Source organism: Pongo pygmaeus, chromosome 5, assembly GCF_028885625.2.
Source record: "Pongo pygmaeus isolate AG05252 chromosome 5, NHGRI_mPonPyg2-v2.0_pri, whole genome shotgun sequence".
Taxonomy (NCBI): domain Eukaryota; kingdom Metazoa; phylum Chordata; class Mammalia; order Primates; family Hominidae; genus Pongo; species Pongo pygmaeus.
The window spans coordinates 54,201,249-54,445,041 of NC_072378.2; the positions used below are offsets into that span (position 1 = coordinate 54,201,249).

The 243,793-nt window shown below is 39.7% G+C and overlaps 2 protein-coding genes across 2 annotated transcripts; both read left to right on the forward strand.

Moving 5' to 3' along the window:
• The first annotated feature begins 111,726 nt into the window (after positions 1-111,726).
• LRRC1 (leucine rich repeat containing 1) lies at positions 111,727-242,227 on the forward strand. The gene is made up of 14 exons (XM_054491307.2): positions 111,727-112,164; positions 160,165-160,282; positions 197,189-197,267; positions 201,088-201,177; positions 214,613-214,669; positions 214,944-215,007; positions 215,399-215,473; positions 217,860-218,004; positions 220,730-220,848; positions 222,464-222,547; positions 231,945-232,060; positions 237,580-237,752; positions 238,705-238,841; positions 240,722-242,227. Exons 1-14 carry the CDS (start codon positions 112,006-112,008, stop codon positions 240,878-240,880), a joined length of 1,575 nt encoding a protein of 524 aa, XP_054347282.1. The 5' UTR covers positions 111,727-112,005; the 3' UTR covers positions 240,881-242,227.
• Positions 158,120-159,744, forward strand: LOC134739727 (proliferation-associated protein 2G4). Its single transcript, XM_063666270.1, has 2 exons — positions 158,120-159,504; positions 159,598-159,744. Exon 1 carries the CDS (start codon positions 158,319-158,321, stop codon positions 159,501-159,503), a length of 1,185 nt encoding a protein of 394 aa, XP_063522340.1. The 5' UTR covers positions 158,120-158,318; the 3' UTR covers position 159,504; positions 159,598-159,744.
• Positions 242,228-243,793: the final 1,566 nt, after the last annotated feature.

The following is a 243,793-nucleotide window of genomic DNA, read 5'->3' on the forward strand; positions in this document are numbered from 1 at the left end:
AAAATGTTCAGTTAAGATGACGCTTTTTCCATTTGGAAGTGGGCCAACCTCAATGAATGGCTTTGCACCTGTTTATCAGAAGAATCTTAAAATGATAATCCCAAGAGAGCAGAAATATTTACTCAGTTGAATAAGTCAGGATGAGGTTTTTTTTTGTTTTGTTTTGTTTTGTTTTGTTTTCCTTCAAGCCAGTTAAATAGGCTTTTACTTTTTGTTTCAATGGTAAAGGGTCTCAATTCTTAGTGTAACTCCATAGGACTTGATGTGTACTAAGTGGTGAGCTGAGCTTTAGATTTGCATACCTAAAAACACTGCATAGAGCATGCTCAGACCTGTACTCTACAAAAGCAGCAACAAGGGTAATCATTTCTAAGGAGCTGACTGGACTGAATATATCCCCTACTAATAGACACCACAGCAGACTCCAGAAGAGTCCTTAGAATCTGTGCCACTCCTCTCCAGCAAGTAAAATTTTCAGTTGAGAGTGCTGAGCAGTACAGCTGGACACAGTTTAACAAGGACAAGACATTCCCAAGCCTTATCCTGGCTATTTCCTATGAATTTCTAGATTAGCACAAATCGAGAACCAAAACTATTTGCTCACAGCTGGTACTGAGTTAAGGCATCTTCATTTGTTGCAAATGCCTGCCAACACTAAAAAAAGAATTCATTTCACCAGTAGCTTAGATTACTGATTAAGTAGGTTCCAATTTAAGCTGTTTTAAACAACCACACTAAAATTAACCAAATAGCTATGTTACTTTAAAATAGTGCCTGAAACATATAGGCAATCAATAAACATGTGCTCGATGGGACAATAAAGCTTTGATATTCATGAGATAAGTAGGGAGATACAATGAGAAGATTGGAAGAGCTATTGGATTTAATACCTGTGACTTGAGGTTCTGCTAATACCAGCCCATGTGAAAACAGCATTCATTCAGTTCCTCAATCCTAATACCCAAGAGTGATTCTGAATGACTCACTTTCTTCCCCTGACCCAACAATCTTTCAGCAAGTCCTGCCAGGTCTACCTCCAAAATATAATCAAATTTGCCTATTTTCTCCAACTCCACTGCCCCAGACTCCCTGCTGCCATTCACACGCACTTAGCAGACACATAGAAAGTTCCATGTCATTTCTCTGTTACCTTCCTCCAGTGGTTTCCTGTTTTCAGGATCTGCATAGCCCTTCATGATCCGATCTCTGCCTCCTTTGCTCACCTCCTTTTGTACCTTCTCCTCTCTTGTGTAATGCACTGCAGACATACTGGCCTGGTTTTTTTCCTCAAACATGCCCTGTGGCCTTTGCATTTGGTGTTCCCTGTGCCTTGAATATTCCTTGTATGGCTTGCTGCTACTTCTCACTCAGGTCATGGCTCAAATGTCATCTCTTTCGAGATGCCCTCCCTGGCCTCCTTAGTCCATGCTCAATCACTCTTCATTGGACTAGCATGCTTTACTCTTTGCAGAGCACTTACCACAATCTGCCATTCTTGGTGTACTGTGTCCCTCTAATACAGTGACGTTATCTGTCTTATTCATCTCTGTATCCCCAGCACTTACTTTTTTCTCAATTAATAGTTGTTGAGTGAATAAAGTAGATGTTACCTTTTCTCTGTTGTTTTCTTTTATTTGGATTGCAACCAAAAAAAGTCCTAGAGGGTACCATGTGGTACTTGGTAGGAAATCGAGGTCATCTTTTCCCATCCCTTTACTTTGGGATGGGGAAGTAGATGCTGGAGTTCCACGTGACTTGCTTGATGTCACTCAACCCATCAGGGAAGAGTCCAGAATAAAGCCAGGTGTCATAATTGAATCTGGCTCCCTTTCTACAAAAACTATGGGCAGAGCCAGCTCTAAAACAATTGGATTTTGTGGCTAAGAAAACAGTAAAAAGGAATGTATGATAAAAGGTGGAAGGAGAGGCAGAGAAAAAAGCATTTATAAGACCTCTTAAAACAACAGGGATGGGTGAAAAGATCGTGTAATAAATAAAGGAAACTATGTGTGTGGTTCTACGTCATGTATCCCACAACAGACAATGTATGTAGAAAGGGTGTGGTGGTTGCTGCAGGACAGCAGAAATGGAAGGCACTGGACCAGCCTCGGGAGGGCACACCCTGTCTGCAACATTCACATTCACTTCCTAAATGCTCTGCTGGACACATGCTAACATTTTTAAGGGGTTGGATTCAGTCCATAGAGCCCGTGAAAGAATTCTGATTTAAATCCTCAAATTTGGGGTTGATGCTTGGGTAACATATACCACATCTATGATGAATTTAAATTGTGGTCCAGTGCTGAGCAGGAGAGGCTTCTAAGTCGTCTTCTCTTTCTCTCAAAGTCTTGCACAGGATATGGCAAATAAGGGACTTAAAGTGACTCAAGCAAAGGGCTAATTATCCTAAATATATGCACCCAATACAGGAGCACCCAGATTCATAAAGCAAGTCCTGAGTGACCTACAAAGAGACTTAGACTCCCACACAATAATAATGGGAGACTTTAACACCCCACTGTCAACATTAGACAGATCAATGAGACAGAAAGTTAACAAGGATACCCAGGAATTCAACTCAGCTCTGCACCAAGCAGACCTAATAGACATCTACAGAACTCTCCAACACAAATCAACAGAATATACATTCTTTTCAGCACCACACCACACCTATTCCAAAATTGACCACATACTTGGAAGTAAAGCACCCCTCAGCAAATGTAAAAGAACAGAAATTATAACAAACTGTCTCTCAGACCACAGTGCAATCAAACTAGAACTCAGAATTAAGAAACTCACTCAAAACTGCTCAACTACATGGAAACTGAACAACGTGCTCCTGAATGACTACTGGGTACATAACAAAATGAAGGCAGAAATAAAGATGTTCTTTGAAACCAACGAGAACAAAGACACAACATACCAGAATCTCTGGGATGCATTCAAAGCAGTGTGTAGAGGGAAATTTATAGCACTAAATGCCCACAAGAGAAAGCAGGAAAGATCCAAAATTGACACCCTAACATCACAATTAAAAGAACTAGAAAAGCAAGAGCAAACACATTCAAAAGCTAGCAGAAGGCAAGAAATAACTAAAATCAGAGCAGAACTGAAGGAAATAGAGACACAAAAAACCCTTCAAAAAATTAATGAATCCAGGAGCTGGTTTTTTGAAAGGATCAACAAAATTGATAGACCACCAGCAAGACTAATAAAGAAAAAAAGAGAGAAGAATCAAATAGACACAATAAAAAATGATAAAGGGGATATCACCACCAATCCCACAGAAATACAAACTACCATCAGAGATTACTACAAACACCTCTACACGAATAAACTAGAAAATCTAGAAGAAATGGATAAATTCCTCAAAACATACACTCTCCCAAGACTAAACCAGGAGGAAGTTGAATCTCTGAATAGACCAATAACAGGATCTGAAATTGTGGCAATAATCAATAGCTTACCAACCAAAAAAAGTCCAGGATCAGATGGATTCACAGCCGAATTCTACCAGAGGTACAAGGAAGAACTGCTACCATTCCTTCTGAAACTATTCCAATCAATAGAAAAAGAGGGAATCCTCCCTAACTCATTTTATGAGGCCAGCATCATCCTGATACCAAAGCCGGGCAGAGACACAACCAAAAAAGGGAATTTTAGACCAATATCCTTGATGAACATTGATGCAAAAATCCTCAGTAAAATACTGGCAAACAGAATCCAGCAGCACATCAAAAAGCTTATCCACCATGATCAAGTGGGCTTCATTCCTGGGATGCAAGGCTGGTTCAATATACGCAAATCAATAAATGTAATCCAGCATATAAACAGAACCAAAGACAAAAACCACATGATTATCTCAATAGATGCAGAAAAGGCCTTTGACAAAATTCAACAACGCTTCATGCTAAAAACTCTCAATAAATTAGGTATTGATGGGATGTATCTCAAAATAATAAGAGCTATCTATGACAAAACTACAGCCAATATCATACTGAATGGGCAAAAACTGGAAGCATTCCCTTTGAAAACTGGCACAAGACAGAGATGCCGTCTCTCACCACTCCTATTCAACATAGTGTTGGAAGTTCTGTCCAGGGCAATTAGGCAGGAGAAGGAAATAAAGGGTATTCAATTAGGAAAAAAGGAAGTCAAATTGTCCCTGTTTGCAGACGACATGATTGTATATCTAGAAAACCCCGTTGTCTCAGCCCCAAATCTCCTTAAGCTGAGAAGCAACTTCAGCAAAGTCTCAGGATACAAAATCAATGTACAAAAATCACAAGCATTCTTATACACCAGTAAGAGACAAACAGAGAGCCAAATCATGAGTGAACTCCCATTCACAATTGCTTCAAAGAGAATAAAGTACTTAGGAATCCAACTTACAAGGGACGTGAAGGACCTCTTCAAGGAGAACTATAAACCACTGCTCAATGAAATAAAAGAGGATACAAACAAATGGAAGAACATCTCATGCTCATGGGTAGGAAGAATCAATATTGTGAAAATGGCCATACTGCGCAAGGTAATTTACAGATTCAATGCCATCCCCATCAAGCTACCAATGACTTTCTTCACAGAATTGGAAAAAACTACTTTAAAGTTCATATGGAACCAAAAAAGAGCCCGCATCGCCAAGTCAATCCTAAGCCAAAAGAACAAAGCTGGAGGCATCACGCTACCTGACTTCAAACTATACTACAAGGCTACAGGAACCAAAACAGCATGGCACTGGTACCACAACAGAGATATAGATCAATGGAACAGAACAGAGCCGTCAGAAATAATGCTGCATATCTACAACTATCTGATCTTTAACAAACCTGACAAAAACAAGCAAAGGGGAAAGGATTCCCTGTTTAATAAATGGTGCTGGGAAAACTGGCTAGCCATATGTAGAAAGCTGAAACTGGATCCCTTCCTTACACCTTATACAAAAATTAATTCAAGATGGATTAAAGACTTAAACGTTAGACCTAAAACCATAAAAACCCTAGAAGAAAACCTAGGCATTACCATTCAGGACATAGGCATGGGCAAGGACTTCATGTCTAAAACACCAAAAGCAATGGCAACAAAAGCCAAAATTGACAAATGGGATCTAATTAAACTAAAGAACTTCTGCACAGCAAAAGAAACTACCATCAAAGTGAACAGGCAACCTACAAAATGGGAGAAAATTTTCGCAACCTACTCATCTGACAAAGGGCTAATATCCAGAATCTACAATGAACTCAAACAAATTTACAAGAAAAAAACAAACAACCCTATCAAAAAGTGGGCAAAGGATATGAACAGACACTTCTCAAAAGAAGACATTTATGCAGCCAAAAGACACATGAAAAAATGCTCATCATCACTGGACATCAGAGAAATGCAAATCAAAACCACAATGAGATACCATCTCACACCAGTTAGAATGGCCATCACTAAAAAGTCAGGAAACAACAGGTGCTGGAGAGGATGTGGAGAAATAGGAACACTTTTACACTGTTGGTGGGACTGTAAACTAGTTCAACCATTGTGGAAGTCAGTGTGGTGATTCCTCAGGGATCTAGAACTAGAAATACCATTTGACCCAGCCATCCCATTACTGGGTATATACCCAAAGGACTATAAATCATGCTGCTATAAAGACACATGCACATGTATGTTTATTGTGGCATTATTCACAATAGCAAAGACTTGGAACCAACCCAAATGTCCAACAATGATAGACTGGATTAAGAAAATGTGGCACATATACACCATGGAGTACTATGCAGCCATAAAAAGTGATGAGTTCATGTCCTTTGTAGGGACATGGATGAAATTGGAAATCATCATTCTCAGTAAACTATCGCAAGGACAAAAAACCAAACACCGCATGTTCTCACTCATAGATGGGAATTGAACAATGAGAACACATGGACACAGGAAGGGGAACATCACACTCTGAAGACTGTTGTGGGGTGGGGGGATGGGGGAGGGATAGCATTAGGAGATATACCTAATGCTAAATGGCGAGTTAATGGGTGCAGCACACCAGCATGGCACATGTATACATATGTAACTAACCTGCACATTGTGCACATGTACCCTAAAACTTAAAGTATTATAATAATTAAAAAAAAGAAAAAAAAAAGAAGAGAAGGCTGGCAGGCCAGGCACATGTAATCTCAGCACTTTGGGAGGCTGAGGTGGGAGGATCACTTGAGGTCAGGAATTTGAACCAGCCTGGCCAACGTAATGAAATGCTGTTTCTACTAAAAATACAAAAATTAGCTGGGTGAGGTGCCCACCGCTTGTAATCCCAACTACTTGAAAGGCTGAGGCATGAGAGTCAGTTGAACCCATTAGATAGAGGTTGCAGTGAGCTGAGATCGTGCCACTGCACTTCAGCCTTGGTGACAGAGCAAGATTCTATCTCAAAAAAAAAAAAAAGAAAGAGAGAGAGAGAGAAGCAATGTGGGCTCTCCACAAACACACCTGTGCACACATGCCCCATTCTTTTTCTCCATATGCGCTCCAGGCTGTGAGAGATGATGTCTGGGCCCTGAAGACTGTCAATTACACTAGGAAGAAGTCATCGTTGGTCTCAGGTGGAATCCCAGAATTTATAATTATATTAGGAAGGAATTCCAGGATTAGGTTGGAGAGCAAGGTCAAGGGAAAAAGTCAGGGGCAAGGGTTCTCAGGCATGCATATCAAGGATGGCTATAGTGAGAGGAATCAAAAGAGTAGAATGTCATTAAATAGAGGAATCAAAAGGGTAGAATGTCATTAAATAGAAAACCCTGCCTTACACTAAAGGATCTTTGGAAGGTGAGTACATTAGTTATGTCTCTGGGTTCCGTCAATCAGTCTACTTTTAGTACGTTTTAACTTATTCTCCTTATGTAACAAGCTCTGGGGAGTCTTCCAGATAAAAATAAAACAAAACCAGCCACACAAAAGACCTTTACAAGGGGCCCACTGAAGTAGAACTTGCTTTCTTTGTAGGTCAACCTGACCCCAGAGGAATTTTCTGAAAAATAGCAACACAGGATCCTTAGACCTGGCTTATTTTTGATGGAAAAATGTTTAGAGTACAATAGAACGTCCTTTAACTTATTGCCCTGGTTACCAATGATCACTGCTGCTAGTTAAATTTCAATTCGATTAACAGAAGATGAATGTCTTTAATAAACTGGGGCAGTACAAAGGAGAAAAGTTAAAGAGTGAAAGGTTGCTTTGTGGCAGGAGGAGCTGTTTGACATCCAAAGTTTCCTCTCCTGCCCTACTCCCTTAAATAATGCATATGCTAGCTTGCTGGTCTTTGTTCTTTACTTGTATCACCTATTTGACAAGGTAGATAAGATTGCAGGCTCAAAGACCAGTGAGGAGGCTGTCCACTTGGAAGAGTGGCCTGTTATGGGGTTCACATTGGAGCTCAAATGGAAGGAAGAGGTACCCATGGGAGAGCAGCCTGACTCAGGGTGTTGAGGCCAAAGCAGGGTGAGGAGGGTGCCCATGCAGCGGCTGGCTCAGTGCAGGCCATCAGGGCACAGGTAGAGTGAGGAGGGCTCCCACTCACTAGTGGGGTCTAGCATGGATGTGGCAGCGTGGGTGGTGTGAAGGGAGCATGTGTAGTAAGAGAGGGTGGTTGCAGCAATAAGAACTTGGTGATAGGGAAGGATTGATTAGGTAAGTAAGCAGATCAGGAATAATGGGTGCCACGTTTCTCATTGTCAGTGAAGGGGGATATAAATATGGAAAGGGAGAAAAACAGAATGAACCCTGTGGTGTTTGAATAGAGTTGGCATTATTGGTGTAAACTTATTTTGTGTGCATGTGCAGATAACAAGATAGAGCTCTGTGTTTACTGAGAGCCCCATAGCAGTGGCACTCCTTTAGCAAGAAGGCTCTAAATTCTACTAAAAGGAATCACGGTTCCTTGGAGAAATGGCTGATTCCAGAGCCGTTCTGGAATCCAGAGCTGTATTTCAGGAAAATATAGGTGTAAATAACCACTTTTATATATTCAGTTTTTTTTGAGATCTCCCACCATGAGAATGCTCTTGTACCAGAACAGCCTGTGCTCTATGTGTTTTGCTCTGTACCTCCAGCTTAGCACACAGTACGTTCTCAGTACAAATATTTGTTAAGTGAATGAATGAATGAATGAACGATGTTTACTTTCATGTTTTATACGCTTACTTTTAAAATACAGAAAGCTTCAGAAAACTTTTGCCTTAAGTCATTGTGAATTAATATCTCCATGCTTAATATTTGAGCAGAAATGTTATTTTCAGCCAATTTATTACTACGACCCAGACATTGAACCTGAATAAGTCTCTATTGAGTATGTTGAGGGAATAGGAGAGGTACACAAGGCAAGATGTTTTCCTTTCCTTATAAAAGCATTGGGAAATTCTCCAAAATTTAATGTTACTGGTAAGTTAAAGAATAGCTTAATTTAATTTTTCTATTACTCAGTTATCAGTCTGGGTCAAGAGATTTCCATGGAATTTTTTACATGCTCAACTCCTGCATATTATTCAGGAATCTTTTGCTTTTCTTTGAAAGTCAACTGTCCATTGAATATGGAAGTGTACTCAGACAACAGGCAAGTAGAGAACCTGAACTGAAGGAGCCAAGCACAGAAACTTCTTCCTTCCCGCATTCCCTGTCTGGGTAATGGCACCAGCATCCGTCTGTCACCCAAGACAGAAAACTACTGGTTGTCATAGGATCCTCTCTCTTCACAGACCTCCCTCTCATGCTTCCCACTAAATACATATACACAATGAAGCCTGACATCTTATCATTCTTACCTCCTAAGTACCTCTTATCTCTGTCCAGGGCCAGCTTCATGGGCATCCAACCTGTGCACTTGGACGGGGCCTCTCTCTCAGCAAGGTTACATACTTGGGGTTTAATGCTCTGCAGTTATCTTGAAATTCGTAATAATGTTTTCTTCACATTTCTGCTTTGTAAGTCAAGTTCAGTGGGGCAATGGAGCATGTGCCAGGGGCTAGGAGCCTAAATTCATGCATGATCCCACCTCCCGCCGTCTTCAGTGGATGAGTTTGGGGCTGTTCCCTCCTGTGCCTCCTAGTGCCCTGCCTGCCCAGCCTTCACATTCCTGCTCAGGGCCAGATGGGTCAGGCACAAGCTGTGGTTGCTGTCCCTGTCCCAGACTAGCAGGTCTGGGCTAGCAGGTCCATGGGGGGCTGCTGGAAGTTGTCTCTTGGTGGGAACAAGCTCCCCTCCTACCCCCATTCAGTACCCAGACCATACTGGCACAGAGGTTGAAGATCCTTGGGAGTTACCTGTCTGCCAGGGTTTGAGGCTCTAGGCTAGTGGGAAGGGGAGCCACTTGGTTTGACTTCTCCAGATCCCACCCCTGATAGGGGTAACACATGGACTCAGTGGCTGGTGGGAGGGGGAGCCCAGAAGCCAACTGACAGAGCAAACGCACTCACGCTACACATTGTGGGATGAGGCCCCTGGGCAGCTGCGGGAATCTGCACTGGCCCCACAAGTGTTGTGTGCCCAGGAGTTCTCTCTCAGCCAGCTCTGTGCCTTGGGACCCTCTTCTCTTTCTTCCAACCTTCCTGAATCTGACCTACAGTTGTCTCTCTGGCCAGCTCCAGGCACCCACCAGGATAAGACACAAATTACGAATTGTGTGATTTTGGTGATGCTACACACGAGTCGAATGCTCATAATTGTATTTAAAACTGGCATTTGCACAGTTTAAATTGCACGTTGCATGCTGCCCATCTGAGAAGACAATTCAGGTAAGATCACCTGAGCTAAGACGTGAAGGGTGAGCTCCTAATATGGAGCCAGTGCCATGAAGTGAGCACTTAAGGCAGAGAAAGGAGCATTGCTGGGACCCAGCGTCGGGAGAGCGTGGAACGCACAGGCAGTGAGAAAAATCTTCTGTGGGTGGGCACAGAAGTCACTGGAAAATAATAGGGCTGGAGCAGGGCAGAAGCTAGATCTTACAAGGACTTTCTAGGCTGGAGGGCAGGTCACTAAAATGGTATTATGTAGTTTACACGCGGCAGATAAGACATTAGGAGACTTTGCATTTTTAAAGATTCCTTTTGCAAACTGGAGACTGTGTTGTGGTGGAAGGGTGTTAAGATGGGAGGCAGAGAGATGGTAAGGAAGCTATTGAGCCTGTCCTGGAGGTAGATTTCGGCCTGAACTGTGGAAGTAGCAGTGAGGATGGAGAGGAAGAGGCAGAGACAGGACCAGCTTCATAATCTGTGGGGCCCAGAGCAAAATGAGAATGCAGGGCTCATTGTTCAAAGGAAAAAGTGCCATGAAAGGTTCAGATAAAGCTTATCCTTTCTTCCGTGATCTCTTTCTTCTTGTCATGGTGATTTTATGTTATTTTATATCTTTCTCAGTAAAGAAAAATGAAATTCTACATTATTAGCATGAATTTTACCCCTCAGCAAGAATTTTATCCTTCCACCATCAAGCAGAATTTAAGCACACTTACCACTGGTAAAATTAAAAGCATCTGGACAATACCAGCCAGGGTGACAGTATCAGAAACCAGTGCTCCTATAGAAAGCTGAGGCACACCTTTCTGGAGGACAATTTGGGAATGTGTATTATAAGCCTTCCAATAATAGTCTTTGGCGCAACAGTTCCACTGCTAGGAACTTATAGTAAAAAAAGTCAGAAGAAAGCACTAGGATAATGTCATTTAGACTTTACATGAAAGAGAATTTCACAAAAGGGAAGTTGTTACTTTTTCCCCCATTAGTGAAGGAGTTCCTCTTAATTTTTCTTTCTTAGCATGCAAATAAATTTATTTACCTGAATCGATTTTTTTTTTTTTTGGCCCATGTCTAAAACAAAGTACTGTAATCTCAGATGTGTGTGTATCTGTGTGTGTGTGTGGGGGGGGGTGCCCATTCCCTTTAAACTACCATAGACTGGATGGCTTATACACAACAGAAACGTAGTTCTCATGGTTCTTAAGGCTGGGAAGTCCAAGATCAAGGTGCTGGAAGATTCAATGTCTGGTGAGCCCACTGCCTGGTTCATTGTGTCCTCACATGGTGCAAGAGGTGAACGAGCTTCCTTGAGCCTATTTTATAATGGCCCTAAGGCTTCATGACCGAATTACCTCCCAAAAGGATCTACCTTCTAATACCATTGCCTTGGAGATTTGGGTTTCAAAATATGAATTTTTGGGAACACAAACATTCGGATCATAGTGCCTTCATTTCGTCAAAAGAATCACATAATTTAATGCACATAGAAAGGCAATGCTAAGTCATTTGGCTTCCTTGGGGAACTGTGGTTTGATGAACTTACACCTTACTACAAATAAATCATTGTTAGTTTGACCAATATCTGAGCTGATTCAAAATATGATAAGGCCATTTTTTGAGAATGTTGAAATATTTTAAAAATATTTAAAAATTAAATGAATCCAATTAAACCAAATGTCTCAGAGGACCTTGTTATTTAAAATGCTGTTTGGCAGTCACAAACCACTGCCTGGCTGAGTCAACTGTTTTAAGTAATATGATTTTGCAAAATCGTAGCTTGGACACTGTGCTGCTCACGCCTGCAAGTAATATGGGTCATGTAATATGTCACATGTGAGATGATGCTCCCAGCAGAGAGATTAGAAGCCTGCAGCTCTGCAAATCTGACTTTTGAAAGTGACTTAAGTGTGTTTCCATGAATTTTGGAATGTTATCAAACACTAGAGTAGATACAACCATGAAATTAATATTCTGTATTGTGGAACTCAACAGGGATCATAAACAAGCCCTAACTCAACCCTAAGATTTAAGAACACATGTTTTGGCTGCTTCTAACATTTACGTAACTAGGAAATAAGTGATAAATTAATTTCTCTGAACCTGTTTCCCAATCTCCACTGCAGGCAATACTACCATCCCATGAAGTTATTTAAGAGGATTAAATGAGCTTATACAGAGATAAGGAACTAAAAGCCATGCCTGGCTCACCATAAACCTCAAACAACATCAATGATCCCTATTCACAATAGAGAGGTGCTATGAGAGATGGAAATTTTCCAAATTAAAATAAGCATTTAAACCCACTGGGAGAAAAATGCAGTTATTGGGAGGGAAAAAGAGACATGTCTAAGTCTGCCCTTAAACTTCTGGCTTCAAGCAACCTAATCTTTTTGTTGCTAGCCAAAAAATATAATCAGAACTACTGGTTTCCAGGTACTAGAGGAAGAAGGTAGCTGTAGGGGTCTAAGATGGGGAAGGGGTGGGGCTAACACTATTGTCCTGGTGAGGAGGCCATGGGGGAGAGTTCGTGGAGGCCAGTTGAAAGGAAGCAAACTCTGACTCAACATAACGGATACATGTCACCTTGGAAGAAGTCATCTCTAGATAGTCATTATTACATATACTTCACTGAGCTGCTATAAAAATTGAGACAATCTGTATAAACCATTACCAAAATGCTATTATTAGTAGTACTGTTATTTCTTATTTATCCTCCAGTACCGAAACCCCTCACTATTTATTTATTTATTCATTCATTCATTTTTTAGAGCTCTGAATCTCACTCCATCACCCAGGCTGGAGTGCAGTAATTATAGCTTACTGCAACCCTGAACTCCTGGGCTCAACTGAGCCTCCCGCCTCAGCCTCCCAAATAGCTGAGATTGCATGTGTAAGCCACTATGCCTGGCCCTGGCCCTCACTATATTTGTTGATGGTCAGCACCTGTTTTTTTTCTCCTTACCTATCCTGGGACCCAATCTGTCATTTTATAGGAACAGCCTCCAACACTCTAGATCCTCTACCACCATGACCTAAACATTGGTTGCTGAAATGGAGTGGATGCCATGAGAATTAAACTGCATTTCTACATTGTCAAACAAGACATCAACATTTCTGCAATGATGCTGAAGCTAATATTGGTTGACAGTAACAGCTTTGGAGTCAGATGGCCCTGGGTTCAAATCCTAACTCTGGTATTTGACAGTAACATAGCTTTAGACAACTTAGTATCTCTCTGCCTCAGTTTGCTCATTTATCAAATTGGGCTTATCAAATTGGGCTCTACTATCTACTGTGCCAAACATCTTGCATGCGCTCTTCCAGATGTTGCTTTATACTTCACCCTGTTCAGTGCTCCTCAAGGCATCAAAAGTCTTCCTTGTCATCTGGCTTCCATATGGAGTCATACCCGGAGATCAGCTCACATACTGGTTCGGATTTTTTTTTTTTTTTTTGAGGCAGGAACTCAGTATGTTGCCCAGGCTGGCCTCAAAATCCTGGGCTCAGCAATCCTCCCACCACAGTCTCCCAAGTAGCTGGGATTTGACGCGTGCACAACCATGCCTGGCTTGCTTCAGACTTCTTCAAGCAAAGCTCTAATGTTACTACTGTGCACAAAGATGCCCATGGAATAATGTCTAAACATATAGCCTGTAACTGAACAGAATCTGACTCCTGATCTAACAGGAGTCTCACTCTTATCTCCTCTTGTTCCTCCCGATGTACCCTCATGCTGAGGAAACCAGATTACTCATTCACTATTTCCTGCCAATATTTATGCAATTTCTTACCTTCATGCTTCCGCTTCTGCTATTCCCTACCAGGTCCCGACTGTACATAATGAAATTCTACCCATTGCTCAAGGCCTAGCTCCAATGCCTCGAAAATATCCTCCCTGGCTCCCAAACTTAGGAATTGGTGTCTTGCAAGAATTCCTATACCACTGCATGTGTATCTTTCTTTCTGCACTTTATCACTTCCTGCTTATATTGTAATTATATGTTTCATCTTCCATGCCTTTTGTAAGGTCTGTGGAGGATGTCTGTTTTACTCACCTTGTGGCTGCCCACCATACCTGCCCATAGAAGCTGCTCAGTAAACACTTCCTGCGTGACGTATGTGGATTCTGTTGGTGGGTGAAGATCATCAGGTAGTTGAAAGAATGATGCAAGCTGGCATTATGAATTTACATATCGCACTTTTTCACAAGAACTTCTTTAGGGGGGGTGGTTCTTAACTTTATGACTAAATGTTGCATTTCTGTACTGTACTGCTCAGGTGGGGTAGGGAGGAGAATCAGTAAATTCATCTTTAATCTCTCTTCTGGATCATTGCTACTTATAGTTCATGACAAAACATTGTCTAAAAAGGCTCACTAGGGGTAACCCTGCATGAATGTTGATATTCCAGAACAGATGGCAGGCTCTGGGGGAGGGGAAAGTGTGAAGGGAAAGTGTAAAAGGAAATTTTCACTCTCCGCCTGCCAAGCAGAATAAATAGAACACATTCTCTACACGGATGTCTTCTAATTCTGTCTTAACATTAGAATGCACCACGATGAATTAACAATTAGGATTGACTCAGCCAAGCTGTATTGAACTTGCACTGTGTCCCAGCACTGCCATGTGTTTGGGGAGGCACCAAGGACTTAAGGCAGGGTCTCTGGTCCTAATTTATTTCTCAAGTTTATGTAGGAAGCAAGATCTAAACACTACCATCAAAACGAGGAGACATATAGATGGCTGCATCTCTGCTCCAAAGCCCTTCAAGAGTCTAATGTATTTTAATATAATTTGAGGTCACAATGTTGTGAGCTAGATCCTCCATGCCTGAGTTACTCTCTGGGAAGAAGAAATATGGTTCGTTTCATGGAGTTGGGGCTAAAAAATTGCTTATCATGGGCTTGGAAGTGGGGCCAAATGTTGGATCTCTTCTGAAGCAAGCCTTGGTGACTACCTGCTTTCCTAACTCCAGATCGGCCTTTACCTCTATCCCTCACCTTGTAACCTCAAACTGGCACTGCTGGTCGTGGCTATTTGGGGGAAGTGCCCAGAAGAGTCGTGGATCTTGTGGATAGACTTCAGAGGCATAGGCGGCCTGCCGTGGCTGCTGCTGGCAGGAGAGAGGTGCAGGTTGGGTTACCAAACACCCAGCAAGGGGAGTACACGTCCTCCTTTGCCCTGAGCTTCCTTTTAACTGGTGTTTAAAATTAGATCACATAGCCTAGAACTGGGAAATTATGAAATGATATTTCACATTTTTTAATGTCACTTAATCTACTGGTAACCAATTCTTGCTGTCCTTGTTTGTTTTCCCAGCAACCTACGTCATTGGGTGGTTGAGAGGATGTGATAAAGTAGATGAATGTGCTTAGTAGAGTGAGAGTACATAGCATGCAAAAATATTAAGTATTACACATAACATGTATCACTTGCTCTGTGCCTCAGCCTATCAACTTCCTGAGTGGGATCCATATTTGAATCCCCTTTAATTAAAACCTAACACAAGCATAAACAAATTCTTCACTTCTATTAAGTCTTTAGTATTCTCATATGTCATTAAAAAGTAATTTTTAATATTAACTGCTGTAAATTATTCTTCCTTTTTTATACCCACAAATTTATTGTAAATATATTTCTAAATCTGGCACCAGTTGGTGGAGAGGGGACCCTCCATCTCTCTACCAGCAGGCCTCACCAACTTAGGGATGCAATCAGAGTGGCTCAGGGAGGGCCTTGGTGTCCCTCACATGTGAGGACTTTTTGTCATGCATGAACGAACATCAGCTCTTGCAGCTGCTCTAATGGCCCTGTCCAAAGGAAAGCCATTTTAAAAATAGAATTGAAGGGAACAAATGGTTTGCCTGATAGACTATTTTGAGGTGCAGGAGATTGGCGGATTCAAAAATGAAAGTATGTTATCAAGTGGGATAGAAACATAAAATTTGGAGAGGTTTTGGGGTGTGATGTTTACCAGAAGGCCATGACAATTGTATGCATTTAATTTAATCTCTAAAGGTGACACCCAGCCATGAATTGTGTATATGTAAACCCGTCATAACAAGCCTTAGAAGCAAAGGTGAGAATACCAATAGCGTGTTCTCAACACTAGATTACACATATAGCAAAGTCCTCAGTACCTTAGAGACACAATTTTAAGTTTTCAGAATAAAACACAGGCCTTTAAAATAGTGTCAGGAGTCTTCAATTTTTCCAACTCTTCTGGGGACATTTACCTCCCGGGGACTCTTGGTATTACTATGGTAAAAACTGAGCATTAGCCCAATGCATAATGCCAGCCTGGACTTGATCCATGAGCTCACAGCCTAAGGCCTTACTTAGGAGTTCCTGTCTTTTCTGTGGGCTTTCAATCTTCCCTTCTCTCAGTAAATTGGAGATAACCTAAACGAGCAGTAAGTAAGTCAAACAGCAGAATCAAATACGTACCATTTGAGTGGACTGACATTATATGTGGAAGCCCCTAGCACCATATCAAGAATCAGTTAATTTTTTTTAGTGTATGTTCTTACATAGGATATTTAAAATTATGTATGTAATTATACTGCATATAGTTTTACCTTTTGCTTTTTCACTTATTTTACAAGTATTTCCTCCCATATTACATCCATTACATCTTTTAAAATGCTTTGTCACAAAATCTGCTTAATTTTAAAATGTAAATAACATAGAAGTATATAAAGTAGCTGAGTAGTGTCTTGCCTGTAATCCCAGCTACTCAAGAGGCTGAGGCAGGAGGATCCCTTAAGCCCAGGAGTTCAAGACCAGCCTGAAAAATATAGTGAGACCTTGGTATCTAATAAAATAGAAAAAAAATAGCAGGGCATGGTGATGCGTGCCTGTAATCCCAGCTACTCCAGAAGCTAAGGCAGGAGCATCTTGAACCCAGGAGTTTGAGGCTGTAGTGAGCTATGATCATGCCACTGCACTTCAGCCTGGATGACAGAGTGAGACCCAGTATCTTAAAATTAAAAAAGTGTGTAAAGTGAAAAGTGAAAGCTTCTCTCCTTTCTACATTCAACACTTAAGAAGCATGACTTTTATGTATACTCTTCCAGGGCTTTTTATCAATGGGAGTGCGCGTGCATGTGCATAAGCAAGTTTATGTATAGAATAGTTTTTTCTTTACATAAATAGAATCAATATAAGCATAAGATTTGGCGATTTGCTTTTTTTTATGTAATAATGTGGGTTGTCATATTTAGAAAATAAAAATACAGGATACCTGGTTAAATCTGGATTTCAAATAACTAATGTTTTTTAGTGTAAATATGTCCCAAATATTGCATGAGACATACTTATACAAAAAAAGATTTGTTGTTTATCTGAAGTTCAAATATAACCAGGTGTCCTGTCTTATGTACTTCAAACAAGTTTTTATATCTGCACATCTTGACCTACCTGTTTGCTCAAGCTGCAGAACACTCCACATGCCCAAATGTTGCCAGCTGATAGCTCTTGGTAGTAGAATTAAAAGCAACTTCATCTTCTTATTTTTTCTCATTTGACTCTGTCCAAAATTTATCATTGCAAGTGCCTCATAAAGAGATGAGATCCTTCTAAATGGCAGGCACCTTTGTCTGTGGAGTAACCTGATTTTCTCAGGAAGCCTGGGAGTGGGAACTAGAACATTAGCTTACTCTCCTTTCTAGAGGGAGAAGACTCCCTGGGGCAATCAAAAAGGAAGTGGGCGAGGAGACCAGCCCTGCACCTCATAGGAGCCCAAGCTTTGGTGATTTCCTCGAAAATCTTCTAAGTCATCCTTTGGTGTCTCTGATTGATGGGTTGGCAGAGCCTTCTGGGTGGGCTGCACTGAGGCCAGACCAGGAGGTGCATGAGGCCCCAGGCTCTTCCCTCTGGGCCCTGGTCTCTGTTTCTCTTCTTTGGGGGCACTCTCTGACTGTCTCTCCCACACTCTACACCTGTGGGGTTGACTAGATGCTCTGAGGAGCTCAGATGACTGTGCTTACAGAGTCTCCAGGGTCCCTGGGACCAGGCCCCAGTTCCAGGAGGGAGGCTTGGAAGGTGGATCATCCTTGCTGTCCAGCATAGTATTTCCTTTGTGGAATAGCATGAGATTAAGCAGACAATATGAGGCTGACACACTGATTTTGATTGACTCAAATTGTTTACAGAGATAGGACCATGGCAAAAAACATTTGCTGCTCTTCCCCGCATCCCAGGGGCCACTCAAAAGAAAACAAGTGAGAGGAGGGAGAAAGGAATGAGAAAGCTGGGAAACAAAAGTGGCGAGTTGATACAGGCCCTAAGAGAAACCAAGAAATCCAGCTGAGAAGGATTTTGGAGAATGTCTAATAATAATAATACAATAAATGATAGCTGATACTTTACACAGTGTCCTTAATATGACCAGGCACCTAAGAACTGTACGTCACTAACCTGTTCAATCCTCACAATCCTAGATAAGAGCTGTGACCACCTCAGTTTACAAAAGAGAGAGAAATAGGGGAGTGAGAAAAGATGGGAGAGAAGAAGGAAGAAAAAAAAGAAGGAAGGAATGAGGAAGGGAGGGAAGAAGGGAGAGGAGAACTGAGGCCCAAGGAAAGTATATAATTTGACACAAGATCACATAGTGGCAAGTGAGTGGTAAAACTTGGTCCATGGAGTTAAGTCCAGAATCTATGGTCCATACACTAGGCTAGATATATCTATGTGGATTTTTAAGTTGTTGACTCTGTGGTATGTAATGTGACCACTTCATATTGTCTCAGCTTTCCAGTGAATGCAAATATAACTCATGAATGATTTCTTAAAATTTTGCTTCACTTAGAAACTAATAGAGAAGCTGCTTATTCTTTAGATCTATAAGTGAGGGAGCAGGAATGCCTGGGTAGCAATGAACATATGACAATAAGACTTTTAGGAGTCCAAAGAAATCTATGGGAAGGTGTATATATTCATCAGGATACCAAGAAGGAAAGTTGACACTCTCAGAGGGTTTAACCAAGAAGTGTTTAATGAAGAAGATGGAGGTAGGGTGGGGCATTAAGGGAAACAGTGAGAGAAGGTGAAGCATCCAGCAAATAGCAATAGAGAGAAGCCTTTACAATCCTAGCCCTTGAGGGGTGAGGGGCAATAACTGTTACCCAAGTCCATAGAGAGCTTGGAATCTTGGAAGGGAGGCTGCCTGCCAAGAGCCGTGACTGCAGAATGTGCTGCTGCTGGAGCCACGGCAAGGCAGTGAGGAAGTACAGGAAATAAATATCTCTTCCTATTTCCCTGTCCAGCATCTGATACCCTGCAGGTGCTTCCATTGGCCAAACCCAACCCAGAAGCCAGAAGGCAAAGGAGCTCAACTGATGCAACCTGCAAAGTCATCCTCTGGGTGCGCAGAGCAAGGCAGGGAAGGATGGAGAAGGAAAAGCAAATGAAAAGCAACCAGCACCAGAATTGGGACTTCCATAAGCTCTGAAAGTGGAGGTTCTAGGAAATTTCCCCATGTTTGCAAGTGGGGAGATCTCAGTTGATACCTGAGTTATATTTCCCTTGTGATATTTCTACAATAAAAAAGTGTGTGTGTGTGTGTGTGTGTGTGTGTGTGTGTGTGTTTTATTTGGCATTGGAAAGACAGTAGTTTGGGTTCCAGCTTAAGTGTTATTTAGGTTGGGCTTCAGATGTTCCTAGATTTCACCAAAAGTCCAGATGTATCCTAGGGAGACAGGCAGAACACTTGAAGGGATTTACATGGTCTCTCCAGAAGCCTGTGCCATCCTCAGGCCGCCCCATGACTGAGAACACCTCCTGTGGCTGCCCTAGTCAGCGTGCTGACCCCAGGGAGTGGCTACGGCTATTCGGCTTCCCGAGGCCACAGCCAGGCACCGCTTGCCTCTCTGGTGTCTGTCTCACCGTCTCTGGACCAGGCCCACTGTCAAAGCAGCTCATCCCACCCCGATGCCAATGATATTGATGAGCGTGGGATCCACAGGCTTTTTCTAAGTACAGCCAAGGTGTTCTCCAGAATGCTGTGCAGCTCTTATCAGGAAGACAACTTTATAATTCATTCTTTTTTTAAAGTTATATAATGTAGTTTATCATCTTGACATGCCATGCGAGTAACGCATGATTCTCATCTGACTGGTTGTTTTAGGTGAAATCTTCACTGGAAATAGTGTTGTTATATTTCACTAATCTTAAAAAAAAGAGATATTTGGAGTTGCAGGGAATGTTCATTTTCACAATAAATTCCTCCTACACAGGCTCTCATTTATGATCCAGAAAGTCCAACAAGATTTAATTGTTTGGACTTTAAGTAATATGATACAAAACCACAATTTCCACCTCTTGGAGTAGGGTCAATTTTATACTGCTCACAATAAAATGTGAACTGCCATCTCGTGGTTTTCTATCTACTCTGTAAACCTGAAAACTGAAATCAGGGAAATAGTTAACCTTTTTTAGGAAGCAAACTATCATTAAAGCCACAGCAACTCATTGGCAAGAATTTACTTTACCAGAAAAGGTCAGGTGTGTGTTGACTGTCCTGTCACTGGAGGCAGAGATGATTATTTTTTCCTTGAGGACAGTAAAGTGAATGAGGGTGAAGTGCTGATGTGACCTGAGTGGGGCAGGCTCAATCCAGACTCCAGTGGCTGTCTTGGAGTCTCATGGCTTTGCTGAGGCCTCCTTGTATCTTCTGCTATTACTTTCATTAATTAATTAATGCAAGTGAGTGTCTCATTTGGTTCTGATCTTAGCTTCTGCTCGATATGGAGGCAATCCATAATGTAGCCAATACCATGTTCCATGATTTCCTGCTGCAATATGATGCTGTACTGCAATCTATGAAATTGTCTTTGAAACACTTGACATGTCATTTCAGTCTTAACTTTTCTCAGAGAAGGGGTGTTGGCCCTTTATGCTGGGGAGTTCTTGCCTTCAAAACAAATTCCTTTGTTTCCCAGTGTTCCTTATCATCGTTGCTTTGGTTCTGTGGTTATTTTAAGGCCACTGTTGTCTGAACGCTTTTCAGTGAACTAACCAAGCCTCACATCTCCCAGGCCCAGAGACCTCCCAGAAAACAGAGGGCTGAGTGTAGAGCAGGCTGGAGAAGCCAGAAAACAGGATGAAAGGACCAGATGTCCTGAAAATGCCATTCCGCTAAAAACACCCACATGAAGGATAAATTCCAGCAAACATATATTTCAATGCATTGCTGAACTTCCAAGGTATTAAGGCAATCCCTAAGGACAACAAATTTCAAATAAAAAACAAATCAGAAGCTAGCATGGAAGCCAGGGCTGTCCTGAGAGCCGATGCAAGACTGGTCTGTTGGGCTATAGTGCATGTTTCCTGCCTTTGAGTCATCTCAATGTCTATCAACAGAAAAGTGTCAGTAAAATATAGAAATCTTATTGGCTCATACACAGTTTCCCCTCCAGAAAGTGACTGCTTTGTGCTGCATGCATTAGCAGTTTCCACTGGCACAGCTATGGAGGAACACCATAGTGTACATGAAATGCATTCAACCCCAAATTTGCACTCTGAGCTCAGTCTGGTTGTTTGTTCTAACAATCCTAACTGCATGAGTCTCCTTAATCTTTGTGCAAAATAAAACCAGAGCATCCACCTCTGGTACCACTGCATTTCACACAGAGCCTGCACCTGCTCTCCACTGGCAACCTCTGAGAATGTCCCTGTCCTCTCTCCTTGCACTGTAGACTCAGCCTTTCTTATCCACAAGTCCTTCTTATCTTCTTCCATCAAGCTACTTACACCTTTGCTTCAGGGAAAGCCCTGTATTTACTGTAGTATTTATTTGCTGGGCATTTAATATGTGGTTCTAATTGCTAATATTTTTGTAAGAATTAGAATTTTACTAATTCCCAGCTTATGGAGTTGCGTTGATTGAATTGCCTGTCTCTTCCCCCAACTCCCCTCCCCCACCCCCATAAGCCATTTTTTTCATGTATGAGTAAAACAACAGAATATAAGGTGTTTATTTTTGGGAATATACGTGTATTTCAAGTTTGGGTGAAAACACTGGCCCAGAATTAGAACAATGGGGATTAAGGACCATGGGGAGGGGAACGGGAAGGGTAAGCCTTGGGTCTACACAAAATGGAGGAGGAGCTAAACCTGAAACTCCCTCCACCCCCTACCCCACAAACAGGTTGTTTGCAGAGGTCACAGTCTCAGTAAAAAGATAGGCTGGGGAAAATCTGCCTTCAGCTAAAGGCACCAAAAGAGAAAACTATTCGTAGAGAAAAAATGATGTTAACAATAATAATAATTTCCTCCCTAAGAATCTATAATTGTAGGCACGCTCTTTCAAGGACCTGGGATTCTACTTCACAGCACCAACTCAGTCAGGGATATGGCCACATCTGGAGTGGAAATGACCCCAGGAGAGTGGCACCCGTGGTACACATGTGTATCCTCCCTGGAGAGAAGTATCTTCAATCAAGGTCCCACAGGTTATCAAAATATGAGCTTATAATGAAAAGATTCCAAAATGCTTTAAGAAACATGTTGTCATGAGTGAGACTTATTAATAGTAGCAGAAACCACAAAAAGCAGTTCTAGATCCCCATAGAATTTCAGATATTGAAATTATCAGATACAGAACATAGAATGATTATCTACAAGCACATACTTACAGAGGTGTTACATATTTTTGCATGTCAACTTTTAAAATAGCAATTTTCCAACTAAAAATATGAAACCAAAATACTGGATAATAATAGTATGCCAACTGGGAGGAAGTGATTTGAGTTAAAGCATTTTAAGATCTGTGAAGCGTTTGGAAGCAGAATCATGTATATTTTATTTTACTAAGAGCTTCCCTAAATTACACACAACATTTTAAAGGTAAACATTAAAGGACTAAAAATACAGTGTGTAATGTACCAACAGTAGGTGAAAAAATATCCAGAACACATCAGGGAGAAAAAAAGAAGCAAAAGCATAGCAAATAGAGGTTATACAACATGGCAGAAAGAAATACAAATTTATCAGTAATCACAATAAATATATACAGTGTTTTTAAAAATCTCCCCAAAGTCTCACGCCTGTAATCCCAGCACTTTGGGAGGCCGAGCCAGGTGGATCACGAGGTCAGGAGTTCGAGACAACCCTGGCTAACATGATGAAACCCCGTTTCTACTAAAAATACAAAAAATTAGCCGGGCATGGTGGCGGGCGCCTGTAGTCCCATCTACTCAGGAGGCGGAGGCAGGAGAATGGCGTGAACCCAGGAGGCGGAGCTTGCAGTGAGCCGAGGTCGCACCACTGCACTCCAGCCTGGGCCACAGAGTGAGACTCCGTCTGAAAAAAAAAAAAAAAAAAAAAATCCCCCCCATAGTGTTTCTAATTGTGAAGGTACCTCCCATAGGTGTGTGTGGCCTTGAACAGGCCTGGAGGATGGTGGCAGGGTGGCTTCCTCCCAGGCCCTGGCCTGTCACCAGGCAGGCACTAGGGGCCAGCCGTCACCTTAGGGAGTCTGGCCAGCCAGTGGTGGCAGAACTCATCTTGCTGGCAGAGCACCATGGCATGTGTTTCTCTATGATAGTGCATCTTAGGATGTTTGTTTCTTAGGCCACATTGAATATGAGAAAGGAAACATTCTCCTGAGGGAGACAAGGAAAGCTGAAGCATGGAATTTTTGTTTCCAAGGAGGAAATGACCTAGAGGGGTGTGGAGCAGCTCCCAGAACACCCAAGGGATAAGAATCCTTCAAAACCTGGGAATGAATGTCACACTCAAGCAGAGCATAGCGAGAAACTGAGGGACGGTAAATCTTTACAAAGTGGAAGAAATGAAATGATGGCTACCCAGAAAGTCAGGAAAAAGGAGAAAAATTCCAAAATAATTTTTGCTAAAATTTAAATATACTAAAGAAAAAGAAGAAAAGAGATGCAATATTCTGAAGAAGCCACAAGTTTCTGAGCCTATAGAAAAATATTTCCAGGGCTCTTACATAGATTTTCAGAAAGCAATGTTTTCTGGTGCTTTTTCCTTTAACCTATACTTAAGACAATGCTTCTAATAAAATGGAAGAGGACAGCCTATGCAAATGTAAAGCAGAAATGAGAAGTACAGTTCATCTCATTTTAATGAATTCACTCTGGTTCCCAGCGATTTAAGCCATAACCGTGTATATCCCCAAAACAACCTGAAATACCTGATAGAGCACTGAGCTGTCACCATCTGGTAGAATATATTTGGTCTTGTTCTGTTCTCCAATAAATGTAACTAACTTTTGTATTTTCAGTGCTTCACACATTTGTAAATTTATTCTTTTTTGAGCTGAAAGCTCAAATCCAAAGCCATACTTTAAACATCACAAACTGGCTTTGCCTGTTGCCATTTCCACCAAATAAATAGCTGTTGGAGCCCACAGCAACCCAACCCTGTGGTTGGTTTCTTGAGAAAAGGGTTCAGTAACTATCCACCATCTGGTCAACCATTGGACTAATCAAGAGTCCTTCCATTTTAAGGCAAGAAGTTCAACTCAAGCTGGCTTATGTCCAAAATCTAAATTTATTAATATTTGCTTCTGTAACTGGGAAGTCCAGCTGTAGAGCTGAACTCGAAGACTCCGAGCACTCAAGCAATGTGTGGTGGGACAAAACTGAGTCATAAAGCAAGGTTTTGCTTTGCTGACCCCTTCCCCTCACACCATTGATTGAGAGGTACCCCTTCCCCAGGGAAGACTAGATTAGTATAGGAGGAATGCAAAGAGAAAAAAAATGCTATTTACCTTTTCAATTTCTAAACATATTTCAAAATCTTCTAACAGAGATTTCAAAAGGCAGAGCTTTAGATTTGCTGAAGCAGCGATTTTGGAAAGAAGAAAAGCTTTTGAGAATTGAAAGAGCTAAACCCTGATAGAATAAGGGGATAGAGCAAATGCCTTAAACAACATATTGGAAAGCAAATTAGGGTCTTCTAGATTTGGAGTTGGAAGGGGAATAGAAGGGGCATGATCGGGTAGGATGCTGGTGATCCCATGAAGGGAACAGTGTGCCTGGAGGGGCCTTCCCAAGAAGAGGAGTCAGCAGCGGGAGACAGCATTGCAAGATTTTAAACTAGCCGCCAAAAGCACTGATGACTTGAAAAAAAGAGAAGGGTATTCAGGAAAAAGTCAAAACAGAAATGTAGAGGGGTAATAAGAGCATGTAAGTTGTTCTTACCAAACTAGTAAATGGGAGCTTTGAGTTTTGGGGATGTGCCAATTACAGGGTCAGGAGAAAAAGTACCATCCAATAGGTAACCTCGCCTTAGACAGCTGGGATGCCCAAAGGGCCATACCCCTTGCAGGACCCGCTGGATAACATAGGGGGCCTAGGGCAAAATAAAAATGTGGGCTACTTGGTAAGACAATATTGAGATTTTCAAGATGGTGTCATCAGAATATTAAACCAAGTAAAAGGCTGTTCTGGACACATTGTCTTGACCAATCCCTTATGAAAGAGTGGACTAGATGTAAGCCTGAGTCCCATCAACTCTAGCAGACTCTTTCTAAGCATCCATAACCCAGCCTTCATGTGGATTTGCAGCCTAAATTCATACTATCTGGGTCATCCAAAAATACCTCCAGCCAAGTATTTAGTATAAAGCATACCTGGGTTGGGAGTGCTACAAGGAGCCAGACAGAAGCAAAGGCAGTTTTCTTTGTTGGAATTAGCTTCAGTGCAAAGTCTAAATCAGTCCCTCCATATAAAGTTTCAAGAAAAAAACCATTTCCTCATGAGAAATCGTAAGTTACCCAACGAAGAAAGACACTATGAATAAGAACTAACAGAAATAAGTATATAATTTTTAAAAAGACCCACAGAGCATTTTCTACTATTGGTATTATCAGACACACAATATTAAAAGGTAGTTTAATGTTTTAAAAAATTAAGGTCCTAGGCTGGGTGCGGTGGCTCACGCATGTGATCCCAGCACTTTGGGAGGCTGAGGCGGTGGATCACTTGAGGTCAGGAGCTTGAGACCAGCCTGGCCAACATGGTGAAACTCCATAAAAATACAAAAATTAGCCAGGCATGTTGGTCCATGCCAATAATCCCAGTTACTCAGGAGGCTGAGGCAGGAGAATCACTTGAATGGAGGAGGCGGAGGTTGCAGTGAGCTGAGATCGTACCTCTGTACTACAGCCTGGTTGACAGAGAGACTTGGTCTCAAAAAACAAACAAAACAAAAACGAAAACAAAACAAAACAACAAAAAATTAAGGTTCTAGTGTGACACTGTGCTATAGTTTTACAACACATTGTATAGTTTCATTACCAGCATGAGAAACTGGGTAAATGGCACATGGGAGCTCTCTGTATTATTCTTTACAACTGCATATGAGTCTATAACTATCTCGAAATTAAAAGCTTAATGAAAAAAAAGAAGGAAAAACTGAAAAACCTGAATAATGAATAGGATTATAAAGAAGCTGAACATCTAAGTTTGAAAAAGAAGCAAATACAACAACTAGAAATGAAAAAAACAAAAAAAAAGAAAAAAAATCCTGCAGGCTGAAGAATTGGTGAACCACAGTGTTCTGAAGAAGTTTTCCAGAATGCAGTAAAGAGAGAAAAAGAGATGGAAAACCTGACAGGGAGACTAAGACAAAGTAAGCAGACCTAACACACATCCAGTTAGCATTCTTGATGAAGAGGAGACAGTGAAGATGGGGAAGAAAAAATACCTGAAGAGATGATGGCTGGTTTTTCACAGTTGGCGAAGGACACTAATCCACACAAAACATGTCCTAATGAAAAAGTAGCCAGGGTGAAAGAGGATTACCCTCAAAGGGAAAAAACTAGGCTGCTGACTTTTTGACAGGGTCTTTAAAACCTTCCCACACGTATTGAAAACCTTTCAATGATTTTCTGTCAGTTTCTGGATAGAGGCAAGAACAGCATAGCCTACAGTTCTGTGCCTAGCCTTTTTCGGGGAGCGGTCTGAGCTCCATGGCTTTCTTTCAGTTTCTTGTATACTGCTGTCTTTCCTCATGGCTGGGGACTTCAGACAGGATGTTCTCTTTGCCTGAAATATTCTCTACTTTTCCCCTCCTTTAATCTAGTTAGCTACCACTCATCCTTCAGGACTCTGATAAAATGTCCCTTTCCTGGAAAGCATAGTGAAAATTTGTTAGTTTCTGTGTTTGTTTGCTTTCCCGCCTAACACCTGACCTCCATGTCCTACTTAAGAGGACTTTTATAAATTATATCCTTTGACTGATAAGGCTTGAAACGTAATATTCAGAATAGCTATTAAAAGGTATTCAACATATACAGTAGGACCACATACAAGTAAAACGTACTTTTCTTATGTATTTCGGTGAAATGTCTCATTACTTAATATAAGTAATAAGAAAACATAGTATTTTTCTTATGTGAAGTATTTTATCTTCAAGTCTTCTAAATTCCAATATAAATTCAGTTGAAGTACTTCCACAAGCACCTTTATAAAGCTGCACGGCCACTTTTAAGAAAATAGATCAAAAAGTCTGTCTTCCTTGATAGGTGCAAAGGGTGAAAGGCACCCCGTCCATAAGAGTGAGCTAGGGCTTTATTGTTTCTCAGTGGTGAATTACTGTAGTCAACTCTTTCTCTGAACTTCAAAGCAAGCTGACTTTGTCTTTAACTACATATGGGTTTGGCTCAAGGACAAAGAGGATCTTTGTTTATGGGACTCTGGGAGCATTCAGTAATTTTTCAGATGGAGGGTGACATGCAGAATTGTTCATTTAAATGACACGCCTTATCAGAAGCCAGAAAGAAGACTTCCTCATGAAATGCTCTTCAACTTCTGCACTTTCCTAAGAAGTTTATTGAAAAGGCTCTTTGTAGAAAAATAGTTTGAGAGTGACTTCTAAAAGGTAGTTTTTAAAGTAATATTGATTTTTTAATCCAAAGAGGTATAAAAACAAGCTAAAACATGGACCACGATCCCCCCATCCACTTAACCCACTTATAAATTTAATCTTTACAGAACTGTACAAAACCAATAGGATTAGCTGCAACCTCGTTCCCTTCTTATCCCCAACATTCCATTATAAAAAAGCAAATATCCTAAAATAGTATCTATTTATAAAGTACATATTTTTGTACAAAAGTAATTATGCTATCCCGCACTTTGCTATTTTTGCTTAATACATACAAAAAGGAATTTAACCCTGGGGAGTTCTAACTGTATGAATCACTGCTTTACAATAAAACAGAATAAAAACTATAGGGCAGTTAGAATGATGCTTTTAGCCCAGCCTAAAACCTCAGAGGGATATAGCATCGTCAGATAACTTTTTGGACTAGCTTTGTGACCAAAAAAAAGGCCTTGGCTACTGTCACGGATCAGGCTACAGGTTTTACAGGTAGACTTGAATTCAAGCTGTAGAATTGACAAGTTAGGTTGTCCTTGGGCAAATAACCTCCTAACCCCAAATGTCCTTATCTAAACAGTGGAGCAAACCACACTTAGATTACAGGGTTGTTGTAAGCAATTTTTCGTTTGTTTGTTTGTTTTTTTGTTTTGAGACTGAGTCTCACTCTGTTACCCAGGCTGGAGTGCAGTGGTGAGATCTCAGCTTACTGCAACCTCTGCCTCCTGGGTTTAAGCAATTCTCATGCATCAGTCATCTAAGTAGTGTGCGCCATCACATCTGGCTTTTTTTTTTTTTGTATTTTTAGCAGAGACAGGGTTTCACCATGTTGGCCAGGCTGGTCTCAAACTCCTGACCTCAAGTGAGCCACCCACCTTAGCCTCCCAAAGTGCTGGGATTACAGGAGTGAGCCACCACGCCTAGCCCTATTGTGAGCAATAATGAAATAATATATATAAAGCACTTAGCACTGTTGTCACATAGGAATCCTGCAGAAATTATAATTTTTTTAAAAAAGAGGTTGGTAAATAGGTAGCCTCCAAGTTTTCGTGCTTGTCTTAATTCCATCTTCTGGGAGAAGCATGTGGGTCTTCTGTAAAAGGGAGTCCTTTCAGGCTCTGCTTCATGGTTTAGTGTCCAAGGTAATGTCTTGGTCTACCAGACAGCCCTTTCCTAGCCTGTGCTCTTCAGTCATGACTAAATCTTCTTCATTTGCATTGAAATCTTCTTTTCTATTTTTACATTTTCTACAAGAAGCAATTCCTCTTGTTTGGCAGAACATTGGCTGCACTAATTAGGATGCCTCCAACGAAGGGAAAATCACAGAGAACAACTCCAATAGGGTGTCTGCTTGGGCATGGTTGTAGTTCATACTGACCAGAATACATGAGCCAAAGCAGGTTTGGAACTGAGAGCACAGAAGCAAAGTGAAAAGATGGAGAGTTTTGTTTTAGTGAGCTCAATGCATCTGTGAGGAAATGTCCAAAAACCAGGTGGAGTGTTGGTCATCAGCCTATGAGAAGGACTTGGGGGATTGGGGATACAAATTTAGAAGTCATCAATGCACAGGAGATTGGACCTGGGAAAAGATACCTGGAGAACTATTTTAGGCACAAAAAGATAAAGGAGAGTCTGCAAAGGAGCCTGGGAAGAGGTGGTCAGAGGTAGGAGGAAGGTCAAAAGTTGAGTTTTCAGGAACCAGTAGAGGAGGGTTTTAGGAGTGAAGACTGGTTGGCCATGTCCAATGCTGAAAAGAGATCAGGTAAGTAAAGAACTGAAAGATTTCAGATTTCCATCACTCCACAAAGCTTTCCCATATTGGATTGTGATAATGGTGTGTATGCTCTGACACTGATTCTATGACTTCAACTGGGTGCCCAACACTTCAATTCCTCTCTGATACTAAATACCTAGAGTTAGCACAGACCCCACATGCGAAGGGCTCAGTCCCCAAATTGCCTTCACATCTGACATCGGCCACCAATCTCAGGTATTCCAAGCTACCTGTACTTCTGCCTAGCTGACTACAAATTTGGGGGATCTCACGACCTCCCTCAGGTTCAGTAATTCACTAGAATGGCTCACAGAACTCACTGAGAGTGCTACAGTTTTATAATAAAGAAAACAACTTAGGAATAACCAAATGGAAGAGATGGATAGAACAAGATATGAGGATAGGGGAATACAGGGCTTCCATGTACCACCCTCCTAGCACATAATGTGTTCACCAGCTGGAAAGCTCTTCGAGTCTCATGGTCCAAGGGTTTTATACGGGTTCCATTATGCAGATATGACTGATTAAACCACTGGTCACAAGACTGAACTCCATGTCTAGTCTCTTTCCCCTTCCCACAGGTCAGAGGGTGGAGTTAAAAGTTCTAACCCTCTAATCACGTGGCTGGCTTCTCTGGTGACCAACCACCATCTGGAAGCTAAGGGCCTTATCATGAGTCGCCTCTTTAGCATAAACTCAGGTACAGTCAAAAAGGGCTTGGTATGAATAACCAAATATCCTCCTATCAGGAAATTCAAATTCCCAAGCTTTGTGCCAAGAACATGGGGACAAAGATCAAATGTATGTTTTAAATTAAACCATAATAAAATAAAATAAGAATTATTATTTATTTTATTTTTTATTATATTATTACCAAATTATTTTCAACCTAGCAATTCCACTTTGGAAATTTTTTCCTGGCACACACGTGAAATTATCTATGTGCAAGGTCAGTCACTGGAGCATTGTTCGATAGCAAAAGGGTGGGGAAAAACCTTATCTTTCAATAGGGAACTGGTTAGAATTTGTGATATGCTCATAGAAAGGAATGACATGCAGCTTTAGAAAAAATAGAATGAAGAGGCTTTCTACCTACTGATGTGAAAGGATCTAAAAGAGACACAGTAACAAAGTATAAATACTTTGTATATTACAGTATACTTTGCTTTGTATAGTTTGTTTCCTTTTGTATAAAAATGGGGAAGATGGTAATTTATGTTTGTATTCACTTGTATCAGCAGAGAAAAACCCGAAGAGGACAGGACACCACCTCGGACAAATGGCCTCTTAGTGGACATTTTTATGGGGGACTGGAGAGATGCAGAGAATTGCAGGAAAATGTTCTGCTGGATACGTAAATATTTGTGTTTTCTATTTTCTGATTTTGGGATCACATAAATATATTATCTGCTCAAAAAATAAAATTAAATATTAAAATTAAAATATTTTTAATTGAAGAAAAATGGTGTAGGCAGAGAATGGTAGGCTTTGACCTTTATAAGGGTATTAGACTCATATGTGGATTTCTGAAAATAATTATCAGATCCTGCCTAGAGATTCTGATTCGGTCTGCTTGGGGCAAAGCCAGCACCTGTTTTTTCATTAAGCCCCACAGTAATGAAAACACCTGGCAAGCCGCTGCATTGCTGAGTTAGATGTTGGTGCAGTCGGCACAGGTAGAGGGAAATGAGGGGCCCGTGATGGGGTGAGAGCTGGCAACATTTGAAGGTTTTCACTAATAAAAGTTCCTGATTGATACGAAGAAAAGAGATTGGAGAGGAAGTATGGAGAGAAAGGGTCACTTTTCACATTGCCTCAGTTATGATTCTCGGAAGAATCTGACAATAACTCCACATCAAAAGAAAAAGTAAGAGCTTTTACCATTCAGTGATTGACCTCCACTTTGAGCATTAGGCTTTCTGGCTATACAGTGTCCACTAGAGGTCACTGTGCTCATGTTTCTGTGGAGACAGAAAACGTTGGCACTTGCTGCTGCTTAGCTATTCAGTCATTTATCTTAACAACGGCTCGTTGAGCTTTGGTTTCAAAATGAGTCTTCCTCATAAAAAACCAAATCCAAAAAGCAGTACACCCAGAAGTCTCTCAACATCAGAAAGGAGAACTCAGAAAGCAGAGAGAGAAATACTTCCAGAAATATCAGTGAGTTGATAATAAATTAGAAGAGTCTACTTAGTCCTGAAAGATTTTTTTTCCTAAGGCAGTAATAGGAAGGTACCTGAGACTTATTCTCAATTTTGAATCCTTTTTCTTGACTTTTGAACACGATGGGGTCAATTCTCACTGATTAACCAGATATAGGTCTACAGGTTGTATAAATTTTGGGATATACATAGTGGCTAAGGTAGCTTCATTTAGGCAAATAGGAAATTTGACTCAAGTATTTAAGGTAATACTTATTATTTAACTTTTTGGAACTTGTTTCTATGAAGACCAAATTACTGAAAGCATTAAAAAACAAAGCAAAATAAGAACAGGGCATAAGGACACAGAATACCCACAATAAGACTATTTGCCTACCATGGTTTTAACTCGAGGTAACCTCTTTATGGATCTTGTCAGATGGAACTATAACTCATTTCAGGGTTCTCAGAATGGGAGTTATCTTGAGTCTGCAAATGACAGTATTTAAAAGTCTTTCAATGTGTAGCTCCTGAGTTTTTCTTAGACATCAGCAAGACTGTCTTGTGGCCTAATGGTAATTAGCTGACTGACAAATACCAGGCCTAAGTTCAAAAGTTGTATTAAGCTTTGTGTCATAATTCTGTTGGTGATAATAAAATCAAGTGGACTTCCAAATACTGTGTTCATTGATTTTTTTTTAAATCAATCAATTTTTAAAAATTTTTTTGAAAGGTAATACTGTATTTTAAACACGTATTTATTATATATAGATAGATTATATTATATATTATATGTAGGGAGATGCAGATGCATCTGTCTGTCTATCTGTCAACTATCTATCTCAATAGCTTTTGGAGTATAGGTGGTTTTTGGTTATATGGATGAATTGTACAGTGGTGAAACCTGAGATGTTAGTAGACCTGTCACCTGAGTAGTGTACATTATACTCAATATATAGTTTTTTTAATCCCTTACTCCCTTCTCACCCTTCCACCTTCTGTACTTCTGAGTCTACAAAGTATTATATCAGTCTGTATGCCTTTGTGCACTCATAACTTAGCTCCCGCTTATAATAGAGAACATAAAGTTTCTGGTTTTCCATTCCTGAGTCACTTCACTTAGAATAATGACCTCCAGCTCCATCCAAGTTGCTGCAAAAAACAAATTTAGTTCTTTTTTTATGGCTGAGTAGTATTCCATGATGTATATGTACCACATTTTCTTTATCTACTCATTGGTCAATGGGCACTTAGATTGGTCCCATATCTTTGCAATTATGAATAATGCTGTGATAAACATATGTGTGCAGGTGTCTTTTTCTTTTTATTTATTTATTTTTTTGAGACAGAGTCTTGCTCTGTCACCCAGGCTGGAATGCAGTGGTGTGATCTTGGCTCACTGCAACCTCCGCCTCCCAGGTTCAAGCGATTCTCCAGCCTTAGCCTCCCAGGTAGCTGGGACTACAGGCATGTGCCACCACGCCCGGCTAATTTTTGTATTTTTAGCAGAGATGGGGTTTCACTATGTTGGCCAGGCTTGTCTCAAACTCCTGACCACAGTTGATCAGCCCACCTCAGCCTCCCAAAGTACAGGGATTACAGGCGTGAGCCACCGGGTCCTGCCGCGGGTGTCTTTTTCCTTTTTTTACTTTTTAATAATGACCATTCTGGCTGGGGCTAGGTGGTATCTCATTGTGGTTTTAATTTGCATTTTCTGATGATTAGTGATGTTGATCATTTTTTCATATGTTTATTGGCCATTTGTATATCTTCTTTTGAGAAATGTCTACTCACATCATTTGTCCACTTTTTGATGGGACTCTTTTTTTTTTTTTCTTGCTGATTTGTTTGAGTTTCTTTTTTTTTTTTTGAGACGGAGTCTTGCTCTGTTGCCCAGGCTGGAGTGCAGTGGTGCAATCTTGGCTCACTGCAAGCTCTGCCTCCCAGGTTCACACCATTCTCCTGCCTCAGCCTCCTGAGTAGCTGAGACTACAGGTGCCCGCCACCACGCCCAGCTAATTTTTTTGTATTTTTAGTAGAGACAGGTTTTCACCATGTTAGCCAGGATGGTCTTGATCTCCTGACCTCATGATCCACCTGCCTCAGCCTCCCAAAGTGCTGGGATTATAGGCGTGAGCCACCATGCCCGGCCTTGTTTGAGTTTCTTATAGATTCTGGATATCAGTCCTTTGTCAGCATAGTTTACAAATATTTTGTCCCATTCTATGGGTTGTTTACTTTGATGATTATTTCTTTTGCTGTTCAGAAGCTTTTTTAGTTTAAATAGGTCCCATTTATTTATTGTTTTAAACGTGTATTTATATTATGTCCCAGACATTTGAAGGGCCACCTGATCTAGATATCACAGAGCTGTGTGCTGGATTATCTGCAGACAGGTCAGCACTGCCTCTCCTAAGGCGAGAGGCTGTTTACCACGATCCTCTTCTGTCTATGATTCTGGGTAAGAGTTGCCAGGAGAACTCGAAGGAAGGCAGATGTGAGCAAGAGGCCGTTACCCCTGGAAGGTTATGGTGCTGACACGGTGACCTATAGACACAGAGGGGCCAGCAGGCACCAGCTTGGCCTGGCTGTTCTCTGCTCATTGTCCAGCCTGTCTTCTCAGCTTGTAATCTGACCAACCAGCAGCAGCCCAAAGCCCACCAACCAGCACTTGGCTGAGGCCCACAGCACTGGGAGTTCCATGGAGGTGGAAGTTTCCACAGGCCTCTCTATGAGCTCTTCCTTGGTGGTCCCATGTTGGTGGCCCATGTACACAGCTTCTCCACATCTTTCCACAAGCTGTCACCCTCCCACCCAGCTTGCTGCAGCCCAAGGAGGTTAGCGACTTTCTCTGATCCTCCAACTCTCCATCCAGACCTCCTGTACTACCCAGCTCCTCTCACATTCTGTAAGCTTCAATTTCAGTATTAAACCACAAATCCCTATAAGACTTGGAATGGCTCTGTTTTCCTGTATGAATTCTAACTGATACAGGCTGTTTTAAGTTTGGCTGTGGTTTAAAAAAAAAAAAAAAAAAAGAGCTTGGTTGAGCACTTAGGGAAGAAGAGATGTGCTAACATTTACTAAATAGTCTCCAAAGCTTTAAGATAGCATCATAATAACTGTGTTTATTGTGGATAAAAACATGAACTTTGTCATCAGACAAATTGGTTTCATCAATTCATAACTATGGCATAACTCCAGGTAGCTTAATTTCTCAGAACCTTATTTTCCTCCTTTATAAAGTGTAGAATTGATTATTCCTTCATCATAGTATTGTCCTGAGGATTAAATGAGATAAGACATTCAGTGTTTAGCCAGTATCCAGCATAAAGTGATAATAATTTTTAAAAAGCTACTATCATAGATCTCTTATTTAAGATCTGAGAGTTTCTGAGAATATTGCAGAAAACATCCTAAAAATATCACTGCTAACCTAACTACAAATGCTAGATTAAGACTTAAAAGAAATCTTTTAAAATAGACAGTTCACAGTGACAAGGGAATAAGGTAAATCTTCAAAGGCAGTCCATGCATGGCTATGTACATGGCACAGATGCAGAGAGGAAATGGCACCAAGGCTGTGGATGGCTTAAAGGGCATCTTTCCATGCACTGGGACCTGGAACTCTGATTTCAAGAGCTACATGGGATGCAGGGCCACAAGGGAGGCAGGGACCTTGCAAGGTGAATATTCAGTTCAGAAAACCCCATTTAAGCTACGATTTCAAAGGGCTGCCCCACAAAGATTGAAAGTAAAAAACTTTGCTGGTCTTGACCTTTCCTCTAAGTAAAATGGAAAACAACAACAAACGAACAAACAAAACCCACCTCTCCTAAGAACGCATAGTAAGAACAAGCTCCTGGCGGCTGGGTGTGGTGGCTCATGCCTGTAATCCCAGCACTTTGGGAGGCTGAGGTGGGCCAATCACCTGAGGTCAGGAGTTTGAGACCAGCCTGGCCAACATGGTGAAATCCCGTCTTTATAAAAAAATTACAAAAATTAGCCAGGTGTGATGGTGCATGCCTGTAATCCCAGCTACTTGGGAAGCTGAGGCAGGAGAATTGCTTGAACCCGGGAGGTGGAGGTTGCAGTGATCCGAGATCGCGCTCGAGCCTGGGAGACAGAGTGAGACTCTGTCTCAAAAACAAACAAACAAACAAACAAACAAACAAACAAACAAACACCAAAAAACTTCCGTGCAGGTTTGGGGCTCCAACTCACACTGCTTGCGTGGTCTCTCCAAATCCCAAGCCAAGAAGGTAAAGTAGTAGCACCAGGCTGGTAGCATTCTTCTCCCTTATGCTCCTGGCCAAAGCAAACATAAATTCTTTTTGGGCAAACCAACAACAACCCAGACGTCACAGCATTCCTGCAGATAATGTTCCAATAACTATGAACTCACAGAATCAAATAAGTTTGGTAAAAAAAGGAAACAAAGTCCAATAATCAGGAGTTAGCTAAGAAAACCTGCAGAGGAATCACATTTACAAAGATTTCAGATGTTAACATTAGTGTTTGCAGAATATAAATGATTTAGATGTTTGAGGAAGAAATTAGGAAATCAGAATTACATACCAGGAAGAGACTGTTAACTGACTAGGTAGATTTCAAAGAAACATATTGTACGCTCACCCCTCCCACTGCCCTCACACAAAACAAATGAAAACAACATTCAATGGATGGATTGATCAACAGATTAGGTGCAGGCAGAGAGTACTGGTGTACTGAAATTATCTGAAGAAATTACACAGACTACAGTACGAAGATACAAAATAAATGGGAAATATCACAGACAAGCTAAAAAAAAAAGAGATTTAATATTAAAGTTCCAGAAGGACAGAAAAGAGAATGGGGGAGAAGATACTAGCTAAGAATTTTCCAAAAGTGATATGATATGTGATGTGGTATGCTGTTCCATAGATCCAGGACGCCTGAAGGGCCCCAAGCAAAAAAATAAAAACAACAACAACAAAAAAACTCTCACCAAAGTACATCATAATCGAATTTCATATTATCAAAGATAAAAAGAATCTCTTAAAAGCAGCCAGAGAAAAGGCATATTTACAAAGAACTGCATTTAGACTGAGGTCAACTTTATTTTATTACCATGATTGCTCTGAGGAACTGATTCCTACATGCCAGCCATTAGCCGTCGTTTCTTTGAACGCTGCCCAGATGGGCCTGCAGTATTGCCAGGTGGACCTCTGCACAAATAGTAGCAGTTACATTCATGTCTTATTTCAGGTAAGTGGGATTATGTCCATTTTGATGTCTCCCCTGGAAGTCTGACCTGAAAGGATTCTATCAACCAACCCCCTTATCCTCTGAGAAAAGGAGACAAAAAAGGAGACAAAGGACAAAGGACGGGAAGGGGAGGGGAGGGGAGAGGAAGGGAGGGGAGGGGAGGGGAGGGGAGGGGAGGGGAGGGGAGGGGAGGGGAGGGCATGGTCACCTGGGGCTGGCTGCAATCTAAGATCACTGTCCTTACAAGTTGGCCTTCTCTCCACAGACTCTCTCTTCAGCAACCCCATGAGTACTCCCTCCTCTCCCTCAGATTCAGGTGTAGTAACAGCTCTGCTGCTAAAGCTCTGAGCTACTTTCTGCACCATCTCATGAGGGTCCCTTACACCTTGCCCATGCATTGGTAAATAAACCATCCCAGAATGATCCTAACTTGGGCATGCCATCTGCTTCCTGTTAGGAACCTGACTGAATCACTTTCCAGCTTCTTCAGGACTCTGGAAACTCTTTGAGAGCTAGAATCCACTTTTTTTGCTTTTGATTCTCTCTGCATTTAGGGGAGAAATATTCCGGAAAGACTGATAGAAATACCAGCATTATGAAATAGAAATATAAAACATGTGCTCACCAAAAGCCTTCCTTAAACTCACTCTGTTTCCATCAAAATGAAACGATGGAGGCTGAGTACTGTCTATCACTCTTGGAGATGCTGTTTGTGTGGTCCACGTGTAGTTGGTTTCTTGGGCTAGTTCTCATGTGAAGCAAATCCCTGTCCCTAAGTGTCTCTTATCGTTTGCTGCACAAAATTAGGGAAAGCATGGAAAGTTTTTGGAAGTGTTTTATGAGACTTAGGAAGGCCACTGTAGCCCCTGATTACCTCATTTTATATCCCTGAAGTGGACATGTGCCATGTCTGTACTGAGATAAATCACTGTTTCAAATAATCTAAAAATTCCCTTCTCTCCTTACCTCTGAAGCAGCCTATTTCCATGTTCACTGCAGAGAAGTCTCATTACTCAGCCGGGCGCGGTGGCTCACGCCTGTAATCCCAACACTGTGGGAGGCCGAGCTGGGCGGATCACTTGAGGTCAAGAGTTCAAGACCAGCCTGGCCAACATGGTGAAATCCCGTTTCTACTAAAAATATAAAAATTAAATTAGCCAGCGAGGTGACGCGGGCCTATAGTCTCAGCTACACGGGAGGCTGAGGCAGGAGAATCGAGAATCGCTTGGACCCGGTTGCAGTGGAGGTGGAGGTTGCAGTGAGCCTAGATCGCGCCACTGCACTCCAGCCTGGGAGACAGAGCGAGACTCTGCCAAAAAAAAAAAAGTCTCATTACTCAAAGTTATTAAAGCAATTGTTACCTTTGGTGTCTACCCTTTTCCTGGTCGTATTTCAAAGCAACCTTCCCTGCTAGATAATTTATTCTATGCTTGTTTTATGAAGGGCTTCCCTGTGACTCCTCCAGCTGCTGAAATCCTGCGCTCCCCAAATGGTGTACTTGAGTTGCTGCTCTGCCCTACGCTGCCCTCTAGCGGCACAAGTGTGTCAGAGCAGCGGCTCCCCTGCCTTCCGGCAGCAAGGGGCTGCCAGTCTTGAATTCTCCAGCCCTCACCATTTCTTGGCCTCCAGTTTCCTGTTTCTTGCTAGAGTTCTCCCGCGCTGCAGCCTCTTGACCAGAAGAGGATCAACTTGAATGGTCAGCGGCTTTCCTGAACCCTGGTTTGAGTCAAAGTGCCCCCGAAATACAGAAAATCTTGCTGTATACCCTACACTACTTTGGAGCAACTCTTTCGGAATGCAGCCCCTTTGACGTTAGCCTCCCATTCAGCACCCTTGGCGAGCTGAAAAAAAGACGTGGCTGGGCCAGATTCACCACCTTTACCCCCACCTCCTCTTACATCTTTCTCCACCCTCCCATCACACTCTCTCCTGACGGAGAGGAGCTATTTGGAAAGACAAAGTAACATGACAAAATTAAGTAATATGTCAGCATAATAATTGGAGGTGAGTGGTACCAGCAGTAAGGGTTGTCAGTCTTGTGGATGCTTTTTTTTTTTTTTTTTTTTGACGGAGTCTCTCTCTGTCGCCCAGGCTGGAGTGCAGTGGCGCTCGATCTCGCCTCACTGCAACCTCTGCCTCCCGGGTTCAAGCAATTCTCCTGCCTTAGCCTCCCGAGTAGCTGAGACTACAGGCATGCACCACCATGCCCAGCTAATTTTTGTATTTACTTTAGTAGAGACGGGGTTTCACCATGTTAACCAGGCTGGTCTCGAACTCCTGGCCTCAGGTGATCTGCCTGCCTTGTCCTCCCAAAGTGCTGGGATTACAGGCATGAGCCACCGTGCCCGGCCCTTGTAGATGCTCTAAGATGAAGAATTCCAAACTGCTAACCGTCAGCACACGTCGTTCATAAGAAAGCACAGCAGAGGATGCCATCCCGAGTCCAGGATGAAGCCAAGAGGGAGCCTCTGGAGCCGGTAAATCTGTCTCTGTCATTCAGTGATGAGGCTGGGACTCTCAAGGAAGGGCAGAAAGGCACCCAGAGGATTCTGAAGGGAGAGACCAAAGGGAGGGGCTTTCCAATGCCTATCTGAGGGGGACCCTTTACAAATTACAAAGTGACTAATGAAAAAGGTAAAAATGAACATCTTGCAACATTATCTACCCTCTGCATACTCATTTCAATTTTCATATTGTTTTCTTTGTGATAACATATTTTACCTGCGAACTATCTCAGGTGTTGAAGTGCAAGTTAAAAAATTACATAAGTTGGGGCGCGGTGGCTCATGCCTGTAATCTCAGCACTTTGGGAGGCCAAAGTGGGTGGATCACTTGAGGTCAGGAGTTCAAGACCAGCCTGGACAACATGGTGAAACCCTGTCTCTACTAAAAATGCAAAAGTTAGCCTTGGTGGCGCAGGCCTGCAAGCCCAGCTACTCAGGAGGTTGAGGTGGGAGAATCGCTTGAACCCAGGAGGCAGAGGTTGCAGTGAGCCAAGATCACCCCACCACACTCCAGCCTGAGTGACAGAGCAAGACTCCATCTCAAAACAAACAAACAAACAAAACTGAGGTATAGACTGTAATCTCAAAAAAAGTTACATAATATTAAAGTAGAAGGTTCAATTATTTCTTGGTGCTAAAAGAAAATGATATTGCTCGCGTCCCTAGCTGGCATCTTATGTTTCCCCTGTGAAATATCACCAGTGTATAACTCAGTAGGCCTCAACCCTGACTGCACTGTAAAATAACCTAGAGAGTTTTCAAATATTGAATCAGAACAGGGAGGTAGAGAGAGAGAGCTGGACATCTGAAAGTTCCCTGATTGATGTGAACATGTAGCATGGCTTGAGAACCACATTAGCGTTCATCATTCCAGGTACATTTGGTGGTGTGTCAGAGGAATGGGGACATTCCAACATGATTGCTGTGAGGAGACCACCCTCACATAGCAGCCATCAGCCCTCATCATTCCTAGAGGACTACCCAGTCTGGTCCGTGTCATCCCCGGGTGTAACTCTACTTACACAATAGGAATGATATTCAGATGGGCTCATTTCAGGTCAATGTGGTTATGCTGTTTTCTTCCTAAGTTGTTTTTACCCCAAATCTTCTGAAAACTAGAAGTTTATGGTTAAAAGACAACAGGTTTTAGTACTAGCTATTGGTTTTTTTCTTCTATTTTGCATTTGGATATTAATTTTCTCGGTTATATATTATTATACAGAAAACACTTTCTCAAAAAAAAATTGCCTCTTTTTCTTGTCTCTCTCCTTCACCCAGTGACTTCTGATTTGGCCTTTGAGCCTCCAACACTCTCAGCCATCCCATCTGCTCACCCCACCTGAAATCCCAGTTTCCCTCCTTTGAGCTCATATTGCATTTGGGACATTATCGTCTCTTGATTAATTCACTTGTCTGTCTGCCCACCTACACCGTAAACCTATAGAGGAAAATAACAAAGAAATACTTGTGTTTATATCCCCAGTGCTCAGCACAGTCTCTGGCACATGCAAAGGGCTGAAATATTTTAGTAAATGAAAGTTATCAAAGTTATGAAACTTCAGATTTCATTGGAAGAGTGTTTTCTTCCAATGAAATCCTGTTTCAATGCAATTTACGTAGTGCTTGCCTGCCCACTCACTGCTCTGCTCCTAGAAGGGTGAAGTGCAGGGGTGGAAATGCTTTTAAGTGTGAAGTTCTGTTCAGCATTCAGCCCATCCTTCAAGGTAACTCAATTTCCCTTCGGGAGAAAGCGTCTGAAAACAGAAGTGGTCTGCTCTGCCCTCTAGCGGTGGCCCTGTGGCAGAACACTTTTAAAGATTGTCTTTGGAACTGCTCTGTGAACGCTCTCCAGAGTGGTATTGGAATGCCAGTCTGTATAATAACCTGTATATTACCCAGTTATTATTTCAGCTTTTCGCCACTGTTTTCTATAAGGGAGTCCTTTGCTCAAGGGTCTGTAGTTATATTCAGCATGAACACCTCCCCAGAAGGAGGTTTGTGTGTTTAAGAACAGAGTCCTCAGCACTAGAAATTTCGGAGGGGGTCCTGACAGCATCCCACAGGCCACTTGAAATGCGTTTTTTTCTTTCATACTCTAGATCAAGGGTGTCCAATCTTTTGGCTTCCCTGGGCCACATTGGAAGAAGAATTGTCTTGGGCTACACATAAAAGATACTACACTCACGCCTGTAATCCCAGCACTTTGGGAGGCCAAGGTGGGCGTATCACGAAGTCAGGAGATCGAGACCATCCTGGCTAACGTGGTGAAACCCCGTCTCTACTAAAAATGCAAAAAAAAAATTAGCCGGGCGTGGTGGCGGGCGCCTGTATTCCCAGCTACTGGGGAGGCCGAGGCAGGAGAATGGTGTGAACCTGGGAGGCGGAGCTTGCAGTGAGCCGAGATCGCGCCACTGCACTCTGGCCTGGGCAACAGAGCGAGATTCCGTCTCAAAAACAAAACAAAACAAAACAAAAAAAACACTACACTAATGATAGCTGATGAGCTAAAAATAAATAAATAAATAAATAAATAAATAAATAATTTCATAATGTTTTAAGAAAGTTTACGAATTTGTGTTGGGCTGCATTCAAAGCCGTCCTGGTCTGTATGTGGCCTGCAGGCCGGGGACTGGACAGGCTTGCTCTAGATATTTTTCCTTATGGTACTGGAGCATTTGGGGAGATCAGGGCTGAGTAAGGCTCTAGGCATTACAGTCCCTCAGGGTTCATATTAAAATAAAATTCTACAATAATGACCCAATGTGGCCCAATACAGCTGACCCACAGTACATTATGAGGTATTTAATCATCAACTCTCTTTGGCTTAAAGAAAATATTTTTGTTTCTGAGTTTTATCGTGGTTGATAGTGGTGGTGTAGCAATTTGCTTATTTGTTTGCTGGGCTTTTTAATCAATCATGACGATAGAAAGTTGTTGTTGGGGCTTAAGGGAAGAAATGACAATCTAATCTGAAATGTCACTGAAGCCAGCAACTGTAGGGAACCTACCAAATAAAATCTGTTGATAAGATAAAAGGCTATTCGGATTCTGATCTGACAACCTTTTTTTTTCTTTTCTTTTTTTTAGATAGGGGCTATGTGATGCACAAGGTAAGGGAAGGTAGAGAAAAGTGTATAATATCTGCAAAAAGATCATTCCCATTGCCTGTATACACCACTGTTTCGTATGGACTGCATTTTTGCTGGCAAACTGCAAACACTTTCTCCAAACTGCAGACACATTTTGAGTCCCAACAATGTGCATGGTTCACAAAGCAATTTGTAGTCATGGTTTCTTTTACAAAATGATGATGTTTAAGAACATCTTGTAATTAGGTCAAAGGAAAACAGTGTTTATTCTATGAGCTGAGGATAGGCTGCAAGTCTGAGTTCTAATTAACACAGTGGTTGATTCACTAATGCTAAGTGTCTGTTGTTAATGAAGACATGAAAGCAGTCCCACAGGTAACATTTTGTAAGGGGCTTCTTTACAACAGCAGTTCACTTGGGCAAACAATGATAGCAATCCACACCCTCATCCAGTCTAATGAAATGCGTAGCTATTTACTGGATTCTTTCTACCTCAAACCCACTTGGGAGAAAATAGAGATTTTTCCCAATAAATGTGTACAGTAAGGCCTTTGGAAATATGCAAATATTCATAGCTACAAGTATTAAACCATGCACTTTGAGCCAGTACGAATAGCAGCAAGGCTTAAGAGAGAACGCGTTTTTTTTTTTTTTTTTTTTTTTTTTTTTTAATGCTAGATCACAATGGACTTCATCAGAGCCCTGGAGAGCTAGAGTCAGAATAGGCCAAAGCAGGAACTCTTGCTCCACATTATGCTTTCTTTTTGCAGCATTAAGGCTTTGGCTGAAATGCTAATGATGAAAACAATCTCCTTGGGAACCTGTAGGTTTCCACCTTGTCCCAGGCCTGGAGAGATTAAAATGTTATGACAGTTGTGAAGTCCCTTTCTGGTAAAGCTCCATGATCCTGTGAAAAGTGTCAGACCAGATGAATGAAAACAAAGAACTTCACCTGATCTCCAAGTTGAAGGCTGAAGTAAAAAGTTAACCCTAGTCACTCCACTGTGGCAGAAATATTACATATTCCTGCTGCCAAAATTCCTCAGTCCATTCTTGAAAACACAATAAACACATTCTCTCTCTCTCTCTAACTTCCTTTAGTCTTTCTGCAGAGCATGTTTTCTTTCTGGTGTTTCTTTATATGGGAGACAGGTAAAGGAGAGAAAGGATTGTTTAAGTGGATGAACCAGGCTGTATTTAAGAATTTTAGGCCAGGAAGGGTGGCTCACGCCTGTAATCCCAGCACTTTGGGAGGCTGAGGTGGGCGATCGCCTGAGGTCAGGAGTTTGAGACCAGCCTGGCTAACATGGTGAAACCCCGTCTCTACTAAAAATACAAAAAAATTAGCTGGGCGTGGTGGTGGGCGCCTGTAATCCCAGCTACTTGGGAGGCTGAGGTAGGAGAATCACTTGAACCCGGGAGGCAGAGGTTGCAATGAGCTGAGATCGCACCATTGCACTCTAGCCTGGGTGACAAGAGCAAAACTCCATCTCAAAAAAAGATTTTTAATCCTCTTGCCAAAGGCATATGTCTAGATATCACATGGCTCTGACATCAGTAAGTTTATTATTGAAAAATTTTTAAATATATATATATTTTTAGAAATAGAGATGGGGCCTCCCTATGTTGCCCAGGCTGGTCTTGGACTCCTGGATGATTCTCCTGCCTTGGCTTCCCAAAGTGCTGGGATTACAGATGTGAACCACCGTGACTGGATGATTAGTAAATTTAGACATGAACCCAAACTAAACCCACCCTCAGCTCCTACATTTCCCTGTTGTCCAGAGCTGCCTCCACTCATTCCTTCCTCCCTTTACTGGCATCTGTTACCTTTCTACTCTTGAAGGAAAGCTTACTTTGGGATAATTTTCCTTCTCCATCTGTTTCTCTTGGCTCTGCAACTCATAAGAAAGGATTGGAGAAAATATCACATGAATCACATAGTTTTGCATTTCAGAGACTCTAATGCAGTCATCTGGTGCTAGTCGAAGAATCTCAAAAGATCCACTTCTCCTGAGTCTTCAATCTTGCTGTGAGATAAGGGAAGGTCAAATGTGGTTTCCACTTTTAAAATATGGGTTACTGAGGCTGAAAATCTGAAAAAAGCCAGCTCCAAGCATTTGCTATCTTCACCATTTTGCTTCTCTACTCTCCCTTCAATTTTCCTTCCTTGCTATTTCAATGCAGAATTTTCCATGAGGAAGTTCCCAGCCCTTCCACCTTCCACCCCTTTAACAGATCACCAGTAGGTTCCTGTATTGCAACAAGGGATATTTGAAGGTTTTACTTCCTAGCAGTGATAAGCTGGTGGGTGAGGGCCTTCTCAGTTCCCTAGGATCATGCCCCAGTAGAGACTACCTCGAGGTGAATGTGGTCAAGTTTTCCCTGAAAAAGGCAGTCATTCCAAAAGCCTGTTCTGGGACTTGGCTCCATCACTAGCACAACCTGCAAAGTCTGGATTTTTTTTTTTTTTTTTTTTTTTTTTTTTTACAATAGACTGACAACGGTTACTGGTATGAAATTTCTTTCCCTTCATTTGCTTTTCATCTCAGAGCAATTTCTTTTTGCTTTAATCAAGCAGCTACTGTGTTCATGAAATACAACTTTTTTTTTAATATGCAATTTTTTTTTCAGATTGTTTCAAAGGATGGAACAAACCTGGAAGAGAAAAAATCTGGGTCCCTGTTTTTTATCTGCCACTTGAGAGCTGTGTGAACTTGAGCAAGTCATATCCATTCTTTCTTCAAACATGAGAGTGCCTGGTATATGCCAGGCACTGGGACAAAATGATGAGGAGGCACACGAAATTGACCCAAGAAATTGGCCATTACACTTGCTCTAAAGATTTGGCCAAGATACCCAAGAGCAGAAAGGAGAAAACCTCTAAGTCTGCTTGGAGGATGGGGAGGATCTTTCATAAAACAGGTAGAAGAACGTTGGCTCTGGTGCTGTGAAATACTTTGTCAACTGCACTAGAACACAGCGCTTTTTAAGAGCACTTTATTGGTTTGAAAATTATACAGTTCATTTCTATTAGTGATGATACTTACAATTTGATCATGCACATGTGAATTTCAAAGTCTAAAGTTAACAAATATCTCTATCTACCTCCCAAAGAATAGAAAGACTTTAGAACACTCTAAGCCAATAATCTCCTCCATTTTGTTTTAATTCCATCCGATTGTATAACCACAAAATCAATCACTATCATGATGTTGCTTCTTATAATCAAGATCTATTTAGATTTATTTACATTTTACTAATATCCCTTCCTATTATAACTTTCTGCATCTCACTCCTTCCTTTTTTTTTTTTGAGAAGGAGTCTCACTCTGTCGCCCAAGCTGGAGTGCAGTGGCACGATCTCGGTTCACTGCAACCTCAACCTCCCGGGTTCAAGCAATTCTTCTGCCTCAGCCTCCCGAGTAGCTGGGACTACAGATGCGCACCACCACACCCTGCTAATTTTTATATTTACTTTAGTAGAGATGGGGTTTCACTATATTGGTCAGTCTGGTCTCAAACTCCTGACCTTGTGATCTGCCTGCCTTGGCCTCCCAAAGTGCTGGGATTACAGGCGTGAGCCACCATGCCCAGCTTCACTCCTTCCTTCTGAGTTCAATTTTGTTTTTCCTGAATTGCATCCACTAGTAGGGTCCTTTAGGGGTGTACTCTCAATTATTATTATTTTAATGATGGTTTAGTTGGACATAGAACTTTAGTCAAGATCTATTTAGATTTATTTACATTTTACTAATTTCCTTGCCTACTCTACCTTTCTGCATCTCACTCCTTCCTTCTGAGTTCAGCCTTGTTCTTCCTGAATTGCATCTACTAGTAGGGTCCTTTAGGGGTGCACTCTCAATTATTATTATTATTTAATGATGGTTTAGTTGGGCATAGAACTTTAGTTTGATAACTATGCATCTCAAAGATATTAGTACACTTACAGTGTTGCTTATATCAATGTAATTATTGTTCATTTTGGTTAACTGACTTTTTGCTTATGAAGACCTTTGTCTTTGACATTTTGTTGTTTCATTACATTTTGTTTTGTTGTTGACACTAGGAATGAACTTATTTTTATTTTTCTTGATCAGGACTTTTCAAACTTTGTGAATCAGACCATTTACGTTTCAAAAATTTTAGACAATTCTAGTCATTGCATCTTCAAATTTTGCCTCTTCCCCATTTTTTCCATGTTTTCTTTCTGGAACTTCTACTGGATATCTTTTCATTTTATCCTCTACATCTCTCCCTTTTTATTCATGTTTTTTGTCTCGATCTCTTTGGAATTCATGCTCAGAGCTATCTTCCAGTTTGCTAATGCTTACTCCAGTTGCATATTCCAACTAATGCTATTCCAGCTAATGTTATCTTCCAGCTTCCTTTGCTCTTTCTAATGCGTCAATTAAGTTTTCAGCTTCAATGAATATACTTTTCATTTCTAAGCACTGTGTTTGTTTATTCCATCAACTTTGCAGTTGTATTTTTCTCCTTTTTTTTTTTTATTGTTTTACGTCTTTAATCATTCTAAAGATACCTGTTTTATTGCCTATGTCTGACTCACCGGAAATTCCTAGGTATCCAGTCATGCTGTTTGTGGTATCTGCTGCCGCTTGCTCCTGGTAGCTTGAGTGTTTCATAAATATAGATTGCAAATTTATCAACACTGAGCCTTTATCTGTGAGGATCCTGTGAGGCCTGGATCGAAGGTGTGATTCTGCAGCAAAGTTTTACAACTGCCTCTGTCGAATGCCCCATGGGTAGAAAACCAGGTTTCATTTTTACATGAATTGCTTGATTGAGAGTTCTTGAGCTATAAAAGATAAGCCCTGAATCCATGTGGGGGCAGGTCTTGATCAAGAACACTCAGGGCAGACTTTCTTTTTCCTCACTCAGAACCCAGACTGAAATAAACAAAATACCTTGTCATCTCCCTGTCAGTGGGTGGATTTATTTAAGGACCTCTCAATTACTGAAAATAGAGTCCTTCAAGAGTCCCCTACTGGTGTCTCAGTTCCAACTCCCAGTCTTATATATGCGTGCAGCCAGGACCTCATCTGCCATCTCCATGCATGCATTGGCTCTGAGCTAGTGCGATGGCGCCCCCTTCCTGTCTCCCACTTCCCTTCCAGGACAACCACAGGCTTCCTGTCTCCCACTTCCCTTCCAGGACAACCACAGGCTTCCTGTCTCCCACTTCCCTTCCAGGACAACCACAGGCTTCCTGTCTCTGTGCTGCTCTGGTTTTGGGACCTGTTTCAATTTTAGCTCCTGAACATTTCTTGTACTATCTTATAAAGTCAGCTATGCTTTTAAAAGTACGTTTTGTATATTTTTTCCAGCATTTCTAGATGTTTTATAATGGGAGGCTCTACATTTTTCTATATTGTTAGAAATGTAAACTCTTATATATACTTTGACGAACAGATCCCAAAGAAGTTTTTAACTTGGTGAAATCATCTTGTTATGTGAAAAGGTGGCCGTCATAGCTGGCTAACATGCTAAAGAGGATTAGCCTTGGTGAACACACTACTAACTCAAAAAGTTATAATAGGGTGCTTGAGATAATACAGGGGAAAGTAATGCCTTTTGAGGGACTAGATAGTCAAGCAGAATATCGTAAACTGAAGGAATCTTGGAGATTAATGTATTCGTTCATTCATTCATTCATTCATTCATTCATCAGTTACCTGATGCATGCCTATGACCCAGAAACTGTTGGGTATGCAGTTTCTTCTCATCAAGATCATCTTCTGCAGCACACGGTGAATAATAAATAGATGATTAAGTAACACAGTTATAGATGGTGATAAAAGTTGCACACTTTTAAGATGAAGACTGGGAGGCATCAGCCTCCATGAAGAAGTAACAGTTGAGCTGAACCCTAAATCATGAGACAGAGTTAGCCATGAGAAGAGGAGGAAGCAGCACCTAGACGGAAAGGCAATGTGATTCACTTGGCGGGCGGAAAGCACAGGAAACCCCAGTGAGAAACCAGAGCAGACAGAGGGTTCTGAGAACACAGAAACCAACTTAGCCAGAGTTGGCCCTGGTGGGACTCTGATTATACCTTCTCTATTCTCCAGTCCTCAACCTATCACATACCACTAATGCCCTTGACAGCTGTCCTATTCAGCCTTGTCTTTAAGCAAGCTGTTATCTACCGCATCAAATACTCCAAGTGCCCACATGAGCCATAAGAAGACCTGGAACACCTGCTTCTGGGGTATTTTGGACCTCTTGCTCCAAATCCATAGAGCCTCTGCAATTAATGAGATTATCTAGGAGTTCTTGCACCTGTTGTTTTTATGTAATTCTGTCTGTGCTCACTCGAATAACTACTAATTATGTTCTGGCATAATAAATAAAAATTTGCCGTTATGGTTTTAGAAAACAAAGAAAGTGCTTGATATTTAAAAAGTGCTTTTTATTAGAAAAATCTCTATACGAAATTGTCAAATTTTCATATCTTTTTGTTATATAGAGAGCTATCTATACAGCCCTGCTCAAGTTGACAAGTATATATACACGTATGTATACATATATGTATATGAACCTTAAAAGAAGAAAACAAATTTTATTGTCTTCCTTCTAATATTACTGATGAGTAACTGCATCCTCTCAATAGTTTGAAAACTATTGTTTACTTGATTTCACTTTATTTTCATAATAATCATGGGAGGTTAATAGTATTATTTCCCTTCTTTACCAGAAAAGGAAATCAGTTTCCTTTTATGGCAATGGTGAAGCAACATAAAATATTACTGAGAATAGATTAAGGATAAAATGTGCATGTTAAGAGTTAAATGTTCGTCCCTGTTCTAAGCGAATAACACCAACATTTGCATCTCAATTTGTGTGAATTGGGTATTTTAAATAGCTATGTAATTTCCTACCATTATTAGTAGAAAAGCTGTTGTGCATGCTTTCTTTTAAAATAAACATGCATTGTCCAAAATCTGTTATCGAATACAATATCAAAATCAACATTTCAATTTTTATACTTAGATATGATTTTATTTTCTTTACCTTATTGTTTTGAAGGCCTTTCTATAGGAAGCCAGAGTCTTGTGAATTCTAGGATGAGATAGATTTCTGAGACATTAATCACTTTAGATGGAGTTATTTTCATTAATCCTTTGTAGAGCAACTGAAAATAGACCTGGAAATGAGTGTTGAAAACGTAAAGCTTAAACATGAGAAGCATTCAGTAGGAGGAGAGTCCTGGCATACTTGTGTTTTCCCAGGGCACTGTCTTAATTTAATCTTAGTGCCACAAATGGAGTGGCTCTTTGAAATATTAGGATTTGTCAAGTGACTTTTCTCAGTAATGGTGTGGCCTCTGCCCATCTGTCAAACTCTTTTCAACACATGTTTAAAGGCAAGTTAGAACACAAATGCAGAACTGAAAAGCATTCTGATATATGTACATTGCATTTCGGATGTTGTTTTACTTGCTCTAGTTAAGTATCTTCAGCTCTTGATGATAACATACTTGGCCCATGCTAGCTGCCTATAAAACACATCAATAGGAAGATAAACTGTTACAGAATAACACACCTGTGATTTCTAACCATCCCAATCATTCCTATCCTTCAAAATCCCGGTCATTGCCACATTGATACTTGATTGTACACAATTTTTTGACACGTTGTTTATATGTAACATCCATCAAACCTTTACAATTACCCAGTGAACCTGCTACCTTGATTAGCCATTTTTTTTTTTTTTTAACAGATAAGGAAACAGAGGTGTGCAGAAGTTAACTACCTTATCCAAGGCCATACAGTCAGGAAGGAATGGGGCAGGATTTGAACCCAGGCAGTTTCACCCCAGGGCCGGAGTGTTTAGTCACCAATAAATGGAATGTTGTTTGCAGATTACGGGCAGAACATCATGCTGGGCATGTCCTCAGGAATCTCATATTCTACTCAGGAAGTAAGTCGCCAGTCTAGGAGGAGGAGGCAGGATGCAAAGTCCAAAACGCTTTGCCTACTCCTCATGGCCCTTTATTTTGGGATTCAACTTATTTTTCTTACCTAACTGCCTACCACCTACCACCTACCACTTTCCTGCTTGAACTCTGGACTCATTGTGAGGTGTCTAGAGAAACCCTCACCTTCACAGCTCCATGCCTTTGTTTACTTGATGATAATATGTTCTTCTCCATCCCCCACACAAATCTGCTTTTCTCTAGGTGAATCCTAACTACTCTTCACGGAGCTCTTCTTTCACTTGAACTCATAACATTTCTTCCTTCCTTTTTCAGTAACCATGTATGCTAGGTATTATTTCATGTGTTTTACATCTATCCCTGATGCAAGCCTCAAGGTTACCTAGAAGAGTATACTAGGGAGAAAGAATGGAAAATGCAGAGGCCTCAACGCTGGAGTGTACTAAGCATGTATGAAACCATAGGGAGGCCAGCACCATCTAGGAGATATTTTTTAGCTCCCACAGGGCAAAAATGAGCTATGTGGGTGCTCAAGGCCAGCAATCTATTTCTCCAAGCTGTCTTTGATGGCTCTACACTCAGGCTTGCCTAGTGGAGTGGCTGTCTTAGTCCATTTGGGCTGCTGTAACAACATACTGAAAACTGGGTGGCTTATAAATAACAGAAATTTATTTCTTATAGTTCTAGAGAATGGGAAAACAATGCTCAACCAGTTTGGTGTCTGGTGAGGACTCACTTTCGGGTTCATGAATGGCACCTTCTCACTGTGTCCTCACATGGTGGAAGGAGAAAGGCAGATGTCAAGAGGCAGAGCCTTCAGTGACTTTCCAAAGGCCCTACATCCTGATGCAATTACCTTGGGGGTTAGGATTTCAACATATAAATTTTGGGAGGACACAGACATCAAGACAACAGCAGTGGTTCTTCGGAATCCTATCACTCTAGTTTTTCAATATCATATGTAACAAAAACTGGGCGCAGCTATCATCTAGTAACAAAGCCTTGAAGTACATAAAACAATATTTTCAGAACTAAAATGAGAAATAGACAAATCCATAATCATAAGGGGAGATTTTGCCACTCCTCTTTTAGTAAAGAATATAAATAGAATGAACAGACCAAAAAATAGTAAAAACATAAGGGTTTGAAGAACATGATTAACAAACTTGATCTAATTGATACATGCATGTTGAAAACTGATACCCAACAAGAGCAGACTAGAATTTCTTTTTCAAGTACATGTTCTACAGAATTTTATTAAAAAATTTGACAATATGCTTGACCATAAAGGAAGCCTTAACAAAGATTAAGAAACTGAAATAATATGGAATATGCTTTCTGACCACATGTAATTAAACGAGCAACAAATAACAAAAATGCCATACTAAAACCTCCCAGTTTTAGAAATTAATAATGTACTACTAAATGATTCAATAGGTCAAACCAAAATCACAATAGGAATGAGAAGACATTTTACATTTAATATATTAAAAATGTAACATATCAAAATGGATGGGCTGAATCCAAGTCTATAATTCAAGGGAAATTTATAGGCTTAAATAAAGCATTAGGGAAGTAGAAAAACTGGAAATGAATCATGTAAGCATCCATTTCAAGAAGTTTGAAAAAGAAAAGCAAATTTTAACTCAAAAAAAGTAAATTAGGTAAATTATAAACAACAAACTAGAAACCAATGGAAAAAATACAAATACATGTATAATGAGGTTTAACAAATCCAAAGGTTGTTATCTTTTTTTTTTCAGAGCCTTAAATTGACAAACATCTGCCAGTCTGATCAAGAAGAGAGAGTGAGAATGTGCAAATAAATAATTTTAAGAATGAAAGCTCATTTAAAAAAATCCTAAGAGCTCTATGTGACTTTTATGTCAGTAATTTTGAAAATTTAGATAAAATAGACAAATTCATAGAGAATCTCAATGTGCCAAAATCAGAGTGTTAGAAATAGAAGGATTTGAATAGTTCTATACCTATTAAAGAAATTGAGTCCATAACTAAAAATTTTCCCATCCTAGATGCTTCCCTAGTGAAGTTTACCAAATATTTAAAGAAGTAATCACATCAAATTTATAAAAACTTTTCCAGAAAGTTAAAAAACAACAAGTACTTCCCAAATAATTTTGTAAGACCAACATATCCTTGATTCTCAAACCTGACAAGAACATACAAGAAAAAAATAAAAACTCACTGTCTTTTGTGAACATATAAGCAAAAACTCTAAAATAAATAAATAAAAGAATCAAATCCAGTGTTACACAAAAAGAATAATACATCATGACCAAAGTGGGTTTATTTCAGATATGTAAGATTGTTTTTAGATTAAAAAATCCATATAATTTACTGCAGTAACAGAATTTAAAAATCATATGACCATCTTGATAGACGCAGTAAAAATTTTTTATAAAACCCAAGATTCATTTATTAAAAAAACTCTTGCCTTCACAAAGATATCTAGATAAACCCCATTAAAAACATCATACTTAATATTAAGAGCTTTTCCTCTAAAATCAGGAACAAGGCAAGGATGGTTGCTTCTTTTCCACATTATTTTGTAGGTTCTAGCTAGCGCATGAAAGTTAGAAAAAGAAATAAAGAAACTCTATTAGAGGACTGGAAATTAAGAAATGAATCTGTCATTATTCATATATAATTATACACATAGAAAAATCCAAAAGAACTACAGAAAAACTATTACAATTAAAAGAGGAATTAACCAAGGCTACTGAATACATAGTCAATAAACGAAGTCCTGTACTTAGTTTCTATATGTAATTAAGTTTCTATATGCTAGTAACAAGCAATTAGAAAATAAAAATTTTAACAAAATATCATTTATCAACAGCATAGAAAAGTCACATGTCAAAGACTCAATCTAAAAAATGTGTAAGACCTCTACACAGAAAACTACAAAACATTATTGGGAGAAATTAAAGATGATCTAACTAAATGGAGGGATGTATCATATTGTTACTTCTGTCACATTCTGATAGTTAGAGAGTCACAAAGTTAACCCAGATTCAGTGCGGGAGGGGACTATGCAAGGACATGAATTCCATGAGGTGTGGTTCACTGAGAGCCATCTTTGAAGATTAGCTGCAGAGTTCATGTTCTGGCCTTTTATGTTTTACATTCTTCACCGGTGAAATACACTTACACTTTGGCAAATCCAGATAGGGCTCTTCAGGTGTGTTCCCTCTGGTACTGCTCCTTGGGTGTGGGTCCTTGGGTGCAGATACTGAATTGTAAGTGAGAAAAAAATACAAAATAAAAAAAATAAAATAAAAATAAAATAAAAAGACTAGCTCTCTCAAACCTCACCACCAACACATATATACACTCCCATATATACATAACATACATTCATAAGATAGGGCTAGGATAAACAAATAGACACTTGCATTTAAAAGGGGGGCATGAATAGGAGGCACAAAGCAAGCACCCATCCACAGCAATTCCAAAATCCTCTGAGCACATGTGACCAGCCCTGCTACTTGGGAGTGATTCTCCGTGGCTCTTGGCTCCACCCTCCGTAACATCCTGCCTTTTTCATTAGAAACGACCCATGCTTGCAACTGAGAAAATTTCTTAACCTGCTTACTCCCCATAGAAGTTTGAGGACCCAGAAACTTCTTTCATTTTGAACTGTCTCAGTCTCTTTCAGCTCAAGCTGATACAGTTCTTTTGGAAATGTTGTGGTTTTCTGAGATATCAAATGATAAATCAGCTCTCTTAGATAAAAGCCCCTCTGTACTTTGTGGCTTCACTTATCTATCACTCTGCAACAAACTCCACAAACTAAGTGGCCTAAAATAACGATATATTTTTTATGATTCTGTGAGCTTTCTGGAAAATACTGAAAAATTAGACTACATTAAAACTATAGGCCAAGCATGGTGGCTTATGTCTGTAATCCCAGCACTTTGGGAGGCTGAGGTGGGTGGATCACATGATGTCAGGAGTTTTGAAACCAGCCTGGCCAACATGGTGAAACCCCACCTCTACTAAAAATGCAAAAATTGGCCAGGTATGGTGGTGTGCCCCTGTAATCCCAGCTACTTGGGAGGCTGAAGTGAGAGAATTTCTTGAACCTGGGAGGCAGGGGCTGTAGTGAGCCAAGATCGTGCCACTGCACTCCAGCCTGGGCTACAGAGCAAGATCCCATCTCAAAAATAAAATAAAAATAAAATAAGTTATAAAGAACTCCTAAAGAATCAGATAATTTAATAGAAAAAAGGGGAAAAGATATAACAGGCACTTCAGAAAACAGGATATCTAAATGGTCAATAAATATATATTATATGAAAGAATTCTCAATTAGTCATCAGAGAAAATTCAAATTGAAACAACAATGTGATACTACTGCATACTCAAAAAGATAGCTAAAGTTAAAAAGCCAATTACAAGCAAAATTGCTGGGGGGAGTATAAATTGATACAGTCACCACTTCGGGAAACTGTCAGTATCTACTAAATTTGAATATAATATACCTTATGACCCAGCAATTCCACTTTCAGGTATATGTCCAACAGAAATGCATACACACGTATGCACCAGAAGACTTGTGTATAAATGTTCAAAACAGCAGTATTTGCAATGCCTCAAAATGAAAATAACCCTAATGTCCATCCACAATCTTAAAAAACATAGCAACACGTGGTGTAGCCATAAATCAGATACTATACAGCAATGAAAATGCATGAACTGCTGTATACAACACAAGTAAATCTCACACATATAACATTACGCAAAAGAAACCAGACACAGAAAGTGCATACGATATGATTTCATTTATATAAAGTACTATAAAAAAAGGTAAAACTTTTTTTATAAAGGAGTGTTAATGTTCTGTTTTGACCAGGGTGAAGGTTGTACCAGTAGTTCTTTTGGTAGTAATTACTGAACTGTGCACCTTGAATGAAAGTCCACTTTACAAAGAGGGACATGTTTTGAAATTTTAATTTAGCAGAGCATACAAAGGGGAATAATCAATTGTTCCTGGGAGAGGCCTGATAGCTGAGTTATGAATGAGGAGGAGAAGTGTATCATGCAACCAGGGAGGGGCAAGAAGCAATCCCAGGAAGAGGAAGCATCTTGAACCAAGGAATGAAAGTGCGAAACAGTTTGACATAAACTGGGACTCTCCAAGCAATTTCATATAGGCTAGGAGGAAGGAGGGTGAAATCAGGTGGAAGAGGGAGGAAAGCCCCACGCCAAGTATTTTCAATTTTATTATGCTTTCGGAAGATATTGATAGGTTTTAAGCATGGAAGCATAAGTTCTGGTTGGCATTTTTTTTTTTTTTTTTTTTTTTGGAGACGGAGTTTGGCTCTGTCTCCCAGGCTGGAGTGCTGGAGTGCAGTGGCATGATCTTGGCTCACTGCAAGCTCGGCCTCCCGGGTTCACGCCATTCTCCTGCCTCAGCCTCCAAAGTAGGTGGGACTACAGGTGCCCGCCACCATGCCCAGCTAATTTTTTGTATTATTATTATTATTATTTTAGTAGAGACACGGTTTCACTGTGTTAGCCAGGATGGTCTCAATCTCCTGACCTTGTGATCCACCCGCCTCGGCCTCCCAGTGCTGGGATTACAGGTGTAAGCCACCGCGCCCGGCCTCTGGTTGGCATTTAAAAAAATATCTCAAGTGGCCAGGCGCAGTGGCTCACGCCTGTAATCCCAGCACTTTGGGAGGCCGAGGTGGGCGGATCATGAGGTCAGGAGATCGAGACCATCCTGGCTAACACGGTGAAACCCCGTCTCTACTAAAAATACAAAAAATTAGCCAGGCACGATGGCATGTGCCTGTAGTCCCAGCTACTCGGGAGGCTGATGCAGGAGAATCGCTTGAACCCGGGAGGCAGAGGTTGCAGTGAGCTGAGATGGCACCATTGCACTCCAGACTGGGCAGCAGAGGCAGACTCCATCTCAAAAACAACAACAACAACAACACACACACACACACACACACACACACACAACTCTCAGGCTGAGGCAGGGCGAATTACAAGGGGGTGCCTGGACCTACACCCTCCCACCTTTTTTTCAGAGTTCTTCCTTCATCCAACTCCAAAGCCTGAGAGAATGAGAGGTCAGATCATGGAAAATAATGAAGCTCATGGAGGCACTCAGCCTCTTTGTGTCCTTGATCTCATTAGAACCAGAAATCATCGATGATCAAAACTGGAAAACAGGTACAAAATTCTTAGCGAAAATTGCTCCACTGAAATGTCATAATGGTGATGGAAGGATTGTCCCAAAACCAAAATACCAGAAAAGACGTGTACTCTAAAGTATCTGTCCATGTACTCAATTGCTACGACTGGTTTTTCCTGTCCTTTATCAAGTCAAAGCTAGCTGTTCCTAGGCTTTTCTTCTTAAAAACCAGTTTTACCTGTTATGATACTTTACCTGCTATAGCTAGATTTTTAAAGACATATTTTCCCCATACTTGCAAACTGGAAAACCTAACTTGTTAAAGCCAGGTAACTAGGAATGTAATTAGCATATAAATAGATGTTCAACGTCACTATTTATCAGATAATTGCTAGTTAAATAAAGTATTATTTCACAGCTATCATATTGAGAAAAGATTTAAAGGTCTGATAATGCAACTGTTGGAAAAGGAAACTCATACACTGCAGAAGAGATTGAAAATTGGTTTGACCATTCTGGAGTGGAATTTGTTTATACCTTTTAGAGCTAAAGATGCACTTATTTATCAAGCCAGAAATTCACCTTGCAGGTAGAAACCATGCAGACAGTCTCAAACTATCTGTAATAAAAAGCCAAGTTTTCTAAAAATATTTCCATGCTGCTGAGGATCAATATGTTTGTAAAATACAATGAAAATAAATAAACACAATTTTGGCTGGGGACAGTGGCTCATGCCTGTAGTCCCAGCATGTTGGGAGGCTGAGGTGGATGGATCACTTGCGCCCAGGAGTTCGAGACCAGTCTGGGCAAGATGGCAAAGCCCCATCTCCATAACAAGTGAAAAAATTAGCCAGGTATGGTGGTGTGCGCCTGTAATCCTAGCTACTCAGGAGCTGAGGTGAGAGGATCGATCACCTGAGCCTGGGAGTTTTGGGGCTACAGTGAGCTGTGATTGCGCCACTGCACTCTGGCCTAGGTGACAGAGTGAGACCCTATCTCAAAAAAATAAAATTTTAAAACAGACATACAAAATGCAAAACTCAATATTCTGTATTATTGGATTCAACAGACATAAAAGTACTCAGTTGGATTGCTATTAAAGTTTCTAAATGAATATTGTCAATTTCTATACTTAATTAGTTATGAACTGGTAGCGATCTTCAGGTCATGGTTTGAGAAGCTCACAGGAACAAGGAGATAGATATAAGGAAAAATGTTCATTGCAGCACTGTTTAAATATTAAAAAAATTAAATTCACAATCAAAAGAAAAAATAAATGTTATGGTCATACAATAAAATATAACACAATAATTAAAATGAATAAACTAGACCTACACATACTGACATGGATAAATCTTGAAACCAGAACATTCAGTGAAAAAAAACTGCTGAGGGTCTTTATTGTATGATTCCATTTATATACATTTCAAAAATACTTAACACAATATTACATAAATGTCTTATGAATATGAATAAATGTATTAAAATTAAGGAATAGAAGTAACTAACTTCAGAATAGTCATTTTCTTCTGGGAAGTGTGAGAAGAAATATAAGATTAGGAAACTTTGATTTTACCTGTGATATCTTACTTCTGTCAAAAAATTGAAGGCCAGGTGCCGTGGCTCACGCCTGCAATCCCAGCACTTTGGGAGGAGGAGGTAGGCAGATCACGAGGTTAGGAGTTTGAGACCAGCCTGACCAACATGGTGAAACTCTGTCTCTACTAAAAATACAAAAAATAGCTGGACTTGGTGGTGCATGCCTGTAATCTCAGCTACTCAGGAGGCTGAGGCAGGAGAATTGCTTGAACCCGGGAGGCGGAGGTTGCAGTGAGCCGAGATTATACCACTGCACCCCAGCCTGGGTGACAGAGCAAGACTCCGTCTCAAGAAAAAAAAAAAAGAAACAGATATTGCATAATGTAAACATCTATGAAATCTGGGTATTGGGGTACATGCATGTCATGTTATTTCCTATTTTAAAAATATGTTTGAATTATTTCATAATTTTTAATTTATAAAAAACAATAAAAAAGGTTCAAGGAAATTTACTACATCTTTGAAATATTGAAATTGTTTTATTTTTAAGTGTCATGGTTTATTTGGCTAGAATACACATAGACATAGACAGATAAACTTAACCATTTACTTCTGGTTTCAAAGTTTTGGCTTAAAAACTGGGATACCTCACAGACTCAGGAGGGATGATGGAAAAGCCATCCCCAGTTGAACACAGATAACCTGTATTCCAGTCCCAGCTCTTCATGTAGTAACCCGTGTGAACACCAAAACGTCTCAAATTACAGAGAACTTAGAGGTCACCTACTCCAACTTGCTCACTCTAAAATAAACTAGCTCAGACAGGCTGTGAATTGTCCAAGGCACACACTCATTGTTGGTGGAATTAAGATTTGGGTTGAATGTTTTCTCCATTAGAAAAGTCACAAGTCATTTGGAAACAAATGAACAAACAAAAATAATGGTGTTTGGTTACTGCTAGTTGTTTCTACGAGGCTTGAATTCAGACATTCAAATGCAGTAGCCCACATTGCCTCTTCAAGAGTAAGCTGAGGGATTACCTGTCTCATGGGAAGCAGGGGAAAGACCACTGACTTCAAAGTCAAGCAGGTCTTGCTGTGAATTCCAGCTGTGTGCTCTGTGATCTTGGGCCCAGGTTTACTTACCTGTAAGTATGGGGAAGAATAAATTACAAATCACATATAGAGTTTGTGGCACATCTTGAACATAATGAGTGGCGAAGGAATGTTATTTTCTTTCGCCTTCTTTAACTACTAAGGCAAGGAGCATAAAATGACTCTATGTCTGCCTTGAAGTGGTGATACAGACATGTAACAAATACATTAGTAACCCTCACTACCCCCAGCCATCCAAGGTTTCACTTTCCTAGGTTTCAGTCATCCATGGTCAACTGTTGTCTGAAATTAAGTGATTATAGTACAATATGATATTTTGAAAGAGAGAAAGAGCATGTTCACATAACTTATTTTTTTTAAGACAGAGTCTCACTCTGTTACCCAGGCTGGAGTGCAGTAGCATGATCTTGGCTCACTGCAACCTCTGCTTCCCAGGTTCAAGCAATTCTCTGGCCTCTGCCTCCTGAGAAGCTGGGATTATAGGTACCCACCACCACGCCTGGCTAATTTTTTATTTTTTTAGTAGAGACGGGGTTTTGCCATGTTGGCCAGGCTGCTCTTGAACTCCTGACCTCAGGTGATCCACCCACCTCAGCCTCCCAAAGTGCTGGGATTACAGGTGTGTGCCACTGCACCCATACATAATTTTTATTACAGTATATTGGTATACTTGTACTATTATTAGTTATTATTGTCAGTTTCTTACTGTGCCTAATTTATAAATTACCCTTCGTCGTAGGTATGTACTTATAGGAAAAAACATAGTGTATGTGGAGTTTAGTACTATCCTTGGTTTCAGGCATCCACTGGGAGTCCCAGAAGGTATTCCCAGATAAGATGAGGCTACTGTAATTGCAATAGAATGTGGTAAACACCAACCTAGGTACATGTGGAATATTCCAAGGCAATTGAAAAAGCAGGAGGTAACTACTATGCTATACTATGTTGCTACTTAACATATCTAGAGCTCCATTTGTCCACCATAAAATTATTCTCTGCTTACAAAAGTGAGATCATTAAAAACAAAAACAAAAAAAGGAAGTGTTTGGCTTGTAATAAGGTGTAATACTAGTATGAGGCATTGTTATTTTTTTCCCCCAAGAACCATGTGGGGGAAAAGCCAGAATAATGGGCAGAACCAAAACCAGAATAATGATCTCTCAAAGATGCATACATCCTAATCCTCAGAATTTGTGAATACGTCATGTTATATGTCAAGGAGGAATTAAGGTTGCTAACCAGCTGTTATTAAAATGAGATCATCCTGGATTATCTGGGCGGGCCCAATATAATCATAAGGGTCCTTTACGTGTGGAAGAGGGAGGCAGTGTTTGGATTCAAAGATCTGAAGATGTTACACTGCTGCCTTTGAAGACAGAGGAAGGAACCACAAGCTAAGGAATGCAGTTGTACTCTAGACTCTGGAAATTGCAAGGAAACAGATTCTCTCCTACAGTTTCCAGAAAAAAAAGCAGACATGCAAACAGCTTCATTTTTAGCCCATGAGACTTCTTTCAAGATTCTCACCTCCAGAACTGCAAAGTAATACATTTGTTTAAACCATTAAGTTTGGGCTGATTTGTTTAGGGACAATAGAAAATTTATACAAACTACAACCTCAATACTTTGAAGACAGTAGCACGAGGAATGAATTAGTGCTGAAGACAGCATCGAATGTGAGTTCCATTTTTTCTTTAATGTCATTGTCGTCACACTAGAGACACTGGGTTCAAATGGCTCCTGCATGATCAATATGGGCCTACAGTCAGCAAGATGAGGTCTTTCATTAAATTTTCTCTAGATCTATTTAGCTGTGGCACGCATAGGCTGTGCTCTTCTCTACATACTAATGGCCCTGGTGCATTCCATGACAGACACTGAGCATGCACCTTGTACAACAGGCCCAACTACTTTCCCTCAAAACATTTCTGTTAGGCAAAATACTGTGTATTAATATTATTTCTCCTGATCCTTATTTCAGATGTTTAGATCCACCTGATAAACCTGCAATCATCTTTCAGGATGTAGATCAAGGGTTCTCTCCTGTGGTAAATTGAATTTTTTGTCTTAATTCCTCACTTCCCTCCAGTAGCATTCACACCCACACATGGCTGAATGGTAGGAGGAGTATATGTCCCTGTCCCTTGACTTTGGGCTTGGCCATGTTACCTGCCTTGACCAATGGAATTTTTATGGCTGTAGCAAGAGCAGAGACCTGAACTGTTTTTGCACAGTTAGGTTCTCTTGCTCTATAGTGACCCACAGTGAGCACATATTCTGGTCCGGGGGGATGAGAGCCATGTTGAATGGATCTGATCCCAATCTGCAGCTCACAGTTGGAGCCCAGAGCCTGGCGCCCAAATCAAGCATAGCCCAGCAGACTGGTTGTTGATTTGCAGACATGAGCCTGAGGATTACTGTTTTGAGTTGCTATGTCTTTGAGTGATTTGTTGCACAGCATTATTGTGGCAATAGCTGACCGATATACCTCCCAGATAAATGCTTTTTAACTACTCTCGCCCAGTAGAACTAACCACCTCCTCCTATGCTCTTTGTGCTCATTGTACTGTTACAGATTTATATATCTGTCTTCCCCAATGGACTTAAGTCCTATGAGGGCAGGTACCAGGTGTCACTTGATTTTGTACCTATGACCTCCAGCATAATGCTGAGAATATAGTAGGCCCCTAATACCTTGCAAGTGAACAAATAAATGAATACAAGGAACACACTGTCCCAGGCCTGAGACTCTTAGGTGGGGCAGGTGAGAAGGAATAGGAAACTACAGATTTCTGAGCTGCTGCAATTGTCATCAAATACAAAAGGGGCCAAGCTTTGTTGGTAGACTGAATAAATAATATTTTAAAACACAGATGTTTTGTTTTTCAGGTATTTATAAATGCTATTGTGATTAATGAAGGTAAATAATTTATTTCAAAGTAATAAATGCATATTATTATCATATATTTCCTCAAATGATGGATATAAAAAGAACAACTCATCTCAAGTAAGGAACGAAAAGACATTAAGAAGAACCCTCATATTCGGAAATATTGGGAAATACCATTCTAGAGTATTTGAAGAAGTCATAGAGAATTCAGCATTATGCTGAATCTTTTCTTGCTTGTTTACTGGTGGTCAGTGTGGCGGTGACTTGGCATGTCTCTCTAGCTTCATCTTTCCTGAAACTTTAGGTCACTGCAGATTTACATCATAAGGGCAGGGCTGCTGTCAGACTTTGAGACATCTCAAAGAAAATTATAAGCTTTCATTGTTTCTCCACCCTTTCTATCACAAAAGCTGTCATATCACTGCATTTTACAGCTCAGCTTTGGGTTGTAATTACAGTCATTGCTATAAGAATTCTTCCAAAAGAGAGGGTTTATTTAATAGGGAGAAACTCACATACACAAAAGAAAGGACTGCCAGCACAAGAGTAATGATTGAGCATTGATAGTTTAAAACATGAAAACTACACATTGAGTGTGGCAGGGAGTTGGCTTAAACCATATGCCTTCCCATCTTAAATATTTATAGTAGCAAGAAGGCTTCTGTGCAACTGTCGAGGACTTTTTTTTTTCTCTTTAAATGTATTTTTTCCCTTCCTTCTAATTCACTTAAAGGATGATATTTCTCATCTGTGGCTAGAATACTGCAGAGGAATATTTAAGAGTTTAAAGGCATGTTAGGAGAACTGGAAGTGGAGGTCAGGGGAGGGGGAAGCCATAGACAAGTGGTGACTTCAGTTAGAATCTTTAACTGCTCATAGGCAACTTTCAAGGCCTCAACTTAAGCCATGACCCAGGCATAGCTCCATGGGGCTGACAGAACTAACAGGAGACTCTGGAAAGGATATTTGATAAATATTTGTTAATGAACACCTGAGTAAGTGAAAAATGAATGTTTCAGCATTAATTATTGATAAATATTGATAAATATTTGTTAATGAACATGTGAGTAAGTGAATGATGAGTGCTTCAGCCTGCCCCTTCACTTATGCTCCTTTGATCATCCTCTGCTAAGCACTCTATACTCTTGTGGCAATGAAGTATTTGCCATTTCCCAAACATCGTGCTTCCTCTTGCTGTAACTCCTGGATCCTTTACCTCCTCATGCAGCCCACCATAGCCTATCAAGTTCCTACTCAACCTTCAAGTTATAACTCAAGCTGTCATAGTTCCATGCTCTAGCAATACTCTATACATGTATAATAACTCAAAACTCATTGTTATAATTTCCTCAATTCATGTGCAGGAACCATATATTTTAATCATTGCAACCTAAGCAAGTGGCTTGGTGCGTGACACATCATAGGTATTCAATTAGTGGTCACTAAATGTCTTTTATGCTGTCTGACCCTTCCGGTGCCTTCCAAAACAGACAGTAAATTACTGCACTGCGGGATGGTTTCTTCTACAATTCTTTATGTAGAAGAATTCTTTATTCTTTATTCTATATGTCCTCCTTTCCTAGGACCTAGCAATTTTTCACTCTACCTCAGAACTGATCAAGCAACAAGATAAGTAAGACCCAGTTCTAGGTGCTACGGTTAAGAAAAGGGAAGGGAAACAATTGGAAGAAGTTTAGGTGGGAATGACATCATGATATTTACCTGTAGGAATGACACATACAAGTTTAGACAGCATATTTCAAAGTAGACAAGAAGGTCATTGTAATAGTTCGGAATAGAGAGTTGGGGATATGCATACATATACATATATATGACATATATATGTATTTATACTTCTGTATCTATATATATAGAGGAAATTATATATGTTATATAGATAATTTCAGAAATAGCACTTCTAGGATTTGGTGGGTGATTGAAATGGTGCAGAGGATGCAAGGAATCTAAGATTATTCCAAGAGAGCTTGGGCAAATCCTGTGTTCTGCCACTACAATGGGAAATGCAGGAGGAATGGCTTTACTAGCAGAAGGGAGGAGGACCCTGTGCTCAATCCTGCTTTTATCACAAACGAGGGACCTGTGGATCATCCAGAAGATAACTGTTCACCAGTAGACAGTTGTTTTGGAGCTCAGCAGAACAATCAAGACTGAAGATACAGATTTCAGAGTCATTAGCAAGCAAGTAGAAGTTGAAGTTTAGGTTGTAACTTATATTGTCCAAGGATGTTATATGGAGTAGAGGTTCTAGGGGGTTGGGGTAGGAAAAAGTTATGTGGGAGTTTCCATCTCTGAAAATGGGAGACAGTTGACTTAAACCACATGCCTTCCATTGCTAAATATGTGTAGTGGCAGTTTTTAAAAAGTGAGAATTATTGAGAGTCTTGTGCCCTGATCCTGTGTGTGGTTTTGTGTATAATTTAAAAAGCTCCCTATGTGTGCTGATATAATCTCACATCTAGAGAATGACTGTTGAATATACTTTTATATTTAGACTTACTATGTAAATTTACGTATTTGACTCACCTATGAGATTTGAATCACCTATGAGATTCTGCGCTACTTGAGGACAAGACTTTATCTTCTTTAAATCTATATCCCCAGTGCTTAACACAGTGTCTGTCACACAGGTATTCAAATGTTTTATGAGTCAAATGATCTAATTGATTGTTTATTTCACAAGGTATGGTTTGTCACTGACTTTTTAAATGTAAGGACATGGAGGCTGCATAAGATGCAGTAACTTGGTCATGGCACACAGCTAGTAAGTGGTTCAGCCAGTTGCCCCAGTGCTGATCAGTGTTTTTCAACAATAGCTCACTGCCTCTGCTCATTCCTAAATCGGCCACCACCATCAAAAGACAGGGAAGCAGGGTATTTAGGAACTGGATGTAGCATTACTGGAAGGCCCTGTTAAATTAAACTCAAAGTGCCCTCTAAGATGCGTGCAGCTTACCTTGTCACTCCTTACTAACCGACTTCTTAAACTATCAGGTGAAAAGAACATTAAAGAAAGAGCTATTTCCTATTGGACCCATGTAGAGAAATATTCAGATGAGCCAGGAAAGTAGGAGAAATGACTAACTGAAGGAAAATTGCGTCACAATTCTTTATATGCCTCACTCCTTTTATCTGATTAAACAAGGAATTTGTTTTCACATGTTCTTTGCATGAATAATATGATCTTCCAAACAGGAAATTAAAAACTTTGCTATGCTCTAGGCCTCTCCTTAACCAAAAACTTGATATGTGGATGCTATATTTAATATGTAGAACATGCGGTAAGAAAAACAGGAAAACGCTGAGGAAGGAATGGGGCTAGAGAGGAGATTTTATGATGGAAAAATATAGAGGGGACAGTATGGAAACTCTAGTGACTGTGATTTCTGACAAAGAGTCCCTGAGCTGTAAACATCTAATACCTATAAGGTAACCTTGACTCTTAGCTGGCCAGAGCTCCTCCAGGAAAGCTGTTAATGGAAACTCTCAGAGCTTCCAAAGAGCCTATGGATCTAAAAGTAAAGATCCTAAAAGCCAGGAAAGTTTGTGGGGGCCATTTTAACAAGTTTATTTTCATGAAGGATGATTCTGATTAGAGATTTGTCTTTGTGAAATAAGCTTCAATTAGGCGGAGGTACAAAATATTAGGAAGGTAAAGGTCCAGCAGTCACTTGAACTTGATTTGGGTTTGGATAATCAGTTTGCTTTCTAACGAATCATAGCACCTCCAAAGGCAAGGGAGTTGGGTTGGGAAAACGTGGCACCCCTGCCTGCTCCTCCAAGTCAGGAAATGCAGGCAGGCTTACAGCCAGGCGAGGAATCAAAGGATGAAGGCAGGAGAGGGATACACAAAGAAGGAAGGTGCCAAAGGCCAAATCTGCCAAATAAATTTGCTCAGGGCTTGACCATGCACCAGGAAAGGGAAAGGAATTATCTTTCTGTTTTGCCACAGACCTGGAACCTTCTCTGGCCTTCCTCGGCTGGAACTAGCCTTTCCCTTCTTGGTGCCCCATGGCTCTTTGCTTATCCTTTGCCTATAACGGCTCTTTTTGAGACAGAAACAACAGTTAGCATTAATCAAATGTACCAGCTACTCTAAAATTGGGATTTCATTTCAATCTTGTAACAATACTATAAGGCAAGCACTCTTATTATCCCCAGGAAACTGAGGCTTAGAAAGTTAAATATTTTGTTCAAATTCACAGAGCATAAGGGGCACAGCAGAAATTCAAGTCCAGGTATCTAATCCAAAATCTTTCCTCTGGAGACTCCCTGTTTTTCATGAAGCCCAGAATCCTCTCTTGCACATCACTTTCTTCTCATAGTACCTATGTGGTCACTTGGACATGGTGAGTGCATTCAACACATATTTATTAAATTGATTTTGAGTTTGTCAGTCTTTCTGTGGGGGTGACAATTTTCATTGAATTGACTCCAGGGTATTATTAATATTATTAAGTGAGAACATATGTTATTAAGGATGTGTCAGACACAAACCTTTCCTACCTTCCCAGATTCTCTCATCTGCCTCCTGCCATTCTCCTGACTGGCGCCTCCTCCACATGCCTCCACTCCACTTCACTCCACTCCACCCCACTTCACTCCACTCCACTCTGGGTTTGGATGAATGACCACATTTCAGGGCAATGGAGTCAGCTTCTGGGGAGCCTCCAAAGGGCCAGATGGCACAACAATGAAATGCAGAGGAACCAGGTTCGAACGGGATGAAACTCAATCAAAGGTAAGTGAGACAGATAAGGGGAGCCAGGCAGATAACTCTCCATTCTTTCTTTTCTTGCATCCTTTGTGGAGAAGGTCCCTCATGCTAGAGAACACACCTGTGCTCAGCAAAATACTATGCTTTCTGAGTTAGTTGAGAAGCAATGGCCAGAATGATAACTCGTTGCCTTATATGGCTTTGCATTTTTCTTCATCTCATTTCCTTTTTTTCCTCACCTGCATTGCCCTGGGCTTGTAATCTCAAGTAAAATGGCAGCATAAGACAAGGAATAAAGAGAGACATGATATGTCATAACAGTAATAATCCAAGAAACTCTAACAAACATGTACTTATTCATACTTTGCAACAGAGACATGAAAGATATTTATAAAGAAAACAATTGGTTCCACTAGGGGAGATTGGCAAACTCTAAACCACAGTGGGAGATTTTAACACACCTCCTCAAAGCTGATAAAGAGATGTCAATACTCTTTCCTTTGGCAATGAGAGATCAAGAAAACAAAAATTAGTAAGTCTACACCAGATTTAAATGAGAAAAATGATGGAAAATGTCCTTGAAAACCCAAAGGAGCTCAGAATCCTATTAAACAATCATAGCATAGCTTCTATGGCAATACAGGTTTGGAGGTTCAAGAAAAGTATTACCATACCATCTTTTGGGACCTGACAACTTAGTTTGAAGGTAGGAGAGAGCCCACTCCTCAAGGTCAGGTCCAGCACTCTGGCACCTAAGATTCCCATGGGCAGACACTCACTGGCCTAGGCTCATGATTCACTCTACAAGTAAAATCTCCCAAAGTCACTCAACACTGCTGGTCAAAGCCCACATGTGTGCCATCAGAATAGAAGGTGGGCTTTTGAAGATTTATGGTTTTTACCCCCAGCCTCCCACTTCTTTAACTGTCTCCATGGGCTGAATCTCTTACTTTTCAAGCAACAATAACATCGATAATGCAGAAAACTCCGAGAAAGTTGTTTTGATGCAAATGCTTTTACTAAGTTATGCATCTGAGATTCCTGGTAGTCTTTTACCAGTGAATAAACATCAAATTTTGCCCTTTCACAGTTTTTCTCTTCTGCCATATATTCAATTATTATTCATTTGAATTCCTTTCTTCCTGAACATTTTATTTGGAATTTTCCCAATGACATGTTTTATTAATTTAAAAAACACTTTCTATTTTTTTCTCATTATCAAAACAAACTGTGCTCATTGTAGCAAATTTAGTAAATACAGAAAAGCAGAGAGAAGAAAATAAAATTCATCCTACTACTTGGTAGTAGTCACTTTCACATGTCATTTTAACCCTGTGACAACTTTTTGAAGCTTACGGGTTCAACTTTCCTGAAGTTCTTAGGCTTGGCCTTTGGCTTCCACCTTTATCCTTTCTTTCTATCCTTATTCTTTCCTCTTTCCATCCTTATTCTTTCCTCTTTCCCTCTCCCATTTTCTTTACATCTGCCAATTTATCAGTCAATAACAAATAGAAAGGGAAAATTAAATGTTTAATCTTATTATAAATATCTTATTATTGAATTAAATTTAGGTGTAATAGAGCCATGTGTGAAGACAGAAATTTGTCCATCAAATTTGATATTAATGGTAACTCCTAGCACTAGGCATCTCGGATATGAACTCAGTGAAACAGGAGTGGATCAGTTCTTGGGGTTATCCAAAAAAACCTCACTTTCCCCAGCTCTACAGAATCAAGTCTGAACTTCTCTAGAACAAAGGCTATCTTATTTACTGTGTTTTAATAATAATGGCACACTTATTAAGCATCAACCCCTGCTAGAACTCCTTTACATATATTAATTGATTTAGTTTTCACAATAATCCTGTGGCAAATACTAGTAATATTACTCCCGTTTTGCAGATGAGGATACTGAGGCACAGAAAGATAAAGTGACTTGCTCAATGTCTCACAGCTTATAAGGAACAGAACTGGCATTAGAACCCTGGCAGTCTGTTTCCAATGTCTGTAGTTTTAAACCACTGCCAAGTTTCATCTAAAGTGTTTGCATATTTTGTAAGTTGTGATTTCTATAGCATATAATGTTAGAAATAACTTTAGATGGTTCATGGTTATTTAAAAAAATATTACGGTGGCTCATGCCTGTAATCCCAGCACTTTGGGAGGCCGAGGTGCGTGGATCATGAGGTCAAGAGATCGAGACCAGCCTGGCCAACATGGTGAAACCCCATCTCTACTAAAATACAAAAATTAGCTGGACGTGGTGGTGTGTGCCTGTAGTCGCAGCTACTGGGGAGGCTGAGGCAGGAGAATTGCTTGAACCCAGGAGGCGGAGCTTGCAGTGAGCCAAGATCGCGCCACTGCACTCCAGTCTGGCAACAGAGCGAGACTCCGTCTCAAAAAAAATTTTTATGTTATATGATGTGTGTGAGAAAACTATATCTTACACAAAAATCATAAGTATTTCTGCTTAGGATAAATACAATTTTAAAGCCAATTTCAAGAAAAAATTAAGTAATTAGCAGTATAAATAGTATGTAAAAGTTGCAAAAATAACAAAAGTGAAAGTGACATGCTAATTAACACTGTTAATGTAAAAACTCAAACCACTGGCCGGGCACGGTGGCTCACGCCTGTAATCCCAGCACTTTGGAAGGCCAAGGCGAGTGGATCACCTGAGGTCAGGAGTTCAAGACCAGCCTGGCCAACATGGTGAGATCCTGTCTCTACTAAAAATACAAAAATTAGCCGGGTGTAGTGGCACACGCCTGTAATCCCAGCTACTCAGGAGGCTGAGACAGGAGAATCATTTGAACCCAGGAGGTGGAGGTTGCAGTGAGCCAAGATCATGCCACTGCACTCCAGCCTGGGGGACAGAGAAAGACTCTGTCTCAAAACAAAAAACAAAAGACAAAAAAAAAAAAAAACAACTCAAACCAAGATCTCACCTCTAATTCAATGTGGCACCTGGCGGAGATTCCCCACCAGCAGAGTGGATCAAAGATGGTGGGCCCAAACTCTCACCCGTATTTTATCCTGTAGCACTGTGAGTGAGGCTTCACTGGTTGAACATTTTTTTAAGTAACACCTTTTGCTTTTCCATACATTACAGTCCTATTAGCTTATTAGACATTTTCTGCCTTGAAAAATTGCCAGTCTGAGTTTCTTAGACTGAGGTTCCACCCAAGGAATAGGCAGAGAGCTGACAGTTATTCTATTACTAATCTTTACTGTATTTTATTGACTTTCAGATAAATATGTTAGAAGTAATACCAAGTTGCGGTTCTTATAACCAAACCCTCAGCTGTGGGCTGGCTTCTTTAGATGGATATAGACCTCTCTTTATTGAAGTGTACATAAACCCTGTCCCTACAAGAATCAGAGTCAAGAAAGACAGTGTCATGGCAACTCAGATAGCCTTTTGCAGTGGATAAGATAAACATGCGCTGTCTGTTCTTCCTTGAAATTTATTGTCAAGTCATTGAAGTCAGCTTCAATGACTTGATGCTGTAATCCTACAAAACTCTTGTCTGTACAAAAGTTGAGCATATTTTTTCATTTTTTTTTTGAAAAAGGTCCTCTTTGTGATGATGCATGAGGCACTTTCTCTTTAATCTCAGCGACAGGAGTAATAGCCTTGTTTTTATTTTAGGAAATTAGGAATACAATCATTGTTTTTGATGTAAGAAATCTTAACAGCTAAGATCGTAGCCCTCATGTCTTAGCAATGAAGGGCTCTCATATCTCAGATACATAGAATCTATGGCATGCAGTTTTTGACTTCTCTTTTATCTCTTCATTTTTCTGCTTATTTTTCCTTTGACCTGTTTTATTCATTCCTTTTTTCAAAAAATTTATTTTCTTTTTTGGCATACAAATGCATAAAATACAATTTACATGGTGTATGGAATAAAATGAGATGTAAATAAGAAGATTATTGCCCAAATCCTACGTGTTAGATTGTGATTCAAATCACCAAAGGCAGCAAAACTGTAGAAAATGTTTTTACTGCCAATCTCAACTAAATTCTGTTTGTGGGCCAAGCCAAATTTGTAAGCCTTTGCCAATCCCACTCCCAGGCGCATATGTTACAGTAGCATTTGACATCATGTTTTTTCCTTCTTCTGTTTTATGCCTCAATAACTGAATTGATTGCCTGGGTGTGGAGCCCATGCAAGCGAACTTTTCCATTTCTTTTTTCTATACAGGCTGCCTGATCTATTTTAGACTGGGTCTGGGTATTTGTGGTAATAGTCATGATTTTCTTCTTCTATTAAAGTTCACGGTCATTCTAGAGGATAGATTTACTTAAAGTTAAAAGGAAGTTACTAAAGAAATTCACAGTAAAAGAAAGAAGAAAACCAAAGTGCTAGTCAAAGCACTTCTTTGAGACTTGTGTGTAAAACCTAAAAAATATGTTTGCCATGTCCTTGTAAAACTATTTTCAGTTTAGCCCTTTTAATTAAACTGTCATCAGTACTTTTTAAATATCCTGCTTCACTCTGTCTCTTCTGAAGATGATGGAAAGATGCATATATGACTCAAGTTTTCAGTGACTACTTTAGACTCCAATTTTATCTGCCATGGACATAGGGAATCCATGTTATGGGCATCTGGAGAATCCATGAACCACCTGTATGCAGAATTTTGTAAAGACAGAAAAATGGCCCTTAGCTTTCATTAAATTCTCAAAGGAGTCTGTCACCTAAACAAGGACTAGCTGCTCTGGGAGCAATTTAAGAAATGTTTATGCTCTCTTTGGTACTAACAATACCCTTAGCATCCCATCCTTTGACACTGAGCCAGCAGTACAATCACTATTGATTCAACTCAGTCAACAATTCTTAAGCTCTTCCATCGGCAAGGCACTATTAGGCCCCACTGGGAAATAAGGATGGTTTGGTGTAGTCCAGGCTTTCCAGGAGTTAGAGCGTGGAGGGAGAGGGAGAGAAGCATCTCAAATCTTAATGTGTGAGAGTATCAACTGGGGAGCTTATTTCACTGCAAATTCTGATCTAGTAATTTTAGAGTGGGGCCCCCAATTCTCCATTTTCTTATACACAGAAAGAAAGAATAATTATTATCTATCAGAATAAGATCTAATAGATAAGATTAAGATCTATTATTTTATTCAATTATCTATTAGAATAAGATCTAAAAAATAAGAATAAGTATCACATACTTTACACATGTGCCTCACTTGAAGCAAAGAAACTCAATGCTAGCAAACTCAATGATGGTTTTATTCAACAGTTAAACCAGGAGCTTATCATTGCTATATTAAGTAATGCATCATTTACTATGTTGGTTCTCATCTGTGCCACATATTGGAATCACCTGGGAATCTCTAAAAACTACTGATGCCTGGCCCCCATCCCCAGCCAGGTGTCTTAATTGGTAAGGGTGCAAGGTGAGCAAGGCATGAGGAGGTTTATAAGCTCTAAGATCATTCTAATGTGCAGCAAAGTTTAGAAACCACTGATCTAGTAGCTACCAACATTGTCTTTGAGTCTCATATCCAAAAGTGATTAGCAAAATTATGATAAAAAACTTGATCTACCTGAGCTCTGAGTCTCCCACTTAAGGAGACCTTCTGAGCTTTCATTTCAGACACTGCTATATCCATTTTCTATAATTTCTCTGTAAGCTTTTCTAGGACTTGACTCTTATATTTTCCTACTATGCTAAAGGCCAATAATCAAGCACAATGAGAAGAAATAAATTGTTTAAGGTAACATGAGATCTATTTGTAAGAATGATCTTAAATAGTGCAAAGGATAAAGAATAGTTCAAAGTAGCATTAAAAGCTGCTTGGAAAGAAATGAAAAATTTCTATTAAAATATGTAAAGTCTATAGGAAAAGATAGTAAAACTTGGCCAGGTGTGGTGGCTCACACCTGTAATTGCAGCACTCTAGGAGGCCAAGGCAGGAGGATCTCTTGACCCCAGGAGTTTGAGACCAGCCTGGGCAACAGAGTGAGACTCCATCTCTACCAAAACAAACAAATAAAAATTAGCCAGATGTGGTGGTGTGGACCCATGATCCCAGCTACTCAGGAGGCTGAGGTGGAAGAATCACTTGAGCCTGGGAGGTTGAAGCTTCAGTGAGCCATGATTGTGCCACTGCACTCTAGCCTGGGCAACAAAGCAATATACTGTCTCAAAGAAAAAAGAAAAAAAACCAGCCTGGCCCACATGGTGAAACCCCGTCTCTACCAAAAATACAAAAATCAGCTGGGCATGGTGGCAAGCGCCTGTAATCTCAGCTACCTGGGAGACTGAGGCAGGGGGATCACTTGAACCTGGGAGCTGGAGGTTGCAGTGAGCCAAGATCATGCCACTGCACTCCAGCCTGGGCCACACAGTGAGACCATATCTCACAAAAAAAAGAAAAAAAAAGAAAAAAAAAGGAAGAATAAACCAACATTGAGATATCTAATAGAAGACTTAAATTAGGGGAGAAATATAATGTGCTCCTGGATAGAAGGACTAGAAATATAATATGCCAGTTAACTTGATGGACTAAGAGTCAAATTCCTGTTTGATTCTCAGCTCTTCAGATGATTAACTTCTTGAATTTGGGTCAGAACTCATGGAAATACCGAAGACACAGCACACCATCAGGGCTCACAAAGGTTTTTCAGGAGCTAACACAGCTGTGGCCTCAAGAACATCCAGACCAGCGATTTCCAAACTGTAATGTGCAAATTACCTGGGGATCATGTTAAAATGCAGATTCTGATTCAGTAAGTCTGATATTTGACCAGATATTCTGCATTTCCCACAAGCTCATGGTGATGCTGATGCTGCTGGTCTTGGACCACACTTTGAGCAGAGAGGATCTAAATTTCTTCAGCAATGAGAGTTATTAAACCCTTTTCTAGTGCTCTGCCAACATCGTGGTACTTTCTCTGTCTCTGTGCCTTTCCATGTATTCGTAGCTTCTATCCCACCTCTAATCATTTGTATCTTAATTATTAATTCCACAGGAGAAAAGATCAAATGGATTTATCTCAAGGTAGTGGAAATATAGGCATCTTTTAAAAAATACTTTTTATTTCAATAGCTTTTGGGGTACAAGTGGTTTTTGGTTACATGGATGAATTATATAGTAGTGAATTCTGAGATTTCAGTGCACTCATCACCTGAGTAGTGTACATTGTACCCAATATGTAGTGTTTTTTTTTTTTTTTGAGACGGAGTCTGGCTCTGTCACCCAGGCTGGAGTGCAGTGGCGTGATCTCGGCTCACTGCAACCTCCGCCTCCCAGGTTCAAGCAATTCTCCTGCCTCAGCCTCCTGAGTAACTGGGACTACAGGCGCCTGCCACCACGCCTGGCTAATTTTTTGTATTTTTAGTAGAAATGGGGTTTCACCGTGTTAGCCAGGATGGTCTCGATCTCCTGACCTCGTGATCTGCCCACCTTGGCCTCCCAAAGTGCTGGGATTACAAGCATGAGTCACCGTGCCTGGCCCCCAATATGTAGTATTTTATCCCTCACCCCCCCACCCAACCTCCCGTTTCTAAGCCTCCAAAGCCCATTATACCACTCTGTATGCCTTTGCATACTCATAGCTTAGCTCCCACTTATAAGTGAGAGTATGCAGTTTTTGATTTTCCATTCCTGAGTCACTTCACTTAGAATAATGGCCTCCAGCTCCATCCAAGTGCTGCAGAAGACATTATTTTGTTCTTTTTATGACTCAGAAGTACTGCATGGTGTATATATATCACATTTTCTTTGTTTAATTTTTAAGTTTTGGGGTACATGTGCAGCATGTGCAGGTTTGTTACATAGGTAAACATGGGCCACGGTGGTTTGCTGCACCTATCAACCCATCATCTAGGCATTAAGCCCAGCATGAATTAGCTGTTTTTCCTTATGCTCTCCCTCCCCCACCACACCCCCCAGCAGGCCCAAGAGTGCGTTGTTACCCTCCCTGTGTCCATCTGTTCTCATTGTTGAGCTCACCTGTAAGTAAGAACATGCAGTGTTTTGTTTTGTTACTGTGTTCGTTTGCTGAGAATAATGGCTTCCAGCTCTCTCCATGTCCCTGCAAAGGAGATGATCTCATTCATTTTTTTTATGGCTGCATACTATCCCATGGTGTATATGTACCACATTTTCTTTATCTACTCTATCATCGATTGGCATTTGGGTTGATTCCATGTCTTTGCTATTGTGAATAGTGCTGCAATGAACATACACATCCATGTATCTTTGTAATAGAATGGGTTATATTCCTTTGGGTATATACTCAGTAATGGGATTGCTGGGTCAAATGGTATTTCTGCTTCTAGCTCTTTGAGGAATTGCCACATCATTTTCCACAATGGTTGAACTAATTTACATTACCACCAACGGTATAAAAGTGTTCCTATTTCTCCACAAATATCACATTTTCTTTATCCACTCATTGGTTGATGGGCACTTAGGTTGGTTCTAGATCTTTGCAATTGTGAATTATGCTGCAATAAACATACATATGCATGTGTCTCTTTAATATAATAACTTCTTTTCCTTTAGGTAGATACCTGGTAGTGGGATTGCTGGACCAAATGGTAGATCTACTTTTAGTTCTTTAAGAAATCTGTATACTGTTTTCCATAGAGGTTGTACTAATTCACATTCCCACAAGCAGTGTATAAGCATTCCCTTTTCACCACATGCACACCAACATCTATTGTTTTTTGACTTTTTAATAATGGCCATTCTGACTGGGGTAAGGAGGTAGTTCACTGTGATTTTAATTTGCATTTCTCTGATGATTAGTGATGTTGAGCATTTTTTTCATGTTTCTTGGCCATTTGTATATCTTCTTTTGAGAAATGTCTATTCATGTCATTGCCCATTTTGGATGGAATTATTTCATTTTTTTCTTGCCGATTTATTTGAATCAAATTTGTTTGAGTTCCTTGTGGATTCTGAATACTAGTCCTTTGCCATAAGCATTGTTTGCAAATATTTTCTCCCATTCTGTGGGTTATCTCTTTACTCTGTTGATAATTTCTTTAGCTGTGCAGGAGCTTTTTAGTTTAAATAGGTCTCATTTGTTTATTTTTGTTTTTGTTGTATTTACTTTTGAGAATTTAGTCATAAATTCTTTGTCTAGGTCAGTGTCTAAAAGAGTTTTTTGGAAGTTATCTTTCAGAATTTTTATGGTTTCAGGTCTTAGGTTTAAGTCTTTGATCTGTCTTTAATTGATTTTTGTGTTAGGTGAGAGATAGGGATCCAGTTTCATTCTTTTACATGTGGCTAGCGAGTTTTCCCAGCACTATTAAATAGGGTGTCTTTTCTCCCATTTATGTTTTTGTATGCTTTGTCGAAGATCAGTTGGTTTTAAGTATTTGGCTTCATTTCTGGGTTCTCTATTCTGTTCTATTGGTCTGTGTGCCTACTTTTATACTAGTACCATGCTCTTTTGGTAACTATAGCCTTGTAGTATAATTTGAAGTCTGGTAATGTGATGTCTCCAGATTTGTTTTCTCTGTTTAGTATTGTTTTGGCTATGTGGACTCTTTTTTTGGTTCCATAGGAATTTTAGGAATTCTTTTTCTAATTCTGGGAACAATGATGTTGATATTTTGATGGGAATTGCACTGAATCTGTAGATTGCTTTGAGCAGTATGGTCATTTTCACACTATTGATTTTCCCAATCTATGAGCATAGGATGTGTTTCCATTTGTTTTTGCCATCTATATGATTTCTTTCAGCAGTGTTTTGTAGTTCTCCTCGTATAGATCTTTTACTTCCTTGGTTAAGTATATTCCTAGGTATTTTATTTTATTTTGCAGCTGTTGTAAAGGGGTTGAGTTCTTGATTTGATTCTCAGCTTGGCTGTTGTTGGCGTATAGCAGTACTACCGATTTGTGTACATTGATTTTGTAACCTGAGACTTTGCCACGTATTTAGTAGCTTCTTCCTCACATTTAATTAGTCCAAATGTATAATGTATAAAATAAAGTCAAAACTGACATTGGCCAAGATCAAAGCCCTTCAGAATCCCCTCCTCTGATCATTCTTGCTTTTTGTAGCAATATTACTATTCACTAATTTTTGAGCACCCACTATGTGTGAGGCGTGTGTTGGATGTTTTGCATACTTTCTCATTTCATTTTCACAACAACCGTACAAGACAGACTTTATTAATTTCATTTTCTGGAAAGGAAAACTAATAATTTTGGTTAACTCAGTATCCAAATTTATTCATACAGAAATCTGAGGCTCACAGAGGCAAAATATATTATCCATGGTCATACAACTGGAATTTGAACCCATGTTTGCCAAACTCTAAGTCCTGTGCTATTTCTGGTACATTTCCTAAATCTTACTGAACATACTCATTGTCCTCATCCTGACATTCTCTCTCCTTTTAGGCCATAACCCATATTCTGGCTTCCCTTATTTCAAGTATTTTATGGTAGCATCCCAGAAACCAACGACTCCACATACATTTCTTGGTTTTTACTTTGCCCATCCTCATGCCTAATTCTTACCATCTGATTTTTGTCCTCCTGCTCCAATGTCTGGAGATTAAAATAATATAAAAATGTGGAGTAAATCCTTTGGAAGCTGGAAGATTTATTTGGCACCTAAAAGGTTAACTCCAGTGCCCACGCAGGTGTTGTTGATTGGTGCCAGTCAAAAGCAGCTAATGCTCAAAGAATAACTCAGTCTTATGAAAACAGAGCCAGACCTTTTAGGAACCAGGCCAGGAGCAGTTTCAGCTGTAGACCAAAAGGGATGAAGACTGAGTCCACAGGGAACATTCCAGGAATCACAAAAATACCTGAGACTTAGTACCAGGGCGTGGGCAGGGCTTGGATCTAGAAGAGCCTGGTACGGCCAGAGGTCATGCTATAAGCATCCAAATAGACAGGGTGTAGGCTGCAAGACACAGTGGGCTAGCTGAGTGTTCTGCCTCTTTCCTAAGGAGTGGCCTGTGGCTACCCGCTATGTTTACACTCAAATGTGCAGAGTCCGAAGCAAAGTATCTAAAGTTAATCTTCAGTGGCTTGGGCTGAGGACTCACCAAAGTCAGCAATCCTTGAATCAGCTCTCTTGATTTTTTTATTACGTTCCCTACAGTATTTACCCTACCAGTTTCTAGTCACAGCCTCTCACCCTTTCTAAACAACCCCAGCATGACTTTACTCTGAATTTGGAGATGTTCCATGTGAGCATCAGTTTCCTTCCAGTCCACCTTAGCAAATTCTTCAGCATTTTAATTTTTTAAATTCATCTTCTTCTCCTTCCATCCTCATGCCTTCCATCTTGGAACTCACACTTGCTCCACCACTGCTGCTTCCTTCAATGGCATCTTCTCTTACCTGCCTTTTCACTGGTCTCCTCTCTCAAGTTCTTTCTATTACTCAGGTCTTTCTTATCCTAAAGTATTTATGTACTTTCAATTTTCTTGCCTATTTGAGGCACTCTGTTTCTTCATGCCATCTTCAGTTTCTACTTCCTCACCTCCAACTATCATTCAACCCTTTGCCACTGACTTCTGCTAAAATATCTCCTTTCCAGCTAATCAGGGACATCTAATTGCCAAGACCCCTGTAGAGCTGTGGATCCCCTTGACCGCTTCCTTCCACTGGCAACTCTCGCCTCTATGGTGCTGAATCCCCTGGTTCCTCTCCTGTTCCTTCTTTGCTTTGTTTTACTGTCTCCTCTTCCCAAAGCCCATATATAGGCAAGTCCTAACATTTGCTTTATCCCTAATGATGGTAAACGCTTCCACTACTTAAGCCATATACTCTATACATCAATCCGGTTTCAGTGTCCATCATTGACCTACTGAATCCAGCTCTGCCCTTTGAGTTGAGTTTATTTTAGTCTGGTTGTCCTGACTGGGTCTCAAGGTGCTCATCGTTTTCTGTATGCCCTCCCTCCTAACCTCAGAGAATAATAGTTATTATAATTATAGTTACTAAGTAATATGTATATGTTATAGATGTGCTTCTATGTGCTATAGGTTATCTATTGCAATGCCAATGGCATCTCAACGAGGCAGGTGTTTTTATTCTCATTTTATAAATGAGAACACTGAGATCGTGGTATAACTGGCCCAAGTTCATACAGTGGAGCTGGGATTCAAAGCCAGATCTAACTGCATCAACCTATATTAACTTTTATGCTTTGAGGACAGTTTAAGATAGTAGTTAAATACATGGCAGCTGATGCTAAATTTTCTAGGTCCCAGTGTTGGCTTATGTTGAGATACCCTTGCAAGTTTTATTTGATCCTTAAAGTCTTTGACAAAACGAGAAGCTTCAGGCAACTGAACTTGTATTGACTGTTAGGCTGAGAGAAAGTCAGAACTGTTCCCCTGTGGACTGTCTTTTGGCATTTGAAAGACCCTTCTCCTCCTCCTTTTCTTCTTTCTCCATCTTTTAGCATCTGCACTGGTAGCACAGTAGTTATCTGTCAAATATTTGTTGAATGCTGATTATGTCCCAGTCACTGTGCTAGACACACAATGACATCAAGAGTGAACTCTCAGATATAAATAAAACTGCTTTCTGAGAATGGGACAATGTGAGCTTGAGCCAAATTGCAAAATGACAAAGATAGGCTCTATACTATTTCCCTTCTCCTCTCATTATCCTTTCGGCATGGACCCCACCCTTCTTCCAAAAGCCTAGGCCTTTGTTGCCACTCCCTAGATTTCTGAAGCAAACAGCATGTTAGCTGGAAAGAGGCATTGGATCAGGGCTCAGGAGACCTTTCCTGATACTGCCACTGTATTTATTTGGTCAAATTGCTCTATCACAAAGAGTTTCAGTGTTCTCCGATACAAATGTGAAGTTGTGTTGAGGCTGCCTGGAAGACAGCACTAACCTTCATCACTGAAGAAGTATCTTAGGCCCTCGGATAAACATTTTAGAGGGAATCTCTAAAATAAGCTAGTTTTAATGGTAGTCAAATTGCTATTAAATTTAGGTTTCCAAAATATTTTACTATTGTTAAACTAAGGATTCCAAAAATATTTTACTCTTCAAAGCAAATTAACAGAATGTGAGTATTATGGCATAATGGCACAAATTTTTATTTTTTCTCAATTTGTTTCTGCTATTTTAAAGGCATCAACTGTGGATAATTGGCATTGTTTAGATTATTATACAGAATAAAGGCATTCTCTTCTCCATGTCCCCTTTAGTTGATTAAACTCATTGGGAATCACTTTGGATAACCCTTTAGAAAAATAAGTTAGATTAAAAACTTTTATTTCTATTATACATTTATGTAAGTAAGGCAGAGACATTGTGAGACTTTCAAAGGAAAGAATGAAACAATAAAATGTATGCTACAAATTGAACACAATCCATGTCAATACTTTCTCAATTTGAGCAGTGAATCTCAACTGGGACAGTTTTGTGCCCCCCTCCCCTGCCCACTCCACCCCAGAGGACATACGGTAATATCTGGAGATATTTTTGATTGTCACTACTTGGCAACTTGAGGACGGGTGTTACTGGCATTTAGCGGGTAGAGGCAGGAGCGCTGCCAAGCATCCTGCAATGCACGGGACCCTTCCACTCCCCAAGAGTCATCCAGTCCAAAATGCTAATAGCGCCAAGGTCGAAAACCCTTGACTTAGAGACACAGCCAGGGTGGTTCAAACCTGTCTTCTAGTTGCTAAACTGGAACGCTTCATGGGTATATGAACTGAATTCTGCTAAAAACAAACAAAAATAAAAATCATCATGGAGTTTCTCTAAATTTCACAGGGATAGAGTTGGTGGCATTCCACTGATGGCAATGTAATCACCACTTCTGTCTTTATTTTGGCGTGCAGAGCTTAATTGTCTGCAACAGCACCCATGGTGAGAAAAGGAAGTTGTCACGATGGTACAAGAAGAAATAACCACCCCCAAAGTCCTGGAAAAGTTTTAACAAAAGTGGTAGTCAGGAGAAATGGAAGGAGGTAACTGTCACCCTCTTTCTAAAACAACTGAGCCCTCCTGGAGGCAACTGCCTTCAGCCATGCTATGTCAAAAGGACCTTGTCAAGTAAAGGCTGTAATTGCCAACAATTTCCCTGGGAAAAAGGGAAAGAAAAAAACTGAAAAGTTTGTCACTCTGCGAATTGCTTTAACACAAAGCACAAAGGGTGGGTGGATGTGACAGCTTTTAAGCAGACAGTTGCTCTAGGTGAGCCAGCAATAGAGTGACCCTGCAGATGTTTAATGAGCCCAGTGGAATGAGTTCACTTTGCTCCCCTCCACTAGCTGTGAACTGTTCTCACCAAGAAATACTGACTCAGGGTACAAATATTTTTGAGTAAGATGTGCAATTTCTCTTGGTTGCCTATAAATACATTGTAAAATGTATAGCGTTGCAGAATTATAGTCTGTTAGAAACATAAAAAGATAAAGAAATTAATGTTAAAAGATAAATTAAGAATACTATTTATTTCTACATGAGACAGAAGAGACAAGAGCCTAATACATGGAGAGTGTATGAAACATCAGGGACCTTAGGGTCAGGAAACGATAGGTACCTTCTCTTTCTTCCTCCACACCAGAAAATACCCCAAATTGTTGACAGTGTTGCTTCAGTGCTTTTCAAGTAGGTGGTAAAGTATTATAGGTAAGAAGCTAAGAATGGGGGAAATATGTCTAGTGGGACAGAATCTTGGGGAAGGGAGCACATCTAGGGAAGAGATCAGACTCTGGAAATGGCTTCCAGATGCTGATTTCCAAGGTTCCAAAGTGAGTGCCCAGAGACAGGGGTACATAAATTCCAGCCACTAACCCAAATGTGACTGTGAACACCAGAAAAGGGGCCCCGTCCTCAAAACGCTTTCCCATTGTTTTTCAGAAAACTGTCATAATTTTATTGTAAGTTTACAGTGACTGCTATGTCAAGGGCATGCCATCCCCAAAGTTCTGCAAAGCAGTCTTCAAAACCACAAAAGAGCAGCTCTGGTGAAGATAGCAATGGTCAGAAAGGCTGAAGTTTTAAAATTCAGTGATCGTAATTCATCTCCAGTAAATGAGAGAGCTCTTCTTCACAGAAGAATGCCAGCTAACAAATTTAGGAGGAAAAATAGGACTACAAAATCATTTTTGCTCCTCCCATTGAAATATAACTGATGCAGATAAGAATCATCAATGAATGCTAAAACTATCAAGTGGAGAACAGAATATTAATGTGGTGCCTGAATCACCCTACAAATTACTTATTTTTAAAAAAGAAACAAATATATCTTTACAATGGAGAAATCTGGTGGCCACCACTTTATTCAAGGAACCACATTTAGCATCACCAATCTCCTGTGGTCGTAAAATGAAGTACACAGCATCACCACCTTTGGAATATGCTTAACAAAAATGTTTAACCTGAATCTAATCAAGCCTTGTCTTATTCCATTTGTACTGCCCATAACAAAATATCTGAGATTGGGTAATGTGTGACAAAAGATATATATGTCTCACAGTTCTGGGGGCTAGAAGTCCAAGATCAAGGTGCTGGCAGTTTCAGTGTCTACTGAGGGCCTAGTTTCTGCTTTCAATCTGGCACTATTGCTGCATGCTCCGGAGAGAACATATGCTGTGTTACTACATGGCAAAAGAGATGGAAGGCTAACAGGGACTAAGAGCTCTCTAGGCTGGGTGTGGTGGCTGGCCGGGCACAGTGGCTCACGCCTGTAATCCCAGCACTTTGGGAGGCTGAGGTGGGTGGATGACGGGGTCAAGAGTTCAAGGACAGCCTGGCCAACATAGTGAAACCCGGTCTCTACTAAAAATACAAAAAATTAGGTGGGCGTGGTGGCGGGCGCCTATAATCCTAGCTACTTGGGAGGCTGAGGCAGGAGAATCACTTCAACTCCGGAGGCAGAGGTTGCAGCGAGCTGAGATCGCACCACTGCACACCAGCTGGGGCAACAGTGCGAGACTCCGTCTCAAAAAAAAGCCTCACCTCTAATATTATCACATTGGTGATTAAGCTTCTACATATAAATTTTGAAGGAACACATTCAGTCCACAGCAAGCCTTTATACCTAACTTCATTTCTATATAAAATACAAAAGTAAGATACAGAAACAAGTAAAATAACACCATGAGAAAAAAGTTAGGTAGATTCAGAATGTAGGTCTGGTCTCTGACAAAGTCATTGTCATAGAATAACAATAACAAATTAACTTCTTTCTTGCCCCAAATTACAGAACATATTAATATGTTTCTGCAGTAGTGATGGGTGAATGGCAACACCAATATTGAAAATTCCCCTGGCCAAATATTATAGATCCTTATATATTTGATAATCATTTTTCAGATTACTTTTTCTTTTTTCTACATTAATGAAACATTTTATCAAAATATACTTACTCTGGTAAAAAATGTTTATCATTTAATATAAAAGTTGATAATAAAGTACAGCAATTTTTGCACTTATCAGTCCCTACTTCCCCAAAACAGTCACCTTTAGCAATTTTGGCTATGTTTTAAAAATAAATATTGTCATAGCTCTAAATACTGTGTTTATACTACAGTTTCTCAGTTTGTCAATTTGAAAAAAGCTAACTTCTGCTACAAGCAAGGATTTTATTCATCTATATTCCCATCTCATCTATGCTTAATATAGTTACATCATTTTTAGTTAAATTAATAAAGAATAATTTCATGTAAATGTCATTGCAGAACCAAGTGGTATCCTATGATTACACTCTTTCCTGTATGCCAACAAGTTTCTTCTCATCTTTTTAAGTATCTTTCCTTTATTTTCCAGTATCATCTTTATAACAATCACTCAGTTTTATTGGTCATTTTTTGTTTATTTCTTCCTTGTTCTTGTTTTTCAAAAGCAAATATTTATCTGGTGCCATTTTTTTTTTTTCAGTGACACTCTCACAGAGCCCTCTGCCCTGCTCTAACCATTCCCTGCTGATTTCTAGGTCTGCTTTATGAGATGTCCCTTGAGGATCTTCTATATTCTTGTTTTTTACTTTTGTGGTGTACTATTTTGTTTTGTGCAGCATATTTTCTGGAGATTTCCTAACACAGGAAAGAATTTCTGAGGCTTTGTATGTTGGAAAATGTCTTCATGTTATCCCCATACTTGAATAATAGTCTTGCTGAATGCAGACCAGGAGATGAGAAACCATATCCTTTCAACTTTGGAAGGTTAATTTTCAGATTTTATGTTAACAAAGGTATAGAAATATAGTTGATTTTTGTATACTGGTCTTGTATCCTGCAACCTTGCTGAACTTATTAGTTCCAACAGTTCTTTAGTGAATTCCTTAGGATTATCTATATACAAGATCACGCCATCTATGAATAGAGATAATTTTGCTTTTTCCCTTCCAATATGGATACATTATATTTCTTCTTCTTGTCTAATTGCTCTGGCTAGAACCTCCAGTACGATGTTGAATAGAAGTGGCCCACAAGAGTAGACCTTCTTATTTTGTTCCTGATCTTAGGGGGAAAGCATCTATTCTTTCACCATTGAGTACGATATTTTCAGTGTTTTTTTTTTTTGTTTGTTTTTTTAATAGATGCCCTTTATTAGGTTGAGGAAGTTCTCTTTTATCCCAAGTTTAAGTATTTTTATCATGAAAATGTGTTGGATTTTGCAAATGCTTTTCCTCTATCTATTGAGATGATCATGTGGTTTTAATTATTCTACTGATATGGTATATTACATTAATTGATTTTTGGATGTTAAAACAACTTTGCATTCCTGGAATAAGAAGTCCCACTTGGTCATGGTACAGAATTCTTTTTACATGTTGCTTTACACATGTATAATTATTTTACATTATTTTAATATATAAATTTATTTTTATATGCTTATACATTGCTTTTTAATGTCTTTTTATAGGTTTGCTAGTATTTTGTTGAAAATTTTTAAATTCATGCTCCTAAGAGATATTTGTCTATGGTTTTCTTCTGTTGTCTTTATCTGTTTTTGATATCAGTGTAAAACCAGCCGCAGAAATGAGTTGGAAAATAATGTCCTGCTCCTCTGGGAATATAACCCTCTGACTGCAACCTTGTGGGAGAGGAAACTTGTATTCTTGGCTGAACCTGTCTGAAGTGAAGCTTCCATCTCACTGGGTGGGAAGAGGAGAGGGTGGGCCTTAAATCAAGTACCACAGGCTTTCTGTTCTTACGGAGTTTCAGTAGGTTTTCTTGAATAACTATTTCTTCATTTGCTGTATGGCCTTAGGATAATCTCCAGAGATTTTTAAATGGTTGGGTTTTTAAAAAAAAATATTATTTTCGGCAGTTTTGCTGGGCAGCTGGTCTATAGAATATTTTACATTGCATGTCAGAAGAAGTGGAATTCCAGTTATCTTATTTTCTTATCTCCTCTAACATATTTCTTTTCCAGTAACCTTAGTTGCTCTGTTTAATATTAGGGGCATTCCTGAAATGTCATGTGATCCTTGGTTGTCCCTTCATATTTAAACTGAGGCATTGTGTTAGTCCATTCAGGCTGCTACAACAAAATACCTGAGATTAGATAATTTGTAAACCACCAACATTTATTGCTCAAGGTTGTGGAGCCTAAGAAGTCCCAGATCAAGGCACAAGCAGATTCAGTATCTGGTGACACATCATATAATAGATTGTAGAAGGGCGCTAATCCCATTTATGAGGCCTCCACATTCATGAACTAGTTGCCTCGCAAGGCCCCAGCTCCTAATACTATGGCCTTAGTGGTTAAGATTTCAACATATGAATTTTGGGGGACACATACATTCAAACCATAGCACACTGAAATGCTAACTGCTCTGTAGGAAGGCAGAAGGGTACATCATATTTTTATAAAATAATTTCTATTCATACTTGCTTATCTCTTTGACTACATTGTTCATATATTTATCAACCTTCTGTCTGTATATATGCACAGAAAGATGTCTATAATGATGTTTGCTAATTGCTAATGCTGGCTGTTTCTGTATGGTAGGAATTTAGATGATTTATTACTTTTTTCTTAATTTTTTTTATTGATTGACATTTTAAATAGGCACATATTTAAAAAAAGAATTACAATGCAAAAGCAAAACTCAACCAACCAACTAATCAATCAGGGCTGAGACTAAGGTGAGGCAAGTCAGGTACCAAGGGTACAAAATTTAAGGAGGCACTCCCTCTCAGGGTCATCTAAGTACAACCTAGGCTCCTCAATTGCCTCCCTATAGTCCCAGACAGCCCTTTCAACAATACAGGGGGACTACAGATCACTGTGGATGAAGAACTACATGTTTGGAATCCTGCGTAGATAAGTAAAGCATACTCTTTCTTCATTATAAATGATTATTTTGCTTAACTGTCTGCAAAAGAAATCATAGCCTTTACATTTCAGAAGTTAATTGATGAGATACTCTTAAACTAACCAACACCAAATTTTTCCGTTCTTTTCCTCTCCCTCAATTCAACACATGGGTGAGTAAGTTACAGCCTCTGGCCAGGGCCAGGGAAGGGTGCTAGAGAGGAGCATGCTTTCTCCAGCATTTCTTGCTCTTCCCTCAACTAGGGCTCTCCTGATCACATTAGCTAAAGCAGCACCCCATCTTCCTATGTTTTTCCAGCTCATTTTTCTGCTTTAACATCTTCCTGGTGGTTATCGTATTCCAAACATATTCACACTTTACATATGTAGTTTTTATTTTGTATATTGTGTTTGATGGCTTGTCTTGCCTTGTTAGAACATAAGCTCTGCAATGCTACCCTCATGGAAGCATGATAGCACATAGTGGATTTTAGTTAATATTTGCTGAATGGAAGAATGAATGAGTTCATTGGATTTTCAATGAATGATTGTGAATCTGATACTGTTCTTGGCAACCTGAATATGAATAAAATATACAGTCTTTGCTCTCTACAGAAAGTCCACATGCTAGACTCTTTCCCTGCCTCTGCTCCCAGGCCTGTTCATTTGCCTCAGACAATCTTATCTAACAAACACCGAACTTTTGTTTTTACCCCTTTTTCCTTTTCTTATACTCTCTGTCTCCTTTTTTTCCCTCAACTTTTGCCTAATTATAATAGGGGAGTATTTTTTCCTCCCCTAAAAAATCACTGACTGATGAACGTTAAAAAATAGTGTTAGTAATTACACATTTATCAAGAGAATCAATTTTGGAGAGAAAACAGTAACAATAGCATTATTGACTGTGAACGTCTATTAAGTGCTTGCTATATACCTGACTCTGCCAAGCAGTTATGTGCACTGCCTAACATAATCAGTACAGATAAGAAAAGGATGGTGCAAGGAATAACTTGCCCAGGCCACAGAGCTGGTAACTAGTCTGAACTCATGCCAATCTGATTCCAGATCTTGACTTCTCCCAGGGGTAACAAGGAGGCTGAGTTGCTAATTTCCAGTATAATCCTCTCTGTGGGGTTTTTCCTCCATCCCCTCACACATTAGAAGCAGAATGAGATGTTGCTTTCTTCACACTCCTGCAGCACTCTGCTCATACACTACTTCAGATCTTATCACATAAAATGTTTGGTATGCATCTGAGAAGTTCAGCTGGGTACATTTTCTCTCATTACCAATGTTATAAACTATTTGATTCCCTTTTCATTGCAATTAGGGTTGTAATAGAAGTAGGAGCTTCAGGTTTAGACAGACCAGTGTTCAAAAGCTCGCATCTGCTACTTACTAGCTGTCTCATGATGGGAAAATTATTTAATCCTTCTGAATCTTAGCACACTTATGTGTAGCATGAAGATAATGATACTCGTGTAATAGTGTAATAGGAATAAGCTAAGATATGTCTGTAAAGGGCCTGGCATAGCGTCTCACACAATATAGGTGCTCAGTGAGTACTTTTCATCTCTCTCCTGCCCACCTAGACTCTGATTCTCCCACTACATCTTACACAGCATTTCAGCTATATTACATGTTATCTGCTATGGTTTGCATTAGTTTTCTATTACTGCTCAACAAATTACCCAAACTTAGCAGCTTAAAACACAAACACTCATTATCTCAAATTTTCTCTGGGCCAGAGATCTGGGACCATCTTAGCTGGGTAGTTGTAGGTTGATCTCTTACGCGGTTACAGTCAAGATGTCAGCCGCAGCTACAGTCATCTCAAGGCTTAACTGGGGGGAAAATCTGCTTCCAAGTTCACTGACATTGCTGCTGAGATGCTTTAGGAGATCTGTGTCTTAGTCCCTTTTTGCTATAAAGGAATAACTGAAGCTGGGTAATTTATAAATGAAAGTTTTTTGTCTGTTTGTTTGTTTTTGGCTCATGGCTCTGCATCTGTTGAGGGCCTCAAGCTGCTTTCACTCATGGAGGAAGGGGAAGAGGAGCCAATGTGTGCAAATCACACGGGGAGAGAGAAAGTGAGAGAGAGGAGGTGCCAGGCTCTTTTCAACAATCAGTTCTGTGGGAACTAACAGTGAGAATTCTCTCATTCCTGTGAGAATGGCACAAAGCCATTCATAAGGGATTTGCTCCTACAATCCAAACACCTTCTGCCAAGCCCCATCTCCAACACTGGGGATCAAATTTCAACATGAGACTTGGTGGGGACAAGCAAACCATACCCAGATTATAACAATCTACTCTAAGCTTACTCCTGTGGGCTTCTCTGTAGGGCTATCTCAGGACATGGCAGCTGGCTTTCCCCAGAGCAAGCAATCCAAGAGAGAGTGAGAGACAGCACCCAAGATGGAAACCATAGCCTTTTTATAATTTGATCTTGAGAGTGACAGCCCATGACTCTTACTGTATTTTATTCATTAGAAGTGAGTCAATAAGTCTGGCCGACACTCAAGGGGAGGGAATACTACAAGAGCACAAATACCAAGAGGTGGAGATCATTGGGACCATTTTAGAGTCTGCCTATACCACATGGTTTAAATAGTCTTACAGAGCTAAAATGAGGATTGTGAGCCAGCCAACCTCATTTTATAACCCCTTTTTTTTTGAGACAGAGTCTCACTCTGTTGCCCAGCCTGGAGGGCAGTGGCATGATCTCGGCTCACTGCAGCTTCCGCCTCCCAGGTTTAAGTGATTCTCGTGCCTTAGCCTCCCAAGTAGTTAGGATTATAGGCACATGCCACCACACCCAGCTAATTTTTGTATTTTTAGGAGAGATGAGTTTTCACCATGTTGGCCAGGCTGCTCTTGAACTCCTGACCTCAGGTGATCCACCTACCTCGGCCTTCCAAAGAGCTGGGATTACAGGCGTGAGCCACCATGCCTGGCCATCATCTCATTACCTTTTATAGAAAAGTCAGTCTTGCCTTTATAAAAGGGACTTATACACCTTGAGACCATAAATATTACTAAACTGGGTAACATGCTATACCAGTAATAGAGTTTCAACACAATCTAAAAAATAATGATAATGATAATGGTGATAATTTCTTTGGCATAGACTTAGAAGTTATCACACTATCTTTCCATTCCTAGTCTATGTAAAACTATATTTTTTCTTTGATTCATTTTTTTTAAACTATTTCTTCTAAGGCTGTCCCCTTGGTACATTTTACACTTTCTTTTCTTTGGTCTGTAGACACATACACACCCAGCTTCCTTCCTCAGGGAGCACCAAAGGTCAGGTAGAAAGTCATGGAGAAATAAAAATACCACTTTCAGCCCTTACTGAAAGGGCAACTTGTTTGTCATTCCCAACTAAGCCACAGTGTGCTCCAATTATCTCCCCAGAGCAAAATATCCTGCCTATGACTTATCTTCTCTCCTTTTCCCCCTTTCTCTTGCTGGCTGCCTTTAGTTATGGCACTGCCTAGTTGCATTAGCCTCTAGTTGCAACTAGATGCCTAGTTGCATCCCCTAAAGGAGATGAAATTGATCAAGTTTGATGTTTATATCCATTCAGGTTGATAATAAAGATTATATAACTACTAAAGTATGTAAGATATAAGTAGCAAAACATATTTAAGTATACATTAAACTTTTCTTTTACATTATTAAAATACATATAGTGTGTATATATATATAAATGTGTATATATATATATATATATATAAATATATATAAATCTCCAAGCAGGTTTTTTATATATATATATATACACATGTATAAATCTCCAAGCAGGTTATATATATATAAATCTCCAAGCAGGTTATATATATATATATAAATCTCCAAGCAGGTTTTATATATATATATAGTAGATCCAACAATAGAGGTATGATATTTCATGTTCTTCTATTTCTATGAATTACTGAGAATCCATTTTATTAGAGAAATAGAGTATCTATAAATTTCCATCCTCAACAAATTCTGCTTTTGCATCATTCTTTCTCAGTAAAAAGAAATAAGGAGCCAGATGAATATACATAAAAAGGAAGATAAGGGACTACGGACAGGTGAATATATATTCTGAGGTAAATGAATTTGACAATGACAGCTACTTTGGGAATAGGGAAAGGAAAAATAACAATGGGATACTGACTGTGAATCATAAAAGAAAATGCTTACAAAAATGAAAGCTTGATAGGATAATTTACTTGTGGTGGACTTTATGTCATTTACTTATGCTGAAATGTATTCCTAGCAGAATGTTTTGAGGAAGAAGAAGAGTTACAGGCTTTTAAGAGTTGTCAGGGAACTTACATCCATCTGCTTTTGTTGGAGATGCACAGATGAGGAACAGATGAGGAAAATCCTATGAGGTTCAATGCTATTTTGTTGAAGTGCCAAGACTGAGACTCACTGAATTCATAATTCAGTGGCTTTTATTAATAATTTTTTTTTTTTTAGAGTTATGGGTCTTGCTATGTTGCCCAGGCTGGATTTTTAATTCCTGGGCTTAAGGGATCCTCCTACCTCAGCCTCCCAAGTAGCTGGGACTACTGGTGCATTCCACCACACCCAGCTAATAATTCTACTTTATATCCTGCAAGATAATTGGTTTAAGTTTTTACTTATAAATGTCAAGTTTCTTATTTTCTACATTGCTTAAGACTTTAAAAAATCTGAAATAAGCCTGTCAAGTGAACTTTCCTTATATCCTATGTGAAAATTGTACTTTTAATGTAAATTTTCCCCAATTCTTGTGATACAGCATGTCTGAGAAAGATTAAAACTGGTATCAGATGGCCAAATAGGAACAGCTCCAGTCTACAGCTCCCAGCGTGAGCGACAGAGAAGACGGGTGATTTCTGCATTTCCAACTGAGGTACTGGGTTCATCTCACTGGGGAGTGTTGGAAAGTGGGTGCAGGACAGTGGGTGCAGTGCACCAAACGTGAGCTGAAGCAGGGCGAGGCATTGCCTCACCCAGGTAGCACAAGGGGTCAGGGAATTCCCTTTCCTAGTCAAAGAAAGGGGTGACAGATGGCACCTGGAAAATCGGGTCACTCCCACCCTAATACTGCACTTTTCCAATGGTCTTAGCAAACGGCACACCAGGAGATTATATCCCGCACCTGGCTCGGAGGGTCCTACACCCAAGGAGCCTCCCTCATTGCTAGCACAGCAGTCTGAGATCAAACTGCAAGGTGGCAGTGCGGCTTGGGGAGGGGTGCCTGCCATTGCCAAGGCTTGAATAGGTAAACAAAGCAGCCAGGAAGCTAGAACTGGGTGGAGCCCACCGCAGCTCAAGGAGGTCTGCCTGCCTCTGCAGACTCCACCTCTGGGGGCAGGGCATAGCCAAACAAAAGGCAGCAGAATCCTCTGCAGACTTAAATGTCCCTGTCTGACAGCTTTGAAGAGAGTAGTGGTTCTCCCAGCACGCAGCTGGAGATCTGAGAACGGACAGACTGCCTCCTCAAGTGGGTACCTGACCCCCGAGTAGCCTAACTGGGAAGCATCCCCCAGTAGGGGCAGACTGATACCTCACACGGCTGGGTACTCCTCTGAGACAAAACTTCCAGAGAAACGATCAGGCAGCAACATTTGCTGTTCACCAATATCCACTGTTCTGCAGCCTCCACTGCTGATACCCAGGCAAACAGGGTCTGGAGTGGACTTCCAGCAAACTCCAACAGACCTGCAGCTGAGGGTCCTGACTGTTAGAAGGAAAACTAACAAACAGAAAGGATATCCACACCAAAACCCCATCTGTACGTCACCATCATCAAAGACCAAAGGTAGATAAAACCACAAAGATGGGGAAAAAACAGAGCAGAAAAACTGGAAACTCTAAAAATCAGAGTGCCTCTCCTCCTCCAAAGGAACGCAGCTCCTTACCAGCAACGGAACAAAGCTGGATGGAGAATGACTGACTAGTTGAGAGAAGAAGGCTTCAGACGATCCAACTACTCCAAGCTAAAGGAGGGAGTTCGAACCCATGGCAAAGAAGTTAAAAACCGTGAAAAAAAATTAGATGAATGGCTAACTAGAATAACCAATGCAGAGAAGTCCTTAAAGGACGTGATGGAGCTGAAAACCAAGGCACGAGAACTATGTGACGAATGCACAAGCCTCAGTAGCCAATTTGACCAACTAGAAGAAAGGGTATCAGTGATGGAAGATCAAATGAATGAAAGGAAGCGAGAAGAGAAGTTTAGAGAAAAAAGAATAAAAAGAAACGAACAAAGCCTCCAAGAAATACGGGACTATGTGAAAAGACCAAATCTACGTCTGATTGGTGTACCTGAAAGTGACGGGGAGAATGGAAACAAGTTGGAAAACACTCTGCAGGATATTATACAGGAAAACTCCCCCAATCTAGCAAGGCAGGCCAACATTCAAATTCAGGAAATACAGAGAATGCCACAAAGATACTCCTCGAGAAGAGCAACTCCAAGACACATAATTGTCAGATTCACCAAAGTTGAAATGAAGGAAAAAATGTTAAGGGCAGCCAGAGAGAAAGGTCGGGTTACCCACAAAGGGAAGCCCATCAGACTAACAGCGGATCTCTCGGCAGAAACTCTACAAGCCAGAAGAGAGTGGGGGCCAATATTCAACATTCTTCAAGAAAAGAATTTTCAACCCAGAATTTCATATCCAGCCAAACTAAGCTTCATAAGTGAAGGAGAAATAAAATACTTTACAGACAAGCAAATGCTGAGAGATTTTGTCACCACCAGGCCTGCCCTAAAAGAGCTCCTGAAGGAAGCACTAAACATGGAAAGGAACAACCATTATCAGCCACTGCAAAAACATGCCAAATTGTAAAGACCATCAAGGCTAGGAAGAAACTGCATCAACTAACGAGCAAAATAACCAGCTAACATCATAATGACAGGATCAAATTCATACATAACAATATTAACTTTAAATGTAAATGGACTAAATGCTCCAACTAAAAGATACAGACTGGTAAATTGGATAAAGAGTCAAGACCCATCAGTGTGCTGTATTCAGGAAACCCATCTCACGTGCAGAGACACACATAGGCTCCAAATAAAGGGATGGAGGAAGATCTACCAAGCAAATCGAAAACAAAAAAAAGCAGGTGTTGCAATCTTAGTCTCTGATAAAACATACTTTAAACCAACGAAGATCAAAAGAGACAAAGCAGGCCATTACATAATGGTAAAGGGATCAATTCAACAAGAAGAGCTAACTATACTAAATATATATTCACCCAATACAGGAGCACCCAGATTCATAAAGTAAGTCCTTAGAGACCTATAAAGAGACTTAGACTCCCACACAATAATAATGGGAGACTTTAACACCCCACTGTCAACATTAGACAGATCAATGAGACAGAAAGTTAACAAGGATATCCAGGAATTGAACTCAGCTCTGCACCAAGTGGACCTAATAGACATCTACAGAACTCTCCACCCCAAATCAACAGAATATACATTCTTCTCAGCACCACACCACACTTATTCCAAAATTGACTACATGGTTGGAAGTAAAGCACTCCTCAGCAAATGTAAAAGAACAGAAATTATAACAAACTCTCTCTCAGATCACAGTGCAATCAAGCTAGAACTCAGGATTAAGAATCTCACTCAAAACCGCTCAACTACATGGAAACTGAACAACCTGCTCCTGAATGACTACTGGGTACATAACGAAATGAAGGCAGAAATAAAGATGTTCTTTGAAACCAACGAGAACAAAGACACAAAATACAAGAAACTCTGGGACACATTCAAAGCAGTGTGTAGAGGGAAATTTATAGCACTAAATGCCCACAAGAGAAAGCAGGAAAGATCTAAAATTGACACCCAACATCACAATTAAAAGAAATAGAGAAGCAAGAGCAAACACATTCAAAAGCTAGCAGAAGGCAAGAAATAACTAAAATCAGAGCAGAACTGAAGGAAATAGAGACACAAAAAACCCTTCAAAAAACCAATGAATCCAGGAGCTGGTTTTTTGAAAAGATCAACAAAATTGATAGACTGCTAGCAAGACTAATAAAGAAGAAAAGGGAGAAGATTCAAATAGATGCAATAAATAATGATAAAGGGGATATAACCACCAATTCCACAGAAATACAAACTACCATCAGAGAATACTACAAACACCTCTATGCAAATAAACTAGAAAATCTAGAAGAAATGGATAAATTCCTCGACACATACACCCTCCCAAGACTAAACCAGGAAGAAGTTGAATCTCTGAATAGACCAATAACAGGCTCTGAAATTAAGGCATTAATCAATAGCTTACCAACCAAAAAAAGTCCAGGACCAGATGGATTCACAGTTGAATTCTACCAGAGGTACAAGGAGGAGCTGGTACCATTCCTTCTGAAACTATTCCAATCAATAGAAAAAGAGGGAATCCTCCCTAACTCATTTTATGAGGCCAGCATCATCCTGATACCAAAGCCTGGCAGAGACACAACTAAAAAAGAGAATTTTAAACCAATATCCCTGATGAACACTGATGCAAAAATCCTCAATAAAATACTGGCAAACCGAATCCAGCAGCACATCAAAAAGCTTATCCACCATGATCAAGTGGGCTTCATCCCTGGGATGCAAAGCTGGTTCAACATATGCAAATTAATAAATGTAATCCAGCATATAAACAGAACCAATGACAAAAACCACATGATTATCTCAATAGATGCAGAAAAGTCCTCTGACAAAATTCAACAACCCTTCATGCTAAAAACTCTCAATAAATTAGGTATTGATGGGACGTATCTCAAAATAATAAGAGCTATTTATGAGAAACCCACAGCCAATATCATACTGAATAGGCAAAAACTGGAAGCATTCCCTTTGAAAACTGGCACAAGACAGGGATGCTCTCTCTCACCACTCCTATTCAACATCGTGTTAGAAGTTCTGGCCAGGGTAATCAGGCAGGAGAAGGAAATAAAGGATATTCAATTAGGAAAAAAGGAAGTCAAATTGTCCCTGTTTGCAGATGACACGATTGTATATCTAGAAAACCCCATCGTCTCAGCCCAAAATCTCCTTAAGTTGATAGGCAACTTCAGCAAAGTCTCAGGACACAAAATCAATGTGCAAAAATCACAAGCATTTTTATACACCAATAACAGACAGAGAGCCAAATCATGAGTGAACTCCCATTCACAATTGCTTCAAAGAGAATAAAATACCTAGGAATCCAACTTACAAGGGACGTGAAGGACCTCTTCAAGGAGAACTACAAACCACTGCTCAATGAAATAAAAGAGTATACAAACAAATGGAAGAACATTCCATGCTCATGGGTAGGAAGAATCAATATCGTGAAAATGGCCATACTGCCCAAGGTAATTTATAGATTCAATGCCATCCCCATCAAGCTACCAATGACTTTCTTCACAGAATTGGAAAAAACTACTTTAAAATTCATATGGAACCAAAAAAGAGCCCGCATCGCCACGTCAATCCTAAGCCAAAAGAACAAAGCCAGAGGCATCACGCTACCTGACTTCAAACTATACTACAAGGCTACACTAACCAAAACAGCATGGTACTGGTACCAAAACAGAGATATAGACCAATGGAACAGAACAGAGCCCTCAGAAATAATGCCACATATCTACAATCATCTGATCTTTGACAAACCTGACAAAAAGAAGAACTGGGGAAAGAATTCCCTATTTAATAAATGGTGCTGGGAAAACTGGCTAGCCATATGTAGAAAGCCAAAACTGGATCCCTTCCTTACACCTTATACAAAAATTAATTCAAGATGGATTAAAGACTTAAATGTTAGACCTAAAACCATAAAAACCCTAGAAGAAAACCGAGGCAATACCATTCAGGACATAGGCATGGGCAAGGACTTCATGTCTAAAATACCAAAAGCAATGGCAACAAAAGCCAAAATTGACAAATGGGATCTAATTAAACTAAAGAGCTTCTGCACAGCAAAAGAAACTACCATCAGAGTGAACAGGCAACCTACAGAATGGGAGAAAATTTTTGCAATCTACTCATCTGACAAAGGGCTAATATCCAGAATCTACAATGAACTCAAACAAATTTACAAGAAAAAAACAAACAACCCTATCAAAAAGTTGGCAAAGGATATGGTCAGACACTTCTCAAAAGAAGACATTTATGCAGCCAAAAGACACATGAAAAAATGCTCATCATCACTGGCCATCAGAGAAATGCAAATCAAAACCACAATGAGATACCATCTCACTCCACTTAGAATGGTGATTATTAAAAAGTCAGGAAACAACAGGTGCTGGAGAGGATGTGGAGAAATAGGAATACTTTTACACTGTTGGTGGGACTGTAAACTAGTTCAACCCTTGTGGAATTCAGTGTGGCGATTCCTCAGGGATCTAGAACTAGAAATACCATTTGACCCAGCCATCCCATTACTGGGTATATATCCAAAGGATTATAAATCATGCTGTTATAAAGACACATGCACACGTATGTTTATTGCGGCACTATTCACAATAGCAAAGACTTGGAACCAACCCAAATGTCCAACAATGATAGACCGGATTAAGAAAATGTGGCACATATACACCATGGAATACTATGCAGCCATAACAAATGATGAGTTCATGTCCTTTGTAGGGAGATGGATGAAGCTGGAAACCATCATTCTCAGCAAACTATCGCAAGGACAGAAAACCAAACACTGCATGTTCTCACTCATAGGTGGGAATTGAACAACGAGAACACATGGACACAGGAAGGGGAACATCATACACTGGGGCCTGTTGTGGGGTGGGGGGAGGGAGGAGGGATAGCATTTGGAGATATATCTAATGTTAAATGACGAGTTAATGGGTGCAGCACACCAACATGGCACATGTATACATATGTAACTAACCTGCACGTTGTGCACATGTACCCTGAAACTTAAAGTATAATTAAAAAAAGAAAAACTGGTATCAGTTCACATAGTGATTGGCTTAGGACTTGCAAAGAGTAGTGTCTTCACAGGTATTGGTTGACTATTCTTTTTTTTTGAGACAGAGTCTTGCTCCCTTGCCCAGGCTGGAGTACAGTGGCATGACGTCGGCTCACCGCAACCTCCATCTGCTGGGTTCAAGCAAGTTTCCCACTTCAGCCTCCCCAGTAGCTAGGACTACACGTGTGCACCACCACGCCCAGCTAATTTTTGTGTTTTTAGTAGAGATGGGGTTTCTCCATGTTGACCATGCTAGTCTCGAACTCATGACTTCAAGTGATCTGCCTGACTTGCTCTCCCAAAGTGCTGGGATTACAGATGTGAGCCACTGCGCCCAGCCTGGTTGAACTATTCTCAGACAATATAATGTCATATTCATGTGTAACACGTCATTAGTGCAGATGATAACTGAAGAAACTACATGAAGTCTACACTACTGAATTCACCTAGAACCAAGGCCAATGTATCCCACCAAACCTACATCCTAAGATCCACTCATACAAGTAAGTCTTTCCCTATGAAACCTACTCCGTAAAATTAGAAGTGACTTTTTCACCAGATGCTTAGAAATCAACATAGGAACACATCAAACATGAAAAATCAAGGACACATTACTCCTCCAAAGAAAAACAGTAATTTTACACTAACAATAATAAGCAAACACATGAAATGCCACAAAAAGAATTTTTAAAAAATCTTTAGGAATTTCAGTGAGATACAAGAAAACATAAAGACAATTTAATGAAATGAGGAAAATAATTCATGATTTGAATGAGATATTCAACAGAGATCAATATCATAAAAAAGAACAAAACAAAAATCCTAGAGCTGAAGAATTCAGTGAAGGAAATAAAAAAATACAACTAAGAGGCTCAACAACAGATTAGACCAGAAGAAAGAATTTCTGAACTTGAAAATGGGTCTTCTGAAATAATAAAGGAAGGCAAAAAAAAAAAAAAAGTGACGAAAGCCTACAGAACTTATTGGATACCAGTAAGTGAACAAATGTTGTTGGTATTATGGGTGTTCCAGAAGGAGAAAACATGGAAAAAGGTGAGGAAAACATATTTCATGAGATAATAACTGAAAACTTCCCAAGTCTTGGGAGAAATACAGACGTTCAGGCCCAGGAAGCTTGATGAACCCCAAATGGATTAAACCTGAACATATCCTCTCTGAGGCAGATTATTCTAAAATTGTCAAGAGTGAAAGACAAAGAAAGAATTTTAAAGGCAACAAGATAAAAGTTTTAAGTCACATATATGAAAATCTCCATTAGATTTTTCAGCAGGAATTTTAAAGGCCAAGAGAGAATAAGATGATATATTCAAAGTAGTGAAAGAAAAATACTTGGTAGCCACAAACATTATACCCAGCAAAGCCATTCATCATAAAAGAAGAAAATAAAATCTTTCATAAACAAGCAAAAGCTAAAGGAAATCATCACCATTAGACCAATTTCTTAAGAAATACCCAAAGGAGTCTTACATCTGGAAATGAAAAAAACAATAACCACCACCATGAAAACATGAGAAATTATAAAACTCAATGGTAGAGCAGATACACAAAGGAGAAGGGGAAGGAATAAAAACTCATCACTACAGAAAACTACCCAATAGTAAAAATAAACAGTAGGAAAGTAAGGAACAAAGGATATACAAAAAAAAACCTAGAAAACAATCAATAAAATGACAACATTAAGTCATCACCTATCAGTAATAACCTTGAATATAAATGGATTAAATTCTTCATTTAAAAGATATAGACTGGCTGAATAATAATAATAAAATAAGACCCAACTATATTCTGCCTAAAAGAAACTCACCTCATCTTTAAACCCTGAAAGTGAAGGGCTCAAATAAAAAGTATTCCATAAAAACAGAAACTAAAAGCAAGCAGGAGTAGCTATACTTAGACAAAATAGACTTCAAGTCAAAAGCTGTACAAAGAGACAAAGAGAGACATTACATAATAATAAAGGGATTGATTCAGCAAGAGAATATAATAATTGTAAATGTATATGTGCCCCAAACTGGAGCACTCAGATATATAGAGTAAATATTATTAGATCTAAAAGGAGAGATAGACTCCAATACAATAACAGTTGAGAACTTCAACACCCCACTCTCAACATTATATTGATCATCTAGACAGAAAATTAACAAAGAAATATTAGATATAAACTGCACCATAGACCAAATGGACCTAATAGATATTTTATTCAATATAGAACATTTTACTCAACAGCTGGTAAACACAAATCTTTTTCATCAGCACGTGGAACATTCTTCAGGACTGACTATGTATTAGAACACAAAACAAATCTCAACAAATTTTTAAAAATTGAAAACATATCTACTATCTTCTCAGACCACAATGGAATAAAACTAGAAATCAATAACAAGATAAACATTCAAAACTATACAAATAAATGGAAATTAAATAACAGGCTCCTGAGTGACCAACGGATAGAGAAATTTAAATATTCCTTGAAGTAAATAAAAATAAAAACACAATATACCAAAACTAGGGGACATGGCAAAAGCAGTATTAAGGGGCAAGTTTACAGCAATAAATGGCTACATCAAAAAACTACAAAGATCTCAAATAAACAACCTAAAGGTACATCTCAAAGAACTAGAAAAGAAAGAAGAAACTAAACCCTAAATTAATAGAAGAAAAGAAATCAGAGAAGGAAATATCAGAGCAGAAATTAATAAAATTGAGACTAAGAAAAAAAGTACAAAAATCACTGAAACAAAAAGTTGCATTTTTTTGGAGAAGATAACCAAAAGCAACAAACTATTAGCTAGATTAAGAAAAAAGAGAGATGATCCAAATAAATAAAATAAATAAAAAGGAGATGTCACAACAGACACCACAGAAATACAAAGAGTTATTAGAGACTACTATGAACAAATACATGACAATAAATTTAAAAAACCAAAAGAAAATAGATAATTTCCTGGACATAAACAGTCTACCAAAATTCAACCAAGAAAAAACAGAAAACTCAAACAGGCTAATAACAAGTAACAAGATTGAGTCAGTAACAGAAACTCTCCCAATAAAGAAATGTCAAGGACTGGATGGCTTCACTGCTGAATTCTCCTGAATCTTTAAAGAATTAGTATCAATTCTTGTCAAACTATTTCACAAAATGAAGCACAGAAAATTTTTCCTAACTCATTTTATGATGCCAGCATAACCCTGGTACCAAAAGCAGACAAGGACACAACAAAAAAAGGAAACTATAGGCCAGTATTCCTGATAAACATAGGCACAAAAATCCTCAACAAAATACTAGCAAATCCAATCCAAGAACACATCAAAAAGATAATACACCATGGTCAAGTGTGATTTATCCCATGAATACAAGGATGGTTCAATATATGCAAATCATTAAATGTCATACATCTCATCAATAGAATGAAGGACTACTAAAAACCATACGATCATCTCAATAGATGCAGAGAAAGCACTTGATAAAATTCTACATCTGTTTATAATAAAAACTTTCAATCAACTAGGCACAGAAGGAACATACCTCAAAATAATAAAGGCCATATACGACAAACTCACAGCTAACATCATACTGAATAGGGAAAAGCTAAAAGTTTTTTTTTCTAAGAACTGGAAGAAGACAAGTATGTCCACTTTCACCACACTTATTCTACATAGTATTAGAAGTATTAGCCAGAACAATTAGTCAAGAGAAAGAAATAAAAGGCATATAAATTGGAAAGCAGGAAATCAATTTGTTCTTGTTTGCAAATTCCATGATCTTATGTATAGAAAAACCTAAAGACTCTATCAAAAAACAGAATAAAACAAATTCAGTAACGTTGCAGGATATGAAATCAATATTAAAAAAGCAGCATTTCCATACATGAACAATGAACTACCTGAAAATAAAATTAAGAAGGCAATCCCATTTGTAATAGCTACAAAAAATAAAATACCTAGGAATAAATGTAATCAAGGAGGTGAAAGACTTTTATAAGGAAACTACAAAACACTGAAGAATGAAATTAATGAAGATACAAACAAATGGAAAGACATTTCAAGCTCATGGATTACAAGAATTAATATTGTTACAATGACAATACTACCCAAAGTAAACTACAGATTCAATGCTATCCTTACCAAAATGCCCATATATTCTTCACAGAAATACAAAAAGAAATCCTAAAATTTGTATGAAACCACAAAAGACTCCAAGTAGCCAAACCAATACTGAGCAAAACAACGAAACAAATAAACAAGCAAGCCAACCAGCCAAGTTAGAGGAATCACACTACCAGCCTTCAAAATATCTTACAAAGCGGTAGTAACCAAAACAGCATGATACTGGCATAAAAACAGACACACAGACCAATGAAACAGAATAGATAACTCAGAAATTAATTAATGTATCTATGGCCAACTCATTATTGATGAAGGTGCCAATAAGGCACATTGGGAAAAGGACAGTCTCTTCAATAAATGGTGCTGGAAAAACTGAATATCCATATGCAGAAGAATAAAACTAGACTCCTACCTCTCAACCTATAAAAAATCAACTCAAAATAGATAAAAGATCTAAAAGTAAGACCCAAAACAATAAAACTTCTAGAAGAAAACATAAGAGAAATGCTTCAGGATATTAGTTTGGGAAAAGATTTTATAAATAAGACCTTAATAGTGCAGGCACCAAAAGCAAAAACAAACAAGGGATTATACTAAAGTACAAAGTGTCTGCACAGGCAAAAACAACAACCATCAACAGAATGAAAAGACAACATACATAATGGGAGAAAATATTTGCAAACCATTCATTTGACAAGGAGTAATATCCAGAATATACAAGGAACTCAAACATCTCAGCAGCAAAAAACAAAGTTTAAAATGGACAAATGATCTGAACAGACATTTCTCAAAAGACCTAGAAATGACTAACAAATCATGGTTAAAACTAACAAATATGATGTTAAAAAATGTTCAGCATCACTAGTCATCAGGAATATGCAAATCAAAACCACAATGAGGTATCATCTCACCCCAGTTAGGATGGCTATTATCAAAAAGACAAAAAATAACAAATGTTGGCAAGGATGTGGAGAATAGGGAACTGTTATACACTGTTGGTGGGAATGTAAATTAGTGCAGCCACTATGGAGAACAGTATGGCGATTCCTCAGAAAACTACAAATTGGACTACCATATGATCCAGCAATCCCACTACTGGACCTTTATCCAAAGGAAAGGAAATCAGTATATTGAAAATACATCTGCATGTTTATTGCAATAGTATTCACAATAGCTAACATATGGAATCACCCTAGACGTCCAACAACAGATGAATGGATATATACACAATGGAATACTATTAGGCCATAGAAAGATTAAAATCCTGTCACAGCAACTCCCTCCCTCCCTCCCTCCCTCCCTCCCTCCCTTCCTTCTTTACTTCCTTCCTTTTCTTCCTTTCTTTCTTGTTGCCCAGAGTGGAGTGCAGTGATGCCATCTCAGCTCACTGCAACCTCTGCCTCTTGGGTTCAAGCAATTTTCTTGCCTCAGCCTCCCAAGTAGCTGGGATTACAGGCACAAACCACCATGTATTTTTAGTAAAGATGGGGTTTCACCATGTTGGCCAGGCTGGTCTCAAACACCTGACCTCAAGTGATCCACTCATCTCAGCCTCCCAAACTGCTGGGATTACAGGTGTGAGCAATAATATATAGTTTCAAATAGCTAGATGGAGGATATTGAATGCTCCCAACACAAAGAAATGCTAAATATTTGAGATGATGCATATGCTAATTACCCTGATTTCATCACTATACATGTATGGAAACACCACTTTATACTCCATAAATACGTACAATTATTGTATCAATTAAAAAATTAAGTTTAATTTTTAAAAGGTGAATACAGTTAAACTTAGCTTTGTACATTAGAAATGTACCCACGAAATTGTATGCAACTTAATTTTTTGGTAAATAAAATTGTTTCAGTTGCATTAAAATAATGATCTACTTAAACCTTTCAGTAAATCTTTTTGGTAAAGCAACAAATCCTAGGACAACAAGAATCATCTCTGCATTGAAATTTGCTATGAGATTAGGTATTTTCATGCTTGATTTTGCTTAAAGCAGGACATATCTGTAGAACTGCCTTCCTATAAATTAATTTGACTTCTCTCAATGATGGATTTATAACAATATCAGATACTGATATTTCCACCCAAACTCTCTAATTTTTACCTCTTTTAAGGTGCTATAATTAATGAAATGTATTTGTTTATAAGCTTCTCACATATTAATAAAAACTTTACAACAAATTGATGCTCTTTGAAAACATTTCTCCCTTGTATTTTGTGGGAAGAAAACAGCAAATAAAGTTGATTTGTCAGTTGACCCAGTAATAGAAAATAGTATGAATAAATTAGAATTGCAGAGATCTCTGATGGTTTCTGAAATAAATGATTGAATGAAACCTAAATATTATACTTTTAAAAATATATGTTGATCTGATCTTCATTGTTTTATTAGTAACACAAATAAACTATCGTGGTATGCTTAAACAGTTAAATGTTTTTGTCAGCCTGAAAGTTAATAGTTTCTTTATTTCTCTTAAGATAGCATTATTAATAACATATTATTTCAAGCTGACTAGCCCTAAAAGGTATCTTATTCTCCAGTCAAGTTTGCATGAACTTTATGGATAGTGCTAACTTGACTGGAGAAATAGGAGATCTTTCAGGCTTATGTTAGTTAACTGATCAACATACTTTGATCACTAATGGTCTTTGAACTGTTTGAATGACAGTGCTCAGTAGAGTGGTTTCACTCATAGGTATAATTTTTACTAATTACAAAGTAGACCTTGGCCTTCAGTAAAAACAATGTCTATATTGATTTAGTTTATATTGTAGGAACTGTAACTATAAAATAAGAGTAATATAAGAAGAGACATGGCTATATGATTTTCTTAAACCTTTTGTGGATGAAGGTGAAAAATAAATGAGGCATCTATGTTTACTTAAATGATTAAAAAGTACATTTTGATCAGATGAGGCAATGTATGCTAATGTGCTCTTTTTAAACGATAAAGCATTATACAAATGCAAAGCATTGCCACAACCTGAGCCACCTCTAAGCTTCACCTTCCTGTTTTATCAAAGAAGGAGACCATGAGGTTGAGGCAGAGGCCTGGAAAAAGGTGGATTCAGTGGCAGATACCTGGTTTTGATTTGGCTTCTTTGATATAGTCTCTTTCCTGTCGATATACTTTACAGTCTCATATCAACTGATATGATAATTTACATATTGTTCTCCTAAAAAATGTACTCACATGATAGGCTTTCTTTTGGCTGGTAACTGAGCAAAGAGTATTGACAATGAATAATGCCTAATGTGTTGTGTTCTGCAGTATAGAAAACTTTTTCCACTACAGTAACCCATAATCCTCTCAATAGCCATTTGAGGGTGGCATTTTTCATGCCTTTGTAGAAATAAAGAATATTGGAGTTAAATATGATTCACCCAAGATCTCATCCCTAGTAGTGACAGATCCAAAAATTCAATGCAAAATCATGAGTTCTTTACACCACTCCACACTACAGGTAGTTCTGGCTCATTTCCAGGTAGTTCTGGCTTATGACTCATCATGAGCACCTTTACAAGGAGATTGAGAAAAACAGAAAAGCAGAAAACTCAAATTGCTCATTTGTAACTCCTACGAATGGAGGGGTAGAATAAAATCTTAGTAATAAGAAAATTTGGATTGTCCACATACTCTTACAATCTGTGAAGCTATATAAACAAATGATTACAATTTATAAAAAACAACTGAATGGTTACTACATGACCAACTTTCCCACAGATAACAATTATAGTGCTGAACAAAATGCAAAAATCAACTATCTGAAGGTACTGGAGAATGGCCAAAACCAAGCAGCAACTGAAGGAAAATCTATACTAGGAAGAAGAGTGAATTTTCTGCTTTTATGACTTTGACAAGCATAAACTAGAGTCTATCACATAGGTCAGCTAAAACGCATGTTTAGAGCAATCTGACTCAATGTATCATACATCAGAGTTGGGGTGACAAGGCAGCTTGAAAGTGAGAAGCGGGAAACCTCAGACAGGATTGAGTGAGAATAGAAGCTCCAGATTCTGCATATAAATCGTCCAAATATTTGACTGACCTCTAAATTATGCATGTGTAGTTCAGCTTTTAAGCAACCTAATTAAGAATAAAATAACTGAACACAAATTTCAGCTGCCATGTACCACAGAGAAAATAAGAGTTTTTTGTTTTATTTCATCCAAGCTAACAGGCTGCTAAAACAAAACAAAACAAAAACACTCTTTGGAGGAATATAACAGAATCCAGAGATTCTATTATTTACAATATCCAGGACATAATCCAAAATTACTAGGTATATGAGGAGACAGAAAAATGTGACCTATACTTAAAAGAAAATGCAATCAAGGCAGAATGACTCTAAGATGCCCCAGGTTTTAGAATTTGCCTACAAAGAGTTTAAAACAGCTATTATAACATTAATCAAATATGTAAAGGAACATAAACTCTTAATAAACAAACACATAGAAAATCTCAGCTGAGAAACGAAACTATATAAAAAAGGAACCAAATGGAAATTTCAGAACAAAAAAATACACCATCTAAAATTGCATTTCTGATGGGCTTAGCAGCAGTTTGAAGATGATAGAAGAACCAGTAAACTTGAAGCTGGAACAGGATATATTATCCAATCTGGAAAACAGAGAGAAAAATATTAGGGAAAAAAGAGGCAGAACCTCAAAAATATGTGGGACAATATCAAGAGGTCTAACATTTTAAAAATTGAAGTATTAAAAGGAAAGAAGAGAATGGGCAAAAAATATGTGAAAATGTTCTAAATTTGGTGAAAGTTATAAATTTACAGATTCAGGAAGCTCAGTAAACCATAATCAAGATAAATATAGATATATAATAATTAAACTACTAAAAACCAAGAACAGAGAGAAAATCTTAAAAGCAGCCAGAGAAAATGATATATTACATACAAATTAGGTCCAGTTTGAGTTATTGCTGACTTCTTATAAGAAATCATTAGAAAATTGATTATTTTTAGAGTGCTGAGAAGAAAAAAAAATACCAGCAAACTTGTCAACCCAGAACTGTATACCTACTGAAAATATCTATAAAGAATTAAGGTACAATAAAGACATCTGCAGATAAATCTTTAACAAACTTCCAGGTGAAGAGACAGGACATGAGATAGGAATGAAGAGCACTGGAAATAAACATGTGAGTAAATATAAAAGACAATTTTTTCCTCTTATTTCTTTAAAATACAAAAGAATTTTAAAATACAAAAAAATTTTAAATACATATAAATGTAATCTGCATAAAAATTGTAACATAAGCACCAGATAGTTGACAAATGGACCTAGATAATTGCAGGAATCATATGCAAGAGTTTATATAAATTGGTATATTTACTGTAACTGGACTGTGAAAATTTAAGGATGCATATTATATTCCCTAGAGCAATCATGATAGCTAGAAAGCCAATAGATAAAGTGAGATTATAAAATATATTTATTTACTTAAAAGATGTCAAAAAAGGAGGAACAGAGGAACAAAAATCAGATGGTACACCTTGAAAACAAATAATAAAACAATAGATTTAAGTCCAAATCATCCGATAATTATATGAAATGTAAATGGACTAAACATTTCAACTAAAAAGCAAGGGATGGGGACAGAATTTCAACTTAAATAGTAATATGAATCAAAGAGATTTTTGGGTAATTACTTTGGTTCTGATCATAAACATTGCTGACTTCTAAACTAACATATCCATGTAATTCTGCAGGCTCTCAGGTTTCTCAGATGGTTTCAGTGTAGCCTTCCCTTACAGCACAGATACATAATCTTTAGAAAATATCCATATACTCAACCTTGGAGAATCATGAGTTGGGATCTGCGTGCTTCTTCTCTGAGAGAGGGCTTTGGGATTCATATACAAATTGACCTGTCTTTCTATTATTCAGATTTGTATATCATTAAGATTTAATTTGCTATTTGACCTGTTATCTAAATACCTCAAATAATCTTTTACCGGACACAAAAGGTCATCCTCTCTAGATTAAGAAAAAAAAGCTGTATTACACTATTGTAGTATTACACTACAGTAGTACTATGATTTATAAGTTCCTTGATAGCTGCCTTTCTTTCAGTAAGACTGAAAGCCCTGTCTTGTTCTTTTTTGTCTCTCCAGCAAATTAACCCAGTGCCTGGCACGTAGTGAACAAGTAAATATTTGTTGAGCAACTAATACAACATGACCCCTAACCCTAGATGTAATTTACAACTTGTTAGATACATTCACCTGTATACTTTTTAATTTTTTAAATTAATTTTACTGATATATACATTTTATGTAATAGTTTTCTATTTTAAATATACAGTCTGATGAAAAAAGTATACACCCACATAACTACACCACAATCAAGATATATAATATTTCCATCGCCCACTTCCGCTACAAATTCTCTGTTTTTCGTCATCAATCTTTATCACCACAATCCCTCCTACAACCCAACTAACAGGTTCTAGGCCACTGATTTAGGTTGTGTCACTTTATATTAGTTTGCATTTTCCAGAATTTTATATACACGGGATCATATAGTATGTACTCTTTTGTGTCTGCCTTTTACACAACATAGTTTTTGCAATTTATGCACATTGTTACATGTATTAGTAGCTTGCTCCTTTTAGTTGAATGGTAGTCATTGTTTCACTATACTACACTGTATCCATCTGTTGATGAATATTTGGATTGTTTCCAGTTTGGGGCTTTTATTAACAAAACTGCTATGCACATTTGTAAACAATCCTTGCTTGGACATATGTTTTCACTTTTTCTTGTGCAGATACCTAGGAGTAGAATGGGTAGATCATTAAGGTAGGCATATGAATACAATAAACTGCCAAATTGTTTTACAAAGTGGTTTTACCATTTTACACTTCCACCAGCAATGTATGAATTCCAGTTGCTCCATTTTTTTTATTTGTTTGAGACAGTGTCCTACACTGTTGTCCAGGCTGAGTGCAGTGTCCGGCTCACTGCAGCCTCGAACTAACTAGGAGGCTCAAGTGATCCTTCCACCTCAGCCTTCTGAGTAGCTGGGACTACAGGAATATGCCACTATGCCAGGCTAATTTTTTATTTTTTGTAGAGATGGGTGTCTCCCTATGTTGCCCAGGCTGGTCTTGAACTCCTGGCCTCAAGCGATCCCTCCACCCCATTCTGCCTGGGCCTCCCAAAGTGTTGGAATCATAGCTGTCAGCCACTCTGCCGGGCCAAGTTGCTCTATATCTTCAGTGACATTTGGGATTGTCTTTTTTTTTTTTTTTTTTTTTTAATTTTAAGTCATTCTAGTGGTTAGGTGGTGGTATCTCACATTAAAATCCACATGCCCAAACCTCTGAATCCCCATTTACAAGAATCCCTATCTTACACGCTAACACTTTGGACTTTCACTTAAAAAAATTAATGATATCATGCTCAAAAAATTAATGACAAAGCAACAACAGACCACTAAGTATTTATCATTCTCCTAACTTTAGAGAGTAAGCTTCATGAGGCTAAGACCTATCTTGTTTTTTCTTACATTTCTAGTATTTAGCACAATGCCTGGTGCATAGTATGTACCTTTATTAGTTATTTGTTGCTGTGTAATAAATTACTCCAAATCTTAGCAGCTTAAAGCAACAAATATTTACCGTCTCACATAATTTCTGAGGGGCAAGAGTGGGGAGCAGCTTAGCTGAGTGGTCCTGAGTCAGAGGCTATCATGAGGTTTTAGTCAAGCTATCAGCTGGTGCTGCAGTCACTTGAAGGCTTGACAAGGGCTGGAGAACTGGCTTCCAAGATGGCTCACTCACATGACTACTGCCAAGAATCGTCAGTCCCTTGCTAGTTGTTGTCAGCAGTCTGCAATTCTTTGGCACGTGGAGCTCTAGATTCGCTCAACATGGCAGCTGGCTTCCCCAAAGTGAGTGATTCGAGAAAGAAAAAGTTGGTTACATAGACCAACCAGGAGATGGTGGATGTTGCCCCTAACTTCCTGGAGGCTGGCTAATAAAGTGCATAATGAATATTTATTGATTAAAGTAATGTGTGTCTGATACTCTATTAAGCATTTTACATATATCATTTCATTTAATCCAGATAACAATCCCATGAATCATTATCCTCATTTGAGATATGATAAAACTGAGGCTTATACAAGTTAAGTAAACTGTCAATTTCTACAAAGCTAGTGGCAGAACAAGAGTTCAAACACAGATCTCTTTAGCTCAAAGGCTGTGAAAACATGGTTCACAGTATAAATGAATAAAAGAATTACATTATTCTAAGAATAAAGTGATTTAGGTGGTCTTTTTAAACTTTGTTTAAATTGAGTCAAACTCATTTGTATGTGGCGGAAGAAACTAGATGTTTTATCAAGCGGGAAACCCTAAAATTCTTCAGGTGAGTAAAAAGTTAATTGCTTCCCTATTCTGTAGTTGACAAGGTGTTGTTTCATTTTTTCTCTCTTAGTACGCTGTTTCAAATTCTTGGCAGATTATTAGAAACAAGGAAAGTCAATAATTCTCCCAGCGACTACCCATAGAATTAAATCAATAAAAACTGTTGATCATTGACTGCATACGGCAGTGTGGCAGCTTCCCAGATCTACAAAGCAAGTGAGACAGTATCTGTTGTTCAAGAGGTCACAATCTCTTTCGGATTAAGGTGATACAAAAATAATAACACAGAGAAGCTGAAGCATCATGGAGAGGCACACAAGGAATGCTTATTGAGGTTTGAATTTTTAAAAGACTGGACATGTCTTTAAAATACATTTGGTGTTCGTTAAAATAATCTAGTGTGATAACCTCTGGAAATCACATTATTTTAAATGGAGGGAACCAGCCTTCTCTAATTTTTTTTTTTAAAAGCAGTTGGAAAACTTGAAGACAGGGACTTACTTACCTTTCCACATGTCTCTGTCAGGAACCAGTTTTCTAGAAGGGTGGCAGAAATGAGCTTCATATGTTTCTGGAATGCAAGAATGCAGAAAGGGGGGTGGAGGTTCAAAGTCCAGGTAGCCCTCTGTGAGAATGCAGGAATCAAATCAGGACAAACAAAAGAAGGGTGAAGTGGGTTGGGCAACGGAGTTTAGGGATTGACTGGAATGAGAGTTAAGGTGATAATGCTGGGGTAGAAATGAAAGTCAGACCCCTCCTTATGGACTGGGAAGAAAGGAGCCCTCCTAGTAAAGTTGAAAAGACCAAGTGTCCTCTTCTCCATTTCACGTGGGAAACCCTCCTGTGCCCAGTTGTAAGGTACAGGAGAGACTATGGAGCCCATGGAGAGTCTAATGCAAAAACTAGTTTCCGACCAAACTTTGCCTTGGCCACTGAGCATGCTCAGCTTTGTCTTCTATAGAAAAGTGAACTCCGTGGCTCCAGATTTTAGCTATAGCAGCTGGAGGGCGGGAGTGAGTGTGGGAGAGCCAGCGTGGCAGCGGCCGCAGGTGGAACCTGGAGTTTGAGTATGCTTGAAAGGCGAAGTGTGGAACGAAGGGGCGGCCGGGTGGGGAATCAGAGGAGCCCCCAAGGAAATGATTCATCATTGTGATTGACCTTGACTTGAGCAACCCTTCATTAAAGGAGAAAATTTGGTTATTCGGAGATGGGGACTGTGTTGCAAACAGTTACAGGCAAAGAGGGGCAGTTCCGGCCGTGGTCCGCAGGAATGAGTCGGGGCGAGGGAATGGTCGTTATGACCCAATAGTGAGCCTCCCCGGTCATCCAGGCTGGACGGGACCGGGGTTGTAGCAGAAAAGCAGGAGCTGTATGGAGGATGCTCACCTGGCAGCCTCGATCTGCCCCGCTTCCCTCGCTCCTCCCTCCGCACCAGCCCCAGCTAGTTGTCAGGGGCCAACATCTGGGCCGGGCTGGAACTGGCTCAGAAACTCGCTTTTGCCTGCTTATTTCTGCAGTTGGGCTTCTGGCCAGGTGCAACCACATCTATGAGAATCTCGCAGACTCTCAGACTCCTATGCCTTTGGTGGTACAGGGAGGAGGATTTACTGTCACTCACTGCATAAACCATGATCACCGGAGATGTGCTCCCAAGTTACACAGCCTGCAGGCGGTGCCCGAGGACCAGAGGGCAGGGCAGGGGCCGGGCGCGGCCAGCTCACACTTCTGGGACAGCCGTGAGCAGCGGGCACACGGTCAGCCACGAAAGCAGCAGCGAGGGCGGTGCAAACACCTCAAAACTACACCGAATCCCGTAGCGCCTAGCGCCCCCGGCGCGCAAGGTACGCTTCGGGGCGGTCCTGTCTGACCCCGGAAGAGAAAGTTGTTTTGGGGAAGGGGAGCAAGGAGAGCAGTGCGAGTTAAATAAAACTAAATATCAAAGTTGTTCTGCTGTGCTCAGGCCGCCTCTACTTCGCCTCATCTTTGCCCCAAGTCCTTTCACAGTCTGCCTTCCTCAAACGGCCCGATGCGCCCCCGTCCTTGTCGGAGTAAGCAGACCACCAGCAGCCGGCCCGCAGGTCAGTCGACCCTCTCCGGATCCAGGTCGCCGGGAAAACCCGGAGCGGAGCATCCCTCGGGCCGGGAAACGCCCTCGGCGCGCACCCACTGGCGCGCATGCTCAGTCCGCGCGGCGGTTGCGAGTAGGAAGCTCCGCGCGGCGGCGGGGGCGGCGACGGCGACTGGCGGGTGGGAGGGGAGGTACCGGCTGGCGGGCGGGGGTGCAGGAACTGGGCAGGGGCTCCCGCTCGAGGTTCCTTGAAGCGCTTCCGACCGCGAAGCCCGGCTCGAGAAGCGAGCGAACCCAAGAGCCAACAACGAGCGCGGAGAGGGCAGTGGGCTGAGCGGAGCCGCCGGGCAGAGCGGGCTCGGAGCCCGGGTCTCCGCCGCTCGGGACCCGGCTAGGCGGCGGCGGGGGCGGCGATGTTCCACTGCATCCCCCTGTGGCGGTGCAACCGTCATGTGGAGAGCATCGACAAGCGCCACTGCTCGCTGGTCTACGTCCCCGAGGAGATCTACCGGTATGCCCGGAGCCTGGAGGAGCTGCTGCTGGACGCCAACCAGCTCCGCGAGCTGCCCGAGGTAAGGGTCCGGCCTCACCTGCGCGCTCGGTCCGCTTGTCTGCTGTCCCTTCCGCTCCCATCCTCTCTCGTCCCCTCTTCCACCTCCGGGTCCGGCGTGAAGGAACCTTCCCTCTTTTATGCATTCACCTGCTTCTTTCTCTCAGTGTCTCTTCCATCCTTTCCCAGTAAAAGTTCCTTTTCATTTTATTCAAAGTGACCGGATATTTTCCGCGTAGTCACTGGGGCTCGTGCTATTGGAGAAACGTTCTGGACTGTTAAGTAACTTAGATCCATGCTAGGTACTGACACCTGGCACTTATGCCCGGGCAGGTGAGAAGCCGGGTGATTCGGGCTGTTTCCATCTGGAAGCTACAGAGCACCGCATCCCGCCCCCCTCCACTCCCCGGGGTCGTTCCCCCACCAAGGGCCGGGCGCGCCTCTCCTTTAGTCAAGGCATGTCCCGGAGGACCTTGTGACCTGGGCAGCGCTCAAGCGGGCCGCACTATCTCGGCATCTTGGGAGGAATGTGCTCCGTGCTTTATCGCGGGTGGGCTTGGCCGGCTGGCCTGCGGTGGCTGCGGGGGTGGACGCGGGATGGGGGCAGGGGAGAGCTGGGCCTGGAGCGCTGGGGGCAGGTGCCCAGATGTCGGCCGCCCGGGCCCTGCCTGCGTGGACCTGTTGCGTGGTGGGAGCTGCGGTGAACGTCAGCAGAGGCTCTGCCCGCGGGCCAGCCTTGCAGTCGCCTTTCCCGGAGGGGGCACAGTAGTCCTGCTGACTTTCTCTCGTTGCAGTGATACGTTATCTCTTCAGAGTTGTTTATGTAAATTGATCACTCCATTGCCGCCGAACTTGTCAAGCGACATGTGCTGATGGTGCTTTGACCGAGAGTAGGGGACAGCGAACTTCTTTCAAGCTTGCCTCGGGAACTTAGCTAGAGTAACCCCTCAGGGGGAAGGTGTCTCAAACCCAGGTGTGTGCAGGAAGTCAGTGTGCAATAATCCAAAGGTGTGCAGGAAGTAGGGAGACTGCTGGGAGTCGGAGATCGGACCTGTTTAAGGCCTGAGCTTTGGAACGCAAACTTCTTGCTTGCCCTTTAGTTAACACAAGCCAAATCATTGTCACAGAAACACTAGTCAAGTGTTCTGACTTGTTAGAATGACCTGATACGTTCTCCAGCGCTGATGGAGCATTTAAACAATCAGAACTGTGTGTTTTTCTCAATATTTTAAGTGGTGGTGTTCTTCTTGGATTAACTTTCCTGGGTTCATGTGGAATTGATTGGATGTTTGCTCTGTGTAATCATAGAGATTATCCTCACTAGGACCTTTGCAAAGCGCTCCAGGCTTTATTTAGCTTAGAAGCAGCAAAGCCATCAAGTTCCCTCAGGCGTTTATTATTTTGCAGGCATTTTCAAACACATGATTTTTTTCTGGACTTTCACGTCCTTGAAGATTTCTTACCAGTCGTCAGCTCCCTCACTGCTTTAAGTTGTGTAATTTTAGGCAGTGATATCACGAGGAATATAGAATATGTAATTTAATAGTTTTCAGGGGCTTCAGGATGACTTTATTGAAGATAGAGTGAAAAGTTATTCACTAGAAATGATTCATTGCTGTTTGTGGTATTTGTTTGTTTGTTTTATTTTGTAGAACTGGAAGATTTCCTTTGACTGGATTGGCTTTTCACTCCCTTCTGCAGGGTTTGTGGGTTTTCCTGTAATGTTGGGGAATTCAGCTTGGCATGGGAAATTACATAATTTCCCATGCCAAGCCGAAATGTCAGGTCTTTCTGTGATCTTAAATGGAAACTTGTCAGAATCTCAAAATATAGTCTGATGGCACTCTGTAAATACAGTAAATAAACAAGCTTTTCAAAGGTTACAGGTGATTTTGCTAATGGATTATTATTGCTCTAACAGCTCTTAAATTAGTATTAAAGTTTTTAGGTTGTGTAAAATCGACTTCTCCCTGACTTATTGTGTGTCTTGGTGCCTGGGTGTGTACATGCCAGACATGAGAACCACCTTGAAAACATAGATTCTGTTCCATCCCTTCCATTGTTTCCTTGGGCTATCTGTTGTCTCACCTCTGAGATCTGTATAACTTACTACCACTGGTCTCTGCTGCTCCTGCTCCAAACCCCTGTCTCCTTACCTGCCACATCACAAGCGGGTCTCTTTTGTTCACAAGCCTCAAAGGTCCTTATTTTGGTGGCCATACCAGCTGTATGTTCTCCTCTCTATAATTTGTTTGGAAGCACAGCTTAAGGGGAAGCCGGTACCCCTTACCAGGGCAGCAAAGATGCACTCTCTCCAGGCTTCAGTGTAATAACAGCCACCTTCTTTCCACTGAAAGGCCTGCAACCTCTGGTTTGCGCCAATGTCTTCCTTTTCCAAATTCAGATTCAGAATTGAGGTGACTTTCTCAGGGCTATCCAGTGAGTTAGATGCAGTTGCTGGTGGGTCTTGTTCATTCAGATGTGAGCCAAATACAATTGCTTTGGACACCTAGCAGGAATCTTCTATCCTGCTTCTCACACCCATGAAATCTTTATTTAGTCTCTCCTGTTTTACTTATGTCATTATAACTTGGCCTTAGCCAAGCATTTATTGAGACTCCATTATTTGCAAGTTATTGGGAATATAGAGATTAAAGGAGGCATGAGTCACATCTTTGGGAGGAAGCAGATGATTTTAATCCAGATGTAGTTAGTGTGGGATGGAAAGGACACCACAGTTAAACTACTCCTAAGCTATGGACTTGATGGTTACTTCCCTAATCTTTTAACCTTTTGCATTAGATCCCTCATCTTCAGTTTGGTTCCAGTTGGGTGATAGCCTCACCATCCTTTTTGCATCCACCTACTTCTCCCCCAAACCCGCAGTTTGATCCTTTTTGGCTCTGTGCTAACAAAGGCAGTCTCACTGTAACCTTCTTGAGATGTCTGTGTGTTTTTGCTTACCTTTGTTTATTTTTTATTTATTTATTTTTTGAGACGGAGTCTCGTTCTTGTTGCCTAGGCTGGAGTGCAGTGGCACGATCTCCACTCACTGCAAGCTCCGCCTTCTGGGTTCACACCATTCTCCTGCCTCAGCCTCCCGAGTAGCTGGGACTACAGGTGCCCACCACCACGCCTGGCTAATTTTTTAGTATTTTTAGTAGAGACAGGGTTTCACCATGTTAGCCAGGATGGTCTTGATCTCCTGACCTCATGACCCACCCGCCTCAGCCTCCCAAAGTGCTGGGATTACAGGCATGAGCCACCATGCCCGGCCTTACCTTTGTTCAGCACAGAATCTCATCCTTGTGACACCCAGTAGGTCTTGCTCAATAAACAGTTATTTATCTGTTGAATGAATGTTGCCGAATCTTATAAAAATCTTCCTCCCTCTGCTTCTTTCTCTTCCCTTAAGCATATCACTGCTCCAGCATCTATCCTTTTCTAATATAGTCAGAATATTCAAGTTGGAAGCAACTTCAGAAGAAAAGGTCATTCATAGGGTGACACTGTTTTGTCTTACTTGCCCTGCAGGAACCTTGGCTTCCCCTCTGTACTTCCTCAGCCTTTCACATGCCATCGGTTTTCTCCTCAGTGTGCACCAGTTCTCAGATACCTTCAAATGCGTGTGTTTTCCTGTAATCTCCAGCACCAATATAGCGCTTCATGTAGTAGTAGGCAGCACATATTTTAAATGAATATACTAAAGGCTTCATAGCTTTAAAAATTTGAATTTCACCTTGCCACCTCCTCTTAAGAGTTCAGTTGATCTTTTGTTGATTGCCAGATGGCATTATCTCAAATACCTGCCCCCTACATCATTCTTTCTCATATTCTGCTTTATTTTTTCCTGTCCTTTGGAGCACATATCATTACCTAACTCCAGACCATATACTTGCTTTCTTGTTCTTTGTCTCTCTCCCTAACTAAAACATAAGCTCCATGAGTGCAGAGGTCTTCACGGCTGGACCTAGGACAGTATTTAGTACATAGTGGGCACAAAGATGTGTCAATGAGTCCTAACATGGGTAGATGGGCCCTGTTTCTTAGCCGTCATAATTCCCCTTCCTATGGTCAGACTTTTGTACACCAATCTAGTGAAGCTATTGTTGACACAAAGTCTTCTTTCAGAATCCGGTGTCCTTCTCTTGCCAGTTTTTGTTTTCCGTCTCTTCTGTGCTGGACACCTTTGATTGCCTTATCTTTGAAAGAATCTTCATGCATTGTAAACATATTTTCTATGAACATGACTTAAAGTTTAATATATCCAGCTGTGATCTGTTAAGGGAATATCCATCTCCACTTGTGGTAAGTCCCTTTTGCCTTAAACCAACCATGTTTTAATTTAGGTTTCATATTGCAAACTGACTGCTTTTCCCAGAAGTTACATTTCTAGGGGGCAGGGCAGCTATTCTTCCCATCTCAAAGGTCCAAGGACTTACCTCTGATCCTTCCTTCTTCTCTCCATTTTGTTGCTAAGTCCTACCATTTCTGTTTTCACAATGCCACCTATTCTCTCTCAGTCCCTCACTCCCATCTGGTTGGCTTCATCTGGATTTATGTTGTCTGTTGCTGGTTGTCTTCTGCTGAGGCTCTTTAGGGCTTGTCTTGAAAGGGCAGAGAGCAGAGGTGCTGGATTCAGATAGTTCAAAATGCTGCCCTAACACTTGGAGACTGTTCAAGCCTCTGTTTCCTTGGGTGTTACCTACTTTATAGGGTTATAGAGTTATTAAAGACTATGTGTAAAGCACTAAAAGTGTCAGCACAGAGTTAGATCTCAGATGTCTAACATCTTTCTGGATACTGTGGCAAGATCCGTTTATTTTAAAATAATGTTTTTTTGTTTTTTTTTGAGATGAAGTCTCTCTGTCACCCAGGCTTGAGTGCAGTGGCGCGATCTCAGCTCACTGCAACCTCCGTCTCCTGGTTCAAGTGATTCTCCTGCCTCAGCCTCTCGAGTAAGCTGGGATTGCAGGCGCACGCCACCACGCCCAGCTAATTTTTGTATTTTTAGTAGAGACGGGGTTTCACCATGTTGGGCAGGCTGGTCTTGAACTCCTGACCTCAAGTGATCTGCCCACCTCTGTCTTCTAAAGTTCTGGGATTACAGGTGTGAGTCACCCTGCCCAGCCAAAATAATGTTTCTTAAACTGGAGTTTGAAGACATTTTCCTGGGAGTTATTTTTTAAAACCAGAATTACATTTTAATATTCTTTTCAATAATACTTTTTTTTTTTTAGACAGAATCTCATTTTGTCACCCAGTCTGGAGTGTAGTGATGCAGTCTTGGCTCACTGCAACCTCTGCCTCCTGGGTTCAAGCGATTTTCCTGTCTCAGCCCCCTGAGTAGCTGGGATTACAGGCGTGTGCCACCATGCCCGGCTAATTTTTGTATTTTTAGTAGAGACGGGGTTTCACTATGTTGGCCAGGCTGGTCTCAAACTCCTGACCTCAAGTGATCTGCCCGCCTCAGCCTCCTAAAGTACTGGGATTACAGGCATGAGCCACTGTGCTTGGCCAATAATACATTTTTTTAAAAAATCACAGATTCTGTGACATCTTGATGACCTTAAAAATGAGCAGTGCCAGAAGACTTTATTGACTGTGTTTGAGCATTCCTTTAATTGTCTCTAGCTAATGGGGGAGGAACAGATGTGAACTTATTACAGAAATGATATGTTGGTGTCAGAAGATGGCTGGAAGTTGTACGAACAAAGGTTTCATGGCAGTTTGTTAGACAAAAGTGTTGGGTAGCTGAAGGGGTCACAGCACACATTGGTGTCAGCAAGCAGAATGTGAATGCAGGCTACCTCCTCCATGCTACTGTTGTATTTAATACATTGCAAGCAGCCATACATTGTCTGCAAAATTGCATCATTGTTGTCTGTCATGTTAAATTAATGTTGAGCTTTCTTTTATGTGTTTTTACCAGGTTTAAAAAGTGTTTAACTTACAGTTTTATAAGAGCTAAAGCATAGACAAGACATACCTAGTTTTATGTTTGGACATACTTCAATAACATTATAATAAACGTAATTTAAGTCAATGCTTAGGGGAAAGGGGATCCAAAGGAATATTTCCCCTTTATAGTGCTGATCTATACATTTCTCAAGCTAGGGAAACAGTTGTCATTTCTCAGATACCCTGTTACTATCACACAATTTAGCATTTAATTGTTTTCTGTGTTAGTCCCCCACCCCTCACCCCATACCTCTCCTCACCTCTCATACTTAAAAGTGAGAAAACTGAGACCTAGAGAAGTTGTCATTTGTCTGGGGTTAGTGAAGATTAGAGTCTGTGGTTAAGAAACATTTAGTGAGTATCTGTGACATATTAATAATAGTTATAATGGGTTAGTGGAGATTAGAGTCTTTTCAATTAAGAAACATTTAGTGAATTTCTGAATGTATTAATAATAATTATAATTCTCACTGCTTATTGAGGTTTAACTGAGTTTTAAGCATTGTATTAAGTGCTCTACATAAATAATTTCTCTAAAATGGAATAACAGCCCACTGTAGCCATTATGATTTCAGCTTGGCAAATGCAGAAACTGAGTCATAAAAAACTTATTTAAAAAGCTTAAAAGCCTTGGTCAAGGTTAGTTCTGGAGCAAGCATGAAACTCCTGCAACATGTGTGCATTTACTGGTATGCTGTACTGCCTGCCTGGGAGCAAGGAGGCATGGCGATGTGAAGAGCCTCTGCAGAATGCCATGACAGCTAAGGAGATGAACTCTGCCCTGTAGGCAGAGGAGCCTCAGGGAAGGTGTCTATGCAGAGGTGAAGTATGGGAAGATCTTTGTTTCTGGAAAGATCATTCTGGGGCAGAGGAGAGAATAGAGTCCGGGAGACCAGGCAGGGGCTTGTTGCAGTGGTTTAGGCCAGAGGAAAAGATAGAGTACCTGCGGGATGCTCTGGGAGATGGTGTCATTAAAGTTTTTACCTCTGGGAGCCTCTCCCTTCCCATCTGCTGCTCTTTCTACTATGCCGCCTTGTGTTGTGCTGACCCATCCAAAGTACTTCATAAATTTGTGGGACGCCAAATACAAAGCATTGTCCTCCCTTCTGTGGACATATTTTCCTTGATTGTGGGGTGCCCTTGTAAGATGCTCACCAAAACCTGGCAAGTTTTGTAGTAGGCATTGGCTTGGAAGGAAGATGGACAGCCAGATGTGTTATGGGTAGGAAGAGTTTGCTTATTTTTGGTTTTGTTTAGATGAATGTGGTCATTAAATTTATAAAAATGTACCAGCAGTGACCCTGGTAACCCTGTGGGTTCCAGTTTTCTGAGTAATATGAATGTATATTTATGTTTGTTGTATACTATGAATTTTAGTTTCATCATCCTGTGCTGGAGTAGAGGATGCTTTCAAAGACAAATACTTGGAGAATATTTATTATTCTAGAGTAACTTGAAACTCATTGCTTGTATATCTTTTTAAAAAGTAGCTCAAGTCCTTGAGAAAAACAAACCATTTGCTTAATGAAACTTTGTGAGAGTTGACAAAGATAGAGTCATGCTTTTAGTATGGTAAAACAGCAAAATGAGCCTGCTTCCACAACCCCCAGTTCCCTTTTCCTGGGGCTCCCAGCGGAAAGGGAGCACTTTGACTCCACCTCAGAGGCTTCCAGTGAATTCCCCCTGTTGCCGGAATTTTGCATCTTCTGTACTGTAACAAACAGGTACTTGGGATTTCCTTAAAACGGACCCTTTACCACAGACTTGAGATTTTAGGGGTAAGCCACTCTTGAGATTTACACAAGAGTATCAGAAATAGCAGTGTAAACATTTCTTTGCAATGATGACAGATCCCAGACATGGTCTTGCTGTGCCGTGGAATGAGGTCGTGTTCTTTTTGGTTGAGGATCCAGTGAGTGCTGCAGGCTTCTCACTGTGCTCACTGAAGTCTAGGGCAAGTTCACCTATTTTAGGACGCTACCCGGGACGCAGGGCTAGAAATGTTTGCCCTCTGCTTCATAAGATAGTTCTGAGGGGTGATGAGACCATGGGCCAGATCTTCCTAAATGCATAGGAGAAACTTCTGGATGTCCATTAACTTTCTCTTGGGTATGATTTAGTGGACAGGAATGGAATGGCAATTTACTATTGCATGTGGTATTTTAGAAGATCTAATAGGGGGGGTGTGTGTGTGTGTATATATATAGTGTAAAATACCTTGGACTCCTAAAATAAGATGTAATATTTACAATTTTTCCCTCCTCATTATTTTGATCTAGACTATAATGTTTAGATTTCAGGAAAGTTGACTCAGTTGGAAGAAATTTGGTGTTTTTGTTTCTAAAAACCCCAAGGAATGGATTTGCCATGTGGTGAGTGGAAGGTGGTGTTATACCTAATTACAACATGTTCCAGACTGACTCCTTGCTTGTGTGGCTGAATGGAGAGGACTCTGTCCATCTGGCCACCATAGTCACCTTTCTTTCCGCAGTCCACCCCCACTTCTTGGGAAGAGATAATCAGGAGGGCTGTCCACTGGCTTGTGAGAACCAGGCGCCTGAGTCAAATGAGCAGTTGTGAGGGCCAGAAAGGGGCTTCAAACCTCTCAGGATGTGATGTGGGCTCTGACTGCTTGACTTGATCTGGAAGATGCTGAATAAATGCCTTTGAAGCTCGTGTTTATTAGTGCAAATAACCTTGGCTATGGTGTTGTCTTGTGTTTATCTTATTATGAGAGTAGTGTGTGTCGGATGCTTAAAATAATTCAAAGAACAAAAAAGAAAGAAGAGTCACTTGATTTCCTTGAAATGATATCATCCATTAACAATTTGATTTTATTAAAATTTTTATTTTATTTTTAATTGACAAATAATTGTATACATGTATATGGTATAACATAATGTTTTGATACATGTATACATTGTGGGATGATCAAATCAGTCTACTGAAAACACCCATCACCTCACATATTTATTATTTGTGGTGAAGACATTTAAAATTCCCTTTGATTTTAGGATGTATTCTTATGAATTTTTTCTTCTTCATATATCACCATGTATTTGTTGTTATTAAAACAAAAATAGGACTCCCACTATATAAATTGTTTTGCTGCTTGTTCTTTTTACTTAACACCATATCTTGGACATTTTTCATATCGATGTGTATAGAAGTATTATAGCATTACTGCGAGTGCTATAGTATTCCATTTTATTGGATATAGCACTGTTATTTATTTTTTAACTCTTCTCCTATTACTGGATATTTAAATAGTTTCTAATTCTTTGCAATGATGAGCCATACTGGATTAAAAGTTCTTGTATTTATTACTTTGTATACCTGTGCAAATGTTTCTTTAAGATACATTTCAAGAAGCATATTTGCTGGATCAATGGATATGTACTTTATAAAATATTGCTAGATTTTCAGTTTTTTAGTCAGAGTTGGATGGAGGCCTAGAGATTACACAAATCTAATCTGTCGTTTTGCACCTAAAAAGCTAAAGTCTAGAGAGGTAAAGTGATGTATTAAAGGAAAATAAAGACATGGGCTGCACATTCCCGATTCTTGACACCCAAGTCCTGTGATCCTTGTGAGATCTTGAAAAATAGGCCTAGAGGCTGTCTTTTTTTTTTTTTTCTTCTTTTTATCTCTGTGCCCATTATTCTTGAGTGCAATTCTTTTCCGTAGGTCTGGAAAAGGACTCGGGTAGGCTTTAGTCAGTTGAGCAGGTATTTGTGCCAGATCTTTGGACTACTAACATCTAATACTTGCCACATGAATGTGCATGCCAAGAGTTGCTGTGCTGTGGGCCCTTGTCAGAGGCTTGTTGCATTTGAGGTGTAGGAAAGCAGGACTCCGGCTTTCACTGCTGCCAGGCTTAGACAGGCTGGGGAGGGAGGAGGGCATTGCAGACAGGGAGCTTTTGTGAGGTGACATATGCTGTGTTTGGAGCATAGATTCTTACTCTGGATTGACTCGGTTCTCTTTCTGGAGCGAGAGGGCAGGGTGGTGTGCAGGATGTTTGGGGATACAAAGCTTGGTCATTAACTTGTGATGTCTGCATGGATCAGCACCCCCGCCTCAGTCTCTTCTACTGAAGTCTCCATTCAGGCCAGATCCTCTTACTTGAAGATGAAGTATGCATAGTTGTTAGGAGATTGTCCTCTTCATGGTGACACCTTGGATAGGTAACTAGTCTTTCATTGTACTTCAGTTTACTCATCTGTAAAAAGAAGGTAATAATAGTCCCTACCTCATGAAGTTGTATGAAAGTTAAATGTGTTACTCTGTAGACAGTGCTGAGAACAGTATCTGGGAGATAGAAAGTACCCACTACAGTTTGATCATTGTTATCAATACTGACTTTTGTGGTAGAGGCCCACACTCCTTCGTTTGTGTTTCCTTCAAATCCTTTCTCAATACTTGGTCAGAGTGATCTTTCTAAGACACAAATGCGTCAGTGATTGCCTGCTGTGGTGACTTCCCTGCACCTGCAGGATACAGTCTGGCGGCATTCTGTGCTCTGCCAACCCTGCCACCTCACCTTCCCTCAGCCTTGTGTTTCAGCCCCAGTTAGCTGCCCTTAGTTGCTGATGTATTGTTTCATGCTTCTTAGTCTTCGTTTTTTGTAGTTCCGCCTATGGTGAAGTATTCTTCCCACTTCTTTGCCTGTCTCACTGCTCCTCATCCAATTGGACAGAGCTCTGGAGCTAACACTCCTCCAGGAAGCCCTCCCATCTCCTCTGTGGTCTCTGGAGACACTTCTGACTTTATTGTTGCATTTTTGTAATTTATCTCTGTCCCTCATCAAAGCGAGTTTCTTAAAGCTACACATCTTTTCTTTGCATTCCTGCTGCTTAATAGGGTGGTTGGTGCAGAGCAGACATTGAATACATATTTGAAGGGCATCTTGGGGGAAGTTTTCAGCCTTTTTGGGGAGTGGATTTAATAATGGCTTTGAACCAGACCTGTGAGGGAGAGCTTGAACATGACACCAAGAAGAACTGGGCAGTCTATAGTCCTTGTGTGTATGGGTGGCACCACGATGGAGTGGAAACAACACTGGCCTGGGTGTCAGTGCTGGGTTCTTGTCCTGGTCCTGTCCAACACTAGCATTGTGACGTTGGGTGGATCACATACTCTCTTGAGCCTCAGTTTCCTTACCTGAGTGGTGTCAGCAAAGTCCCTCTGTGTGTTGACCCTCTCTGATGCTAATTTTATGACTTGATGTCCCAGAGTGAACCTTTGATGAGTGGTGCTACAGTTGTGCATATACTCTGTGAGGTTGCTTCATGAGGTTTAGTAGAACCACAAATCTAGGCTTAATCATTATAATCAAGGATTTGATAATACGGAAAAGCTGTTCCAAACACTTACCCTCCTGTGGTCAGTTGTTGATTCCCAGAACCAATTAAGGAAAAAAGATCAGCAGATTTTCTTTGGTTAAAACACTCACACTCCCTCACCCCCAACAACCTTTGAACACTGAAGTTTTTCTCTTTTGTCAGTTGCATTTTCCCAGCTTTTCAAAATGAGGCAAAATGGGTGAATTTGGCTGGGATCTTTTTTGTGTCCTTATTAAATGAACTCAAGCAATTCAGAGGGTGTTGTTTGAAACTTCCCTTTGTGTTGATTTTAGTACCTGAGAGATTGTATTTTGGGAAACTTAGTTTGGGGACTGACCATTAGAAATATCTGTGGGTCAGTATCAGATTGAGGTGGCTTTACAAGGAGTAAGTTAGGATCAAAGGCTACAACTCTCTAGTCTCCTCCTGAATAGCTGGCTTCTCTGATGGGATGTTGGTGTCAGGCTTCAGAGACATCTTGGTTCAGGAATGGGAACTAGGGATGGGTCTCTGCTGGATCCTGACAGACCCTCCCTCCTCCTTCCCTCATTCACTCCACATACTTATTGTTGAGTGCTGGCTGTGCTTCAGGCATTGTTCTATCTAGAAAGGCAAATAAATCTCTGTCCGTATGGAGCTTCCATTCTAGGTAAGGATGGAAAACATAAGAAAATATGAATTTCAGGTAGTTACAAAAGCTATAAAGAAAACAGAGAAGCCAGGCGCAATGGCTTATGCCTGTAATCCCAGCACTTTGGGAGGCTGAGACGGGCAGATCACCTGAGGTTGGAAGTTCAAGACCAGCCTGACCAACATGGAGAAACCCCATCTCTACGAAAAATACAAAATTAGCCAGGCGTGGTGGCGCATGCCTGTAATCCTAGCTACTTGGGAGGCTGAGGCAGAAGAATTGCTTGAACCCGGGAGATGGAGGTTGCAGTGAGCCAAGATCACACCATTACACTTCAGCCTGGGCAACAAGAGTGAAACTCCTTGTCAAAAACAAAAACAACAACAATAACAACAAAAAACCCCCCAAAACAAGGAAGTACTGTAGAGAGTGATGCAAATGGAGATTTCTATTTAAGGCCTCTCCAAGGAAGTGACATTTGCACCAATGGAGTGGGGCAGCCATGTAAATATGGCAGAGCTTCCTGCAAAGGCTTGGGGATGAGCTTGGTGAGTTTATGGGCAGAAAGAAGGCTAGTGCAGCTGGAGTCCTTGGCATGGGCAGTAGGAAATCCAGGTGAGGATATTGGTGGGGCCTGGAGGGCCTGGCAAGGAGATTGGGTGGGTTTTCATCAGTTGAAGTGTGGCAGATCATAAGCCTATAAGATACCTGCTTTATGTTAGAGAGTTCACTCTGCCTGCTGATTAGAAATTAGATGATAGGAAGAGAAGAAGCAGGGAGACTGGGAGAGGGGGCTTTTATTGAGAGGTTCTAGTGAAGTGCTGCTGGTGACATTGACTGTGGTGGTAGCAGTAAATAGTGAGATAGCTTGGGGGTAAAGTGGACAATACCTGCAGGATGTAGATTTTTGGTTGTATTGATGGGGAGGGGGTAGCAGAATTATTTATTGATTTAGGGAGGACTGGAAAAGGGAACTGCAGTATAGGAACTGCAAAGTACTTGAGTCATGGCAGAAGTTTTTATGAGACCTAGAATTTAGGAGAGGAAACCTGGGTAATTGATAATTATAATAATGATAGTCAGCATTTTATGAGCAATGTGCCTCAGTCTCCTTTAAGCACTTTCCGTGATTAACTCATTTAATCCTTACAACCATAGCTGTATTTCACATAAACCGGTTTATTTTACAGATGAGGATACTGGGACATGCAGAGGGTAAATAACTTGCCAAGGCCGTGCAGCTACTAAGTAGCAGAGTAGCAGAGCTGTAATTTGAAGTGATGCAGTCTAGCTCCAGACCCAGTGTTCCTTATCACTGGACCTTCCTGCTTCAAGGTCAGACATGGGGAGACAGTGTTGTCTGCACCAAAAGCCACCTGATGAGCCATAAGTTGCATCTGTTCTGTGAAGGGGAGCAGAGAGACATCCATGACCCCTGCACTCAAGCCTGAGTGACAGAGTGAGACCCTGTTTCAAAAACAAACAAATGAAAAGAAAAAGAACACTGAGCTGAAATATCTTTTAAAGAAAGGGGTCACTAAATATTAATGAGCTCATTCAAACATAATCTTTCAAAGATTAGTGACACCCATTCTTTGGTGCTGGATTTCCTACTTTCAGGACGTAACTTACAGCTGAATCCTTATATACATACTTAAAGTCAAAGCACATCCGTCTGGGAAAACAGTAGGAAGCTCTCTGAACAGCAGTGAGCATTTGTTTTCTCATAGCAGCACTCCCATTATAAGTCTGCTCATAATTATTCAGCTGTTATATACCATTTTTTCCTGTTCTCAAAGTATATCAAGGTGATTAGCTTATGAGGAAATCATTAGTCTTGACTGTAAAGGTCAGTATTATAAAGAGGCTCTAATGTGCTTTCTGGAACTATACATATTTCAGTGCTGTTACAAATGGATGCTAATAAAAGTTAAGGGAAAACAAGCATTTTACAATAGATCCATCTTATCTAATAACATATTACACTTATTCTCATACCTTGATTTTTGATAACTTCATTGCAAAATGGCAGGAGGAGGAAGGGGGCAGTGTTATTTATGCCCCACACTGCTGGTAACTATAGTGATTCACTGAAATTGCATCGAGACAGGAGCAAAGCGAATCAGATCTCTGTTCTTCAACCCAGTCACCATCCCTCTTTGGTAACTTACTGTTTAAAAGGAAATTTTGTATAAAGGTGGTTTTGGTAAGGTAAATACAGCAGAAGATATTTACTTGTGATGTGTACTTTATTTAGTTTTGTAAAAGTCTGCATATTCTAAAATGTTTATTTCAATTTTCAGATACAGGTACAAGGTAAATCTGGCCTAAGAGAAGCATCAGGTAACTTCTGAGGTTTCAATTCACTGGTAGTTTCCCCTTAGTGGAGGGTTCAGCCCTAGAGAGACAGAGGAATGTATCTGGAATACTCTGGACTGCAAATAACAAAAATCTCAATCTAAAATGCCTTTAATGAAACAGGTATTTAGTTATCTCACACATCAGGAAGGCTGAAGGTAGGGGCAGTGCTGGGCGCTTGTATGACTTCCCCGTGACTTGGTCCCGTGGTGGTACCCTTAGCAGAGAGGAAAGGGATAGGTAGAGTCACAGGCCAGCCCTGGCCACCAGCAAGGCTGACAATAACAGTGTCTGGCTTTTTGATTTTATTTTAAATTTTGACTCTGTAGCGGGAAGCAGGTAGGCAAAGAATAGTTGGAAAAAGAGGTTGGGAACGAGTGTGGGGTGGGCACTCTGCAGTGTCTGCTGCAAGAAGGAAGGCAGGAAGGAAGGCAGGCAGATGGTGAGAGCCTGCCTGATTCTTGCAGACACACTTCTTTCCCATCAGGGAGTAGTAGATAAATGTTATGTCTCTCGTTTAACCCTATGTCTTCTGCCAAAAGCATAAGGGCCATCTGCTTAGGAAAAATCTCTAGCAGAAATGATTTCTGTTTCAAAGTATTCTTAAAAAAGCTTTTACGGCCGGGCATGGTGGCTCACGCCTGTAATCCCAGCACTTTGGGAGGCCGAGGCAGGCGGATCATGAGGTCAGGAGATAGAGACCATCTTGGCTAACATGGTGAAACTGTGTCTCTACTAAAAATACAAAAAATTAGCCGGGCGTGGTGGTGGGCGCCTGTAGTCCCAGCTACTCGGGAGGCTGAGGCAGGAGAATGGCTTAAACCCGGGAGGTGGAGCTTGCAGTGAGCCGAGATCCGGCTGCTGCACTCCAGCCTGGGCAACAGAGTGAGACTCCGTCTCAAAAAAAAAAAAAAAAAAAAAAAGCTTTTACACGTAGACATTTTCCCCAGATTTTATTCTCACTTCTTGTGTGAGAAATTTTGAGAGAACAAAAACATACATAAATAGGGTATAATAAAAATTAAAGTGATCAATACACTTAGTTTCTAACTTGTTAATTTTCTGTCACTCAGTGGTAGGACTAGCTCTCCCAGCCTCTGTGCCTTTCTTGGTGCTGTCCATTCTGCTCAGAATGCTATTCTCCAATGTCAGTGCCGCCTTCTCTGTGAAACCCTCCCAGGTCTCCAATCTGTCAGCGTCTCTGCTCCCCCAGCCTTCGAGGTTTACTTTTCTAATGAGAGTCATTAGGACAGGACTTAGCTGTGTATCTGTTTGTTTTCTATCAACTTATCATCAGGGACTTACTTCTGTGTTTCTACCCCAGGCATTGGGAAATTCAGTGCGTTAATGACAGAAATGCTCAAAAAGCGTATTTTTTTCATTACAAAATATATTTTGTATGGAGTAGTTTAGATACACAACTCCTCAGATATGTCCACATTCTCATTGTGTCTAACCACTCTGTTTTAGTGCCTTGGCATAGTGAGTTATTCTGAGGGCCCAGTGATGACAGGAGCACAGCTTTAGTTTCTGTTTGAGACAGGCGTCTGTCTCGGGAGGAACTCTGTAGGCCACAGACCACAGCTCTGGCCCCAGCTAGGCGTGTTCACATTTGTTTGCTATCCACCTGAGAGGCAGGTGACGATGCTGGCTGAGTCAGCATGTCCTGCTGGCAGAGGGTCAGCAGTAGCACAGGAAGATAATATGTCATTAGTCATGTTGACAGAAGGATGTTTCCTCTCCCACTTGTCTATTAGTTGGGGTGTTAATGAGGAGTAAAATGGCCAAAAGGCAGGGAGCTTTCCCTCAAAAGAGAAAGCCTGAGCTGCTCACACACAGGATAGGAAGGGTTGACTAAAAGCTCAGTTGTAACTTTTAAAATACCAATAGCAGCTCTTTATTAGCCGCGTACAGTATTCCAGATGTACAACTAGGCAGTTAAACAGATTTTGTCCTGCCCTCACATCAGCCTTATGTGTGAGGTTTTTTTTTAAGTCACACTTTACAGATGGGAAAACTAAGGCTGAGCACTTTGCCTGGGGACACTCAGCTAGGAAAAGCCTGGGCTGGGGTTAAGTCCAGTATCTGCTAGACTACAAAGGCGCAGGCTTTTACATGCGAGGTACTAATCTGACAGGCCCTGTCGATTGGGTGGCACCCTTGAAATCGTCATGCAGTGAATGCATATTGATGGCCTGCTGTGTGCCTTAGGCACTGGGGATGCAAAAGTGAGTGCACAGTGCCTGCCTTGACACCTGAGCAGATCAGATCGTGGTGAGCCTGTGTTGTGAAGCTAATAGCAGTCTTCCTGGAGGTAGAGGGCATTGCATGCACAGGCAGGGGCACCCCAGAGCCAAGTGTTGTTGGAAGCATGGGGTTTAAGAAGAAGGTGTCAAGAGATAAGGCCCCATCATGGGCAGCCTTGAATGCCAGGTTAAGGAGTTTGGCTTCTATTTTGTAGGGAGAGGAGTGTCTTGTTAGACACTGATTTAGAGAGCTCAGCCTAATGGCAGCTTTTGGATGGATTTGAAGGGAACAAGACTGGAGGAGATAGGGTTAATATTTAGAAAGCAAACCAGGGCAGAATTTAGTGACTGACTGGATTTGAAGCCGAGAGTTTGGTGGTTGGGGGAGTGAAGGATAATAGTTGAATTATTGGTTTGAGTGACTGGGTACCACCTTCAGAATTTGAAGAAAGAGGGGAAGGATGCTTGTGGATAAATAAAAGATCAAACCTGGTGGCTTTAGTTTTCTCAGTTCAGGATGAGATAGGGCAGTGTGCTAGGTGAGGGAGGTGGAGGTGGAGCATGGGGTGCCTTGGGGGTAGTGGAGAGGAAGGAATGGGAGGGGGAGCTAATGGGCATTGCTGAGGTTGGCATGAAGTTTTGGTGGTGCCAGGCTTCTCATTTTTTTTTCCTCTAGGGTGCTCAACTATACAGGCTTAGAATAGAGAAAGGTGGATTGTGGGTGCTGGTCTACCTATGGAATAGGGAGTGGCTGGATGAGAGGGTGGGATGGGGCCACTGAGGATGCTGATGAAAAGGTACTTGGGATGCTGGACAGAGAGAGAGAAGGGAGTTCCAGAAGGAATGGGTGGGCAGAGAGAAAAATGGAACAGCAGCATAGTGGATTGGGGCCATGGGAGAGGTCATGGCCAGATCCAGGATACTGGAGTTGAAGATTCATAAGAGGAAGCAGCTGTGAGTGAGGCCATATTATGGGGTGTGACTCAGGAGTGGACTGTGTGGATTGGAGGGGTGTGGTGGTCATTGCCCTTAAGGAAGCCCAGGAGTTGCTATGCTTGCTTGCTGGGTGGATCAGCTCCATGAGGGACCAAAAAATCAAATACCTGTGGCAGGGCCAAGTGGGCAAATTGTAGGATAGGGTGGGCTAGTTATAGACAAACCTGTGCAAACCAGAGAGTGCATGCCCCCTCTACAGAGGACAGCTGCCCCTGCCCAACTCTACCAGCTGGAAGGTGGGCCTGCTGTTACTGCCTGGCTCAGTAGTTTTTTTTTTTTTTCTGGAAATCAGTTTTTACGTGCAGTTTCCTGATTTTTAAGTGTTCAGTAATTAAAAATGGACAATGATTCAACAATTTGGAAAATGCACTGTGAGCTGTAGGAATCAGGTATACAGGTTGGGTTTGACTCTGTGGGCTGCCTGTTTGCACCCTCTGATCTTTGGACACCTCGACAGGTCCTAGGACTGTGGCAGGGGATGAAGTGGGGAGGTGATTTTGAATTGGATTCTGTAGTCTTGAAACACCTTGCCTTCTTGGTCATCTCATCTGGCTTGGAGGTTTTAAAGATAAGGAACTAAGTAAGTAGCTAAATTAGTTTTTCAGTAGCAGCTAATAGGTAATGATGGTAATCTGAAGCCTGTGGCTCAAAGGAACTGCAGATTGTGTTGGAAATTTTGCTAGCTCCTTCTGAAATCCTTGCATCCTTGCTCCTTTCCTCTATACAGAGTGTCCTTTGGCTCTCATGGTTTGTTTCTTGATTCATACTTCCTCTTTTGCTTATTTACAGCATTTTCCTCTCTACTCCCTTTTCTCTTCATTGCTCATTTACTTCTCTAACTCCAACTCATCTTTTATAGGATTCAGCTCAATTTAGTTGGCTAAAGTAATGTGTAGGTCAAATATTTGTTGTATTGATTTATTTAGTAAAATCTTCTATTTTCTTAGTTTTTAAACTCAGTGAATTAACTGAATTGTTGTTAGATGGTAGTGAAACTTTTTTAAAAAAAAATTAGCAGATAAAAAGGTGCTTACACATACAAATGCATATTTTGCCCTTAAATTAATCACTCTGTGGGTTTTACTCAAATTTCAAAACACCATTGAACCTCTTTGGGAATTATCCTCATGCCACCTACACATATCTGTGCATTATTGGTGTTTGCAAATCTTTGTTTCTTTGAAAGTATTTACATTTGATGGTTGAGGCAGACTAAGAACTAAGTCTAAACAATAAGAGAAGTGACTATGAAGTACTGACACAGTGTCTATTGTTCTACTCAGCAGTGAGTCCCCAAGGTTGGTCTAAGCAAGAAGGTGCACAGATGTTTGCATAGTGCAGCCTGGTCGGAGTATGTGCTACCAGCATAGCTTTGAAAACCTTGCTTCCAGACATGCTATATTTATTAAGCTAATGTTAAATTTTCTTATTTTCAGACATTTTAGTTAGACCTTTGGTTGGTCTTTAGGGGATAAATGTGCAATTTCTATTGGCCTTTGAAATACTAAGATAGACTTTGAAACCTGCATTACTTTCTGGGCCCTTTGAGCTCTGGATATTGTAAATGAGGAAATATTAGGGTATGGGCTTCCCTAAGTGATGATTTTAAAGAATGATGTGAATGTGGCTGTGTGGTGGCAGCATAATTGTTGAACAACATGCATGTAAACCAGGCTTACCACTGAGCCTCTTGTGTATAAGGAACCAGGCTGTCTTTCTCTGGCTGGTCACTTGTTGTGAGGAGCACAACAGTGGTTTGGACTTGATTCTTTATGAGAAGCACCTGGGGAGTTCTTTTAAAAAATACGGATTCTAGAGCCTCATTTCCAGTAATTTCACCCATTATGTGGGGGTGGGGGTCGTCAGTGGGACCAGGAATCTGTAGTTTTAGCTAGTGCCCCAGGTGACTGATGCTGATGGTCCGGGGGCCACACTATGAGAAACAGTGGGGCAGTGGGCTTTGGGGTTGAATGGACCTAGGTTCATGTCTTATCTCTACCCTCTAATGGTTATATGATCTAGCAAAGCTACTTGTCATCTCCGAGCCTCATTTTTCTCACCTTTAAGTGAGGATGATGGTTCCATCAGACACGGGATATAGCTCCAGGTCATGAGTTTTCCTTGGGCCTCCTCCTGGGCCATTATTTGAGATTTTCTTTTCTCTTGTTCTCTTTTCTCTTCCACTTTAGGGCCTTTTTCTCCACATACTTGTATATGCACACACAGTGAGCGTGTCCTGAGGAACTAGTACCCAAAGCCTGCCTCAGGTCCAGTCCTCTCCTCTTAGCTTATTGAAGCGTGGTGACAGTTGTTTATAATTTTGTCCTGCCAAGGCCCAGAGATTTTCCAGACTGTAAGATTTGGTCTGTTCATGTTGAGTCTGTAGGGAATTTAGGGCATTTGTTTTCAGTGGACAAACTTAAGCAAGTTCTCTCTCCTCTGTTCACTTGTGAAGAGTTCACTGTACACAGATAGTCATTCCTGTGAAACTTTTTGTTTTGGCCAATATGATCTTGATCTTCCTGGAAGATAGGCAGGCCAGTTTTTAAAAATGTTTTATTTTTGTTTGTTTTTAATGCTAGCACTGAAAAATAATACTTTGGTCCTGGCCCATACTGCTGTCAAAACAAAATGCTTCCTGTATCCAGGATATAAGTAGGTTTAACGAGTACCCAAGCATGTTGCTGCTTTTAGTTTTCATCTCCGCTTTGTAACTTTTGAAGTGGAATAACTCTGCATTCTTTTCTTGCTAATCACTTAAAATTTTAATAGAAAGTTTTACATGAGCTCTTTTGGCAAATGCATGAAGGTGTGTCTAATGTAATTCCAGTTTCAGAGGCACTTTTTACAAAAGTAAAAGAGGCTTTAATCTTCAATACTTTTGACACTGGGCTATTTATTAGGTATTTTTAGTTTATAAATTACAGTGAGCATGGTGCCAAAATGCACATTTTTTTTTCTGTTTGGTTTGTTTCCTGATTCTTGGCTTGGTAATTATATTCAGGATAATTTAGTCTTGGACTATAAAATAGATGTTGGGTCTATATTCTCTACCTACTATACGTTAAAAATTCCGAGTTCATTACGTGACAGAATATATAGGTATATTTTAGGATTAGAATTGAAGCCCTTGGTATCTCTGTCAAAAGCTTCTTGAGTCTCGTATGAAAGAAACGTATGGGAAAGAGAAGTCACTGAGATGGAAATGCTAAGTGCCAAGTGACTATAGAAATCAGTAAAAAGCCTTTTTATGTTGGTTTAGAGTTACCCAAATCAAAACAGGGCAATATTTTTAGTTGTTGCCTTTAAATGTAGCTTTCTTACAATCAGAATATATGAATCATAGGTTAAAGTTTCTTATTCAAGATGTTATATATTTTCTAGGATACTTTGTAAACTGAATATTTCTTTCAAAATAACCCCATGGAGGGCTAGAGGGAAGGATAAAAAATGTGCATAACACCTCTTCTTTCCTTGTATTTCTGATTCCTCTGCAACTTGTGAATACTTTCGTATATGCCGAACAATCTGAAAGTCGGAACCTCCGTTAAAAATCCAGCTCTCTTCCCCCTTTAAAACATTTCAACACATTAGCTTCACTTAAGACAAAGAAGATAGCCAGAATTTTAATTAGTGGCTCAATTTATGAGCTAAAAACATTCATTTCAGCTGATATTTTTGAAAGAGATTTTTGACTCCCAATTATGGACATGATATTGATGGCCTTTTAAGAAACTTTGACAAATACAGAAATGTTTAAAGACATAGGAGAAAAAGTCACCCGTAATCCCCACCTAAGATTACAGCCCCTAATTTCAATCCGAGATACTGGTTGCCTGATGACCCACTTGCATACCACCTAACTGGCTCCCTCATGAGCCCTGGGGCATCCTTCACCCAAGCGTCATAGCTGCCATCTGGCACTGTGCATATCTGGCACACAGGTCTTTTTCTATATGAGATTCTGAGCTCCTTGAGGGAAGGGACTGTCTTCATTTTTTTATTTAAAAAAATTATATATTGACAGATTATAGTTGTATATATTTGTGGGGTACAAAGTGATGTTATGATTTTTTAATATAATGTGAAATGATTAAATCAAGCTAATTAACATATCGCCTCAAATATTGAACATTTTTGTGATGAGAACATTTGAAATGTTCTGTCTTAGTGATATTAAAATGTACAATACTCAGTTATTAGCTCCATTCACCATGCTGTGCAACTGACCTAAAAAAATCAAACTTATTTCTCCTAACTTAAACTTTGTACCCTTAAGAATGCATGGGGATTATCTTTGTACCCCCTTAAGAATGGAGATTATCGTTTCCCCATTCTCCTCACCTCCAGCCTCTGGTAACCACCATTTTACCCTCTGCTTCTATGAACTGAATTGTTTTAGGTTCCACATACTATAGGCATAATGGGTTAAGACATGTGGTACTTGTCTTTCTGTGTTTTGTTTATTTTACTTACCATACATAGTGTTCTCCTTGCTGCAGATTGCCTCAGTTTTTGTATCCCTAGAATCTAGGGTACTACAGTAATGTAGGTACTTAAAAAAAAATGATCAAGCTACATCCTATGCATTTTAAGTTCATATCATTTAATTGCATAAAGCCAATGCTGTGTGCTGTATGATCAGCACTTTTTTTGAAATGTCTACAAATATTTTAAAGAGCATTTTATATTTTGCATGTGTAATGTGTAATATATGGACATGGTGAGACATGAATACAGCACAAAAGGTACACGTACAATGAAAAGTGGGTGTTCTTTACACCCGTTTTCCAGGTCTGTGCTTCCTTTCTAAGGAGAAGGCCACTCTTTTATTACCTTTGCATCTTTCCAGAGATAATCTATATTAATGCTTGTATACACACAGGCTATCTTTTAAAAAATCTACCTTTGGGATATAGGGCAATGGTAGACATGTGAATGATACGGCTCTTTTGGAAGTCATTCTGGTCTTATCTATTAAAATTAAAAATCTAGCCTACTAATTCCAGTTCTTCGCATTCTGTTTTATAAATAGAAATACCAGTGTATCAAGATAGAAATGGAAGGATTTTTGTATCAATAGTGCATTTTTTTTGTGGTGGCAAAAAAGAAAGGAAAAAGAAAAAGGAAATACAGTGAATGCCTGTCAATGAAATTGTTGAATAAATTATGGTACATACATACTATGGCTATGGTGCAGTCCTTACAGAGTTAAATAAAGTCTTATTATTCGTCACAGAGGAACTTTCTTGATACATTTTTATGTAAGAAAAGAAAGGCAGATAAGATTGCATGAGATTCTGTTTTTACAAAACAATGCTAAACTCTGTATGTGACTGGATGTTTATGTATAATGGTATGAGCATGGAGAAAGATAACAGGGGAAAGGAGTTAAGTAAAAAATGCTTTCTAAATTAAAATTCTAAATAATTTGTCCTTGAATTTTTTTCCAGAATAGGCATCAAAGTAATTGAGGTGATTTGCCAAATCTACTTCCTTTTACTTCTAGGAAATGGTGGTGGATACTTAACCTCATTTAATTTCATTTCATAAATGCTTTTATTTTTTGGGGTGTGAATTACTCAAGGCAGAGCATAGGAACTCATGTAGAGCAGCTAAATGCTTTGATACAATGAATGCACCTTGGGTTTCAAGTTGTCAGGGAGGCACTGACCCTCATAAGAGTACAGCACTGTGGGGGTCACAGCACAGTTAACTGCACTGCAGGCTGAGAGACTGGAGAGGCAGTAGCACTGACCCATGTGGGGGATGATCAGAGCCTGAGTTAAAGCTCTATGGGATCGGAAACTATAAATGCCAAGAGCTGTGGAAGAGAGAGAGGCAATTAAGGGTCAGATGATAACTTGAGTGTCTTGTCAGAAAGGTGAATTAAGTGGCAGAATGATGCAATGATGAAGGTTAAAAATAGGCATTTTGGAGAAAGGAAGTTCGGATGTCTTTTCTGGGTTTACATCCTAACACAGCCCTTTGTTGCCCATCACATTTATCTTATGATCCTTATGATGTATGCTTCTGGCAGGTAGAACTAGGAGGAGGAGGAGGGAAATGTCGTTTAAGGGCCTTGAAAAGTACTTAAAGAAGACATTATGTTCCTACCCTCTTTTCACAGAAGTGCCTAAATACTTACTAAGTGAATACATAGTAAGCCCTGGGGAAACACCTACATTTCTGTTAGCAGAAACTTAAATTATTTACTCTTGGATTGAGAAGGTACTTTGTCTGCTTGGACATCTGTAAAGGAGTAGAAAACCTCCACTTTGTGGACCACAGGATTGTAAAGTCAATTGGGAAGGAAAAGAACACATTGGAGACTCTATATGTATTTGAAGGATGTATGCCGCCATCCTGTCCACCCATGAACTCACCCTACCCTATTCTATATAAATTCATCTTCAGTTAGATATTTTTTCTAGTTCATTTATTTTGTCTGGTTATGCTACTACAGAGATACCACAACACCAAAGTCCTTAAAATGTGCTTCCCCAAATGAGATTTATTAGCCAGGGCAGATAACTGTCACTCCCCTCATCCTGGGCTTAATACTTCTGTGAATGCAGTCCTAGAGCATGTGAATATATATGTGTACCTATTGGATTCATATTGAGTTTATAGTTCAGTTAGTATGTATAACTCTTGGATTCACTTTGAGTTTCTAGTTAAATCCATCCCAGCATGTTCATGCATGCTGCGTTTGGGCCAGGGCTCCATGATTCTGTACAGAATGTTAGGGTTTTTGGATTTAAATGCAAGATTTCACCTTTTTCATATCTAAATTTCATCTCATTAGATTAGCACATTAGCTTCATTGCAGCTGCCTTTAAAGAGATCTTTTACCACTTGATTTTCATACAACACTGGCTAGTTTCAGGAACCCTGAAAATGAAATAAACATGTCCATCCAATGGAAAGAAAATAAGAGCTGGAGACTGAATTCAGACTTCTGCCATTTGCTAGCTGTATACTCTTCAGCAAGTTAACTTCTTTGAGCTTCCATCCCCATGTACTTTCCTAGATATGAAGTGGAAAAAAGTCTCTATTTCACAGGCTTGTTAAAAGGGTAAGGCAAGTCAGTGTGTGTACAGCATCTAGTATGGAGCTTTGCACATGGTAGGCACAGTGCTGGTCAATATCAGTAACTCAAATTCACAAGTTAAAATATTGAACAGTATGAAGCCCTGCATCATACTCTCCAACAAGCAGATCATCAGGTCATGAGCCTACTAATCAGCATTCTGTGAATCGTCTTTGATTGTTCAACACGTTTTAACCTCCCCGCCCCCATTTTATTCTTCAGCCCATGTTTCTCCATTGTGTTCAGGATACTGTAAGAGGTTATCAGGTTATCACCTACCTTAGTGAATTCCAGATGTTGTATTTAAGGACATAGGAAATTATTTGTGATGTAATATATGTAATAAGATATTGAAGTCCCTTAGAAAAATGGGAACATTTTTCTTTCTTTAGTTTTCTGGTGTTTGAAGTGTATATGTAGTAAAATTAAAACTTAGTAAATATTTTTAAAAAGTGAAGCAGATATGACTGGGGGAGAAAAGAACAGGGCCACACCCTAGAATGTCAGCACTTACTATGGGAACACTATGGGCCGCTACTGTAGTATTCCACAGTGCCAGCCACATAGGAGGATCTCAAGAACTTGTTGACTTATTTCTTTTTTATTCAGGTACCACAGCTTGTTCTCTCTTTATTATTCCAGAGAGCACTTATGAATATGTCACTTACACCACACTTTCTTTGAAAAATTGAAGGCAAAAAATTATTTTTTTCCTTTCCTTTTTGCCTATTGTAATATGTAGGGTTCACTGTTCAGCTCTCACTGCAGAAAAGCATTTGCACTAATGCTGTACATCATTTGAATGCTTTGTGGGTTCTCATGTGTCCACCTTGGATCTTGAGCAACTTGCCTTGCTAGCATCTGCTTTCTCTCTAAGGACAGATCTGCATATGACTTTTCTGGGCCCTAGCATAGGTACTTTGCCTTCATGGGCTCCTTTCTCCATTAAAAAATTTATAGGTTATATTTTATTACTGCACTAGACAAATATTCTTTTTACATATTATTATATTTATTTTTCTTTTGATTTTAAAATAAATGAAAACATTTTTTAAAGGCCCTGAAAAGTATCATGGGTCGTCAGCACCGTGCCTTCTATGCCTAATGGCTAAGTCACCTGGCTCAGGGACTCAGGAGCGCCTGTCATAGAGGGCCTCCTCTGCACACTGAGGCGTGCGTGATTTATGATGGCAGTGCTTCTCTGTTTTTATCCTCATTTGCTCTTAGAATATTGGATGATCATGATTATTATCTGAGAAGTAATCACTTGAGTTTCTCCTCTTAATACATTTTCTCTTGTCCCCTTCCCAGATTATTGTTCTCTGGTAGCCTTTCTCAGATTCTTAGAACTCCTGCACTATGAAAGATGACTTTAAGGGAATTTTTTTTCAGCAACGCTTTGGACCATTTACAGATGCAACATTGTGAGACTGACTTTGGAAAGGATCTGAAGGTTAATGCTTTGCCTTCTAATGCTAGTAATGCTAGATTTTTTTTTTTCCTTTTCTGTTTGTTTCTCTTTTTTTTTTTTTTTTTTTAGTGTGGTGAGGTTGTTACGTTCTTTTGATTTTTGAATGGGATCAGTCAAAAGCATTTAGGCATTGTCAGTGGTGATTTTGAAATAAAACTTACTAAAGAAAATATAATTACTGTACTTGTCACGTGCTGAGAGACAGTTTCTCTTTGTTGTTACCCTAGCTGTGTATTTCTAGGTTCTGTAAGAATAGCTCCTCCAGTTTTAAAGTGTCAGGTGGCTAGAAAGGAGTACAGATCCTTGACAAGAAGAACATAGCAATCGAGGGAGGAAAATTGCAGAGGAGTTGGGGAGGATACAGCAATAGTGAAGGCTCAGATGCCAGAGAGAGACCAAGGAACATGGTTTATACTTGCTTCTTTAGTGTTTAAACAGATGGGCAACTCTAAAATAAAGGTCCACATGAAGCCAGAGAAAGTACATTTTAATGAAGTACACCCTTGGAAGGGAGGAGGTCAGGGAGAAGTAATATGAGGTTTATTCCATCAATGTTGCTATAGCCTAACCCAGGAGGATAGCTTTAGCATTTTGAGAGCCAGGAAAGTTGTTGGCATTTCCATTATCTTCATAAATAAGTGACTTGGAGCAGTGACAGCATGTCTTACTAAAGGTTGTTGGGGAGGGTCAGTTTTCCAGTGCTCATATAGTTGATGGGCTTTAGGCCAGGCCCTGATAAATGCGTGGACGGTGAAGTGGTTGGTTCACGCAGGATTACCAGACAAATGGCCACCTCATCTGTCACTGGCAAAGAATTGAAATCTCACTGACTGTAACTAAATTCTCTCTCACTCAATTTTTTCCTACTCTTGGTCCTGGTGGAATATGCTCCTTCATAATGTGGGGGAAGAACAGCTACATAAAGAATTCATTGTCTGTGACTGTTTATAGACATTTAACCCCAATGCATATTCTTGGGAGATGTAGGCATATTCCCATGAGTGAGGAAGGCTGAGTCCAGTTAAGGTGTAAGCCCTCCCGCTTCCTGGAAAGGGTTGTCAGAGCAAACGCTGTCATATGGTACCGTCCTTGCAGCTCTTCCAGCTGAGCCATCACAAATACATGAAAATAGCTTGGATACTTGGACACATCTCCCAACTTTAAGCTATTAAGGTTTTCAAAATTCTCCAGGTCCCTTGATCCTCACTGTGACTGTGGAGTGTAAGTTTTGGATAGGCTGCTATTGGTCTGAGCCTTTCACTCGACATGTCATTACCAGTCACAATGCTATTCTTGTCTGTGAGGCTTGTTTTTTAAATTTAAAAAGAAAATAAGCTGCTATTAGTATGGACCATATTGATAGGAATCAAAATTTCATATTTAAAAGTTCTTGGTAACTCATGAGGGGATTACATGGACTCCCTTATTAAAGAACTTAATATATTGCAGCATGGATCCTTATGAAAAAGACAAGTTGATAATTGCCTTGCAAAAGCTTTCTTTTCTCCTCCTTTCTAATACTCATGAAAAGTAGTGCTAGGGTTTTTCTACCTGATTTGGTCAATGCTTCCTTTATTTTTCTTCTAATTAACCAGGGACTGTAACATCATGTTTTAACCTTAATTTTGTTTTAAACTTTTAAGTTCAAGGGTACATGTGCAGGTTTGTTATACAAGTAAACTCATGTCACGGGGGTTTGTTGTACAGATTATTTTGTCACTTAGGTGTTAAGCCTAGTACCCATTAGTTATTTTTCTTGATCCTCTTCCTCCCTCCACCCTCCACCTCAGGTAGGCCCCAGTATCTATTGTTACCCTTTGTGTGTCCATGTGTTCCCCTCCCACTTATAAGTGAGAACATGCAATATTTGGTTTTCTCCTCCTGCATTAGTTTGCTAAGGATAATGGCCGCCATCCCCATCCATATTCCTGCAAAGGACATGATCTCATTCTCTTTCATGGCTGCAGAGTATTCCATGCTGTGTATGTACCACATTCTCTTTATCCAGTCTACCATTGAGGGGCATTTAGGTTGATTCCATGTCTTTGCTATTGTGAGCGGTGCTGTCATGAACATACATTTGCATGTGTCTTTATGATAGAACAATTTATATTCTATTGGTTATATACCCAGTAATGGTATTGCTGCTTTGAATGGTAGTTCTGTTTTTAGGTCTTTGAGGAATCGCCACACTCTTTCCCACATGGTTAAACTTATTTATACTCCCACCAACAGCGTTTAAGTGTTCCTTTTTTTTTTTTTTCACAATCTTGCCAGCACATGTTATTTTTTGACTTTTCAATAATAGCCATTCTGATTGGTGTGAGATGGTCTCTTATTATTGTTTTAATTTTTCATTTCTCTAATGATAGTGATGCTGAGCTTTTTTTTCATATGCTTGTTGGCTGCATTTATGTCTTCTTTTGAAAAGTGTCTGTTCATGCCCTTTGCCCACTTTTTAATGGTGTTTTTTTTGTTTGTTGATTTGTTTACACTCCTTGTAGATGCTGCATATTAGACGTTTGTCAGATGCATAGATTGCAACAATTTTCTGCATTCTGCAGGTTCTCTGTTTACTGTGTTGATAGTTTCTTTTGCTGTGCAGAAGCTATTTGGTTTAATGAGATCCCATTTGTCAATTTTTGCTTTTGTCACAATTACTTTTGGTGTCTTGGTCATGAAATCTTTGCCTGTTCCTATGTCCACAGTGGTATTGCCAAGGTTGTCTTCCAGTTAACTTGAATTTTGGATGCTGTTTTATGACCCCAGAAAACCTGAGGTTTGCTTTTCTGCTTCATGCAAATGCTGTACTTGGTGCTAGTTAATTATAGGCCAAAATGCATATCGGGTGCTGTTATCTAAGAACCTCGGTAAATTTTGAGTAGGAAGAGGGGAATGTGCATGGAAACTGAGCTTGTAGAATCCTAGGGTCAAGAAGGTACTTTGTAGATCAACCATCCAGTTTTTCAGTTCCTTTGATAAAACCATACTAAGAGGTCACCTGGCCCATGCTTGAATGGGGAATTCACTGTATCCCCAGAGGACCCTGACACATTTTAGCTCACTATGTAGGGGAACATTTTTCTTTCTTTAGTTTTCTGGTATTTGGCCATGCCAAGCCAGTCTAATTCTTTCACCATATGACAGACTTTACATATTCAAAGGACATTTGATGTTCCCTGCAAATCTTCTCTTCCAAATCTCATTGCTAGCCTTGCTGTCTGGGTGTGTTCCAGTGTGTGTTTCAGTGTCCTCTGCACTACTTAGTGTTGCCGGTAAACCATGCATGGGGAGAGATAATTGAATTTTTCTTTGAAATTTTGTTCATGTGCTTTTTAGGTGTACTTCATAACGGCAATAGGTTCCAAGTATTGACTATGTAATGATGGAAGTATGCACTTTGGATGTTTTCATAGGTCTAGGCAGAGGAATGCATCTTTGAAAAGTGACCAAGTTATAAAATTTGCCTGCCTTACCTTAAAGATGTAATTGTGTAAGAGCCTGCTAATGTGGGCAGTGGTCAGTCCTGCTAGACCAAGGAGACTGGGCGCCATGTCAGCCCCTCCCTCTCATGTTATACTGCCACTGTTTTGAAAGTTAACACTGGGAATTGGCAGATAAGTCATTGGTATGGGAAATAAAGGATTTTATAAACATTATAAGTGTGCTTTGGGTTCCCGGGGTTGTAGAATCAGGGAAGGGGGCTGCCTCCAAAGTTGATAGTGCCTCCCAGACTTGGCTGTTCATGAGAGTCACCCGGAGAACTTTGTAAACTGAAATGCATCGCCTCACTGCAGACCTATTGAGTAAACTCTGAGGGTGAGGCCCAGGAGTCTGATGATAACGCAGCAGACTAAGAACTGGGTTGCAGGCGTTAAGTGGGGAACAGGTGATGGTCCAGCTTTTAGAACTACAGACTAGATAATCTTTAAGCTACTCTCTGGTTCTGAAATTACAATTTTTATATCCTTTTGATTGTTCTTTATGCTGTCTTTTTATGGTGTGTGCTTTTTATTGCCTTCTTTTTCTATTGCTGTGTTCTTTCACTTTCCTTCTGTGGTTATTGTTGGCTTGTTTTACCCATTTGAGTAACTTACTGGCTGAGTGTCTTCGAAGATTTTTCAAGCAGAGGAATGGCATGGTCACAGTTTTCATTCCTGTTGTTGCTGGCCTGTGATGACCATTTTTCCCATCTTTCTAGTGTGTCTAGAAAGAACACACTAGATGAGAGCATCCTTTTGCTAGGGCTGCCACCTACTCCTGCCAGCCCCCTGCCTACGCGTGGGCTTGCTGAGGCATGATCTTTATGTCTCCTCCACATATCTGCCTTTTTTTTTTTTTTTTTTTTTTTTGGACTCCTGATCACAGCTGTCCAGGTGTTGCTTTTGAAATGGATCTGAATTTTTAATTTTAACCCTAAAGATGCCATGCCTTCTTACAACCTAGAGCCTAATTTTGGTTTATGTTAATAGAGGAACCTCACCAGTCTTTCCAAGCCAGCTTGAAGTAATAAAGGATGTCCCACTGCATCCTCCAAGAGAGACCACAAAAGGAGGACAAAGAGCCCCCATTACTCTCCATAGATAACATATTAAAAGCTTGTATTTGATAAGATGCCCTGTTCTGAAGGTGCCCATGTACAGTTAGCCTCCAGCATTCATGTACATATTATCTTTGAACTGTTTCTCAGTTAGCAAATCTTTACTCAACTCAGAGCAACTGTAGGACAAGTATTTGGGATAAGGGGGACATCTTTTATGCAAATGTCAAGAGTGATTGACTTTTTTCATCATCTTAACCCAGAGTTCCTCAACCTTATTTTCATTAGGTCCCCCGCCATGCCTCTTTAGACATACATTTTGTAATCTCCCCTTGGATTATGAAATCTTAACACCACTGATGTGCTATATATCTGCATATATACTGTGGCCCTTTGAACAAACACAAACCATTGTAATAGCTGAGACTTTTTTTTTTTTTTAACACTCTTCCTCCCCCTATTAGTTTCCCTTTCCTGGGTGACTATAATGCCTCTATTGTAAATCCATGTTTTGACCCACCTGCCCAACCTTGGCCCAGCTTGCATAAGGTATATTTAAACCAAGTGATTCTAATGTGCATCCAGGCTTAGGACCCAGTGATCTTACCCACTGTTTCCAAAAGTTGGCTTGATCATAAGAATTAACTGGGAATATTTGTTAAGCAATCATATTCCCAAACCCTTGTGCCTGGAGATTATGCACTAAGAATTCTTACGCTTAACAATTGCCTCAGTAATTCTTAAAATGTGGCAGATTTGGTTCTTTCTCTTCTGACCCAAAAGCTGCTCTCTCTGCCCATTTTCCAGCCTAGAGGTTGTGAGGGTGGGGAATGAAGTTGCTTACAAAGCATAGGTGTACTCTAAATATCCTGAGTTGGAACTTAAAATGAAATTGAATAAACACTTTCACAAAAAAAAAAAAACAGTTGAAATAGTGTCATGTTACTTCACTGGACAAGTGGCATTGAATATCTATTGAGTAGAACTGTGGTGGGTATTCTGAGGGATGCCTTAGTGTGTATAATATGGTTTATTACTACAGGGGGCTCATTAATCTCTTGGAGGAGCGGAGGCAAAATGTGTTGGAGAATCACCTTAATTTTTCCCAGGTAATTGGGTAAAGGCTTCAGAAAGGTCGTGGCATTTGAGGATGAATAAAATGCTGCTAGCTGGGGAAAGGTTGTTAGGAACAGGAAAGGCATAATGAATAGTGAATGATTCACTGGTGCCAGAACATGGGGTGCATGGGCCTGTGGGTGTGGGAGATGGAGTCAGAAAGGCCACGGATATTTGTGGGGCAGAAGTTAGAAAGGACACTGGACTGGAAGCCAGAGAGGTTTGCTGAAGGTGTGGCTCTGATACCTTCCATGCCTTGTTTTTCAAAGTTCAATTTGTGATAATGATTGCTCACTGGGCAGTTGTGTTGCTAGTGTAAGATATGAGCAAGCATTTTATAAGCTCTCAAAACCTACAAAAATGTTGGTGGTGTTATTATTATGTGCCAGGTCATGAGGACCCTGAATGTGAAACTGAGGAGCTTGTGCTTTGTTCTATAACTAGTGGATAGCTATTGGAAAGCTTTGAGAAGACCTGTTTACGCTGCATTAGGGGCTGAGCAGACCTTTATAGGCTTACTTAAAGACTTAATCACAATCTGTAATGGTCCCGTGCATGTGGAAGTGCGTTCTGAGCTTCTAGCTCTGACCTAGAAATGGATGTTTGGAATAGAACCCATTGGAGAGTTGGAGGCCCTTAGTTCAAAGGCCAAAAAGAAAAAAAAAAAAAAAAAAGAAACATGGGTAATTTGTCTTATCTGCTTTCCTTTATTTTCATAATTAGAGAATCACAGGCTGTTGATGTTGGAAAGGAGCACAGAGATCTAGTTGAGTTTATTTGCCATCTTAGGTGCTCAAAGCTTTGCTGTTAGTTATTCACAGGGCTAGGACCTGGGAGCCCTGTAACAGGGCAGCACCCATCTGGTTCTGAGCCAGGCAGGCTGATGCCGGAGGGGCTGGCCTAGCCAGGCTTGTCTCCATTTTCCGATGTGTACAGCTGTTTCTCCTGGGCAGGATCTAGGCCTCCTCTGTCACCCTGTGTTCCTTTTGTGCACAGTTTAGGTCCACCCTTCATTCAGTGTTGGCTGACTTTGCAATAAGATGCTGAGCCTCCCTGAACTCCTTCCATTCCTTTCACGTATGTTTTAGCTCACTTGTTGCTTTGTTTTTGATGATTAGCATGAAAAACATTTCTTTAAATTTACATGCTATGTTTGGATAGTAGCTTGAATACTTGGTAGATTGGGTTGCTGGACTTGTTAATTAGTCCTGAGACCCTTTAGACGTTTGGTCCCTGCAGTCTGTTGATTTCTGCTATAATATCTTTTTGTTTGTGGTCCTTCTCTGTTTTTGAAAATGAAAGAAGTCTTAAAAGTTGGCATGATTCTTGTTTAGCACTTAGCCATATCCTACCAGTAGACTCCAAGGGCACCAAGGTGTTATCATTAGATCTAATATTTTTGCTCTTGAAAAGTTTTCGTAACTTGGATATATAGGAAGATGTGGTATGTGGTGGTTTAATAGTAATAATTAAGGCTAACATATATTAAGCATTTCTCATATGCCACACACTATTCTGAAAACCTGTATTCACTGTATTAAGTAACTTGTATGAGGTCACACAAACAGCCAGTAAACTGTTGAGGAGTTGGGATTATAGAACTTGGGCTCCACAGTGCACCTTCTTTGCCTTGCTCTTTATAGTAGACGTGCTGGGACTTTGAACATGAGTCTGAATCCTGGCGCAGACACATCTATGTAATCTGGACCCAGGCATGTAATCTCTCTGTGCTTCAGTTGGATCATTTGTGAAATCAAAGTAACTGCCTGGCTCAGGGTTGTTTTTAGGATTAAATGAGATTATGTATGTAGAGCGCCTGGCCTAATGTCTGGCACTTGAGAGGCATTTCTCATTATTTTAGAGACGTTCTTGTAAAAAGTAGTGTTGTAAAGTTTTTGAAATTAGACTTTCGAAATCTGTCTAGTAATAAATCATTTTAATGTTAAATTGCTCTCACTCACGCATGTGAGATGTTCTTCATTAAAGGAAATCTTTGATGAGTTGTGGGCCTGGAATACCAGGCTGTGGAAAGTGCTTTCCAGAGAGAAAAGGGGCCTATGGTACCAGAACAAGGTCTCTCCCTAGTTGGTGCTAATGATATGACATAGTGAGTCATGATACGGGTGATCTTGTTTCCTTTTATTATACAAATCTGGGTAAAAAATTGGACTCTCAGCTAGGAGTAGGAACTTGGGGAAGTGGTAGCAAAGAAGCTATTGGGACCACTGAGCTACCTCAGAAAATTGTCCTGGGAGCTTACTGAGAACGGATTGTGCCCTTTGGTCTGAACACCTGGGAGCTGTTGCTTACTTCCTGGTGCAGGAATGCTGTTGCCCTGAACACTTTACTTTGGGATTATGATTGGGAGTTTCCTATAGAATTCCTGCATTCCTCTTTTCTTGAATATTCTTTTTGATTGCATGTCACAAAGAGAGGTTTCTGACTCAGAGAACTCTTGAGGTGATGTGCTGAACAAGGTACTCACTAGATAGTGTTTCTGCAGAGGAACCAGCTGGTCAGCAAATACAAGCACACTGTATTTTAAGAGCTGAGTTGCAATGAAAGAACTGTGTCCTTAGATGCTGTGGTAGTGAGATGGCTCACTGGGTGGCCTGCGGGCGACTACCCAACATTTCTGCACATTCTTGTATTAGACGAAGGCCAGGAGTGTTAGTTCCACATCTTACGTAGGTTGTTGGTAAACAGTAAAAATAAAATGTAAAGACTGTCTGTCAAAAGGAGCAGTTTTTAAAGAAGTGGCTCTAAAGGAGCTTTGCCTTTTCTTGTCACAAAGAAAGCAGACTTGTTAGATGTTCGCATCTAATCAGATGTAACTTCAGGACATGGGAGTTGAGTAGAATTTGTTGGATACTAATGGTCTGCCTTGTTCCTTAAACAGTAGGGGAATTCAAAAACTTTGCAATTAGGCCTTGTCTTTGTGGTTCTTCATCTGGATTAATATTAGAATTTAATATTTAAGTTCTGTTTGTGGAGCCAAAATGTGATCAGCATGAGATCTGTTTTGTGTTTGCATAACTGTTTGTGAGTTGCTAGGGAATATACTCTCAGTTTTTTCCATCTTGCCTTTTTACTTAACTGTTTTGGTAAACCAGTAGGAAACTGTGAATGTAGTATGTGTGAGAGGTTTAAATGTTAGAGAGGATTTATTTTCAAGGTACAAGACTGCCTCTTACAGGAGCTGTAAACACTTCGGAATGTAAACCTATCTGGATGGAGAAGAACCCTTATACAATTAGGTTGGTTAGGTTGATGCAAAAGTAATTACGGTTTTTGCCATTATCTTCAATAGCATTATTCAGTTATGCCATTATTGCAATTAAAATTGTGTGATTTTATTATGTTGGTGCAAAAGTAATTATGGTTTTTGCCATTATCTTCAATGGCATTATTATTGAATAATAGTTATTATATAGTTATTATATATATATAATATATAGTTATTATTGAATGATGCCATTGAAGATAGTGGTAAAAACCGTAATTACTTTTGCACCAACATAATAAAATCACACAATTTTGATCTTAAACTTTGATTATGGTAATACCACAATATATGTTGTAGCTTATGTATATTTAGAATATGTTAGAAGATGTTTTGAGGCAAGTTAAGCCCTTCTCTACTATTAAATTCTACAGTGGTTATAATTGGATCATTATATTTCTGAATACCTGAAATCTGGTTAGGGCCTAACAGTCTGAACAAACGGCATTAAATAGTCAATCCAGTTCACGTGACTTCTTTGTAACTGCAAAAAGCCAAGTTGCATATTTAAATTGTTTGGAATCCTGTGGGATTTCAGTATGTATGCATCTGATGTTTGGGTTATTTGTTCTCTTAGTGTTTGCGATATTCTATTGCTTGACCATACCCTCCCGCCCCTTTTGGAAAAGTGCTTTGGCATTCCTTGAAACAAACTTTCCAGAATAAATGTAGCAATATCATGGTTACCATTGCTGGGCTTAATCCATCTTGCAGTTTGTTAAGAGATGAATTCTTGGCTGCAATAAATTGTATTAACTGGTTAGTCAGGTCCCTCCCTGACCCTTCAAGATCTCCTGATAATGGTTTAAAACAGTTAGGTCATCTTCAGCATTACTTAGAGTAACAGATAAAGTCCTTTTCTTTCCTCCATTACTTACAATTTGTATGCACTCAAAGTGCTATTAAATGTTGCCTTAGAAAGTTATGGGCCATTCTTGAGTGATTGTAATCTGTCAACTCAGATTAATTTTTGAAGTACTATGTCAATGCCTGAGTCTTCCATTTCTTGCTTGCTGTCCAGAAACATCAAACCTTGGCTAGGGGCGGTATCGACGTATTGCTTAAGGAGATTAAAAACATTAACTAAGGTATTCTCTCATGGATAATAGGTAATCCTAAAGTATTCTGTCGTCCATGATCAGGACTTATCAGTGTTGCCTACGTGAGTTTTTTCTTTGCTCGGCCTGTCACTTCAGAAGGTACTCTGAGTGCTGATTTTAATGTTGGTGTATTTGCTGAGAAAATTCAGAAAGAATCTTCCTAACGCAGTTCCTCTGAACAATCCATTCTTACTTGATGCCTCATGGGAATCTTTGATCCTATTGGTATGATGTGACTGACCATAAAATCGCCTAATTGACTTTTGTTTTTTTCTCGGAAGAAGCATAACAGATACGGTTTATGATGACAAGAGCCATTTGTTATCCTTTTATGGCAGTTTGTGCCTCATTATGATTTTCATTTTCTACCTTGTATTTTAATTATTGATCCACCTGTCCTGTGTCATTTCCTGGATGTCCTTTAGGAATAAAGACTACTTCTTATTTGAAATCTCTTCCATTTTCAAACCTTGCACATAGTAGGCATAGTATGTATGTGGTGCTTGTTGTTACTATTAGTTTGGATAAATTGTATTGAATCCATGGCACAATGCCCACTAAACAAAATTTTATTCCATTTGAGTCATGTAATGCTTTCCTGAGTACAATGTGTGAAAAATGCAACCTTATTGAAAATCCCACATCAAAATATAAAAAACACTTTAATAAAATTTATTTGATATCTGTTTGACTGCTTTTTGAAAGAACCTTTTTCTTTTCTGTATGTAAACGGATTATATCCCCCTCTTTTCAAGTTTTACTTGATGATACATTTGGTTAAAATGTGCAGGAAAAACAACCCTTTCTAGATGAGTAGAATCTTTGATTTTCTGTTGTACAAAACATCAATACCAAGAAGTTGAATGATCCTCTGTCATCTGGCCTAAGTTCTTTTTTTCTCAGCAGATTTACCTTTTTAAAAAGTTTTTCTCCCTAAAATTTCTATTACATTTTTTAATAAAATAGGACTTATACTGTACATACATACAATTTTACATTTCTTTTTCCCTTAACCCTAAAACATAGTGTTTATTATATTATTAAATATTCTCCAGAAACATGATTTTTAATGGCCATGTAATAGTTCATTGTATGCAGTTGCCATCCTGTGTTTAATCATTCCCCTATTGTTAGTTTCAGTTCGATATCTTTTTTCTCTCCTCATAGTTGATCTTTCCGTCTGCGGTACCAACCCTGCTTGGTCCAGCTCTCATCAGTTCTCCATCTGCACCATCAGTCTGGTCCTCCCATTCAACAGCTCATCCCTTCAGTCAAGTTACCACTAAAGTAATGCTGTCCTGATCCATTTTGCTTTTAGTAAAAGCTTCTTTTCTCCAAGTGATTGCAGTTGCCACTACCAGTCTGATCCACCCTTCTGATCATAGCACAGTACAGAAAACATGCCTGGTTTCTTGGTTTTCAAAGTGATTCACCCTTGAGCTATTTTAATTATGGGGGGCAACCTTGGGGCATTTATATCTTTGTTTAGGATCATTAATGGTGACAGCTTAATAATGCATGAAAGCACCTTGGAAACATTAAAATATACAGCAAATGAGAGGATAAAGTTATTAGGGGAGGCCAGAAAAATTAGAAAGATAAATCTTTTGAACAAAATAAATGTAAGCATCTTTATTATAAATGCTCAAGCACACACATGCTAACACTCAGTGGAAACTAATTTGCTTCTCTGAAATTTGGTCATGCAAGGAAAGGAGTCAGCACTCTTTCCTTTGTTACATAAAGAAAAGGGTACTTGTGCCTCTGAAACATGAACCTATTAAAAATTATGTTTTAGAGCAGGAGAGGACTTTTTTTCCCCCGTGATCTCTCTCATGCTATTTGTCTTCTGGGCAAATAGATGGGCAGGGAAAAATATCTCTTCAGATTATAGAAGAAATGGTTAGTTTTATTTAGAGATTGAACCCTTTATCTTATTTCATATTTATTGTCTGTCACCTGGCCTATTAGTACATGAATATAAACTATTTTGTGAATCAGTATTTCAAATTCTTAAGTATTTGTGATTCTCTGGAATTCCATTCTGTGTCTATGAAAATTGTTCAGCATTAGTAAAATTCTAATTCCCAGTTGAACAGTGTCGTCCTTTTGAGTTTCTCCAAGACTGTCCTGCTGCTCTGTGATACCTCCCCCTTTGCCTTCAGAAACTAGAACTAGCTGAGCCTTTTTTCTTTGTATGCCCTTTTGCTATATCATATTATAAACTTGTATCAAATTTTGTCTTCTGCTTTCCCTGTTTCTTTCAGCCTTCCCTTGCCCAAGGCTTTATCTGGATGTTTGTTATATCTCTGTGCCCCTGATCCTCTAGAAGTTGATTCATTCTTATCTGTCTAGATTTCTTGCATGTCTACTCTCTCTGTCTGGATTGGATTGGCAGCAACCCCACTTATGTGCTCTCACATGTAGGTTTCATTAGCATGCTCTTTTCTTCCACTCGCAACTTGTCAATCAAGATGGAATCTGACAGCATTGGTAATTTTAGTAGTTATTTCTTTCCTAGCTTACCCTCCTGCCTCCACCTCCAGCATGACTTAGTTTTGGTTTGCTGATTAGAATGTAGTTTCACACCAGTGTTTTTTGTTTACCAGGTAGTTATCTGAGGATTTCTACTGTGTGATCCTCCAGCATGGCTCTGTTTGGGAATTTTTCCTAAAGAATATTATTAACTGGTGTGCAGTATCAGGGAAGCCAGTAAAGTTGCTGGTCTTCAGTTTCCTTATCTGTTAACTAGAGATAAAAAAAACTCTACCTCACTTGGTTATAGGGATTCGGTTAAATAAAAGTATCTGTGCCTATAATACCAGCACTTTGGGAGGCTGAGGCAGGCGGATCACGAGGTCAGGAGATCGAGACCATCCTGGCTAACATGGTGAAACCACATCTCTACTAAACATACAAAAAATGGTGGCAGACACCGGTAGTCCCAGCTACTCGGGATGCTGAGGCAGGAGAATGGTGTGAACCCAGGAGGCGGAGGTGGCAGTGAGCTGAGATCATGGCCACTGCACTCCAGCCTGGGCGACAGAGCAAGACTCCATCTCAAAAAATAATAATAATAAAAATAAATAAATAAATAAAAGTATCTGTGTATCCCCAGCCCAGTCTTTTCTTACTAATAGGAATTCCTTCTTCATTAATGTCTACCAATTCTGTGCATTTTTGACATCTTTATTAAGATATAATTCACACACCATACAATTCACCCAAAGTGTGCAATTCTCGGTTTTTAATAAAGTTACAGTTGTGCAACCATTACCGCAATCAATTTTAGAATATATTCATCACCCAAAAGAAATCCCATATCCATTAGCAGTCATTTTCCATTTCCTAGGCAACTGCTAATCTGCTTTCTGTAATTTTATGCGTTTTAACTTCATGCTTAATGTTATATTGTGTGCTAACAGGATTTTCATTTTTCTTTTGGCACAGGGAAGGTATTTTGAAATACAATTCTATAATTTTTAGAGCTACAAAGAGCCCTTTATCATTTAATGCTTATTTTTTCACAAGAAAACAAGAGGACCAGAGAAGTTAAGTGATTCACCCAGAGATATTCCTATTCCACACCTCTACCAAACACACTGACAAAAAGTGTCTCATTCATGGTTATTTAACTAATACTTATTTATGAGTGTTTGCTAAAACCCTTTCAAACTCAAATTCTGGATGTGAGATATGATTGTTTGAATTCTCTGCTTTAACCAAACTAGTTCATTCAGTATTCTGTGAATATTTCTTGGCCTTTTCTTTTTGTCTGTATCCTTTTCATATATAAAGAATCTTAGCCAAAGTTTATTCAGTGTATTATTTTCTCTTCTAATTTGCTTTAGAAAAGTCATTACTCTATAATCAACCATAGAATTTTGTACATAATCTACCCAGTTTTCATGTGTGTTCTGTGGCATATCTGAGGTTTCTACCTTATTTAATCTACCACTTTTTTCCCACCCTCTCCCTCTTTTTAACATGATTTTTGCCATTCCTTCCATCTATAAATGAAGATGATTTCTCTACTCCCTTAAATATGGGCTGACTTTGTGACTTGCTTTGACCAGTGGAATGTGGCAGAAAGGACAACATCAGGCAAATTTCAAGCTTAGGCCCCAAGAGTCCTTGCAGCTTCTGCCGTTGCCCTTTTTGAATGCTCTCTGGGAGCTTCATATAAGAAAGCCACTCTAGCTTAAGGGAGGAGGACAGAGGCCTTGTGGAGCACAGAGGAGCTCTAGCTGACAGCTGGCACTAACTGCTAGACATAGGAGTGAGGCCAGCATGGATCTTCCAGTCCTTCTGACACTAGCCAAATGTAGATGCATGAGTCCAGATGAGAGCAGCAGCGGAACTGCCTAACCAACTCACAGAAACGTGAGGAATAAAAATCCATGTAGTTTTGAGCCACCAAATTTGGGATGGTTTGTTATTCAGTAAAAGCTAACTTATATGCGCAGGTATCAGCATTGTGGCAACCTTGAGATGATTAAGGAGTGTAATCCAAGTAAAGTGTTTAGCTTACTGCCAAACATATAGTGTCCCTCAGTAGAGGTTAACTGCTGTATTATTATCATTATCATTGTTGTTTTGGTTATAATGGTCACTTCTCCTCCTCCTCTAGATCTAATGCCATTGCTCTTTAATATTATTAACTTTGATGAATTAAATAATTGGATGTCCTTGGTGGTAATTGGTATTTTCCTTCCTAATTAGTAAGTAGTCTAAAACTTTAAAAAGTTTTTTTTTATTGTGAAATAAAACACATATATAGAAAATAACTTAAAGCATAAATTTACAGCTTACAGCAAATTATAAAGTGAACATTTGTCACTGCCATTCAGGTTAAGAAATTGGACATTACTGTGACTCCAAAAACTTGTATCAAATTACATATTCTGCTTCCATTGAATGCTTTTCCTGATCATAATCCTCCCTCTTATATCTAGAGGTAGCCACTAACCTGATTTTATAGGAATCACTCTTTGCTTATCCTTTTGGGTTTTATTGCCTCTGTACGCATCTGTAAACAAATTAGTTCAGGTGATTTATTCAACATATAAATGAAATAATATAGTATGCATTTTTGTGTGCCAGGCTTTATTCACTGAACATTATCTCTAAGATTTATCCATGTCATGACTAACGGTAAGCTTTCATTTTCATTGCTGTGTAGAATTTCATTGTAATAAAGTATAATACCTCTATCAGATCCACTATTTATGGGTGTTTGGGTTTTTACAGTTTTGGGGTATTATAAATAATTATTTCAAGCACATTTTTATATATATATTCTGGAAAAATATATGTGAGAGTTTTTTTTTTAAAGATCTATACTTAGTAGTATAATTTCTGGATAACAAAGTCACAGTCACTTTTTGCAAGTCTCACAGAAAAGAACAATGCCAGATGACACAAATGATGTATACTGTGCATCTTACCTTGAGATTAGAACTGTTGGTTTACCATACAACCACATACAGGTGGTTGACCAAAAAGGCAGTCTAGGTTGATGGGGACAGGAGTAGGGATGGTATGAGAGGTATGTAGGATGAAAAGGGGTCAAGATTTGTGTGATCGGTTAGAATGTCTCTGGGAAGGAAATCTGTGAGTAAATTTGGTGTCATTATAGTTAGGAGTCCCATAGTTTTTCAGGAATTAATAGCATTCTTTACATTAGTTGTTCTCCAGTTGAATCTGTAGCAATGGTTTATGTCTTCTGTATAGTACAGAGGAGAAGTTTGGGCAACTGGGGGACAATTGACTGATCCTTGGCCATATAATAATAAAAGGGGACACAGCTCTTCTAGGACTGAGATTTTCACTGTCCCTTTCTAAAAAGCAGAAGGGAAGTACTAACACTCTACCAAAAAAGAAGGAAAAGAATCTTGTCAGAAATGGAGAATGGGAGAACATTTAGCCAAATTAAAGGCTGTATCTACTAAAAGCAATGGTGGCTCTAAGAAGATGGGTATAGCATAACAACCCGAGGCAATTTGGGTTCCTTTGCATATAATTGTACAGAATGTGCTCTAAGTGGGTTAGTGAGCTATAATCAAACATGGTAGAGTTGAAGAATGGTGTCTGTGTGTTCTGTCACATGGTTGCACTGCGCTGAGGCGTCCTGCCAAGACAGCTACAGGAATTGTTTTTCATGGGCTCTGGCTGATCTCAAAGGCAAGGCAGAAGGGTTTATAGCTTAGTGAGTTATTTTTCCTGACTCTCTAAGGAAGTTGAATATTTGAGAATTTAATACAGTTTCTTTGGCATTGTGTTGATCTTTGGATACCATATTAAGATCACATCAGGATAATGAGGGAAGGATTAAGGAATTACTGGTTTCATTTGGGATCATGTCAGATAGGGTTGTTTTTACATCTGGCATGTACTTCCCAAGTTGAATAAAGTAGTATTTGTGACAGGCTCTAGTGGCGGATGCTGGTAACATGCAGAACCAAACCTTAAATTTGCGTGCTGTTAGGACTTCTGTTGGATGTGAGGATTTATAGGTTATCGTTTCCACAGATGTAAAGCGAACTTATTATTCACTGTACATCTAAGTACCTTATTGACTTGATTTCTTGTCTTATTTCTGAATGGTCCCAGAATGTATGGAAATGGTGATGGGTTTTGTAGTTTTGCTATTATGCCTTTCCTAGAAAACAAAGTGAGCTTTTCATGCTTGAGTAAACACATTGATGTATTGTGAAACTGTCAGACTCTGAACAATTGGCATAAGCTCAGTTATTCAAATATGTGACTCTATTGAATGGCTTTTGTGCTGGCTGATGCTTTAGTTCAGCCAGTATAAAGACATTTCAATATCTTTCCTTAAGAAATTAAATCTCAACTGCATGAGTAAAGAAATGCAAAGGATTAGTCCTTTAGTTGAGCACTTTCCTCATTATCTTGTATAGCTAATTGGTAGCATTCATTTGCTGAGATTTATAGTTCATTTTATTTTTTAAAAAAATATGGTTTTTAAATTAAAAAGTCATTCATGCATTGTCACCTGACATAACTGCTTTTTTCTTCTTTGTTCTCTTCCTGTCAGTCCACATGCACACATGCTTTTTTAATGTAGTGTATCAGCAATTTTGTTTTCTTTTTTAGTTGTATTTGCATGGTAAATCTTTTTCAAGTTCTGTGGTCTTTATAATATTTATTTTTATTGTTGCATAATATTGAATTATTTAATAATATGCAATCATTTTTCTTATTTGAAATGTATGTTTTCTAGTTTTTTATTTTTACACATAATAGTGCAAAGATGTATTTGTGCATTATTTTCAGTTATGAGGACAGATGCCCGGAAGTATTTCAGTGGACTTGAAAAGATTTTTTCTTTTACGTATTGCTCAATTGCTTTCCAAGAGGCAATTGTATGATTATATAAATATACAATCTTTTTTACCAACAAAAAAAAGAAAGATAAAGTCTATTAAATGTTAGCATCCTACAAAATTAACATTTGGAGCATCCTGTAATCTTAGTAGAGACTTCTTCATTTGTAAATTCAATTTCTATTTTTAGCAGAGTAATGTATGCAAATAGTTTAAAAATCTAATAAGCTGTTTAGTGTGATAATGAAAAACAGCAGCCTCTTGCCTCCTTCCCCACTCCAGTTTCTGGCTTTTGACTATTTCTGCGAATGTTTGCCTCCATATTGCTAAATGACTTACTTTTGCGGCTTGATTTTTTTTCCTGTTTGAGTTATTTACAGAATTTCTTTTTACGGAACATGAGGCTTTAGTTCTTACAGTTTCTTTCCCATTCTCTCAATATTGACATAACATAAATTTTGTTTTACCAATATAGATATTATAATGTTTTGACTGTAAGTACTGTTCATAATCAAATTTTATATTATGATTATATATTATTTCACTTTATATTTTCCCTGGAATTAATAAGCCTCTTTCCTTTTGCTTGCTTTGTTTTCTTTATGCCTATTTCTAATTTATCACCAAACATTCTGAAAGAGTTGTAAATCTCCTTTGATACTTCCAAACATGTCAGATAATTCCTCAGGTGTGTTTTTATTTATTTTTTCAAAACTTCCCTCTGGAAGCTGTGATATTGCTGCAGTGTAGATGGGTTGCTCTTGGGGCCTGATATTCAAGCAACATCTTGGAATTCCCTTCATGATTTTATCCTGGGAATTTCCTTTGCCTTTCTCTGTTTTGTTGATTCTGTTTCCTGGATCTCAGGTTGTTTTTCTTTTAAGTTTACTTACATATTTTGATGGAGTCCTGAGAAAGGTGCGAGGAAACTAAACTTTTTGAGACCATGCGTGACTGAAATGTTTTTATTCTGTAATCATACTTAATTGATAGTTTGGCTGGGTATATAATTTTAGGTTGGGAATAATGATTTTTTTGGAATTTTGAAGGCGTTGCTTTATTGCCCTCTTACTTTCAAGGTTGCTTTTGAGTCCAGTGCCATTCTGATACCCAATTCTTTGTTAAGACCTTTTTCCTGTATTTCCTGTGCCTGGAAACTTTTAGAATCTAATTTCTGGAGTTCTAACATCTTATAGTATGCCTTGGTATGTACTTTTTTTTTTCATTCATTTTATTGGTCGCATGGTGGGCCCTCTCAAACCAGAAAAAGCATGTCCTGCAGTTTCCTGTATTTCTCTCTTTGAACTACGAATTACTTTTTAGTACCTTGTGAACCGGTCCATTAGTTTTCCTCTCTTTTTTTCTCCCACTTTCCGATCTTTTCGTCTTTTTATTCCACCTTCTGAGGACTCTACTAACTTTATTTTTCACCTCTTTTATGGGATTCTTTTATCAATGTTACAATGTTTTTCACTTTCTGAAAGCTTATTTCTAATTCTTCTAATTATGCTTTTTATGGTGTTGTGTTGCTTCATCTGTGATTTCTCTGAGGATATTAATTATTTTTTGGTTGAGGAATTATTTTTTCTGCTTCCTGCATCATGTTTGTTTCCTCTGGGGTGGGGGGGTATGTGTGTGTGTGTGTGTGTGTTTGTGTGCGCACACACACATTCTCTTTCTTGCATGTGGCAGTGGAGATCAGGTGAGGTGGGGCTGTTTGGAAGCTCCGTGTGTTGGTGAGGCTTATAACCTGAAGCTTCTTTATAGGAAGATTAGTGTCTGCAAGTCTGTGCTCATGCCCAGGAGCCGGGATGCAGGGAGAAGAGAGGGTGGGATCGTAGTGACCAGGCTTTGTCTCAGTCCCCTGTTTTTAGCATGGTTATGTTACCCCCTGCCCTCAGCTGTGCTTATCTGTGGTAGAACTTACCTCTTCTGGAGAGGAAATTTCCAGGCTCCTGCCTGGCTCTGCAGGGTAGAGAAGAGAATATGGCAGTTTAACTGCTCTTTATATAAATTTTCAATCAGTTCTCCTTTCCTTAGAGGTACCTGGACCTAGTTTCTTATTGGCTACTCGCCCCACAGGCTTAAATTTCAGCTTTGTTTCGATTTGTTTATTAGTTACCATTCATCCCTCTGTTTTCTAGCTTAAAGGATTTTGTTGCATATCTAGTTTGCTTTTTGTACTCTTTCATTTTTTGTCTTCATGGGCTTATTTCACATTATATTTATGTTCATGTGTATATAAATTCCTTTAGTGTCATTTTAATATAGTTTTTAAAAAGTATGGGGAAAGAGCACGTACTCAGTCTGCCATGGTTGATGGAAGTATCCAGTGCAGACTTTTTAGACTGGTCAAAAATATATTTTTTGCTTGCACACATTTGTGGGATATTTATTATACTTTCTGATATACAATAATTTCTTTAAAAAATGTCTTTTAAAAATATTTTAAAATTTAAATAATATTTTTAAAAGACATTTTTACGGTCCCAGCGTGCCCTGCGCCTCAGCCCGCGCGCTCGCAGCTTCTCGCTCTCGCCTGCCTGCCCGCTCCCTTGCTTGCTCGCGCTTTGGCTCGCCCTCTCCTCGAGGATCGAGGGGACTCTGACCACAGCCTGTGGCTGGGAAGGGAGACAGAGGCGGCGGCGGCTCAGGGGAAACGAGGCTGCAGTGGTGGTAGTAGGAAGATGTCGGGCGAGGACGAGCAGCAGGAGCAAACTATCGCTGAGGACCTGGTCGTGACCAAGTATAAGATGGGGGGCGACATCGCCAACAGGGTACTTCGGTCCTTGGTGGAAGCATCTAGCTCAGGTGTGTCGGTGTTGAGCCTGTGTGAGAAAGGTGATGCCATGATTATGGAAGAAACAGGGAAAATCTTCAAGAAAGAAAAGGAAATGAAGAAAGGTATTGCTTTTCCCACCAGCATTTCGGTAAATAACTGTGTATGTCACTTCTCCCCTTTGAAGAGCGACCAGGATTATATTCTCAAGGAAGGTGACTTGGTAAAAATTGACCTTGGGGTCCATGTGGATGGCTTCATTGCTAATGTAGCTCATACTTTTGTGGTTGATGTAGCTCAGGGGACCCAAGTAACAGGGAGGAAAGCAGATGTTATTAAGGCAGCTCACCTTTGTGCTGAAGCTGCCCTACGCCTGGTCAAACCTGGAAATCAGAACACACAAGTGACAGAAGCCTGGAACAAAGTCGCCCACTCATTTAACTGCACGCCAATAGAAGGTATGTTGTCACACCAGTTGAAGCAGCATGTCATCGATGGAGAAAAAACCATTATCCAGAATCCCACAGACCAGCAGAAGAAGGACCATGAAAAAGCTGAATTTGAGGTACATGAAGTATATGCTGTGGATGTTCTCGTCAGCTCAGGAGAGGGCAAGGCCAAGGATGCAGGACAGAGAACCACTATTTACAAACGAGACCCCTCTAAACAGTATGGACTGAAAATGAAAACTTCACGTGCCTTCTTCAGTGAGGTGGAAAGGCGTTTTGATGCCATGCCGTTTACTTTAAGAGCATTTGAAGATGAGAAGAAGGCTCGGATGGGTGTGGTGGAGTGCGCCAAACATGAACTGCTGCAACCATTTAATGTTCTCTATGAGAAGGAGGGTGAATTTGTTGCCCAGTTTAAATTTACAGTTCTGCTCATGCCCAATGGCCCCATGCGGATAACCAGTGGTCCCTTCGAGCCTGACCTCTACAAGTCTGAGATGGAGGTCCAGGATGCAGAGCTAAAGGCCCTCCTCCAGAGTTCTGCAAGTCGAAAAACCCAGAAAAAGAAAAAAAAGAAGGCCTCCAAGACTGCAGAGAATGCCACCAGTGGGGAAACATTAGAAGAAAATGAAGCTGGGGACTGAGGTGGGTCCCATCTCCCCAGCTTGCTGCTCCTGCCTCATCCCCTTCCCACCAAACCCCAGACTCTGTGAAGTGCAGTTCTTCTTCTCCACCTAGGAACGCCAGCAGAGCGGGGGGATCTCCCTGCCCCCACCCCAGTTCCCCAACCCACTCCCTTCCAACAACAACCAGCTCCAACTGACTCTGGTCTTGGGAGGCGAGGCTTCCCAACCACGGAAGACTACTTTAAATGAAAAAAAGAAATTGAATAATAAAATCAGGAGTCAAAAAAAAAATAAAAAATAAAAATAAAAAAGACATTTTTACATGTCTATTTAGCATTGCAGATTTAATGTCAATTTTCATAAGTCGATATTTCTGTCTACTGGATAGCTTAAAGGAGTGACTGTTCTCATTAAGTTGCTCATTAATTTTTAAAAATCTTTTATTTTGAAATAACTGTAGATTGAAAGGAAGTTCAAAATAGTACTGAGAGGTTCCTTATACCCAGTTTTTCCCAATGGTAACATCTTCACAACTACAGTACTGCCATCAAAGTTAGGAAATTGATGTTGCTACAACCTTCATTAGTTTTTAAAAGACATTGTTTTACATTTCATAGTAGTCCAAAAGTTTATGACACAAACATATGTGAAATCTGTGTTAAACTCTTTTGTCTTTCAGCAATTTTTCCAGCTAGTCAAATTACGAAAGCTTGGACTTAGTGATAATGAAATTCAGCGGCTCCCTCCAGAAATAGCAAACTTCATGCAGCTGGTGGAACTAGATGTGTCTCGAAATGGTAAGAAGGATTCCACTTGGGTTGCCTATTTGTCTCTTCAGATGCTGGGGGTGTTTTTAGTAAATATAGCTATGAGTGAGAACATGCGGTGTTTGGTTTTTTGTCCTTGTGATAGTTCGCTGAGAATGATGGTTTCCAGCTTCATCCATGTCCCGAATATAGCTAGATAAATATTACTGGAGTTGCTTTCCCTGATAGTTATTGGAAAACTGTATGATTCTTGGGGTGAAATTAATGCTATTTTTGAATAGGTCAGTTAACTTATAGGCATTTTCCAAAAAAAATTTCATAACAGAAGTTTTAGGAGACAGCTTTCTCCAAATAAGTTCAATCTGATTCCTAGAGTTAGAGAGTGGGCTGGGCAATCATTTAACCTTGTCCACTTATTTTGCTGAACATGATATTGAGGACTGGTGGCATGGTTTTTGTCCAGTGCTTGGGTGCTGCTGTGGCAAAGGAAACCTGCCCTGGAGAAGGGTTGGTTTCTCTTGGCTGTGTCTCAGTTGCTTGGTATGCTCTCCCTGTAGTGAACAGACCTGCTTGCGTTCAGGCATCTTCTGTCCCTAATTTGTTTCTAATTAGGCTGCTGGTGGTTTTGCCCACTTCAATTTGTGTGGTATATTTGTGAGTTTATTTTGATTTTCAGATCCCACTATTGATTCATTTTTATTGAACATTTGAATAGGGCATCCTAATAGATACCCCAATGGGATACTCAAATGCCTTTCATTTTTAAATGGGTACCTTGGTTTAACCCTCAGTTTTGTACCCCTTAGAGTGCTTCCCAAATGGGCTGGTACTGCTCCTTGTTATAGCATATTTGATTTATTAAATTAAAGTAGCAACTCCCAGTGGTCCTGTCTAGCGATGGAATTCAGTTCTTGTAAGGACCCTGGTATAATTTCCTTAGGATAGTCTTGAACAAGGTCTGAATTATTTATTAAAAAGGTAATTCCTTTATTTCTCTCCTATTACATACCTGATTTATTTTGTGTTTTGCTTCTGTTTTCCTACAAAAATCTATAGGTATCTTCTGAATCGATTATCTTTATGTCTGTATATTTCAGTCTGATATTTTTGACAGAAACCCCAGGTCACAGACATATAATTCGTCTGTGGATCATTGTTATAATACAGCAATGGTAATCAGTACTTGGTTGGAAATATGGTGAAGAAAAAAATGATTCCTCCTTTCCACCAACTTCTAATAGGTTTTAAATTGTTGTTATCTATTACATTCCATAAATTAGAAACTGTCTTCTAGTTTAGCCATGTGATCATGACATACTTTTATTTTGCATGAAAATTATTTCTTACTTTGAAGGTACTAGAAAAAGTAAAACAAAACTTTTTTTTGGGAGGGTGTCTTGTTTTAGAGTGGCTTATTTGGTTGCAGGGAACCCAGATCTACTTAGATAAAGTGGATTTGATTGTAAGGAAGGTGGGGTGGAATTAACATACATCAAAAGCAGTGTCACCAAGCTTGCATTTGACACTATCTTGGGGGTTTCATGGCCTCTCTTTTCCAGTGTGTCCACTTCTGTTTGTGGGATCTCTGTTCTTCCCTCCTCACTGAACTGCTCTGTTGGAACTGGCTTGTCTTGGCCTCTTTTTGTGACTTCTCTTTATGTACAGTTTGGCTTTTGCCCCTGCTGCAGCATTTGTTTGCCAGTGAAGGATTTCTCAGTGAAGAGTGGTTGACCCAACTTATCTTTTTATGCCAGTCATAAGACATAGGGTACAGGTCAGATTACCAGCCACTCTAAAGGTTGGCTGCCCTGGGAGGTGGATGGCAACCAGTACAAAGCACGGCCCTGCCCCTCAGCACAGAAGTTGTTGATGAGCAGCTTCACTTACACTGGAGTGTGGGGTGGGGTGGGCATCTGGGGTCTGGCCAGGCCAGAATTGCCTCAGAAACTAGCCTGTATAATACTTTCCCAAGGTATATGTGATTGAAATGATTCTCTTGTCTTAGCAGTTATCTAAGTTATAAAGAATGACTAGCTATTAACTCTGCAAGGAAGCAGTGACTTTGTAAAATGGTCACAGAAGTCCCAAAATCTGAAGAAATACATAGCAATTTTGAAATGGGGATTAGAAATAAACAGAAATACTTAAGAAAGACGAAAAGTTTTGGCTCTGACTATTTGGGCGGAAGGAAACCATACAGCTCAAAAGTTCCCAGTCCCGTAATTAACTCTAATGGGATGCTCCGTGGGAAGTCAGCACTAGTCAGCTGCCAGTTTTACCAGTTCCCACATCAGCTCTTTTCAAACATTTGTAGCTGGAAAGAAGGGCTCCATGCATCTTCCCGTGTGTCCGCTTACCTTCCAGCACGTTGATAAAAGAAACTAGGCTTTCACTGAAGACAGTATCAGGACACAAAAATGTTTCTCCTCCTTGGGACACCTACCCTGCTTTTTGTTGTTGTTGTTGTTGTGTTTTTTTACCCTCTCAGTTTCAGCCTTTCCTTCTGCAAGTGTTGGAGTTTTGTGAGGGATCCTGCAGAACGTTCACCTTCTTATCCAGCTCTCTTAGAAATGCCGAGACGGAGTTATCCATTCCCTTCCCTTCTTGGCCAGGGCCTGGCTCTGGCTCAGTAGCATTACGTGTGTGGTGGAGGTGGGGGTAGAGGGGAAGACAGCATGGAAGGTTCGGGGCTTTCCTGGAGGTTATTAAAAGAAAGAATGAACCTGGGCTGGGTGCGGTGGCTCACGCCTGTAATCCCAGCACTTTAGGAGGCCAAGGCAGGGGGATCACGAGGTTAGGAGTTCGAGACCAGCCTGACCAACATGGTGAAACCCCAACTCTACTAAAAATACAAAAATTAACCAGGCTTGGTGGCACGCGCCTGTAATCCCAGCTACTCAGGAGGCTGGGGCAGGAGAATCGCTTGAACCCAGGAGGTGGAGGTTGCAGTGAGGCAAGATCACACCATTGCACTCCAGCCTAGGCGACAGAGCAAGATGCCGTCTCAAACAAACAAAAGAAAGAATAAATCTGTGCAGATGACAGAGCAGAAGAACAAGGTCACTATTTACTGTAACCAACAGGTATAGGGGTCTTAGGCCATTTCTTGGTCAAGCAGATCTCAGTATGCTTCCTCTCATTTTTTGGACAGATAAAATTATGTTAATCTGAATACCCTAGGCAACCGAGTAGGCAAATAAAAGTCACAAATCCTGCAGCTGGAGAGGTAGTGTGAGAACCTGACTTTGTACAGGTGCAGGCATTTGTGAGGTTTGCGGCTGGTACCTGGAGGCCTGTGTGGGCCTCTGGTCTTCTGTTGCCCCAGCTGGCGGTGCCCACTTTCTGATCAGAAGCTGTTCCTTTGGGTCCCTGCCCAGCCTCAGTGGTTTGTAGCAGGGTTATAACCAGGGCTGGCCAGTCATGATAGGACCTTCCTTAGTTCTTGATTTTGCATTGCTTTGACCATGGAGGAGAAGATCCATTGGGTTAATGCTTATCATACTTGAATGTGCAAGGAATTATCTGAGACTTTTGTTGAAATGAAGATTCTGATGCAGTAGGTCCAGAGTGGATCTGGAGATTCTGTATTGCTAAGAAGCTCCCAGGGGATGCCAACCCTGCTGGTCCCCAGCCACGCCAAGGAGAAGGATCTTAGACATCACCACCTGCAGGCTTGCTGCTAACTTTCCTTCAGCAGCTTCCTGTGGTTAGGAGCCCACATTCACTCCCCTCAGGCACCCCTGCACCCTCCCATGTGGAAGGTAGGAGATCTTCCGGCCATTCCTGGTTAAAGGGTAAGATGCTGGAGCTGACTTTAGCTCAAGTTTGCTTTGATTATAAAAGCAAAACTAGACCTTTCCAGATGTTTCCTTGCTCAAGTGAGGAGAAAACCTAGGTTTTGCGTTTCTCTTTAAAGACGTTTGTAAATGAAGAGAGAAGTTTTTACAGCCTCACTTTCTGCGCCAAGAAGAACTGCCAAGACCTTCAAACACTGACTTTTGTGGCTTTGTTTTCTGACATTTCAGGCGCAAAGTCAAGGGAATTGTGTGCTGTGTTGGAAAAGAGAAGCATGAGTTTAGGGAAAAAGAGGGCAGTGCTTATGGATTATCTAAGCTGCAAGAATTTATTTATTTTTTTTCTGAGGGACAAGTAGAGAGCCTTGGGATGAGCACAGTGCATATGGTCTCTTCCCCAGAATGACTAGATGTGCTCAGCAGAGAGGACCCTGGCTCACAGCCCTGGCTCTGCTGTCAGCACGCGTTCGACTTTGGGCAGGCCCCTTCTGATGCTGCTGGGCCTTGTTTTGCAGAGTGGGACAAGACCCTGCTCCCTGTATGAGCCCAGTGAGAGTCAAGGAAAGTGACACACTTCTCTTGTCTTAACTTGGTGGATATATTTTTTTTTAAACAGGCAAATGTCTAAAATATATATGAGAAAAAAAAAAACTAGGTGTTTCCCCTGGACATAGATTAAAGGATGATTGGAGTATATGAACTAGATATCTGAATTTGCTGGTAACATTTTGTCTACAAAAAGTGTACAGACTTAGAATTAAGTTCTGCAGCAGTTTTCTGTGGTGAAATGCATATGCTTCAATGCTTGGACCTTGTATCTGTTTTCTCTGCTCACTGATTATTAGCTGCTTGAGGAAAATGACCTCTGATTATGTGAGAAGTGGTATTATCGCATAGTAGGATCTTGCTATTCAAGGATCTAGGGCAGACTTTCTTAATGCTTCATGATTCCTGCCTCAAGGGTTAGTAATTTGAATTTTATAGTCTATGCTGTAATTTGACTTACATCACAGTACTATGTCATTATCCATTTAGTTCAGTTTTCCCCAAAGTGTAAGGCGTATACTACCAGCACTGCTAGAGATGATTTTAACTGGTACTACAAAACAGCAATTTTAAATTTTGAGTCATGGTGAGAAAGTTATCCTTTTATTTTCAATTTTATTCCTTTTGGATTGCATCTGTAAAATTTGATAACACTGTACTGTATTTGTTACATTTATCTTTTGTATCTAGTGGTGATAATAGCTTTGAATTCATGTTAGTGATTTAAAACAATTTTCTTCCTTTAAAAATCTCATCCAAATTTTAAAAGTCAGTTTAAAAGAATGAGGCAAATGATCAAGAATGCAGGGGCTACACCAGGATGGCAAAAATTGTGAAGGTGAAATAGAGATGGCTGAAGTTAAGGAAACACTTGTCAGTATTAGCATAATGTGCCAAAGAGGTCATGAATTTATTTCTTTTATGGGGCAAATAGAACTGCAGATAGAAAAAAACATGTCCAGAGACTGCATACCTTCACTAATTATTTCGTCAGCTTGAGTTAACAAGAACTTAAAGGTGAGATAGTTTTAGTACAATCATCACTAGCATCAGGACAGCACTGCAGACTAAGTGGACTGCCTACCAGTAGGGACATTGTCTCATCTAAAGCCTCTTCTAGAGGCTGGACTTTGAGTGCATGATTGGGTTAGTTGTCCTCTGTCCAACCACGAGATGCTGATCAATGTTTGGTCTATAGCTATGGATTTGTTTCATAAAATCTAAAACCAATCTCGAAGCCTGCTGAAATGATAGCATCAAATCGTGGTACTTTGTTTATGCCCTGAAAAGAACTCGTTCTGGCAAGTGGTAACTCTAGTGTGCCTAAAAGTCCTCCTACTTAGTTATGAACAATTAACCTTTTTTGTTTGTTTGTAATAACTGTATACACACACAGCAGAAGTGTGGTAGAAACAAGTTTTTACCCATGTGGACTTCAGACTTGCCACAATTAAGCCATTGTTCTCTCCTTTCTTGCGGCCTAATTTGGGCCCAAATTTGGCACTTTCTTTAGCAAACTGCCCCAGTGGCTGGACTTCATACATTACAGTAGGAGAGTTTTGTTGTCACTGTCATTGTTAAAATATCACAGGAGACATCCAGCAAAGGGAGCACGCCTCTGTGCTCACTGTACCTTAGGTTGTGCTGGCTGGGCAGTGTTGAGCTCAAAGCTTGCATTCTTGCTTTGCAAGTATATCCGCTTTCCCACTGTGAGCCTCCTCTCTGCCTTAACTTTTACCTTCTCTTTTGTTAGGAAGAAGAGTAAATGTAGAAGAATAAATTGCCTTCTACACACATTTTAATTTCAGATTATAATTACCTTTAAAGTGGGGGTGAAGAGGAATCAGGCTTCTGTGATGTTTTCTAATCATCTTTCCATTCTGCAAATTTCAGCGAGCATTGTTTAAAGATGAAGATATGGTTTCCATTTCAAACATTGAAAAAGTTGGAATAAACTTTACACATATGTCTCTTTTGATGAGTATATTTTACACTTTTTACCCATTTTCTTCTTGCCATTCCATAGTCCTTTTCTGCTCCCATCTGGAAGGGTCTTTTCGGTCTGCTTTCAGAGGGTCAAGTGGTCTTCCTTCCACTTGCTTTGTCAGAACATATATATGGAAGAGTAAACTACTGTTCCTCTTTATTCTGTTAATATTGTTAATATTCTGTAATCAGAAAAGTTATGACTGATGAATAAGTTGTAGGCTTACATAACTTTTTTTCTTTTACTCTTTTTTTTTTTTTCCAAGACAGAGTTTTGCTCTTGTTGCCCAGGCTGGAGTGCAGTGGCGCCATCTTGGCTCATGGCAACCTCTGCCTCCTGGGTTCAAGTGATTCTCCTGCCTCAGTCTCCCGAGTAGCTGAGATTACAGGTGTGTGCCACCAAGCCTGGCTAATTTTGTGTTTTTAGTAGAGATGGGGTTTCTTCATGTTGGTCAGGTTGGTCTCGAACTCCCCACCTCAGGTGATCCACCCACCTCGGCCTCCCAAAGTGCTGGGATTACAGGCATGAGCCACTGTGCCCGGCCTACGCTTTTTTTTTTTTTTTTTTTTTTTCAATTAGCAGGTTTGTGATAAATCTGAGTTTGAGAACAACACCTTTGAATATGTTTTTTAAGTCAACAAGTTCTTCATTCAGTTACAGGTTCTCTAAATGTTTTGTCTATTTTAAATAGCTCCTTATCTTCCTACTCCATCCCTCCCTAGCTCATTCATTCACTTTATCCGTACATGCTACTCTCTGTGTTAGATCTTGACTTTTCTAAAACAATGGTGGATTTAACCGAACAGGCTAAGTTATGGAAGGAAAAATAATTGCAATGGTTTCTCCTGAAATAAAACAAAACCCTAACATATGGGATGACAGTTTCCACTCACTTTTTAATTAGGCAGTTTCTGTAGGTATCAGGTTGATGGTTTCCAGCCACAGTGCTCGCATCATTTTGATTTTGAGGCCATCCATTTTGTCATGTGAATCTGGCTGAGCCAAATGGTGCTAAGGCTCCAGGCAGCTGAAGGTTGGATGGCATCTTTTTGTCAGGATGGTAACACCAACATGCTCGCACCACTGCAAACAGTGCTCTCCTCTTACTGAGCTAGAAAAGACAAATCTTGGAAAGGGACTTGAGCCAAGAGGGAAAGAGGGAATGAAAAGCAGTACTAAGAACTGCAATTTGAGGATTAAATATAGAAATGATATGATTTTTAAATTAGCTTTATAAGTGTTGAATAAGTCCTTAATCTAACTAAGGTGTCAGCTCAAAGTGAATAATGAAAATGATTCTTAAAACCATAGTGGTGTGTGACTGTTGTCCCAGCTACTTGGGAAGCCAATTTGAGAGGATCACTTGAGTCCAGGAACTTGAGTTTACAATGAGCTATGATTATGCCACTGTACTCCAGACTGGGTGATAGAGCAAGTCCCTGTTTAAGAAAAAGAAAAACGATTCTGTATTCTTTTCAGTTTGAAAAAGCTTAAAATTCTGGCACTTTAAAAAATGCTTACAGTTAACAACTGTAGCTCATAATAAGTTTTTTTTTTTTTTTTTTTTTACTTCAAGCAGTATTTATTGAGTACTTACTAAATGTAAGGCTCTATGCTAAATTTTTCTATCCTTTAAGGAAATAACAAATAACTCTACAGGCACAATAGACAAATATAATGACTTATATTGTGGTATAAATGAAGTGCTCATTATGTTCGGAAAAGTGTCAGTAACTAGGACCAGTAGCAACTGATGTGAAAAAGACGTGAAAGAAGAAAAAGACATTTTTGATTAGATGTTGGTTACAAGCAGTATAACAGTTCTTATACTTTGGTAGCAAATTTAGAGGGAGTCAATGAGTGAATTTCTCAGTTGGGTTGTCATTTGTTGTTTGTTAGAAATTTATTTCAAATGTTTGTTGTAGCTTTATGGAGTCAACAATATCATTAAAAATGCAAATATCTTAGTGCTTCTCTGTGAACTATTCACTGAAAATTTTAAGGTTCATCAAAAAATCAAAGAACATAATAACTAAAACTCAGTGCATAATAATAACAAAGCTATATGAATTGTCATGGGATTCTTTCTCTTTTTATTATATAGCTGATACTGTGTTGCAAAGGGTTTGCTTTGCTAGGTGAAATGTTAAGCTCTGTGCATTAGCATAGACTATTGATTTAAAAATCTCAGTGGCTTAACACGGTGAGGAATTTTATTGCTGTTCTGTTTACAGTTTAGAGTGTGTGTGCTTATTACCTTGGGGAAGTAGGTGGTAAGAGGCTGTGCTCCATACAGTCTTTCAGGGATCCAGGCTTCTTTCTTCTTGTAATGTCACATCTTTATTCAACTAGTGGCCACAAAGTCTTTATGGGAGGGGAAGAAAACGGAGAATTGCATCTAGGAAATTTTTACAAACTATGCCAACAAGGTAGTGTACACAATTTCTATCAACATTCTATGGCCAGTTTTATGCCCCTGACTTAATTGAATGCAGCTGGGAAATTCAGTTAGCTAGAAGAGGAGAAGAAATATGACCATTGATGACCACTAGATCATCTGCTACACCTGGCACTTAATTGAATGCTGGAATTGTGTGGTTTTATGCCACTGATCACACTCAAGCCTAGTTTATTAGATGTCTCCAGGGAAACAGAACTAATAGGACACACACACACACACACATATATGTGAATATATATATATGTAAATCATATATATATAAGTCATATATATATATATGAATCCATTCCTAATAAATCTCTCTCTCTGAGACAGATTTATTAGGAATTAATTCATATAGTTATGGGGACTGAGAAATTCCAGGATTTGCCTTCCAAAGGAAAGCCAGTGGTGTAATTCCAGTCTGAGTCTGAAGGCCTGAGAACCAGGGAAGCCAGGGGTGGAAATTCCAATAGAAAGGCAGGAGAAGATGATGTTCTAGCTCAAACAGGCAAGCATGAAGCAAAAAGGGGCAAATTCCTCCTTCTTCCATCGTCTGTTCCATTCAGGTCCTGAGCAGATTGGATGATGCCCACTATATTGGGGAGGGCAGTCTACTTTATTGAGTCTAACCAATTCAAATGCTTATCTCATCCAGGAACACCCTCACAGATACACCTAGAAATAAATACTGTTCTAATTTGGCATCCTGTGGTGCAGTGAAATTAACACATAAAAGTAACCATCACACCTAGTAAACATAGACACCACAGACACACACACATGCACACACACACATACACACACACAATCTCATTGCACTTTCACAACTTCCTAGTGAGTAACATGTTTATAGGAAACTCAGATGCCTGTCCAAAGAGGACAGGGTAGCCTGCCTTCCCACAACTGCACATAAATTCATAAACCTAGACATAAGTTAACATGATTGATGGCCACTGGTAAGTTAATAGTTAGCATAAAAACTATGCAAGTGTTTGCGACTTTTTTATTTGAAGTTTTAAAAACTACATTCTTAAAAAATATGTTTTAGAAACTAGAGGTTTATGTTTGAGGAATCCTTGAAGTACTTCGCTTTAGGCAATATGTCGTCATTTTAAGTGTGTAAGTCCAGGGATCACTACCTTGGACAAATTGCTTAATCTCTCTCTGCCTCAGTTTATTCATCTGTAAAATGATTTTAATAGCACCTACTGTATAGAGGTGTTTTTGACTCTTAAAAGACGCTGTGCATGTAAATAACTCCACTAAATTAGAAGTATGCTTTTTGTTAGAAAAATTAACATAAACAACTTAGAATAGTGCCTTGCATAGAATGAACACTCCGTATAGGTGCTGTAATTCTATCATCTTCATTTCGGATCATGAAAATCTGAACTAAGACTGTGAGAGGACTGTCCAAATAAGAATACAGGGTGGGTGTGAGGACACAAGCAGGCATGAGGGATAGAGTGATACAGGTGAGGTTTCGGCTCAAGATGACTTCTAGATACTGTGCACCCATATGCCAGCCATTGTCCTGCTTCACCACATGTGTCATTTAATCCACACACTAATTCTATGAGGTGTGGCTATTAGCATCTCAGGGACGGCTGATGAAGAAACTGAGGCTTAAAGAAGTTGTCATGTGCCCCAAATCATACTCCTAGTTAGTGATGGACCTGAGATAAGGAACCCAGGAGGAGAGGTGCTTTTCATTGTTTTTGGAGTTTATTGAAGATAATAAGGGCAGAGCTGATAGTTATTTTGAGAGGAAGTATGGACAGTGTATAGACTAGTTACCCTCTGAATTTGAAGATAAAAACTGGAAAAAGTGATCCTAAGACATTTAACCTTGCAAAAAAAACCCATAAAACTACTAGTGAATAAGTTCAACCACCTGTAGAAATGGCCCACCCTAAGAGGTGGTATCTTTGTCTGTTTAGGCTGCTATTACAAAATGCCTTAGACTGGATAATTTATAAACAAGAGAAATGTATTGCTCACAGTTCTGTAGGCTGGGAAGTCCAAGATCCAGGTGCTGGCAGATTCAGCGTCTCATGAATACTTGTTCTCTGCATCAAAGATGGTGCCTTGTTGCCATGTCCTCACATTGTGGAAGGGACAGGGGAGCTCGTATTACCCCCCTCTATTTTCTTTTTATTGTTCCATCTTCCTCTAGTTGAGTGTCTTTTATAAAGGCACTAATCCCATTCATGAGGGCAGAGTCCTCCTGACTTACTTCCCAAAGGCTGTACCTTTTAATAGTATCACATTGGGCATTAGTTTTGAACAGGTGAATTTGGGGAATACCAACATTCAAGTGGTATTACATAAAAGGTGGTTCATAATTTTTTTTTTTTTTTTTTGAGACGAAGTTTCGCTCTGTTGCCCAGGCTGGAGCTCAATGCTGTGATCTCGGCTCACTGCAACCTCTGCCTCCCGGGTTCAAGTGATTCTCCTGCCTCAGCCTCCTGAATAGCTGGGATTACAAGCGCTCACCACCATGCCCAGCTAATTTTTGTATATTTAGTAGAGACTGGGTTTCACCATGTTGACCAGGCTGGTCTTCAACTCCTGACCTCAGGTTATCCACCTGCCCCGGCCTCCCAAAGTGCTGGGATTACAGGCGTGAGCCACCGCGCCCAGCGTGTAAATCTTTTATGGCTAGAAATGTGGTATCATCCCATAAAAAGTAGAAGAGCTTTCTCAGAAAGATCTGACATAACATTTCTAAGGTAACTGTTGTGCTGTCTTGGCAAAAGGTTAAAGCATTGCCAGAAGTGTAGTGATAATCAGGAAAGACAAATACTAGGAATGTATTGGTTTTACCTTTGAAGGAAAAGTAAAGAGATTTGATAACATGAGTGTCCTAGGTCCCTTGGAAGCAGGTGTAGCTCTCTTCTATGGAGATGACTTTGTCCATCTCTGATTATTGATGATGAAAATCATCCCATGATCCTTTCTCAGGGTGTGGATATTCACTAAGCACTGTGATGGGGCATCTAATTTTCTGATATGGGTGCTGAGGAGAGGTGATACGCTAACGTGATGACATCAGTACCTAGTTCCATTAGCATTCACATTGGTCACAAGGAAATTTTCTTAGTGTGGCACATTTCCATAGTCATATCTTCTCTGGGCAAACCGACTGAGCTGGCAACTGGTTAACTCTGACCTAGTTAGCCACGAAGTTTTGTCTCACTGGTGGTGTACTACTACACGAGGCTCTGCTTCAAGCAGCCAATAAGCTTCCCTCTTTGAAGTTCTTCTTTGCAATATAGAGTAGCGTTAATTCAGCAGGTTTCCTTGTTTTAACTTGCTATCAAACGAAGTGAGTTAAATTTGACCTATCCCTGAGAAGACTAAGAAGAGCACTCCAAGAAGGGTAGAGAAATCAGTTATTAGGATCATTTATTTTCTGGTTTATGTTCTTTAAAGTGCATGTTCCTTGTTGAGAATTAATAGTGAAATATAAAGAAACATTGTTGAAAAGCAAAGAGAACTGTGTGAATCCTTCTCATCAACATATTTATTGGGTACTTACTGTGTACCAGGTATGAGGCTAAGTACTTCATATGTATTATATTATCTCATTTAATCTTCAAACTGTCTCCAAGAAATAAGCTTGCCATCTCCTTTTTACAGGTGACAAAACTGAGTCTCAGGTTAGAAACTTTGATTGTGTGACTCATGAGTAGTAGAACTGGTATTTGGTCTCAAGTTTGTTGAACTCTAAAATCATAATTCTGTCTCCCCAGTATAAAAACATTTATATCCCACTACCCAGAAATAATCATTAACATTTTTGTACATTTTATTTATCTTTTTCTCTTTTCATTTCTGTTTTCTAAAATTGGGATCATTTAACAAATAGATATTCGTATCTTGCTTTTTATTCACTTAACATAGGTTGTAAGCATTTGTCATGCCATTGTTTGCACTTAAGCACAAGTTTTTTAAAAAGGCAGGTTAATCAATAACTTTTGCCTTTTCTATAACATGAACATCAACAGGAAGCTATTAGGTTTCAAAGGTAAGGTTGGTGTATGGTAGATAATCGACAAGACAGGGGGATTTCCAGAAGGTTGTGATAAGTTAAAAGTCAGCCAGACAGAGTGAAGAAAGAGGTGAGTAAGCAGTTTCGAAGTCTTTACCTGATTTGGGCTTCCTGTGTTGAAATAAGTCAGGGAGGCAGGTACCCCCAGGGCCATGTAGGTACAGAGGGAAAGAATGTGGGCAGAGGCAGGCCAAACAAATGTGCAGCTTTTAAAAGATACTCTGAAGCAATCAGGCCTGTATTTATGTAACAAAACACTCTGCTTGTAGAGGTGCTTGGTGAAAGTATTATACCATGAACATTAACAGTTGATGTCTTGAAGTATTTGATCTTTGTTTTACAAAATGTTAAAGAACAAGCCTTCCATTCAGCGAGTGAATGAATGAGTGCTGGGTTAAGATGAACAAGTGGGTCTGAGCAAATTAGGCAAAACTGGGAGGTTGAGTGCCAGTAACTCAACACAGGCCCAACACAAAAGGCAGCCCAGAGCCAGTGGGGAAACCTAAGTAACACCAGAGAGGCTGAGGAGGACTGAGGTCTCTCTGCAGAGGCCAAAACAAAGTTGGCACAGCAGCAAGCACCTCGGGGACCTGAGGGAGTCTTTGGAATTTCCTGCTTCCTCATCTTACATTGAATGTGCTGCCTGTATTGTGGTATGCCTGTTTACCTGGGTAGGAACTGATGGGCCACAGCATGGCAAGGACCTGTGCCCATTTGACATTAGCCATAAGTGGAGTCAAATGCCATGGAAACGTGCTTTATCACAATCACAGGGAGCACCTTTGCTTTAAGAAGGCCTTCCTTACCCCACCCCAGCCCCCTTTTAGGTCCTTGCTCTATTCAGGAGCTGTGCATTATGTCATTGGAGAAGATAAATTCCTTCTGCTCTTCCTCCTGATCAGGGCCCTGCCTTTGGGTCTTGTCTCAATCTAGTCAGCCTTCAGGTTTGACCAATTGGAGCATGGTAAAGAAGTCTCCTTTTTGGAGCTCATTGGCATCTTCTGAGCAGATGCTTTGGTCTTCTGGAGCCCTTTCTCACTGCCAGTTGAGTTTATTCTTATCTCCAAAACCCTTCTTGACTGTGCTAGCAACTGTTCTGTCCTTCCTTAGGGATCCAAATTGAAAGAGATAAACTCAAAGAAATGTTCTAAATAAAGGCCGCATATTTCATTATGAATAGCGCAGCAAGCAGTAGTGAAAGTCTTGGCAACAGTGTATGCTTCATTGTGATAAGGGACGTAGGGACAGGAACGAATTTTTAGAATGAGTTTTTATTCTTTCATGAACATTTAACCAGTGCCATGAATTTGGGTTCTGTGCTAGAAGCTAGAGATAAATCAGTTTAGCAGTGGCTCTTGAGGGATTTAGGCCAGAAGGGTGGAAGGACCAAGTCCATCCCTGATGACACAGGACAGTGTGGAAAGTCCTGTCTCAGAGGTATGCCTGAAGGAACTGGGAGGTTGTGGGGCATGCTCCATCATTTTGGGGGAAGTAAGCAGTATCAAAAAGACTTCCTGGGAAACATGACACTTAGGCTCTGAGCGGCAAGATGCAGATAGAGACAAATAAGTGTGAGAAGGTCATTTCTGGGCAGGTGAAATAGCATGAATGTGTGTCTGAAGGTTTGAAATAGCATGATGAATTTGGGGAAATGCAAGAGATTACTGGAGCCAATGGAAAGAGATGAAGCTAGAGAGGGAGATGACAGCAAGATCACAAAAGGCCTGTGTGTTTGCTAAGGAATATTTTTTTGAAAGCTGTGGGGAGTCATGAAAGGGTTTCAGGCAGAGGAATGGCTCACATATCACCCTGGCCCTAGCAGGGAGCATGTAGTCGATTAAGGACAGCCTGGATGTGGGAGGCCAGGCATCTATGTCAGGGGTGGAGGGCCTTCAGAGGGGATCAGTAGAAGAGAAGATCTTGGACCAGGCATGAGGACAACTAGCTGGTAGCTTGCTGGAGCGGGAGGGAGAGGTTTTGGGTCTGGGTAAGTTCCCACTTCCCACCACAGGTAAGATGGGAGAGGCTGAAGAAATGATCAGGTCTGAGGGGAAAAGATGAGTTTATCTGTGGACATGTGGAGGGTGAGATGCCGTTGGGGTATCTAGATGGAGCTGTTCAGTAGGCAGATGAATATAAAGTTCTGAGGCTCAGGGGAGAAACTTTAGTATGAGATACAGGTTTGAGAGTCATCCATCTGTCGGTGATGGTTCAAGCCACAGGTATGAATGAAGTCAGTCAGGGAGAGGACATGGAATTGGAAAGGCAGATGAGCTTGCAGAATATCTCTGCTCAAGGGAAAGCAGAGGAAGAGGGGCCCTTGTAAGATTCTGAGAAGGAACAGCGGGAAGACTGGTCAGCAGTGGGGACTGGTAGTGTGGGAGCCAAGCAACAGAATGACAGAGCAGAGGTCATCACGTTAAACCTTATGGAGGTGACTGATTGCATGGGCTGGAGCTAGTGTGCAGATTAATGGATGAAGCGTTGTCATTGATGAAATTGCCCAGGCATAACCTATAGAAAGGCAGAACCTTGGGAAGCACCATTGTTAAAGGACTGGTGAAAAGAAACTTGAGTAAGAAACTGGGAAGCAACAGGCAGGGAAACAAAGAAATTCTCGAGAGCTTTTATGATAGAACTTAAGGCAGGGCAGCACATTCAGAAGGGCTGTGGTGTAAAATGGGGCAGACTAGTCAATAAACATGCACTGAAAAGTTTCCATTGGATCTGGCATTTGGGAGGTCATCTGTGACACCAAAGACAGTGTCAAAAGTGGTTCACAGCACACATTGCTTGTTGTTTTATGCTTTTTCCCTTGACTCTTTTTGAAAGGTCAGAGGAAGGCTTGAAACATATCCACAATTACCTTGAGGAAACAGCAGCAATCACTGTTTCCTGCTGGATCTGCCAGTTCTAAGGGGTGTGAGCAATTATGCTGGTGGTATGTGTCTTGGACAGCTAACAATGATATAATTAATGGAGGAATTTCATAACACTCTGCTCATAATGTGTACGTGTTTGATCAGCATCTGGCATGGGTGTAAGCCATCCAGGCATTGCTGTTGCCACTGCAAGGCAGACCCAGTAGGCAAAAGGTGGGAGTAGCTAGTCCCCAATTATCTCCTTCTGGAGTCTGGTCATTGGCCATGGTTAGGACCAAGGTGGGCTCTGGCCATTGCAGGTGTGTTATTCCATGTTAAGTGTTGAGAACCACAGGCAGTTAGTAGTCCCTCCTTCTAAGACTCTAATAATTGCATTTATCTCATTGTGTTTCCAAGTTTATTTCACTTTGGGATTTTTTTTTTTAATTATAAAAGCAATATATGGTCATTAGAAAAAGTCAATGGAGGCAAGTAAAAGAAAAGGCAACAGACTGCCCTTCCCACTTCCAGACTCTCCCTGCCCTGGTGGAGGGTTGCCAATGTTGGTGTCACACTGTATTGGGCTTATTTTTATGATAACCCTCTCCCCCTCTGTGTTATGAGATCATAGTGGCCGGAGACTGTCCCTCTTGTATTCATCTTTGCCTCCTTACCTTCTGCCACATGGCCTGACATAAATAATCAGGGCCCATCATATATCAGTTGCTTAAATAATCAGATAAATGAACGAATGAGTGAATGGAGTGATTTTTTAGGCTTTGCCCTTGGGACCATTGTTTCCATCCCTTTCATTGTAATTTTAGAGATAAACTGGATACAAGAGGAGAGCACCATTTTTGTCACTTTTTGATTTGTAGGAATGCTTATTATATGGATGGTGCTGTGTGACAAGGTATGGGGTTTACAGCCCCTTTATCCTGCTAGAGGCACAGATTTATTGAATTATGTAGATAAAGTTAATCTTATTTAGAAACTGGTAGATGACTGGCAGAGAATAAATCAGAGATGATGGGCTTAGCACTTCCATGGAATTATGAGATGTGATATTTGTAATATATTTTAAGTTTTTAAAATGCTTCTTTTAAAGAGCTTAAAATGTATTATAAATATCACATCTTTTAATTAGTGCTTGTATTACTTCTATACAGTCTAGAAACTTACTATGCACTCTCTGCATATCAGGCGCTGGGATATCATCACAAGTATAGCAGAAGGAAGATTCTTGGCTAAGAGAGGACAAAACACGGTCATATCCCCAGAGACATTCAAACCATGTGGACAAAGCTGCCTCTGTAGGTTTGAAAGGGAAGATAGAGAAAAATATCTTGAAGGTCAGCACAGAGAAAGGGGACATTCAGGAATGATGGAAGCAAGAATTATTTTTACTTAGATTTTGGATTATGGCCTGTTTTCCTTCACTTGGAGCAGTTGTTTCTCCCAAGTGGGCTCTGGAACCACCTATGTAGAATTCTTATTAAAATTGCATTTTTCTACCTCCTAAGGAATATGCAATCCAAATTTCCAGAGTAGGAACCCAGGAGTCTGCATTTTAATCTTTAAGAAAATTCGTACAACTCTAAATTGCAACTAGGAGCCATTCATAAAATAGCACGACAGAACCTAAACATTTCCTGACTGGGTCAAGACCCTAAACAGCGTTTAGACCGAAAGGATGTCTTTACGTTATGATCTTTTTCAGATAAGTCCATCGAACAATGGCTTTCCTACGTCCAGAAAATTATTTTTGCCCAGTTCAAAATTCAAGCATCTATTATAATGACCTGGATTACCAGGCCATTGTGACACCAACATTGGCATCCTTCTGCCAGGGCAGGGAGAGTCTGGAAATAGGAGGGGCAGGTTGTTGACTTTTCCTTTACTTGTTTCTATTGACTTTTTGTAATGACTATATATTGCTTTATAATTAAAAAAAAATCCCAGAGTGAAATAGACTTGGAAACACGATGGGATAAATGCAATATTACAATCTTAGAGGGAGGGAACACTGTCTGTCTGTGGTCCTCAACACTTAACATGGAATAACAGGCTTGAAGTGGCCAGAGCCCGTGCTGGTCACAACCGTAGCCAATGACCAAGAGAAAACTGGTGACTGGTTACTGCCACCTCAGCAAAAGCTAACATTCCACCTTCTCTCTCCCTTTCACCCTAAATGTGGTTGACAGTGTCTGTGAGAATTGCTTTAGGACATAGAAATTGATCCAGTATGCCACAGTATATCATTTTCAGAGTGAGATTCAGCTGAAACACACTATATATTTTATCCTGATTCTCAGTCTTGAATTTTCTATAATCTGTAAGACAGTACTGGTTCTGCAAAATTTTCTCATAACAGTACGTCATAAGCACCACTCATTATAATTCTAAAAAAGGACTGAAACATTCATTCAATGGCAGAGCCAGAAGAATATATGTGCATGCTTCATTGATGAATACTTTGAAGGGGATAATACCAATTTCAAAGTGTAAGTTCTGATACGTTTCCTTTTATGAAGTTTAAATGTATTAGAAATATTTTACCTTTTCATCTGTCAGTTGACAACTTATAATTTTTAAGCTCTTAAGCTCTTTACGGTATTTCTTTGAAAAATGTGAACATGTTTTTGAGTTCTTTTTAGAATGCTTTTTGTACTCCATTTTCTGGTTTAATCTCTTTTTTAAAGGGTTACTTTTGAAAAGAAGTACTTGTATTATAGTAGAAGTAGAATTGATTTTTTAAAATCAATTTTATTTCAAAATGAGAAGGCAGTTAAATTAGATCCAAACAGTCCCGCTTTTCATCCATTTCCCACCACCTCCTTTCCCCATCCGCAACTAAACAAAACAGCTTTCTCTTGTCACATTGCTATTGTTACTTCCCATTGGAGGCAGTTTAAGAAAGCCTTCAGTGCAGGCTCTAAAGGTTGGATCTGCTTCAATGTAAGAGCAGAAATAGCTTTATTATGGGGGTGAAGTGTGGATGGGAGCCATGAGTAATTGTCAGATACCACACTAAAATGGGCAGGGCAACATGGACGGAGCTGGAGGCCACTATCCTATGGGAATTAACGCAGGAACAGAAACCCAGATAATGCATGTTCTCACTTATAAGTGGGAGCTAAACACTGAGAACACATGGACACAAAGAAGGGAACGATACACACTAGGGCCGCTTTTAGGGTGGCGGGTGAGAGAAGGGTTGAGGATTGAAAAACTGCCTATTGGGTATTATTATGCTGATTACCTGGTACACCAAATTCCTGTGACACACAATTTACCCATGTAACAAATTTGCATGTGTACCTTTTGAACCTAAAATAGAAGTTAAAAAGAAAAATAAAATAAAATGGCCAGGTCCTCATTGGCAGTGGTTCTGAACTGCATGTTAGATTCACTTACCTGCATGTAGGTGTTGTTGTTATTGTCCTTGAACAATGCCCGAGTCCTACCCCAGGCTGACTTTTCCAATTCTCAGGTGATGGTGGTCCCAGTCGATTTTGATCTCAGCTGGAGCTGAGAACCACTAAAGTTAAATCCCTCAGTGTTTTTTAGAGGTTGCCATTAGACCTCCTTTATCTGAATCTCTAGCAATGCTGGGTTAAAGTGTAAATTCCTTCTCGTCATCCTAGATCTGCTGAATCAGTCGCTGGGAGTGGGACCAGACCATTCTTTAAGCGGGTCAGATGATTCTTTTGTGCTCTGAAGTTTGAGAATCCCCAGCCTCTGGAATACCCAGTGGTTATATTAAACCTGGATTAGGGATGTGCTTTGGAAAACAGTGGTGAGACTATTGAGAATCAGTGTTCTAGCTCATTTATCTAGGCCAAAGGTCTTCTCCTGCCCTTCTGGAAAAGTGTGTTCACTCCTGGCCCTGCACCCTCCTCTCACCTACTCTGTGTGTTACCCAGAGAAGGTTTTTTGGTTCTGAACGACTCATTCAGCCTGTGGCTGAGTCTCTAATTGACAAACACTATGGTTTGGGCGTGTGAGAGGAGAACACATAGTAGGATGTCTATCCCAGCTGACAAGAATCATAGATCCTATTTGGAAAGATAAGTGTTGCTTAGAAAGGCAGCACAGAGGGATGGAAGCTGGTAGCATTGAATTCATGCCGAAAGAGTGAGCCTGACCATAGAGGCTTATTTGCCATTCAGGGGAGGAAAAGATTCCCATGGCCTAAGGAAGGTGGAGAAGACTTCGGAGAAAGTTAAAGACTTCATTTCTGGATCAAAGCATTCATCCATTGGAAGACTCCATTTCTCTAGAGAATTTTGGTATGAACATACCAGTAGTTGTAATTTTGGCCATATTAAATGGGAATGATTAAAATCAGCTGTAATGTTGAGTGAAAGATACGTATCAGATGAATACAACTTTTTTCCCCTGATTTTTGATATTTGATTGCTGTGTTCTTGAAGTAGCCATTAACATGAATCATGTGTGTGTGTGTGTGTGTATGTGTGTATGTTTATGTATATAGTTTTGAAAGAAGAGTAAGTAAAAAGTGCCAAACTGTCTACATTTTTTTCTGCACATTATCCCATATGAAACCTAACATTTAATATTCTGGAATTCACCTTTACTTTGTGTGTGTGTGAATCAGCATCTTGTACCCCAAGACGTGTTTGTGTTTATTTAAGCCAACTCTGTGTGGGAGGAAAAGCTGAGGTATAAGGATTATTTTGGTAATTGTGGCTTTAGGTGAAAACCTTTTTGATTAGGAAAAATTTCTGCCAGTGCAAGTACCAAGAATTGTGCAAAATAAAATTTTACAGAGGGCATCTCTCTTTCCTGCCTACCCTTCTGTACCATCAAGAGACCCATGCTGCTCAGCCTGCATATGCTCTGGAAAGGCTGCTTGGAATTATGGCTTTGTCTACAAGGCTGGCTGCCTCCTCAGTGAGTCTGTGGTGGTTGGAATAATATGATAAATGGGATGCATTTGAAAAAAATTCTCCATTTAACATTTTTTTTCCCCTGCACACCCGGAACAACAGCTGTGGTAGCAAATGCAGACTTGGCTCATGGATTCATATTTAGTCTTGTTTGACAATTCCAGATATTTTTAAGCAGGATTGAGTCAGGCAGCCCACAGCACGGCATTCAAACTGTCTTAATCAGCCAGCCTGTTTGGCACACAAGGACTTTGTTTTATCCTAGTAGTAAATAATTCTAAATCAAGCAATATGATGTACTGAATGTACCCAAAGTCACAGCATTCAGTATTTTACTACAGCCTGTCAGCATCTCTTTTTACATGCTTGTTCTGTTCACTGCTAGTTGTTTTATTCATTATAGCTTTTGAATTCCATCCTTGGCCAGGTCTGTATTCATGGTTTTCATACATAATAGGATCCTATGTTTTCTGCCCTGTGGCCCTTCCTCCCTGCCCTCCTCCCTTTACATAGCATTGCCAAGTAGATGCAGTGTTCATTTTTGCCCAGAAGGGTTTCCTATTGTGACACCTCATTTCCTTCTTAAGATCATGGGATTTTGTCGTTTGCCTCTTCTGTGGATGAGTGAATCTCATCTCAAGGGCCTGTTCTCGATGTATGGGGTTTCTTACACTGTTCCAGATCTTCCGCTCCCAGGCTCTTCTTCATCTCTCCACGTAGATAGGTCTCTGGAGTCTTCATGTTCAAGCCGTCCCTTCAGCTCTGTGGCTGTCCTTGCTGCCTTCTGAAGAAGGACTTTGTTTGTCTTGTCTACCTCTCTGCTAGCTCCTCAGATTTTCCAGATAAGTCATACCTGAAAACATCAGAATGAACTTTCCCTTGACCTTGGTATTCTCCTCAAGCTATTCACCCTTTTTCTCTTCTGGTTGCCAGGCTTTTTGAAGGTATACTGTACCCCATGTTCTCAGATGTGGAGATTTAACAGAACAGTGTAATTTTTTTAATGGGATCTGACACAGGATTGCTAACTCTTCATTTTGGTAATAAAAACATATCACTGTCATTTAGTAAAAGACAAAGATTTCCAACCCACTAGTCAGGATATAATCTCAGATTAAACAACAGTCCTTTTAAGTAAATAAATTCAGCTTTATTATCAGAAAACCTTTCTCTCCACTTCTTTCATTTTGCCAACTGTGAATACTGTGTCTCCGACTAGAATTTGACAACTACTGTGCATGCTCACTCTGCCTCCTCTTTATCCACTGCCTTCTCAATCTTTGTATTAATAATTTGGCGTTCCCTCAAACCACTCTGCCCTTGTCCTCTCAAAGATGACCACGGATTCCTGACAGCCAGGCCCACGTCTGTCTTACCTGTTGTTTTGCCACAATGATCCCCCCTCTGGGTGACTCTGCTCTTTTGACTTCTGGGACTACTATGCAGTTCTCTTCCCCTCTGCCTCCTGGGTCTCCACAGAAGCCTGTGTCTTGTTCCCCTCCTCATAACAGCAGGTTCACTTCCCTGCAAACTTGCTTCCTCTCTCCCCACACTGCTCATCCACCCCCATCTCTGTGTAAAATGAGTACCAAATGGTATCTTGGAACCTCAGGCTTTGTTTCTGACTCCTCATTTTGTCTCTCCATATGCATTCCTCCAGCATTTTTGACTCCTGCAATGTGTCTGGAGCTGATCAAATCTGACTTCAGACCCTCAACTGCTACTTTGCAGTCTTCCTCGGCCACGAGGCAGATGGCTGGAATTTCAGAGCCCTGCTCTTTCACATGTCAGCAGAATGACCTTGGACAATTTATTGAATGTTTCCAAGCCTGCTTCTGCATCTGTTAATGGGACTCCTGCTATCTATCTCAATACTTGTGGCAAAGATTAGAGAGAATGCATGCAAAATGCCAGTCATGATACCTGGTACATAACAGGCCCTCAAAAATGGCAGCTCTTCTTGTGTGGAGTTATATAGTCAAAGAGGGCTTGGAGGGAAGTAATTCATTCCCCTTTGCACTTTTCCTGTTCTGAGCCTGTCCTCTGCTGTTTCTCCCAGTGCCTAGGACTTACCACTTATGTCTAAAGTGGCAGTGACACCAGCTGTCAGGTGACTAATTTTAACAAAGCCTTCCTTGAGCAATGGATAGTTGAAAAGCAATTCCAAATTTTCATTGGAAATAGAAATATTGTGCTTAAAAAATATAAAGTGTCCATATGGCTGAAAGGAGGCGATTGCGTGTGCACTCTTGATACCACGGCAGCCAGCTGGAGCACAGACGCCAGCTCAGCATCGGCCAGGATGAGCCATAGTGCACATTTTCTTAGCAGGAGTTGCTGTAGCATTTTGAGAATTCAGTGTGCTAACAAGAATATTAATCTGCTGTAATAATTCCTCTCCTCTCATAGTAGAGGACAGTGTTGTATGGGAAGAAGATCAAGTTCTATGTAATCTTGCTTTTGCATTATACATAGCACTTTAATATTGGTAAATATAGAAGGTGATCAATACAGATGTTAATAGTTTACATGAGAAGCATGAGAAGGAAAACCTAAGTGGGCTTACCTGTGGGTCACATCTTATATATTTTCTCCTTAAACACTCAAGACACAAACGTAATTAGACTCAAATGGGGAAATTGTTTATCTTGAGCAAGTCCCAAGGTGACGTAAAGAATGTCTGTGCAGAAGGTTATTAGTCTTTGATATCTACATGCAATTGCTGATTCCTGTTAGGGTTGCCTCTGCCTCTGGACCTATTGATGGGACAGTTCGTGGAGTAGTTTTATTTGTGAGGGTACTATTTGTTTATGCCAAATTATTTTTTGTTTGTCTCTGATTTGTTTTAACATCAGTGATGTGGCAGTGAGGGTACTGTCTTTAAATTCTTGATTGCTTATGCAGTTACATGTTTTTTAAATCTAATATTGGATACTAATGACAGAGAACTTACTTAGTGATGCAGTCTTTCTTTTTTTTTGAGACAGAGTCTTGCTTTGTCACCAGGCTGGAGTACAGTGGCGTGATCTCGGCTCACTGCAACCTCTACCTCCCCGGATCACGTGATTCTTTTGCCTCAGCCTCCTGAGTAGCTGGGACTACAGGCACGCGCCACCATGCCCAGCTAATTTTTGTATTTTTAGTAGAGATGGGGTTTCACCATGTTGGCCAGGATGCTCTCAATCTCCTGACCTTGTGATTCGCCTGCTTCAGCCTCCCAAAGTGCTGGGATTACAGGCATGAGCCACCGCGCTTGGCTAAGACTCAGTTCTTTCTATATTGACAGAGGTCTTGATATTTCCTTCCTCTGGTTTGAGTGTGTCCAGGTTGAGAGGAGACCAAGAAAGCATATGCCCCAGGCCTTACCAGTTGGTATGAAAAGTGACCCACATGTAAAAACCATCCTGGGCCACTTGGGGAAGGTTGCCTTCCTCTCCCTTCTTATAATCCTATACATTTGCCTACTTTACCAAGTTATAAAGTACATTCTCACTTTACCTCTCAGTAGACTTGTGAGGTGGATAAGACAGAGATTCCAGATCCCTTTCACAAGGAAACAGAAGCCCAAAGTGGTTGAAGTTTGCCTGTATTTAATGAAGATGCTGGCTGTGGAGTCAGTCTTGATTCCAGTCCGTGTGGGATTAGTCAGTACGTGTTGTCGAATGCCTGCCAAGGCCCCACACTGTGGCGATGGTGGGGCACAGTAGAGAACGATACAGGTCTGGTTCCTGACCTAGTGGAGGATACAGCTAGTGGGAAAGTTATTGAATAGATTTTGTAGATAATCACTGCTGAGAAAAATGCTTCAAACAAGGAGTATTGGGCACCGTGGAAGGCCTCATTATTTGGGGGGATTCATGGAAGATTTAACTGAAAATGTAAGATACTATATTGCCTTTTTGTTAGTGCTACATTAAGTAAGAAATAATTATGAAACATTTTAACGCTGTGTACTGAAATACTAAGTTTGTAATCCAAAATTGATAAAGATTATTCATACTAAAGAATTAAATAGGGTTAGATTTTTAAAGTTTTTGTTACTTTGATTTTTTAAATTATGTATCTTGAAAATGAATCTTAGTTTGGCCAGTTTAATCTGAAGAATTAGGTAAAGAAAAAATTTAAATCTACCCTAAGTCAGATCAGATGATGCACTTCCTCTCTGGTTCCCTTAGACTGAGCTGCTGAAGATTCAGAGACAGCGTTATCCTTGGCTTTGGCAGGTGGCACGCGTCTCTTCACTCTCACTTGTTATTTTCAGAGGCAAGATGTCTTCGTGGTCAAGATCGTGGGTCAGGTCTGAGATGGCATAGGGCCAAATCCTGGCCTTCCCACTTACCAGCTGTGTAAACTTGGACAAGGGCCTTACCCATTTGGTGCCTCAGTTTGCTGATTCAGAGAATGGAGATGATAGTAATAGTACCTCCTTAACGTTTTTGTGAAGGTTTAAATGAATTCATTTGTGCAAAGTGTTTAGAATTATGCCTCACACTTAGTAGGTGCTCAGTAAAGTTCTGCCACTGCAGTTTTATGATCAGGGTGGTAAAGGGCCCTCTGAGTGCAGTGAGGCTGGAACCAGGAGAAATAAATTGGTCTATGCCTGGGCTGAATTCAGAACTGTAGTAATGTTTATATTGCTAAACTACAGATTTCATGTTTTTATTTCTAAAGTATGACTATAAATCTCACTGATTCAAAGCAATTCTAATTCAGAAATAATGACAGCTTAGAGTGGGGACAGAATTAAAGGTTAGCTTAAGAAAGTTGTAGGAAAAAGATTAATTTTACAATCATTCTTAGACATTTTATAAATATCAAATTTTTATGCTTTTATTCTTGATGTATGTAGAACAAGCCCAATTTAAATTAATGAAAAGTGTGATTAATTTATTTTTATTTTTATTATTATTTTTTTTTAACCAGGAGTGGTGGCACACGCCTGTAATCCCAAACACTTTAGGAGACTTAGGCGGGAGGATTGCTTGAGCCCAGGAGTTTGAGACCAGCCAGGGCAAGATAGTGAGACCCTGTTTCTACAAAACATTTTAAAATTAGCTGGGCATGGTGGCGTGCACCTGTAGTCCCAGCTAGTTGAGGGCTGAGGTGGGAGGATTATTGGAGCCTGGAGATCAAGGCTGCAGTGAGCCAAGATTGCACCACTGCATTCTAGCCTGGGCAACAAAACGAGACCCTGTCTTACCAAAAAAACAAAAACAAAAACAAAAACCAAAAAAAAAATTTTTTTTTGTTTCACCTTATGTAAAAGCTTGAACTCAGTGTTGGCATGTAGTAATTTTGGGTTACATTCCTTAATGAGTAGATGAAAATCTCATTAATAGTACTAAGTATTATTAGTATACTAACTATATAATAATAAGTATTTCTAGTACTTTAAGGTACATAGATGGTTATTTAGGGTTTAATCATTATTGCTTCTCAAATAGTTAAAACTAGCAAAAACCCTCTAAATGTTATTTCTATTGGTAATGCTACTGTTTTTTTGTTTTTTTTTTGAGATGGAGTTTCACTCTGTGCCTTAGGCTGGAGTACGGTGGCCTGATCTTGGCTCACGGCAACCTCTGCCTCCCGCGCTTAAGCGATTCTCCTGCCTCAGCTTCCCGAGAAGTAGCTGGGATTACAGGCATGCATCACGACGCCCAGCTAATTTTTGTATTTTTAGTAGAGATGGGGTTTCCCCATGTTGGCCCAGGCTGGTCTCGAACTGCTGACCTCAAGTGATCTGCCTGCCTTGGCATCCCAAAGTGCAGGTATTACAGAGGTGAGCCACTGTGCCCAGCCAATATGATGCTACTCTTCAAATTATTTGGCCTTGAATGGAAAACAGCGGTCATCTCTTTTGATCCCCTCACATAGTGTCCTAGTGTGCCATTTATTTTACTCCCCTTCATCCTGCTTAGGTTGTAAGTTGGAGGTGTGAGTATCATCTTTTTTATAGGAGAGGGAACTCCTTTTCTAGCAGATTAATTGTAAACAGATCAAGCTGGCATATGATAATCTGCTGTCAAGAGATCTTTCCAGCCTTCTCTCCAGATACTCTCATTTTGATACCCTGTTGTTCAGGCAGACTGTACCATCATTCCCTAGGAATCACCCTCTCATCACTGTGCATGAAATATCACATTCATGCCTGTGCTTCTCCTTTGCTCTTATTTATTTGATTCAAAGCATAGCAGGGTCCTTCTTTGTCTAGCTTCCTCCCTTCTCAACTCCTGCAGCACTTACATTATGATATACTAGCATTATTTAAAAATACTTGTCAATGATCTGTTTTACAGGTAAGGAAATTGAGGCACAGATAAGTAGTTTACCCAGGGGCGCAAACCTAATAAGTGCAGAAAACTGGTGCAGATATTGCCCTTATGGCTGTTCGGATTTGATGGAGGATAAATTGAATACAGAGAGAGACCATTTAAGAGGCTACTGTCATCATCTGGTAGATTGGGGCCTGAACTAGGTTGATAATAATAGGAGTGGACAGAAAAAGATGGACAGGAAAAATAATTAGAGAATACCAAAAGAATTTGGAAATTGGTTGTGAGTGTCAAAGAGGGGGATGGTGGGGTCTGGGGGAAATACTCAAATTACAATTTTTAATGGGGTATTGTGGGCAGGCTAGACCTCATTGAGAAGCAGATTTTTTTTTTCTTCATACATTTAGTTTTAAACCTCACATTTGTCCCCAGCAGAACATTTGGGAATCAATTAAAAGTGATTTCAGCTGGGAATAACCTGCAAGCTGTATAGTCTCTCTTGTAAGAGATCTGGCACTAAGCGGTTTTCAGTGGTAAAATAGAGATACTGTATACCACATGAAAGAACAATGTTCTGATACAGTCTTCGTTGCATATATTTTCTCATCCATTCCTTCAGGACCTATCGGCTGCGTACAGCAATATGCTTAATACTGTGTGGGCTCTGGAGAAACTGCAACTGACAAGGCCACCATGATCTCTCTTCCCAGGGACCTTAGAGTTTAGTAAGGGAGATTTACCATCATCAAACAATTAGTTAATTAAAACTGTAACAGATCTTACAAAGGTGAAGCCCAAGGAACTTGAGAGCTGGAGAACCCAATCTAATCTTGGAGTTCAAGGAAAGTGCCCCTGAGGATTTGACATGTTAGCTGAGTATTTCAGGGTAAGCAACATGCATAAAGCAAACCAGCAATCAAGACTCTTTAACCCACACTATTGCTTTTCTTGTCTAAAGTTTTTATTTTACAGGCAAATACATTCAAAAGGTCAAGCTAGGAACATGCATGTGATGGAAAGAAGTGGTGTCGGGAGTCAGGAGACTTGTGTTCTGTTTACTGTCTGCTACTTTGTGCATACAAGCAATTTAACCTGGAGAGAGAATTCACCTTCCTATAAACCAGACCTGTAGGTCAGCTATGTCTGGACTTAGTCCAGCTGTGTTCTCTGGCAATTGTTTATGTTATCCTCTGATCGCTGAATTCCAGACCAGCTCGACCAGAATTTCTTACAGCCACCATTCATGTGATTTCTCGGTTGGCCCATCTTCTCAGGTCTCAGTGATGCTTCTGTTACTCTGAGTAATATTAAAGCCTTCTACCTAACAGACATACCTTTCGTCTTTACCCTGTGCTTCTTTGAGTTTTGTTTTTCGTTGATAGAGTAGTAAGCCACTGTAAAATTTATATTTTAATGTGTGGCTTCATCCTCTTCCTCAGTACTTGTGAGACACCTCTTTTCAAATTTTTCTTTCTCAGTGCTGTAATTTATTAGGCGGTATCTTTTTTAGTTTTATCTTTAATGGACACATAATTGTACATATTTATGAAGTGCAGTGTTTTTGATACATTTATACAGTGCATAGTGATCAAATCAGGGTAGTTAGCATATTTGTGACCTCAACATTTATAATTTCTTTGTGGTGATATTGTTCAAAATCTTCTCTTTTAGTTATTTTGAATTTAATAGATTATTGTTTATTCTAGTTACCATGCATACTGTGGAATGGAACACTAGAACTTATTCCTCTTATCTTACTGTAACTTTATACCTGTCAACTTTTTTCCCATCCCCTCCACCCCACTACCCTTCCTAGGCTCTCTTAATCACTATTCAACTTGCTACTTCTATGAGATCAACTTCTTTAGATTACACATATGAGTGAGATTATGTGATATTTGTCTTTCCGAGTCTGACTTATTTCACTTAAATAATGTCCTCCAGGCTCATCTATGTTGTCTCAAATGACATGATTTCATCCTTTTTTATGGCTGAATAGTACATTGTGTGAAATATACACATTTTCTTTATCCATTCATCTGTTGAGGGACACTTAGGTTGATTCCGTATCTTGACTCTTGTGAATAATGCTGTGGTAAACATGGGAGTGCAGATATATCTTTGATATGCTAATTTCATATCCTTTAGATATGTATCTGGTAGTGGGATTGCTGGATCATATGGTAGTTCCATTTTGAATTTTTTGAGGAACCGCCATAGTTTTTCATAATGGCTGTACTTATTTACATTCCCATCAGCAGTGTGTAAGAGGTCCCTTTTCTCTGCATCCTTGCCGGTATTTGTTATTTTTTGTCTTTTTGATAATAGCTATAATAACTGGGGTGAGATGATATCTCATTGTGGTTTTGATTTGCATTTCCCGTGTGATTGGTAATGCTGGGCATTTTTTTCGTGTACTTGTTAGCCATTTGTATGTCTTCTTTTGAGAAATGTCATTCAGATGAGATCTTATGTTCATTTTTAAAAATCAAATTTTTCTTTTTTGCTGTTGAGTTTTTTCTGTATTCTGGATATTAACAATCCCTTGTCAGATGCGTAGTTTGCAAATATTTTCTGTCATTTTGTAGGTTGTCTCTTTATTCTGTTGAGTCTTTGCTGTGAAGAAGATTTTTAGTTTGATAAAATCCCATCTGTCTGTTTGTTTTGTTTTGTTTTGTTTTGTTTTTTGAGACGGAGTTTTGCTCTTGTTGCCCAGGCTTGGGTGCAGTGTTGTGATCTCAGCTCACTGCAACCCCTGCCTTCCAGGTTCAAGCGATTCTCCCGCCTCAACCTCCTGAGTAGCTGGGATTACAGGCAAGTGCCACCATGCCCAGCTAATTTTTGTATTTTTAGTGGAGATGGGGTTTCGCCATGTTAGCCAGGCTGGTCCCAAACTCCTGAACTCAGGTGATCTGCCCGCCTTGGCTTCCCAAGGTGCTGGGATTACAGGTATGAGCTACCACACCTGGCCTGTTTTTTGCTTTTGTTGCCTGTGCTTTTGAGGTCTTGTCCAAAGAAATCCTTGCCCAGACCAATGCCATGAAGCATTTCTCCTGTTTTCCTTTGGTAGTTGTATAGTTTCAGGTCTTACATTTAAGGCTTTAACCCATTTTGAGTCAATTTTTATATGTGGTGAGAGATAGGGATCTCGTTTCATTCTTCTGCATGTGGATATCCAGTTTTTCCAGCACACCCAATGTGTGTTTTTGGCACCTTTGTTGAAAATCAGTTGGCTGTAAATGAGTGGATTTATTTCTGTTTTTTTAAAAAAATTTTTATTTCCATCGGTTTTTGGGGAACAGGTGGTATTTGGTTACATAAGTTCTTCAGTGGTGATTTGTGAGATTTTGGTTCAACCATCAACCAAGCAGTATACACTGAATCCAATTTGTAGTGAGTGGATTTATTTCTGGGTTCTCTATTCTATTTCACTGGTCTATGTATCAGTTTCTATGCTAGTACCATACTGTTTTGGTTACTATTGCTTTGTAGTATAGTAATTTACATTCTCACCAACAGTGTATAAGAATTTCCTTTTCTTTGTATCCTTTTGAAGTCAGGTAGTATGTTGCTTCCAGCTTTGTTCTTTTTCTTTAGCATTACTTTGGCTTTTTGGGGTCTTTTGTGGTTCAGTAAGAATTAGAGGATTGTTTTTTCTATTTCTATGAAGAATATCAGTGGTATTTTGACAGCAATTGCATTGCATTGAATCTATAGATTGCTTTGGGTAGTATAGACACTTTTAACAATTTTCTTTTCTTTTTTTTTTTTTTTTTTTTGGAGACAGAGTCTTGCTCTGTCATTCAAGCTGGAGTTCAGTGGTGCATTCTTGGATCACTGCAACCTCGGCCTCCCACATTCAAGCAATTCTCTTCCCCCGGCCTCCAGAGTAGGTAGGATTACAGGCATGCGCCGCTGCGCCTGGCTAATTTTTATATTTTTAGTAGAGATGGAGTTTCACCATGTTGGCCAATCTGGTCTCGAAATCCTGACCTCAAGTGATCTGCCTGCTTCGACCTCCCAAAGTGCTGGGATTGCAGGTGTAAGCCACCATGCCTGGCCACAATGTTAATTCTTCTAACCCGTAAGCACAGTATATCTTTCCATTTATTTGTATCCTCTTCAATTTTTTTCATCAGTGTTTTATAGTTTTCATTGTAGAGATTTTTTACCTATTTGGTTAAATTTATTCTTAGGCATTTTATTTTTTGTAGCTATTATAAATTGGATTGATTTTTTAAAATTTCTTTTTTAGGTAGTTCACGCTTGGTGTATAGAAATGCTACTGATTTTTCTTTTTTTTTCTTTTTTTTTTTTTAATTGAGATGGAGTCTCACTCTGTCGCCCAGGCTACAGTGCAGTGGTGCGATCTTGCAAGCTCCACCTCCCAGGTTCACGCCATTCTCCTGCTGCAGCCTCCCGAGTAACTGGGACCACAGGTATCCGCCACCATGCCCAGCTAATTTTTTTTTTTTTTTTTTTTTGTATTTTTAGTGGAGACAGGGTTTCACTGCACTAGCCAGGATGGTCTTGATCTCCTGACCCCGTGATCCGCCCACCTCGGCCTCCCAAAGCGCTGGGACCACAGGCACGAGCCACCATGCCCGGCCGGGAAATGCTACTGATTTTTCTATGTTGATTTTGTATCCTGTAAGTTTATTGAGTTTATTTACTAGTTCTCATGGGTTTTTTATGGAGTCTTTAGGGTTTTCTATATGTAAAATTATGTCATCTGCAAACAAGGACAATTTAGCTTCTGCTTTTCCAGTTTGGATGCCCTTTATTCCTTTCTCTTGCCTAATCTCTCTGGGCAGGACTTTCAGTACTATGTTGAATAAAAGTGGTGAGAGTAGATATTCTTGTCTTGTCTAGATCTTAGGAAAAAAGCTTTCAACTTTTCTTCATTCCATATGAAGTTCATTGTGGGTTTGTCATAAGTGGCCTTTATTGTGCTGAGATAATGAGGCATCTCTTTTCTCAGCCTTATAAACTGCTCCTCAGAACCAGAAATAGCGACAAGAAGAGAGACTATCATGGAGTATTCAGGCTGACCAGCACTTTTCAGACCATGGCAAGCCAATGGCATGGCGCGGCCTTGCTTGCCTGAACAGTGATGCTTATCCTGTAATGAATTTGCTTGTTTATTCTTAAGCATGGCAATGCCATGACTTGAACATGGGAGGGCCAGCACTCAGTGAAATAGACCTGTAGCGATGGATGAGTCACTTCATCTCTCTGAGCCTTAGTGTCCATTTTGTATAATGAAAATTAAAATAATTTATTTAGAGGAGATTAAATAAGATAATGTTTATAAAAGGGCTACAGCTGAATTTGTACTAGGGGTCCACAAATGTTCATGAGTTTTAAAAATCTGTTCCAGATTCAACTATAGATTTGACAGCTGTATATGTATATTATATATTAGCGAAAAACAAACACTATGGTCCTACTTTCACAAATAAGCTATTATATTTATGCTATTACTTTCATAAATAAGTGATTATATTTATATAAACTAGGACCATAGTGTTTGTTTTTCACTACCTCATTTGACCATGCAAGGCAGAAAATAGTGTGAGGAAAATGTTAGCATAGATCCAAATGTTTTACACTTTTAAATTTGAACTAAAATCTTTCATGTAGCATCTGATTATTGTGAGGTTGTTGGAGCAAGACATCCATTTTTTCCTTTAATTCTCCCTTTTCCCTACCACCCACAATTTAGAAATATTAAGTGTATTTTGGCTCAGATTGCATGAGTCAGACTGGTGGAAGAAACAGCAAGAACCAGGAGAAATCTTTCTATTTTAGCCGTTCTCAATGTTAATACGTCCAAAATAAATGAATTTTTGAAGTTAAATGCTGCAGACTAACCTTTTAAAGGCCTAAAAGCTATAATCTCAAGTTATGTATCAAGAAAGGAATTTAAAATAGCAACTTTGGTCATTTAAAAATCACAGTATTTAAAGGCCAGTAAATATGGGGGAAGATATTCAGCTGCAATAGTCATAAAAAGAATACAAAATAAAATGTTGCCATACTATTTTAGCAATACAATTGGCATTTTTTAAAATGTAAAAGAAAGAAAAGAGGAGGAGAGATGTTGAATACGGCATCTTGTACAGGCTGATGAAAGTATAAGTGGGCATAAGTTGCTGCTCGCAAAAGCAATTTAACAATATTTTTCAAGCTCTGTAGAGATGTTAATGCCTTTGACACAGTAATTCTACTTCTGGGAACATAGCCTAAGGAAACAATCAGGAATGCACATAAATATAACATCAGGAACTTTGAAACAACCTAAATGCCCAACAATGGAGGATTGATTAAATGAAGTATGAAAATATATACAATGTGCTTTTCTGCCATTAAGAACAGCAAACTACTTGGAAAAATAATGATAGGAGAAAAAAGCTTGTAAAGTAATGTGAAGTGCAAAAAACAAATTATCATGAACTTAGTATTGTGAAATATCTATTTATACACATATTCTGTGTGTGTGTATATGTGTGTGCACACGTGTGTGTATGACAAGTAAAAAAAAAAAAATCACAATAAAAGATTACCTCTAGGTGATGAGAGTGTTGGTGGTGTTTATTTTCTTCTTTGTATATTTTCCAAATATTTATGTTTGTAATCAGAAAAAAAAAATCATAATTTAAAAGTACACTACTTTAGAATACCTGGTACTGATACCACCACATGAAAATATAAGGAAAAGAAAGTCTAATGGTAATTACAACAGAATGCCATCAGTGCTTTTGATAGAGTGATGGGACTTGATGGTGGTAGTTGTGGTTTTTGTTATTTTATTATTTAAATGATTTGTTAAATAACTGTACATATGTATGGGTACATAGTGATGCTTTGATGCATATAATGTACTGTGATCAGACCAAGGTAATTAGCATACTCATCTAAAGCATTTATCATTTCTTTGTGTTAGGAACTTTCGATATCCTCCTTTTACCCATTTGAAACTATATATTATTGTTAACTGTAGTCATCTTACAGTGCTATACAACAGCAGTTCTCAACTTTTTTGGCACCATGGACTGGTTTTATGGAAGACAGTTGTGTTAGTCCATTTTCACACTGCAGATAAAGACATATCCGAGACTGGGCAATTTAAGACAGAAAGGGGTTTAATTTGACTCACAGTTCCATCTGACTAGGGAGGCCTCATAATCATGGTGGAAGACAAGGGAGAGCAAGTCACCATCTTATGTGGATGGTGGCAGGCAAAGAGAGCTTGTGCAGGGAAACTCCCCCTTATAATAACTATCAGATCTTGTGAGACTTACTAGCATGAGAACAGCTCAGAAAGACCTGCCCTCATGATTCAGTTACCTCCTACTGGGTCCCTCCCACAATACATGGGAATTCAAGATGAGATTTGGGTGGGGACACAGCCAAACCATATCATTCTGCCCCTGGCCCCTCCCAAATCTCATGTCCTCACATTTCAAAACCAAGCATGCCTTCCCAACAGTCCCCCAAACTCTTAAGTCATTTCAGCATTAACTCAAAAGTCCACAGTCCAAATCTCATCCAAGACAAGGCAAGTCCCTTCCATCTATGAGCCTGTAAAATCAAAAGCAAGTTAGTTACTTCCTAGATACAATGGCAGTACAGGCATTGAATAAATACAGCCATTCCAAATGGGAGACATTGGCCAAAACAAAGGAGCTACAGGCCCCATACAAGTCCAAAATCCAGCAGGGCAGTCAAATCTTAAAGCTCCAAAATGATCTCCTTTGACTCTGTCTCACATCCAGGTCATGCTGATGCAAGAGGTATGTTCCCACGGTCTTGGACAGCTCTCTGCCCCTGTGGCTTTGCAGGATATAGCCCCTTACCTGGCTGCTTTCACGGGCTGGCCTTGACTGTCTGGTGGCTTTTCCAGGTGCACGGTGCCAGCTGTTGGTGGATCTACCATTCTGGGGTCTGGAGAATGACGGCCCTCTTCTCGCAGTTCCACTAGGCACTGCCCCAGTAGGGACTCTGTGTGGGGGCTCCAACCTCACATTTCCTTTCTGTACTGCCCTAGCAGAGGTTTCCCACGAGGGCCTTGCCCCTGAAGCAAACTTTTGCCTGGGCATCCAGGCATTTCCATACATCTTCTGAAATCTAGGCAGAGGTTCCCAAACCTCAATTCTTGATTTCTGTGCACCCGCAGGCTCAACCCTATGTGGAAGCTGCCAAGGTTTGGGGCTTCCACCCTCCGAAGCAACAGCCCAAGCTATACTTTGGCCCCTTTTAGTCAGAGCTGGAGTGGCTGGGATGCAGCGCACCAGGTCCCTAGACTGCACACAACATGGGGACCCTGGACTGGGCCCAGGAAACAATTTTCTCCTAGGCCTCTGGGCCTGTGATAGGAGGGGCTGCCATGAAGACCTTTGACATGCCCTGGAGACATTTTTGTCATTGTCTTGGGGATTAACATTCAGCTTCTCGTTACTTATGCAGGTTTCTTCAGCCAGCTTGAATTTCTTCTCAGAAAATGTTTTTTTTTTTCTATCACATTGTCAGCCTGTAAATTTCCCAAATTTTATGCTCTGCTTCCCTTATAAACTGAATGCCTTTAACAGCACCCAAGTCACCTCTTGAATGTTTTGCTGCTTAGAAATTTCTTTCACCAGATACCTAAATCATCCCTCTCAAGTTCAAAGTTCCACAAATCTCTAGGGCAGGGGCAAAATGCTGCCACTCTCTTTGCTAAAATATAACAAGTCACCTTTGCTCTAGTTCCCAACAAGTTCCTCATCTCCCACCTCAGCCTGGACTTTATTGTCCATATTGCTATCAGGCTTTTGGTCAAAGCCATTCAACAAATCTCTAGGAAGTTCCAAACTTTCCCAGGTTTTCCTGTCTTCTGAGCCCTCCAGACTGCTCCAGCCTCCACCTGTGAACCGGTTTCAAAGTTGCTTCCACATTTTTGGGTATCTTTTCAGCAGCACCCCACTCCACTGGTACCAGTTTACTCTGTTAGTCTGTTTTCATGCTGCTGATAAAGACATACCAGAGACTGGGCAATTTACAAAAGAAAGAGGTTTAATGGACTTACAGTTCCACGTGGCTAGGGAGGCCTCACAATCACGGTGGAAGGCAAGGAGAAGCAAGTCACATCTTATGTGGATGACGGCAGGCAAAGAGAGCTTATGCAGGAAAACTCCCCCTTATAATAACCATCAGATCTCATGAAACTTACTGTCATGAGAATAGCACAGGAAAGACCTGCCCCTGTGATTCAATTACCTCCTACTGGGTCCCTCCCACAACACATGGGAGTTCAAGATGAGATTTGGGTGGGGACACAACCAGATCATATGAGCAGTTTTTCCACAGACCAGTGTTGGGAATGGTTCTGGGACAAATCAAGCTCATTACATTTACTGTGCACTTTATTTCTATTATTATTACATTGTAATATATAATGAAATAATTATACAACTCACCATAAGGTAGATTCAGTGGGAGCCCTGAGCTTGTTTTCCTGCAACTGGACAGTCCCATCTGGGGGTGATGAGAAACAGATCATCAGGCATTAGATTCTCATAAGGAGCACACAACCTAGATCCCTCGCATGGGCAGTTGACAATAGGGCTCATGCTCTTATGAGAATCTAATGTGGGCGCTGATCTGACAGGAGGTGGAGCTCAGGCAGTAATGCAAGTGGTGCGGAGTGGCTATAAATATGGATGAAGCTTCGCTCACCCACCCGCCGCTCACCTCCTGCTGTGCATCCCAGTTCCTCACAGGTACTGGTTCGTAGCTCAGGGATTGGGGACCCCTGCCATAGAACACTAGAACTTATTCCTCCTTTAGCTATAATTTTGTCAGAGATTTGATGTTTTTAATATTTTTCTTTAATGTGCTTCTGTTGAGAATATATCTTATATTAGGAAAGCAAATATAAATGTATTAAAATACTTTATAAGTCTAGGTCATGTTTGAATGGAGGTAGGAATTTCCAGATATTCTCTTGTGAGTGTGATCCATCTTGAGAATGATGAAAACTGTTAATAATGGTGGCAAATTATAGACATTTTCTCTACTCCTACAGAGATTCCTGAAATTCCAGAAAGCATTTCATTCTGTAAAGCACTGCAGGTAGCTGACTTCAGCGGAAACCCACTTACTAGGTAAGCTTTCTGCTTACTTTTCTATCTGTAGTAGTAAGGATATCTTTTTTGAGAGCCAAGCAAAGAACAGTCAGGTTAACCATCTTGGAGGTTCCTCGATGGATCACTGTCTTTATCAAGGATGGTTGACTTTCACAGATATTTCTTTATAAATAGCCCTGTACAATGAAAGGCATACTATTCTATTGATAGAAACCTCAAAGTATGTTATAGGGATAAGGTGCAGCACAGCGAAGTGTACAAAACAGGATGAGGAGTGCATTTCTGAATCAATGTGAAGAGTTGTAGTGCAACCTCCGCCTCCCGGGTTCAAGTGATTCTCCTGCCTCAGCCTCCTGAATAGCTGGGACTACAGGCACCCGCCACCACGCCTGGCTAATTTTTGTATTTTTAATAGAGATGGGGTTTCACCATATTGGCCAGGATGATCTTGATCTCCTGACCTCGTGATCCACCCACCTCAGCCTTCCAAAGTGCTGGGATTACAGGCTGGAGCCACCTCGCCCAGCCGTACTATCTTTTTGTCTCAACTTTCCCTCTAACTCTGCATTAAAAAACAAACAAACAAAAAAAACCAAAAAACCCGTATCAACATCACTATTTCCTTAGCAATAGCTGTGAGGATTTCCTTTTTTTTTCCCCCTGCAAATAAAGCCACTGTGTCAGTTTTACTACTTATTCCAGCTTTACCCTTCCTGGTATGACACAGTCTGTTGCCGAGGCATGGCTGAGTGGCATTGCTGTCAGCTGTTCCTTATGGCTCCTGGCTTAGTCGTGAGTCCACTCACCATGGGCTTCCAGGCATCTTGTTACTAGCATAACTGAATTGTGCCCACGTGCAATGCAGAGATAGCCCTTGGGCGTCTGTTTTAGATGTCTCTTTGGGCCAGGTGGGTCCATTTATAAGATTTCTCAAGAATCTGAGAGGAACCTCAGAAGAAATGCACTCTTCCCTTCTTTTCTGTCTTTTTTCTTTTGATCTAGGAAAAGTAAGATTAAACTAAAATTTCTGAGTCATCTCACCCACTTCAAAATTGCTTGGGACGACTTGGGTATGGAGTGCTGGAGAATGCACTATTTAGTTTTATTTCTCCAATACCTTCTTATTGCCAATAAATAAATGTTTCTTTTTAAAACTTTCTGCTTATCCTTCTTTGAATTGTGGTGATTAAGTTACATGTAACATTTATTACTGAAAAATAGAAATCTAGTAAGCTATACCCTAATAGCTTTCTTACTTATCACTGTCCCTCCAACCTTATCCTCTTTCCCCACCATCTTCCATTCAACTGTCTCTTTTCTTAAAACCTTTCTATAGCTCCCATCTCTATAAGATAAAGTCAGAGCTCCTCCATGTGCTATGTGAGCCTCTTCTTGACCCGCCATCTGACTTTGGTGTGTCTCTCCATCTTCATTGACCTCAGTTGCCTGTGCTGGATGTCAGTCTCTGCTGTAATATAAAGTGCTTCTAGTTAGCTCATTTCATGCCTCTGTCTTCTTCACAGTTCCAAACTTTTCACCTTCCTTAAGTTGCAGTTTGAGCATCACACGTTTTCCGAAAGACTTTCCCAATTACTACCCACAGGCCCCTCCTCTGGGCTCCCGTAATGCTCTCTGTGCACTTTTTTCATAACACTTGGAATTTACCCTTAAGTTATTTCTCTGACCAAGACTCCCTGACTAACCTAAGGAAGTTACTTGAATTCCTCTATTATTTATTATTGTGTCTTCAATGCTACTGTCATTCCTGGAATGGAGTAAGTGCTCAATAAATGTTTGTTGAACTGGACTAAGCTTAAGGCAGCCTACAGGGTTTGGCAAGCTGGGCAATACTCATTATGTTGCTGTTAGGTTTTTTTTAACCATTCAGTTGTGTATTCCTTTTTTCTATTTCTTTGATGTTCCTTTTCTAATGTCTGCTGACATTTGACTTTAGTATTATTTCAGTGCTCTCTCAACTGGAACACACCTAGCTTATGTGAGGCTTTACTGTTTTGTTTGTTTGTTTTAATTCTGGCTTTCTCTTTGGCAGGTTTCTTAAAGTAAAGCCATTTTAATTTGGCAGGTGTGCTGTTTTTTAAGAATTAAGATGGTATCTGTGAGTTGAAGGGACCTTAAAAATGATTTAGTTTGGCTTGCTTATTTTATAGCTAAAGAAACTGAGGCACATGTAGGTTAAATTACCTTTCAAGATCATACAGCTAATGAGTGGGAAGCTCGCACTGCAGTTCATTTCTCCTAACCTTGGGTCTGTACTTCCTTATCACATCTAATTTAGCCCTTAGGTTAACAGCCAGTAAAAAAGCACCTATTTAAATCAGCTATTTAAAACTATGTTTTTCTTATGTTTAAGAACATCTTAGCTAGTTTTTAAATTATAAAATGATATATACTTTCTGATTAAAAACTCAGGCAAAACAGATAAGTTGCATCTTTTGAATTATAAGTAAAAATCTTACGTCTGTTACCTGTTCCTCAGAACAAATTCCAGTGATTATAAATATTCCAGTTAATACTCTGATCTTGTGGGTCTGGATTTGGTTTTGAAGTTTGGAATTAACCTGTATTAAATATCAAACATAATGTTATGTAGGCCTTTTTTTAAAGGAACCTAGAAAGATAAAAGTGGAAGATTCTAATCTAGAGACCATCACTAAAGCCAGAAATCTCTCCCTCACTGAAAAAAAGTGATACTTAAATGTTCTGTTGTCTTTATTAGCAGATTTATGTTTAATAACCTTCAGCATTTTAGATGCAATGAGATCCTTTGCCTTTAGTTAGGTTTTCCTTCCCTCCCTAAATGTGGAAACCATAGAAATATTGAAACTAAACTTCCTTTGTAAATTTTAAATAATGATTTTGTTTTAAAGCCTTGTTATTCTGTAGACTTTAAGGGACATATAAAAAATATCCCTTTGTGTAGAACATAGTAAAACATAAAATTATTTCAAGTGGTTGGCAACTTAAATAGAACTAAAAGAAAAATGTTAAGAAAGTAGCAGTTGTCGCGGTGGTTCACACCTGTAATCCCAGCACTTTGGGAGGCCAAGGCGGGTGGATCACTAGGTCAGGAGTTTGAGACCAGCCTGACCAACGTGGTGAAACCCCGTCTCTACTTAAAAATACAAAAATTAGCTGGGCGTGGTGGTGCATGCCTGTAATCCCAGCTACTCAGGAAGCTAAGGCAGGAGACTCGCTTGAACCTGGGAGGTGGAGGTTGCGGTGAGCCGAAATTGCGCCACTGCCCTCCAGCCTGGGTGACAGAGACTCCGTCTCAAAAAAAAAGGAAAGTAGCAATTGTCTGTCAGCGGATCAATAAGTCTTCCATAGCTTTCCCCTGGGTATTATAAACTACAGGAAGAAAAATCATGCAGTAGCTGTCCTGTGTTTTATTATAATCTCATGGGCTGATGAAATTTTCTCTTTAGTTTCTGCTAATCAATAAAGTATTTTTACTCTTAGGCACTTTTAGCTGCAGCAATAATTCATCATTTTCTTTCATAGAGTATTCAGTAGTCTCAACATTTTTTTGCCTTTATTCTTAGAGCTTGCATATCTTTCTACTTTATTTCTAGATCACCATAACAATGTGTTTATCATGCCCCTGTACATCTATTATGTATATGAAGTCTTTGTTTTTCCTTACAAGCGTCTTATATATAGGAAGACACGGCAAACATGCCATATTTAATGTCATTTTTAGGAGGTTATTTCAGTTAGCACATAGAATAAATCATTATATTTATGCTTGGTATACACTATACATGAACTTTTCTTTTTTAACTTACAGCATTTTGTTTGTTTGTTTGTTTCATTTTAGGTTGCCAGAAAGCTTTCCCGAATTACAGAATTTAACATGTCTTTCTGTAAATGACATCTCACTGCAGTCTCTACCTGAAAATATTGGCAAGTAAGTTTTTTTGTGAAGTTTGGGTGGATCAGGGTGAAATGGGGTTGATATCATCAGCTCTAGCCTCCTTCCCTTTTAAAGCTCCTATTTGTCTACTCAGAAAGCCATTTACTCATTCTTTAATGTGACCTTCAAGAAAGATTATAGCCAGCCTGCTATGTTTTTGCATCTAATTGTCCTTAAATTTTATTGGTTAAAAAGGGTGCTGCTACTTGTTACTAGTAAAAACCCTAAATTGTTTGGAAGTGGTCTTTAAACTGATGTATGGCAAAGTAGTTAATTTAAGCCAAGTACTATGTGTCATGTAGGCGGTCAGTAAATACTGGTAGAAACAACCACTCAGTAATTTTAAACCATGCTGGAGAGCCAACAAACAACTCCATTAAAAACGAAAAGTATGTGCCCCTAAAGAACAGCTATGTCTGACAGTATTTGTGAACTGTGGATCCAAGAATAGGGAATGAGAATGGTGTATTTGGAGAGTGGAAGTGGAGCTGGGACAGGAAAGGAATGATATGGGCACATTCCATGTTGCCAGCTTAGAGGTTGTGGAGAACCTAGTCATGGCAAGAAATAGAATCCATTGAAGACAATGTATGCTGGTGAATAAATGTTCTGTTATACATACCCACAGACGAACTAGTTGAATTATCTTTGCAGACTTTTTTCACTTTTTCAGGACATACAATAGGTTAAATCAGGTTGATGCAGTAGCTCATGCTTAACCACTTAAAAATAAAAGTCTGACTTGTCTGCCCTAACCTGGTAGACCAGTGTTCCCTAGCATCATAAATGATTTTCCTTGTTTGTACCTGTCCTGCATAAGTTCTAAGACAGAACAGAAACTTGCTCTTTGAGAACCACAGTAAGAAGTTGAGCACAGTCTGACATGTCTGTTTTGCAAAAGTTCTCTTTCCAGAGGTTTATAAGAGTATTTGCAGAGAGCTTTTCCCTCTCCTTTTCATTCTCTTCAGGCAGAAGACAACTAGCTGACACCTGTTCAGCCAGCAAGTTGGTGTTTTTCTGAAATGTACACTGATGTTTTATCTTTATGCCATTAGACTTGCTAATTAAAAATTCTGCCCTTAAACTCTCAGGAGGAGAAGAAGGCAGGAAGCCCTCAATACACTCTAGGTTTATGGTATCAGTTGCAGAGAAAACAGTGGTATTCTACTGTGAATTTCATGCATGTACAATTCACTTTTGCTGTATCAAGTGTCAGATATTTATAATGTAACAATTTTTATGCCGGGCATGGTGGCTCACACCTGTAATCCCAGCCTTTTGGGAGGCTGAGGTGGGAGGATTCCTTGAGCCCAGGAGTTCAAGACCAGCCTGGGCAACATGATGATAACCCATCTCTACAAAAACAAAAAAAAGTTAGCTGGGCCTGGTGGCCCAAGCCTGTAGTCCCAGCTACTTGGAAGGTTGAGGAGGAAGGATCACTTGAGCCCGGAAGGTTGAGGCTGCAGTGAGCCGTGATTGTGCCACTGAATTCCAGCCTGGGTGACAGAGCGAGACCCCATCCCCGCTTTGCCCCCCCCTCCCCACACAAAAAATTCTTAAATATAGTAGCTGTTTAAACACCCAAACTAACACGGTCCTACTCTTGCTCCTCAGGATGTCTGGAGTTTAATTCCCTTGTTACCGTCCGTTCCATTCCTTCTTAGTCTACAGCTGCCTAGATGGTTCTCCTTTCTAGCCTCTGATTCCTACCCCTCTCCTTTTTTCCCATTTTGTGTCTTTTTAAAAAGTCCTAATGCTTTGAGATAAAATATGTTATTAAACCAGAGTGTCCCTCTCACCCTCTACTGTACTATTTTAATGGAAAGTATTATTTTAGAATACATTTTTTACAATGTTCCTTATTATATATTTTCTGTTAGTATCTGTACCTGCTTTTGTCAATGTTCAAGGTTTTTTTGTTTTGTTTTGTTTGTAGACTTAATCAGCTTCTGTTACTATTATAGCATTGTGGATACTGATTGTTTACTGAATAAAATGCCACTTTGATCTTGAAATTAACTGATTCTTATTAGGTCACTTTGTGAAATTAAATGAAAAAGAGAGAGTTTTCTGTTCTTGGTTGTTAGTAATTTTGTTACCATAGCAAGAAACTATGATTTCTTCCTCATGCATGCTCAAGTAATGGCCTGTTCCCACATACCAGAAAGAAACAATCAAAGAACAAATTCTTCCTTGGAGAAGATTGGGCATACCTGGTGTCCAAGACCTTGTGGAAAAGGCACTTGAAACAGTGAATCGTTGAGGAAATCTCATATATGCATAAGTGTACTACATTTAAAGCAAATTATTTGAAACTTGCAAGCTTTCCTCGTGGTTGCATTTAGTTAACCAATATTTAGTAACCAGTACAACTTCTTGGAGATGGAATTGTTTTGCATAGAAGACATACGGTTTAATATTCCACAAAATTTGAAAGAACGTGGAATGGCCATTTGAATGCTTGATTCTTACTGTTACCTTTGTGGAGTCTGATGTGGAATCTTTACATAAATTACCTCTGTGGTCAGATGGGTAAACCACATTAGCATTGGCCTTTCAAGCTTCAGTGAAGATAGGACTTCATTTCTCCTCTTGGCACCTAGCACAGTAGTTGGCATTAAATGGGAAAGCTATGGATGTCTCAAGGACTTGGGCCTCCTCAGGATGGTCAGGGGTACTCAGACTAAGAGGGGAGGGCAAAAGTCTTTATATAGAGTGAGCAGACTTGCAATGCCTTGAACCTGGGGGCACCTGGACACATCTCTCCCATCATGTGTTTGGTTTGCCTATGGTTAGTTAATTTGAAGAAGTTTTTAGGAGTTGATGGCAGAGCTAGAACTGGACTACGGCTCTCCAGGTCCCAGTCCTGTGTTTTTTTACTACTCTACTCTGCCATTGCCATAGGACATTTGGTTCCTGGGGCCCTTATGGGCCCAGTAACTTTCTTTTAATGCTCCTGGAAATATCTAACAGTTCATTAAGTAGGTCGAAACATCTTAATAAGTGTTTATGCCCTAATAACCTAGTAGCTGTTTGAAAAAAATTATACATATAAGTGGAAAGAATGCATATTTTTATTGCATTCTTAAATATTCCCAGTTATTTACAGTGAGTCCTCATATAACATCATCCATAGGTTCTTGAAAACTGCAACATCAAGTGAAACAAAGTATTATGAAGCCAAGTTTACCATAGGTTAATTGATATAAACAAGAGTTAAGTTACTATGGCATATTTCTGATCAGAAAAACATCATCAAACTTCCAAGCAAAAACCCAAAACACTTCTAATATTAAACATTGACATAAACATTTAAGAACATTTAAGAAACATTTAGGAAACATACATACATTTAAGAAACCTACATACATTTAAGAAAGGTTAATAAATACAGGTATAATTATTTACCTAATTTTTGGAGAACCAGTGAGGGATGGCAGTTATAATGGTGGTGGGTTAAATCAAGGAATAAATGTTTGCAAAGCAAAAATTTTAAGGAGCACTTCCTATGGTGCAGTTCAAAGACAGTCATGAATAGGGTAGGCTCGCTGATTATTTTTGTACTGCATCATTTATTTTTGTGCATTTGTATGATTTTCATACACTTTGTTAATTTTTATTTTACAGTAATTTGTATTCATTCATTCATTTTCCATCCCACTTATTCCAGTTCAGGTGAATGTTAAAATTTTTTACCTGCCTTGTCCCTTTCCAAACTGGCTGGGGTGTTTCATTTAATGATTGAAATTTTACATCTTTCATCATGCCTTCCCCAATGATTGACAGGTGAAATAGATCCCAGACTTGCAGGTCATACTTCCCACACAATAAGCACTTTAGTCCTTTGTCTTTACACAGAAGTGTAGTTGTTCATTGTTTCATTTTATGTATATAACTGGTGTATGTACTGGGATCACCTTGTACTCTGATACTACAGGGACCTTGGTTGTCCAGTTCTCTTTGTGTCTGTACCTACCCTGGCATCATTCTCACATACTAAACAAATACACGTGACAAGGCACAGAGTATTGCCTCCTTTATTCCACTTGCTTCCAACATCACATCATAGGCAGTCAAGCTCAGGTTCTGGAAGATTTATGCTAGGACCACTTTAGCCTGTTGCTGCATTGTCACTTTTTTGGCCTAATGCGGTTGTACTCAATTTCTAGAAAAAATTGTTTAAAAGAAGCAACTATTAAAAAAAAAACAGCTTCTGTTGCTCTAAAACCTTTCAAGAAAAAATAATAATTGTCTATTAATATTGCTTAATATCTCTGATGTAATATTAGGGAGACAATAAATTATTTTTAAAGAAACAAATGCTTTACCAAAAGAACTGGTAAGCTTCTTCCTTTTTAATAACATTTCTAACATTTATTTTCCTGCCTTTGTTGCCAGTAAGCTTAAAGCTAATTCTGATAACCAGTGAGAGCAGCTGTGTTCTTTTCTGTGTGATGAAGGGAGAGGTGATGCTGACAGTCTTGGTGGGGTAGGGACTCTTTGAGGTGCATACATTGTCTCATGACACCCTTCCTCCTGAGGCTAGCTTTACCTGTCCTGAGCTTTATTAGCTTCCTCTCTGAAATGGAGATAAGTGATCTGCCCAGGTGTGCATTGCTGGTGGGTGGTAGAGCTGGCATTTGAACTTAGTTTCTTCCTTGAAGATACTGTATTTTCTTTACTGCATGCTTCTCCTAATGAACACATTAGTGTCTCCCCTCTTTCATGGCCCTAGTGTTGTTTCATGAACCTTTTTGCATATTTGCAATTTTTAAAGACTTATTTAAATCCCCTTTAGAAAAAAGTTGTATAATTAAGTGAATGACTTTCTATGTCACTGCAGATGCCGGTTGGCATGAGAGAGCATGCAGTGGGGTCTTACTGAGTCGAGTTTCAAGTCTTGAACAGGATTTCAGAAAACTATCTGAATTAAAAAAAATTGATATTTTAGATATGCCCTTAAAAAGTGCCTAGCGAACAATGGCTTTTTACTTTACTATCACTAAAAACACTTAGAAGATTCCACTGGTAAGGCCAGGAAGGATAATTTTTGCTTTAAGGAGTTTTGAAATGTTGGTACAATGTGTAAATGAATTTGTCTTTCAAAAGAACATTTTAATACTGAAAATATTTTTCTTGGGATCAGTTATATCAGTTTCTACTCAAGCCACATACTTTGTGTTTTACTTTTTAAAAATGAGTTACTCTTCAGATGACATGATCTTATATAGAAAGAATCCTAAGGAATCTGCAAAAATTATTAGAGCTAATAAATTAATTCAGGAAGATGGCAGGATACAAGATTACAAAACAAAAATCAGTTATATTTTTATATATCAGCATTAAACAATTCTATTTACAAAACACGAAAAAGTATAAAATACTTAGGATAAATTTAACAGAAGAAATGTAGGACATGTACATGCAAAGTATAAAACGTCATTGAAAGATTTAAAGAAGACTAAATAAGTGGTAAGATAATGTGTGTTCATGGGTTGATACTTAATATTGTTAAGATAGCAGTACTCGACAAGTCGATCTACAGACTCATCTTAAGCCCCATCAGAATCCTTACATATATCATTAATTGATTTTGACAAAGATATCAAAACAATTCAGTGGAGAAAGAACAGTCTTTTTAACAAATGCCGTTGGGAAAACTGACTATGAACATACAAAAGAATGAAGTTATACTCCTACCTCATGCCAGACACAAAAACTCAATCAAAATCAGAGATCTGAATATAAGAGCTAAAACTGTAAAAATCCTATAAGAAAACAGGGGTAAATCTTTGTGACATTGGTTAAGCATGGTTAAGTGGTTTCCTAGCTATGACACCAAAGTCTGTGTAACAAAAGAAAAAATGGATAAATTGGACTGCATCAAAATTTAAAACTTGCGTGCATCAAAGAATACTTTCAAGAAAGTGAAAAGACAACCCACAGAATGGGAGAAAATATTTGCAAATCATATATCTTATCAGAGTCTAGTTACCAGAATATATTTAAAACTTTTACAACTGCGTAATAAAAGAACCAACCCAATTAAAAATGGGCAAAGGATTCGAATAGGCATTTCTTCAGAGAAGATATGCAAATAACCAATAAGCATATGAAAAGATGTTTAACAGCATTAGTCATCAGGAAAATGCAAGTCAAAACCACAATGCGATGCTACTTTATACTGTCTAGGATGATTATAATTAAAAAGATAAATGCTAACAAGTGTTGTTGAGGATGTAGAGAAATTGAAACCCTCATATGTTGTTGGTGGGAGTGTAAAATGGTTTAGCCCCTTTGTAAAACAGTTTGGAGAGGTCCTCCTTAAAATTGAACATAGTTACCATGTGACCCAGCAATTGCATTCCTAGCTATGTATACTCAAAAGAATTGAAAACCTAGGAGGGTTATTATTGGCATTATTTATAATAAAAAGGTAGAAACAACTGAAATTTTCATCAGTGGGTAAGTGGATAAACAAAATGTGGCATATGTATACAATGAAATAGTCTTCCTGGATGAACTTTGAAAACATGTTAAGTAAAAGAAGCCAGACACAAACAATCACATATTCTATGGCTCACTTTTTACAAAATGTGTGCTATAGTTAAATCCATAGAGACAGAAATTAAATTATTGGTTGTTGGGGGTTGTGGGGTGGAGGAATGACTTCTAATGAGTATGAATTTTCTTTTCAGTATGATGAAAATTTTCTGGATTAGATAGTGGTGATGTTTCTATACCTTCTGAATAAATATATTAAAGACCACCGAACTGTACACTTTCAAAGGTGAATTTCATAGTTTGTGAATTATATCTCAGTAAAAAGAATGGACCTTAGGCAAATTTGAAGCTGGGTACTGCTGAAGGATGATGTTATACCTGGGAAACCGACCCAGTTTATTCTTACAGGAAATACTCTATAATGTAACCTTACAAGTAGTGTGCTAAGATCATTTTGTTTAGTTACTTGCACCTGGTGATCAGGCAGGTACACATAGCCAGAGTCTCCAAAATGCTCAAGTGATGTAGAGTGAGAGTGGAGGTCAAGAGCACACAAAAACTCCAGTGGCAACTGATGGAAAATTCTGAGGTTCTGGGAAGCCTATGATTGTGTCTGGGAGCATGCTGCTTTGTCTTTACTTGATATGCCCTTCCATGAGATTCCATATCCTTTACCGTAAAGAAACGAATACCCTCAAATATGTTAGCCTAAATATCTCTACTCCCTGTTTAACTGAGTTGTCTTCTCCAAAATTAGCATTCTTAGAGGAGAAGGAATATATGTAATGAAATAGTCCAGTACCCGAAACAGTTATTCAGTCACTTAAAGGTCATTATCAATAAACATTTAATTATTACAAGTCGCTGATAGAAGTAGAATGAGTAGGCCCTAGGTTCTCTGGCAGATTGAACTAGAGCGTGTGGGTCTGATTTTATGTCTGCTGAGTCTGCTGCCCTTGGGAATGGTGACCTTAATTTGAGTGAGCTTGAACTAAGTGATCCACGTGGCCCCCACTCACAAGGCCTAGTGCTAGGCAGCTTACCTATATTGTAAGTGCATGCTGCCTAAAAGGAGTAAGTCCTTTTTTTGAAAACTATTACCATATTTAATGTTCTTTTTTGAGGCCTGGGAATTACTACAAAATATTTATTATTTCAAAAACAAAAATAAAGATTTTTTTTAAAAAGTTTTCTAGAGCAAAGCCACCATAAGAAAATTTGTAACCAGAGGTTTCTTGAATTCTAATTTGATGTTGAAAGAGTAGAAGTATTATGAATGTATAAGCAACTCCCCATTCCCCCATTAATAGTTTTTCCCAATCAAATAATGTTGCCATAAGTAGTTGTTTTATATATTAATGGGTTTACAGTGAACTGCCACTTGTTTGTTTGGTCTACCTTAGTGTGTTTTACTCTTTATTTTCTTAATGATTTTGGCCGCTAAAATGGAAAAAAAATTAACTGAAGTGGGTTAAAAAGGGTTTTGAAAACATAGTGGAGAATAGATGTAAATTCCTTAAAGTAACCATTCATCCAGTCACTGAAATACAATCCTAAAAATACAGTTGGCCTACATTCTGACTTACAAAAGAGTGCAACTTTTGTCCCTGCTATTATGAACAGTGTAAAACATTAAAAATTAGTGTGCTGAAAGAAATACTTCATGTACTCTTTTCCTGCAGGAGCTTGTTAGGTGTGCTCTCCTGCCCCCCAACTTCCTTTGTTGGTAAAAATGGTAGGAATTGACAGGGAGGATAGAAAGTCATGTGTTTTTTTGGTAGGAGGAGGAAGAAAAGGACATTCCAGCAGTATTGTATAGAAATTAATTTGTCAGGAATTAAAATTGAAGGATGAAATGTTTGTTAATAGGGTTCTAGTTAAAAAAATTAAGGTATCCATAGACAGTAAGATACTGTGCAATTGTTGGAAAAATACTGGTATGTATAAATAAAAAATGAGACAAAAAATATCTGGTAAGTGAGGAAAGCAAAGTGCCAGATATATATATAGAATACTACTTTTCTTGTAAAAAAAAAAAAAAAAAAAAGAGGGAGAGAGACTATATACATTCACACCTAAAGAAAGCCGTGCATGAATCCATACGAAATTTTTAAGGTAATTTCCTGTGAAAACGGTTTGGTGGTGGGAAGCTGGATTGATGGGGGAAAAGAAGGAACTCTTTACTGAATATATTGTTGTAAATATATATAAATTGGCGGGGCGTGATGGCTCATGCCTGTAATCCTAGCACTTTGGGCAGGCCTAGGTAGGCGGATCACCTGAGGTCAGGAGTTTGAGACCAGCCGGGCCAACTATCTGGTCTGGTGAAACCCCATCTCTACTACAAATATAAGAATTAGCCGGGTGTGGTGGTGCATGCCTGCAGTCCCAGCTACTCGGAAGGCAGAGGCAGGAGAATCGCTTGAACCCAGGAGGCGGAGGTTGCAGTGAGCCAAGATCACACCACTGCACTCCAGCCTGGGTGACAGAGTAAGATTCTGTCTAAAAAATAAAAATGTGTATATATACACACACACACACATAAAAATAAATATGTATATACATAAATATATTATTATCTATTTGCAAAATTGACTTACCAACTCAAGAGTCAGAGGCAGCACAACATAGTGGTTAAGAATGCAGATTCCCTGGTGAATCCTGGCTTTTCTACTTGGTAATTTTGTGAGACCTTGTTCAAGCTTCCTCTCTGCGCCTTAGTTTTCTCATCCGATAAGTTAATTCTCATAAAGAAGTTATAACAAAATCTGTCATATAGTAAGTTGCCAGTATTATTATTAGTAGTAGAACTATCAAAGTGTTTAATTTTTTAAATCGCATTTGTAAAAGTTTTAGAAATGACTGATTCTTTCTTGTATCTCTGTAATACCATGTTTAACTGAAATAGTGGATAAAGGCCTGTGGAGTTTGGGTCTCCCTCTGTCTCTCTTGACCTTCTGATTAAGAGCTTGGGCTCTTCAGTACACAGGATTAGGTTCAGATCCCACTCCCGAAGCTGCTCAGGAGGATGTACCTTATGGGGTGCTGTAAGAGATGTGAAGATATTTGAATTCAATGGGTTGCTTTGATGGCACAGGGACTTGATTGAAGATACTGTATTCTGAAAGACCAGAAAAGGAGATTATTCATTCATTCACTTTTGTGTTAATGTCTCTGTTCCAATTCTGCATTTAGGCTGATTCTGTTTTATGTCAGCTCTGTTACTACAACAATTTGGAGAACCATGTTCTGGAGTGGGCTGGTTGGGTTCTGCATTTTGGTGAAGGACTGTCCAAGGCAAGCTGCTGATGTGAACCAAACCCATAGTTTCATTCTACAGTCACTTAATGATACTTGGAACTGAGAATGACTTGTCCAGATTATGCTGTGAGGTTTGGGCTCATACAGGAGGTAGGAGTCTATAGTCATCAGAGCCTTTGTTTGCTTTCTATTTCTTCCAGTCCAGTTACGGACAATGTTTGATGAGTTAAAAATTGGCCAGTGCCAGATGTAGGGCCTGTCCTTCAAGGAGTTTTTTAGTAGTGGAGATGACTTCTGTGATTAGTAGCATCTTGTAGCAATCTTTCTGAAGACGCTGACTCAAGGCACACACATTTGTAAGGTACCCAGCTGCACTTAGGGACAAAGGGTGTCTTAAGGAAATAAGGCAAGAAACTGGCTCTGTTAACTTGAAGGGAAAATGTATTATGCTCTAATTGCCATAATAGATATGATTATATTTATTTTCGGGAAAATCGAGATTCAGCAGTAAACACCTCAGGCAAGCAAGCCTAGCTAATTAGTGAGGGACAAGCAGGATTCAAGCCTGGGCCCCAGGCCTCTCAGATTCCATGTGCTCTTTTTAGAGTGACTTTCATCAGTGGGTCTATAGAGTCTGATTATAATATCCAAGTTCCTTTATTTTAAATAGTTTAAAATAATTGGGGAAGTATTACCTCAGAATATAAGGATATGAGTGCCGACCATTTGCTCAAAGAAAATGCTCATTGGAGCATTTTGGATTTCAGATTAAGTATATTGCAGATACTCCAAAATCCAAAATTTGAAACACTAACAGTTCCAAGCATTTCAGATAAGGGATACTTAGCCTGTACTTTAAGTTAATTTTTACTTTTGAAATGTTATAAAAATATGATATTTTTTGTTGTTGATGTATCACCCATACATCCACATTTTCTTTACTTCCCCCAAACAGTAGAAACTAAGGTTTTGTAGCCAGAACTTTTTTACTTAGCAGGATATTATATCTGGGTGTTAGCATGATGGGGGTGGGAACTAGGGCATTTCAGCAGTATTTTTGCTCGTGTTGTTTGCTTATAGTAACTGTGGCCTATGCCATTTGCTCTCAAGACAAAATTTAAAGATAATTTTGAAATGTGTATCACATTCTTAAAATCAAACAGCAAAAATTCCAGTGTCTCTTCGTATGTTTAAGAAGGTAAGACTTATGTATATACCTAAAACTGAGAGGTGTTTTTAAAATTTAAATGAGAGAGTTCTGAAGAACAGAGACACCTGGAGATGCCTCAGTCAGTGAGGGTGAGGGCAGGAGCTTTGGCATTTGGCCAGGGTTGAATTGTGGTTTTGCCTATTTCTATCAAGTGGGCCTCACACAAAACCTCACGGTCCTAATCATGTCATGGTAGCATCATCAACTTGCTGGGTCATTACTAACCAGATGAGATGGCTCACAGAAGGCGCCCTGCACAGCTCCTTCCGCCTTAGCAGGCGGGTTTCTCCCCCTTGGCTCTGGTCTATGTTTCAGGCAGGAGATGCTGAGAGCATGGCTGTGGAAACTAGGCATAACACTCAGCATGAGGCTGTGTGAAACTGCTTTGCAAGATGCTTTCAGTGATGCCCAGTGAGTCAAGTTTTTGATGCAAAGAAGGACATTTTGCTTCTTTCATTAGTGGGTGTCCTTGGTTTGTTAAAATAGGTGTGAAAGTAATGGATACCGAATGGATAAAATGACAATCCTAACATTGATTTTAAAAATTTAAATGTGAAAATAGCTGAGAGATTACTGTCTTCTTAATAAAACTGGTTAGGCATTACATGGAAATTTGAAACTGAAAACAAAGCCCTTTGTTTTTAAATTTTTACTTTTCAAGTAAAATTATGATTTACAGATTATTTACAGATTGCTTTTGGAAGGAGATACTGGGTGGTGTACATCTCATCCTCCTCCCCTTCCCTTTGTTGTTTCTTCTACATAAACACTTGGTCAAGAGAAAGTAGAACTAGAGAACTGCAACTCTGCACCAAGTTACATTTGATTTGAAGAACGTTGGTGTTAATTTCATGGTGACATGTTAGCAGGGAGTTTTTTTTTTTGTTTTTTTTTTTTTGAGACGGAGTCTCGCTCTGTCGCCCAGGTGTGATCTCGGCTCACTGCAAGCTCCGCCTCCCGGGTTCACGCCATTTTCCTGCCTCAGCCTCCCGAGTAGCTGGGGCTACAGGCGCCTGCCACCACGCCCGGCTAATTTTTTGTATTTTTAGTACAGACGGGGTTTCACCGTGTTAGCCAGGAGGGTCTCGATCTCCCGATCTCCTGACCTCGTGGATCCGCCCATCTCGGCCTCCCAAAGTGCTGGGATTAAAGGCGTGAGCCACCGCGCCTGGCCGGGAGTTTGTTTTTTAAAAAGAAATTGAAAGTTTTGTTCTTGCTTTAAGTATGAAAATTATTTGGTTTTGTAAAATTGGAGAAGGAGATGCAGGATTTGTATGAAATTCATAGTACAGTTAAAATTATTTTCTGGCAAACAGGTTTTAAGCGTGTATATACACGGTTCATTTAAATTTACATTTCTGGATGTTATAAAACCAGCCTTGTTAGTACACGTGATTCTGGCTTTTTTGTTGGAAGGAGGGAGAATGGAGGATTAAGGCAGATTAGAGTTTTGGGATAATGTCTGACTTTTTGTGTTCTGTGTGCTCAGAAATGAAATTCCTCCAAATCTGGATGTTACTATGGTGATATTAGCAAAATGTGACTTTTTGGTTGGTATAGTTTAGTACAGTGCTTGTAGGCGCAATAGACTGAGTCACTTCTTTTCTGAATCAATATGTTTTGCCAGTGCTGACATAACTTCATGAGGGTTTCTGGTGATGCAGAATTGCCACTGCCTGTCAAGATTTGCCCCATCTGTCAAACATCTGTCCCATTCCACTGTGCTCCTAATAGACTGGATTACACCCGAGAGGCTGGAGAATCTGATGAAGAGAGCCTCATTCTAGGGTTTAATAAGAATAAAAGCAACATTATTATAGCTACCGTTTATTAAATCAGTCTGTGTTCCAGGCACTGTGCAAGATACATTATGACATTATCCTGAATGCATTTAAATGGAAGTTACTTCCTTAGCGCAGCTGCCGCTTGCTCCATGAATTTATGATCTTAAGTAGATCAACTTGGACTCTCTGGACTGAGATGTCCTCTACTTTAAAACAGGGATGATCTCTCACTGATACTGGGAAGAAGAGCTCTGAGCTCTGCAAGATTAAAGGTGCTACTGTTTTATGGTAACAGTGCATTTTTGACATTTGAAAGTCTAGATGCACACATTCAGCTTCTGTCTCAGTCCTGAGAGTGGTTGTGTTTTATTGGCTGATGAGTTATTTCCACATATCACATGTACAAGGTATTTGAATGAAGGTGCTTTGTAGTCACGACACACTACTCTTTTATTAATTATTAATATCTTAAGATTACAATTTGAGAGGTAGAGATGGTATTGTTTTTAATGGGTGTGGGGGGTGGTGATGATAGGTATTTTTACCCTGGGAAGTGACCTACTAGGTTTTATTAAGTGTTGCAACTTGTCCAGTGTGTGTATGGGGTGGGGAGGTAGGAAGAATCTCAGGAATTTCTCTTATACTTTTTTTTCCTTCTGTTCATTTCTAGTCTTTATAACCTGGCTTCACTGGAACTGAGAGAGAATCTTCTTACATATCTTCCTGAGTGAGTCTTTGGGTAAAATAAGAGGAGATTTTGTGCAGAATGAATTTAAGTATTTAAAAAAGCAGGACTACAGTATTACGTCAAAACATTTGTGTGTTTTGGGAAGTTTAGGGGATGCCAGCCGGCCTTTTCTTAACAGTCCTTCCTGTCCAATATTTTTTACCATAAAAATAAAAATGGACCTTATTTTTGAAGCTAGTCCAAGTAAGGGATACTATATTGCTCAGCATTTATAAGTATTCTCTAAGTGCTCTTTGTTTATTTTTTAAAATAGCTCTCTTACCCAGCTGCGGAGACTAGAAGAACTTGATTTAGGAAACAATGAAATATATAATTTGGTAAGTCCGTGTTAGAGATTTTAATTTAACTTTGTTTTTAGTTATGATCACACAGTATTTGGGGGAGTTCTATAGGGAGCTTTACGAAGCCAGTATTTCCACAGATATAACTTGGGAACACTAGAGAACCAGCTTCATTTCACACAAGTTAGGAATTATGATTCATGGGTGGGGGAGGTCAGGACTAGAGATGATGGACATAGGTGGAAACAACTGGCATTCTTGGGGAAAGTTTGGGCACTTTGAGGAAAGGGACTGGATGTCAAGAGAAGTACCAGTGAACATCTGCTAAGGTACCCAGTTGTTAACAGATGAATTCAGATTCTTTCTTTCTTCAGGGAAGACTGAAAATTGAATCTTTGCTACCATAATTTTTTTTCTTTTGTTTTAGCCAGAATCAATCGGAGCCCTCTTACATCTGAAAGATCTCTGGTTGGATGGAAATCAACTGTCAGAATTACCTCAGGTAAGTGGTAATTTCACAGTGTCTCCCCAAAACATAAAACAGCAACAATAAGCTTTGTGTATTTCCTGCTGCCACATAAGGTTTGCTATAAAAGGATCTTGAAAACCAAAAACATTGATTGAAAAAGCGCATTTGGAAAAACATATTGAGGATGCATCATTCTCCATTGCCATATAAAAACTGAAAACTTCAACCCACCATTTGTAAATATAGTAAATATTTCCTTTAGTTTGTGAAATCTGTATTTTATTGTGTCCTTGCTACCCATATAGCTTACTTCAAGCCCAGCAGATTAGTAAATTGCCAGGACCCATGATCTGATGGTATACCTTTCTGCCACTCCATGATGTGCCAAGTGCTTTGGGATAATTTGACCATGTTTTGCCCCGTAATAGTTTGTGTAAAAGCAATGTTAAATGCTTTTATTTCAGATTGTTCCAAATGTTGCTTATGGTTTAGCAGGCATGTCATAGTGTTCAGGCCTTTCCTACTGTTCTCAAGTGGAAGAACCATGTCCCAAATGAAGTGGAGTCTTGTATAGACTTCTGAGCACATAGTCGTCTTGTGGAGTCTTAGCAGACAGGCCTACATTCTGAGACAGAAACTGAGAAGTCTAAAACAAACAAAACCAACAGGCATTTTCCTCTTGTATTTTTTACTACAACTATTACTGAATTTTATTCTTTGATGTCTCTCACAGCCAGTTTTTCATGTGACCAGTTGTAAAGGGCTCTGTACTTTCAGTGGGGAATGCCATATCAATGCAGGGAACCCTAATACTAGAAGAAAGCACTTTAGTAAATTTTTAGTTGTTACAGCACTGAAGTTTCCATGATGTCACCTAATGACTAATGGAACTAAGGAACTAATTTAAGTCTGTTTATGAGATCTTGGCTACAGTTGGGAAAAGGAGACAGATTAGCAACTCTTGTGGGTAGAGTTTGATTAGTACTTAGATTTCTCTCGGAAATATGTGGGAAATCCTGGTTGAAAGAATGCTAGTTACTTTAGAAGTCAAAGGATGGGAGAAAACTATCATGACATTATCAGGAAAGTAATAAAATATCTGTGGGACATAAAGGGGAAAGGAAAGAGTTGTGTATGTTCAGATGTGTGTAAATGACTTTGTGCAAAGTGTGATATTCTAAATACAAAGAAATCAAAATTCCAATGATTGTGCTGTAAATGATTATTTAAAAATCTCATTTGCTCCTGTAGTATAAATTTGTGTTAAATCAGCATAAACACACCAAAAAATCTCAAATAATTAGAATGATTTTTCTTATCTTCAATGATGATGGAAAGAGAAAGATACACAGGCATTGTTAAAAGGAATTAATGAAAAGTAAAACAACTTCAGGGATCTGGCCTGAAATTAGTATAAATCTAGTCTAGTTTCCTTTAGACAGGAAATACAGGGACAGGATCATAAGGCAATATCAGGTGGATGATAAGCTGGAAAGAATAGATCAGACCAAATTAAATATAGATGGAGGAATTTGTACTTATGTAGACATCAGGGAGCCACGAGATGTTTTTTGAATAGAAGGTGGTCCAATTATAGGACGAGAACTGGCTGTGTTTCAGGAAGGAAATGAGGAAGCACAGTTTGTGGAATGGTCTCAGGAAAGGGGAAGTTAAGACTAGAGCCCAAGAGGCAGAGCTGACAGTCAAGGTGAAGGAGTAATGAGGTTAAGATTTAATATTGGGAAGTGCAATGGAAAAGTGGAGTCAGTGATAAGAGAGAAAGCTTGCATTTTGGGAATAGAAGGAAAGATAGGTCTTGAATAGAATGTTAGACTCATAGAGGTACTTTACCTTATCCTGGTAGACTGTTTTCACTAAAGGCAGTATGCTGCTTTTAGTGTTAAAGATACAGATAGATATGTATGTTCCAGTTTTGCTGGGGAGCAATTGCATTGATGTTTGTGCTAACGAGTGCTACCTGTCATGGAAGGAAATTACAAAGTAGGTAGGTTCTTACCAGAGGAAATCCCAGGGTCACCCTGCAGTGTAAGCTGCTTACTAGAGATCAGTTCCGAACTTGAAAAGCTAAATTCTAGCCTCCTTTTTCTTTTCTAATTGTGTGACCTTGCAGTCGTTTGTTCTCCTGTATCTTCACCTACTAAGTGGGAATGATTCCTTGCCTTCCTGAAAGGTGGAGGGCTTTGCGTCCCTCCCAGCTCTGTGTCTGTGATTCATACAACTTCCCACTTTCATTGAAAGGGGATCTAGGAATTCGCCCCTGCCTTCACATTTGGAGTCATGCTAAAGATAACATCCTTAGGACCGCCCTGGGATTTAATTGTGAAAAATCACTGGAACAAATGCCTTTGCACTGTGGCAGGTTTAAGTGTGCGTTTATTTTTCCATGTCATTGTTATAGGAAATAGGAAATCTGAAGAACCTGCTGTGCTTAGATGTCTCTGAAAACAGGTTGGAAAGACTTCCTGAAGAAATCAGTGGCCTGACTTCATTAACGGATTTAGTCATTTCCCAGAACTTATTAGAAACGATTCCGGATGGCATTGGTAAGCATTGGAAATCACTAACTGCTAAACATACTGCCTGCTGTCGTCTTGAGGGTTTGGAGCACGCTTTGATCTTGGTCACCACTGAGGATGTGGCTCCTTAAAGTCTCCTTACTGGTTTTTTTTTTGTTTTTTTTTTTTTTTTTTGGAGATGGAGTCTCGCTCTGTCGCCCAGGCTGGAGTGCAGTGGTGCAATGTCAGCTCACTGCCAGCTCCGCCTCTTGGGTTCACACCATTCTCCTGCCTCAGCCTCCCGAATAGCTGGGACCACAGGTGCCCGCCACCACGCCTGGCTAATTTTTTGTATTTTTAGTAGAGACAGGGTTTCACCATGTTAGCCAGGATGGTCTCGATCTCCTGACCTCGTAATCCGCCTGCCTCGACCTCCCAAAGTGCTGGGATTACAGGCGTGAGCCACCATGCCCAGTCTTGCTGTTTGTTTTTAAAGAAGGAAAGCAAAGAGTATTTATTACAGCAGAAGTTTCTCTATATGCAGATGTTTCTGTCATCCTGGCTTGGTATCTATTACTGCTGTCGTTACTTTTAAGCATCAATTCATCTCTACTTCATCTGTATCTTCTCTCAATGATTTCATGAGGGATTACCCCAAATAATAAAATGTATTTAAGGCATATGAGCAGTCACTAAGAAATTTCTAATTTGGCATCCTAATAGTTTGTGAGAAAATAACTGACTTATTCCATGACCTCAGGGAGGTGCTGGAAGAGTGGCGTAATTGAATTGAGCCTTTTTTAGTACATCGATAATCCTTTAATCATTCTATGCTATTTTCTTTAAAAAAAAATCAGTCCAGACATTTTCTTTACTATGAAGGAACTTAGTCCAGTGTGAGAAATTACACGCAGAGAAGGTATAAACAGATACGGACTTGGGAGCTCCATCATAGCAAAGCCACTTTGAAGTTGAAAGAGACTGTATTTAACCATGGAGTTATCATAGGATTGCTGTCTTTAATTTTATTCAGAACATCACATCAAAGGAAGTTTTTGAAAGATTTTCAATAGTTGGAGAACTTGTATGGCAGAGGACCACTCCCTCTGTGGTATGTGGTCAAGATAAAAATTTCAGTAGAAATTCAGACATTGGATTTTGGTTAAACCCAGCTGGAAAATCGATAGGGATTTTGGCTCTGTGCAGAGATGTTCACTGAGAATCGTTTATGGCATCTGAAAAGGGTTGTAGAGACTGGGCGTGTTTTGTTGCTCGGAATGGGAAGCAGCAGCAAGCATGAGAGGCTGACTTCACATGTTTAAAGGACTGTCTTCCAAAGAAAGATGTGGTACAGCTTCCTGATCAAATGGGCAAAATGAAAGGATTGTGAATTTCATTTAAGAAAGAGCTTTAAAAAGCAAAGATGGCTGGGCATGGCTCACACCTGTAATCCTAGCACCTTGGGAGGCCAGGAGTTTAAGACCAGCTTGGGCATCATAGTGAGACTTCCTATCTACAAAAAATAAAAATATTAGCCAAGTGCGGTGGCACATGCCTGTAGTCCTAGCTACTCAGAAGCCTGAAGGGGAAGGATTGCTTGAGTCCAGGAGTAGGAGTTCGAGGCTGCAGTGAGCCATGATTGTACCAGGGTACTCCAGCCTGGGCAATAGAGTGAGGCCCTGTCTCTTTAAAAAAAAAAAAAAAAAAAAAAAGCAAAGATATGTTACAAATTAGTTTGGGCTGCTTAGTGAAGAAATGAGTACCTTGTCACTAGACGTATTCAAGGAGAGGCTAGAAGAGTAGTTGCCAGGAGACTTCTCTGTTGGGGTGAGATCTTTCGGTACTTGGCTGTGCTATTCAGTATACCCTGCAGAAAATGCTAGTGGATCTCCTGACCGTGAGGGCAGGTGGAAACCCTCCAATGACAGTGTTAGGCTATCGATTATGCTAAATAAAGAGCTTAAGAATTGGTTCCTTCTGCTATCTTGCCCTGTGGCTGCACCCGAGGCAAGATACACCTTTCGGTATTTTTCTTTCTCCAGCTTTGTGTTAGAATAGAGGCTGTTTTCTGATGTAGTGGGGAAAGTGTCAACGTGTTAGCCACTCAGTAGAGAACGAAGGGCGCCTGCTCTGTAGGCTTAATCCCATGACTTGTTGAAGTGAGAATCCGAATGACTTTACTAGTGGCTAGTGGGGACTCTGAGGAGGCTGCAGTAAGACTTGCTCTTCTTTCCCATGAACAGTGGGTATCACCAGGACATCAAGTCTTCCTGGCCTGAGTGAAATAGACTCCGTCCTTAATATGGCTTTCCAGAGGTTACCGCTTTATTCTGCACCTGTAGAAATACCACACTGTAGGGATCTTCGTTGAGTCATTTTCATTCATAGGTGATTTAATAAACTATTTATTTTGGTTTATTGTAAGGATAATGCTTGGAGTAAAATGAAAGTCTCCTCTGTGCATGAAACACCTCCGTGGAGAGAAAGCTGTTTTGTTTTTCTGTAAATTTCTTGGCTTTGATGCGATGTTTTTATGCTTTTTAAAATGTTTTGTTTCTAATTGCTGACCGTTTTTGATGTTCTAAACAAATTATTTTAACTCCCAACCTTTAGCGATCTAAATGATAGAGTTTCATAATGTGAAAAGCTAGATGAGGAAAAAATAAGTAACTGTTTAAAACAAAAAGAACAGCAGATAGGAAATTCCAAGCAGTGATTGCGAAAATAATTGTAACTAACGAATTTGATAATAATAATAATAATGCTTTTACAGGAAAACTAAAGAAACTGTCAATCTTGAAGGTGGATCAGAATAGACTCACACAGTTGCCTGAGGCAGTTGGGGATTGTGAAAGTCTCACTGAGTTAGTTCTTACAGAAAATCAGCTCCTGGTAAGTGTGGTTTGCACATATATCATAAAGACTTACTAGGGTAGATTCTACTTATTTGTAATTTGAGTGGACTAAATGGAAATTTCTTCATATTACATCCCAAAACGGTCTTACAAAGCAAATGCATGACCTAAAGATCAGTTTTTGCTTAAGCAAAGAAAGTGGTGCTTAGGTTTCCCTGTTGAGCTTGTGTCCCAGTTGTGGTGCTTTGAATATAGGGACTGAACAAATGCCTCACAGATGTCTCCAGTGAGGTGTGGGGATAAGCTACTCTCGTTGGATGTGTTGATGCCCCAGCTGTGGTGCCCGGAGACCACCACTGGAAATATTCGTCAGGATTCCTCTGGCCTTTCGCTGGGTTCTTTGAGCAAATGGGAAGAACAGGAGAGAAGAGGAACAAGATGGACGTTGGCCAGGAAAAGCCTTGGCAGAATGGGGGCTGGGAAATGCTCTTGATCAAGGAGCCAGAGGATGGCATCTGATAGGCTCTGGTTAAGGCTGCTTCTTATTAGAACTTGGGAGTGGAGGGGGCTGGAGGGGTCCTCCACCTGGACTAGGCTCCCACCAGACAAGGGCACGGGCAATGCGTGCACCCCCTGGCAAAGGGTGGGTGGGCAGGGTGGCAGCAGATCTCAGTTGTCTTTTCCTGTCCTGCTGCCCCCTCTGCTTTTGTGAGTCCTTCAGTTGTCCCTTCTCTTTCCCCCCCTTTTAGTTGTCATATAGCACTCTCTTTTCTTCAGTTTACTCTCCTACTTTTCTCTTTTCTTTTCTCTGTCTTCATTTTGTCATTTTATTTTTTTTTACTCTCTTTTCCCTTTTCCTTTTCCCTTTTCTCCTTTCTCTATAAATAGAGTAAGTAATGCTCTTTAGGTGGAAAGAGCAGAAGGGACAGCAAGAAAGGATGGAGTGCACAGACGTGGGTGGGGAGCCCAGCAGCCCCTCTCCTCAGACAGCTCAAGCAGCCAGCCTCTGGCAGGTGTGGTGGGAGTTACCAGATCTTCCAGTCCTGCTTTGTGATTTTAGGCTTACAAATAGTAATCATAACAACTGTAAAAATAATATGCACCCCTGGATTGCACTGGAGTGTTGAAGACCCCCATGTGGGTGCCAGCCTGGTTCTAGTAGAGCTTTGCTCCCCACTCCAGGATGCTCACCTTTCTCCCATCCTCATAGCCCTCGCCTTCCCCTGCCCATGCGGCACCCTGCTTCAGGTGCTGATTCCCTGCCCCAGTGCTCTGGCTTCCACGGACATCTAAGCCACTGTCCCAGTGTGGTCCTTGAAGGTGCAGGCAGGGCAGGAATGAATCTTGAGGGTGCAAATTCCCACTTACTTGAGTTGAACAGCATCTTTTTCCCTTTATAAGATGTTTCCCTGTTCCCAGATCTCTACTTCTGACTTCATTCCTTTAAAACAGACTTATCATTTCAACAAAAATTCAAAATACTTAATGTCGCACCCCCTAAGTGAACATTACAAATATCTGATATTCAGCAAAAACTATTGCTGCTGTTGCTGGATGAGATTATATTCTTTAGGTCCTTGCAAAGATCTTATTTACTGTGAGCCATGTTAAAAATATGTGTTAAATTAATAGTGAAATTGTTATTTTAACAGACCCTGCCTAAAAGCATTGGAAAACTAAAGAAGTTGAGCAACTTGAATGCAGACAGAAATAAATTAGTGTCCTTACCAAAAGAGGTATGTGCTTTTAGAGAAATCACATGATAATAATTATGAAGAAATAATAATAATACATAAGGGATAAAAAATGTCAAATGCTTTGAAAAGACGCATGTGTTGTTTTTTAAAGGTGTGAACTCTAATCTGTGAGTATAGAGCCAACTGGAGGAATTATGTCAAAGAATGGTCATCAGTAACATTAAGGAGAGTTGGGAAAGGTGAATTTATAGGATTTTAAATGGGAGAAAGAAAGAGATTGACATTTTGGGTTTGACATACAGAGAATGGTGACACCATTGGCAGAAATTGATAATTTGGGAGTTTGGCAGAGGAAGTGGATGACTTTGGGTTTGATTTTTGAATTTAATGTGAAATTAAGCTCTATCCCATAAGCAATTGGAATTATAAAAATTGATCTTGGTGCAACCATATTTCTGGGCAGAGATTTACATCGGGCCATGCTCATGTCTTGGATGAAGTTGAACAAACTCTTCACAAAGGCATAACATAGAGGAAGGTGAATGGGAAGCTAAAGCCAGCTTCCTAGGACTTTTTTTTTGGTTAGTAGTCTAAGCACGAGAAAATGAGACATCACCATCTGTTGTGGAGAGTAGCTGTGTGGACTGAGAGGCATTTAAATTCTGGCAAGGGAGGTGGAAATACTGACAATGAGGGGGAAGCTTATAGTGGGTGAAACAAGGAGGTGTCTAGTGTGTTGTTTAAAAAGAAGGCTTACAATTAGCCAGGCGTGGTGGCGGGCGCCTGTAGTCCCAGCTACTCGGGAGGCTGAGGCAAGAGAATTGCCTGAACCCGGGAGGCTGAAGTTGCAGTGAGCCGAGACCATGCCACTGCACTCCAGCCCAGGTGACAGAGTGAGACTCTATCTCAAAAAAAAAAAGAGAAAAAGGAGAAGGCTTACTTTCTATTGGGTACTAGAAGAGCTTGGTTGGAGAAGGAGAATACTGAGCTTGATTTTTTTTTATCAGCAATAAAGCCTAAAACTAGCTGTTGATGAGCCTTCTCCTTTGCTGGGTCCTCCTCTAGAAAGGTATGGTATTTCCTTGTATGATATGATCACTGGCTGGTTGTAGTTTGCTTCATATTTCTGTTTTGACTTTTTCTAACATCTATTTTGGAGTAATTTCAAAGCTGCCTTTCAGCCAGTCAGAACATATGGCGTTCTTATTTTCCTAGGGCCGCATCTCAGGGTATCTGAACTTCCTCTTTCCTTTCCTCATGTTGGTGTTTGGCCCACAGTGTCCCAGTCTTCTCCCTGGGTAAGGTGGCCAGCATTTCTAAATGGAGACATGAGAATATTTACTATAAACATGATCATATTCTGAAACATCCTTAATATGAACACTGGCATCTAAGTAAACTGTTTCCGGCTATGACTTCAGTCTGTTTCTCAGCAAAACTGGGACTCAACTAAGAGAGTCTATGAATTAGAAAAGTTGGGTTCTAGTTTCTAAGCAATAAACCAAAATACAGAACTGATATTCTGAACAGTTAAATTTCCTCTTGCTGAATAGTGCTTGCAGATGGATAGTAGACTGGACATATAAACACACATACAGATGTAGAAAAGATTTCTTTCTTTCAATGCCAGGCACTGTACTAGATGCTTTCAAGTATTTGTTGTACTTGTTGAATCCTTACAACAGCTTTTGCAGTCATGATAATTTCCTCATTTTACGAGTGAGGAAACAGGCCAGTAAGTAGTTTTTCTTACTAGGGCTCACACAGCTGGGAGTTGGTAGAACCTGACTCCGAAGATGAGTCTCCCAGTAAACACATGACCACTTAGGTAATGCAGGCTCAGCCCAACCTTTCCATCTGTGTGACCTTGAGGTAGGGCAAGCTCCTGATTTGTTAAGGAAAAGCCAAAGTATCTTTAGTTTGGACACTACAGAAAATTAATACATTTTAGGTGTACTTTCAAGGCAGATCATGAGGAGAGCACTTTTAGGTGTAATGTTAATTCCCAGCAAGTTTCACCACCCATTCCCCAGCTTCCCTGATCCCCTGACTCTCACAAGATTACGATCTAGACAAGAACCTTGGAAATTTACTTTCATAAAACTTTCACCATCATTTCAGCATTGGTCCTCTTTTTCACTTTAAAAAAATGAAACACACTCAAGAGTTTCTGACTAGAGGGTTATATCTAGTCCATGCTATGTGTTCACTAAATTTACTAGAACAGTTTTTCATGATGCAAAAAGTGAAAATATGATGAAAATATTTCTAACTTCAGAGCTTTTTAGTCATATTTTGTCCATTTTCTGAGAAATTATGATTGGTTTTCTGGCATCTGGCATTTTAGAAAGAAAGAGTCTGTGCCTTTCCTTTCAGCTGTCTGATAAAGCAGAGAATGTTTAGGTTTTTAGGAATTGGATCTTTTCTAGATCACCTCCTACTCACATACAGTCAGCTCCCAGAGTAGGAAAATGTGCTGAGCACATGTCTCCAGTTCTCCCACGGATCACAGTTTGCTGCCTAGCAGAAATGGTTGAGTGCTTGCCTCTGACCATCAGGGCTGAGCAGCCAAACCACCGAGAGCCTCCTGACCTCTCATTGCATCACGTTGGCCCAGGCAGCACTGTCATGTCATGAGTCTCTGTGCAGTGAGTGTGGTAGGCCCTGTGACTGTGTGTATGTTAGCTCTGCCTCCAAGCTTGATGCCATTTGATCAAATCTTGCATTTTCCTGATTGGATTCTTCCGAAAATTTATTGCTTTCTCTTGAACAGTTGCATACATATCTAAACTGAAATGCTGACCGATTCATTTCATATGCCAAAAATCCATAGTAGTATTAATTGCCATTGGTCTGGTGTGCTGTGTAGTTCTTCCTATATTTTTTCCTTTAAAAAAAACAACAACAACATTTATAGTATTGTGTGTTGCCAGTTTTAGGGCACAGCTCCTTAGTCTGCAGCAGAATTTATTTGCATTTTTTCCCCAAATGGTTGAGGGGAAGATATTTGTACCATGTGGGTCACAATATGGATTCTGTTTGTGTTTTGTGGTGTTATTTGTAGTAAACATTTGCAAATCAATGAATGTCTTTTGTTTTCTTAATTGTTAGCTGCTTGGAAATTTAGAAAAGTCAGGTAAACTTGTTATCTTGTAAGTATTGTTCAGACCACAGTTGCATCTCTAACTTCCATTCTGCTTCTTAAATGCATGAAGATTCAAATTGGCTGACTGCTTTGTGTGCTCTTCATTGTAAAATATTGGACATTTTCCTCTAAATTCAGTTTTTTGTTTTTTTTTTTAATGACTGCATGGCCTGGAACTTTATTTTGTTATGTGTTTTTCATGTTTGTTCAGATTATTCACTCTCAAAAGAATGCTTTTCTGTGAATTACATTTTAAGTTATTCAGAAATCCTGAAAGGCATCATTTGGCAGCTCATCTGTTTTCACTAAATTGTAAGTTTGTCGGCACAAATCTGTCTCTAATGGAAAGGCTAGATTTGCTGTATTTGCTACACCTGGCATGCCTCTGATTTTTCAAGTCACTTATTTGTGTCTTTTATTTTTCATCCTGTTGCTTAAGTATATATACTTCTGGGAAAAGGAGAATTCTTAAAAACTCATAGTGTTGGTGGAGAGGAGAGTTAAGGAACATACTGTGCAGTAGTAGTATGATTGATTCATGGATAGATGGAGTTGGTGGTATATGTGTGAGCATGAGTATGATGAATGAGAGCCAGACCATAAAGAGTTTTTGGCTAGAAGAAATTGAGCTTATATCCAAGTTTAGGGTCCTGTTTTCTTTTTGTCTCCATTAAGTCCAAATGAAAGTGACGCCAACTAAGCCACACTTACCCAGTCAGATGAGGCAAGATAGCATTTGCAGATCATTCATCAAAGCTTTTTTCAATCAGACAACCTGTAAATATTAATTACCCATAAATATTACTTATGATACTCAGAAATGCCTGTGGTGATAGAATATTCATTTTGTGGATAGTTTTTCTGCCTTCTTATTATTACAATTCAAAATTCTTTCAGTATAAGTTTCCGTTATATTCTAAAATAAATTATTGATTAAAGACATAATATAGAATATAAAAATATTAGATAAAATATAGTTGACCATCAGATTTCAAGATGGAGAAGTGATTCCTAAACTTGAAATAAGTCATAAAAAAATAGTTGATGGATTTGTCTACAGGAAAATTCGATTTCTGATCTTCAAGAAGGTAAAGGCAGCCTTTACTTTCTTGAAAGGGGGCAGGCAGACATTTAAGGCATCTTAAATGAGAGATCTGTCTTTACTCTATTAGAAGTTCTTTTACACCAATAAGGAAAAGATGTATTTACTATAGAGAAGTAGACAAAAACAAAGAAACTTCCACAAAAACCAGCAAGTGATTCACAGAAGAACAAATAGAAATGGCAACTAATGTGAAACAATTTCAGCCTCATCAGTATTCACAAAAAAATTTAATAATACCAAATTTTGGCAAGGGTGGAGGGAAATGTATATTATCATGTAAATATAAATTATTATGACTTTCTGGAAGGGAATATGATAATAGTAAAAACTTTAGAAATGTGCATACCCTTTGATTCTGCAATTCCACGTCTAGGAAACATTCATGGATATACACTAAGAATGATGTACAAGAACATTTCTCACATTATACACAGGAGCAGCTTACGTGTTCCAGGCACCATACCAAGTGTCCATAGAGGCAGCAAACATGTGCCAGGCATGGTGCCAAGGGCTTTTGCACTTACTCTTATCTAATTATCACAACAGTTCTATGAGGTATAGGTAAATCATTTTCAATGTCCAACAGATTGTGAAACTGAGACTGAGAGAGGTTAAGTAACTTGTCCAGAATCACACAGCAAAGAAGTGGCAGACTTAGCTAGCATTGTCTAACCTGGGCAGTTTGTTAAATAATCTGTGATACATCCATAGAAGGAAATAACTATGTGGTCCATAAAAGTCTTCTTAGAAACATTGTTAAAGTATGTATAATCACAAATGCATGGCAGTGGTACTAGAAAATTGTACCTCGTAATGTTATACTGATTATCCCTTTGTGGTAAGATTTGATTTTTTTTCATTGTGCTTTCCTGTGCGTGTATGTTTGGTTTTTATTTTTCTAATCAATGTAAGGTACTTTTTTATAATCAGAAAAAAAAAAAAGAATTCCATAGCTATTAGTGGATATTTTGATGTCAGTGGCCCCAGAATTCAGGGAATCCCAAAGCCACACGATTTCCAAAAATATTTATGAAGTAGGGAACATTTGAATAATATGCCATAGATGATGGGATTCTAAAATTATGCTTCATATTATTTTTGTTCAAATTGCATTTTGACCAGATTTTACTTACTGTACACTTTTCTTTTTTTGCCAATGGGATGTGTGTTCAATTATGTTACAAATAATATTAAAAGGAATATACTGAAGGAAAGTGAAAGTTCCCTTATACTTAAGGCAAGCATTTAAAAAATGGAATATAAACAAATGTGACTAACATAGGCTCCCTTTTTGAATCACTGAGTCTGTCTCATGATCTCCTCCTTGGGTGAGCTAACCTACAGGCAATTAATACTCAGTGAAAGTTGACCTGAGCAGAGGTTTGCTCAATAATCTGCAGATCCTATTTTCTTGAGATGGGTTAGATCAGTGCCTAACAGCTAAGGAGAGTATCATTTTGAATTAAGAGAGACACAAAACGGCTGGACAAAGATTCTCAGCTATATTCCATAATTCTCAGAGAATCCAAGTCCAACAACCCCTTGTATTCTGGGAAGGTGCTATTATGTGGTTTAAGGGAGGCTTAAAAATATCAGCTTCCTACATAACTGGTAACAAGTTATTTAAACAGTGACTCTGCTTCCCAGAACTTCTAAGTGATACATTTTATCCTGATGACCAGTGAGAAACCTGTAAACTCTTCCTCCTGAACCCAAAAGAGAAAGCCAAAATATATATGAATGATGTGTATAATGTCAGTCTTCACTATCATTAATATAAAATGTCACTGCGATACATCGTTAGGGAGATGGGGTTTTTTAAGACATTCGGGTAAGTTCAGGAAAGAGACTGCCAGCATCAGTACAGTTCTAAGAACATAGTAGGTATTCAGGTGTTGATTGTACTCATCATTTGGATCTGAGGTTTTTACTTCCTGGAAAAAAAATAGCTACCACATTTATTTGGCAACAGCAAAAGTCCAGTTTCTATGATAGGTGCCAAATTATATATGTGATTTCATTTAATTTAATCATTATTGTTACTTTTGGTTAAAGTAACATATCCAAACCCGCAAAACATATGACTGAGCCTAAATTCTAGCCCAGGTCTGTATGGTCTTAAAGCATCTGCTCCCTCCATCGTATCGCATCTCCCTCTGACGTCTATAATGAACTATATCTTTTTAGTTATGGGTTTGAATGCTTAATAATCTTTCTAAAAACCAAAGGTTGTGCCATCCCTTCCTGGCTGATTTGGAAAGAGGGCTGTGTTTATGTGAATGTTTGCTGGGACAGCGTGTGCCTTTGTGGGGTGATTAAGGCATCCCTAGCACACTCTGCAACAACATGTGCTCTTTGTTGGCATTGTTTTTCAAAAACCATAGACAATAGAGATCAGGAGGTCACACTGCCTGCTTTGACAACCCAGAGGGCCTAAGAGGCTCTTGTACGCAATTGCTTTCCACCCCTTGACGTCTCAAATGGGTGTGAGATTAGAGTGGGAAAGGAAAAAGAAAAATGAAACAATAACACACAGTAGACAGCTCACACACTTCATTGAAGTTTACACTATATGTTCTCAAATGATTAATGGATCTTGTCTAGAACATTTATTTAGAGCCTTCTCTGACCCACTTTAATTAATTAATTTATTTGACTACATAATATATGCACATGATGCCAATTGAAAATGTTCACATGGTATAGCAGTAGGGCCCCAAAACAGATATCTTACAGGTTGGTGTGGTGGGAGGGCAGTGGACAGCTTCATGACAAGATGCCCAGAATTAAAATGCAGCCCCAGCTCTGTGTGTCTTCCAGGAGCTGATTATCCCATCCGGACGATCATATGAATGATAATATCTGCTTTGCCCCCCTTGGGTCACACATAAATCCTGTCTCTTCAAAGCTAGATCAGGACACTAGCGGGGGTCTTCAGCCTCAGCCAACTGCTGACTTGGAAGCCCTCCTTCAGGGCATGCAGCCATACCTCTGAACCCCAGCCTTACACCGAAGCTCTTCCACCTGGAGCAGGGATGCGGGAAGGGTGCCCCATGGGAACCTAGTCATTCTTTCTCATGAGTAGATCTTTGTCAGGATTGTCTAAATTTATCAGAGACTCTAATAATATTGATCATCAAAAGGATCAGGGTTTTGATTGCTTTCCTTCCATGATATTTCTGGGCACCTAGGTAGAATTGTTGATTCCCTTCCTCAAGGGAGGGAGAACGTGCTCAGCCATATGGGAAATCCAGTTGCACATTTCTTGTAGGACACTATATTGGGGCTATATGTTTATAAAACCTAAGGGAGGCTGCTCTGGTGATTCTTACTGGAACAAAAAAGAGTTTTGTTGTCTCCATTGCTACACATAGAGGCAGATAACTTTAGAGGTCTTTCACAAGTAAGTAAAGTGTATAAACATACGTAAATGAGAAATTTAGTGGGCAGAGAGGCTATGCATGGTGGGTAGATAGCATGAATACTATGCTTGCCAAGTACCTTGAGTGTACATAAACATGTGCAAATTAAGCAGTAACTCAGGTAAATGATCTTACGGTTCTTCATGTGGTATTTTGTGCTGTCAGAGGGTTAGACCGTAATTATGAAATGCATGTTATTATATGGACCAAAGGGTTCTGTGAAGACTCACTGGAGGAATAGACGATGTTTAGCTAATTTTGGATCATTGGTAAGATTTAAAAAGGCATTTCTATAAAAAACAGTGGGATCAAAAATATAAAAATGTATTTAGGGTATAATGACTAGACCATTTTTGCTGGGATGAGAAATAAGTGAATGCGGAGACTAAAGGGAGCAATCTAAAAGCCTTTCTACATATCTGGGTACTTTCCACGTGACCAGAGACAAATGTTAGTCTACATTTACTTATATATTTATTTTTCTTTTATATACATTATGGTTAAATATTGTGGTTCAATACATTATTTTGAAATCTTTATATTTTTAAGGGAGGAAATAAAAAGATTATATATGAAAGTAATTATGTAGCCATTCACAAATATGCATTCTGCTTTTGAAGATATTATATACGTATATTAAACACATGTATAAATAGAAAAGGGCAGAAGATATATTCAGATATCATTGACCATTCAAGTCTTGTGCTCTTTCTCAAGTAGGAGGCTCTGGAGTAGTATTTTTCCATGTGTTGGAGAGACATCAATAGGTTCCTTCATGAGCCTTTTCTAGCAGTTGCCCTTAGTCAGGAGAGTGAGTACAAGAAGAATGTAGTACTTTATGGAGTCCTGAAGAATGTTGTGTCTGGGATCGAGCTATTTTTCTGCCCTCTTGATTCAGTTTTCCTACTGTAAAAACCACCACCAATTTGTTCAAGAGAATCATTGGATTTTTTTGTGTGTTTATGTTCCTTTTTGAAGACCAGACTCATACAAAACTCAGTTACCTTTAAATTTCTTACTTAAAAAAAATGGTAATCAAATTTGGTGTGGATGGAGGTGTTGATTTGTGTGCTTTTATGAGCAGGCTGCAGCTGAAGAAATGGAAGTATAGATTTACTCAGTTCACTTTTTTTGAAGATATTGTTGATTTTACATTCATCAAAAAAAGTGAATTTACCACATTAATTTGTGAATGACCAAAAGCTATTAAAAGATGTATGGTGGAAATTAATGTACTGTATCTTCTGTAAGATACCCCTCTTTTTGAAAACAAACAAACAAACAAAAAAAAAACCTGGAACACTGAGAATACTGAAGTTAATATAATGGGCAAGTCTTGAATTATGTGTGTATCAGTATCACCTTTGGCCTAACTTTTGAAAATAGGATTGTTAAACTCGCATATTACCACATAGTATTTTTCTGGATTGTATAGTTTGGTTAACATTTAACAGATGCAGTTGCGTTAGATATCAGCAGTGGAAAATGATTTCTTCTTTAGAATAAAATTTTTAAACTGTATCATTGATTTTCTTGATTTAATTTAGAACATGTACATCTAACATTTTCAGAGATTTTTATGAACATATGGGGCTGTGTTTTTTAAGATTTAAATTAATGATTATTGGTCATCAGTGAGACCAGTGAGTTATGTGGTATAAGTTTATGCATCCTTTTTATACTGTTTGGTAAACAAGGTACTCTGATCCTACTCCATCTCCCCTAGAAAACTGGAAAAAAGATGTATTTTCTTTCTCACCATAGATCGGCGGGTGCTGCAGCCTCACTGTGTTCTGTGTGCGTGACAATAGACTAACTCGGATACCTGCAGAGGTGTCACAGGCAACAGAACTTCATGTCCTGGATGTGGCAGGGAACAGGTAAGCCTGTTGTAGTTTGCTTTGCTTGAGGGAAACAAATATACATACATCCCAATCTTGGCCATGCGTCTTCAAATTTTTGTCTTTGCTTTATCTTACAGAATATAATCCCGATTTTTCAAATGACCTAGGCCTCAGGGAGTTCTTCATATGGGGGCTAGAGTGCTTGAGCCCAATGGAGCAGAGAAGGTCAGGGAAAACCTGAGCATGGGTTAAAGTGTCAGTGGATACTTTCGTAGAAATGCTTCCCAGAATGACAGTACAGTGATGCCAGGGAAAGAGCACTGACCTGAGAATGGGGAGACTTGGGTTGTGGCTTAGCTCTTCTAAGTAGCTTTTGTAAGTCATCATGGGCTTCAGAGTTTCCTCACCTGCAAAGTGAGCGCAAATGAGTTTGAACTCAGTTTTAACCAGGGGACCTTGATATACTCTGCTGGTGACTCTGAACCCCCTGAAAATACAAATAGAATTGTGTATTTAGGGAAGTGTTTACAGCTAATGTCAGAATCTCCAAATGATTCATAATACAAAAAAAGTTCAGAGCCGCCAGACTAGTATCCCCAAGGTCACAGCATCACCATTTCTCAAGTTCCGGGGCAGAGGTCATGTTGGACTGAGCGCCATTTTCTAGAATATGCCTGTTCATCATCTTTGTGGAATACATTTGTTTCCGTCATTCTGAGCTAATTTCAGCACCCTAAATGTCATATGCGCCTTCTCTGTGAACAGAAACAGCTATTCTTTCTTTTGGGGACCCTCTTCTCTGGCTCCTTGGCTCTCTTCTTCATCACTCAAGCTTTATTTTCTCCAGGGAGTCTCTTTTCTGAATCCACATTTGGGGAATTTCCCCTGCCATGGCAGTCACAGTACCATATGAGAATTGCCTGTTTTCATGTGGGTAACCCTACTAAGCCTGAAGTTACCTAAAGTTAGATATTCTTCTGATTTATGTGTCATTGTGTCACTTGTCCCATCAGAGTGCCTGGCACATAACGGATGCCTGGTAAATATTTTCAGTGGAACAAAAATGTTAATAGTTTTACGGGATGAATAGCAGGCCACTGCAGAATGGCTTATATCATAGGCTTCCTTGCCAAAAGGAATTAAAAATTGCTTTTGAGTGTGATGTGGTTAGACAGGACAAGAAGGTTCACCTGCTTGGGGGAAAATGATCAATGATCTTAAATGGTAAAGGCCAGCAGTCTAAAGAGTGTTTGGGAGGCTGTCTCCTGAGTGCTGATTAGCTGGTCATTTTGGTCAGGCACAGGTCACCATTTTTCATTCTTGCTAATGGATTATAGACAGCAGGGCTAAATAAACAGCAGTTCTCAGCTGGAATCTAGAGGTGAGTTATAGCCTCAGGGAATGCTCACCTTTTTAAAGTTAATGCTTTCAGGACATCTTGATAGATTCTTAAGACCACTAACTGGTTGCCGGAAACCCAGGATTAAATTGAGTTGAACCTCGGATTTCTGCTGAACTAAGCAGAACTAAGGCATGAGCCTTTACAGCTTGAGAAGGGTACTTCTTTCCTGGTCTTTCTCCTCTAGCAGTAGAAACTCAATGAGTCAACATTCGCTGGTTCTTGCCACACTACTGAGCATGAATTTGCCTCAATTCTTGAGCTGAAAGATGGCTGTGATGCCGAAAAACTGTTTTTACTGTTTTTACATGAATGAAGGCCCCATTTCTCCAGTTCTCAGAAAAAGAGAAAGTTAAATTTTTGTTATGCTTGGGCTGGGATGGAGAAAACCCAATTAAAAAGTCGAGTTACATAGCTGTCATTTGAGTCAGTTGAGTGTGTCATTTAGTCCATGCATACATATATAGATTCATAACCAAATTTTAAGCCTATTAAAATATTTAATCACTGCTTATTAAAAGTATCAGTATAGAAACTAATCTTTTAAAAAGGGCTACCTTGTCAGCCTTTTAGCTTGCAGAAACATCATACCATGGGAAATCATACTAAATCATTAAATACAATAGAAGCTTCTGCCTCTTCTTTCAAGTATATGAGAATAACACATGGCAGCAGGAAACCTACACTGTGAGTTTCTAGAAACTTTCTTTTGCAGTTTGGTAGGATGAATTATAGCAAGGAAGACTATAACCTGTCACTTGGGAACTAAGTATTAAACCTTCTGTGACGGTAAAGAAAATGTCTTATATCATCAGTTACTCAGGCACAGAACACAAAATTCCTTAATACTTAGACTCTCTCCCATAGGAATATCCACCAAGTGTGCAAAACTGGGCATTTGAGGATCTTCCTTACTTGCAATATTAGTAATACTGAATATTAGAATCAATGGTTGTCAATTGGGAAATAGGAAATAGCTTATACTTTTGAATTTTGTACTATGTATGTATGTATTACCCAATCCAAATAATTAAAAATATTAAAAGACAAACAACAGCATACTGTTGTGGAATACTAAGCAGTCAAAGAATGAGATATTTCTCTGTGCAGTGACACAGAAAGAGACCCAAGATACTGAGTGAAAAGGGAAAGTGTTGAACAGTACATAGAGCTCTCATTTTGGTGGGGTTTTTTCCTTGAAAAAGAAAAAAAAAATCACTTATTTGTGCATTATACCCAAATACTAATAGTAGTTCCCCTAGATGAGACTTGAGGGTACAGGGAGTTTTCACTTTAGATATTTTAGTATCGTTTAATTTTTTGCCAGTTATGTTCCCAATTTATATATATTTTTAAATATTTTTGAAAACTTTGCTTAAAACTAAAAATTCTAGTAGAAAGTAGCAGAAAGATGAAACTACATTGTAAGGCATATTCAGTCACTGGTGAAGTTAATATTAATCAGTAGGCCATGCTTAGCTATTAAATTCGAGAAAGCAGTTGCTATAGTAGTTCACAGGCATGGAAGGTCACTTGGGGCTGGGTTGGTCATGGACATAACTGGAGACAAGAGGCTTACAGTTTGGTTATTCATTTGCTTTAGTTCTTGTACCATTGGTGTGAATAGTAACCACAAGTTTTTTATTTCTGGGGGCATGTGGTCCTAAATAGAACACAGATGCCTGCAAGCTGTGGTTTCTTGTGCGTTGATTCTGTTTATTCTGTAGTGTACAGAAGGTACCAGAATAAACCAAAAATGTATTATTAGCTCCTTTGGAAAGCAGGAATGTATTTCTCATCTATTTTCTGACTTGTAGCTGGGATGGTTTACCCAAGAGAGACAGAAAAGCATGTGTATATCTTTTTTTCCCCAGGCTGTAGTGAGTTAGAGGATCAGCCAGCCTGCAGAATCTCTGTGGGCAGACTGTTCAGGGAACAGGGCGTTTTTTTCTCTTGGACACCACTGGCAACACTTCTGTCCGCAAGACAGTGGGCAGCTCATGTGTGGTGTGGACTCAGTCAGCAGCAGCCACATTCAAGCTGGCACTTTGATTCTTTGAAGCAAAACTGGTGTTTCAGGCAACTCATTAATCTGAGTGGAAATATGTTGATAAGATTTGTTGTTGTAGAGTCTAATAATTTATTTAGCTTTTGTCATATGGTTTGTCATTCTTAGAAGCTGTTATTTATTAAGATTATTGATGCTCTTTTTAGCCTCTTATTTATACTTTTGCTTTAACATTCAGCTGGCTTCTAGTCTGAGAAGTTACAGTGACCACATTTGAGTATCTGTGTTTTGTGCCAGTTTTCAAGTCTTGATTTTTTTCCTTCTGTTCTCATGAATAAGACAGGTAGAGATGTTGACTGTAAGTGTCTTGCCCAAGACTTGAAACTTTAAACATTCTAATGGATGTTAGCTTGCTTCCTCTTTTAAAAGATGTAGGAGAAAAATTTAAAAGAAATTACATTTTTGTTCAATAGAATGAAAGAGTTTGATGTACTTGAAGCTTTAACAGTGTATAATGCCTATTTAAGAAAATCCTTGTCACAGTACCTGGCAAGTACATGTTTTTAACTTCCTTGCATTTGAGTTTACATGTATGCAACATTCTTTGGATAGAAAGAGAAAGAATTTTTGTATAAGCACAAGATATTTCAATTCTGTCCCGTAAAGAACAAATATCCCAGAGTAAAAAGAAATGGAATTGTGACTCTGCTGTTCCCTGAGGTTCCCTCAGGTGTCCTTCTCTAGCTATGAGCACATGGTGGCACCGAGTGGATTCTAGGATTTAAAAATATGTATTTCTCACCTAATATTACTCTCATTAGTGAAATATAATGTACAATTCATAGTCTTTTCAAGGGTACTTTAACATAAGCAGTTCTTGTGGATGCACTGGCTTAAGAACCTCACTCCCACTTAAGTTACAGTTTCACAGTACTTCCTCAGTACTGCATCCAATACATATGCATGAGATGGACTCAGCCTTTACTGGACTAATTGTTAAGGAAAAGAAAATATTTTCTCATCTTTGAAACTAACACAGAAATCTTTTGCAAAATGTATTGTTACTGTGAAAAGTTTGTTAATAATACATTTGTTGTTAATACTGTCCATGTACTCTTTGATTTTTTTTTTTTTACTTCTTTTATTAAAGTAATTTAACCAGTTTATGCCTACCATTTACTCTGATTAGTTTTGTGTTATTGGAATACAGCTTCTTTTCATATCTTTAGAGAGTTCTAGTTTATTTCCTGTAGGTTCTGTCAATTGAAATGCTATGTGTGTCTGATAATTCACTATTACTTTTGGTAAGATGTATAGGTAGATTTCCTGCTAATGTTTACTGGAGATAGGTGTACATATGATTTCTGGCAGTGGTCTTTACTAAATAGATTCTACTGGTTGCAGCCAGTCTGTGAAATCTTTGTGCAAACATAAATATAAAACTAATATTTAGGTGTCACATTATAACATTTAAAGTACTTTCATTTATACTACCTCATTTGAAACTGAAATAATCTGATATAGATATTAATTGTCACCTAGGACTCTGAGAAGTAAGAGCTTCTAGAAACTGAGAGATAAAGGTTTAGAAGGGAATAACTGAAATAATCTCCCTAGAGAAAGCAAATGGAGTCCATGCAAAATGGTGTTTAATCTTTATTTTGGCTGCAATTTAAGTGCTTTGACACCCCAGGCACCTCCTTCCTCTTGGCCTGATTCATCAGGTGCTCCTGGAAACAGGTAATCCTGCAGCTTCACACCAGCCCTGTCAGTGAGGCTGTGGCCATCAGAGGTAAAGAACTCCTCCTTCTGGGTCCTTCCAAAATCACCTTGACTTTTTTTCTCTCTTTACATTGAAACCTAGTACAAGACCGTAAAAATGTGTCCTGTAATTTTCTCTTTTTTTTTTTTGCTCTGTAATCTGGAGGTTCTAATGAGAGAAGTGAGAGCAGAAAAGGGAAGCACAGGAACCTACTGAGGAATCCACTTGCAAAGAGTATGTCGTGTCTTAAAAACATAACACCGTTTTTACATTTTGAAACCAATCTCAGGAAGCTCCTTTTAATTTTTCCTCATTTTGTTGATAGGGATTGATTTGATTACAAAATTTGAGGTTGTGATGTCTCTTTTTTTAAAAAAAAAAAATAGGTTGCTGCATCTACCTTTATCCCTGACTGCCTTGAAGTTGAAGGCTCTGTGGCTATCTGACAACCAGTCCCAGCCCCTGCTTACATTCCAGACAGACACAGACTACACCACAGGAGAGAAGATTTTAACCTGTGTCTTACTTCCTCAGCTGCCTTCTGAACCTACTTGTCAAGGTGAATTTAATTTAAGGACAGTATTCACAGGGCCACGAGATTGAGTAGGACCTAATGTCTGTCCATAAGGCCTCTTACTCCCTCATGTGATTGTGTTATATCCAGTCTGCACCTAGAGCCAGCTCAGGTGAGGCCACTGTGGGACTCTTCCAGGAAGGTTACCCTACATCCTTGCAGAAGAAGGGTCGCTCATATCTATTTATCATGTTTGAAATTCCATAAGCAGTTTTTTGGTTTTGAATTATAGTTAAGGCTGAAAATACCATTTCTAGAAGTGGTAACAGAGTCTCTTAAAATCCAAACTGATAGTTCAGAGGATTAGTATTAACACCACTGGCATACTGTTTTTAAGCCATTGAATTATTTTGAGTCATTGTATCTTTGTTTTGTAAATTGTGTGGTTAAACAAAAAATTCACATTAACATCAAAATGCTATTATAAACCCTTTGCTGAGAGCTGGGTTTGGTGGAGGAGAACCGGAGTGCCCTGGGGGAATGGGAGCCCAAGTGGGAGGACTTTAAGACCCTAGAGAAAAACGTGGTAGAGTGTGTTACTGAGGAAAGTACTAGTGTCCAATATGTGTGGCCACATCACTGTCAGAACAGTGTTGAAGTTGTATAAAATAAGCATTTTAAAAGGGACTCTAAATTATGACATTCTGTGATGAAATAGTAAACATATTAATTTAGCAGATATTTTATATGATCTCAAATAGAATTATACATCATTAAAAAAGAAGGGACAACCTTGTCCCAGGCCTTTTTCTTTTTGTTTTTGAGTTTTGTGTGTGTTTGTGTTTTAAAGCCAAACTTGCAACAGAACACCCCCCTTATTTCTGGTGTTCTACCCCTGGTCCTCCGTGTAGATTCTACCTTGTCAGCCGCAAAGTTCATAGCATTTACCGGTCACATGAAGCACAATTCCCTGCTGATGTGGTCTTTGTCACTGCAGAGAATCTGCCTCGCTGTGGTGCGCTGGAGAACTTGGTAAATGATGTCTCTGATGAAGCCTGGAACGAGCGTGCTGTCAACAGAGTCAGTGCAATCCGATTTGTGGAGGATGAGAAAGATGAAGAAGACAATGAGACGGTATGGAAATGCAGATTCTTTGCCTCTGTGAAAGTTCAAAATTAAAAGATTGAGAATGGCACCTAATAAGGATATTTTTATTTTCAGTTAGTATATTCTCTGCTTTGCCTTCAGCATTTAGGAATTTTTTTAGAAGACAAAGCTAGGTAATTCTAGGTACTCGCTCACGAAAGGTAAATGAGGCAAATAGAACTCATGGGTTTTTTTTTTTTTTCTTTCTTTCTTTTTTGAGACAGAGTCTCCCTCTGTCACCCAGGCTGGAGTGCAGTGGAGTGATCTCAGCTCACTGCAACCTCGACCTTCTGGATTCAAGCCATCCCCCGACCTCAGCCTCTCAAGTAGCTGGGACTGCAGGCACCTGCCACCATGCCCGGCTAATTTTTGTATTTTTTGTGGAGATGACGTTTCACCATGTTGTCCAGGCTGGTCTACAGTTCCTGGACTCAAGTGACCTACCTGCCTCAGCCTCCCAAAGTGCTGGGACTACAGGCGTGAGCCACTGTGCCCGGCCTGTTATTGTTGTGTTGTGCTGCTTTTATGGTGCTTCTTTTTCTTTATTTGTGATAGTTTCCCCTCCCACTCCCACTGTTTTCTTAACATGGAGAAACTTTTTTTTTTAATTGTTCCCAGTGAATGCTGTCTCTTCCCATGTTGACTCCATTCACTTGCCATGATTTGACTTAGTGCCAGACCTCTGTGCCTTCTTCAGGTAACCAGCTCACCTTAGCCTTCTTGTAGAGGGCTTATGATCTTAGTTGGATTAGTTAACAAGTTTTTGTTCAGAAATTGGAAAATACTAGTCACCCTTACTTTCATCTGTACTTGAAAATGTCTCTCAGACATCCATCATCTCTAGGTGCTGGTGACAAGGCTTGACATCTTCCTAGCAGTTGACTTTGGCTTCTTAAATTCCTTGAACTAATTGAGAGTTTTCTTAAGCAAAGCTTAGAGGGAGTACTTGCAGCCCCCAAAACAAAGGCAGTTTTTAAAGTATTGCCTATAGTCTTTGTTATTCCAGCTGTCACCAAGTGGGATTTTAGGCATTTACAATCGTAAAGGGCAAAACGCAAATTAGGGATGACAAAATCACTCACTGTCAATGACTCTTTAATACTTACCTCAAGACTTGTTAAGAGTGTGATTATCACCAGTTACTTCATTGCCTCTTCCAGTATTTTGTTAACCTAGTTTGGTTCCCCCTAAAGCCCTTGGATAGGCCGTTTAAAAGATGTACATGCTGTTTTATGAGCTAAAGATCGTGTAACATATTAAATAATATTTTAAAAATTACTCATACTCTGTTACTTAACTTCCAGTCTTAATTAGAATAGTGTGAACTTTCATCAGTGGGTCATAGCAGTAGTACACACAGCAGCAAAATAAGGAAAGGTATACTTCCCTCTTGATTTCCTTTTTCTCCCATGCCTCCCGTGCCTCATTCTGGGTTGAAAGAAGCCAGAATCGCTTTGGGTAATAGTAGAACATTATAGTGACTTTAATTTAGGATTTTTTATTTACTCTTTTATCTTTTTCTTTCCCCACACCCTATAATTATATCCTAAATTTTAAAATAAATGTTCTTGCTGTTTATGGAGCCTTTTTATTTTATAGTAATTTCATATTTTTATAAGTATTCTTTTATTCTAAAAGTTAATCCTTCTATAGTAACTAGGCAAGTTACATGGAACACTTTCCCTTTCCCTTAACTACCAGTGAGCAGTTGACAAATGCACATACCTCCAAAGAAAGCTTTTCCACCCATTTTAACTCAGTTTCTAAGAAGGTGACATTTGTATTGGAATGCTAATGCCTTGAAGCTGCATGTTTTGAAAAAAGTAGTGGAATAAAACCAAAACACTCACTCCACTGTTTGTTTTTAGAGAACACTTCTAAGGCGAGCCACTCCACACCCAGGGGAGTTAAAGCACATGAAAAAGACAGTGGAGAATTTACGGAATGACATGAATGCTGCTAAAGGACTGGACTCAAACAAAAACGAGGTCAATCATGCCATTGACCGAGTGACCACTTCTGTGTAGAGTTTCACCTCCAAGTTTTACCTCCTGTGTCTTCCTCTGCTGTCGAGATGTTCCTGTCTGCTTCCCGGGAGCCTCATGTGCTCCTTGTCCTAACCAGCCCCCGCGCGCCATCTTCCCGTGGAGTGTGGGGAAGCTGCTGTCTCCCAGGAAGTGCCTTACTCATCCCGCAACCAGTCAGCGCACCAGTGGTCTCCCGGTGTGATTTTTTTTTTAAAATTTCAGTTGTTTGTAATAAGTAGAATACACTACTGTAAACATACGACCTTTGTTTTTGTCTTATGTTGGGGTAAAGGAAAGCAGGAAGGGGAATTTTTATCCTCCTCCCTTCCGTAAAGTGCTGGGACATTTTGAATCCCCCAAGTTCCCTTGGACCTACTGATGAGAGATAGTTTTATGTATGGGGAAAAACGGATACTTTTTAAACCTTTTTTGGCAGCTCAGATGGTGTAAATTTTAAAATTTTGTATAGGTATTTCATAACAAAAATATGTATTTCTTTTTTGTTATTTTATCTTGAAAACGGTACATATTTTAGTATTTGTGCAGAAAAACAAGTCCTAAAGTATTTGTTTTTATTTGTACCATCCACTTGTGCCTTACTGTATCCTGTGTCATGTCCAATCAGTTGTAAACAATGGCATCTTTGAACAGTGAGATGAGAATAGGAATGTGGTATTTTAAAGCAGTGTTGCATTTTAATCAGTAATCTACCTGGTGGATTTGTTTTTAACCAAAAAGATGAATTATCAATGATTTGTAATTATATCGGTTGATTTTTTTTGAAAAGATGAACCAAAGGATTTGACTGCTAATATTTTATTCCTTACACTTTAACTTTTTCTGAATAAGTCTCTCATAATGAGTGCAGTGTCAGACTGTGCCTACTCTGATGGTATGTGCCATTTGTAAAATAAAATAGAGCAGAAAAGCACAAAAAGAGAAAACTGGTTCAGACATTCAGTGGGCAAATAAATTATGGACTGCAAAATAATGATTTTTATTCAAGAAAGCTTTAAAAGTTTTATATCCAGATATACAACCACAATAAAGCAAAATAACCTACTATCAAAATAGAAATGTTGCTATCTTTATAAGTGCAATTTAATTTGTAAATAGAGTTTGAATCAAAGTATCACAAAATACTGCTTCAATATTTAATTTTAAATCTGCTAATTTAAGGGATATTGGGAAAAGTTTTGGTGTGTTTCTGTTGATTTCTTTTTTGTATGCTGTGATAAAAGAGAAATGAAAAGTGCCGGTCACTGTGTGGTGTCTAGGAAAATCATATATATTTTTTTCTCCAAAAAATAAATTCATCCTGGACATTGGCCATACAGCTTTTTAAAATTATTACTTTGTATGTTCAAGTGATAGCAGGTAGCCAAATTCTTTGACAGTGTGCTCTGGTCTGTTAAATATCTAAATTACCCGTCAGTTGTGAGTGACCTCCTGTGGGACTTGCATTCACATGGGGCAGAGCCCAGAATTGCCTTTGACTCTGGCTGGTAATTTTGGGTTGTGGCTGTCTGGCCAATTGGACTGCTTATAAACCCGTCTTCAACCAACCAAATACAATACTTTCTTTTACTTCTATACATTTACTTATTGGGTTCACTTAGCTTTTTAGTCTGTGTGTATGTAAGTATGTGTGTATTTTAAAAACTATTTATGGAGCTGAAAGTACGTAACACATAAGTGAGTTTCGGCTGGTCAGTTTTATACCTTGCTCCCTAATCTGTGCATACCAATTTTCTTTTCTCTGTTCTAAGATTTTTCACATCCTCTATTTTGTTTTAAGCTTATAAAGATGATGCCACTATCTCATGGGCTGATTATATATAAGCAAATTAGTTTTATTTAATGAGAATTGTTTTGATGTGGAAGAACAAGTAGAACTTGCATGGCGTGTTTTGTTTGTTTTTATATAAAGCCCATCCTTTACTACTCAGTTCATCATGGCTTTTCTGGACTGGAGGTGGACAGAATGGTGTGTGTGTGCTTAAATTTTCCTAGGAAATGTCACGCACCTAGTTTATTTGCTTTGGCCTGTCTCCTTTAGTTCATGTTCACTTGGTTTGCTTTTTGTTTTCAGTTTGGGGGATTTTGTTTGTTTCCCCTCTTCCTTTGAGAGGGAAATGTCGCTTTCATCTGAATCTTTTACGCTGGTGACACTGCAGTGCTCTTGAACTTCAGGGTGCTGGATCCAAACTCAAGCTTCACAGTGGAAACGGCACCAACCAGACAGTTCTGCCTTGAGAACATGCCAAGCCGTTTCCAAGAAGGTTCCTCTCGTAGTTATAAGAAAAACTTGATTATGTGAAAGGATACCTTTCTCTGTCAGCGCCCGCCTTACCGCGACCCCAGTCCCCATCCAGCCCTTCCTTTAGGAAAGGGAGGAGTACAGTATATGGCTAGCTGTTTGTCTTGTGGGAGTGACAGGTGAAAGCAGGAAAAGAGGTTAGTATGACCTGTTCACCCACTTTTTTTTTTCCCATAGCCAGTTATTTCTTCTTTTCAGCAAGAAAATAATGCCTCAGTGGGTAAAATAGCCAAAGAAAAAATGAGAGGAAGTGAAATAATCAAAGTCATTGATAATGAAAACAGGGATTGGTAAGAAATCATAAAATGTTTGCCTAGATATTGTTTTTTTTCTGGAAAGTTTGGAGGAATTGTCCTGACTGACCCAATCTTTCTGTCTAAAAACATACTAGCTGGCTGTCAATGAGGTGAGCAGGCAAGGTGGGATCACTCGCACCAGCCTCTCATAGCATCACTTCTGCCATCTCCTGTGAAATCTACCACACCCAACAAGACATGCTTAGTGAATGGGGTGGAGGCTGGGAAAATTCTGTGTCTGAGAGTTACTCTGAACAGCCAGTCCTTCCTTGGTAAAAATGACTGACGCTTGGTCGG

Coding starts and splice junctions, on each gene's coding strand:
- LRRC1 (XM_054491307.2), top strand. CDS start 112,006: ATGTTCCACTGCATCCCCCTGTGGCGGTGCAACCGTCATGTGGAGAGC. Junction 215,474..217,859: donor AACTGTCAGAATTACCTCAG/GTAAGTGGTAAT, acceptor TCATTGTTATAG/GAAATAGGAAATCTGAAGAA. Junction 237,753..238,704: donor TTCTGAACCTACTTGTCAAG/GTGAATTTAATT, acceptor TTGTCACTGCAG/AGAATCTGCCTCGCTGTGGT.
- LOC134739727 (XM_063666270.1), top strand. CDS start 158,319: ATGTCGGGCGAGGACGAGCAGCAGGAGCAAACTATCGCTGAGGACCTG.